The 288,358-nt window shown below is 42.4% G+C and overlaps 1 protein-coding gene and 1 non-coding gene across 2 annotated transcripts; one reads left to right on the plus strand and one right to left on the minus strand.

Annotated features, from left to right (window-relative positions):
• Positions 1-1,661: 1,661 nt before the first annotated feature.
• On the minus strand, positions 1,662-199,821 carry LOC120916769 (mucin-2-like). The gene is made up of 53 exons (XM_040327709.1): positions 199,736-199,821; positions 195,227-195,473; positions 191,468-191,582; positions 189,830-189,911; positions 186,900-187,018; positions 185,937-186,153; positions 181,674-181,799; positions 178,768-178,885; positions 176,334-176,472; positions 168,430-168,534; positions 165,074-165,143; positions 154,959-155,096; positions 153,434-153,598; positions 151,203-151,297; positions 147,207-147,333; positions 135,977-136,229; positions 134,247-134,293; positions 131,820-131,908; positions 131,564-131,715; positions 128,868-129,006; positions 126,055-126,169; positions 125,034-125,197; positions 119,954-120,193; positions 117,680-117,836; positions 115,243-115,374; positions 112,884-113,031; positions 108,551-108,600; positions 102,789-102,998; positions 99,046-99,090; positions 95,463-96,395; positions 89,242-89,616; positions 83,638-84,252; positions 68,510-70,018; positions 64,698-64,757; positions 58,699-58,812; positions 55,599-55,882; positions 53,655-53,829; positions 42,096-42,343; positions 40,317-40,500; positions 37,423-37,639; positions 34,830-34,999; positions 31,819-31,888; positions 29,479-29,591; positions 25,781-25,812; positions 25,063-25,237; positions 24,644-24,745; positions 21,657-21,697; positions 20,804-20,920; positions 19,313-19,408; positions 11,293-11,421; positions 8,959-8,998; positions 4,956-5,079; positions 1,662-1,995 (listed from the first exon to the last, which is right to left on the minus strand). The coding sequence occupies exons 1-53, from the start codon at positions 199,809-199,811 to the stop codon at positions 1,743-1,745; spliced, it is 10,056 nt and encodes a 3,351-aa protein (XP_040183643.1). The 5' UTR covers positions 199,812-199,821; the 3' UTR covers positions 1,662-1,742.
• A 34,551-nt stretch (positions 199,822-234,372) lies between these two features.
• LOC120918045 lies at positions 234,373-234,587 on the plus strand. The gene has a single exon (XR_005744262.1). It is a non-coding gene; the product is annotated as a small nucleolar RNA U3 (small nucleolar RNA).
• Positions 234,588-288,358: the final 53,771 nt, after the last annotated feature.

Consider the following 288,358-nt stretch of genomic DNA (forward strand, 5'->3'; position numbering starts at 1 on the left):
CTTCCAAGCATGCGTCGACTTGATTCTGAGCATCCGTGGATTTTTAACCGATGGTTGTGCCTTTTAACGATCGTTTTTTTCCCATCGGTTAGGAATCCATGGGTTAATTTTAAAGCAAGTTGGCTTTTTTTTAACCTATGGTTAAATAACCTATGGAGCCTACAGACGATCGGTTTGGACCGATGAAAACGGTCCATCAGACCGTTGTCCTCTGGTTAACCTATTGTGTGTACGAGGCCTCAGGGTAGCATTGTGACCATCACTGTAGAAGGGTATTTTTTTTAATGTCTGCTGATGTTGAGGCATTTTTCCCACTGACCCCCAATTAAATCAAAATTATCAGCAGGTTACTACATAAAAGTGGTTTTAATACAGAAAAATATGTTATCTTTTAACTTTGTTAAATTCTCTCCTTTATATATTTATATCACTTAGCTTTAAATGTCTGGGAATTATTCTTTTTTTTTTTTTTAATTTCCTCCCCTCTTTCCTTCTATCTATAAGATTATGCGACTACATGCATATACCTGTTCTTCGTTCTAGTAAAAAAAAAAATTACGGCGACAGTTTTGCTATTTGTGCTTTATTGCCAATGATACTGTATGCAATGACTGTATTGTTGTATATTATCTCTGCCAAAATTATTTTCTGTTCTCATTGCCTACTTGATGTATTATTTACAATGTATTATGTACTATTGTTCACCCATTATAGACTTTGTGAAAAAAAAAAAAAAAAATTCAAGGGTTCTTTTAACGTAAAAAGTTTGAGAAAGGTGTTGAAAAACTGTAGCACAATAAGGCGTCGTTCACAATGGCGTACCAATCCGTCCACTCATGCAAAGGACCATTTTGACCCACACGGATTCACAGATGTTCTGTGCAGACTCATGCAGGCAGCCTGCTGCATGCACCTCGAAGGGTCCGATCCAAGTATTATGCCGCGTACACACCATCACTTTATGTGATGAAAAAAAACGACACTTTCTGTGAAGTAAAAAATGACGTTTTTGAAACTTCATTTTTCAAAGACGAAGTTGCCTACACACCATCGTTTTCTCACAATGATCTTGCAAAGTGAGGTTACGTTCCACCACGTTTTACCATTGAAGCTTGCTTCATAAGTAGCTTCTGGGCATGCGTGGATGAAAAAACGTCTTAGAAAACGACGTTTTTTGCTACACACGGTCAATTTCTGTGAAGTAAAAAGTGCACTTTTGAAAAACGACACATAAAATTGAAGCATGCTTCAATTTTTTTTGGTCGTTTTTTACAAGACATAAAACGACGTTTTCCCCCACACACAGTCAATTAAAGTGACGTTTTTAAAAACGTCATTTTTTTTCATCACATAAAGTGATGGTGTGTACGCGGCATTAGGATGCAGAAAAACCACGGTCTGATCCATGCATCAGACCCACATAAATCTACAGTCAGGGATGAGCTTGGAGATCTATACAGGTGGATGTCTTTCATTGATTTAGGTCTGCATAAAACACTTGTGCACCCCTTGCAGGCGAAAACAGACTTATGTATGGGTGTACAGATCGGTAAGACTGTAAATGAGGCCTAAATTCGAAAATGTCTTTAGGTTTAATGGCTGTTACAACAATTAAATATATTTACAATTAATCCTTAAAATAATACAGGAAACTATTATAAGCTATAATTATTTTAATTTTAAAACAGACTTTAAAATAATGAACAGGAGTTTACATATACTTTATAGAAATAGCCATGTACTTAGTTTATGGCTTCCTCTGAACTGCCTCGTTTCCTGCCCCTAGTGGTGGGCCGAGCTCGGGCAGTTGTAAATGCCTTCTGTGACTGCGACGATTCACAGTCAGTGCTGACACAGTTACACTCCTCCACCATAACATAAACGAGTTCTTCTTGACGTCCATGGCTGCATTTCATCGGCACTATTCTTTCTCTGGTCTTCACCTCCTGGCAACAGGTGCAATTGTGGGACATTTTACTGGCAGCCGCCGAGTATCTACATAGAAGATGGAAGTAAATCAATTATATGGATTACGGTGGTTCTACATAAATATGTTATCACTTTTAAGGCCCATACACACGATCCAATTTTATGGCCATAATTGTCTGATGGACGTGGTATGTCTGATAATCCATCAGACAATTGTTGGCTGAATTAACAACAACAAATGTTGGCTGTTCATGCTCACCAACTGTCTGGCAAAAATCTGTTACGTCGATGTATCCGATCGTGTGTACGCAAGTCCATGCAACTAAAATCCAAAGTACAAACACGCATGCTCGGAACCAATGCTAAACATCAGACAACAATAGCAGAAGTTGCCCAAATGGTGGCGGTAAAGAACTGAAAAACCACATGATTGGTGAATGTTGCCTGAAAATGTTGTGCCGTGTGTATGTAGAACAAGTTCACGGCCAACACCCTTTGGACCAAAATCCACCAAAAAGTCCACTGGAAGTCCGATCGTGTGTACAAGGCTTTACACAGTGGATAGCTGATTTAGGAAAAATACATTTTATTCATTTTATATTTTTTGATATTTTTATTTTATTTTATATTGTATTATAAACTTCATAGAGGAGGAGGTACACAGAAAATTATGAAAAATTATGAAATACTGTTTTTATTACAAAAGTCTCTGCAATTTTATATTTTTGCTGGAAACAGTGAGGGCGGGAGGAGTAGTAATTGGTTGTGTCATGTGACTAGTCTGTCTGGAAAGCCAGCTGACCCTGCAGTTTAGTAAAGATGCTGTGGTAAAGATGGCTGCGAAACTCATAAACAAAAAGTGTGGAAACTTTTTGAAGAACCCTTGTATTATTATTATTCATACTTTTTAGTTTGTTTACTTTTTTACACCTTTTTACACCTTCCTGCCCGGCCTATAGCAGATCGACAGCAGGGTGGGACTTTCCTTCTTTGGAATGGAAGTTACATGATGTCCTCTTATTGCTATACTGGCCTGCTGGGGCCAATCACAGTCCATCTGTACCATGTGATTAGCTTTGGCCAATCATGGTTAATCACAACAAAATACACTAAATGAATCAGTTTAATCTAGTAGAAATGGTTGCGTATACCAATGAAATTCATTGGTATTAGCAATCATGTGTAAAAAATAAATCCTGATCACTTCCCCAGAGTAGTATATATATATATATATATATATATATATATATATATATATATATATATATTTATATATATATATATATATTCATACACTAGATTACCCAAAATATTGTGACGCCTGCCTTTACACACACATGAAATTTGATGGCATCCCAGTCTTAGTCCGTAGGGTTCAATATTTAGTTGGCCCACTCTTTGCAGCCACAACAGCTTCAACTCTTCTGGGAAGGCTGTCCACGAGGTTTAGGAGTGTGTCTATGGGAATGTTTAACCATACCTCCAGAAGAGCATTTGTGAGGTCAGGCCCTGATGTGGATGAGAAGGCATGGCTCGCAGTCTCTGCTCTGATTCATCCCAAAGGTGTTCTATCGGGTTAAGGTCAGGACTCTGTGCAGGCCAGTCAAGTCCCTCCACCCCAAACTTTCTCATCCGTGTCTTTATGGACCTTGCTATGTGCACTGGTCCAAATCATTTGGTGAAGGGGGAATTATGGTGTGGGGTTGTTTTTCAGGGGTTGGGCTTTGCCTCTTAGTTCCAGTGAAGGGAACTCTTAAGGAGTCAGCATACCAAGACATTTTGGATGATTTCATGCTCCCAACATTGTGGGAACAGTTTGGGGGTGGCCCTTCCTGTTTCAACATGACTGCACACCAGTGCACAAAGCAAGGTTCATAAAGACATAGATGAGCATGTTTGGGGTAGAGGAACTTGACTGGCCTGCACTGACCTCAACTTGATAGAACACCTTTGGGATGATCTAGAGTGGAGACTGCAAGCCAGGCCTTCTCGTCCAAATCAGTGCCTGACCTCACAGATGACCTTCTAATGCCACGTACACACGATCAGTCCATCCGATGAGAATGGACCGATGGACCATTTTCATCGGTTAACCGATGAAGCTGACTGATGGTCCCTCGCGCCTACACACCATCAGTTAAAAAAACCATTGTGTCAGAATGCGGTGACGTAAAACACAACGATGTGCTGAAAAAAACGAAGTTCAATGCTTCCAAGCATGCGTCGACTTGATTCTGAGCATGCATGGATTTTTAACCGATGGTTGTGCCTACTAACGATCGTTTTTTTCCCATCGGTTAGGAATCCATCGGTTAAATTTAAAGCAAGTTGGCTTTTTTTTAACCGATGGTTAAATAACTTGTGGGGCCCACACACGATCGGTTTTGACCGATGAAAACGGTCCATCAGACCGTTGTCCTCTGTTTAACCTATTGTGTACGAGGCCTAATAGTGCCCCATTGTTGTTGTCAGTGAAAGGAATACAGCCCTATTGTTGGTGTCATTGGATGGAATAGTACTGAAAGCCACATCTGGCAGCCAGGCCGCAGTTTGGAGATCACTGCTTCACTCGTACTACATGAGGAAAAAAAACCATTAGTGCAAATAACAACATGGTTCCCCCAGTCCTGTCCTGTATTCTCTCATTTGATTTGATTGACAGCTGCATTTTGGAAAACTAAGTAACAACAAACGGTTGATAAATTAGCAGAAGAGAAGGAGGATTGGGGTGGGAACAGAACTGCCTGCTCCCTGGCCAATAATGAAAATGGATTATTTGGTGCGATATGATTATACCACTTCTCTCAGATGATGGCATCTCTTCATTACCCCCTACTAAAGTCAAAGGAACTAGGCATGATAGGCGATAGATAATATGAAATATGGCCAATGCAAAAGGTATCACAGATTTGTAAATACGCATACATGCATAATATTTGACTAACTTTAGAGTGTTTGCAATACAATGATAAGTTCCTTAGCATAAATTTGTACAATTTGCTTATTTAATAGAATAATGATCTTACATGGAAAGGGTATTGCAAGGTCCTTCACAATAAGTTATATTCACCATATCTTCTGATTGACAGTTATTGTGAGATAGGTATTCCAATTTTTGATGCAACTTGCAGGACGGGCTGGTTTCAATACCTGCAGGGTTAATAATATCACATCAAAAACAGTTTAGAGTTATCAAATGATATGTTGTCTGAAATTAGTATAGACACATATGTATAAAGGATTTGCCTGGGCAGACATTTTCCCGAAATTCACTAATCAGTATTCAAACCTCTACAGTCACTGTACATTGGCCAAACATTCACCCGGTGGAAAATTAATTCTCTGACTTTTGCCAACATTTGTTGTTCAATGGAAAAAAGGTGTTTTCATTAACATTCACTCTAAGGCCCCATACTCACGAGCAAACATGTCTGCTGAAACTGGCCCGCAGGCCAGTTTCAGCAGACATGTTTGGTCGTGTGTGGGCGCGAGCGGGCCGAATTCCAGCAAACATTTGCCCGCCGGGCCTTTTCCCAGCGGGCAAATATTCCTGGACTTGTTTTAAAACAGCCCGCTGGAATTCAGCCCGCTCGGACATGTACGGTCGTCAGTACAGACCTACCGTACATGTCCAGGCGCCCGCCGTCCCTCGCATGCGTCGAATGACTTCGACGCATGCGTGGAAGCATTTTAAAGGCGGGCCGCCCACGTCGCCGCGTCATTGTCGCGGCGACACCGCGTCATCGACGCGGCGACACCGCGGACACGCCCCGCGTATTGTTTACGCGCGGACTTCTGTACGATGGTGTGTACAACCATCGTACAGAAGCCCTCTGGCAGACATGTATGGTGAAAACGGTCCGACGGACCGCTTTCACCATACATGTTTGTCCGTGTGTACCCGGCCTATGTATAAATGGATGGATTTTACAACCACTGCAGATTTGCTGGTAATTCATTGGACACATTTGAAAACAACAATTTCCTGGCTTAAGAAGCCAGATCATAGAATTTTATAATGGAAAGGCAATAACTGTCTAAGGGGAGTGCTCAACCTGTGCATTTAAGGTGAAGGTTGAACACTTTGTTATAGGATACACTTTAATAGACAAAAAATGTCTACATATGTAAAAACATAGGGCCTGATCCACAAAAGGGATACGCCGGCGTATCTACTGATACGCCGTCGTATCCCTGTTTCCATCTATGGAACTGATCCACAGAATCAGTTTCTCATAGATAGGCAAAAAATCGGACATGTGTAAGGGACTTACACTGTCGGATCTTAGGATGCAGTACCGCGGCCGCCGCTGGGGGCATTTCTCGTCGAAATCCAGCGTCGGGTATGCAAATTAGCACTTACGGAGATCCACAAAGCTTTTACGCTTTGTTTTTTCTCCGTAAGTATTAGTTTGCCGTCGCAAAAATTAGGGCTGCTTTTACAAAGTGTAAACTGTTTACACCTTGTAAAAGTATACCCTTCTATCCTGCGTCGCTGTCATTTTTTTTTTTAAACATTTTTTTTCCCCGCCGCAACTCTTTTTTTTTTTTTACGCCCGTCGCGATTCTCAAAACCCGGAGCAACGTAAATCCGCGCAAAGCACGTCGGGAAAATAACATCGGGAGCATGCGCAGTACGTCCGGCGCGGGAGCGCGCCTAATTTAAATGGGACTCTAAATGGGACTCGCCCCATTAGATTAGGCACGCTTTGTGCCGGACGGATTTAAGTTACACCGCTGAAAAGTTTTTTTTGTGGATCAGGCCCTTAGTTTCAGCGCTATGGAGACTGAACTGGACACTCACTGAACTGAAATAGATTTTGCTATAAATGTAGCAATGCAAGGCTCAAATTTTGGCCGATTCAGCTGCAGATGGTATTGTCGGTCGGTACAGCCTAGCTCAATAAAATAAAATCTAAACATTGACTGAACTGGGGGAGATTACTGTCTGAATAGTGACTATACCCAATGAGATGCAGTTATCGTTTGGGTATTCAGGTAGTTACGGGTTGTAACGGGAGGGCCCGTGGAATCCAGAAGCTCTTACAAAGTATGAACCAGGAAATAATGGACATATCTTGGATTGCTTTAACATGGGTCTGTAATTCACAATATATTCCAGAAGATCTGGAAGAACTATTTACAGGTTGTTGATTCTGAACTTAACGGGTTAATTGAAAGAGTGACTCATTCAATGTGGGAACACATTATGTTAGGTGTTAATGTCGTCTGCTACTGTGATGTAAATTAATCTAGGATGGCTCCTAAGACCTTTTATTCTCCTAAGACCTTTTCAATGTGTTGTGCTAATTGACACTGCATTGTGTGAAGGAGTCCTGTGATAAATGTGTATTGTGTGGCAGGTGAGAGGTGCCGGGATGTCTACCTTGAGGGGTCATGTCTCAGAGTCACCTTGTCTGGGTAAATGATTAGTTAATTAGCTCATGTAAATGATGTCAGAGATGGTGCCAGAATGTCTACCAAAAAAGATGTGTATTGGGCTCCTTGTGTCATGTTGTGGGTGGAGTTGAGTCATTGTTCATTTTGATTACTAACTGTATATAAGAGCCTGATTTTCTCATTAAAGAGTCTATTTGTTTTGAACCTCAAACAGAGCTGTGTCTCATTACTGGGGGAATTCGTATGGGTCATGTTCACCGGATTATGGCGTGTCGATAGCTGTCTTGGGTTTGGAATGGACTATCTTAAACGGCGTTAACCCCGTCCCATTTGGGGTTGACTACACTGGTGCTGCGGTTGCTTGAATACAATAAACAGCAGTCTTCCATCAATGCTGTTAGCATGAATGGGGAAATCAATGGATTTCTCTCTTTCACTCTGGGGGACTAAATGAGAGAAATTTACACTTGTATAGCTGGCCTAAATATGACATTTACTGATGTAAAAATCCTAGCCAAAATGTTAGCATTGCACCTTATAATTAAGTTATACTTAGCCTAATTCATCTGGACCAGGTAGGTTTTAAAAACACTAACTTGGCTTACCAATCACTACCTACTAACATGTAAACGCGACAAAACTGACGTTTTAAACGTGGGTTACTATCTGTCAAGTTTATTCATTTAGGAGCAGTTGTAAAAATGTCCCGTGTACATGGAGCCTTAGCTACAAAACGGTCTGGGCTCCAGAGCAGTTTTCACAATGTAAAAAATGGGCATTAAAAATTTAGAACATGTTCTAATTTTTCACAACGTTTTTAACGTTGTCGTTTTTAACGTTGTCGTTTTTAACGTCATAAAAAATGGTCGTGTGTGGCCTTTAACAACGTGAAAAAAACACGCATGCTCAGAAGCAAGTTATAAGACGGGAACGCTTGTTCTGGTAAAACCAACGTTCGTAATGGAGTTAGCACATTCATCACGCTGTAACAGACTGAAAAGCGCAAATCGTCTTTTACTAACACGAAATCAGCAAAAGCAGCCCAAAGGGTCGCGTCATCCGAATGGAACTTCCCCTTTATAGTGCCGTCGTACGTGTTGTACGTCACCGCGCTTTGCTAGAGCATTTTTTTTCACAATCGTGTGTAGGCAAGGCCGTTTTAACGATCGGGTTGAAAAAAACTTAGTTTTTTCTAGACCCTTAAAAATTTCATTTTTTAAAACCCGAAAAACGGTCGTGTGTAACATCTTTACTTTGTATGAAACGGTCACCATTTGTGTCTCAAATATGGTGCTTGTTGCACTGTAGATGGTTTGTCTCTCTTTTCAATAAAGAGCTTTTAAAAAAAAATGACATTTACTGGTTACATTTGTCTAAAACTTACTAATTTTATTGGATATATGGTGACTGTGGCTGGGGAATGTCAAGTAAATGCTGGACAATGTAACGAGACTGAAATACTAACAGAATAGAATATCCAGTTATTCTATAGTTGATACTTTACTAGGCAATTAAATCCAAAGTAAATCAAGGTAATGCAGGATGGACAACTGCCAAAATAGCACTTAAAATAAAAAAGAAACACAATTACTTCTACCAATTTGTACATTTCAGTAAATAAGTACTTACATTTCTTACAACAGCCATTAGGTGAAAGTTCAATGGTTCCCTGAAAATATAAATAAGTTATATTAAAAAAATATATATATATATTCTGAGTATAATAGTAGGATACAAGAAAACGATCATTGTAATAGCCATTGGACACCAGACTAATAACTTTTGAAGTCCTTTTAAGCTATATATATAAATATATATAATATCTCACACAAGTATACACCCCCTCACATTTTTATAATTGTTTTATTATACCTTTTCATGTGACAACACTGAAGAAATTACACTTTACAGCAATGTAAAGTAGTGAGTGTACAGCTTGTATAACAGTGTAAATTTGCTGTCCCCTCAAAATAATTCAACACACAGGCATTCATGTCTAAACCGCTGGCAACAAAAGTGAGTACACCCCTAAGTGAAAATGTCCGAATTGGGCCCAAAGTGTCATTATTTTGTGTGGCCACCATTATTTTTTCAGCACTGCCTTAACCCTCTTGGGCATGAAGTTCATCAGAGCTTCACAGGTTGCCACTGGAGTCCTCTTCCACTCCTCCATGATGACATCATGGAGCTGGTGGATGTTAGAGACCTTGAGCTCCTCCACCTTTCGTTTGAGGATGCCCCAATGATGCTCAATAGAGTTTGGGTCTGGAGACATGCTTGGTCAGCCCATCACCTTTACCCTCAGCTTCTGTAGCAAGGCAGTGGTCGTTTTGGAGGAGTGTTTGGGGTTGTTATCATGTTTGAATACTGCCCTGCGGTCCAGTCTCCGAAGGAAGGGGATCATGCTCTGCTTCAGTATGTCACAGTACATATTGGCATTTGTGGTTCCCTCAATGAACTGAAGCTCCCCTGTAGCACTCATGCAGCCCCAGACCATGACACTCCCACCACCATGCTTGACTGTAGGCAAGACACACTTGTCTTTGTACTCCTTGCCTGGTTGCCGCCCCACACACTTGGCACCATCTGAACCAAATAAATGTATCTTAGCCTCATCAGACCACAGGACATGGTTCCAGTAATCCATGTCTTTAGTCTGCTTGTCTTCAGCAAACTGTTTGCAAGCTTTCTTGTGCATCATCTTTAGAAGAGACTTCCTTCTGGGACGACAGCTTTGCAGACCAATTTGATGCAGTGTGCAGCGTATGGTCTGAGCAATGACAGGTTGACTCCCAACACTTCAACCTCTGCAGCAATGCTGGCAGCATTCATACGTCTATTTCCCAAAGACAACCTCTGGATATCACGCAGAGCACGTGCATTCAACTTCTTTGTAGACCATGGTAAGGCCTGTTCTGAGTGGAACCTGTCTTTTTAAACCCCTGTATGGTCTTGGTCACCGTGCTGCAGCTCAGTTTTAGGGTCTTGGCAATCTTCTTATAGCCTTGGCCATCTTTATGTAGAGCAACAATTCTTTTTTTCATATCATCATAGAGTTCTTTGCCATGAGGTGCCCTGTTGAACTTCCAGTGACCAGTATGAGAGAGTGAGAGCGATAACACCAAAATTAACACACCTGTTCCCCATTCACACCTGAGACCTTGTAACACTAATGAGTCACATGACACCAGGAATGGAAAATGGCTAGTTGGGCACAATTCGGACATTTTCACTTAGGGGTGTACTCACTTTTGTTACCAGTGGTTTAGACATTAATGGCTGTGTGATGAGTTATTTTGAGGGGACAGCAAATTTACACTGTTAGACAAGCTGTACACTCACTACTTTGCATTGTAGTAAAGTGTAATTTCTTCAGTCACATTAAAAGATATAATAAAATATTTACAAAAATGTGAGGGGTGTACTCACTTTTGTGAGATACTGTATATGTATATATATATATATATATATATATATATATATATATATATATATATATATATATATATATATATATATATATATATATATATATATATATCTCAAATAGACTGAATAAAAAGCATACCCTTAGCATGAAAACATATCTAATATAGGGGCGCCTTTAAAATTTGGTATTCTTTTGGGTAGGCGGGTGAAGCTAGAGGCACTTTTTCACATGTGTTCAGAGATTGCCTAGTCCCTCCATTATAAACTATTGTTGATCAGATTCAACAGCTTATGCTGCATTATAAACACAGGTGAATAAATCATAACAATGAGTCATTTCAGTAATTAACCCTTATCAGAGCCTCAGAGCAGGTCGTTTTTTTTGCCTCTTTAGATAACCCAGAGTGCTCTGGTAATCCTTTGTCATATATTAAATGTTTTCTGTTATAAAAATATTGTATATACAGTATGATCTTCCAAAATGATATAAAAACTGTTTCTAAAAGTATAAGCTTAACAAAATATTTTACTTACAGGTATGCAGTTATCTTCATTGAAGTATGGGCACGGGGTTTGTGAGACTGATCTGCTGAACTGACCTTTGATCACAGTACATTCATACACTGTACAAGAATCATACTCTGACTTCCTCGACGCTCCAGGCTAAAAAAAAACAAGTGATTGGAAAACTATGATTTACTAGCATCAATAATCTTTATAAACAAGCCTATAAATAAGTGTTATGTCATGCTACACAGTGTAAGGGACCAGTAAACAAAAAGACTGGTTGTGCTTATTTAAAACATCTACAATTACAACATACTGTATAGAACATAAAAAATGCTTGTGTTTTGATGTACATTCTTCCTACTAACTGTTTTACTCTAAACGAATCCCATATAAATGATTTGTATTTAACATCCTTGCCTAACCATTTGGCCCTTTATTGTGAGGGCCTCTGGGGCCCCAGCAGACAATATTCTGTGTTGTGGTGCTTGCTTAACCCAGTGAGGAAAAAAAAATCATTAGGTGGATTTAAGGGGTGTTTCCACTTTAATTGAGAAAAAAATATATATAGCGTATACTATTGCGACATAAGTCATATTGCAATTGAATGTTATTAAAAATTTGCTTTTTTTGATCTGCAGCTCTGTCATTTTCTGTAAAATGCAATGAAATATGGCTACCTGGAGGCATTCTGTACAAAGATGATGTACAGAATGCCTCCCAGATATGTAATTTCCTGCTTTGTGATTGGCTTACTGATTTTACCAAAAGTTTGCACTAAGATACAAATTCGATTTTACGCATCCCCTGCAACAAAAATTTAATTTTTGGTGAGATACTCACAAAGGGAAATCATGTCTAAAGGGATGCAGACCCTGCCAACTTCCTCATTAGAGCAGGTGCAGCAGCTGATTAATAATTACAAAATCACTCCCATATAGGTTGACTTTTCACATGGACACAGACAAACAGAATAACAAAAGGTAGGACTCTGCAACAAGTTTGTTAAAATCCCTGCAATTCTACATAGATCACCCAGAAGGGATTTTTTTTTTTTTCAAAAGCAAAAGTGGAGTTAATTTTTAAGGTAGTTAAAAGATTTGGTTTCTTTCTTTCTTTATGTTTTCTATGTTGTCCATCTCTTTTTATGTTTTTTTATTTGATCTTTTATAATGGAATTTGGTGAGAGTGTAGAGAGAAATATCAAGTGTGGCATAAGTAATTTTTAAGGACGCTGTGAGGAGCACAAAGTTGGAATCATTGTTTTGTAAAGGGGCTGTAATAGCAGTGACCTCTAGCAGTCTCGTGTAATGTGTCTCCAGTATATGACTGTCTCCTGAAGCACATCCCCAGACTTTAGCAACTCCTAAAATATCTCTTTGGCCATCTGCCTCCAACTATTTACAGTCTTTCATAGGAAATTCCGATCGTGTGTACAAGGCATTAGATCCATCCTTGGATAGGATAGGATCCATCCATCACATAATTTTCACTAAATATTATGTGTAGCCCTTTAGAGAGGGCTGGGCTGCACTTGAGGTCCCTCCATAACAAGTAAGTTAAACAGACGTGATTAAACCTATGTTAGGATACAATACAATTTAATATGTTGCATTAAGCCATACAGAGGATGTAAAATTGTATTTACTATTTTATTTTTATTTACTATTTTAATATTACTTCAATAAATTCTGTGCAGTGTTGGCATTTACACAGATAATGTAAAATATTGTATTTACCATTTTCTTTTTATTTACTATTTTAAAATTATTATAATATATTTGGACTATCCACTTCATAACACTGTACCCTTAGTGCCGGTTCACACTACAGCGACTTGGGATCCGCCTTGTCAGACCCCAAGTCGCTTGACATCAGAAATCTCATGTTAGACAATGAGAGCCGTCTTAATGTACACTACTGAAGTTGCTCCGACTTCAGAAAAGATTCCTGTACTACTTCAAGGCGACTTCTAGGCAACTTGTACCCATAGATTTCAATGGAAGTTACCTCCAAAGTTGGATCTCCATCTTAACTGAAGCAACTTTACAGGAAAATAAAATACAAAATACAAGATAATACAGCGCTAATAACTTAACCTGTGAAAATTATGTGTGAGAAAATAACCAATAATGATATGAGTGAACACAATGAGTGAATAGAGAATAAACCATTCAAAATATCGGACACATCCAATTAGTCAATGAGTGTGATAAAAAATAGTCCATAAAAAACGGTGAATTGAGTCCAATTTAAGTGACCAACAATATCTGCATGTGAAAAGATCCTCCACCGAAGATGAAATAAAAGGACACCCAATGTGTGGGAAATGAAATCTCCTTACCAGAGAAAAAGACCGGGCTTTCAACGGTCTCATAGGGTATAAGGATGTTTAAAGTCTTCCTTGAAAAAGATTATTCCAGACACTGCTACTAACACCAGCATAAGAGCTCCAGGGGACAAGATCCTGATCAGATCCACTCCAGTTTAGCAATTTGGCGTTGATATATTCATAAAATAAAAAATGGTAGGAAACCACATAGTGCGTTACTCCTCTACTGCCTCTTCCAGCAATGTCTCCTTTGTACTTCTTCCCGACTCAACTCTCACCCAAAACTTAATGTAAAATATTGTATTTACTATTTTCTTTTTATTTACTATTTTAAAATTATTATAATATATTTGGACTATCCACTTCATAACACTGTACCCTTAGTGCCGGTTCACACTACAGCGACTTGGGATCCGCCTTGTCAGACCCCAAGTCGCTTGACATCAGAAATCTCATGTTAGACAATGAGAGCCGTCTTAATGTACACTACTGAAGTTGCTCCGACTTCAGAAAAGATTCCTGTACTACTTCAAGGCGACTTCTAGGCAACTTGTACCCATAGATTTCAATGGAAGTTACCTCCAAAGTTGGATCTCCATCTTAACTGAAGCAACTTTACAGGAAAATAAAATAGTTTACTCAGGCAAACCCCTCCCTCCCACAGAGCTGATTATTCTTTGATTGGCCACAGCCAAAGTCGCCTGTCTTGGAGGCAACTTTAAGTCGCGTTGTAAGTTGCTTCAAGTCAAGCTGAAGTCAAGCTGAAGTCGCGCTGTAGTCGCCTTGCAAAGTCGCGCTGTAAGTCAGGTTGCCCCTGTGTGAACCTGCACTTAAACTCATCAATTTTGATGTATTGAGGGTGCTACATTATGCAGCCTATTTGTTTTGAAAAGGTTGCAAACACACCTAAATGTGTGAAAATAGGGGATTTTTTAGTTTGCAAAACACATTACACGACAATGCAGCTTCAGCGCACTGTATATGTGCTCTTGTGTGCAATTAACAATGAATGGCAACACATATAGTGCACCACTGTATGTAACTATAGTAATGGGAATGAGGCCTTGCCCTGACAATGCTTTCAAGGTCGTGTTTATCAGACACAGGGTTTCAGCTTAAGGTTGGGTTCACATTGGTGCAATGCGGGAAACCCTGTAAACCCTGTGTGGGTTCCCGCATCACACCTGAATTGCAAACAGTTCACAATGACATCTACAAACCACTGTGGGTGTCAATGTAAAGTTAATGATACCCGGAGATCGGTTTGCAGATCGCAGTGTGATCTGTAAAATGGTACAGGAATCGGATCGCATAGGAACACCCATGTAATCCGATTCCAGTGCAAACCATTGTAGCATTTTGGTCCAAATGTGATGCAAATTCTGCCATACAAACTTTTTCGGCTGAATTTGGATCGCACGGACATCGTATGTGATTTGCACCGCATTGCTGTGTAGATCACATACAATGTGTTTGCACCAGTGTGAACCCAGACTGAAGGTTTAGCTGGGATCCAAGACCTATCTTTGGGCTCAATGATTTTCCATTTTACCAGGTACTGTATGGCATAATGACTCTTACAACATTTCATCTACCTCATACTGTTTTCTTAATTGCTAAAAATAGAGAAGGGGCTGGAATCTTATTCTGAAGATTGGAGTGGAACATCTGGAATTCCTATATTGGATAGTAACTTGATTTGGAATGTCACTGCATTAATCTTTTATATGTAGGAATATATATGGGATGTTAATTTGGGGGGGAAGCTTCCACAGAGAGAGGTTCTTATTGGATAACCAGACCCTATCCCCAACCTCAAAGTCTGGGGTATTGAAATGTCTATTGTCTTGTGTAGTTTAGTGTAGACGAGTTTGGACTCTTGTCAGGTTTTTATTACTGTCTGTATCTCACTTTGGAGATTCACTCCCTCTTTCTATTCCACTTTAAATGGAACTTCACTCTCCCAATCAAAATTAATTATTTTAAATCCACATGCTGCTAGCATTAGTAAATAGATAGGAAAATGTATCATATTTACTTTTTGTTTTACATTTCTTCAGTTACTTCCTGTTTTTTTTTTTTGCCTAGGTAAATTATGTCATACATCCAAGGATTCTTCAGGAGTGGAAGGGGGGTTTGCTCAGTTAAGCACACTCTCCTGCATGCATGTTTGAGCTGAGGGCAAAAGGGTTCCAGGAAGTAAATGCTACAAAAATCGTGTGCTCTTACTCAAGATGGCCACAGCCAGAAATGCTAGGTGTGTTTTTTAAAGTGACAAATTGACAAATTTATCATCTATTGGCCACCATAGGTGATATCATCTTTGGCAGGAAATAGGAAGTTAATGATTGTTCTGGTCTCTCCTCCATTTCCGGCACTTCACGGCTGCCGCTACGTCACTTCCGTTGCGCCGGGTGACGTCTGTCGTCACTTCTGGTGCGGCGGGATCCGGCGTCTAGCACTCTGTGTGTCTATACTTCATTTGGTGCCAAACAAATTTGAGATGGATATAAGGAGGAGGAATTATTCAGTCAGATAGTGTCTGGTCCTTGTTGGGAAGACAGCTCTGTATTTGCACCATTCGGCTGAATAGGTAAAGGGAATATGGAACTATGGTTTCTCTTGTGCCGTTTGATTTGATGTATTCTTGAAAGCCTGTTTGTCTGATTTAAGGAAACCCCCGGGATACAAATGGAAAGGCCCTTGAGGAATACTTTCTCTCCTGGCTGTTGTCTTCTCAGACAAGATTGGAACTAAATATTTTCTCAGCTGATTTTTTGTTGGCAAATTTAAGGTAGGTAATTTATCTCTCCATTCATTTAAATCTAGAGGTATTATTTCTTAGACATATATATTTCCCTTTTTACTAGATGGACCTATGATATATCCTCCTAATATACCATATCCCTCTCTATGATACTCCCAATTGACCCAATATATCCAATCCATATTATGGTGTCTTTTCATCTATTGAATACATAGCATGCATAACGCCCCATACACACGTTTTGGCTTTTGCCCGGCCAAACTCACATCGGAATGTTGACGGAATTCCATCGGAGTAAAAGAGAACATGTTCTCTATCTAAACTCAGACGGAATTCCTCGGAATATCTGACAGAAAAACTCAGAATGGCATACACCCGGTCGGAATTTCCGATGAAAAAAGTCCATCAGACTTTTTCCATCGGAAATTCCGATCATGTGTACAGGGCTTTAGTGTCCATGCCAGTGCATTGGCTGTGGTATATATGCTGTCCAGTCTGCAATTTTATATAAATATTTTGTATTTTGTTTGTATTCTTATTTTCTGTTTTTCATTATATATTTTGTTGAATATGTATTTTCTATTGTAGTGATCATCTCATATACTGAGCCTGCTGTAAAAAGTTTCCTGAAGAAGCCACCAAATGGCGAAACATGTAGAGATTAAACAGATTTGCACCTTTTGTTTGTATATTTCAATGATCCAATATATGAATGTTTTTTATATATTCAATCATCAAATTTTAACTTAACTTATTTGCTCTTACTCAAGATGGCAACAGCCAGAAATGCTAGGGGGTGTTTTTTTAAAGTGATTTCTCAACAAAATAAAGAATGGAGACATGGATGGATGGTGGAGTTTACTTTGATTATTAAAAATGCATTAAATAGTGTTTTTGATTTGTGGTGCTCAGATGCAGTGAAGATCCTGTTTAATGTCAGTTTCAAGACAGAAAATGCCAGGAAAGGCAAAATGTTATGATATAAACAAGACCAAGGATAAATCCAAGGAAGATCCAAACTTTACTCACCGGCCAGCCCGCTGACAACTGAATCAACCTATCTAACTGTATGCGTTAAAACAGGGGTTTAGTCTGCACACATCTGCAAATACATGCGTAAGCCACAGAGCCTCATCACGGCACCCTGGTATCTGTGGTCCTATCTCTAGCTTATGAGAGACTCCACAATTGGAAGCACATGGATTCTGATGGATAGGTGAAGGTCAGGTGGACTGAAGGGTGCGCACCCCGTCTTAAGGGTACAGGAGCACACTAAACACCCAGCAAATCGCACAATGGCTGCAAAGGTGTCAGTGCGTTGCCTGACCAGAATAACAGTAATATTACAACAAACAACGCTGTCCACCACCCCCACCTATAACTGGCCTTTGCAGCAAGTAGCATAGGAAGGCAACATATGATATAAACAAGACCAATGATAAATCCAAGGAACATTTTACAATTGTCATTATATTATAAGACTAGATAAAATCTTACAATATCTGCCCTGGTGACTACAGCAAAAGTTGGACTTACACTCACTTTAGAGTGATTTCCTGTCACTTCCTGATTTATCTATTGTACATGAAGTGGCTGAAAATCTCCCCAATGGTAGGCAGAAACCTGACAAATAAGAATTGAATTATCCATAGGGTGGCGTAGAACAGTGTGCACTGAGCAGTAATTCTCACCATCTAATCAGGACTCATCACCATTACTCTATATACTGCAAACTACCAGATGCTGAAATCTGATTGGTTGGTATGGCTATCTGAACGTCTATTAAAAATTATGTAAAAGTCAGCTGAATATTATGGAAAATTAGGAATACATATTTTGACCTTGCAGTTCATTTTTCCTGTCACATATCATTCTAGTGATGTAAACCCACTCTCATCCTTTCCAAACTACTGCCATAGTGCTGATCTATAAGGATATACATGTCTCCTGCATGTATCCTCACCTGTCAAATGTCTCCCCTCTGTCTGTTATAAGAACTGAAAAACTGCAGATTCTGTGGGTGGGTCTGTTGTCTGGAGCTCGGTGGGTGGAGTCGTGATGTCAGTAGACTCCCCGCCCACCTCTACACTCCCCTTACACTAAATTTTGCTATGATCACTAACATCCATTCAAAATCCAGAAAAGTAACCACATGACTTTAGAAAAAGAGTGGGAGTGGGAATTAAAAAATAATGCCTGTCTTCAGGCTAGTGTATGAGATCTGTAAATAACCTGTCACTCACTGCAAGGGGGCGGAACGGACTAAGGTTTTTCTCTGTAAGTCCATTTTATTTCACTGAACAATAAAAGAGGATTACTCCGAGCTGAATTAACTCTGTGTGGCAAGACTGGGCACAGATGATAGGAAATTGTATACTCTACATTTGACAGCAAAGAATTTTTTTTTGGGTTTACATCCACTTTAATTAAAACAGAAGGTAGCTGCAAGTCTCACTTGCATCACAAACCCCCATCCAAAAAAACAAGAATAACTTTAATGCAAATCATTCCTTTAGGCCCCATGTTGTCAACTATACATCCAGAACTGTTGGTTTATAAAGCAATGCAGATACAGCCTAATAATAGAAAGCCACTTATTCTAAACTGCAAAGAGCTGTGTCAGGCTTGTTACCTATGGATATTTTGGTTTCTTTGATAAGGCTTATGGACCAACACAACACTACAAGTATACAGGTTAAAAAAAGAAGCTGAAACAAAATGTATCTAAATGTCTCAATTCACTGATTTAAATAAGAAGGAATTGATTCATTTATTTAGGATAGTTGGTAGAGCAATGTATCAACCTAATGAGACTCTGGCATAAGAGTAATGGCATTCTTACAGGGAAATAATAGCGAAATAGGCTTTGCCAGTTGAACCAGATTGTTTTAAATGTTTTATGTATTAATTTGAAGACCAAGTTCTAAAACATATTAAGTGTGAGATACCTGTAGCAAAATTAATCCAGCTTTGTCATTGATGACACAATGAGTCTGTTTGCAATCACCACAACAATCACTTGTGCTGTTCACCAATTCATAGCCCTGCAAAAAGCAAAATACATATTTGTTCACATTTTTTTTTTAATACAAATATTTTTATTGAGTGTTTAAAAGCATAACAAAGGAAAGCAGTACACAGGATGTAAATAGTACATACACAATAACATATAAGTGTATCCAAGGCACAATGGGCAAAGTAGATAATCGTTATAGACCATAGAGTATGCATGGAATCAGTCCAGAGTCATAAGTATCTTTATATGGGAAATATTCTTCAGTCCTATCTATGTATTTCAAAGAGTTAACTGTACCAAAAATAGTTACATCACTGTTTCCTGGTTCAAGCATTAGAGTAATAATATTAACTAGAAATAATCCTGGAAGGCTTCCTAACAAATCAGTCTAAGAAAAGAGAAGAAAATGTATAAAAACCTATAAAAAACAAGAGATATGTAATGAACAGTGCATCGTGTACCACTAGGGGAATTATTGTAAAGCCCTGTACACACTGCCTAGAATCTCGTCAGGAAAAAAACAACGTTTTTCCTGACAAGATTCTTGGCAAGATTCCCTTGCCTGCCGAGTGTACACACGGGCCATTCAAAAGAACCGCCTTTCTTTTGAATGGCACGAACACGGTGACTTAATCGACTATGACGAGCATGCGCTCGTCACATTTGATGCCATCGCCCCCATCTTGTTACACCCTACCTATGCCTTGGAAGCTACTGCACATGCGTTGAAGTCATTTCGAGCATGCGTGGGTTTCCATGGCGACAGGTAAGTATACACACGCTTGGGTTTCTCGGCAGGAAAACACTGCCGAGAATCACGGCGAGAAAATAGAGAGCAGGTTCTCTATTTTTCTCGTCTAGATTCTGGGCAGTTTTCTTGACGAGAAACCTCAAAGCCTCATACACACGCTCGGTGTACTCAGCAAGAAAGCTCTGCCAGCTCTGCCAGCAGTTTTCTTGCTGGTTCTTGCAGAGAAAACCTTGCGTGTGTACGAGGCTTCAGGCTTTTAATCTTTTCCAATGAAGTTACAATATGACTACAAGCTTGCCCACTTACGGTCAAAGCTATGAATTGTATGAAAAATGGTGTGATGTACTCACGACTGTAGGGGCATGCCAGTTTAGTGCAATAGCCCAGATAATGGCACAGAAAATGGGCTAATTTGTGGGTCAGGGCTGGGAACTCTGGAAGATGGGTAAAGAGTGGGCACATTGGCATAGTGGTAAGGGAGCCCATTATCTAGGCTTCTCTAGAGGCAGCCGTATGCCAAATCGGTTGAAGGCCAGGGTGTTTGTTCACATTTTATACATATATTCATTAGAACAGTTACATTTACAAACATGTTTATAGAAGTTATTGCTTTTACTGGAATATCCAGGGTAAGTATGCAATATTGTGAAGGGTTGAACATACTACATTTACCTGTGGACACTGTTTGTTGCAAGGGACATCTGTGCACTCTATCTCTGCGCCAGAACCTTTTCTAGAGTTTGAGCACACACAATTCTTGCACTTGTCAAGGAACACTTTAGCACCAGGCTATAGAGAAAAAAATCATATTCATAATTGGATGCTGTCAATGTAATGATTACTTAGATGCTTATACACAGGAAATTTGAATTAGAATGTCAAGACAAAAAGCTTAACACCCCAATGAAACACTTATGTAGAAAATGTTTACCCTGCCACATCTATAATGTTATGTATATACACTTATGATCCACATTTTTTTTTTTTTTTCAGAACATGCAATTTTGCAGGCTTTATGTCACTTCTGGTAATACAAAAACCTGGACCGTCTTCTAATAAGCCCTTATGCATCTCTCCTACCCTCTCCCTATTGACGTCTACATCAGAACCAACCCACAACAGCCCAGAGAAAATACAGATGTTTTCTTCATGTAGCTCATGGTGTGGCAGAGCAGAGCAGGATTTAAGGTCAGTATATGTACTCATACTGGTTACGGGGCCTAAAAGATATATATATACTTATAGGGTGTGATCTATAAGTGCACTTCCCCTTAAACCCAGGACATCCTTGGGCAATAAATAAAGGGTAACCATGCAGTTTCCTACAATACTTTGTAGATACATCTCAGATAGCAAAGGGAACTGGTAAACCAAAAGAAATGGTCTAACTCACTAAATATAATTTATATGCTGCTTCAATAGATCTCTGTTTACTTAACATTCAGCAGTATGCTGGAAAAAAATAAGCGGATTTATGAGCAGCATAAAACTCACCAAGGTGTTTGATTTACCCTAAAGAACTTACCATATATTCTGCATTTTCGTGTACACAGACTTTCTTCTGAACTGCAAAAGAGCACAGCAGGTTGGTTTATATGTGCAAAGAAGGCTGCTATACAACATGTTCTTTGTTTGTTCAGTTTTAGATACAATTTAAATTATAATAACTACTTGCTAACACATCATCTTATAATTTAGTATTCAAAAATATTGCACACAACCTACTTACATCCTGTACTAAGATAATATGTAGGCTACTATTGCTGGCCTCTTCTTCCAGAAATGTAAATGACCTGGCTGTCATGCTAACCCAGTGGCTTTAGTACTTTCTGAGTTGCTGACCTATAACCAGTATGCGGATCAAGAATTCTGACTTTGTTCTGACTCCACAGTTTGCCTGAGGTTTCTGTGGCAGGGAATTTTGTTAAAGCCATAGATTGTCAGGCAACTGTCTTTTTAAGAAGGTCACAAATGTCTTCATTCATATTTCTATCACAAAATATTTCCTTAAAGTCCAACAATTCCAGTCCCATGTTATACTGTAACTGGATTAAGTAATATTGTGTTTTCAAGGAAAAAAGTGGATTGGAAAGGTTCCGCTTTTACTTCCTCCCTAGTGCTGCATCTATTAATTCTGTCAGTTTTCTATAAAAGTGCCCCCCCCCCCCTTTTTGTTGCTGACAGAATGTGGGGGAGGTTTACTTAAAACTGGTGCATGCAGAATCTGGTGCAGTTGTGCATATTAACCAATCAGCGTCTAATTTCTACTTCTTTTTTTTTTTTTTTTAAGTGTATTTTGTGCGTGTACTCGAGAGAGGAGCCGGACTGCAGGAGTTGGGAGTAGGCAGGCCTCCCCCAGAGGCAATCTGCCACCTTTCTCCATGCCCCGGGTGGCAATGGCGGGTGTGTGAGGGGGTCCTCCCACATAGCCCGTCCTACCTGCTCCGCTTTGAAGCCCAACGGGGCAGAGGGACTCCCTATAAGGGAGTGAGAGGATCTAGCCCGCTCAACCAGCCCCATTAGTCCTTTGCCTCTCTTTTTAGAGACCGCATGGTCAAAGTGCGTGCATGTTAAACCAATTTCGCGTGTAGGTGTGGTGTTTTTTTTGTGGGAGGGGGGTGGGCGTACTAAGCGCAGGCTTACCTCACATAGCACACCCACCGGGAGCCGGGCTGAGACCACCAAACTCAATTCACATGTAGCCGAGACCGGGATACTATAGTTAAAGTCAATATTACTAAATGTCTTATTTCTAAGGTATCAATAGACATGTGTAGAACGGAAAAATTTATTTTGTTTTGGATAGATTTGTTATGTTACTAATATAATTTCATTGATTCGTTTTGGAATTCGTTTTTAATTTCATTTTGTTTCATTTAACTTTGAATAATTTTCTAATGAATTCCAAATTTAAGAAACGATTCAAATTCAGATCAGTCGGAAAATGGTTAACGATTCAAATTCTATGTGAAGAATAGCTGGTTGTTAAGGAGCGGTACGTGAAGCCAGCTGTCGCATCCCTAATATTTGAGGACTAATCATCTGTCAGCGGGCTTCCGTGCTAAGAGCTGAAATGTAAACAAAAGAATGCCATACCAGGCCACATGCCCTTAACATGGGGGGGGGGGCTTTGGGGCAGAGCCAAAGCACCTTGTCCCCATGTTAATAGGGACAAGGACCTCTTCCCCACAACCCTGGGCTGTGGCTGTGGAGGTCTGTGGGCGGAGGGGGCTTATCAGAATCTTGAACCCCCCTTTAACAAGGTGGCCCTCAGATCCCAACCCCCCCACGTGAATCAGTACCCCTATTCATTCATCTAAAAAGTGTAAAAAGTGAAATTTGTTAAATTTCATTATATTTATTCTTCACACAGAATTGAAATCGGTCCATCATTTCTCAACCAATCCAAATCGTTCCAAAAATGTGGAAATTGGTTAGAAAACTAAAGTTTCAAGGAATCTCCAAATTACCAAGCATTTGTCCGAAGTTACATTCAGACCGAAACTAATTGCACATGTCTAGGTATAAACATGGTTGTCATATACCGTAAATTCCATTCTAAACTTACTACACTTTGCAGGCACAGATGGGAGATGGATATGGATGTAACCTTAGAAGATATAAAGAATCTAGCATTGCAGAATGTACAGCTGCTTTTTATTGTCACCAACCCATAAGGGGATCCAGCTTTTCATTCTGTATGGGGTCTTCCATACCCCTGAATTTTTGCACAAATTAGGCCATAGGGATAACGCTCAATGTGTAAGATGTGCAATCTCCGAATACTTTATACATCTGTATCACTGTATCACGTAAGCGTGCCCGCAAGCTAACCCCCTTGGGAGAGCGCTTCCCAGAATGGGGGTTAGCCGATGCAGGGAGGAGCCGAGACAGCTGCCGAGGGACCCCAGAAGACAAGGATCGGGGCCACTCTGTGCAAAACGAACTGCATAGTGGAGGTAAGTATGACAAAAAATAAAAAAGGAAGCTTTACACCCCCTTTAATAAAGTTTTGATAGAAAGCTAGTTAGCTAGATAGATAGAAGCTAATTGTTCACTATGCACAGCTGCGTCAGGTTCTGTGTGCACAAGTTTTAGTAAATCCCAGAATGTTTTACTGATCCCCTCTTCAATGAGAGTGTGCTACTGTAAGTGGATAAGTGACTAGTGGGTAGGTGAGACATAATGCTGATGGTAAGGCTTAGCACACAACTCAAGGAATTCCAATGTTCATAGCAAATGTAAAACATCTAATATGGGAAAGTTGTCCTAGCTAGGGAGGTAAGAGTCTTGTGGTGTCCACTCTTAGGCCATATTTTTAGTTTTCTTCAGATTGCAGCATAAGCTCTATTTACACTCTTGTAGATCCAGAAAGAAAATGGTTTAGTAATAATATGCATAATGTATTATAATGCTGTTCTACTTTAATACTATAGATGTGTATGTGAACTCTTTTAGTCCCTGAAATGTAAAACAAATATTAAAAGTCCACCTGTAGAGGACACAACGTACCACAGTTATACGATGTACAACAGCTTCCATTTGCAATGACACCAACAGCTTCATAGCCAATTCTACAGGAAGGCTTCATTGGACATTGATTAGGGTCACATACTGTAAGAAAAGATACAATATTTAGGGTTAGTCAAGCTTACTTACTTATACCATTTAATTACCGGTACATACTTAACTTCATATATTTTGAGAACATTTATAATAAGGAGCATATCTGTCTGCATAACTGTTTTGAAACATACATGTCTGATGCTTGTGGCCAGCCAGACCAATCACATATTTTCTTGGTCACGTTAATGAGGAATGAACCTCCTAACTAGGAAGGGTCTCTTGATAGTACACCTAAAAGAGCCAATAACCATAGTTTTCTATGATTTTCTGGAAAAAAATGTGCAAAAATAATCAGTGGTACTTACTGCAAACCGTTTCATTACAACAAGGGTCATTAGAGTTGATCCGGGTCACAGGAATGAAACCTGCCTGCTCACATATGGCATTAGTCACGGGACACTCATGTTTATCGCAATAGAGACCGCTGCCACCTTCCCTGCAGACACAGTCCAGGCAACCTAACTGGAACTTTTCTCCAAACTGTAAAGTGAAGAATGAGCACAATTATTAACATGTTTTACTTGCATATTAGTGCTAATATACAATAACCAGAATTAGGGAATAGATCTTCTTTGTGGGAAAAATGTTGACTGTAGGTGTCATCTTTCATAGTATATGGTAAAAAGGAGCATTTTGGTTCCCAATATAGGTAATAGGGATGAGGTTCAGATTTGTTGCTACTGTGGATTTGAGGCGAATCCGGCATGTTCACGTTTTTTTGGACCCTGCAAATTATGTAGGAATTTGCCATAGTAACTATAATGCAATGCCTGGCCTTTGAACTTAAGTCAGCTGGTATACAAGGGCCAGTAAGGTTTTTTTTTATAAGCCAGCCCCTCGCTATGAAAGGGTGGGTACCTAGTAGCCATATTGACAAAGGGGGTTATTTACGAAAGGCAAATCCACTTTGCACTACAAGTGCAAACTACAAGTGCAAAGTGCACTTGGAAGTGAAGTTCATTGAAGTTCCATGATGGAAGATTATAGGTATAGAGCAAGTTGATTAAAAATAAAAATAAATACCTGTCGTGGCACATTGTCTGGTCCAACACATCCTGAAAGAGAGAAAAAAATCTTCTTAGCAAAATGTCCCAATATCTAGTATTACCTGTATATAACTTCACTGTACTATTATACTTTATCTTAGCATATAGGTGCTTTACCATTCATACATTATATATGTATGTACTTCATAGACTTATTAATCACTATATCAAGAATATTTTCTATAATAAATAATGTAAATAAATGAAGGGATAAATAACAATCATAACAGTACTCAGAACTAGTACTCAGAAATACAAATTGTGTATATCAGAGATCTAGCTATAGACATCACACAAGGATCTTCCAATGCAGTCAACTTCAGTCGGTTCTGATGACAGTGTGTTTGTAGGCACCAGAAGTCTTATGCCGCGTACACACGACCATTTTTCGGGTTCTAAAAAATATAGGTTTTTTTTTATGTCATTAAAAACGATCAAGTGTGGGCTTCAGAGCATTTTTCAGGATCTAAAAAATGGGCATTAAAAATTTCGAACATGCTCTATTTTTCACAGCGTTTTTAACGTTGTAAAAATGGTCATGTGTGGGCTTTAACGACGTGAAAAAAACGTGCATGCTCAGAAGTAAGTTATAAGATGGGAGCGCTCGTTCTGGTAAAACTACCGTTCGTAATGGAGTAAGCACATTCATCAAGCTGTAACAGACAAAAAAGCGCAAATTGTCTTTTACTAACACAAAATCAGCAAAAGCAGCCCCAAGGGTGGCTCCATCTGAATGGAACTTCCTCTTTATAGTGCCGTTGTACGTGTTGTACGTCACCACGCTTTGCTAGAGCATTTTTTTTTTCACGATCGTGTGTAGGCAAGTCCGTTTTAATGATCGGGTTGAAAAAAACGTTGTTTTTTCTAGACCCTTAAAAAACGTCATTTTTTAGAACCCGAAAAACGGTCATGTGTACACGGCATCAGACCCATTGAGCCCGCTCAGCAGAGGACTTTTTTGTTCCCTTTGGCCTACCTCACATTAAACTGTCTGGTTAGACTGTCTCATAATTTCATTAAAATCTATCCTCTTTACTCCGTTACACACAGAGCTGCAATGGTCATATAGCCCCCTGAGTTTTTAATCTCTTCCCATTGGGTCTATAAAAAACAATTACTGTAAATACACCAATCTGCTTCTTTAACATCTTTAACATCTACATAGGAGGATGTTTTTATATCATGGTAATTCATTTAACTGCTCATTGGGCAGGCTAAGGAGTTTATATTCCATTCACACACTATACTGGAATTGACTATGTGATTAAAAAAGTATCTTGTACGTGCAGGCTGGATTGATGTGAACTGAATTTGTTTCTAAGATACTTATCAAGAACCGCCTATTTGGAATATATGTGCCATGATTACGTTAACCACTTCACTTTCCTGTCCAGGCCAATTTTCAGCTTTCAGCGCTTTTGAAATTTGAATGACAATTGCGCGGTCATGCTACACTGTACCCAAACAATTTTTTTTATTATTTTGTTTACACAAATAGAGCTTTATTTTAGTGGTATTTGATCACCTCTGTGATTTTTATTTTTTGCGCAACATATAAAAAAAAGACCGAAGATTTCGAAAAAAATAAAGTTTTTCTTTGTTTCAGTATTTTCTTTTGTAAATAAGTACGTTTTCTTCTTCAAAGACGGGCACTGATATGACTGCACTGATGGGCACTGATAAGGTGGCACCGATGGGCACTGATAAGGTGGCCCGATGAGCACCGATGAGGTGGCACCAATGGGGTGGCACTGATGGGTACTGATGATGGTCACTGATAGGCAGCACTGATGGGCACTGATAGGTGGCACTGGTATGCGGCACTGATGTGCACTCATAGGTGGCACTCATGGGCACTCATAGGCAGCACTGATGGGTACTTTTGGGTAGCACTGATTGGCATCTATTGTGCTTATTTTTTATTATTATTTGGATGGCCATGGGGGATGTACCTGGGCATCCACATGTTGCCACCTTCCCTGGTGGTCCTGGCAGATTCCCTGGTGATCCAGTGTGGGCATCCGAGGGGGGGCTGTGCTGATAAACAATCAGCGCGAACCCCCCTGTCAGGAGAGCCACCGATCGGCTCTCCTCTACTTGCATCTTTCCGACGCGAGTGAGGAAGAGCCGTTTAACGGCTTTTCCTGTTTGCATCGTGATCAGCCGCGATTGGACACGGCTGACCACGTGGTAAAGAGCCTCCTTCGGAGGCTCTTTACTGAGATCGGTGTAGCGGTGTGTCAGACTGACACACCGCTACAGCGATCGCCGAGATGTGGCGCGCGGCGGCTGTTATCCTGCTGGACGTCAATAGACGTCCAGTCAGGATAACGCAACCACTTCCCGGATGTCAATTTGCTATTGACCGGGCGGGAAGTGGTTAACTATTATGCTGTCTTTATGGTGACTAACTCATTTTAAGATTATGTGTACCAGACCATTGGCCGTTTACTGATTGTACCTGAAGTTCCCACCCGAGAGGCAGTGTTTTCACCTTGGCTTACTCATTTGCACTTCCATGGGCAACATACACTTGCTATGAATTCTAGTCTAAGCTACTGGCTGATATTACTCTATTAAAGATTAGAAGTGGGTTTCAGTGTACTGATTCTGTCACATGTGCTACTAAAGATGGATTGCCAAAATGTCCCATGTGAAATGTAATCACAATCTTGTAATGTTGTGAATCCCAATGTGGAGAGCAAAGCTTTATGTTGTGTAATCGATTTTTAATGGTAAATAATAAAGTTGTTTTTATGGTACTCAGTTTCTTTTCTAAATGTCGACACAAAGTCCATGACGACATATTCTGTTCATAATTGTACTATTAAAACATTGCTTTTCTATGTGATCACACAAGAATAAAGAGCTTTGCACTTTTAAACAAGCTTGTTGTTGTGCTGTTGAGATATTGTATCCTTCTTGGAGATAATGAAAAGTCGAGGTCACATCAAAACCAGGTTATTGTTTTGAAACTACGATCTCTTTTTTGCCCTTAGCTCAGTGAAGTATATACAGGGTGAAGTATATACAAGAGACCAGTTTACATGCCTATTAAACCAGGCTGAACCAGCCATGTTCAGACTGGATTTTCGAAACTAGCAGAGTGGTCTGTTCATCTGTATTTGGCACCTCTGAGCTTGTAATACTGTAGTCACAAATTACCATATTAATCGGCGTATAACACGCACAGGCGTAGAACTTAAAGATGGAAGTTTCAGGAAAAAACTTTCCACAGCCCCCTGCGTATAACACGCAGGCACAGTTTACCCTCTATTTTCAGGGTAAAAAAGTGAGTGTTATAAGCCAATACATACAGTGAGGCCCCGTACACACGACCAGTTTCCTCGGCAGAATTCAGCTTCCGACCGAGTTTCTGGCTGAATTCTGCCGAGGAAACTGGTCGTGTGTACACTTTCGGCCGAGGAAGCCGACGAGGAGCTCGACGAGGAAATAGAGAACATGTTCTCTATTTCCTCGTTGTTCTATGGGAGCTCTCGGCCCGCCGAGCTCCTCGAAGGCTTCAGGGCTGAACTGGCCGAGGAACTCGATGTGTTTGGCACGTCGAGTTCCTCGGCCGTGTGTACGAGGCCTGATAAGTTGTTGGATACTGCTTTCCCTATTTTTGTACAAAACTACATTAATTAGAGAAGTATAAAAAAACACACTCCTTACCACAGCTAGGTACACAAATATCTACAGCTTCACTGTGGCGCATTGTACCCTTTGGACAAAAACATCCTTCAATGAAACGACTATTATTCTGCATTGCTGCATATTGTTCTGGCCTGTAAGAAGTCATACAATGTAATTCATCTTCATTTTCAAGACCGTTAAATAAAATGACATTCTAACTGATTTAAAGTGACACTCAGTATACATTATACATACCCTGTTACTATAAGTACTGAGCAGTTACTAAAGCAGGTATTCTCCTGCCAATTGGTTCTCTCATTTTTATGAACAAAGCACTTCTATTTTCTATCACTGGTTTCGGGAGTGTTGGAGGCTTTCTGCTCCTTACCGCCAAGCTGCTCCCCCTTTATGTCACCAGCTACTAAAAAATGATGTCATCTGAACAGGCAGTATGTTTGTATACAGCTATTGCCAGCTGATGCTAGAATGTGCAATGAAAACAATTCAGCACAGTGAATACTTCAAAAGACTAGTTGGTCTACACTGTATGTTCCAGCATTGGCCATGGGTGGTTTTGTGCAGGCATGCTGTCTATTCATGAAAGAAAAACCTAATTTCATGTACATCAAACGTAGGGTGATAGTACGGATGCACTGGTACTAGGTGTGCCAGTCCCTAGTTCAATGCTGTCTATTCAGATCATGCAAGGATGGGGGGAAAGGGCAGCCTCATCTTCCAAGTGCTGAAATCATCCAACACTCCCTAAAATGTTGGAGGCTGTACAAGATAGAAAAGCTTCATTCAAAACGATGAGACAATGAAGACTGCTGATGTTTTTCTACTCTTTATATATATTTGTTCACTATATACCATGTACTCATTCACATGGGAGGGGGGGGGATATTTAGGGGACCTCTTATTGTTAAAAAGGACTTCCAGATTTAAATAAGCCCCCTAACCTGCAGACTCCCACAACTACGGACCAGGAAAACAAAGCTATTTTTGTGAATACATAGGCCTTCAAAAAAGAAGTACGTCCAAAGCTACTTATCCTATGGATCACATGAGTGTACTTTGTTCTGTACTCCTGTGACCCATTTTCAGTCAACAGTGGGCTGAAGTTCTCTGTCAGCTGACGTTAGTCAGCCGGTCCAGGGTCTGGAAAGAGCCCAACTTTAAAGTAGGTATTCCCCCAGATGCCTAGACCAGCAGCTGGCTCAGCCTCTCAGCATGCCACTGAGAGCCTGAGCAAGCCTCTCCCTCCCCCTGCACAGCCCAGTGTTCCAGTGAGTGCTGGAGGGGCAGAGCAGTGTTCTGATAGTCATCAGCTCTCTGCAGACTGAACACAGAGAACAGCGATCATCACTCTTTGATCGCTCAGTTTTCAATGTGGAGACGGCAGGGGACAGGTGCAGCTGGGATTGATGCTGCAGCCATCTAGGTGAGTAGGATTGTTTATTTATTTTTTTCTATTCTCAAACTTATCTTTTTAAAGGGGTTGTAAAGGTTTGTTTTTATTTTCTATATAGGTTCCTTTAAGTTAGTGCATTGTTGGTTCACTAACCTTTTCCTTCGATTTCCCTTCTAAGTGTCTGAATCTCTCACTTCCTGTTTTTCCTCAGTAAGCTTGCCACCATCATCCATGACGGACGAACTGTTCGCTGAAAACAGTCCGCCGGACCGTTTTCAGCGGACATGTCCACCCTGAGATTTCTGTCTGATGGTTGTACACACCATCAGACAGAAATCCGCGTGTACACGATACGCGGTGACGAGGCCGCTCCGTCACCGCGACGATGACGCGGCAACGTGCGCGGCCCTGGAAGTTCAATGCTTCCACGCATGCGTCAAAGTGATTTGACGCATGCGAGGGATGGCGGCCGATCGGACATGTACGGTGAGTCTGTACAGACGACCGAACATGTCCGACGGACAGGCTTCCAGCGGACATGTTTCTTAGCATGCTAAGAAACATTTGTCCGCTGCAAAACGGTCGGCTGGACAAATGTCCGCTGGAAACCTGTCCGGTCGGCCATACACACGACCGAACATGTCTGCTGAAACTGGTCCGAGGACCAGTTTCAGCAGACATGTTAGGTCGTGTGTACGGGGCCTTAGTCAGCCAGAACAGCTAACTGAGGAGGAACAGGAAGTGAAAAATTCAGACAAAGAAAAAAAACAGAAGGGAAATGGAAGGAAAAGGTTAGTGAACCAACAATGCACTAGCTTAAAGGAACCTATTTAGAAAACAAAAAACAATCCTTTACAATCCCTTTAAGTGTCAATGCCATGACTATGAAATTACAGTAGCAAGACAAGCAAATCAATACAAACTATGCAGTAATAAAAATGTCTGATGCTTGGTATTTACACACTTACGTAGTTTGGCATGTTCTTTGATTAACTGGGCCACATCCATTATAGACTTTGTCTGAAGGGCAAGTAAATTCTGAAAGTAAAAAAGAAATATTATTTATTGTATTGGAAGCATTTTAAAAATGAATACAACATTACTTCTTTATGCTACTACCTGAAAAAATGAGATTGACAGTGATGTAAAATGCCAGTTTACTCTGCAGATGGATGTCGAGGCAGGTGGAAGGTGAGGAACGGTTGTGCCTAATCACTGTATCCTCTCAGTGGAGTATGCTGAGAGCCACTGAATGTTTTAAGAGTGCATGTGAGCTAGTAGCAAGGAGAAATACAACTATAATTTTTACTTCCCTTTGCATGTTTTCTCACACAGAAAAGTAGGTCTAAGGAAGCAGTGACTCCCTTCTGCATGATGTTGACTGAAGTAAGACACTGCGGTTGAATTACTAAATGAGAAGAGACTGTTTACTTAAAGTGTATGTCCACTTTGCAAAGTAGACATTGATGAATTAATTTTTCACTGTGCTTCATTTAAATAAACATTTGTAGCGCCTCCCTACTTTCAGTACGGGCGCTACCCTAAAGTTAGTGGGGAATGGGAGTCTTAATTTACTCCTATTTACAATTGATGGAAATTTAGGCTGCTGCCATTTCCAGAATCTGTCCTGTAGGTCAGTCTGCTCTTCAGGGGATGCGTTATTCCCCCTGGGTGGCAGTTGGCGCTAGGGGGATTCTCCCAGCAGCCAATCAGAGGAGTTCTTCCCTTGTTGGGCATGCTGGGAGGGGATATATCTGTGGCAGCCGCTTTTGGCGGGTTGTTCTTGTGGGGCCCGAGTTCCAGGTGCGGTACCCACCTTCAGGGTATGCGCATCCATGGGCCCCGCCACCGCGTCCTGCCATGCTGGGGTCGTGCACCATGCGGAGCCTCGTCCTACTATTGAGAGGGGCCTCCGTGGCTTGCTGGGTCCCTGCCTTCTGTTGAGAGGATCCTAAGCTGAGAGCTGTGCGATGGGGCAACCATCGGGGATCCAGTCACCACACCGTATGACAGGTATGCTCAAGCTGTCAGTGGGTGACATTGATTGAACTAACTGGGAGGATTTGCTCCAACTGTTTCTTCGCAAATCCTAAATTGTCCAGCCTGTGGCAGCGGCCCTGAGTCAGGCCTGAGGCAGAGGTCTGTTTTCTCCCAGTGATCTGCAAGTGACGCTCCGGCTGTCAGGCCTGAGATAGCTGCCTGTCCGGGGGCACTTTACGCACCCTGATTGGGGGTGGCGAAGAATTGAGCTACACTATTGCTAAGAGCAGGCTTGCTCTCTCCTAATATCCAAGGCCTGATACTAAAGTTCCGTTACGCTCATCAACCTTTTTCTGTCGTGTGCCATGTTGATGTTGGCCAGTTTGGGCTTTGGAAAAAAGCATTGAAAACTGAATTGGTGTCTGGACACTTGCTCTTTATTCACACTCACAGAAGTCACCCCTAGATCAAGTCAAGAAGGTGACTTGGTAGGCCGGTCCCAAACTAACCAGCGGCTCCTTCGTGGGTGAGCGCTACACATTTTAAAAATTCCTTCACACATGATTGAGTATTAAAAATTAACAAAGATTCACATACACTTTGCAAAAACAAACTTCTTTAGTAAATCAATAAATAGTCTTAAGGCCGGTACACACGGGCCGCATATTGGGCGCTATTGGCCAGTTCAATAGAAACCCGCCAACATTTGGCCAGCTTCTGTCAAATGGGCATGACCAAAAAAAGTCTGCTGATCAGCATACAGCACCAACGGGTGTGTTCTGGTAGAGGGGGTATACCACTGTTGGAACACAATAGCTCATGTGGGAGATCGCTGTACTAACCTCAGATTGTTAATACAGCATCTCCTCCCAAGCTCTTCAGTTTTTATTTGTTTAGCCCGCTGGGTTGAACATAAAATACTGCTAGTATGTACTAGGCTTTACAGTTTGTTTTCTTTATCAAGCAACCACAGCCAGAGTAGAAATGCCTGTCCCCTGCCAGCATACTGTTGAGAAGGACCCTTGCTCACTGTGTAGAAGTGGTGTTCTCACTACAGATGCAAGGGTCATGGCCTTTGGTGCCTGGAGAGTTCTTTCTACTCAGGCTGTGGCTTTGAATTTGAACTGTTAAGCCCAGTACACACAAATTCCGACCGTGTGTATGCCCCATCTGAGTAATTCCATCGGAAATTCTGATGAATTCCATTTGGAGTTTACATAGAGAACATGTTCTATTTTACTCTGATGGAATTCCGTCGGAATTCCGATGTGAATTTGGTCGGACAAAGGTCCGATCATGTGTACAGGGCATACGGCTAGCCTTAGGCCTCATACACACGGCCGAGGAACTCGACGTGCCAAACACGTCGAGTTCCTCGGCGAGTTCAGCCCTGAAGCCGCCGAGGAGCTCGGCGGGCCGAGTTCTCCCATAGAACAACGAGAAAATAGAGAACATGTTCTCTATTTTCTCGACGAGTTCCTCGGCGGCTCCATCGGGCCGAAAGTGTACACACGACAGAGTTTCTCGGCAGAATCCGGCTCTGACCGAGTTTCTCGCTGAATTCTGCCGAGAAACTCTGTCGTGTGTACGAGGCCTCACAGTTATCTTATACAGCCTTCAGTGTGGGTGGAGAAATCTCCACTGCCAGCCATTGCGTTTGTGGCTGCTTGAATACCAGAGCAGTAACTGCATCTGAAGGAATGCAACCACTACTAGACTGACAATTTTCCAACAGGGTCAACCAAGGCTTGAATTTTGGCCAATTCAGCAGGAATAAGCTGAAATTTGAACCTTTTATGGCCAGTTTAAAATGTGAAACACTTTTTGATTTGTCACACTTGGAATGTGTTTATCATGTTTAATTAAAAATTGAGCTTTAACTAGAATAATAAAATGTTATATATTTCACCTAGTAGATATACTGTACCTGTTTATGAGTACAAATCAGAATAAAAGCTTTTTGCAGTCACAAAACAGATAACTGATTAAAATAACTTACTACATGTTGAAGCTTTATCTCTCCATGGAATGCAGATTCCCTGTCCTGCACAGAGCTGAGCATATTGCTCTAAGCTGGAACATTCCATGTTGGATGCATGACAACTGTCAAAAATACAGGACTTGTAGTATAATTCTGGTGGATAAACTTTATGGCATTCCCGGAAGATTCTTAAAAAAAAAAAACAGAAAAAGGGTTTAAAGAATAATTATGATATATGAGAGAATTTTTAAAGACATTGGGCCATATTCTCGTATATTTTAGGCGGGTGGCGCGTAAGCCATTTACACTACGCCGCCCCAACCTACAGGAGCAAGTGCCGTATTCCCCAAACACTTGCTCCGTAGTTTGGGGCGGCGTAGTGTAATTGGCCCGGCGTATCTACGCGTAAATCCAAGGGGGCGGCTTGTATTTAAATTAAGCGCGCCCCCGATTAGAACGAACTGCGCATGCGCCGGGCTTAGAATAGCCCAGTGCGCATGCTCCAGTTCTCGGCGTAAAACGTCAATGACGCCGACGTGTGCGTCATTGACGTAAAGTCGTATTCAAGAACGACTTAGTAAAACGACGTACCCGACGGGAAAACACGACGCGGACCTGACGCCATACTTAACAGGGCCTACGTGGGACTGGCGTAAGGTTACCCCTCATATAGCAGGGGTAACCTTACGCCTACGCAAACGACGTAAGCGACGGTTACGCGACGCGATTTCGTTCGTGAATCGGCGTATCAGGCTCATTTGCATAAACAAATGAGACCTGAACGTAAACGCCACCTAGCGGCCGGCGGAGAATTACATTTAGGATCCGACAGTGTAAGTGTCTTACACTAGTCGGATCCTAGCCTAAATCCGGCATATATTGTTTTGTGAATACAAAACAATGATATGCCGGCGGGAATTTCGAATTACGCCGGTGTATCAGTAGATACACCGGCGTAACTTGTTTAAGAATATGGCCCCCTATAAACATTCCTAGCTGCACCTTGTGCTTTTCATTTGCATAATATGTGTAATCATCATGTCGTTATGTGTTGCCATGTACGCACATAGTAGAGTAAATCTTCACATTCATGTGTCTGATGTTCCTGTTCGTGTTTTTTTTTTTTTTAACCTTAGATTTTTATTGAACTACACAGTGTACATTTAAAGTAGAAAGTAGTTCTTAGTAGCACTTGTACAAATGGTCCGATGCTTGATCCGATACTTGGGCAGCCAGGGGTGATCGGTGTGGCGATAGATTTTAGTAAAGCAGCTGGGAGCCGCCCCACCCCCCTGAGTCTTTTAGCGGCTTTATTGAAACCTATTCAGGAAGATCGGTGTTTGAAACTTCCCCCACCCCCAAACCGAACACCCCCCTGACTGTCCACTGTTTCCTCCTCTGGTCCCCTCTGTGAGCTTATCTGATCCGCCTCTGTGTCTTCCCCCAGTCCCCCTCTGTGTGCTCCTCTGGTCCCCCTCTGTGTGCTCCTCCTCCAGTCCCCCTCCATGTCCTCCTCCATGCCCTCCTCCGACCCCCCACCCCCCTGTACCAGATCCTTCCTTTTCTGAATACACAGAGTCAGTGATCACTGTCTGTCCATTCATAACAGATCATCATAAACTATGTTTACAATGCTTCAGATTATGAATGAACAGGAGCAGCTGACTCCTGTCCATTCATCTTCAGTGCAGCTGAGGCTGCAGAGAAAGTGACTGGAGAATCCTCAGTGCCTTTCTCTGTCTCAAAGGGGAGATGTTTAGACCCCTCATAGCTCACCAAAGCCCCCCCCCCCTAACAGGGCTGACAAAATAATAAAAATAATAATAATAATAATAATAATAATAATAATAATAATAATAATAATAATAAAAAAAGAATTGTAATAAATATTTAAAAGTACAAATTGTAAAAATAAAAATAAAAAACACAGTGGCACTGTCCACTCCCCCCTCCCCTCAAAAAGAAAGCATTGTAAAAGAAAAAAAAACACAAAAAAATATAAATTGTAAAAAATAATATTGTAAACATTTAATTGTAAAAAAAAAAAAAAAGGTGCAGTCCAAGTGTCATGAGTGCCCATCAGTTCTGCATATTAGTGCCACTGTCACTTGACATAAAAAAAAAAAAAAAAAAGTATTGGTAATCGGTATCAGCGAGTCATTGAAAAAAGTCGGTACTTGTCCTCGGTCTTAAAAAAGTGTTATCAGTGCAACCCAAGTTTATATCTATCTATCTATCTATCTATCTATCTATCTATCTAGATAGATAGATAGACAGACAGACAGACAGACAGACAGACAGACAGACAGACAGATAGATAGATAGATAGATAGATAGATAGATAGATAGATAGATAGATAGATAGATAGATAGATAGATAGATAGATATTTACCGAGGTTATACTGTTACACATTGAGGTCCGAGTCACACCACAAAAATGCACTCCAGATGCGTTCCAGATGCATTTACTGCATGCTTACAGTTCACACCCCAAAAACTTACTCCAGATGCATTTCTGTGTGACCATTTTTATGCATTTTCAATGCGTTCCAGTGCATTTTTACCCTCTTGTTTTTTTTATTTCAAGGTTTTCTGAGATTTTTTGCTTACTCATCATTGATGATTTGGCAGGTTGTCGATGGTGAACAAGTTGTAGTTGTAGTGCTGTGTGTAACATTGGGGGGGACTGTCGTTGTTGTTGTTGCAGGGACACAATTAGGTTTCTTTGTATCATTAAAAAGCCATGTAGATGCCATATCTTCACACTTTGATACATAGTTACCACTTTTTGTCAAGCAGTCATCTGATCTGTTGTTGGTGCAAGTGCCTAGATAAGATAGATATATTAATTTGCAATATCAGAAAATAAAATAAAATGCATATTTCTTATTTCCTAATTCTTTTTAATAAAGTGACCCATTTGCTGAAATAAAAATAAAAAACTGAAAAGCTATTGTAAAAAAGACTTTATACTTACCTAGTTGCAGATAGGTTTCCCACTCCCCTCTCAAAACTTATATTATTTGTACACATGACATTGTGTGCAGGTTCCCTTACGACTTGCCTTATCCTCCAATGTGATATTGGAAAAAAACAAAAGCCGCACTCTGAATAGATCAACTTTAAAAGTTTATTTGAACTCAAACACACTGGAACACTTGTCTGGGCTAATCCATCTAACACATTTCACTCATAATGAGATTTTCTCAATGAATAAACTCTATTCTCTTAGGGCGGCGTAAATGTAAGCGGGCGTAGTGTATCGTAGTTACGCTACGCCGCCACAACTTACAGAGGCAAGTGCTGTATTCACAAAGCACTTGCGTCCAAAGTTACGTTGGCGTAGCAAAAATGTGCCGGCGTAAGCGCGCTTAAATCAAATGAGGAACAGGGGGGCGTGTTTTAGGTAAACTATTCATGACCCCACGTAAATAACGCTTTTTTCAAACCGCGCATGCTCAGTATCACGTCGAATTTTCAAATTAAATTACGCCCGCTCAATGCCTAGTCGACGTGAACGTAACTTACATCCAGCCCCATTCACGGACGACTTACGCAAACGACGTAAAATACGACGCTGTTCGTACGTTTCCGACGTCCATACCTAACATGACTTACCCCTGCTTTATGAGGGGTAACTTTACGCCGGCATATGTCTTATGTAAACGACGTATCTTGATACACCGGGCGCACGTACGTTCGTGAATCGGCGTATCTAGCTAATTAGCATATTTAACGCGGAAATATATGGAAGCGCCACCTAGCGGCCAGCATAAATATGCACCCTAAGATACGACGGCGTAGGAGACTTATGCCGCTCGTATCTAGGCAACTGGGAGGCGTATCTGATTTTATGAATCAGGCGCCGAGTCGCGACGGGCCACACTCAGAGTTACGACGGCGTATCTGGAGATACGCCGGCGTAACTCCTTTGAGAATCCGGGCCCATGTGAATGAAGAAAAGCAAAAATTGTACTACCATACTATACTTTTTGCACTACTTTAAAAAAAAAATTGCTATCTGTCTGTCTATCTATCTATCTATCTATCTATCTATCTATCTATCTATCTATCTATCTATCTATCTATCTATCTATCTATCTATCTATCTATCTATCTATCTATCTCTTTTCTTTAAAGTTTTCTCTTGTAATTAAAATGTTTTTACCAACAAAATGAGTGTTGAACATGTAGCTATTTCAACTTTAAATGTTGTAATTTGTTTGGCCCACAGTATGGATTCTCATTGTCATCATCTGCATATTGTGTTCAAAATGTCACTTTCAAGGTTGAACTCCAGGCAGGGACAGTATAAAAGAAACACATTTATGCAGCTTTGTATTCATTAATAAACCATTTAAAAAAATGTATGCATTAAGTGTAAGTACCTACATTTCACTTGGTATTAGCCTTTCAACCCTTTATTTAGCAGCACTGGGGATGGAGAAAGGACACCACTGCATTCCTTACTGCCCCTCCATGCAGTAAGTAAATGTTTGAAATCAAAGCTGTCTTATGTGTGATGCTCACCATATAAAGGGCCTGCTGAATTGTCCATTTTCCTAATACAGTAAGTGCACTAGCAGCCAGGCACACAGTCCCAGGCACTATTCTGGCTCAATAATTAGTCTAGGGGGCATCCTTTTTTTGATGCTTTATTGAAAACTTGAACTTGGATGGGTGCTGGGTAACCGTGAGATACTCCAGTAGAGTTAAGTAGTAACTTGAAGACACCTGTCTCCTTCTCAAAGATTCCTATCCCAGTCCTTGCTGCAGCAAAAAATGGACTGAACTATAACCATAACCAATGTCCACTTTTAAGCATAGGCTGACTCTGATGTAAGAGGGATGACAGCAGCACACAGTCACTGGGATCTCACACACCAGTATGTACTCACAAATGTCCCTGGATAGTTTTTATGCTTACTTCCAATATTAGCCAGATGTTTCTCCCATAAACTCTTCGGACCAGATCCCCAAAAGGAAATCCCTCAGTCAGCTCCAGCAAAGTTCAGTAGAATAGGTCCTCCAGCTAGCATAGCTGGGACCTCAAAGAACAAATGAAGAACCACAGCTGGACTGCCAAAAAAGGCAGCAACACTTCAGACTGGGATATTTTCCTCCTGGACAAGAAGCCATTAGTTATTTATGCTCCTTCTCAGCCACCTACTGGGCCCTCTCTCCCAGGGATTAGCTAAGACCACAAAAAATATTCAGACTGGAGATTTGACTCGCCCAGCCCACTACTTTCCAGAATCATCGAGAAGGCAGGGGACAGCAGTCAAACTCCCAACCAGTGAAACTGAGCAACCACAAGCAGCTCCAACGATTACAGAAGAGATAAAGAAGTAGATTTACTTAACCTAGCACCTATCTAGGAAGTTGCTACATATGAGAGGTGCTCCCTCCAGCGACTTTATTTCTGAGTCTCATTATCTAAAATAATACCATAGAACATTTACAATAATTTATTTCTGCAAATATAAAAAATGACAATAGCTTACCACAGTGTCCCTGTGTATTGTTTCCAAAAAGATGATATGGCAGGTGGATTTCAAATTTAAAGCCATCGTGTTTGATGAAAGATTGTATACTTGGAATCTCCACTACATAATTGATTCCTGATGCATACACTTTCACTCCATTATTTGCATAAGGGATTCCTACAACTGCGTCATTTATAGTAACCTAGGGTTAACATAAGGAGAAGAAGTAGAAGTAAGTTTACTAGTTTATTGTTTTTATTTTTTTGTTTTGTTATAAGAGTTGCAAGTAGTAGTATGGTAACACTGTAGTACTCTCGTCACAGTAAAAAAAAACTTAAAAAATAAATAAAAATGTAATAAAACAATAGAAAAAATGTATACCATTATTTTTACATACTTCCACCAGTCACTGTCCCTGATCACCACCACAACAGTTATATGATGAGGCTTTACTGCACTGGTAACAGTATGTAAAAACGAAGTGCTCGGTATTGAAGTGAATATTTACCATACCCATAGTGTCCGCATTTCTGTTTGAGCAATGAGAAAGTTCCCGCAGTTGGCATGGTTTTATGTTCACACAAAACTTTAGAGAAGGAGTTTCTTGCATACCTGGCATGCTGCTTAGCATAGGGACTCTGGCATGCTGGACTGCTTAACATAGAGACTCTGCGCCTACTACGCAGACTTACTCCTTTCATTCCCAAAGAAGATATAGCAGTCGTGGTGGGAGCAATTGTAAACTCCAGACTGGACTATGCAAATGCCCTTTACCTCGGACTCCCCAAGTAACAAATCGCGCGTCTGCAAGTCGTTCAAAATACGGCCGCCAGACTAGTGACTGGGATAAAACCATGGGAATCAATCTCACCTTCACTGAGATCCCTCCATTGGTTGCCAGTAAAGGACAGAATTGTTTTTAAAGCACTCTGTCTAACGCATAGATGTATCTATGGGAATGCTCCCCATTATCTATGCGAAAAAATAAAAGCTCACAACTCCAATCACGTTCTGCGATCCACCAACCAAAATCTCCTCCAGATACCGAAAGCCAATTACAAGTCCAAAGGAGAAAGAAGATTCGCGGTCCAAGGTCCCAGACTATGGAACGCTTTACCAACCAGCATTCGGTTGGAGGAAAATCACTTAGCATTCAGGAAAAAGCTTAAGACGCATCTCTTTTGATATCAAAAGAGACAGGAACAACAAGCGCCCAGAGGCGATTAAGTTCGCATGTGCAGCGCTATATAAATTTTCATTCATTCATTCATGCCAGGGATGGCACCAGGATTGAGCTTGGGTTTGGTGCCAGGTTTGGTCTTAATCAATGTTTGGCTGAACCAGGAAGGCAGCTGTCAGCTCGGGGCCAATCAGACTTCTCACAGCTGTACATACACAAAAGGGGTGGGGGATGCTCATGACTTCACTGAATTAATATAAGTGATGTCATGAGCATCCCCACCCCTTTGTGTATGTACATGTCATGAGTATCCCTGTTTCTGCAGGGGAATTCCTGCCTGTAGCTGTTTGGCCCGGCAATGACAGTTTACGTCTGGGTTTGGTCAACATCCTTAGATGCCACAAATCATAAATGTAAGCAGTAAAGATCATTTAAGATGCAGGAGTATTTTATGTAATAAAGAGCTTAGAATTTTTTTTTATTATAATGAAAAATATATTGCAGTCACTTTTTGATAACAAATGGAAGCACTTTTACATCAACCAACATATTATTTCAGTTGTCAAGCATAGGATTGCTGGTTACTTAGGTAATATAATGACTAAGATCCATCCTACCTGTACGCTTTGTTCTGGTTGGAATGTTTTTTTAAGGCGTATTGTCTGATTTTCATATTTCACAATGATGTCACGTGGACATGATACTCGGTCTTTAGATCCACAGTCAAAATTATCAATGTATACACCAAAGATACTAATCTTCTTTATAATTTGTTCCACTAGAGTATAAGTGCAGGTGCCTTGAAAGTCATAGGAAGTCCCATCAAATGTATAAAAATGGGGGTCACCCCAACCAAAGCAAGGACCTACAAAATAAAAATGTGTAGTTATTACAAGGAAACCCATTTTAGATGTTATTATGTATCTGGAATTCATGCATTTTTGTATAATTCCCCCAACTAATGAATTCAATTAAAGCTGAACTCCAGTCAAGCAGGTAAATGCTCAGCTAAAATACATTTGTCATTTTCTTCAGCCTGCAATGCAGGAACTGATAACCAAGTTCTTGACCACCACTGAGTTGTAAATTGACTTTATTAGACACTGCAATAGCTTCATGACTTGGTCAATGATACAACCCCAGCCTACTGATTTTGCATTAAAGGATGAGCAGCACACCAATAGCCCATAATTCAGTATTCCTATCAGCATATTCCCATGTACAAACTCTGCAGGAGTCAAACGGTATATTCCCTGGTAATGTACATACTCTGTAGAAGAACAAGATTGTCATCTAGTACTTCTTATGCCTTGTACACACAATCGGAATTTCCGACGAAAAAGGTCAGATGGAATTTATCCATCAGATATTCCGACCTTGTGTGGGCCCCATCGGACTTTTTTCCGTCGGAGTTTAGAAATAGAACATGTTTTATATCCTTCCGATGGAAAAAAATCCTTACGGAAATTCCGATCGTCTGTGTGGAAAAAAACACGCATGCTCAGAATCAAGTCGACGCATGCTCGGAAGCATTAAACTTAATTTTTTTTCGGCTCGTCGTAGTGTTTTACGTCGCTGTGTTTTGGACGGTCGGAATTTGGTCTGACAGTGTGTATGCAAGACAGCTTGAATGGAATTCCGATGGAAAATTCCATCGGATTTTATCCCATCGGAAATTCCAATCGTGTGTACAGGGCATTTGAGTCTTAGGATGGCTATACACCATTAGACTTTTCTTTAAAAGTTTTCGTTTTCAGAATGTTTGTTAAATTTACTAATAGTTAATGGGGTGAAATTGACTATTGTTTTCAGCCATAGTGAGGAAAAGATCAAAGGAGTGGGATGGATTATTTCTTATTTTTTTCTTGAAAGCATGAAATTCTAATGCCGCATACACACGATCGTTTTTCGGCATGTAAAAAACAACGTTTTTAAAAAATGTAATTTAAAACGATCGTGTGTGGGCTTCACATAATTTTTCAGGTTCTGAAAAACAACAAAAAATGTTTTCGAACATGCTGCATTTTTTAACAACGTTTTAAACCGTGTCGTTTTTCGGGTTGTAAAAAATGATCATGTGTGGGCTTAAACGACGTGATAAACCCGCGCATGCTCAGAAGCAAGTTATGAGACGGGAGCGCTCATTCTGGTAAAACTAGCGTTCGTAATGGAGTAAGCACATTCATCACGCTGTAACAGACAGAAAAGCGCGAACCGTCTTTTACTAACACAAAATCAGCAAAAGCAGCCCCAAGGGTGGCGTCATCCGCATGGAACTGCCCCTTTATAGTGCTGTCGTACATGTTGTACGTCACAGCGCTTTGCTAGAGCATTTTTTTTAACGATCGTGTGTGGGCAACGTCATTTTAATGATGAAGTTGGAAAAAAAAAACGTTTTTTATAGAGGCTGAAAAACATTGTTTTTTACATGCCAAAAATCGATCGTGTGTACGCGGCATAACAATTATATTCATTTTAAAATTGAGTGTTAAAAGCAAATGGAATTTTGAAGTACTTTCGAACAACATTTGTCGAATCTCTGATGACATCATAAAATATAATCCCTTCAATGGCTTCCCCTACCCCACCGTATAAAATTCAAAATGCTAACCACAACATACAAGGCCATTCACAACATCGCCCCATCTACATCACCAACCTCATCTGCAGTGCAGATATCACCCAAATCACTCCCCCTGCTTCTCCCAGGACCTCTCTAGCTCCCTTGTTACCTCCTCCGATGCTCGCCTTCAGGACTTCTATAGAGCCTCTCCCATCCTCTGGAACTCCCTGCCCCGGTATGTCCAATCAGTCCCTACCCGGTCCACCTTTAGGAGATCCCTGAAAACTCATTTATTAAGGGAAGCCTATCCCACAACCACCTAACAACTGTCCTAGAGCCACCCCCATCCAATCATTCTCTGCAGCTATTACCCATCCAATCATTCTCTGCAGCTATTACCTTTTGTACCCCCCCCTCCCTTTAGAATGTAAGCTCTACGAGCAGGGCCCTCCTGTATTGATCTGTACTGTAATTGTGCTGTCCCCCCTCTACATTGTAAAGTGCTGCGTAAATTGTTGGCGCTATATAAATCGTGTTTAATAATAATAATATACTGAGAAGATTTCTTAAATGAACATTCATGCAAAATTCTACTAGTGTATGGCCAGCTTTAATTGTGCTGTTTGGGGGAATTATAGTAGGTTCATATCAAGTGTTCTTTGTGTTCTTGCATTTTATTTTGGTTATTCTGCAAGTAAGACTCTTCTATGCAACTTCCTTACCTGGGATGGCAATGCTCCCTAAGCATCTCTTCGCTTAAGGAGCAAAGTTGTCACCAAAGGATGCATGCTCCTTCTGTGGCTGCTGGCAGCTGTGTCCTAGCAGCCAATCTATCTAACATTGCTCCAGTCTCAGTGCTGCCCAAAGATTTTGCGATTGACTGTAGAAGCTATTGAGAAGTTGTGTGTCTCCATGACTATGACAACCCACCCCCCGACAAAGGAAGGTTTAACAGCTTTTCTAGGAAAGGGTAGTTTCAAGCTACAGATTACTTACCTTATTCCTCCCCCCTTGTTAAAGCAGACCTTTACCCCAGAACACAATGTGAGTGTACCTGGCTACCACCCCCACCCAGGGCTGTCTTAATGAGAGGGCACAACTGGGCACTGCCCAGGGGCCCCAGCTGCACATTCTCCAAAGCAGCTGGTCATTGAGCCCACGCTGACCCAAAATTGGGGGCCCCATGATGGCACTGAGAGTGATAGATACACAGGGGAGGCAGTCTGCCTCGTACCTACTTGATGTCTGCTTACCTGCACTGTCATCGTTGTAGGGGCCCCAGAGTATTTTTTTGCCAAGGGGCCCATGATGCTATTAAGACGGCCCTGCCCCCACCCTCTACCACAATTGGATTTTTTTTTAAGTGCTTCCTTTTGTTTGGTACTATTGGGCAGCACTTACTGCTTCCTCACCCAGATGAGAATAATATTTCTCACCTGTCCAGATGTACTGAATGTCCTGAAGCTCAGCAGAGACCTTCAGCACATCTTGCTAAGAGTAGATCTGTGGAATTTCTGATCAGAAGTGGGATTTTTGAATACAAGTGATGAGTTAAAAAACAGGATTTGCTGTTAGCTGCTTTTAACTGTCTGTGCTTGAAAGTGTTGAATTGTTTGTCTCATTTCTCTGACACTTTTTAAACAGCTTTCTTTTTTTTCTTTCTGCTAATTAAGGGGAGTGTTTAATTGGTAACAGGTGAGTATATAAGTGTCTGTAAAAACTCCATAAGAGCTGGCTCCTTGCTAAGAGTAGATCTGTGGAATTTCTGATCAGAAGTGGGATTTTTGAATACAAGTGATGAGTTAAAAACCAGGATTTGCTGTTAGCTGCTTTTAACTGTTTGTGCTTGAAAGTGTTGAATTGTTTGTCTCATTTCTCTGACACTTTTTAAACAGCTTTCTTTTTTTTCTTTCTGCTAATTAAGGGGAGTGTTTAATTGGTAACAGGTGAGTATATAAGTGTCTGTAAAAACTCCATAAGAGCTGGCTCCTTGCTAAGAGTAGATCTGTGGAATTTCTGATCAGAAGTGGGATTTTTGAATACAAGTGATGAGTTAAAAACCAGGAGTTTAAAACAAGAGTTAAGACAGGAGTCTTCTAAAACTGTAAGTAACTTCTTAAACTTCCTACAAGTAATTGTATTGTAACTGTGAAATGAGTGCTAGCAGGGTTGAAGGGTTTGCTCAGTGCACAGTGTGTCACATGTATGCAAAATTGGTGCAACAGCTCCAAGATGGATACCGCTGTGACAGATGTGAGCAGGTTGCCCTTCTGGAAGCTCGTATTAGAGATCTGGAGGAGCAAGTTGCAACACTGGGTAGAAATGACAACCTTGAAAGGGGTTCTCTGCTTGCTGAGCAGGTGGTCAGTAAGGTTGATGTGGAGGGTGGAGGAGCAAGTCAGGATTATCAGATAGGGAGATGGGTTAATGTAGCTAGAGGGAGTGGAAGGGGCGTGCAGAAAGGGAAGGCCAGTCCTGTATTTGTGCATCAAAACAAATTTGCCAATTTGGGTGATGATGTGGAGGTGGCAAACACAGAGGTGGCAGCCCTAGATGTTACTGCTACCCCTAACAGCCGGGAGAGCAACCCATCTAGTAGAGGTGGGGAGGGGAGTGCAGGTAGGCCTAGACAGTTGGTGGTAATAGGGGATTCTATAATCAGAAGGACTGATAGAATAATTTGTCGCCAGGATCGCTTCAACCGAATGGTTTGCTGTCTCCCTGGTGCCAGGGTTCGGCATGTGGTGGACCGGGTGGATAAATTACTGGGAGGGGCTGGGCATGAACCAGCTGTCTTGGTCCACGTTGGAACCAATGACAGTATACATGGAAGGTGGAGGCTCCTTAAGAATCAATTTAAAGAACTAGGCTGCAAGATGAAGGGAAGGACCTCCAAGGTGATATTCTCTGAAATATTGCCTGTGCCATGCGCAACACAGGAAAGGCAGGGGGAGATTAGAGAGCTGAATGCATGGCTAAAGACCTGGTGTAGGAAGGAGGGATTTGGGTTTCTAGAGCACTGGGATGACTTTTCATTGGGGTGCAACCTATATGCTAAGGACGGTTTGCACTTGAATGGAAGGGGGTCTGCTGTGCTGGGGGAGAGGTTTATGGGAATGCTGGAGGAGTATTTAAACTAGGATTGAGGGGGGAGGGTGAACTAGAATTACATCGGGTACACAGGTCAGCTAGGGGTCAGACATTAATGGAGAGTGGAATGGGGATAGATGGGGGGAGGGTCATGGCAGGTGACAAGAAAGTTCCCATGTTGCAAACAGCCATTGGAAATAATAGTGCCATTTGTACTACTATAAATTATATGAAAAACACTAGAGAAAAATGTAACAATACATTTAAGTGTTTGTTCACCAATGCCAGAAGTCTGCCAAGCAAAACAGGTGAGTTGGAAGCTCTGGTGCATGAGGAGAGCTATGATGTAATCGGTATTGCTGAAACTTGGCTTCAATCCTCACATGACTGGGCTATTAATATTCCTGGCTATGCTCTCTTTCGGAAAGACAGGGTAAAAAGGAAAGGTGGAGGGGTCTGTCTCTATGTGAGAAGTGACCTCAAAGCAAGCGTGAAAGAGAACCTGGTTGATGGAGAGTGTGGTGAGGCTGAAGTATTATGGGTGGAACTGCATACAGATGTGCGTAGTTCAAAATTAATCATTGGAGTTTGTTATAAACCACCCAATGTTAATGAGGAGGTGGAGACTCAGCTCCTTGCACAGATGGAAAGGGCTGCAAGGGCTGGGACGGTGATAATAATGGGGGATTTTAACTACCCAGAAATTGACTGGATTAATGGCACTTCTGGGACAGTTAAAGGACAAAAATTTAAAAACCTATTGCAGGACAATTTTATGGTGCAGTTTATTGAGGCCCCAACTAGGAATGATGCTCTGTTGGACCTGATAATCTCAAACCATGCAGAGCTTATTACTAATGTTCAGATAAAGGAACACCTGGGTAGCAGTGATCATAACATGATTTCATTTAATGTTAACTATAAGCAGGAAATACATACAGGAAATATTAAAACCCTAAATTTTAAGAGAGCAAATTTTCCAAGGATGAGGGCTGCTCTCCAGGACTTGGACTGGGAGGGACTATTGACACAGATGAACACAGAACAGAAATGACTGTGTGGAACCTCACTGCAAAGTATGTTCCCATGGGCAATAAGTTTAAAAGGCTAAAAATAAAACCTATGTGGCTCACGGGCAAAGTTAAAAAAGCTATAAACAATAAGAAAGTAGCTTTTAAAAAATATAAAAATGAAGGAACACTAGTGTTGTTTAAATGTTACAAAGAATATAACAGGATATGTAAAAAGGAAATCAAGGATGCAAAAATTCAAAATGAACGACAGATTGCAAAAGATAGTAGGACAAACCCCAAAAAATTCTTTAAATATATTAATAGTAAAAAGGTGAAGTCTGAGCATGTAGGCCCCTTACAAAATAATCTAGAGTGGGTGACTGGGGACAAAGAGAAGGCAAATTTATTAAATGCTTTCTTCAGCTCTGTGTATACAATGGAGCATGGGGGAGCTCATGTCCAAAATGGGGGTGGGAGTGACACAGACCCAAATCCACAATGGCTCAAAAGTGATATGGTCCAGAAATATTTAGACAGAATAAAGGTGGATAAAGCACCTGGACCAGATGGCATCCACCCACGGATCCTAGGTGAGTTGAGCTCTGTCATTTCAAAGCCACTGTATCTAATATTTAGGGACTCATTAATGACAGGAATAGTACCACTGGATTGGCGTAGAGCCAATGTGGTGCCTATATTTAAAAAGGGAACAAAGTCTTTACCAAGTAACTATAGACCTGTTAGTCTAACTTCTATAGTTGGGAAGATACTGGAACGTTTAATAAAAGACCACATGGATGAGTTCTTGCAGGAAAAAAACTATTTAAGCAGCAGACAACATGGATTCATGAAAGACAGAAGTTGTCAGACAAACCTGATTTCCTTTTATGAAGAGGTAAGTAAAACCCTGGACAGAGGCGTGGCTGTGGACGTGATATATTTGGATTTTGCAAAAGCGTTCGATACAGTTCCGCACACACGGCTCATGTGTAAGGTAAGGTCTACAGGATTGGATATATCAGTTTGTAAATGGATAGAAAATTGGCTGAAAGCCAGAATTCAGAGAGTCGTGGTTAATGATTCTTACTCTGAATGGTCCAATGTTATCAGTGGTGTACCCCAAGGTTCAGTGCTGGGACCCTTACTTTTCAATATATTTATAAATGATATTGGATCTGGAAAAAAAAGTAACATTTCTGTCTTTGCAGATGACACCAAGCTATGCAGTGGAATAACGTCCTTGCAGGATGTCTCCAATTTACAAGCCGACCTCAATGCTCTGTCTAATTGGGCGACTGAGTGGCAGATGAGGTTTAATGTTGATAAATGTAAAGTTATGCACTTGGGGGCTAAGAATATGCATGCATCATACAGTAGGTGTTTGTGATATTGTGCTTTTAGCACGACAGCGTCGCGCTGATTCTCGGCGACAGGGTGCCAAGATCTCGCCGGCATCTCACACTCACTGGAATAGTGACAGCACATCCCAGCAAGCGCGTCATAGAAGCGACGGGAGATCCGACTTGGATTCCCGCCAATTCTACACGTGTGCGGCGTGTTATGAATCCTGAGGGGGAAGTCCCCGCCGGATTTTAAATAAAAATCCGGCATGGGTCCCCCCCTCAGGAGCATACCAGACCCTTAGGTCTGTTATGGGTTGTAAGGAGAGCCCCCCTACGCCGAAAAAAACGGCGTAGGGGGTCCCCCTACAATCCATACCAGACCCGTATCCAAAGCACGCTACCCGGCCAGCCAGGAAGGGAGTGGGGACGAGCGAGCGCCCCCCCCCCTCCTGAGCCGTACCAGGCTGCATGCCCTCAACATGGGGGGGTTGGGTGCTCTGGGGCAGGGGGGCGCACTGCGGCCCCCCCACCTCAGAGCACCCTGTCCCCATGTTGATGAGGACAGGGCCCCTTCCCGACAACCCTGGCCGTTGGTTGTCGGGGTATGCGGGCGGGAGGCTTATCGGAATCTGGGAGCCCCCTTTAATAAGGGGGCCCCCAGATACCGGCCTCCCCACCCTAAGTGAATGAGTATGGGGTACATCGTACCCCTACCCATTCACCTGCAAGAAAAGTGGTAAAAACACAAATAAACCACACAGTGTATTAAAATATTTTATTTTTCTGCTCCGGAGGCCGCCCCCTGTCTTCTTTATTAGCTCTTTTACCAGGGGGGGCTTCTTCTTTGACGTCTTCGGGTGGGTGGGGGCCGCCGTCTGGTTCTCTTCCACCGCCGGGGGGGGTGGCTTTTAAAAAAGCCCCCACCCCCCCGGCGGGTTAACTCCGGCGTCTTCGGCGGGGCTCTTCTTCTTCCGCTATCCCGACGGGTCTTCTCCGCTATCCGGGGGGTCTCGCCGCTCTCCGCTGTTGACTCGTCGCACCCCGGTTCTTCGTCTCGCAGTCCGGTCCCTTCTTCCGTGCTGTACGTCTTCTTCTGTGCTGTGAGTTCTTCTTCCGCGCTGTGACGTCATGTTCTTCACTTCTCTTCTTCTCCCCATGTTGACTCGCCGGTCCTCCTCGCTGAAATGACGGATGCGCGCCTTGCATCGGACCTATATAGGCCTCACAATCCCATCATGCTCTGGTACCTACCCATGTGATACCTACCCACGTGGGTAGGTATCACATGGGTAGGTACAGAGCATGATGGGACTGCGAGGCCTATATAGGTCCGATGCAAGGCGCGCATCCGTCATTTCAGCGAGGAGGACCGGCGAGTCAACATGGGGAGAAGAAGAGAAGTGAAGAACATGACGTCACAGCGCGGAAGAAGAACTCACAGCACAGAAGAAGACGTACAGCACGGAAGAAGGGACCGGACTGCGAGACGAAGAACCGGGGTGCGACGAGTCAACAGCGGAGAGCGGCGAAGACAGAAGGAGAACCCCGGAGAGTTGAGAAGACCCGTCGGGATAGCGGAAGAAGAAGAGCCCCGCCGAAGACGCCGGAGTTAACCCGCCGGGGGGGTGGGGGCTTTTTTAAAAGCCACCCCCCCCCGGCGGTGGAAGAGAACCAGACGGCGGCCCCCACCCACCCGAAGACGTCAAAGAAGAAGCCCCCCCTGGTAAAAGAGCTAATAAAGAAGACAGGGGGCGGCCTCCGGAGCAGAAAAATAAAATATTTTAATACACTGTGTGGTTTATTTGTGTTTTTACCACTTTTCTTGCAGGTGAATGGGTAGGGGTACGATGTACCCCATACTCATTCACTTAGGGTGGGGGGCCGGTATCTGGGGGCCCCCTTATTAAAGGGGGCTCCCAGATTCCGATAAGCCTCCCGCCCGCATACCCCGACAACCAACGGCCAGGGTTGTCGGGAAGGGGCCCTGTCCTCATCAACATGGGGACAGGGTGCTCTGAGGTGGGGGGGCCGCAGTGCGCCCCCCTGCCCCAGAGCACCCAACCCCCCCATGTTGAGGGCATGCAGCCTGGTACGGCTCAGGAGGGGGGGGGGGCGCCCGCTCGTCCCCACTCCCTTCCTGGCTGGCCGGGTAGCGTGCTTTGGATACGGGTCTGGTATGGATTGTAGGGGGACCCCCTACGCCGTTTTTTTCGGCGTAGGGGGGGCTCTCCTTACAACCCATAACAGACCTAAGGGCCCGGTATGCTCCTGAGGGGGGGGACCCATGCCGGATTTTTATTTAAAATCCGGCGGGGACTTCCCCCTCAGGATTCATAACAAACGCCGCACACGTGTAGAATTGGCGGGAATCCAAGTCGGATCTCCCGTCGCTTCTATGACGGCTCTGTCTCCATCGCGGCAAGCCAGCTCGGCGCTGGCTCCCGCGATGGGGCTCGTAGGTGCTCAATCTCGCTGAGAAAGAGAGCGAGATTGACACAAAATCGGCTTCACCTACTGTACATACTAGGGGGAGTACAACTGGGGGGATCTGTAGTGGAGAAGGATCTGGGGGTTTTAGTTGATCATAAGCTCAATAATGGCATGCAATGCCAAGCTGCGGTTTCCAAAGCGAGCAAAGTCCTTTCTTGTATTAAGAGAGGTATGGACTCCCGAGACAGAGATATCATTTTGCCCCTGTACAAATCATTAGTAAGACCTCATCTGGAATATGCAGTTCAGTTTTGGGCACCAGTTCTCAAAAAGGATATCGGAGAACTGGAGAAAGTGCAGAGAAGAGCAACCAAACTGATAAGAGGCATGGAGGAGCTCAGCTATGAGGAAAGATTAGAAGAACTAAATCTATTCACTCTTGAGAAGAGGAGAATTAGGGGGGATATGATCAACATGTACAAATATATAAGAGGTCCATACAGTGTACTTGGTGTTGAGTTATTCACTTTACGGTCAACACTGAGGACAAGGGGGCACTCTTTACGTCTAGAGGAAAAGAGATTTCACCTCCAAATACGGAAAGGTTTTTTCACAGTAAGAGCTGTGAAAATGTGGAACAGACTCCCTCCAGAGGTGGTTCTGGCCAGCTCAGTAGATTGCTTTAAGAAAGGCCTGGATTCTTTCCTAAATGTACATAAAATAACTGAGTACTAAGATTTGTAGGTAAAGTTGATCCAGGGTAAATCCGATTGCCTCTCGGGGATCAGGAAGGAATTTTTTCCCCTGCTGTAGCAAATTGGATCATGCTCTGCTGGGGTTTTTTGCCTTCCTCTGGATCAACTGTGGGTATGGAGTTGGGTGTATGGGATTGTATTGTGTTTTTTATTTTGTTTGTTTATTTTTTTGAGGTTGAACTGGATGGACTTGTGTCTTTTTTCAACCTGACTAACTATGTAACTATGTAACTATGTAACTATATGCTGATTTTCTTCACTTCACCTCCTTCCTCCTGGGTGCCATGAAGGTGGTCTGAGACCTCTTGTCCTGTGCATGTGGTAGTGCAGTTTGGTGCATGCATAGATGTGCCACTTTGGTGCATCTGTGTCTCCCAGTAAAGGATACCTGTCACTGCCCAAGCTATCACAGTGAGTGGTGTTCACCCCTTGTGATAGCAATAAATTTGAATAAAAAAAAAGTATAAAAAAATAAATAAAAATAGAGCACTGCCTTTCCCCCATGCACAGTTGCCAATATTTCCCCCAAAAAAAGTCCCTCTATGCTACAGCCATTCGGGCTCCTGTGAATGAACAGATGGGACCCAAGGAATATAATTCCCTCTAAATATTCATAACAGAGGCAGATTTTTGGGATTCTGGAACATGTCCCAGGAAATTCAGGGACTGTTGGCAAGTATGCGCATGCTCACTTGCAAATGCAAGTGCGCTGCGCGCATGTGGGTCCTGCAAGCATATGTAAATAAACAGTATTTTGCACCTCAAGTCAGATATTGCCATGAATGTTAGAGGGAAAGCAATATTTCTAATGCCAGAGCCCACATTTAACTCTAAACTGAAAATGGCCTGGAAGAATTACCCTGTGCAGAACTCCAGCCATACACAAATGGCTGGTCATGTCGTACATGCATGTATTTTTCTTACTTCTTTAATAGGTCAAATAGCAAAAGCTACTGATATTATGCAGATATAAAATACTTACATTGACACTCCCAGTGCTGGCAGCATTGGTCATCATCGGTTACAGCTATTGGTGGGAAGCCATTAACACATGTAATTGGAGGTTGAGGTTTACACGTAATGCTTGTAATACTAACTGAGGTGCCTCCTAAACATGTACCCACAGTGCAGTTGTCTATTTTCCAGGTTTCATTATACTGAAGAAATAAAAGAGTTCAGAATTGGTAATATATCAGTCTAGATAAGAAAATCACTAAACCTAAAAAACAAAAATGTAAATTATATACATTATGTGAAAGCATTACTACATATAAACTTTCCTTTACCTGTAAATTAAATTGAGATATTTGAAGTTTATGTAACTACAATGTGGAATCGTTGTATAGGCCCATAAGAATATATTTTTTTAACTATACACCCTTTAAAACATTTACTGAATTTGTAAATGTTTCCTCTTTTTTTTCCGTTATGCTCAGGAAAGAAAAAAAACGTTGCATATAAATATTTTATATTTTGACAGGCAGCCATCATATGGAGTCCATGGATCCTTCACACAGATCAATATCTCAAGGTTCAATGAATGCCAGCTTGCCTAAACCCTTTGGCATGCATGAAATGAAATCCTTCATGGATAAACAAAGCCATGTGATCACCCTTTAGTATCAAAAAAGCCACGTGAATACCATGTTCTCTATGACCTGGTGATCATATAAGCCTGTACACACGATCGGATTTTCAGACAGGAATTGTGTGATGGCAGGCTGTTGTCAGAAAATCCGACCATTTGTTCGCTCCATCGGGCAATTTTTGTTGGATTTTCCGCCAAAAAATGTTGGATAGCACACTTTAAAATTTTCTGACAACAAATGTGTGTTGTCTGATTATCCGATTGTGTGTACGCAAGTCCTTCGGACAAAACTCCAAAGTACAAACACGCATGCTCAGAAGCAATGCTCACCATAACACAACATTAGCAGGGTGGTGCTAAAGAGCTGAAAAACCACGCCCTTCAGATAAAAGTCCTACCCTTTGTCCGATGGAAATCTGATCATGTGTACGAGGCTTAGGGCTACTTTCACACTGGGGTGTTGCGCCGTTGGCGGTAAAGGGGTGCTATACTGGGAAGTGGGTTAAACATCTAGGGTGATCAAAGGGTTAAATGTGTACCTAACCATTGTTTTTGTGTTTACTATGTGGTGCTTTCACTAAGGGATGTGCTGGTTTTATTCCCTTTACAGGGAAACAAAATCCAGCACATCCCCGCTGACAGGACAGAGCTCTGCCTTGTTTTCAAAGGAAGAGCTTCATCCTGTCTGTCTCCTTGCTGACCAGCGGGTGCTGGCAGTCATCCATTGACTGGTACTGATAGACTTCTGCGGTGATTAATCACAGCAGAAGTTGCGCGCGCGCCCCTACCTGAAGGAGCAGAATCATGTATATATATATATATATATATATATATATATATATATATGATTCTGCGTAGAGAGGCCGCCATGTAACAGCAGAGCTTAAGCGGGTGCTTAAAGTGATAATAAAAGCCTGAATTAAAAATAAAAATAAAAAACATGATATACTTACCTGCTTTGTTTAATGGTTTTGCACAGAGCAGCCCTGATCCTTCTTCTTTTGGGTCCTCCACGGGCGTTCCTTGCCCCTCCCCTCCTCTCAGTGCTACCATAGCAAGTCACTTGCTACAGGGGCACTGGTATGTGCTAGCTACAGAACCTGGTTCAATCACGCCCATGCTTTATCCTGACTGGCTGTGATTGAAAGCCAATGAGGAGAGAGAGTCTGGTAGAGCCGAGGCTCCCATGCACAGCGCTGGCTCAAGAGGGGGCACAGATGTGTATTAGGGGGTCTACACAGAGTTTTTTTCCTTTACAATCACTTTAAATGATATAACCCTACATAGATTTACTTTAGCGTTTGCAATTACAATATAAGATATGGAGGAATTACTCACCTTACGAGGGGGCACAAGCAAACAATCAGGTGGAGGTGTGAGGACTGTAGAACTTGTAACAGTGATATGTGTTGATTGTTTTATAGTACTGTTTGTTTCTGGTGATGTGAATTTTGGAGCAGTTGTGCTCTGTGAGGTGGTAGTGGTAGTTGAGCTTGCTGGTGTACTTGTAGTAGATGTTGGAGTTGCTGTTTCACAAACCCAGCTCTGCGACTCTGTGGTACATGTTTCACTGCAAACTATTTTATAGCATAATTCCCCAACTGCTCCACTTTTAATTTCACCTGAAGATGAAAACAAACAATTCCAATGTATTTAATTTACATATCCATCCTTCTCTGCCCTGGTTCACATTGGTACGATTTGAGATGCGATTTGACATGTCAGATCGCATCTCAAATCGGCAGCATTCGCTTGCAATGGCACCGTCCTAATCGGTGCGACGCCGGATCTGCGGCGCTGTACCGATTTAAAAAAGTAGTTTCTGTACTACTTTTTGCGATTTCACACAGATGTCTCTCTAATCGCGGCCGAAATCGGGACTGCCAGTGGGAGTGAAATCGTGCGAGTTCAGCTAAACTCGCACAGCTTCACTCCCGCAGCCCAGTGTGAACCTGGGCTCTATGTCATATTAATTACACTCACTTTCAAATATTTTAGATACAGCTGACTAGCAGCATACAATAAATTCTAATCATATGAAGTCCACCTAGGGGAGAAAAAATTCCAGCCACTGTTGAGGTTTGCTTGATCTTATTTTTGGAAACATTTTCTTGAATGTACAAATTTTAAACAGAAATTCCATTGATTCCATAGCCAAATTAAAATTTCAAAGTTCAAATTTAAAAGCAAACAGAATTATAAAGTATTTTTAATAGACAAAAAGCGCCAAAGCTTTTCCTGTTAGAATTGTTTGAGATTTGGCCATGTCAGGAATGTATGGTAGGCAGCTGTCGTTAGGTATACAGTAGGTACCTCAATATGTAGCAGTTTGCCTATTTGCTGTAACAGGGTCATTTTAAGTTGGATCCGACATGTAGAAACATGGCTGCTGCTATTGTTGACTTGTTGTTGATGAAAGATTTAAAGCTACTTTATCACTTGTACAGTCAGTGCCCTTTCAAGTCAGTGGGTCGGATTCAGAAAAGAGATACGACGGCGTATCTCCTGATACGTCATTGTATCTATGCGCCTGATTCATAGAATCAGGTTACGCATAGATATCCCTAAGATCCGACAGGTGTAAGTGACTTACACCGTCGGATCTTAGGCTGCAATTTCACACTGGCCGCTAGGTGGCACTTCCGTTTGTTTACGCGAGGAATATGCAAATTAGTATTAACATCGATTCAGAAACGAACGACCGCCCGGTGCTTTTTTTTACGTCGTTTGCGTTCGGCTTTTTCCGGCGTAAAGTTACCCCTGCTATATGAGGGGTATGTGCGGCGTATCCTATGTTAAGTATGGCCGTCGTTCCCACGCCGAGTACGGCTGGACGTAATTTACGTTCACGTCGAAAGCATGTCGATTTGCCGAAGTCATTTGGACCATGCGCACTGGGATTCAGTCGCGGCCGGCGCATGCACAGTTCGTTCGGCGCGGGGACGCGCATCATTTAAATGATACAGGCCCCCTACCCGCCGAATTTGAATTCCGCTGGGGGATTTACGCTACGCCGCCGCAACTTTACAGGCAAGTGCTTTGTGAATAAAGCACTTGCCTGAAAAACTTGCGGCGGCGTAACGTAAATGAGATACGTTACGCCAGCAGAAAGATCCGCTGATCTTTCTTAATCTGGCCCAGTATGTGCATAGCAGCATTTTCTAAAATCTGATATATACAAGCTTGTAAGGCCAAGTAAATGAACCCCCAAGTAGTAAGTTCAGAATAAGGGTGCCAGCTCCAAAGGTCGCACTTTCAGAAACAAGCAAAAATGCTGACAGATTTCTTTAACCTCTTAAGCTCTGAAAGATTTATCCCTTCATGACCAGGCCATTTTTAACTGACAATTGTCATACGATCGTGCAACGCTGTACCCAAATAAAATGTATGTCCTTTTTTCCTACAAATAGAGCTTTATTTTGGTGGTATTTTATCACCTCTGTGATTTAATTTTTTTTCGCTATAAACTAGAAATGTGCACTACCGAAAAAAAAGACTGACAATTGTGAAAAAAGATACATCATTTTTGACTTTCTTCTATAAAACATAAAAAAACTGAAAGAAAATCGAATTTCTTCATAAATTTAGGCCAATATGTATTCTGTTACATATTCAACACAATAAGCGTATATTTATTGGTTTGGAAAAAGTTATAGCGTCTACAAACTATGGGATATTTTTATTTATTTATTTTTACTAGTGATGGCGACTTATAACAGGACTGTGATATTGCGGTGGACAGTCGGACACTAACTGACACTTTTGACACTTTTTGGGGAACCAGTGACACTAATACAGTGATCAGTGCCAAAATTATGCACTGTTCTAATAACACTGACTGGGAAGGGGTTAAACATCAGGGGCAATCAAAGCAATTACTTGTGTGCTTAGCTAGTGTGTTTGTGTACTGTTGTGTTTGTGTACTGTGGGAGGTGCTTTTACGGTGATCTGGCATGTTTATATAGGCAGATTGCCGTTCTGCCTCTGTGCTGGATAATCGGCGGGTGCTGGCAGATATCGAGTCCGTGGTACCCGCAGATGAGTTCCCGCTGTGTATAATCAAAGCGGTGCGCATGCGTGTCCCAGACCCAAAGGTGTTGGATCCCTTATTAGGGAACGTGATCAGGCACAACAGTGCCACCTTGCTGCAGTGCATGTAAGTTTATACATAGTTACATAGTTAGTCAGGTTGAAAAAAGACACAAGTCCATCCAGTTCAACCACAAAAAAATTAACATACGGTCGGCAAGTGGTTAAAATTCCTAATATATGCTATCATTTTCCATCATTAGACTGTCTACTGTATATACAGTCAGAATGCCACCAGGAATATTTGGGGCATGCTTTTGCTTCAGAATTTTTCCATATGTGAACCAGCATTTTAATGTAATTGTAACATCTGTAGAAATGATAAAACACAAATGCATACTGTAGTTACCTTTTGGATAAGTTACTCCATTGTAAACACACACACAAGGTGTAGCAGAAGTAGTTATGCTCTCTGGTGTAGTAGTATTTACAGAAGTTATGGTAGTTGAAGTGGTAGTAGGTACTACAGTAAAAAAACAAGAATAAAAGTCATGTAAGTCCAGTCTAATATAGTGATACCTTCAGCTTTTACAATGAAATAATAATAATAAGGTCAGTGCATTTTGTAGACAAACTACTTACCGAAAACCCCAAAAAATATAGTATGATGCTAATACATATATCCTTATCACCCATTAAAAGCAATACATTTGTGCATATAGTATCAGTCCCTTGATTAAAGTAGCCAAGATTACTTTTCATCAATAATAAATAAAAAATTCCGATGTGAAAAAAAAAAAAGATTACTTTTCATATCAAAGGCTCTTGAGAAAGTTTAGATGTGAGTAAATGTATTGGGGGTAAGCTTGTTGAGCTCACGGTATCCTTGTTTTCTGTGTGGATGGGGTTAGGGAGGGGAGTAAGGAGAGTTTGCAGAGCATTATACTGGTGCTGGTTAGCACAATAGTGATTGATTTTGATCTTTCTTTACTTATGTTTAAAGAAAAAAAAAGTTATTGGTATCTCTATTGCCGCATACACACGATTGTAAATTTCCAATGGAAAAAGTCAGACAGACTTTTTCAATCGGATTTTCCAAACGTGTGTAGCCACATCTGAGTTTTTTCATGGGAAATTCCGAGGAATTCCGTCGGAGTTTAGATATAGAACATGTTCTATTTTTCTCAGATGGAATTCTGATGTGATTTGGCCGGGCAAAAGCCTGATCGTGTGTACGCGGCATAAGGGCATGACTTTTCTGACTTCAGTACAGGTTCTGCCAAGCTGCCATCTGTTTATTGAAACTATCTCCGTGGCCAGCTTGAGCATGATTGCAGTTTTTCATTAAAAAAAGATTCAATCATGAGGCCCTCATTTCTGTATTGTCGGTTTAAAAAGTAGATGGCATACTCCAACTGATCTATGGGTATCGTGTACCCCTTTTTTTTAAGCCCTGGTTCACACTGGGTACGATTTGGAACGATTTGAGATGCGATTTGACATGTCAAATCGCATCTCAAATCGGCGGCAATTGTCGGCAATGGCACTGTCCTAATCAGTGCGACGCCGCATCTGCGATTTCAAAAAGTAGTTCCTGTACTACTTTTTGCGATTTCGGGCCGCGATTTACATTAAATTGCGGCCGAAATCGCGGCAAAATCGCGGCCGCGAAATCGCGGTAAAATCGCCCATTTTACCGCGATTTTGAATTCGCAGCAGTGTGAACCTAGGCTAAAAGATGTTCAGTTCTTCTCATAATCTATCAATTATATGCAGAAATTTTGGAGTTTAGTCTTTTTTTTGGCTAACTTAAATTTTTAAAGATGCAAGATTTCAGGATAGCTTAGATTCTTCCATCAGGCTTTATACATTTTTGAAAAACATTTCAGAAACCCGCATGGCTATACACAAATTTACAAGGGGGAGCAAAGCCATTCACATTTTTATTTAAATATACTAATATATATATATATATATATATATATATATATATATATATATATATATATATATATATATATATATATATGTATTTTTTTATTGGGACAGTTTGGCCTCATGCACACAGGGCATTTGCCTAGCTCTCCTAGATGTCTTTCCTTCTGGCGTTTTGGCAGATCTAACAATTAACACTTGTAAACGTGTGCATTTAGGTTCATCAAGCGCTTGGACGTTACTTCATTTCATTGGCCTAGAATAATCATTTATGTTGTCCATTCAAATGAATTAGCGCTCAAGGGCTAAATGCGCCTAGCGTTGAAGCACATTCAGATGCTTTTTCACACGTCAAGCTTTTTTTCTGCCAAAACACTGCTGCTTCTGGAGGCACTGGCAGTGTTTGATTTTCTGCCTCTAAATTCCTCAAAACCCCTATGTGTGCATGGACACATATGCTAACAGAGAGGGGCATTTAGAGGCAGAAAAAAAAAAACACCAGATGCCCCTAGGAGTAACATTAAAAACTTCCAGTTTGCTTAAGGCCCTTAGGGCCCTTTCACACGGGACGGATCTGTGATGATCCGCCCCGTGGACCTTCCGCTTGCTCAGTGGGGATTGCGCCGCTGATCCCCGCTGAGCCGGAGGATGACAGGGCGGTCTCTGCACACTGTGCAGGGACCACCCTGCGAGATCTCCACTCTCCCCTATGGGCAGATCGGATGAACACGGACCGTCTTTCCGTGTTCACCCGATCCGATACGCAGATGGATGGAAAAATAGGATTTTCCTCCGTCTGCAGAATCGGAGGATTGCGGACCCGGATGAGATCGGGATGTTCATCCACTGACACCCGCTATGTCATAGGGATCAATGTATGTCCCTTTTTCATCTGTGAACTGTTGGATGAAAAAGCGGACACACGGTCCACAGGTGTGAAAGGGGCCTTAGTAGTAAAGGATTTAGTACTATATTGTATAAGAGATAAGAGTTTAAAGGTGTTTTTGGGCCACATAACTCACAGATAAGGATTTCAGGCAGAGTTCTAACCTCAAATGACATTCTTTTTTAAATGTCCACAGAAGAAAATACAGCTATTGTTCTTTGAGCTTTCCATAATTTTTGGTTAAAAAACAAACCAAAAAAAAAAAACAGGCTTTTTGCTTTTAGAGTTCTGAAAATGTATTAAAATCAAACTGGCACATAGTGCGCATAAAACAAAATCCCTGATTTAGAACCTTGGTTCACAGTTTGGAGTTTGTGTATAAACTTTACAATCTCATTGCAGCCCCTCTTTTCACGGTATGAAGAACCCGACTTTGGTGTAAAACATGTTAGCTTGTATCTGTAGTTCACCTTTGTATCCGTTATTTGAATAAAGACATTGCACAGGAGTGCGGCCGTCCAGCCTTTTGTTCTAAGCACCTGAATGACTACAGGGCTCGCACCCTCCACGTGGGATAGAGGCTTTTTGGAGCAGCCATGATTGCATCTTATTGATGTAGATGGCAGGTTATTTTATGTGTCTGGGATAAAAGCTGTAATGATTGAGATATGTGGTAGAGTCTGTGGGAGTTCTGTAGATTGATGTTCCTTTTAATATGTTTTGCAGTGTCTAGGAAGTTAATTACTGTGTGTGAGTGGTTCAATTTAACTGTACTTTGACTTTGATATGACTTTTGCTGCGATTCTTATACACCATTACATTCTATGGATCAAAGTCGCATCAAAAGTCGCAACAAAGTAGTGCAGGCACCTTATCAAAGTCAATGAGACTTTCAGTTGCACCGATTTGAATGAAAAGAATAGGGTGCAACTTGTCATGCGACTTTGATGTCCAAAGTTGCATGACAAATGTGAATGGAAAATTCTTGTGTGGTGGAAGTTGTTGAAGTTCTGTGAAATTGGTAAAGATCCCCCTCACTTGTCATCCAGCTAATCAAAGTACAGTGAACCTTGGATTACAAGCATAATCCCTTCCAGGAGAATGCTCGTAATCCAAAATACCCGCATATCAAAGTGAGTTTCCCCACTGAAGTCAATGGAAATTAAAATAGTTTGTTCCTCATTGACTTCAATGGCATGCAATACTGCATGTGGCCAGAGGTGGGGGGAGCCGGAGAGCTTCGGAAACACACGGAAAGGCCCAAGGACAGCTCGGCTGACCTTGACAAACCTCGGAAAGGCTTGGGAACGGAGTATTTCCGAGTCTTTCCGAACAGTTCCAAACGGCGCCCCCCACCCCCACCCCACCTCAGGCCAAATGCGGTACTGTACACCACTTTGGCTTGAATCCTACTCGTTTTGCAAGACAACACTCGAAAACCGAGTTAGGATTTTTAAAAATACAGTGTTCATATTGTGAAACACTCATTAACCGCGTTAATCGCAATCCGAGGTTCCACTGTACCATCAATGAAGCAAAAGTAGGCCATGGGTTTTCTGCGGTATGTGACTAGGTACTCCTCCTCTATTTAAGCCAAAAAGGGTTTATGTATTGGGGTAGAGGTCTTGGTGAAAGGGAAAGTAGTTGTAGGTCAGAATAAATGTTATTAACTGGGTAAATGGATCATTAGACTGTTCCAATTTCTTGTTTAATATTTTTATTGAAGCTTATCAGAGAGAAAAATAATAAAAATTAACAATATCTACAGTATATATACACTAGGATCTAGTTAATCGTTTGAAAAAAGTATGAATAGAGCAACAATAACCATCAAATGTGAACAATTCTAGATGTTTAATGTCAAGTACGACGTATTGTCAAGCGCCCCCGGACATCCCATTTGGGTGCAAACTGTGCCGTGAGGGAAGGACAAGACCATTAATTTCCTTGTTAAAAACATTTGAAAGAGAGAAACAATAGGTTATTAGATTGTTCCAATCTCTGAACACAGCACCGGCAGGCTGCAATGCCGTCATCATGCGGAATGTTGGTATAGAAAAACTCCACATCCATGGTAGCTAGAATGATTCCTTCAGGTACAGGGCCAATGACAGTGAGTTTATTTAGGAGATCAGTGGTTGTAAAGTTCTTTTTTTTTTTAAATAACAAACATGTTATACTTACCTCCACTGTGCAGATCGTATTGCACAGAGTGGCCCTAGATCCTGCTGTTCTGGGGTCCCTCGGCGGCTCTTGCGGCTCCTCCCCGAAATAGCTAACTCCCTCTGGGAGACTCTATCCTGAGGGGGTTAGCTTGTGGGCGTGCTCCTGTGTCATACAGTCGGCGTCCATAGAGGCCGAGTGTATGACTTAGCCCCGCCCCCCCAGCGGCCACATCATTGGATTTGATTGACAGCAGCGGGAGCCAATGGCTGCGCTGCTATCAATCTAGCCAATCAATGCCGAGACTCCGTGGAGAAGAGGACACCGGGGGACATGCAGAGCAGGTGAACTGGCTCAGGTAAGTAAAATGGGGGGGCTGGGGGGCCCATGACAGCCAGGCTTTTTTTTCACCTTAATGCATAGGATGTATCTAGGTGGATTTTACAGACCAGGGGTTTAAGTGCCGGTTCACACAGGGGCAACCCGACTTACAGCGCGACTTTGCAAGGCGACTTCAGCGCGACTTGGAGCAACTTACAACGCAACTTAAAGTTGCCTCCAGGACAGGTGACTTTGAAGCCTCGTACACACGACCAAGGAACTCGACGGGCGAAACACATCGTTTTCCTCGTCGAGTTCCTTGTTAGACTGTCGAGGAACTTGACAAGCCAATTTTCTCCATTCCAGTCAAGGAAATAGAGAACATGCTCTTTTTTTGGCTCGTCGAGTTTCTCGACAGTTTCCTCAACGAAAATGTACACACGACCGGTTTCCTCGGCAAAAAAATATCTCCCAGCAAGTTTCTTGCTGTTTTTTGCCGAGAAACTCGGTCGTGTGTACGAGGCCTGACTGTGGCCAATCACAGAATAATCGGCTCTGTGGGAGGGAGGGGTTTGCCTGAGTAAACTATTTTATTTTCCTGTAGAGTTGCTTCAGTTAAGACAGTGATCCGACTTTGGAGGCAACTTCCATTGAAATTAATGGGTACAAGTTGCCTACAAGTTGCCTACAAGTCGGATTGAAGTAGTACAGGAACCTTTTCTGAAGTCGGAGCGACTTCAGTAGTGTACATTAAGACGGCTCTCATTCACTTCAATGGAATTTCTCATGTCACGCGACTTGGGGCGACACAAGTCGGATCCCAAGTCGCGGTAGTGTGAATCGGCACTTAGGATATTTTCCACCCATCCTAAGATATTTTCAGTGGGCATAACAATACCTGGGATTATAGGTCTGCCTGGGTAAAGGGTATCGCTTAAACTCCAAACCTGCATTAATCGGTGGCTAAAATAATACAACGCGCTACTAATTCTGTTAGCTATATGAATGATCCTTCAATAAATATTTCCTTATGTTCTCAATGCTATTAAAGTGTAGTAAAAGTAGATAATTTTCCTTTTATCTCAAATCATTCTGAAAATTACCTTTCTGGTGTCCTGGTGATCGGGTTGTCGTTGTTGGTGTGATAATTACAACATGCTCCACTGTATGAATAAATAAGATATTATATCATTATTAACAAGAAAATACAGTGGGGTAGAAGACCCTGGAGCAGGTGTGCCTAGTAATCAATCAGCTTCTAACTTCAGCTTGTCCAGTTAGCCTTTGTTCACACTGCCGCGGCTTCAAAGTCACACAACTTTCGCAAGTCAATGCAAGTTGTGTTGAAGTCGCACCAAATGTAGTGCCGGAACCTTTTTCTAAGTCAGAGCAACTTGAGAGGCACAGATTCGAATGGTTCCATTGCAGTTAATGGGGCGCGACGTGTCATGCGACTTTGACAAGTCATGGCAGTGTGAGCCAAGGCTTAAGCTTTGACAGAAAGCTAGAATTAAATGGTTGCCATGCACAGCTTTGGATTCTTCCTGCTCCAAGTCCTAGTAAATTCCCCTCAATATATTTTTCAAAAAAATGTTTTGATGTTAAAAAAATAAAACATAGATTTTATCCCGCATTCAAGGGAGATCTACACTCCAGGTCATTAAAATGTAAATGTTTGCATAAACCACATGCCCAAAGCCCTATCTTCTCTGTATACACCTCCATGTTATCCTATACAAGTATGAATAAATGCTTGAAATTGAAAATAAAAATATGTACTATACCTCCTGCAGAGAAATGGGTTGATGTGGGAAAATGCTTCAAAATGCTCTATATGAGCACTCAGGAACTCATAGTTTTATGTTGGTAGTACCTCACCCCATTTAGCATAGTAAAATCTCTTCCCTCACCTATCCCAGCTTGTTCCGGAAGATGTGTGGCCACCATATACATATCAGGTGGACCTTTCCTACAGGGGCGTATCTAGAGCATTTGGCACCCGGGTTAAACCCCATATCTGGCACCCCCCCATGTTAAAATGTAAAAACACCCCACTGTGCCCCCTGCATACCTCTGCATCCCCCAATATCTCTTTGCCACTTCTGTCTACCCCTCTCCACAACTACACCTCTGTACCCCTTTACATTACACAACACCCTGCACCTCTGGACCCCTTTACACAGCACCCTGCACCTCTGGACCCCTTTATATTACACAGCCTCCTGAACCTCTAGACCTCTTTACATTACACAGCACCTTGCACCTATGGACCTCTTTACATTACACATCCCCCTGCACCTCTGGACCTCTTTACATTACACATCACCCTGCACCTCTGGACCCCTTCACACAGCACCCTGCACCTCTGGACCCCTTCACACAGCACAATGCACTTCTAGACCCCTTTACATAGAACTATGCACCTCTGGACCTCTTTACACAGCACCCTGCACCCCTGAAGTCCTTTAAACAGCACCCTGCACCTCTGGACCCCTTTACATTACACAGCACCCTGCCCCTCTGGACCCCTTCACATAGAACCCTGCACTTCCGGACCCCTTTACACAGCACCCTGCACTTCTGGACCCCTTTGCACATCACCCTGCACTTCTGGACCCCTTTACACAGCACCCTGCACCTCTGGACCCCTTTACATTCCACAGCCCTCTGGACCCCTTTACAATACACAGACCTCTGCACCTCTGGACCCATTTACATTACACAGCCCCCTGCACCTCTGGACCCCTTTACATTACACAGCACCCTTTCACCTCTGGACCCCTTTACACAGTACCCTGCACCTCTGGACCCCTTTACATTACACAGCACCTTGCACCTCTGGATCCCTTTACACAGCACCCTGCACTTCTGGACCCCTTCACACAGCACCCTGCACCTCTGGACCCCTTTACACAGCAGACCTTCTGCCCATGTCCTCGTTTTGAAAGACAAAGTTAACTTTTAAAGCGGTTGTAAACCAAGAGAACAAAAAAACCCTGCAAGACAAAGGCATAATGTGCTAATGGACATCACATACTAGCAAATTATGAAATACTCACCTTGGAATGAAGGAGCCCTCTGTTCCCACAATAAGCTCTGAAGTTCCGGCACGGTAAGCCAGACCTTCAAAGTGCAGTTTAGGAGATATTCACACTGCATGCAGTCACTGACGTCAAAATAAGCTGTGCCTACCCTTAACCCCCAATAGTAGTAGATTTACTGACATTGGAACATGCTAAATCTGGTGCAGCTCTGCATGGAAACAAATCAGCTTCAAGGTCTCACTGTCAAATCTTAAAATGGTTAACCTCAGACATGAAATTGAACAAAGCATATCCCTCTATAGTGTGTAATTGTCTCAATCCAGCACAATAATTCCGCGTACACATGATCAGATATTCCGACAACAAAACCGTGGATTTTTTCCGACGGATGTTGTCTCAAACTTGTCTTGCATACACACGGTAACACAAATTCCGATCGCCAAGAATGCGGTCACGCACAACACGTACAACGACACTACTGTATAAAAGGGAAGTTCAATACCAAGCGCGCCAACCTTTGGGCTCCTTCTGCTAACCTTGTGTTAGTAGAAGTTTGGTGAGTTGGCTTTTCAGCCTTCGTGATTTTCAGTCTGCTACTGATCTTCAGTTTGTGCTTGTGGGTTCGTATCTGTGTGAATATCAGCAGCAAAATAACTTCATTCTTCTAGCATTATAAAGAAGAGAATGCGCTGCATTAAAAGATTAAAAAATTTGCAGCGTGACGAATATGTTATCTCCATTACGAACGCTAGTTTTACCAGACCGTGCGCGTCCATCTCGTACTTGATTCCGAGCATGCGTGGAATTTTGTGCGTCAGCATTGTCTACACATGCTCGGAATTTACGAGAACGGATTTTGTTGACGGAAAATTTGAGAACCAGCCCTCAAATTTTTGTTGTTGGAAATTCTGACAGCAAATGTCCGATGGGGCCTACACACGGTCAGAATTTCTGACAACAAACTCCCATTGAACATTTATTGTCGAAAAATCCGATCCTGTATACGCGCCATTAGTGTCTGCCACTTCGTTTTTTTTATCGAGTGTCAGCAAGAATCACTTCTGACAAGTTTTCCTGACACCAAGAATAAAATGGTGACAGGGGGGGACCTCCAGCAGATTAAACAGCTCTGTTCCTGTGAACTCTTTTTTCCAATCAGCGTTCAGGACTCTCCTCCCTGAGCTCTGCAGAGTGTAATTTTAGCCATTGGCCCACTTTTTTCGGAACTCTCAGACAGCTTTAAAAATTCAACACTTTGAATGGATGTAGAGAAAAGAAGACTGCAGTTAGACATGTACAACTTATGTAGGTAGGAGGATGTGTTTCATCTCTGTGTATCACCTAAGGCCAGTCACTTCCTCGATAAGGGTTTACAAACACTTTTACAGAATAAACTGATGACCACCATGCACAGCTGCACCAGATTCGGAGTGCTCCAGTTGTAAAAAATCTCCCCGACAGGAAATGGCAATAATATAAAGGTCTTTGAAATGTGCTTAAAAAAAATGTATATTGAATACAAAGCAATCTGATAACTGTTTTTTTTCCTCCTTTTATCCTGAAGTGTAAAAAACGAAAAAGGGGACGGTGCTCATGCATTCGGAGCAACCTTTATTAAAGCAGTGTTCTAAGTTTAATAGCACTTTAAGCTATTAAAATTGGGCTAAGCTAGCCACAAATCTTTTTTGTGGTCTATTTCAAGAAATGCCATAGGCGAGAAAAACGTTAAGTAACTGGAAGACTTTAGTAAATACACACCAAATTATCATCCTGCTACACACAGTTGCAGAAATACATTTTAAAGACAAACTTTTCAATGGCTTTTTATTTTCTCAACACTTCTATTAACAAATAGCAAACACTGCACTTACTTGCTGTAGATGAAGTCAGAGTTGTTGTCTGGGTTACTGTGGTGGTTGATGGCGTAGTTGTAAGTATTGTTGTCGTAAATGGAGTTGTTACTTCTGAAGTAGTTGTCAATTCTGTGCTAGTTGTAGTCTCCGGTACTGTGGTGGTTAATGGCGTAGTTGTAAGTGTTGTTGAAGTAAATGGAGTTGTTACTTCTGAAGTAGTTGTCAATTCTGTGCTAGTTGTAGTCTCAGTTACTGTGGTGGTTGATGGCGTAGTTGTAAGTGTTGTTGAAGTAAATGGAGTTGTTACTTCTGAAGTAGTTGTCAATTCTGTGCTAGTTGTAGTCTCAGTTACTGTAGTGGTTGATGGCATAGTTGTAAGTGTTGTTGAAGTAAATGGAGTTGTTACTTCTGAAGTAGTTGTCAATTCTGTGCTAGTTGTAGTCTCCGGTACTGTGGTGGTTAATGGCGTAGTTGTAAGTGTTGTTGAAGTAAATGGAGTTGTTACTTCTGAAGTAGTTGTCAATTCTGTGCTAGTTGTAGTCTCAGTTACTGTAGTGGTTGATGGCATAGTTGTAAGTGTTGTTGAAGTAAATGGAGTTGTTACTTCTGAAGTAGTTGTCAATTCTGTGCTAGTTGTAGTCTCAGTTACTGTAGTGGTTGATGGCATAGTTGTAAGTGTTGTTGAAGTAAATGGAGTTGTTACTTCTGAAGTAGTTGTCAATTCTGTGCTAGTTGTAGTCTCAGTTACTGTGGTGGTTGATGGAGTAGTTGTAAGTATTGTTGAAGTAAATGGAGTTGTTACTTCTGAAGTAGTTGTCAATTCTGTGCTAGTTGTAGTCTCCGGTACTGTGGTGGTTAATGACGTAGTTGTAAGTGTTGTTGAAGTAAATGGAGTTGTTACTTCTGAAGTAGTTGTCAATTCTGTGCTAGTTGTAGTCTCCATTACTGTGGTGGTTGATGGCATAGTTGTAAGTGTTGTTGAAGGAAATGGAGTTGTGGAAGTTGTTACTTCTGAAGTAGTTGTCAATTCTGTGCTAGTTGTAGTCTCAGTTACTGTAGTGGTTGATGGCGTAGTTGTAAGTGTTGTTGAAGTAAATGGAGTTGTTAATTCTGAAGTAGTTGTCAATTCTGTGCTAGTTGTAGTCTCCATTACTGTGGTGGTTGATGGCGTAGTTGTAAGTGTTGTTGAAGTAAATGGAGTTGTGGAAATTGGAGGCTCTACACAATTTGCTGGTTGCTGACAACAGTAGACTTGAATTTCAAAGTTTAAACATGGAAAAACAGGATGGTTTTTGTAACACACAAGCCCATAGGAGACATCACAGGTCACGTTCTGTCCCAGATCTTTCAGTGGTGTATCCGGTCTCTCCGTTGATCTGCAGGAAATGTTTTGTGGTCGCTCACAAACTTGATATCCAGCTTTACTGATGTCCTTATAAGTCTCAAAATCCCCCCCATCTGGATTAGAATTAGGATAACTCACATCAAACCATGGTGACCACAAGCAGACAGGAGCACAGGAAGATGCTGAAACACAGATCATGATTCCATTATTACAAAGGTGTCTTTGCATAATTACATTTTGGAAATAATGCCTTTTTCAATGAATCAATCCGGAACATATTCAGCTGACCAGAAGGATTTTTACCAAACTGAAAGGTGTTGCTGACTTTTTCTAGGATGCCATAAACATGGACTGGACTATTATCTATTACCTCAGTAAATACACTTTTTGGCAAGAAAAATCATTCATAATGTATTACATTACTATGGAATTGTGAAGATGGTCGTTATTATAAAGACATCCTTTATAGTAAAATCAACATTGTTTAAACAGAACAGACACTGGGGGTATTTACTAAAACTGCATGGTGCAAAATCGGGTGAAGCTCTGCTTAGAAACCAATCAACTTAAAGGTATTCTTGGCAAAGCTTAATTGAATAAGCTGAAGTTAGAAGCTGATTGGCTACCATACACAGCTGCACCAAATTCTGAGTGCACCAGTTTTAGTAAATCTCCCCCATTTGAGAGGTGGACAAGCCTACATCCTGAATAGGTGCAGTGTAACTTCATCTCTCTTCCTGCCATGACACCATTGACACCCCCTGTGCCAGCAGAACACGATCTTGGATGGCACACAGAGGTCATCAGTTGTGTGAAGAAACCCTTAGATCTACCACAGGGACGGTGCTACCACTAGGCAAACTGGGCAGCCGCCCTGGTGTTCCTACTCTCTTTTCTCTGCAGCAAGAAACAAAGTCTCAGAATCAGCAGGCAGCCGCCACTCCATTCGCACATAGTGTCAGAGGTGCAGCCGCAAAGGAAGGACTGTGTCCCAACTCCCAAATGGATGGAAGCAAGCAAACATTCACTGATGGCCGCTGGTAGGCTGCATTTGATGGGCACTGGTGAGGCTGCATTTGATGGGCACTGGTGAGGCTGCATTTGATGGTCGTTGGTGAGGCTGCATTTGATGGGTACTGGTGAGCTGCATTTAATTGGCGCTTCATTAAAAAGGTGGGGTATACATCGGCAGGGAAAAGAGGGTGGAGTCAGGGGTGGGGCCATGGGGGTCTGCAAAATGACGTTTCACCTAGGGTGTCAAAAATCTTTGCACCAGCCCTGGTCTACCATTAACTATGTATATAACTATATCAACTGTGATCTCTCTATTACTGAAATTCATACTGTGTGAATGGTGTAGGTGGAAGAGGGCGAGTCACTGCTCTGACCCTTTTACTTGGAGTATGTGAATGTGAAATTGAGCGATCTGAAAACAACATATTTCTTTATTTCAAAGAAGGTAACCTAAATAAAAACATGAAAATTATCACAGATGTCCACTGATTACTGTGTAAATGTCACTGGCAGGGAAGGGGACAAACACTAGGGGGCGATCAAGGGGTTAAATGTGTTCCCTATGTGTGTTCTAACTGCAGGGAGAGGGCTTACTGGAACATGACAGAAATCACTGTTCCCAATCACTGGGAACAGTAGATCCCTGTCATGCAGGGCCGGATTAACAATGGGGCTGATGGAGCTGCAGCTCCAGGCCCCTTTCTCAAGATAGGCCCATTTGCCAAAAAAAAAAAAAAAAAAAAAAAAATTTTTTTAAGATTGTATTTTTTCTAAGATCGAATTTGGGGGGTTTTAGCTCGATGACCAGAGGTCACAGAAACCCTACATTTGGGGGTAGGCATGGGAAGAGCTACCCCACAACTGGTTAAAATATGGGACGGCTATCATTTATGGTTCCGGAGATACGGGCCTGCTTGCACAGCCTGTCAGAAGCTACATTCAGAGCGGCCAATATAAATACAAGCTGACACACTACAGCAGACTGATAGGATCACAGTGCTTATGAATGAATGAATGAATGAATGACTTGTATAGCGCAACTCATGCGAACTGAATCGCCTCTGGGCGCTTTTTCCAGCCAGAGTCTGCTTGGCTGGTGTGGTCATTTTACCCCGTAGGATCGTGACACGCTTGGGACACACAGTCATACACACAGATATACATATATATACGGGGCCAATTTGGACAAGATCCAATTTACCTACCAGCATGTCTTTGGAGTGTGGGAGGAAACCGGAGTACCCGGAGGAAACCCACGCATGCACAGGGAGAACATGCAAACTCCAGGCAGATGGTGTCGTGGTCGGGATTCGAACCAGCGACCCTTTTGCTGCTAGGCGAAAGTGCTACTCACTGCACCACTGTGCTGCCTTTATAATAATTATTTGTATATTACTCATGGTAATTAACCCCTTGCCACCCAGGCCAATTCTGACACTTCTCTACTACATGTAAAAATCATCATTTGTTTTTTGCTAGAAAATTACTCTATGGTGGTCTTTGCACTTTTTATGTTGCAGGGTACAGAGCTGCACGATTCTGGCTAAAATGAGAATTGCAATTTTTTTGCTTAGAAGATAGATCACGATTCTCTCACGATTGTTGCGGCGTAACATCATCTTTCACATAAAAAAAAAAAAAAAAAAAAAAATGGGCTAACTTCACTGTTTTGTTTTTATGGTTTTTATTATTCATTGAAGTGGGCAAATGCAGTGTGACATAACATATTGCAGCAATTGCCATTGTATTCCCTAGAGTCTCTGCTAAAATATATATAATGTTTGGCAGTTCCAAGTAATTTTCTAGCAAATAATATTGCTTTCTAACTTAAGAAACAAGTGTTGGACTTTAAGTGGTTAAATTTAGTTACAATGTTAGTTAGTTACAATGTTTCATTTTGTTTACAAACTTCGCAGACTGCCCAGATTTTTTCTTTACACACAGAAGTGTATCCCTTTGATCTAAGAAGGAAGTGTCAGTTACAATGTTTCCTGTTAAAAACTTGGCAGACTGCCCAGATATTTTCTTTTGACAGCTGAAAGTCTCTCCACTTGTTATATGAAAGAATCAGCAAACTCTGCATTGAAGATCGTCAGGGGGGTTGAATCGAGATCACAATTTTTTTAACGATTAATTGTGCAGCTCTAGCACGATATTTGCGCAGCAATTTTTCAAACATGTTTTTTTGGAAAAAAATGTTTCATTCATTAAAAAAACAGTTAGTTAGTTAAGTTAGCACAATTTTTTTTGGTATCCTAAGCGATGCTTTACATTTTTTTAGGTTACATGTTTAGAGTTACAGAGGAGGTCTAGTACTAGAATTATTGTTCTCGCTCTAACGATCGTAACCTGTGTGTATCTGGCTCTGATACTACCAGTGCCTACCCAGCCACTGACTAGTATCTCTTCCCAGCCTGTCCCCACACACCCTCTCACCTGCTGACCTGTGGATGGGGGAATCACTCCTGCAGTGTTATTGTGTTCTTCCAGTGCGTACAATGATCAGTGTTGCTAACTTTAGCTGGCAGCACTGATTGCTTTAAGAAAAAAAAACAGGCTGGTTGTACTCAAGTTGATTAATAGATTGACTTGTGTAAAACCAGCTAGCCCATACATAGATTGACTATGGCTGGTCTCTGCATAATTGGCGTAATTTCAATCCATGTATGACCCGCTTAACCACTACTCAGTCCCTAAATATCCTTCCAATCCTGTACATACTGCTCACTGTCATACCCTCCACACTCCTCTCCTATACATAGTGACCACTGTCATACCCTCCACACTCCTCTCCTATACATAGTGTTCACTGTCATACCCTCCACACTCCTCTCCTATACATAGTGTTCACTGTCATACCCTCCACACTCCTCTCCTATACATAGAGCCCACTATCATACCGTCTACATTCCTCTCCTGTACATACTGCCCACTGTCATACCCTCCACACTACTCTCCTGTACATACTGCCCCATCATACCCTCCACACTTCTCTCTGGTACGTACTACCCTCTGTCATACCCCCTCACTCTTCCTGTACATACTGCCCATTGTCATACCCTTCACACTCCTCTCCTGTACATAGTGCTTTTTTCCGTATCCTTTGTACTCCTCTCCTGTACATAGTGCCCACTGTTAGACCCTCCACATTCCTCTCCCTCACCTGCACATACTTCCCACTTATATACCATCCATACTCCTCCCCTATGTCGCTTACCCACAAAAACAGTTCTTTAAAATTATACTGAATATCCTCAATGTTACCAGCTCTAGAATGGACACACTTTTGTTAGTTCAACTAAAGGAAATCTCAGTTCTCATATTTGTTCTGCCCCATTATTAGTACTCATTTAATTTTGTGATTACTACTATGATGTATAGAGGAGCATCGGGGATCTCAGCTACTCTAAATATAGCACTTATATAAAAAAGTGGCCCTGAAAATATTTTTTAAATGTTGGCAACTGTGCACTTAGGCACTGCCCAAGGGCCACCGTCCACCGGGTCAGTAGGGGGCCCCATGAGAGGCTCCTGGGATCCTGTGATAATAAAGCGGTAGTAAACTTTCCTGACATTACTACTTTTTAGAGGCCATGGGGTAGGTTATGCCACAACGTACAAGTATGCACAGCATATTAGTACATTAGTGTACACTTACATTTTCAGACTGAGCCCTCCAGTGCTGCGATGAATCAGGCGGGGCCTGGACACTTCTATCTTCACCCGGTCTTCCTTCTGGGTTCTGTGCCTTTGGTCACTTGCCTTGGCTGGGCTGCGTTCATGTCATTCCCACGCATTTATTTATTATTTATTACACCCCATTCCAGGCGGCATTGGCGTTCGGCCATACAAAGCAATAGGAAGGATTTGTAAAAAAAAAGTTACACTATTCGCGGCAAAATACGCCGCGTACGCGGCGTTACTTGTCGCGGAGGTGTGAATGCAGCCTAAAAGGCCCCACCAAAATCCTCAGCACCAGGCCCATGATGTTCTTAATCTGGCCCTGCTGTCATGTCACCTGTCTTTGTAAACAAGGCATTTCCCCGTTCTTTCTCTGTAATAGTTGATCGTGGGGCATCAGCAGACATAGAGTCCGCCGCTATTACGCCTGTGCAAGCCACCGTACAGTTACGACAATTTGCGCAGTAGAGCCAGCCTGCCGCCGTATAACGGCAGCTTCTGTTCGGCAAACAGTAATGCCATAAGCAATATTTTATTTAAAGTGATAAGAAGCTCCATTGTTACTGTGACTTGCAGGACTTTTCAAGAAGGTACCAGTACACCATCTCCAGCATCCCCAAACTGGTCCTTACTACTGTGGAGTGCATATGCTGTAACTTAGAGATACACACCTTTATTGCATATCCATTGCAAGAGAAAGATTAAAGTAACTGGAAGGCCGAGTACTCACGAGCAAACATGTCCGTTCGAAATGTCCGACGGGCTGTTTCCGGCGTACAAGGCTGTTTTTTCATTTGGCCCGCTGGCTTGTACACACCAGCGGACGATATTTCCCTGCGGACCTGAACGCGTGCACGTAATCCACGTTTGACGTCACTATAAAGGGAAAGGCCAAAGTCAATGGCGACGCCCTCTGTTCCGCTTTTGCTAGTTACGGCTTTGCTCGTGTTAGTGAAGGTTTGGTTAGAGCTGATTCGCGCTTCTCGGTCTCCAGGCTTTAGCAGGTAGTATTTTCTCGTTCAGTGCGTGTGCTTGTGGGTACGTAGTTGGCATTCGGGTACAGGCGTGCAGTTCGTTCTGCTTAGCAGATTCGTACTGTGCGTTCGTATCTGTGTGTCGTGCGTTCTTTGCAGGTACCGCTGGATTTGATTGTGCTTTCTGTTGGAGTGTGTTCTTGACTGACCAGCCGGCCGGTTTGAAGCCATGATGGAGCAGCAGCGTCAATTTTCGCGAGTTGGTGCTGTTTATGGGATGGCTGCTGGATATGTTCATTATTCCAGTACTTTGGCCAGAAACAGGGGGCGGAGGCGTTTCTGGACCAAGAATTGGTTGCGCCAGCGTGACCAGTTCTCACATATGCCTCTGCTTAGGGAAATCCAGGAGAATAATCCTAATGACTATAGGAATTTTCTCCGCATGACGGACCCCGTATTCAACAGTCTGCTGGATCTTCTGTCCCCCTATATCACGAGGCAGGACACTGTGATGCGCCAAGCCATCACGGCCGAGCAGAGGCTTATTGCCACGTTGCGGTACCTGGCGACTGGGAGGAGCCTGCAGGACCTCAAGTTCTCGACAGGCATCTCTCCGCAGGCGCTTGGGGTCATCATACCGGACACGTGTGCTGCCATCATTAAAGTTATGCACGAGGAGTATATGAAGGTAAGTTTCCTCATTTTAACCTCACAATGTGTCTTTAATAATGTGGCAAACTAACTTTTGATTTTATTTCCCAGATATGCTGTGTGTTTAACTAACGTTCCCTTTTCTCACTATGCATGTTGATATCAGCTTTTACATGTTCTTTTTATTTTGGCCTACCTGCATATTTTGATCTTACCCAATATTAACCTGTCCAGCATGCTATCTTCGGGCCAACCCCCACCATGCCACTTTATTTTAATTTTTTTGGTTTTCTAAAAACAGTTTAAACACCCCCCACCCCCCCTTCAAAGTGTTTTTGTCCCCATCAGAGGGCTGTGGAGTCTGTTATTAATTAAGTGGCCCTATATATTTGTGCCCCGAAATTCTCCCTTCAAAATTTGCAAATGCTATTTAAAAATTGTAAAGTTGCACAAGGATGCTTGTAGGATTATGTTTGCAATGTTTATGTGCCAAAGTACTAAATCTCTTTTTTTGTTTGTCCCCACAGCTACCCTCCACACCACAGGAATGGCAGTCTGTGGCTTCCCAATTTGCCGAGCGGTGGGATTTTCCTAACTGCGGTGGAGCAATAGATGGGAAACACGTCCGCATTGTGCCCCCACCCCACTCGGGGTCCTACTATTATAATTACAAGGGTTATCATAGTATAGTGTTGATGGCGGTGGTGTCGGCACAGTATGAGTTTCTCTATGTGGACGTGGGGAAGAACGGCCGGATGTCAGATGGGGGAGTGTTCGCACGGACTGATTTCTATGATCGTCTCCAAACTGGTGGTCTGGCATTGCCACCAGATGAAGATAATGTGGAAGGACTTCCGTTTGTGTTCCTAGCGGACGAGGCTTTTGGCCTTGGACCTCACCTAATGCGGCCTTTTCCCCAGAGGACCCTCACCTCAGAGAGGAGTGTGTTTAATTTTCGGTTGTCCAGGGCTCGGAGGGTAGTCGAGAATGCCTTTGGGATCCTCAGCAACCGGTTCCGCCTGTTCCTGACATCGATACATTTGGCGGAATATAAATTGAACACCGTTATATTTGCCTGCTGCATTTTGCACAATTTTCTACGCAGGCACTCCCAGACGTACCTAGCCCCCATGGGCTCTGAGGCAGGACTACCCTCAGAGAACATTCCTGGCCTGGACACTGGTCGCGCTGGCTTGGCCCCCCAATCTGCTCGTGAGGTACGCGACAAATATGTTGAGTACTTCATGGGTCGGGGGGCCATTGCTATTCCAGATCATATTTCTTTCTAATTCGGCCCCCAAAAGAAAGGAATATTCTCACAACTAATAAATAATTAGACCATTGGACTTTATACAGTTGTTTGTCATTACTGCTTTTTCTCTATTTTTCTGTCTTCCAGGTTATCTCCAAAAATAGTGCACTTCTAGTGCCACATTTACTTACTCAGATGTATTAACTAACCACATTTGCACATTATTCACTCATCTACAAACTGGGTATTCAGTCTATAAATAAGAAGCCACTCTTTTTTCTGCTTTTGATGTCTCATTTATTTTTTTTATTTTAGTCATTTTTTAACAAGAAATGTGTATTTTTAGGCAGAACACATTTCCTGCAAATTCTGGAGACAAAATATTGGCTTTTAATTATTTATTTTTTGGTCTTTATTGACAGTGATTATCAATAATAATGATCGAAACACAATGTAACAATAATTTCACTGAAACTATACGCAAGAATTTTTGGGCTTGTCATTTGTTTGTGTCTAATTTTTTAAACAAGATTTTAACACAACACAAAAATTTTTTTGTTTTTTTCTAAAATTAGTTAACTTCTTTCTTTAGGTGAGATTTATTGTTCGTTTTGTGATCTGAAACTGGAAACATTTACAAACCAAAAAAGATCAACACCAAACAAAAATTTAAAAAAAGAACAGCAGTCAGTCATATGGATGGTGTGCTTTCACACTGGAACACGCCAAAATTTCTAAATGCACACATTCAGTGAAAACTCGCCAAATGTCATTGGTTAAACAGACAAATGGCCACATGTGCTATCTGACATCATGGGTGATCAATGTCTGTGTTTTGTGGGAGCAAACCCTTCCTCTCAACTAGTTGAGGATCGAGGAGGGGTTTGTACCCACAAAGCACAGACAATAGATAGTCTGTGATGGCAGATAGCACATATTGGCACACTGTGTGTGCATTTAGAAATTTTGGCGTATTATAAAGTACAAAAATTAAAAAGGGTTTTGTGGGCGGGGGATGGGCGGGGGATGGGCTTCTGTGGTTCAGTCTTTGACACGGCCCATCATGTCCATGATATTTTTGTAATTTTGGTTGATGACTAGCATCCTTTGTCGCATGTTCTCCATTTCCGTGCTACACTCAGAAATGACATTTCGCACATTCTGCTCCATGACTAGCATCCTTTCCTGCATAATGTCCATTTCCGTGCTGCACTCCATTAGTTGCTGTACAATGATAGAAGCACTTGCACGTGAAAAATGTGCTACTCCATCTTGATCCCCTAAAAAGAAACAAATTGGCATTCAAAATATGTAAATAATTTCCAGCCTATCTGCATATGTTTGGCCCTATTAATATAGGGGTGACACTGACCTGATGGCCTGATAATTTCCACATCCCCAATTTCTTCATCTTCTATCACTCCTCCTTCTTCCACCACCTCCCCATCATCTTCTATCACTCCTCCTTCTTCCACCACCTCCCCATCATCTTCGACTCCTCCTTCATCCATCAATCCACCTTCTTGCAATTCGCCAAATTGTTCTTCCGCCACTTGCCCTTCATCTGATATAAATTCTAAGTCCAAAATAACTTCTTCCTCCTCTCTTCCTTCCTCCTTTCTTCCTTCCTCTTCTCCTTCCACATCCTCTTCTCCTTCCACATCCTCTTCTCCTTCCACATCCTCTTCTCCTTCCACATCCTCTTCTCCTTCCACATCCTCTTCTCCTTCCACATCCTCCTCTCTTCCTTCCCCAGCCTCCTCCTGCTCAACATGTGGAGGTGTTTGATTTTCCGGGTGTCTGGCCCTCTCTGCCTCCTCCAATTGCTGGCGTCTTCTTTCCCCTATAAGAAATAATAAAAAACAAAAGGGATACTCATCAGCACACAGATATTGGATATCATAAATCGCACACATTGCATAGACGATACATTTATGATGATTTTTGGTTGTTTATTCTTTCAGCAATCCTCCATTTTTGGCGTAGTTCTAGGCCAAGCTCTGATCCTGCCCCTTTTTTGCAAAGAAGTGACACACATGGATGTCCCCCCAAAACATTAATTCTCGTCGACCCTCCAAATAAATATCCTTTGATTTTTGAGACACAGGTGCTTTGCTTTTCAAGATGTTAAAACATCATCTTTATTTGCATTTTGGAGAATGAATCTTGTTTGCCTGTCACATTCACTCAATTTAATTTCTGTGATTTTGCTATTCAACAATGTTGGAAAACCAAGTTTGGGGCCAGTCAGCCATGTCCAGGTGTGTTGTTCCTGGAGTAACGTCACATTTTTGCAAAACAATGTCATATTACGCGTGTTTACTATTTAACCAAATTTGTTTAAGGTTGTTATTTGACATAAACACAATACAGTATCTACACATGTTCAAAAGTAAAAGCAGGCCAAGGAGGCAGATGTGAAAAAATACATGTCAACACATTATTGCAGACATTCCCCCCCCCCTTAAATAATATGGACTTACTTTTACGCAGAATTTTGAGGATCTTCTTCATGTGATGTGGCTCCCTCAATTTTAAATCGGACCAACGCTTCCGTAGTTGCTCCTTTGACCTGGTGACACCAAACATTCTCCTCATTCTCCTTGCCACCTTGTCCATTATGTGTGACTTCCTACGGTTCGGTGTTTTGTAGGGCCCACATTCACCATCATAATCCTTCCTCCTCATGATGTAAACCAACTCCACCATTTCTTCGAACGCCATATTAGTGGCTTTATATCTTTTAGGCCTGGATCGGGACGGTCCAGCCTCTGTCCCTTCACTTGCGCCATGAGAGCTCCGTGCCCGCTCGTGTGACATCGCCATCTTTCCTTCCCACAGAGATTAGGGGCGTGGAAACGAGGAAATGTCCCGTCAGGGGCGGAGATGAGGGCGGGGATTATTGCATATGCGGAGTGTCGCGAATGCCAACAACGTATTGACGTAGGTTACGCGGAGAATATTCGCGCGATTCCAGAACCTACACAGTTAACGCCACATTTACTTTTTCAATTGATTAGGGGCATGGCAAAGGTGACGAGGGCGGCGTTTCATACATACGCGGAGTGTATAAAAGGCGCTTGACGTGATTACGTAGGTTACGTGTTAATTCAGCGAGCGGAAGAAACGAGGATTGTGAGAGAGGCAGGTAAGAAATTTAAACATGGGATCAGCAGCGGGCTCTAAAATGTAGAGCAATGGGATGGGGGTTTGGTCTGTTGGTTGCACAGTTTTATTAAGCTATTATGTCTCTTGGATACCAGAATGTGATTTTCGTACCCAAATGCTTTTGTAGACATCACAAAATAGAGAGATCAAAAATGCTGTGACTCATTAGTAATTATGTAGGGTGTATTCAGATCAGGCCAAGTATTGTTCTGTGTTGGTTGGACAGAGGTCATTAGGAAGTTTCTTTCATGTAATCAATGCTGAGGGGCAGGATATCTACACATGCAATAGTGCCTTGATGAATGCTGTCATTTGTAATAATTGTGTATGGTTGTAGATTATATTATTTCCTGCAATGTAACCAAAGGGGCGGCATGTTAAAAAAAAATGTTAGCTAAAACCAACCAATGGGGCAGAGCTGGCCAGCATTTTCTAAACAAGAGACACTGTGTTTGTATTTCTATATAGGTACTACTTTTTTAACAACATATTCTATCAATGTAAATGCTGAGGCTTTTTTTAATTGTGTTTTTGGTTTCTTTTCATTTTTTCAATCTAGAATAAAAAAAAAAAAAAATTTATTTCACAATGGATCTCCTGCAGAGCCAAGACATTATCCAGCATTTGCTGGATAAATTTCGGGAAATGCCCATCCTGTGGGATTCAAAGCAGGACCATTACCACAATAAGGACGTACGAGCGGCAGCACTTGAACAGCTAGCAGCATACATGAGGACATGGGTGCCAGAATGCAGTGCCAACATGGTGAAGGATAAACTTGCCAACCTCAGGGGCACATATAGGAGAGCGTACAAAGCTCACCAAAAACAGCTAAGATCTGGAGCAGCAGCAAGACCACCAAAGGAACCCAAGCTGTGGTATTACAACCAGATGTCATTTTTGCGGGATCAACTGGAAGGCAGGCCATCAATGTCGAGTCTGAATCCCAACCTTTCCTCCACGCTACCTCCCAGCGGGACTTCCCAAGATCACCACAGCCCTGCAGAGTCAGATGAAGAGGGCCTGGCTGACAGAGAGGCAGATCTGCGCCTCTACGATGATGAGGTATAGTAGTTTCATAACTATTTATGTAATAATATTAATTATTGTTTGATTCTTGACTTGATATTGGTTAATAAAATACAAGCTGGGAAGTAAAAATCTAAAATCGTGGGCAAACAAATAGGTGTCAGGGATGACAACTGCAGGGGTCAGAGGGTGAGTCTGTTTTCAAGTTTAAATTCAAGGCAAAAAATAAGATTCAAGCATGAAAATGTGAGTGAGTATATTCCTAAATATATTACAACATGTCCCTTTTTTTTACACAGGAAGAAGAGACCAGCCAGGAGGTGGCAGATCCTCTCCTCACTGACAGCCAGGCCGCAGGGGTCAGTGGCAGCCAGGAGGAGGCCGGGCCCAGTGGCGTTCAGCAGCTCCCCAGGACAAGCACCACCAGCCAGGCTCCTCCCCTTTATATTAGGCCACCAGGCCGTAAGAAGAAATTGGGGGCAGTGGAGGAAGCCAGCCTCCAAATGATTAGGGAGGCGAGTGCCATCATGAGGGCCCCCCTCAACCCCACTGAGGCCTACAGTGCCTCCGTGGCACATGACCTGAATCAAGGCACGGAGGAGCAGAGGCAACTGGCAAAGGGCGTGATCAACCAGGCCCTTTGGTGGATGCAGAGGGAGCTGCTGACCCCAGACACTGGGCTATGTGACCCGGCCCGGCTTGCTGAACACCATTCTCCTGCTGCCACATCATCCCCACCTGCAAGGGCCCAGGGAAGACCCGCTGGAAGGCAGCCTGGAAGGAAGGTTTCAAGGAAGAGGAGACGTTGATGCCCTGCCTTCCATTTGATCCCCCACAAATGGCATCTTGTTTGGACTACCACAGCTTGGGTTCCTTTGGTTATGTGCTGCTGCTTCAGATTTTATTTAGTGTGCTTCCTGAGGTTGGCTAGTTTATCCTTCACCATGTTTCAAATGCAAGTTTGCATGTATGTTGCTAGCTGTTCAAGTGCTGCCATTCTGTTTTTGATCCTTTTTATAATTTGCTCAAATAAAAGCCTTTTTGTTGATTTGAAAAACTTGCCTATTGTTTGTAATACTGTGGGTATTATTTTAGGCATCAAACATTACAAACAAATAAAATGATTAATCTAAAATATTCACTAACTCATGTGGGGGGGGGGGGGGGGTCATTTGGTGTGCCAACATGGTAGACAATTTAAACAACCTTCAACAAAATCATGTTAAATATACAAACAAAAGCTAAATCAAAAATATTTCCTATTAAAATATTCTAAATGGTGACATAACTATAAACACCTAAAGAAAGTGGGAAAGATAACCATTAAACATTAAAAGCAAAAAATTTGAAATGTGGAGGACCACTAAAAATATGATACGTCGGGCCAATAAAAGTTTGCAAAAATCTTACTACATCACAGCTAACAAATGTCACTTTTCAGTATGGAACAACTCAGTTGAAATAACATGAGCTAAATAACTGATTAGTTATAGCAAGAGAAGAATGAATAAAACGACGGCATCAAGCATTGGTTATTGTGTGTTTTGCTTCAGTGTTCTATTGCTAGAATTAATCTTTCTATTGACGAATGTGCCATATCCCAAAGAAACGTGAGTTTTACCTGAACGAGCGCTCCCGTGGCCTCATTTAGTCTGAGCATGCGCGGGGTTTTTGTACGTTGGTTTTGTGTACTCACCACCAAACATGTACGTTCGGACAGGATTTGAGCGGACGGTTTTAAAACAAGTTTGGAAATAAATGTCTGCTGGAAAACGGCCCGGCGGGCAAATGTACGGTGAAATTCTGTACGCTCGTAACTACACACGACCAAACATGTATGCTGAAACTGGTCCGCGGGCCAGTTTCAGCAAACATGTTTGGTCGTGAGTATGGGGCCGAAGAGTTTAGTAAATACACGCCAAACTAAATTCCTTCTACACACAGTTACAAAAATACATTGCAATGATAAACTTTTTAATGGCTTTTAGTTTTCTCAACACTTCTATTAACAAATAGCAAACACTGCACTTACTTGTAGATGAAGTCAGAGTTGTCGTCTGAGTCACTGTGGTGGTTAATGGCGTAGTTGTAAGTGTTGTTGAAGTAAATGGAGTTGTTATTTCTGAAGTAGTTGTCAATTCTGTGCTAGTTGTAGTCTCAGTTGCTGTGGTGGTTGATGGCGTAGTTGTAAGTATTGTTGAAGTAAATGGAGTTGTGGAAGTTGTTACTTCTGAAGTAGTTGTCAATTCTGTGCTAGTTGTAGTCTCCATTACTGTGGTGGTTGATGGAGTAGTTGTAAGTGTTGTTGAAGTAAATGGAGTTGTGGAAATTGTAGGCTCTACACAATTTGCTGGTTGCTGACAACAGTAGACTTGAATTTCAAAGTTTAAACATGGAAAAACAGGATGGTTTTTGTAACACACAAGCCCATAGGAGACATCACAGGTCACGTTCTGTCCCAGCTCTTTCAGTGGTGTATCCGGTCTCTCCGTTGATCTGCAGGAAATGTTTTGTGGTCGCTCACAAACTTGATATCCAGCTTTCCTGATGTCCTTATAGGTCTCAAAATCCCCCCCATCTGGATTAGAATTAGGATAACTCACATCAAACCACCATGACCACAAGCAGACAGGAGCACAGGAAGATGCTGAAACACAAATCATGATTCCATTATTACAAAGGTGTCTTTGCATAACTACATTTTGGAAATAATGCCATTTTTCCCTAAATTGATGTGGAACATATTCAGCTGACCAGAAGGATTTTTACCAAACTGAAAGGTGTTGCTGACTTTGTCTAGGATGCCATAAACATAGACTGGAATATTATCTATTATCTCAGTAAATACACTTTTTGGCAAGAAAAATCATTCATAGCAGAGCCATTCTGTCTATGTATATCGGCGTGAGCTGGTTGGCAAGTGGTTAAAATATGAATGTGGAATGCACATACATTCTAAGGCAGGGATATGTAATTAGCAGACCTCCAGATGTTGCAAAACTACAATTCCCATCATGCCTATGCCTTTGGGTGTCATGCTTGTGGCTGTCAGAGTCTTGCTATGCCTCATGGGACTTGTAGTTCTGCAACAGCTGGAGGTCCGCTAATTGCATATCCCTATTCTAAGGGTAAATAACAGCGATAAGAAGCACCATTGTTCCTCTGACCTGCAGGACATTTCAAGAAGGGACCATGGAGTACACCAGCTCCAGCATTCCCCTACTGGTCCTTATTCCTGTGGAGTGTATATACTGCAACTTATAGATACACACCTTTATATCATAAACATGGCAAGAGAAAGCTTAAAGTAAAGTAACTGCAAGGTTTTATGAAATACACATCACACTAACGTCCTATTATGTGCACACAAACAAAAATATGATGTAAAGACAACATTTTAAATTTCTCTCCTTTATTTTAGCACTGCTATTAAAAAATTGCAAATGATGGTTTGTATCAGATGTAGTCTTAGCTGCAGTCTCATTTACTGTGGTGGTTGATGGTGTAGGTGTAAGTGTTGTTGAAATAAATGGACTTGTAGGAGTTGTTACTTCTGAAGTAGTTGTCAATTCTGTGGTAGTAGTTTGCTCCCTCAATGGGACTACTCAACAGTCAGATAACAATTTCCTCATAAGACTCCCCAATGGATCCTCACGTTGGTCCCTTCACATGTCCCTTCAAGTCCCCTCTTTTGTCAACTGAGGCAATTCTTGGCTGTGCACTTGGGTCAAATTACAGTAATATCTGGGTACTCACACAGGGGTGACTCCTACAGCTTCGGCCCCTATGGCCCCTCTGTGTTTATGCTCTATCCCTTGACACACAGCCCGTACTGCTTCCAGGGGTAGATGGACTCAAATTTTCTGGCCAGAGGTGTTGGTGAGGTGAAGACTTCAGGAAAGAGCATCAGTGTCTCGATTTCCCACTCCTGGTCGGTATTTCAAACTGAACTGGAATTCAGACAGAGTGGCCAACCACCGATGTCCAGTGGCATCCAGCTTGGCTGTGGACAGTAGATAAGTCAAGGGATTGTTATCAGTCTTCGCCAGAAAGGTAGCCCCGTACAGATAATTACGTAGCTTATCTTCCACGGCCCACTTGAGGGCCAAGAACTCCAATTTGTGTACAGGATAGTTCAGGTCGCTTCCCTTGTTAGCGGTAGAGCAATCTGTGAGAAGCTCTTCACAAATCTTCTATAGTAGGAGCAAAAGCCCAAAAATGACCTCAACTCAGTGACAGTGTTTGGGCAAGTCCAGGAAGTAACAGCATCCAACTTCTGAGGGTCTGCATCTATTTCCTCAGCTGATACTACATACATCAGATACGTGACTGAAGTCTGGTAGAACTGACACTTCTCTAATGACAGCTTCAGCCCCTCCCAACAGGAGGGCAGATTTGGGCAGCGGACGGTAGTCTCTCTTCCATTTCCCTGGACTAGTTCCTCCCCGTCACTGGAGTGGCAGCACTCACTTTCCCAATCACCATCCGGGGGTTTAGGCTGATTGGGTAACTAGTGACGTTCCTCACACTGACAGGAACCCCCCCGCTTCTCATCAAGGCCCTAGTGGGCATGATCTCTGGGATCAATTTTATTTCAACTTCCTCCTCTGTTGGATCATCTTCCATCACCACATACGGACCCGGCTGGTCCCATGACAGTGGCCTTCAAACATTTTGTGGTTATCCAGCTGCCACAGTCTTCCTACCCCTTCTTCGGGGCCTTCTTCTATTCTTCCAACACTCGTTGAAAAACTTCTCACAGTTGAGGATGGATCTTCCCTACTGTACCACCTTCCAGGGCCAGTGGAGTGAGTAGCCTCCACACAAGATTTGTGTTGGTGCCTATTAACAAGGAATTTTGGCTTGCCCCTGGGGGTCGGGGACAGACAACAGCCAATGTGTCAAAGGTCTCTGGTTTTCCAGCCATGGCAGTATCAAAAGTTTTCTTGATGGGTATGGATCCATCGTAAGGGCACTTCTGGGTCCCTATGCCCCTAATCTCTAATTCCTCCAGTTTGCACAAAGAGATATGCTTCAGGTACTTGTGATAAAAGTCTTGTTGTACAGCAACGTCACCTGGGCTACAGTATCTAGAAGGGCTTGAGTGTAGATGCCCTCTACTTGTATCAAGACTATAGGGGATGGCCCCAATAGGTTTTTTAGCAGGTTCCCAATGGGTGAATCTATAGCTTGTGCTATAATCAACCTCTTTGAAAACAGGGGAGTTGGTCTAACTACTCGCTCAGTAAGGTGTGTATTGATTTCTTGCCCCTGTCTTTCTTTCCCTGAGGTTTTTGTTTCTCTTGTTTTCCTTGGTAAAGAAGGGGAAGGGGCAACAGGGAACTTTTTCTTCATAGATATTTTCTTTACCTTTGATTTTTTCTCCGGGACCCTCAACTAGGCCTTTCACTGAGGTCCCCTGAAGTTTCCTGCTGGCTTTGGGAAGCGTACCTTATGTAAGGGTTTCAAAACTTCCGTTAGTAATTGAGGGCTGATGCCAGTCTTGGGATACTCAGCTTGAAATTGTCCACCTTCTCCACACTTGTAACATCTCTTTTCTCGCCCCTGTGAAAGTTTTGACTCCCCTTGACGAGCCCCTTGTTCTTGAACCGTTGCTTGGGTCTCCATCACTTGCATTAAAGTATGGTACATCTGGGTTTGGACCTAAGCTACAGTAACTGATCATTCAGTTCAGTTGGCCCAAGTTCACTTACTGGCTTATTAGTGTCAGGAATGGCCAGTCCCAACGGGAGCACAAGTAAAGTGAGTATGGGTTGGAAGTTTCCCTTTGCAGAGACACTGTTGCTTTGTCCTGCACTTCCTTGTCCATTTGGTCCAGGAGGAGTTTGGGAAGTAGAAGTTTCCCAAGCACTATTGCTGTAGAAGTTGTAGCCAAAACTGCTCCAGGTATTGATTACCTTGGACAGGAGCAGTCAAGAAAGAGATAATAGCTCTAATTAACTATTATTTACACAGATACAATCATGCATCAATGCCACCATGGATTAATCAACTCTTGACCATGGAATTTATCATTCATCCTAGCTGTGCACAAATAATCAAGTACATTGTTTATTTTTAGAATATATTACTGTAACGGAACCCCAAATGGGACAGGGGTTAACGCCGTTTACGATATTCCATTCCAAACCCAAGACAGCTTATCGACACTTCACAATCCGGCGACCCGACCCATACAGATTTCCCTCCAGAAACGAGACACAGCTCTGTTCTCTGGTTCAACAGGAATATACAATCTTTATTGAGAAGGCAGGCTCTTATATACACCAAAAAGAGTACTTGCAGTAATCAAATGGACAATGACACACTCCACCCACAACATCATACAATGGTTACTAAAGAGCCTCCAATAAACATATTTTAGTCAGACTTTCTGGCACCAGCTCTGACATAATCAGACATCATGACTCCGGCTTCTCTCACCTGCTATACAATACACATGCCTTTAGTAGACATACAGTAAGTCAGACATCTGACCTTTAGACTGTGCTAACTCACAACACACATCTATCATCAATAGAAATTCACACAATACAATGTCAATTAGCATAACACAATGAAAGGTCTTTAGGAGCCATCCTAAGGTTAATTTACATCACAGTAGCAGACTACATTGTAAAACCTTAACAGTCTATGTTCCCACATTGAATTGACCTGTTGGGTTCAGAATCAACAACCTGTAAATAGTTCTTCCAGACATTCTATGAATTACAGACCCATGTTAAAACAATCCAACATATGTCCCTTATTTCCTGGCTCAATCTTTGTAAGAGCTTCTGGGTCCCACGGCCCTCCCGGTACAATCACCGATGGTGGTTTGCTATAAAATGTATGCTTCATTGTCCAAATGTACACACGTCAAGCCTTGTCATGTGATTTGGGGTCTAAGTTCTGAGAACAAATTTGCATGCACATGCCATATAGAAATAATCTGAATCAAGCGCGCATAGCTATAGCTATAAGAAATTGTAAAAAGATGTCATTTTTTTTTAAACAACTTTTTGGAATAACCATTTTATTTGGAGTAGCAACGATAAAATATTTTATCGTTGCTACTCCAAATAAAACCTTTTTCAAACCTACATGCACTGAACACCAGGTACTCCTTTACATAAATTTTTCTCGATTATGTGCGGAATCGATCTTTTGGCCGTATCCCGAGTCAGCAGCCCAGGCCTCAACAGGTCCCCACTCTTTTCTCAATCTGGGCACTAGCCTCATGAAGAAAATGCTTCCCACCTTCCCATATTTCCTCACATCCATAAGCAGTGATCGAATAAGTCAGTCCAGTTCGAGCTCCACCCCCAAAGAACAATTTTTATTTTTATAAAAGTTTCTGTTTGCAGAAGGGTATTTAATAAGTTCAATGTACATAGCAATCTAGGACATCACTATACTCACTGAACATTAGATTAGCGTACAATCACCTCAATTGCAATCACGCATTAAAATAAAAGCTCACATGTGTTTACTCACACATGTGGGTGTGCAATCTGAACCTATCCCTATAGTTTTAGCCCATTACATATTCTACTGAATAAATCAACCCCAAATGAGTGATTGTTTGTAGCAGTGTTAAACATTTCAAACACAATCTATCTATTCACTTCCTTACTTGTGCTAGGACTAGGAGAGGCACTCAGGGATGTTGTAATAGGCGTAGTCTCTGGTGTAGATATGCAGTCATCTTCTACTTGACAGCAGTAGACGCTGATCTCATAATCAAAGCAGAGATGTAGGTCTCCCGTCTGGTCATTATTTTGACAAATGAGACCACTGGAGACATTACAGGTCACATACTGCCCATTGCTTTCCAGTGATGAATTTGGGGATCGGATTGATCTGCAAGCAATCTGTTCTGGCTTTTCACAAACATCATAACCAGCATTTCGAATGTTAACATAGGTCTCGAAATCCCCTCCATTTGGTTCTAATGCAGGGGAACTGACATCAAACCAGCGTGACCACCCACACTTTTTACAGATCGGAACTTCAAGAAAAAAAAATATATAAAGACATGCATCATTAAAATACAAAGAAAATTGATGATATATCCTGTAATAATAAAACATTATATAGGGGTGCTGGGGAAATCAACATATTTGAAACAAATCTGTTACAAATTATTGCAAATTTTGACAGCAAGACTTACACAATGGGCTGTTAATTGATGCCTTCCCATAGTGTTTCTGCAAGGAATTCTCATTGTGGAAATACTGTATTGACTTTTCAGAATTTCAGCGTTAAAGTGTGTCCCATCAGCATAAAACAGTGTAATATGGGCTGCTTCTAAAAAGGTTACTGAGACCTGGTTTGCATTGTGGGATAAGGTAATGGCATGCCTCTGACATTTCTAAGATCCAGTTTTAGGTTCCTCACAGTGCCCTGCAGTAACTTGTTGTACTTTCAAGGGTTAGCTTTATTTGTGAGGAATGGTAACACATTTAAGACTTAAGTTAGATCAAATATTCCCTACAACTTTAGCCACACCCTAATTATACAAGGTCATGGTGTGTGGGCATCCAGATCCAGGAGAAATCTCCACTGGGGGCTGTTTTTGCTAATCTCATGTGTTTGCGTTTTAAGTAAAAGTTTGTTAAGAGACGATTTGCACTTTTCAGTCTGTTACAGCTTGAAAAATGTGTTATCTCCATTACAAATGCTACTTTTACTCCCGTCTCATACTTTATTCTGAGCAAGCGCGGGTTTCTAAGCATACACACGCTCGAGTTTCTCGTCGGAAACCAGCCCGACGAGGAACTCGACTAGCAAATTGAGACTCCCATCGAGGAAAAAGAGAACTTGCTCTCTTTTTTGCTCGTCGAGTTCCTCGACAGTTTCCTCGATGAAAAATGTACACATGACCGCTTTCCTCGGCAAAAAAGCTCTCCCACCAAGTTTCTTGATGGATTCTGCCGAGGAAACCGGTCGTGTGTACGAGGCCTAAAAGGGACATGCTCCTTGTTTTCTCTCATCCTCCCATGGAGAAAAGTTCTTTCATTGACAACACTGCCTGTAACATGATCTGTGAATGGAGGGAGGTCTGATTAGTCACAGTATACCCTCCCCCATTCACAGATTTTGTTACAAGCCTGGTAATCAATGAAATAACTTTTCTCAATAGAGGAGGAGGAAGGAGAGAACGTGTCCCAGTCAAGTAATCTTTACTGCTGTTACTGCTATTCTGCCTGAAGACCCAAAGCTGTAAATGTGGGGAACACTTTATTACAGGCAAGTTATTTGTCTAAAGTTGTAGGATTTATTTTAGCTAAACTTTAGCTTAAAGCTGAATGAATAGATTACTTCTCAACTGTAGGTTGGTACTGGGTATTGGGATTTGTATGGTCAGTCTGGCCTACCAGAGAATTGTAGGATCCATCTGGTGTTTGGATAGCCAGGCAATGATTGGGTATCACGGAGCCATTGTGTTATGGATCCTTCTAGAGCACAATACAGTGCAAAAAAATAAAATAAATAAAAAACAATTAAAGCGCCCCCATCCCCCGTGCTCGCGTGCAGAAGCAAACACATACATAAGTTGTGCACGCATATGTAAACGGTGTACGTGCCACACATGTGAGGTATCATTGCGAATGTTAGGGCAGAAAATATAATTACAGTGCTAGACCTCGTCTGTAAGGCCCCTTTCACACGGGGCGGATCAGTAAATAGGGTCTGCAGAATCGGATCATTGCGGAGGCGGACGAGATCGGGTGTCAGCGGGTGTTCATCCGCTGACAACGGCAATCTCATAGGGACCAATGTATGTCCCTTTTTCATCCGCAAACGGTTGGATGAAAAAGCAGACATATGGTACACACGTGTGAAAGGGGCCTAACTAAACAAGTAACCTGTTAAATTTTTGAAAGCGTCGCCTATGGAGATTTTTATGTACCGTTTTATTTTGCCTTTCCACGAACGTGCGCAATTTTAAAATGAGACATGTTATGTGAAAAAAAAATGTGCAAATACCATGTGACACAAAATAATGCAATGATCACCATTTTATTCTTCCAGATTCCAATAAGCCCCCCACCTGCAGACCCCAACAACCACAGCCCAGGGTTGTCGAGAAGAGGCATTTGTAGCAATAAACATGGGGACAAGGTGCTTTGGGGCACCCCTATGTTTTGTGGCCTGGTATGGTTCAGGGGGGGGGGTGCTGACTCGCCAACCCCCTCTTTTCCTGACCAGCCAGGCTGCATGCTCGAATAAGGGTCTGGTATGGATTTTTTTTTAGGGGGGGGGGCGGACTGGGGGGATGTGGGAGATATGACTCCACACCATTTTTTTTTTTTTTTTTTTGTTTAATCTATATTGCTGGGAGCCGGCAATACATTACAGCCACAAGCAAGTTTGAATGACATTCTTTCATTAGGAAATGTCATTATTGCTGCGGCATGTTCTATACATTGTACAGATGTGCCACTTTACAGGCAGACTAAGCGCACAGGCACAATATTTAAAGGAATATTTAATTTTTATTGTTTCAATTTAAGCATCATTAAAATCACTACTCCTTTAAGAATGATAGTTTTAAAAACGTTTTTTTGCATTGAAACGTGTCCCCCAGAGCAGTACTCGGGCCCCAATACACCTTTTATGGCAACAACTTGCATACTGTATAAGCTTTTAAAATGAGGACTTTTGATTTTTCACGTTCATGTCCCATTGATTTTAATAGAGTTTGCATGTTCGCTAGAACTTTTGCCTGTCCGAGATGTTCTGGTGCGATCAAACGGGGCGGTGTTCGGCCCATCCCTACATATGATTCATGCATCCTCTATTTCTTGTTAGGGAATCACAGGGACAGAAAGTAAGTTAAATCTCCCCATTGGGTCAAAAAAAAAACATTACAGAAGTGCAAACTCTTTATTGCAAATAAAAATGATACCTGGAGTCAAGCTAATGCAGTCTCAGTGCTGTTTATTGCTACTGAACGTTTACTGATAGATAGGATACGATAACATCTCTAATATTCATTTCTTTAGTTGCAGAATTAAGACCATAATAGTTATTTCCTGTTCTCAACAATGGAAACTTAAACTAAGTACATTTATAAACTTTAGAGCATCGTTTTTGCCTATGGTATTTTGACATTAGATTGTGATCCATGCTGAAGGAGCTTACGATAATTAAATGCAGTAATCCAAGACCACTTATGAGGATGCATATGGGAACTCACAACAGAGTTGAATAAAATAGAACACCTCTAAAGTCCTTTCCATTACAGCAGACATAAGTGCATTGCAACAACTAATGCAACAAGAAGTGGTGCCTGCATAGCACAATAAAATTGAATCTGCAAGAATAGAAATGGGAACTCCTATTGCTGATTTGGTTTTTAGAGGCGCAGATTCCACACCTGTTATTCTGATCCTGCCTTCACTACTAAACTACTCAAAAAAGATATGATAGTGGGGGAGAGTTACTAAAACTGGTGTACTTTACATGGTAGCCAATCAGCTTCTAACCCCAGCTTGTTCAATTAAAGCGGAGCGCCACCCTTAAGTGGAACTTCCGCTCATCGGAACCCTCCGGTGTCACATTTGGCACCTTTCAGGGGGAGGGGGTGCAGATACCTGTCTAAAGACAGGTATTTGCACCCACTTCCGGCCATACAGTCTGCGGGTAGATTGTGGGCAGAATGTCAGATCCCGTCCCCACTGTTGTGTTCTGGGAAACACTCGTCTCCCAGAACACAGCGGGGACCAGTAAGCACGGCGCAGCGCGACTCGCGCATGCGCCGTAGGGAACCGGGCAGTGAAGCCGCAATGCTTTACTTCCTGGTTCCCTCACCGAGGATGGTGGTGAGAGCAGCAGAATGACGAGCTTCTGCTGCTGACGTCGCTGGACTCTGTATACAGATACATCTGAAGGCCCTATTACATTATCTTGTCTAATGATGTAGAAGGAATTCAGACTATTGATGTCTACCCATATAAACTTGTTGGACATCCAGTTTTACAACCATAGAAACGAATATGAAGCTGAACTTCCTTTATGGCCATTTCAGTCTCAGGCTAAACACAAGGCTTTTTAGGATGTGTATAAGAATTGTCCATTTAGTTAAAATACAATTTCTTTGGTTAGGTACTGATGTTGGATGCAATCAGCATTCCAATTCAGTCTACAGGTGTTAAATAGGATTGAGTTCAGGCTATGTGAGTTCCTCCACACCACACTCGTCAAACTGTGCCTTTATGGCAGGGGTCAGCAACCTTTTTCTACTTAAGGGCCAGATTCAATGTGTGTGAATGCATGGAGGTCCGCATTCACCTTCTAATCCCTGAAGATAACATTACACAGCACCCCACACCTCTGACCCCCTTTATATTACACAGCCCCCGCACCTCTGACCCCCTTTACATTACACAGCCCCCACACCCCTGACCCCCTTTACCTTACACAGCACCCCGCACCTCTGACCCCCTTTAGATTACACAGCCCCTGCACCTCTGACCCCCCTTTACATTACACAGCCCCTGCACCTCTGACCCCCTTTACATTACACAGCGCCCCGCACTTCTGGACACGTTTACATTACACAGCTCCCTGTACTTCATACAGCCCCCTGTACTCAGCCCCCCTTACATATTACACAGTACCCCTGCATATTACGCAGCCCCCCCCATTTGAGAAAGTACGGAAAGATGGGGCGCTTACATTTTTTGTTTTTCTTATTTTATTTTTTATTTTTTACACTGTCCCTTTCTGATCACTTTTATTGCTGTAAGATAGAATATAAACATCCCTTGTGACAGTAATAGGCAGTGACAGGTACACTTTATGGAGGGATATGAGGTCTATAAGACCCCCAAACCCCTCTTTTGCACTTAAAAGCATTCAAAACACCAAGTTTGGCTGTTTTGAATGCTGTCTTTATTTAAAAATGTGGTGCCTTTAAGTCTTCTGTAAACTGGAAGTGATGTCATGACATCGCTTCCAGGTTATTAGATCTGAGACTCAATTGAAGCCAATTCCATCCTGACTGGTCGTTCGGCCTCCCAGTGGGACGGGAGAGCCTGGGCGAGCTGGGGAAGCCAGCGGGAGGGGGGGACGTCCCGTTCGGCTGCTTGGGATAACAGTCGAGCGGCTTCTTATCCGCATCAGATATTATCCTAAGAAAGCCAACCGCCAGCTGTAAAAAATGGTACCAGGGTGATGCGTGCAGCTGCAGGCATCTCCCTGGTACAACCCCATCAACCTGTGGTCGCATATTTGCGTATGGTCGACGTAAAGGGGTTAAAATGTCCGCGGGCCGGGTGCACATTAATTAATCATGTGCACCGACGGGTCGAAAATTTAGCAGGGGCGGGCCGGGTGCGGCCTGCGGGCTTTAGGTCACTGACCACTGCTTTATGGGCGTGGACTGTGCATGGAGTCCCTAATCTTATTTTTAGTTGTTCCTATCTAACTATATTACCAACAAAAGTTTTAGCAGAACAGATTAATAGTTTAATAATATAACAAAATAGCTGAATTATGTGACTACATATAGCTGGATACAGTCCAGGGCAAATTTATCTCTACAGCTATAATCTTACTGCAACACAAAACAAATTCAGAGTCCATTTGTCTTTGTTCTCAAATTTGCACCATTTCTACTTAGCTGACTTTGGGGTTGATTTACTAAAACTGTAGAGTGCAAACCCTGGTGCAGCTGTGCATAGAAACCAATCAGCTTCAAGGTTTTATTGCCAAAGCTTAATTGAATAAGCTGAAATTAGAAGCCAATTGGCTACCATGCACAGCTATATCATATTCAGTTTGCACCAGTTTAAGTAAATCTCCCTCTTTGTCTTTAATACTACTGAAAATGCAATGTTCACTCACCTGTTGTAGTGATGGATGTTGTAGTGGTAACTGGAGTTGTTTCAGTAGTGGTTGTTGGGGTAGCAGTCACAGTGGTGGTAGGAGAGGTAGTAGTGATGAACGTTGTAGTGGTAACTGGAGTTGTTTCAGTAGTGGTCGTTGGGGTAGCAGTCATAGTGGTGGTAGGAGAGGTAGTAGTGATGGGTGTTGTAGTGGTAACTGGAGTTGTTTCAGTAGTGGTTGTTGGGGTAGCAGTCATAGTGGTGGTAGTAGGAGCAGTAGTAGTGATGGGTGTTGTAGTGGTAACTGGAGTTGTTTCAGTAGTGGTTGTTGGGGTAGATGTGATAGTGGTGGTAGTAGGAGAGGTAGTAGTGATTGGTGTTGTAGTGGTAACTGGAGTTGTTTCAGTAGTGGTTGTTGGGGTAGTAGTCGTAGTGGTGGTAGTAGGAGGAGTAGTAGTGATGAATGTTGTAGTGGTAACTGGAGTTGTTTCAGTAGTGGTTGTTGGGGTAGTAGTGATAGTGGTGGTAGTAGGAGAGGTAGTAGTGATTGGTGTTGTAGTGGTAACTGGAGTTGTTTCAGTAGTGGTTGTTGGGGTAGTAGTCGTAGTGGTGGTAGAATGGGGGGTAGTAGTGAAACATGTAAAGTCACAGCACTCCACTCGGATCTTATAGTTGAAGCACTTCTGCCATAGGCTGTTACTTGGATCCTGCTCACTGTTCTTGCAGATAAGACCATTAGATACGTTGCAGTGAACATTTTGCTTCAGATCCTTCAAACTGATATCAGGGTCATTAACTGCTCTGCAATCAATCTGCTCAGGCACGTCGCAGATATTATAGTTGTTCTTTTTTATCTCTTCATATGTTTCATAATCACCACTGTCCAACCCATCTTTTGGCTTGTTGACATCAAACCACTCAGTCCACCAGCATACATTTTCATAGACACAAGCTGTGCAGAACAAAAACATATACAGGTCATTTAAAGAACATACAGCATCTATTCAAAGCATGTATTTGGTTGTCACAAATTCTCCTACAATTTCTTCAGGTCATGACTTACACAGTAATATGGACTATCTCCTGATCCCTGTGACAACACTGGTTGACAGAGCAGCCAATCACCAAGCACTGATGCAGTCATATGAGAGAAAAGAAGGTGAGTGACATACTCCCCTATGCCCAGAAGTACCATGTTAGGTTCCTTGCCCAGGTGAATGGAATGGCCCAGCAGTGAAGAAAGGGGTATCAGCAGTTGTGGACAGCTGCAATTAAAGTGAACTTGTTGCATTGCCCTTCAGCACATGCATACTCTACAGTGCCAATAGAGATTCATCTACATAGCTAGGGGGTGGGGATTCAGGGAAAGCTTGGCTTCATAACTAAGAGGCTTGCAGTCTGCTGCTATTATACATCAAGGGGACAATTAAATCTTTTCTAACTATTTATAAAAAATAAAGGATGTCTGGATTTTATTCTATTACAAAGTAGATACAGGCAGGGGCGGACTGACCATTCGGGCACTCAGGCACTGCCCGAGGGCCCCATGCCACTAGGGGGCCCCATCAGGGTTGCCAGCCTCAGTAAAACCAGGGACAGTTTTTTTTTACATCTGTCCACGAAATGTCACTTACCGACATCCTTTTGGTCTAAAAATCCCAAGATTATAGCTGCCCCGCCTCGCCAGTACCTTCCAGGGCTGGACTGGGACAAAAATTTGGCCCTGGACTTCATCCAGACTGGCCCACTTCACCCTCCCCCCCGGCCACCCAAGCCCCCTCTCCCCCTTCACTAGCCACTAGCCATTCTACTTTATTAGAGTAGATCAGCTGGTACTGGTACTCTTATAGGCAGTACCAGTGGGAAAGCTAGACATTATTTCACCCAGGGCAAAGAATCAGTTTGGTGCCCCCCTTATGGGACAAGATTAGGCAGAAGTGAGAAACTCCCAGGCCATAGCTGTTGAGTCAGCTGTCTGTCCCCTTCCCAATGCTCCTCTGTCATCCCCCCTGCTCCTCTGGTCCTCCCCCTGCTCCTCCCCCTGCTTCTCTGTTCCCCCCAGGTGAGCGCTGCGGGAAGGGAGATACAGAGGAGCAGAGGGGGGTGGCGGTCCACTGTCACTGAAGCCGGCCTACTGAGCCATCGGCCCACCGGGAAACTCCCTGTAGTCCCAATGGCCAGTCCATCCCTGGTACCTTCTCAATGTGTGTATGTGTATTTTGTGTGTATGTATACTGTGTGTATGTGGCCCCATCATCTCCTATTGCCTGGGGGCCCCATAATCTCCTGTTGCCTGGGGGCCCCATAATCTCCTGTTGCCTGGGGGCCCCATAATCTCCTATTGCCCGGGGGGCCCATGAGTTGTCAGTCCGCCCCTGGATACAGGCAAAAGGTCTGATGTCCAAAATGTTCTCTAAATATCTGTACTTTTTTCCATTTTATAGGAGTATGCTAAATGACAGAAATTTTGCTTGAACTTACAGCCCTGATAGGTAACGTTTCATTATTATATTTTTTTTAATTGTCGGGTTATTTTTTTGTTTATAGCGCAAAAAATTCAAACCGTAGAGGTTATCACATACCACTAAACGAAAGGTCTATTTGTGGGGAAAAAAGGACATCAATTGTATTTGTGTACAGCGTTGCAATTGTCAGTTAAAGTAGCACAGTGCTGTATCGCAAGAAATGGCCTGGTCATGAAGGGGCTAAAACCTTTCCGGGCTGAAGTGGTTAAATCATCCACCACATTTAGAGATTGGCAAGCTGCAAAATATTACATTTTTGTTTTGGGGTTTAATAACATTTTAATGGAATGAGCTGGATGATGTCAGTCGTCCTGCAGCCAGCAAATGAGATGGCTCTACCTGACATGCTTCAGCTTCTAATGCACCCTGCAGGAATTTGTGTGTAATCAACTAAGCATTATAAGTACAGAATAGGATGTATACAACTGTGGATGACTAAGGCTGGGTTCACACTGGATGCCGATGCGGCTCCCAGCAAGGGTCCTGTGCGTCCTGGTTCACCGTTTCAGTTCCAATTTTGGGCTGAATTCTGACCTGAAACAGCCCAAAAGACACACAGGGCTCTATAGAGAGCCAGTCACATTCTCCTGCTATTGCAAATTGGATGCAGGGAACCCGCATCCAATTCGCTATAGCAGGGGTGTCAAACTCAATTTCATTGTGGGCCGCATCAGCATTATGATTGCCCTCAAAAGGGCCGGTTGTATCTGTAAGATTAGATGTCTAGCGCATCCCCTCCCCTTTACATTAGATGTCAAGAACTACCCTACTGTCAGAAGTTGAGTCCCCCACTCTCCCTTACATCACAGTGCACCCCCCTTTCCTTATGCTGCTGCTGGGAAGAAGCTGGATGCATTGCTTGAAAGCAGAAAGTAGGGGTCTGGAGTAGGACCAGAGGAGGGCTGGAGCTGCAGGAGAGGTGCGAGGGCCACATGAAATAGCCTGGAGGGCCGGATTTGGCCCGCAGGCCTTGTGTTTGACACATGTGCGCTATAGTGTGAACCAGGCCTTAAGCTGGACTTCAGCTTTAATATTTTATCACGACATGTACAGGCTGTAGTAACTGTCATAACTTACTTGTTGAAGTTGGACTTGTCAATGTCCATGGAGAGGTGGTGGTGCCTGCAAACAAAGGCAAGAAATAACAATATTGTTAACTGGTTTTAATATTAGTATGAATCACTAACAAAATATTTTTGACCATTAAGCAAACAATTTTAAGGGTACATAAAATTCCATCTCTAAAGAGGCAAGAAGTTATACAACCACTAGCATAAATAAAAAGATGTCTATCAAGTAGCACCTGAAATCGCGCTGACCTTGCTACTTTGAAATCGCACTACTTAAAGTGAAGTAGCGCAATTTCAAAGTAGCATCAATGTGAACCAGGGCCAAACCTGATTCATGAAATTTGAGCTGTGCACATATAGCTGCAGTGTTTACTTATCTATCTTCAAAGCACCAAGTCCTGTGTCTTTCTCCTGCTCCGTTCTTGTGTTATCAGCATGAGAACTTCTGACAAATTCTCCAACACAGGAGATAAAAGCAGTAATAGTTTTGTGTTGGGGGGATGCTATAAATAGATTAGCAGAGCCTTGAACAATTCAAGGAACAGTGCTGAAAGTCTCTACCTATGACGAGAGGGGGTGTATGCCTTTCAACCAATCAGCTGTCTTGGCTGTATGCCCAGGCTTCACTGCAGTGCTAACCAGGAAGAGAAAAATTCCTAACACAATCTGAACTTTCTAAAGAATATATAAAGCTGAAGACAGAAGATATACATGTAAAACTTTTGTAGGGAGATTTGTTTAATCTCTGTGTATCATCTGAGACTGCTAACTTCACTGGGTATATGTGAGGGTTTACTTCCACTTTCAAGCACCAGTTTCCAAAAATGTAGACTTACTGGATATCATATGTTTTTTAACTAGATTAATTTTACGTTAATAGCTGGAGCCTGATGACTGCTTCTGTCAAAGAACCTGTTTTTTTGCTAGGCTCAACAGTAGTTCAGCCACCCAGCACTGGCTTGTTTGCAAAAAATGTATTTGAAAAAATCCTAACTTAGTTTGCGAGTGTTGTCTCGTAAAACGAGCAGGATACAGACCAAAGCGGTGTGCAGTACCGCATTTGGCCAGAAGGGGTTGGGGCGTTGCAGCCGTTCGGCGTTTGGAAATGCTCGGAAAGACACGCATATACTTCGTTTCCGAGTCTTTCCGAGGTTTGCCGAGGTGTTCTCGGGCCCCCCCACCTCTGGCCGCATGCCATTGAAGTCAATTTGCAAAAAATTATTTTCGGTCCATTGACTTCAATGGGGAAACATGCTTTGATATTTGAGTACTTTGGATTATGGGCATTCTCAGAGCTTTTTTTCTCAGAAAATAGGTGCAGAAACTCAACCACGATCCCGTTCAGATTTCACAAACAGTAGAGGGGTCTTAAAGGGGCATTAAATACCAGGATTGTATTACATACAGAGAGCAGAGTTTAGGGGGTTACACACAGAGTGCAGAGCTGTCACTTGTAAACACAGAAACCAGATTTCTGTGTTTACAAGTGATTGTGTTGAGCAGGCACCAAAGGGTCTGAGCCAGAGGTGGTGGAACTGAGTTCCGTCAAGTTCCTTCTGAAAAAAAGCCCTGGGCATTCTCCTGGAACGGATTATTCTTGTAATCCGAGGTTCCACTGTAATACCTTTATGTATGATCACTGTTTATAGGCAATGTATACTTTAAATTCTTTCTAAATAAATCTTTTTGTGGGAAAAAAAAAATGCCAAGTGATCCCTGCATCAGACAGGGCCACTATCACAGTGAGAGAATTAGCGGCCTGGGCAGTTGCCAGCCGCTAGTTAAGCAATGGGATCTTTAGGCTCTGTTCATGCCTATGCAATCCAGGAATGTGTATGATGCAGGGATCACTTGGCATTTTTTTTTCCCACAAAAAGATTTATTTAGAAAGAATTTAAAGTATACATTGCCTATAAACAGTGATCATACATAAAGGTACTACAGTTAATGCAGCCACCACTAACTACCGATACGCTGCTATATAATGATATTGATATTCTTTAACGTATCAGCAGCATAGGGCATTGTAATAAGGGATATTAGAGAAAAAATGTTAAAGGTACAAAGGGCCAGATCCACAGCCAGCCAGCGCAACGTAACTTTTTCCATTTAAGTTACACTGCCGCAAAGTTGCCAAGTTAGGTGCCGATCCACAAAGCACTTACCTGGAATTTTGCGGCGGTGTAACTTAAATCCGTCCGGCACAAGGCGGGCCAATTCAAATGGGCGAGTCCCATTTAAATTAGGCGCGCTCCCGCGCCGGACGTACTGCGCATGCTCCGTCGGGTAACTTACCCGACGTGCATTGCGCTAACAGACGTCGCTCCGACGTCATTTGCTTAGACGGTAACGTAAATGGCGTCCAGCGCCATTCACGGACGTCTTACGCAAACGACGTAGAGTTTGAATTTTCAATGCGGGAACGACGGCCATACTTAATAGGGCTTAGTCAAATAGGACTCAGCCCTATTTTTACACGGCGTAACTCGACGTAAACGACGTAGAATTAGCGCAACGGGCCCGTCGGAACGTTCGTGGATCGCCGTAAGTGTTCATTTGCATATTCTAGGCCGGCCGCAATGGCCTCGCCACCTAGCGGCCGGCCTAGAATTGCATCCTTAAGATCCGACAGTGTAATTCAATTACACATGTCGGATCTTCTGCCTATCTATGGTAAACTGATTCTGTGGATCAGTTCCATAGATAGAAACAGGAATACGACGGCGTATCAGTAGATACGCCGGCGTATCCCTTTTGTGGATTACCCCCAAAGAAATGGACTTTTCAGGCACAAATTATAAAAATACAAATACATTTATTAACAAATAGTCAAAAAAGATTATTAGAAAAGAAAACAGTACAATAAAATACAAATTAAAAAAACTGCAGTAGCATCTGCAGTAACAGCAAATTAATCCAATAGAAGTCCGGAAAAGGTTATTTTATTGTACTGTTTTCTTTTATAATAATCTTTTTTGACTATTTGTTAAAAAATGTATTTGTATTTTTATAATTGGTGCCTACAAAGTCCTTTTGTTTGCACCTTTAAATTTTTGCTCAAATATACTTAGGAAGAAGCACTGCGCTACTATAGACACCCACGGTCCTTCCTGTGTTTGGTGATCTTGTGGTTTTCCAACAATAATAAGGAATATTAACACAGGGATTGTGGACAGAAAGGAGATAATAACTGATGGGGGTTGATGACTAAAAAAAAATTCAATCGTCTTTATTCATTTTTTTACCTTAACATATTAAAAATTCACTCTGAAGGCCTAATCCATTCCTCACTCGTTAAAGCCCATCTCTGGGCACAACTTAGATAAAATATCATTGCAGTGTTGTGTGACTGCAAGGGTTAACGTTTTGTTAACTCTAGGGGGTTGCAGAAGAGGCGATATTACTAATACTTACCTGGATTCCCACTCCAGCAGGCTACTATGATCCGTGTGACCAGTCCACCATAGCCTCCTGTGTAAGCTGCTCCTGGCGGAGGTCACACTTTAGCCTCCTCCACCATGTACAATACAGGATTTAGAGCCCTACATTGTATGTGATAATGCAGAGGCTCTGCTCACAGACCAGAGCTTCAGGGAGAGGAACATATTTATTTATTTTTTTTGTTCTTGCGCCTGGAATTAAGCTTTAATAAGTTACGCCATTGTCAAATTGAAATCCAAGCGGATGATCCACAAATACTTTTTTTCTGTACAGCTTAATAAACTAGCCCCCCCATGTCGGAATTATTACCTGTTGTGGTTGACACAGTTGTTGTAGTAACGGTAGTGGAGGTAGTGGAGGTAACGGATGTAGTAGTGGGTGTAGAAGTATCACAAATCTTATACTTCGATATCTCACTGCCATTCACACATTTTTTTACAATGCAGAGTTCATGTCCCTGATATCCAGATCCCAGTTCTCCAGATCCCAGTTCTCCAGATCCCAGTTCTCCAAAATAGTCTACTCAATAAAACAGAAATAAAATTATATATTTTCAAATAAATAAGCAAATTTATCATTCATTTAATTATAAAGGGTAACTTTTCTAAAATGATCTTTTCACCAATACCACCAATATTTGAATCTGCAGTAAACATATTTTTCAGTGAAATAAATAAGGTTTAGAACTTCTGTCAGGTTAATATTATTAAAAAAAAACTCACAGTTTGGGTGGAGTTAGGCAATAAGGGCCCAACAGAAATATGCTTTTGTGTTAAACCTTCCTTGTACAGTATGTATGAATTTTTACATTTCAGTTAAAATGTAAACCCTAAAACAAAATGACACATTACAGCAGAATGCAGGTTATCAGATCTTAGGCCTCGTACACACGACGAGGAACTCGACGGGCGAAACACATCGTTTTGCTCGTCGAGTTCCTTGTTAGGCTGTCGAGGAACTCGACAAGCCAATTTTCTCCATTCCCGTCAAGGAAATAGAGAACATGCTCTCTTTTTGGCTCGTTGAGTTCCTCGACAGTTTCCTCGTCGAAAAATGTACCCACGACCGGTTTCCTCGGCAAAAAAAAAAAAACAGCAAGTTTCTACGAGGCCTTAGATGTGAAGGCTGCATTGGATTTGTATTCCTTTATTTTCACCTGGTGATTCTGCTATTAGTAAACTTCCTGTTCTAGGGTGACAACACTCACTTCATTGTATCTATGAAGAAGCAGCATTGTCACTAAAGGTTGCTTTCCTGATTTGGACTTCCTGCTCCCCCCGTTTTTATAGCATAGGGTCTGTAGTCCACAGAGGACTGATAACATTTTTGAGATTCTAATTACTGTAATTGCATAGGAAATAAAGGACACTGGACTATTGACAGTGTGAATGTGTATTTCTCCATATTTGCAAAAAAATATTTGTCTGAGAATAAAAAAAATCACAGCCATCATATCTAGAAAAAAGGCAAAATCTGCAAATTTTCAAATTCATTGTTCTTGAATTTGTATATACAGTAAAAGCTTGGTTTGAGAGTAACTTGGTTTGAGAGCGTTTTGCAAGACAAGCAAAATGTTTTAATAAATTTTGCCTTGATATACAAGCAATGTCTTGATATAAGAGTAGCGTCATGTCACAACTGAGTATTAAAAAGAAGAGAGGAGCCTCTAAGTGTAGCAATATGTTTACATTTAATGAAGGTACAACATTTTGCAACTTATTGCTACATTAAGAGGTGCCTCTCTTCTCTTTTATACCCTGTAAAAAAAAAAGCTTTGATATACAAGTGCTTTGGATTACAAGCATGTTTCTGGAACAAATTATGCTCGCAAACCAAGGTTTTACTGTACTTGTATCAAATGTTTTCTAATCTTCATATTACAGTTATTGATATAATTTCTCAACATTGTCTTTATTTCAGAGATTACACAGTAAGAGGGATCTTTCAGCACTGAACCCCTAAAGGGTATCTATCATTAAAGGGTAAGGCCCCGTACACACGACCAGTTTCCTCGGCAGAATTCAGCTTCCGACCGAGTTTCTGGCTGAATTCTGCCGAGAAACCCGGCCGTGTGTACACTTTCGGCCGAGGAAGCCGACGAGGACCTCGGCGAGGAAATAGAGAACATGTTCTCTATTTCCTCGTTGTTCTATGGGAGAACTCGGCCCGCCGAGGTCCTCGGCGGCTCCAGGACTGAACTGGCCGAGGAACTCGATGTGTTTGGCACGTCGAGTTCCTCGGCCGTGTGTACGGGGCCTCAAACAAATTTACTGCATGTTACCATTTCCTATATGCAGTGGCTACATCCATTTCATTTTTTTCCCAGACATTTACTTTATTTTCTCCTGGTCAGTCTACCAATAAAATACTTCCTGTCCTAGGGTGACAATGCCGACTTAAGCCTCGTACACACAATAGGTTAACCAGAGCACAACGGTCTGAAGGACCAATGTCAAAGGTTAACCGATGAAGCTGACTGATGGTCCGTCACGCCTACACACCATAGGTTAAATAACCGATCGTGTCAGAACGCGGTGACATAAAACACAATGACGTGCTGAAAAAAACAAAGTTCAATGCTTCCAAGCATGCGTTGACTTGATTCTGAGCATGCGTGGATTTTTAACCGATGATTGTGCCTACTAACGTTTGGTTTTGACCTATCGGTTAGGAATCCATTGGTTAATTTTAAAGCAAGTTGGCTTTTTTTTAACCTATGGTTAAATAACCTATGGGGCCCACACACGATCGGTTTTGACCGATGAAAACGGACCTTCAGACCGTTGTCCTCTGGTTAACCTATCGTGTGTACGAGGCCTTACTGTATCTATAGAGGAGCACCCTAAGCTGCCCTCTTGATTTGAAATTGACATACTTCCCATTCCCCTCATCTCTACTACATGGAATAGAAGCGTTCTGTAGCTCACAGAAGATGGCTGGGAAAGCTGAAAAGATTGTTTGAGATATCAGTTCAGTGCACAGGAAGGTTCAAGGACACAAGGTCAGAGCAGGATTAATAGGTACTTTCTGTATTTGCAGAATATACTTATATACCAAATATACCAAAACAGCCACCACATCTCAGGACGGGCAAGCTGCAATATATAACATTTCTGTTCTTGTGTTTAGATATGCTTTAAATACTACAGTTCATATTATTTAAGATATGTTTTTTACTGATATTTCATAACCTAAATAAGTATTAAATCCAAAATTTTGACTTTCCTCTATATTACAGCATATAATATGTATTCCTTGTTAGTACCTTCAAAATCTTCTAAAATTGCACTGTTAACGAGATATAGATGTTTGCTCCAAGGGATGAAATCACTCGTGCATGTGCAGTTTACTATGCATTCACCTCACACTGCTTGTCCTGTGAATGCAGGGAGCACCATGCCATGATGGTGATTCCTATATGCATGCACAGGAGTGACTTTATCGAGGCCTGGCCATTCAAGCAGCTGGAGAGAGATGACACCCAGAAGGAAGACCGGGTGAAGTTGGAAGCGCTTTTGACCAGGGAAGTGGTGGAGAAGAGGAGGGCTTTGTTTGAGTTGGACAAATGTATCTGCCTTATGTGCTAATATGTGGTGCATCCTATCCCATTATGGCATAAATCAACGGGGCGCCCATTTATAAAAAAGCAGAGGTTAACATCGCTTTAAATGCTCGCATTGTACAAATAGCTGCAACCACATTGCTACTCTTATATCAAGACATCGCATGTGATTCAAAACCTGATTATATTTCACTAAAAAAGATGCAGCTGATGACTTTCTGGTAGTTAAGGTTTATAAGGGACCCTGAATTCAGGTTTAGGCAACCTTAAAGAGGTGGAGATCTACCTGAACCAGGGCCATCTTTAACTGCTTGCCGACCGCCCACCGCAGTTTTACTGGGCAGGTTGGCTCGGCTGCGCAAAATCACGTAATAGAACGTGATGTTGCTCTGCGGCCACTAGGGGCGCACCCGCCCCCTGCTTGGCCCTGGTGCTGATGCAAGTGCCCGGCGATCCCCGCCGGGCAACTGCGATCGCTCGTGACAGAGCGAGAAGCGGGAGCTGTGTGTATAAACACACAGCTCCCGGTTCTTTCAGGGGGAGAATTGACTGATCGTATGTTCATACAATGTCTGTCATTTCCCCTAGTCAGTCCCACCCCCCTTTAAGTTAGAACACACTTTAGGGAACATAATATACCCCTTGATCGCCCCCTAGTGATAACCCCTTCCCTGCCAGTGACATTTTTACAGTAATCAATGCATTTTTATAGCACTGATCGCTGTAAAATGCCAATGGTCCCAAACATTTGTCAAAAGTGTCCAATATGTCTGCCATAAGGTCGCAGTACCGATAAAAATCGTTGATCGCCACCATTACTAGTAAAAAAAAAATATTAATAAAAATGCCATAAAACTATCCCCTATTTTGTAGATGCTAGAACTTTTGCGTAAACCAATCAATAAACGCTTATTGCGATTTTTTTTAAATGAAAAATATGTAGAAGAATACGTATCGGCCTAAACTGAGGAAAAATATATTTTTTATATATTTTTGGGGATATTTATTATAGCAAAAAGTAAAAAAATATTCATTTTTTTTCAAAATTTACGCTCTATTTTTGTTTATAGCGCATAAAGAAAAAAACGCAGAGGTGATCAAATACCACCAAAAGAAAGCTCTATTTGTGGGAAAAAATGAATGTAAATTGTGTTTGGGTGCCATGTCGCACGACCACGCAAATGTCAGTTAAAGCGACGCAGTGCCGACAAAAGGGGCAGCTGCCCCAGACCCAGTCATTAATGTGGGGCCCATAGCATCTGACCCTCGAGCCCACACTGCCCTTAAATAGTTGATGAGTGTATTAGGAAAATGTTTGCCCAGGGTCCAATTAATATTAAAGACGCCCCTGACCTGAACAACTTGGGAGACGTCAAAGATCACTGGGCACAGTGTGGCCTCCTCACACCTGATTTAAACCTCTAATTGCTGTACTACTACTACTATGTTGCAATTGCGTGCTTTGCACAGCAATCATGGGTTTAAATCAGGTGGTGAGGAGGCAACATTTTGCCTCCTCACCAGCTGTCAAACACACTTGGTTACTTTTTCAGGGGAGCAGCAGTGCCTGCTGCATTTGTAAAGGAGCCCATGGATGCATTCGGCAGCGGCACCTTTAGGCCTCATTCACACGTTAAGTTGGAGGGGGTGATGGTAAAACTCTGTGGTTGAGTTGTGGTTTAACCTCCCCAATCCCTACCTCCTTTGGTGTACACATGCCTCAGCAGGAATTAAGCCCCCTGTTGCTTCTGGTGGGTGCTACCGCCTTCCAATCGTGACCCATTCAAGTAAATGGGACCACTCTGCAAGCTCCCCACAACTGCATGCTTCTAGGGGTCCAAAGGGTTAAAGCAGGTGGTGAGAAAGCAGCACAACGCTGCTATTATGCCCAGTGTATTTCTTCACACTGACCTGAGGATCTTTTCTTTCCTGCTGCTGGCAGCACTCTGGAGACCACTAGTTGGCATAAGAGGTGGAGTACAGTTAATATCACTCTGCATGGGACAGGAGCCAGCACTACAGAGGAGGCATCGGCTTATGGGGCTCCTGCTCCTGCCCCTTTACAGCTCCAACTTTACAAGTAGTTCCTCGGCATTGCACTGTTTGATGCTCTGAAATGGCGGATCAGTACGCCCAGGCCGCAATCTACCAGTCACCTGCCTGAGATCTACTGGTAGATCGGTATCTACAGGTTGCTGACCCCCTTAAATTTAAACAGTAAGAATTAATACCACATTTGCCCATGCTGCAATGCTAAACACTTTTTTTTGTTTTTTTTTTTGTTTACAAAGCTTTATTTGGAAGTAGAAGATAATAAACAAAGGAATATAATGAATAAGATTACATAGCAATAGTCATTAGCATTTAGAGAAACATGAACAGAACACAGGTGTAGAGGTACATGGACAATGCTAAACACTTTTCAAACACCAAATCTGATCTTTTAGAGAAAGTGTCAAAATGCTTAGCCACTTTATATCTGGAAAGAGAGAGATCTGTAAGAACATACCTGGATCATCTTTAACGGTACATTTAACATTCCCTTTTGCAGTACAAGAACTAAAGAAAAGAAAAATATTTATAATATAATATAATTGTATTATAAAGCGCAACTATAATAATGCATTCATACATTTTAATGGAATCCCCCACAAGAAACAGGTAAACTAACTGTAGATATTGCTTGCAAATATTATTTTGTAGTTATTGCTTGCCAGTGTTGTAACTAACGGCGTTTAAATAAACGCCGTTAGGTAACGATGGGCCTCCTGAGGGTAACGAGTAATCTATCAGATTACTTTAGCCCTCTCGGCAACGCTGTTCCCATTACTGGGCAGCATTACCGAAATTACTTAGAGCACGCTGGGGGGGGGCAGCCTCCTCCCGTGACGCTGTTTGTGAGTGACTCACCGTCCGACGGTCCGACCCCCTGACCAGCTGACGCGGCCGCATCGAAACGTCACTCCGTACACTCCCAGCCACCCGATACAGTATCAGGTGGCTGGGAGTGTACAGTGTGACGTTTTGACGCGGCCGCGTCAGCTGGTCAGGTGGTCGGACGGTGAGTCACAACAAGCAGCGTCACGGGAGGAGGCAGAGACTGCCCGGCGAATGGCGATACTTGAAGTTGACGGTGAGAAGGGAGTGGGACCCCGGACCTGATAATTAATTATACACAGTATTGCATTTGCTGGGCCTGCCTGGGCATGTGGAGCGGTCTGGTGGAGTGCTCCACCGGACCGCTTCACATGCCCAGGCAGGCCCAGCAAATGCAATACTGTGTACAATTGTTAATATCATCATCATCACACTCCACCTGCCCAGGCACTGGCAGCAATACTGTACAATATAGATTCAGTGTGCAGTGTGAGTGACACTGCTGCAGTGAACACTGAATCTATATTATACAGTATTGCTGCCTGGGCAGGTGGAGTGTGATGATGATGATGATATTAATAATTGTACACAGTAATGCATTTGCTGGGCCTGCCATATACTGTACTGCAGGGCTCAAAATTTCAAGTCCTGAGCTACTAGCCAGGCCTCAAGAGTTACTCGCCACTAGTTGCCCCACCTAATTCATACACTGTCCTGCGCCTAATTGCACCCGTAAACACGCCCTCGTAGATTATCTCATGGAATGTTTTATGCAGAAATTATACAAAATTAAATATTACCAACAAGAACTTTAACAAAATTGGACAGGGCACTGGGGGCAGACCAGAGGGACAGGGCACTGGGGTAGACCAGAGGGACAGGGCACTAGGGGCAGACCAGAGGGACAGGGCACTAGAAGTGGGTCTCTTCCCCATTCTCTTGCTGTCTCCTCTGCAACTCCCATCCATCTTCTCTCTCTCTCCCATTCATCTCATCATCAGGAGCCTGTGTGTGCGGCTCCACGCTTGCATGTCCCCACTTCCCCCTTTTATTCAGGCTGGCAGAGAGGAGAGGAGCTGCAGCACAGCTGGAGGAAGTACAATCCAGTGCTGAGATCCACACAACTGCACAGCCATTGACACCATAGCACAGCGCACACTGACAGCGCACAGCACACATTGAGACCAGTCTGTTCACAGTGCTCAGGCTAAACTGTTGGACACTTACATAGAGCACAAGGAGAAGAAAACTGCACAAACTAGAAGGCTGCCGCTCTCATGTGAGGGCAACTTTCAGTGAGCGCTGCACCGGAGTGGTAATTTTGGCAATCCTCCACCTCACTCATTACTTTCTTCTCTCCAGCTACATTGGTCGGGGGCCCGGGGGAGGGGGGCAGGCTCAGATAGGTCATACTGTTGGGTCCCATGGCTTAATTAATGAGAATTGTAAGTAGAGCACCTGTGTACTGCTCTGCCTGTGCGCGGCTCACCAGACTACTTTTCCCGAGCATGCACCTTTCCTCTTCGGCCGCCAATCTCATCGGGACTCTAAGTGTAGGCACAGATTGGAGGGAGATTGGTCATGCAGCCCTGTCATCACTCGCCCCCAGCTTAAATCCACTCGCCAAATGCTAGTAGGCGAGTGGAAATTTTGAGGGCTGCTGTACTGTACTATACTGTATAACTGCACTACAAAATTCCTTTACAAATAATGCATATTTTAAAATATTATTACTAATAAGTTATTATAAGTTATTAAGTTAATTAAGTTAATTAAAATTAAGTTATAAATATGCATTATTTGTAAAGGAATTTTGTAGTGCAGTTATACAGTATAGTATAGTACAGTACAGTATATGGCAGGCCCAGCAAATGCAATACTGTGTACAATTATTAATATCATCATCACACTCCACCTGCCCAGCAATACTGTACAATATAGATTCAGTGTGCACTGCAGCAGTGTGCACTGCACACTGAATCTATATTGTACAGTATTGCTGGGCAGGTGGAGTGTGATGATGATATTAATAATTGTACACAGTACGAAATGTTCTAAAATACTGTATATAGTGTTTTTATTCTTCAATCAGTTAATATAAACATCTTTGATACTAAAGATGTTATTGAACGTAATAGCAATGTAGAATATAAAAAAAAAAAAATCTCAGTTACTTTGCCGAGTAACTAGTTACTTTGCCAATAAAGTAACTAAGTCACTAACTCAATTACTTTTTCGGATAACTAACTTGTAATTGTAACTAATTACTTTTTTAAAGGAAGATGAACAACACTGTTGCTTGCCCATATTATGCCAGCCACCTTTGTAGAGTAAGGCCTCGTACACACGGCCGAGGAACTCGACGTGCCAAACACATCGAGTTCCTCGGCCAGTTCAGCACTGAAGCCGCCGAGGAGCTCGGCGGGGCGAGAGCTCCCATAGAACAACGAGGAAATAGAGAACATGTTCTCTATTTCCTCGCCGAGCTCCTCGTCGGCTTCCTCGGCCGAAAGTGTACACACGGCCGGGTTTCTCGGCAGAATTCAGCCAGAAACTCGGTCGGAAGCTGAATTCTGCCGAGGAAACTGGTCGTGTGTACGGGGCCTAAAGAAATCACTCACATAGCAACCTTATACCACCTTCCAGCATCCCTGCTAGATAGCACAACAAATCATTGACCTACACTGCAGCAGCAAAGCTTTGTGTAGAACACATAAGCTTAATGATTGGATAATGTAAGAGCAGCAACATGCTCATTAGGTCATCAGTCAAAAAAAAATTCCCTTGTCAGCCCATGTGCACTACAGCAGAGAATGGCAGGCTTCAAGCGCTGGCCTTCCTCTTTCAGTCTGACAGATTGGGAAATATAAAAGGCTGATATCAAGTCAGAATCAAGTACTTACACTAGCTGTATTGAAAATGAAAAATGAACATTTTTAAATAAAAAAATAATATGAAAAAATCTAAATAAAAAATGAAAAATTATGAAGAGAGCATCTCTATATGCAATAATAGCAGCTCACTATTGTTTGAGATTTACCCCCTGTTAAATAATCATCCCCACCTCTTAAAGTGCAGGTCCACCCTAAAAAAAAAAAATACACGCTAAGTTCCACACAACAAAAAGGAAAAAAAAATGTTTACTTACCAGAAATTGTAGTTGCTATGCGGATCTTCCTAATCTGCCTCTTCCTAGTGTGTGGCTGGTCTTCATCCTTGCGTTGTCTTCTGGGGATTGTGGCGCGCTGCCTTCTGAGAACTGTGTGTATCCCAGAGAGCAGTTGCCCATTCATACAGCGCCGTGAGACTCGCGCATGCACAGAAGGAAACGGGCAGTGAAGCCGCAAGGCTCCACTGCCTGTTTCCCTTAGTAAGGATGGCGGTGCCGGGACCTGGCACGATCAAGGGATCGGCCTCGGGGGGGCGACATTGCGGGTACCTAGGACAGGTAAGTGTCCTTATTAAAAGTCAGCAGCTACAGTGTTTGTAGCTGCTGACTTAAAAAAAAAAATTGCGGGTAGAACCCTGCTTTACGTTTGTTGAGTTGCTTAAAATTATTTTATGGCTGTGGTTGGCCTAAGTTCCTTTCAACAGAAGTATAGTTCTTATTGTTTTAATATGAGGGATGTGTTAGTCATATAATAGACCTAAGCATAACAGTTTTGTGTATCAAAATAGCTAAAATAACTTTAGGGAAATATCTTGAAGACCACCAATAAGGGAATCATTGCTTTCACGCAACAAGGCTCTTTACCATAGGCTCAGAGGGGTCTTTTATCCTTAGAAATTTTAGATTAAAGATCCTTAAAGTTAAGCTTGTATATTCTGACCCACAGAATGCTACAAAACTTGTTTTGTATGTATAAAATGCATCTAAATAGACCATTAAATAAAGTACATCTAAGTAGAAATAGTTCAAATTTTAATAATTTTTTCTACCTTCCACAGTAGACTCTGTGTCTTACCAATTGTGACATCTCTTGTAATTGGGTATTTGTTCCTCAATATCATAGTGGGTGTTATTAATGAAACAACCACATAGCTCTGGCGGCACGCATATCCTCTTGATCTCATCATAAATAGGTTTGTCTTGAGGGCAAGTTGGGTAGCAGCCTAAAAAAAATGCAAAATTATTTTGTAAGTTATTTGTACACTGCTGGTTAATTCACAAAAAAATAACACGGCCAAATACAATTTAATCATATATTATATAAACATAAGAGTGTTGCCTTATTAAAGAATTAGAATGAATGAATGTATGAATTTTTGCCAGGGCCGGTCCGCCCTATAGGCTCACTATGCAAGCCGCTTAGGGCCCCGCAAAGCTGCGGAGGGCCGCCAAATTACTAGAGGCCCCCCCTGGTGAGAAGTCATTTTCAGCCCCTCACCCCACTTCTCAACTCGCTGGCTGCATGGGAGAAGAGGTAAGAAGTCAGCCCCCCCCCCCCCAGCTTCTCACTTTAATGTAAGATGTCATTTTCGACAGCAGAACACCCCCTCCCCCCGCTTCTCAATTTTAATCTTAAATGTCACTGTCGGCAGCCCCAGACCTCCCCCCCCCTGCTTCCTTTATTATGACATGTAATCTTGCTTAGGGCCCCAGGGAGGTCGGAATCGGCACTGATTTTCGCCTATCTTAGTGAATTGAGGAGAAACTGTGAAATTTCACTTTTCTTAGGATAGACAATCTTATGCAAAATAAATAAAAGACTGCATTTTTGCTTGCACATGATTGTATTAGTGAACAGGGATGGGATTTTCTTTTACTTTCACTTTCAATGATAATAGTAAACAGGGGAAACACAGACAGCAATAAAAATGGACAAGCATTCTAATCCCTCTCCACTCTGTCCAAAACAAAAAAAAAGGCTTGACTTTAGCTATACATATGCGATGCGGGAACCAGCGCGATTATAGTGCCGGTTCTCGCATCGCAGGCAATTCACACTGCCCTCTGCAAACCACTGAGGATGTCAATACACAATTAATGACACCCCCAGATCGGTATGCAGATCGCAGTGCAAACTGTGAATTCGGACAGGAATCAGATCGCATTGGTGTGAACACCCATGCAATCCGATTCCAGTGCGGGGAAAAAAAAGTTTCCTGCACCTTTTTCATGCAGGAACAACTGTATGGCTGAATTTGCATTACACAGACATCGCATGTGATCGGCACAGCAATGCGGTGGGAATCACATGCAATGTTTGCATATACATATATATATATATATATATATATATATATATATATATATATCATCAGCATTTCCCAAGAGAGAATTATCAAATTTTCAGCGATTTGGTCCAACTGGACATCATTTAAGGTATCCCAAAATTATCAGCGGGTTATTACATAAAAGTGGTCTAAATACAGGAAAACACATTAGTTTTCAGTATCTATATACTCTTTCCTTTATCTACTTATGTCACTAAGGTTAAAATGTCTGGAATTTTTTTTTTTTTTTCCCTCTTTCCCCCCCTCTTTCCATGCACCTGTAAGAATATGCAACTACATGCGTATACATGTTCTTTGTTTTAGTTAGAAAAAAAAAAAACATCTTAAGGTGACAGTTCTGCTATTTATGCTTGTTTACCAAAGATACTGCTTGTAATGACTGTATGGATGTATTCTATCTATGCCAAAATTATTTTCTTATCTAATTACCTACTTATTGTATTATGTACTATGTATGGTGCACTGTTATCCACCCAATAAAAAAATTGTGAAATAAAAAAAAAATATATATATATATATATATATATATATATATATATATATATATATATATATATATATATATAAAATTATAATGTTTGGGGGGTTCTAAGTAATTTTCTAGCAAAAAATACAGATTTTAACTTGTAAGTATCAAGTGTCAGAAAAAGGCTTCAGGCCCCGTACACACGGCCGAGGAACTCGACGTGCCAAACACATCGAGTTCCTCGGCCAGTTCAGTCCTGGAGCCGCCGAGGAGCTCGGCGGGCCGAGAGCTCCCATAGAACAACGAGGAAATAGAGAACATGTTCTCTATTTCCTCGCCGAGGTCCTCGTCGGCTTCCTCGGCGAAATTGTACACACGGCCGTGTTTCTCGGCAGAATTCAGCCAGAAACTCGGTCGGAAGCTGAATTCTGCCGAGGAAACTGGTCGTGTGTACGGGGCCTCAGTCTCCAAGGGGTTAATGACATCTTAAAGCTACAATATTTGTATTGTTAATATGTTTAGATATGATGTAATGTTTTATGAGTATATAGTGGTTATATAATCAGAAACTAATGCTTCATGAAATTAAGAATAGAATATAATAGTTGTAGGAGACTCACCTTCCAGGTAGGTAATGGAGACATTTGTATACACGTTGTTAATAGAACGACAGGTCTTCATGGTGTTGTTGCCACAAGGGTGATAATGCCACTCACATTTATCTTTGGGGTTATAGTAGTCACAAAATATGGCTAGAGAGAAATACAATATATTTTATTTGGGGTACACAGTCCAGTATCAGTATTTTACCTTGCATTATACAGGAATTGTGAATTAGGCCCCGTTCACACCTGAGCGATTTTCTGCTTGAAGCTTGTAGTTGTAAACGCTCAACAAGCCAAATCCCATTCATTTTAATGGCCCCTGTTCACATCTGAGCGTTCTGTCACCTGAAGCAAAATGCTTGTCGCTCAAATAAGTATATGAGCTTCTTTTTGTCAGATTCCAAGCATTTTTGGCCCCATAGACTTAAAAAAAGAAAGCCTGACTTGAGTGTTTTTTTATAAGCATTTTGTCGATCGTTTTCTGCTCAAACAGCAGCTCTCCACTCCTAATTTCCTCTCCCTCTCATCCCCCTAGTGCTTAGTATTGGCTAAACAATAGACATGTGCGGTTAATTAATATTCAGACACATTTTTAGTTGTTCAGAGATTTGGATATATCCGAATACCCGAAATACAATATAACATTTTTTTACCAAATGCCTTGAATAACGAAATTAGTCCGAAATTTCTGAAATCTTTACTGAAATTTGAATCTAATTTCACATTGAACTCCAGTCTAATTCTAACTACACATATTGCTGAAATCAAAGACTGTGGGGTTGATTTACTAAAGGCAAATACGCTGTGCACTTTTGGAAATGCAGTTGCTCCAGAGCTTAGTAAATACGGTAAAGCTTTACTTTGCAAAAAATATAACCAATCACATGCAAGAAAAATTTAAAAAACAGCATTTTTGCTAGCACGTGATTGGATGACCGAAGTCAGGAGAGCTTCTGCACATTTACTAAGCTCTGGAGCAACTGCTATTGCAGAGTTGAGAAGAGAGGTAACCGCTCAAGAGAACCAGAGAATCAGTCTTCTGGGATCCGAACCTAGGGTGCAGGCAATGCAATCAGAATGCAGCTATGAATAAGCACTGAGATTCAGTGCGAAACGCGTCAGTTTTTGTTCTGTTTTTGGCCGTGGCATGTAATTTTGTGACCCATTTTTATTAAAGGAGAAGTTTTTTGGAGTGCGGCTGTCCCAGCCCTTTCTTTCATTCAAATTTGCTATTGCAGAGTGCAACTTCACTTTCAAAGTGCACAGTCTATTTAGTAAATCAACCCATGTGTGTGTTATTAGAGTACCATTTCGAAATAATGCTGTTTTTGTTAAACCAAAGGTGATATAAGGAGTCATTGTAATCATTTGATGAAGATTTTTCTTTCGTTTGTTCACTTTTCTGCATTTAAATTTAAAACAATGTAACATTTTCATTTCGACCGATGCGAAAATTTATCGATTTGAACGTTTTGAATCGGAAAATATCGGTAAATTTGAAGAAAAATTGAAAATTCCGAATACGAATTCTGAATACGAATTCCGAATACGAATTGAACGAATCAACCAAGTTTAACTAAACAAAATAACTAGATTAACGGATCAAAACTAAACTAAACAAATTTTGTTCATCATGCACATAGCTGTAAAGCGCTTGCAATACACTTCACGGCAGAGATCTCCTCTACATCTCAGTGCCCAAGAAGATCCGAGGTGGTGGTTGGACCTTCTCCCACCAGGGTGCCGTATTATGGAATAGCCTCCCTGTCTAGGCCCCTACTATCCCGGTCTTCCACGGGTTACTGAAGACCTGGCTTTTCACACAAGCCTTTTCTGCGTAGCCTCTCTCGTCCACTCTTTCTGACGCTCTGTGTTGCTTTTGGTTCCTAGGTCCTCCTTTTCTAGGAACTCTGCTATGCGCGTCGAGACCCTTCAGGGTAAGACCGCGCTATATTAAGATACCTCTCAACTCAACTAAAACACTTGTAAAAAGTTGTAAAAACGCTTAAAAAAAAATCATAAAAAACACCAGCTAATTCGCACCTGTTGCTGCGATACAATGCGTGATCTGGTGCAGTGGGATGCACTGATCGCATTCTATGCACTGGTTATTTTTTTATTAAACCAACTTTATTGAAATGTCACATGTATGGCGCAGCAGCCAAGACATCTTAACAAAATGTGTTTTCTGGACTTGCAGTGTGTTTAAAGGGCTAAAATATGGGAAATGTAATGTACATGTATATCAGAGATGTACTGAATATTGGTTTTTTTTATATATTTATATACACTATAAGGCAAATGAAAACACATTTTTCTAAAAAGAGTCCACACAAATTCTGCAAGTGCTAAGCTAGTACATTAATTTTGAGGTCAATCAGCTTACTGGACTGGATGCAACCTGAAACCTGCATTAATGCACCACCCCTGAGCTTTATAATACTTTACTCACGGCATATGTCTGGTGTTCTCCAGTAGACACAGGCTCCAGCTTTGGTGCATTCCTGAGCATAGGCAGCTACCGCTGTGCAGAAACATTCACAGTCTCCACCGCTGTCACAGGCACAAGCATCGCTCACACAAGCTTCGTAGAATGGAAGCGGATCCACCTATCACAACAAGAACAACTAAAAGATTACTTTAATGTTTATAGTTAAAAAATAAAATAAAAAATGTGATAAATACTATACAAAGTGCACAGTCTTTTTGCCTTAAGTAAATCAACCCCTATATGTCCAGATAAAAAACTGCACAAAAGCAAAGGTAAGCCAGTCACCCAAAACACTTTTTATTAAATATTAACTACTCCATTTTTACACCTTAAGTTAAAGGGGTTGTAAAGGTAAAAAAAATGTTTTCCTAACTAGCTTCCTTTACCTTAGTGCAGTCCTCCTTCACTTACCTCATCCTTCGATTTTGCTTTTAAATGTCCTTATTTCTGAGAAATCCTCACTTCCTGTTCTTCTGTCTGTAACGCCACACAGTAATGCAAGGCTTTCTCCCTGGTGTGGAGTGTCATGCTCGCCCCCTCCCTTGGACTACAGGAGAATCAGGACGCCCACTTACACACATCTCCTTTCTCTATCTGCAACATAGAGAGCATCCTGACTCTCCTGTAGTCCAAGGGAGGGGACAAGCACGACACTCCACACCAGGGAGAAAGCCCCGCATTACTGTGTGGAGTTACAGACAGAAGAACAGGAAGTGAGGATTTCTCAGAAGAAATAAGGACATTTAAAAGCAAAATTCGAAGATTGAGATAAGTGAAGGAGGACTGCACTAAGGTAAAGGAAGCTATTTAGAAAAACATTTTTTTACCTTTACAACCCCTTTAAGTGAAAAAACTATGCATTAAAAAAGTAGGCTATACACTATGGGCCAAATCCACAAATATCGGGCGCAACTTAAATCTTCCGATTTAAGTTACACCGCCGCAAACTTTCTCCCTAAGTGCCCGATCCACAAAGCACTTACCTTGAAATTTGCGGCGGTGTAACTTAAATGTGTCCGGCGCAAGGCGTGCCAAATCTATTGGGGCGAGTGCCATTTAAATTAGGCGCGCTCCCGCGCCGGACGTACTGCGCATGCTCGGTCGGATAACTTACCCGACGTGCATTGAGCTTAATGACGTCACTCCGACGTCATTTGCTTAGACGTTAACGTAAATGGCGTCCAGCGCCATTCACGAACGTCTTACGCAAACGACGTAGAATTTAAATTTCGACGCGGGAACGACGGCCATACTTAACATGGCTTAAGAGAACTCAGCCCTAGTTTTACGCGGCGTAACTCGACGTAAACGACATAGATTTAGAGCGACGGGCCCGTCGGAACGTTCGTGGATCGCCGTAAGTGTTCATTTGCATATTCTAGGCCGGCCGCAATGGCCTTGCCACCTAGCGGCCGGCCTAGAATTGCATCCTTAAGATCCGACAGTGTAATTCAATTACACATGTCGGATCTTCTGCCTATCTATGGTAAACTGATTCTGTGGATCAGTTCCATAGATAGAAACAGGGATACGACGGCATATCAGTAGATACGCCGGCGTATCCCTTTTGTGGATTACCCCCAATGTTCTGTGCTGGCGCTTTCTGCTCACAATCTGCAGTTGTGGCCATGACCATAAATTGCACTGTAACCAGTTGTTACAATGCAAAAAAATAAATATAGTAAAACCTTGGTTTGAGAGTAACTTGGTTTGAGAGCGTTTTGCAAGACAAGCAAAATGTTTTATTAAATTTTGCCTTGATATACAAGTGATGTCTTGATATAAGAGTAGCGTCATGTCACAGATGAGTATAAAAAAGAAGAGAGGAGCCTCTAAATGTAATAATAAAATGCAATATGGTTACATTTAATGAAGGTACAACATTTAGCAACTTATTGCTACACTTAGAGGCGCCTCTCTTCTCTTTTATACCCTGTAAAAAAAATGCTTTGATATACAAGTGCTTTGGATTACAAGCATGTTTCTGGAACGAATTATACCAAGGTTTTACTGTAAAAAATATTCACTGTGAAGTGTGAAATGCAAATATGACCTGACAGCGCTAAAATTGGCCTTGGCATCTAAACTTCAACTACCTGCAGTCATTTATGGGTTACCCATAGGCATATTCAAAACCCTGACCCACTAACCTACTCAGTTCTTGCACTTGGAGAAAACTTACAAAAACAATGTTATCGTTAGCTTTTCTGCTAAACTCAAGTCTCATCGCTATACCTTGCTCTGACAGATTTTGAAGACATCACTTTTGATTAATCCACACTGCTTCTCAGCCCAGGCCTGGCGATGTGGGTTCTTAAGGCAGGGGTTGATCATCGCTGTTGCATCAGGACAGGCAGAGTCACTCTTCCAGCTGTTTCCAAATTCCAGCACATTAACGACTGGTAACATGTTCTTGGCCATAAAGTCATTTTGTGAATTGTCATCAAAGTTTCCACACAACCCACACAATTTGCCCTAAAGGAGGAAAAAATACCTTTTATAGACACAAAATCTTGTGCGCAGTAATAATATTTCTAAAATAATAATAATGCGAATATCTTTAACGTATTCTCAATGTGTGTGTTAAGGCAGATTTTTTATTTATTTTTTTGTTTTGAGTGCTGAGGGACTGGATAATTTTTCAGCTTTTTATTGCTGTCTTTGTGTGAGGGCATTTAAAAGGTGGAAAGAAGGCAGTATAACACCTTCTAGCCACCTGATTTATTAATATAATGCGACACAACCACATCACAATCACGTGCATGGCACGCTTTCGCATTGCGGCACCATTAAAGTCAATGGGTGAGTTTGACAGGCAGTACTGCCTGTCAAATTCTCCACCCCGAGTTAAAAATGCTTTGGCTGCAAAGGATCGCAGGTACAGCACTGTACAGCTCAGTGCCGGTGTATTGGGTCAGTTCGGATGGGCGGCTGGGGAGTGTTAAAACCAGCCACCCGGTTTTATCCTCCCCCAGCTGCCCACCTTAAAGAGCACTAAGCCAGGAAAAACAACTTTATAGAGGATTTTCTCCTTTCTTTACACTAAAACTAAAAAGAAGCTTTGGCTTTAATTACACTCTAAACGTGACTTTTAATCCCATACAGGATGTTCTACTAGTTTGCCTTGATTTAACCACTTCAGCCCCGGTGGATTTGGCAATTCAGCACTGCGTCGCTTTAGTCCCCATTCACACCTAGGCGTTTTGTCGCCTGTAGTGTGACGCCGCTGCCGCCAGAGGGCTGGAAACACATTTCCCTCTATGGAGATGGTTCACATCTCCACGCCGAACGCCGGACGCCTGTCGCCTGCCGCCTGAAAAAGGTCCCGGACCTTTTTTTCAGGCGGCTTTCGGCGTCCGGGGACCATCTCCATAGAGGGGCACATCCTAGGGGCACATCTAGGCGGACAATCGCTGGGTTTTGTCGGCGCAAATCGCGGTACAAAACGCCGCTATTTGCCGCCGCAATTCGCGGGACAAAACGCCACGATTTCGTCCGCCTAGATGTGAATGGAGCCTTAACTGACAATTGCGCGGTCGTGCAACGTGGCTCCCAAACAAAATTGACCTCCTTTTTTCCCCACAAATAGAGCTTTCATTTGATGGTATTTGATCACCTCTGTGCGCTATAAACAAAAATAGAGTGACAATTTTGAAAAAAAAAAGCAATTTTTTTTTTACTTTTTGCTATAATAAATATCCCCCAAAAATATATGAAAAAACAAATTTTTTTCCTCTGTTTAGGTCGATACGTATTCTTCTACATATTTTTAGTAAAAACAAAAATCGCAAAAAGCATTTATTGATTGGCTTGCGCTAAAGTTATAGCGTCTACAAAATAGGGGATAATTTTATGGCATTTGTATTAATATTTTTTTTTTCACTAGTAATGGTGGCGATCAGCGATTTTTTTCATGACATTATGGCGGACACATGGCGGACACATTGGACACTTTTGACGCTAGCGGGCATGGTTCACGGGGAGTGCGGCGGGCCACAGATTCTTAAGGGGACGTACCGGTACGCCCATTTGCTTACCGCTGCCATTCTGCCGACGTATATCGGCATGCAGCGGTTGGCAAGTGGTTAAGCAAAAATACATGAGATGAGTATGTTTTTTCATGTTCAGTTGATTCTGTTTTGGGTTTTCAAACCTAGATCTGGAATACAAGGAGCACAACTGAAGACTAATTTTACCAAACGTATCAACAATTTCCATGCTTTGCGAATTCCCAGTTAGGCTAGGTTCACACCACGATTTTACCATCCGATAAACGGACCGTTAAATCGGATGGAATCGTATGTGACAAAATCGTATGTAATCGTATGTCAAAATTTTCACTAAAAAATCGGATCCTGATTTTAAATAATGTCGGGGAAAAAGAAGATTTTTGAAATTATGGATATTCAGGGGAACCCCGCCGTCAATTTAAAACAAAAATGACGTGCGGTTCCCCCTAAATATCCATAACCAGACCCGTTATCCGAGCACGTTGACCTGGCCGGCCGCAGAAAAGAGGGGGGGACAGAGTGCGGCCCCCCCTCTCTCCTGAACCGCACCAGGCCACATGCCCTCAACATGGGGAGGATGTCCCCATGTTGATGGGGACAAGGGTCTCATCCCCACAACCCTTGCCCGGTGGTTGTGGGGGTATGCGGGCGGGAGGTTTATCAGAATCTGGAAGACCCCTTTAACAAAGGGGACCCCCAGATCCTGACCCCCCCCTGTGTGAAATGGTAATGGGGTACACTGTACCTCTACCATTTCACGAAGGAAGTGTAAAGTATTGTAAAAAAACACACTGACACCAAAGAATAAAGTCCTTTATTAAAAAAAAAAAAACATCCAGCGGTGACAAATCCACTCGTTCCCGGCTTCCTGCGTTGTCCTGATCCAGCGACGGGTGCGGGTGATCTCCCGCGATGAGAAGATCCAGCGTCGGGTGATCTCCGCTCCGGCGATGAGAAGATCCATCCATCCGGCGCAGCAGCATCCCGGACCTCCTCTCACCGCTGGGCACAGCCCAGCGAATGAGCGGCTGCAGCTGTAACATTTCTTATATAGAGGAGGCAGAGCCACCCGTCACGTGACCCCGCCCCCTCTGACGTACCTCTGCTACGTCACTGGGTAAGACCAAGAAGAGGATGGATGTTTTTTTTTTTTTAATAAAGGACTTTATTCTTTGGTGTCAGTGTGTTTTTTTAACAATACTTTACACTTCCTTTGTGAAATGGTAGAGGTACAGTGTACCCCATTACCATTTCACACAGGGGGGGGGTCAGGATCTGGGGGTCCCCTTTGTTAAAGGGGTCTTCCAGATTCTGATAAACCTCCCGCCCGCATACCCCCACAACCACCTGGCAAGGGTTGTGGGGATGAGACCCTTGTCCCCATCAACATGGGGACATCCTCCCCATGTTGAGGGCATGTGGCCTGGTGCGGTTCAGGAGAGAGGGGGGGCCGCACTCTGTCCCCCCTCTTTTCTGCGGCCGGCCAGGTCAACGTGCTCGGATAACGGGTCTGGTTATGGATATTTAGGGGGAACCGCATGTCATTTTTGTTTTAAATTGACGGCGGGGTTCCCCTGAATATCCATACCAGACCTAAAGGGTCTGGTTATTGAATTTGCGGGGACCTCCGTTCAGGTTCGCTCAACCCTAGTAATAAAAAATCGGGTACGATTTATCGCACAGTCATCCGATTTAGTACGATCTACATTGACCACAATATAAAAAAAAAACGGACACGATTGTAATACGATTTCAAATCAGGACCAAAAATCGTGGGCAGACACGTTTTTTTATACGATTTTAAATCGTATCAAATCGTATGCGGATCAAATCGGATGCACTTGGGGACCTAAATTAATGAATGGCAGTGAATGGATCCGTTTTGTCATACAGATTTGTACGATTTTAAAGCTAAAATCGTGAGTAAAAAACGGATGACAAAATCGTGGTGTGAATGCACCCTTAGTAGTCAAAAAATGGGTTGACATATTTAAACACCAATTCTGACTAGGTGTGTCTGAAAAGAATCTGTTGACACAATACTACATTTGTTGCATATGTTGGCTTACAAAGTGGAAAAATGTCTTGTAAAGTGTTAACGGTGTTAAAGTCACAGGGGTCAGCTTTCAGTTTTTTTGTATTTATTTACAAAGCTCAAAGGGGTTGTAAAGGTTTGTTTTTTATTTTCTTTGAGCTAGTGCATTGTTGGTTCACTTACCTCGTCCTTCAATTTCCCTTCTAAACGTTTTTTTTTTCTTTGTCTGAAATTCTCACTTCCTGTTACTCCTCAGTAAGCTTGTCCCCATCATCCATGGGGGTTAGTCAGCCAGAACAGCTTACTAAGGAGGAACATGGAAGTGAGAAATTCAGACAAATAAAACAAAGAAAAAAAAACATTTAGAAGGGAAATTTAAGGAAAAGGTTAGTAAAGCAACAATGCACTCGCTTAAAGGAACCTATTTAGAAAATAAAAAACTAACCTTTCAACCCCTTTAATTGAACAAACTGAAGTTAAAGCGGTGGTTTACCTGAAATTTTATTTTAAAAGCCAGCAGCTACAAATACACCAGGTCGCCCGCAAACGTTGGCTTTCAGCTTCCCCCGCCGCCATCCTCAGTGAGGGAATCAGGAAGTGAAGCGCTGCGGCTTCACTGCCCGGTTCCCTACTGCGCATGAGCAAGTCGCGATGCGACGTTCCCACTGGTCCCCGTTGTGTTCTGGGAGCCAAGTGTTTCCCAGAACACAACGGGGGGAGGGGGGTGACGCGGAGGGGCCGGACTCTCATGGGAGTCTATACCAGGAAGTGGTGCAAATACCTGTTTTATACAGGTATCTGCACCCCCTCCCCCCTGAAAGGTGTCAAATGTGACACCGGAGGGGGGAGGGTTCCGAAAAGCGTAGGTTCACTTTGGGTGAACCTCCGCTTTAAGAGATGATGGCTACCATGCACAACTGTGCCAGATTGTGCACTCTCTAGTTTCATTAAATCAACCCACAGTTACTATCTGCTGGCCAGCACTTCTGCTTCCAGAAATCGGGCACTACCCAAAAAGAAAGAAGTTTTCATGGTTGGGGACTGGGGAAAGGGTGAGTTATATTCTGCTACCATTTTTAGTTTAGGGGCTTCAAAGAAGAAAGTGATCAGCAATGGTATTTTATCAGGGTTCAGAGGTTTTCAGGCCTGAACATACAGTCGTTTAGGTAGGTTCAGACAAGGTGGGAACAAAAGTGCAAAGAAAACATGTAACACCTTTTTATGCATGATATGGACAACTTGTGAGAAAAATTGTATACACAGTTCTTACCTTGTGATCAGGGGAAATCTTGATGAATATGGTGGTCTTTTTGTCCCAAATCAGAAGAATACCATGCATTGCCTGTATGACCAGGTAAAGACCAACCTCACGGGTCAGGTAACTCACACTTTTTGCACCTTCGCTTGCAGTTTTGTCCACCAATTTCTCATTTGCTAAAATAAGTGTTTCATTCTGAGATAAGCCAAAAAAAAAAGAATAATAATGTTTAGTTATTATATATGATTGTTTAACAGCCTTTTATTAAGTTTGCAAGCATATTATATAATTAGTAGATTTGGTGTGACATTATCTAATCAAGAATGTAAAGAGCAGATGTCTCCCCAAAATCAAATACAAATATGATACAAACATGGTAGGTTCAATCCATGGGATATGAAGGAGAACCATCTGTACTCTGTATAGCAGGGGTCTCCAAACTTAATAAAGAAAGAGCCAGTTTACTGTCTTTCAGACTTTAGGGGGGTCGGTTTGTGCCCAGTGGAAATAAGCAATGCCCATCTTTGGTATTAGGCGGAGAAATAGTTGGAGGAATAGTACCCCTTTTTTGTTGTCAGTAGAAGTTGTCAGTAGAAATGCAGTAAAGAAAAACATAAGGCTAACTGTATGGACACCCTACTGCAGCCGTTCTCAACCTTTTCAACACAGAAGAACCCTTGAAAGAACGTTCCCTGCTAAAAATGACTATATCTACAACTCATGATACATTAGTGTGAGGGTCAGTGGGAAGAATGCTTCTAATAATTGTGGTCATTGTGAAGAATTACCTCCTAAAGATAGATAAAAAGATGAATAGTGGATAGAGGCAGTCATTTCTCACTGCTCAAGGAACCCCTAGCAACCTTTGGAGGAACCCTGGTTGAGAACTCCTGCCCTACTCCATTGGGTACAGGCTTACTTTAGTTATACAAATTACCCACCCAAGTTATCTGTAATGTTATTTGGGGGAACATTTCTGTTAAATTTATTTACACTTATCTAGGACCAGCCAAGATATTGAATTCTAGGATACTCACCCCTAGAAAGGCCTTGATGGATCTGGAACATGTAACTCCTGTTGTGCCACATGGGACATTTTCTGTGACAATGCTGAAGGTGCCAGTGGAATGGTTGGGACCACAGTAATCCTGCAAATACATTGTTATTGCAAGCAATCTTGAACATTCACTTTTAACTTTTCAGTGTTTTCTTTTTTAGTTTTTGACAGAGCAGAGAAGTGTTAGAAACGGTTCGAATCTCGGCCAGTTCAGCAAGAACCGTCTGAGATTCAAACCATGTGGCGGGCTGAATGTATCCAAGTTGATTGATTAACTTGGGCACAACCAGACTGCCGGATCTTACACGCAATTATTGCTAGCAGCTGTTATAGCTGCTAGCAATAATTACAGTGTTCTCCCCGTGGGGGCTACTTCCCCTGCCCCCTGCTGGGAGAACACAATGGTTAAGCGGGAGGGATTCCCCTGTCAACATTGCCTGTGTTGATGGGGGTGACCGTGGTTGCCTGCCCTAGGCTTTAACCTCCCTGGCGGTATTCCCAAGTCTGGCCCGAGGTGAATTTTTCTTACCAAAAGCGGTATCCCAGAGCCAGACTCAGCATTGCAGGATACAGGGGGAAGCTACTTACCTTGTCCCTGGATCCTGCAATGTGTCCCTGCTGTGTGTGCGATTCACAGTGCCGAGCTCCATTTCCTGCGATGTTACGACACATGGGGACGGAGTACGGCGCCAAATTCAAAAAGTGAAATACACATACGGTATACTGTAATCTTACAGATTACAGTTCTGTATCAAATAATTACATACCCGCTTTGTCCCTAGTGGTCTGTTCAGTGTCCTGCATGCAGTTTTATATAATAAAAACTAGGGATGCACGGATATATCGGTGGCCGATACATATCGGCCGAAAACAGCTGTTTTGGGGACATGCCGAAACAGCTTAAAAATTGCCGATAATACTAGTGGTGCAGAGCGGTAAAACACATACTGAAATTGTCTCCGCTCTGCTCGCACATAGCCCCGCCTCCTCCTAACCCCACGCTGTGATAGACAAAATGCAGGTCTAATGCTGAGTTCTATCACAGTGTGTCTATCACAGCGTAGGGTTAGGAGGAGGCGGGGCTGTGTGCGAGCAGAGCGGAGACAGTTTCAGCATACGGGCTTGCGGTGAGTTGCTTTCTTTTCTAGCAGCCATCAGCCCTCCCCGCCCCCCCCCCACACACACACACATACCTCCCTCCGGCTGGCTCTATCTTCTGGACTCTGCCCCCCCTCCTCCTCACCCCTAGGTGACAGGGTTAATAAAGAGAACCTGTCACCTCCAATTGCTATCACACAGGGAATTATTTTCTCCTGTGTGATAGCAATAAGGTTAAGTGTAAAAAAAAAATAAGAAATAATAATTAAATTAATAAAATAAGTAATTAAAGAGTAAAGAATAAGAAAAATAATATTAAAAATAAGAAAATTATACAAAAATAAAAAAAAGTAAAACAACAAGCTACAAACAAAAAAGTGATAAAGTAATAAAAAGAAACAAGAGGCGGCAATTGGGGGCACAGTGAGGCGGCAATTGGGGGCACAGTGAGGCGGCAATTGGGGGCACAGTGAGGCGGCAATTGGGGGCACATTGAGTGTATGTTTTAACATACAATTATAAAAAAAAATTAGTTTCGTTTCGGTTTTGAAATTTCCATTTCGGTGCACCTCTAATAAAAACTGTTCTTTCTGCCTGGAAACTGGTGATTGTCCATAGCAACCAAAAAGTGTCCCTTTACATCAAAAGTACTTTAGACCAGCTAGAAAACAGCGTAATAAATTAGAATCACTTGCAGAATTGAGCGATAGCGATTTGTGGGGAAATTCATCATCAAACAAGAAAAGTAATGACAGCGACAATTCTGCAACTGAGCAAATTTCAGTGTTTTTGATTTGATTACATTATTGAATAATTTTTATTATTATTATTATATTATTATTTGTTATAATTATTTAGAGTTATTTATTATATTATAATTTATGATTTTGTGTTTCAAACTTTATCATACCCGGGATGTCTACTAGACTCTTGTTTGGTCAGATTTAAGTGATTTAAGATTTAAGTGAGTTATTCCTAAGAATTACAGGCCTACAATGTAAAACGCCAAATTTCCATGCAAAATTATTGTACGGCTTTCAGCACCTAAAATCTGACAGAATCATACCGCCGGGGAGGTTAAGAGATTATGTAAATTAAACAACTTCATTACTTTAAAGCAGTATTAAAACTGACTTTGGATTGATCTGGTGTCTGGAAGTGCATGAATTGAGGCTGATCTGAGGTGTTAAAGTACATGAATTCTTAATGGTACCCCCACGTACCTTGCTAACATGCATGCTTTTTCAATCGTTAGAGCACATCAAAGAGCATGTTAACAATGAATTTAGGTGCGGTGCGATTTTTAAAAAGGGTACATCTTTTTTTAAGCCTCCATGAGGCAGGACCTTGACATGCTGGGTATAGAGGAAGCATGGTAAAGGATACTGGCCATCCTTTCATTTAGAAGAGGGGGTACCATTTAGTGGTGGAACAGAATTACTGCAGTGGACAGCATCTGAATGAACTTTAAAAGTACATTTCTAAAAAAAAGTTGTTTTTCACTTTCTTTTTTAATGGGCTTTAAAGCTGAAGGATACTGCCATTGAGTGTAAATAGAGTTAGTTGAATAATAAATTATAAAAAGCTTAGATAAAATATGCACATCACACAGAAGAATTTGTTTTTATAAACCAGCTGAAATGCGTCATGTATAAACAATGCACAGGTAAAATAACTATAGGGTCACTTACCGTGGCAGCTACAAACTCACAATTCCCATCAAAGTCATACAATTTCTCATCAAAGGTGATGTAATGACCACTTCCATAAATTGAACATGTCCTATAACACACATTTTTGGTGCAAGTCCATTGTCCACTCCGACAAAAGCTGAGAAATAACAATCAGAAGACAGATAGTCAGTTTATACAGATCTAAAGATATTCACATTCATGTGAACTGTATGATTTTGTACCATTATTTTTCATTTATTGTATTTGTATTCATGTGTTCTTAAAGAATTAAAAAAATCACTTATACAAACATAAGAAAATATTCTGAAAATGTTCAGAATCATAATCAGGGCAGTTCAGGTAACTGCGGACCATTTCGCTTTATTTTTATTGAAATCAATAGAAATGCATAAAAAACAACGCATGTCAATGCATTCATTAAGGTGTGCAAATTGACGCACGTCGATGCATCATGAAGCATATCAACTAATCATGATGAACGTCAACATGTTTTGATGGATATGCTATGGGGCAAGTTGACATTGAATATAAAGAGCATTCCAGTGCTTTTTAAGATGTATTAAAGTGGTTGCAAACCCATATACAGTGGAACCTCGGATTGCGAGTAACGCGGTTAACGAGCGTTTCGCAATACGAGCACTGTATTTAAAAGAATCCTAACTCGGTTTGCGAGTATTGTCTCACAAAACGAGCAGGGTTCAAGCCAAAGCGGTGTGCAGTACCGCGTTTGGCCTGAGTTGGGAGGCACCAGAGCCGTTTGGAAATGCTCGGAAAGACTCGGAAATACTTCATTCCTGAGCCTTTTCAAGGTTTGCCTAAGTCAGCCAAGCTGTCCTCTGGCCTTTCCGTGTGTTTCTGAGGCCATTGAAGTCAATGCGGAACAAAATATTTTTGTTTCCATTGACTTCAATGTGGAAACTCGCTTTGATATGCAAAAACTTTGCATTACGAGCATTCTCCTGGAACGGATTATGCTTGTAATCCGAAGTTCCATTGGAAAAAAAAAACAAAAAAAAACAAACACCTGCAAGACAAAGGCATAATGGGCCAGTATGCACAGCATACTAGCTCATTATGTAATACTCATCTGAGATTGAAGCCCACGCATCACCCTGGCTCCGGCGTTGTGATTGGACAGAGTGGCAATGACGTCACTCCCGTGAATGCACGCGGGAGCCCCCAGTAACGGCACAGACTAACTGAAGCAACGGCACGACGTGCCGTTGCTTCAGTGCGCATGTGCCGATGACATTGGCACATGCAAATACAGGGGTATTTTCTCCTGAACTGTGCCGGTTGAGGAGATATCCTGGGTAGCTACAGGTAAGCCTTGTTATAGGCTTACCTGTAGCAAAAAGTGGTTTGTAAGGGTTTACAACCACTTTAATGTATTTTTATTGATTTCAGTTAAAAACACTACGGGGGGGGGGGGGGGATGCATAGGTGTGAATAAATCCGAAAGGGGAGTCAACTGAATCATCTTCTGGCTTCTTATGTCTTGGATACTTCAACAACAACAAGCACATCCTATCAACATTCCCAACTCAATTACTGGTGTTTTTGCCCACATTTGTCCCAGCACCTTCTGATGAAAACTCCATAATATAGATTAAAGTGGCTGTAAACCTCAGACATGAAGTATGAACAATGCATATCCCTCTACAGTGTGTACTTGTCTCAATTAAGGGCACTAAGTGGAATTTCTGCCTGCTGCTTTGTTCCTCTGCTATTTGCATGAGTTACTTATGACAAGTTTTCCTGACACCAATAGAAAAGAGGTGACAGGGAGGGAGTTCCAGCTGATTAACAGCTTCAGCTCTGTTCAAGTGTGCTGTGTGAAGGTGGGTGTGTCCCTTCTCTCCAATCAGCTCTCAGAGCTCTCCTCACTGAGCTCTGCAGAGTGTAACTTCAGCTCTCTGGCCCCATTTTGGACAGCTTAACCAAGCTTTATCAATTTGGGACTTTGAACAGCTGTAGAGAAGACATGTAACCAGGTACAATATATGTAGGAGAATTTGTTTTAATTATGTGTATCACCTGATGCCCGTTGCTTCACTGGGTATATGTAAGGGTTTACAACCAGAATAAATTAGAATTTTTAACATGGAAAATAAGAGCCCCTAATAAGGCATATATGCAGACAGAGGAGCTGAAAGACAGAACTCTCACCAGTAAAGTTTTAAAGATATAAGAATTGGGCAGGTTCCACTTCTAGTTCATCAGGGGTTTGAGAGCCCCCCCCCCCTTTTCCCATCTCTATCAGCAGTATATAGAGAACTCCCACTTCTGAATGGTCATTCTCTTATTTTATCAATGGATCTGTGATCTGGACAGACTTTGAAAATGACCCTTATCCAACTGCAGGATTAATCCCTAAATTAATGGAAATAATACGGTAATTATTTGTATAACCAAAAGTAGCAGCAGTGGGTTCAGAGGTTATTACAGGGCGTAGAGTGTAATTTTCTGGGATATTGACAGATATTATTGCACGTATATTTCTTGACTTTTCATATGTAATTTTAAGGCTTTTTGTAAAAGATTCTGTTCTGATATATTGCATTTTATAGCATGTATATGTTAATTGCAGCTAAAGAGTCCTATGTACATGTACTGTATACTTTAACAGTGTATAAATCATCAAAGGAGAGTTGTAAAGGACACATTTCAAGAAAATTGAAATATCTGCTTACCATGTATTACAGTCCTCATTGATCTTGGTCCCACTGGGATGAATATCTTGTTTGTAGCTACATGGGCAATCTTCCTCAGGAACACATCCACCAGCCCCATCATCTAGAAGTCCATTGGGGCAAACACACCCTGAGAGACATGCTGTTGGAAACTATTATGCCAAATAAAGGTAATAAAAAATAAAATTCATTATTTAAACACTCAGTATACAATCTAAATATGTACACTCACAAAATACATAAAAGATAGACTTACATTGTTAATGGCAAGTGTCTTGCAACTCCTTTGGTTGGGGGGGTTTGTTTGGTTGTTACAGTCATAGTAGACTTTTCCTTCGGAACAAACTGAAAAGAAACCTCAGATTAGCCTCATATCTAAAATAACTTGTCCTGGGTGGGGCTGAGCCTCATACCTCGTACACACGACCATTTTTCTTGACAGGAAAAAAAACTATGACCCAGATTCATGTACCTGCGCTGCGGCATAACATAACTCATTTACGCTACACCGCCGCAACTTTTCAGCGCAAGTGCCTGATTCACCAAGCACTTGCGTGTAAACTTACGGCGGTGTAACGTAAAGCCGTCCGGCGCAAGCCCGCCTAATTCAAATGGGGCGTGTACCATTTAAATTAGGCGCGCTCCCGCGCCGAACGTTCTGCGCATGCTCCGTGTGAAAATTTCCCACCGTGCTTTGCGCGAAATTACGGCGCCCCGACGTGTTTTTTGAACGGCGACGTGCGTAACGTACTTTCCTATTCCCGGACGTCTTACGCAAAAAAAAAAAAATTGAAATTCGATGCGGGAACGACGGCCATACTTTAACATGGCTGGTCTAAATCTAAGCCATGAAATAGCAGGCTTAAGATTGAGACGGGAAAAACCGACTAGCGACGACATAAGAGAATGCGACGAACGCGCGTACCTTCGTGGATCACCGTAAACAGCTAATTTGCATACCCGACGCTGGAAAATGACGCGAACTCCACCCAGCGGCCGCCGGAGAATTACACCTACGATCCGAAGGCGTACGAAGCCGTACGCCTGTCGGATCTATGCCAAAAGCCGTCGTATCTTGGTTTGAGGATTCCAAATCAAGATACGACGCGGCAAATTTGAAAATACGCCGGAGTATCAGTAGATACGCCGGCGTATTTCTGCTGTGAATCTGGCCCTATGTTTTTCCTGACGAGATTCCTCTCCAGCCTGACTTGCATACACGTTCATGCAAAAAAAACGTCTCACCAAAGCGCAGTGACGTACAACACGTATGACGGGACTATAAAGGGGAAGTTCTTTTCAAATGGCGCCACCCTTTGGGTTGCATACTTGATTCTGAGCATGCGCATTTTTTTTCCCCTGGAAAAGCATACACACATCCGTTTTTCGCAACGAGAAAAAGACTGACGGGAAACACGACGAGAAAAAAGAGAGCTGGTTTCAATTTTTTTGCGGGCAGTTTTTTCGTCAAGAAAGCTGCTAGGGAACATACACACGACCGGTTTTCACGACCAATATAAAAAATGTCAGTTTTCTCGTTGTGAAAAACGGTAATGTGTACAAGGCATCAGAAGTAAGCTTGGGAAAAACAAAATGAATGTTGTCCTCTAGTTCCACAATGCTCAAAACCCTTCCTGTTCATAAACCCATACCCGTTATTTCCTTCCTTCAGCCCACTCTGTAATGCACCCTTTAGCTTATTGCTGCAAATTTCAGGGCAATCTGGCTCAAAAAGTGTAGCTAAGCAGTTTTTTTTACAACAGAGGCACTAAGTCTTATGCCTCGTACACACGACCGGGTTTTCCGATGAAAAAATAGGATTTTTTGGACTCACCGTAAAATCCTTTTCTCAATCGTCCATGGACAGACACAGCTCCTTAAATCTTGACCTGAATAAAGCCCACCCTCTTTGCTGCGCTGACCGGGGGTTACCCAGGGGACTCACCAAACACAGGAGGAGACTGGTCCTCTCCTGTGAACAGGAACGTAATCCACTTGTCAAGATTTAAGGAGCTGTGTCGAGAAAATAGGATTTTTTGTACTGACCATAAAATCCTTTTATCTGTCATCCATGGACGGACACAGCTCCTTAAATCTTGACAAGTGGATTATGTTCCTGTTCAAAGGAGAGGACCAGTCTCCTCCTGTGTTTGGTGAGTCTCCTGGGTAACCCCCGGTCAGCGCAGCAAAGAGGGTGGGCTTTATTCAGGTCAAGATTTAAGGAGCTGTGTCCGTCAATAGCCGATAAGAGAAAAAGATCTGTTGGAAATCCCTGGGGGAAAACCTAGAACCTGCTTGGTAACTTTTCCCCCGTACACATGAGAGGTTTTCCCGTCGGGAAAACTCAGGTGAGAGCTTTGTCGGGAATCCCGACCGTGTGTATGATTCATCGCAGTTTTTCCCATAGGAAAACTGCCAAAAACTGCCGGGGAAAAGTCAGCCGGGAATCCCGGAGGGAAAAAAGAGAGCAGGTTCTCTTTTTTTGACCGGTGGTTTTTGGGCAGTTTTGCCATCAGAGGAGCATACACACATCCGGGATTCCCAGCCAAAAGCTCTCCTCGCAGTTTTCCCATCGGGAAACCCGGTCGAACGTACGAGGCATAAACGTAAAATAATCGGATAATGATTTATCCATCTGTGATGAAAAAGGCAAAATAAAAGAAAAATATGTACATTTTCTTACCTTTAGTGACAGAAGAACTGCAAACAAGTTTCCCATCATGGCAAGTGCTAGTTGACAAAATGAGAAGAGACATACACCATTACCATTGTATGTGCTTAGTCATGAACAGGGCTTTTTTTCTCAGGAAATAGGTGCAGGTACTCCCTCCTTTCGAATCACCCCTTGTCTCCACCCCCTATACACCTCTGAGCACCGACCCTGGTTTCCACCCCCTACCCACCTCCCAGTACCATCCCTTTTAGAGAATACAGAACCAAGTATTCTGTATAGAATTTGATACTGATAACAAAAAAAGCAATAAAATAGATCCCCTTCAGCAAACAATAGACAACCCCGCTCCCCCAATCAATAATATACCCCCAGCAACAACAGAGCCACCACAAAAAAATACCCCCACCCCAGCAACAATAGACCCCCACTAGTAATAATAGATCTCCCAACCTCCAGCAACAACAGACCCCTCCCTCAACACTAGATCAATTTCAGCAACAATTAACCCCCCTCCCACAACAATAGATCCTCCACCAGCAACAATAAACCTCCCAAGCAACACTAGACCCCCCCATAACAATAGATCCCCCAGCAACCATAGATCCTCCAGCAGCCAGCATCAGTAGTCCCTCCAGCATACTATAGTACCACTTGCCGTTACATACATTCTGTGCTGGAGGTTACCGAAATACATTCTCCCACATTCCTGCTGAAAAAAAGCCCTGGTCATGGATATTGATGTATGGCATAATCATTCTTAAAGGGGTTGTAACCCTTTTTTTCACCTTATTGCATCCTATGCATTAAGGTGAAAAAACATCCCATAATTACAGGCCCCCCAGCCCCCCGGTTTATTTACCTAAGCTCTCGAAGGTCCAGCTTCCTGCTGGATGTCGGCCCGGTCTTCTCGGCTTTTCATTGGATAGATTGATAGCAGTGCTGCCATCAATCAAATCCAATGATGTGGGTGCTGGGGGGCGGGGCCGAGTCCGGCATTCGCGTCTATGGACGCAAATGCAGGACTTGGGAGCGCGCCCGCAAGGTAACCCCCTTGGGAAAGCGCTTCCCAGAGGGGGTTATCTGAGGTGGGGAGGAGCCCAGACAGTCACTGAGGGACCCCAGAAGACGAGGATCGGGGCCACTCTGTGCAAAACGAGCTGCACAGTAGAGGTAAGTATGACATGTTTGTTATTTTTTATTCGAACCTTTACAATGACTTTAATGTATGTAGTTGTAGGATTTAAACATTACAGCTGTAGCAGAGTGTTGTACCAGGTTAACTTGGGTTATTAAAGATGTATGCTCCTTGCAGGAAGAAAAAATAAAATAACATTTCCAGCGGTATACAACCGCTTTAAAGGAGAAGTACAGCCAAAGCTTGTTTGGCTGTACTTCTATGAATCACAGGGGTGCAGTTTTTTTTGCACTCGTTTTGTGGCCTGTTTGTAGCAGAGAGCGGGCTGAAGTCTCGAGCACAAAGTCGGGATCCGATAAATCCCTGGATCGAGCTGCTGGGAGCCTGAACCGGACACCCCGCCCCCCTCCACTGCCCAGCGCTCCAATATAGAATATGCAGATTTTTAAATATGAAACATGTCTTCCAAAATTGCATTTTTTTTTATTAACCATGTGATTTGATTATTCTGCCCTGAGTAACCTAATAAAATCAGACGATTGATTGATTGATGCCACAAGTTTATGGCCAGTTGGGCACTATTAGATTTTATCATTGTACTTACCAAAGTTCATTTAGTTTATTGATGGACTCCAGTGGGTTCACGTATGAGCCATCAGTGTAGCATGTGCACTGAGATATGGGTACACACTGGTCCTTCTCATTCAGAAACTCTCCATCTGGACAGCCACAGCCATCAACTGCAGTAAACCCACTGGCACAGGGTTTCTCACCTTCTGCCAGAGAACGGCAGGTTGGCTGGCATGTGGTCAGGTTATATAGATAGATTTGGCTAGACGGGCAAGAAATGTACTTGTCTACAAAAGAGAAATTTTACATTGTCTTTTAAGTATTTAATGAACATAAAATACTTTGTTTCTCAGTTACATCTAAATAGTGTACTTAAAAAATGTAAATTAGGAAATGACTCAAAATTAAAAAATATATTTCAATATAATGATATGCAAAACCTAAAAAGTGTATGCCACAGTTTTTTTTTTTTTAAACCTTTGTAAGGAATGGAAAAGGGATAACCTTTGATATAAACCTCTGTCTAATATAAACCGCTGCCTGATTTTTGCTGCTAACTCCAAAGAACAAACATGTGGCTGGGACTTTATAGGCACCTAAAATTTAAACAAATGCTACAAAATCCTAAAACCACAAAAAATCTTTATTTAGACAAACATTTTTTATATTTTTTTTGTCAAAGCTTAAAGAGTCACTAAAGGAAAAATATGATTTTTGTACTCACTGTAAAATCCATTTCTCTGAGTTCATGGATGGACACAGCAGCCTTTGACCTTAGGGTTATATCCGCTTCTTCAGGAGAGTTAGGCAGAAACAAAGCACTTTAAGTGTTAACAACACTTTCCTCAGTGCAGCTCCTCCCAGGGGGCGTGGTTCCCCGGGTATAACCCACACCCTGCTCTAGCAGCTCCAGTTCGTAACAAGCAGTACAAACAAAAGGAGGGGTGGGTGCTGTGTCCGTCCATGAACTCAGAGAAATGGATTTTACGGTGAGTACAAAAATCCGATTTGCTCTTCCGTTCATGGACGGACACAGCAGCCTTTGACCTTAGGGACGTCCCCAAGCAGTGTCCAAAAATTTGAGGGGTGGGAAAACAACACAGCAAACCAAGTTACACCCCAAACAAAACCAGAGTTACTCAACGGAGGAACTCCAACTTTAAGCTGCCGCCTGTAACACCTTGCGGCCGAAAAAGGCATCAGAAGATGCACTCACATTCACCTTGTAGAACTTTGAAAAAGTGTAGACCGACGACCAGGTCACTGCCTTACACACCTGTAATACAGAGGCTTGATGCCGGAAAGCCCAAGAGGCACCGATCGCCCTGGTCGAATGCGCCGTAACCCTGAAAGGGAGGCGCCCGCCCCTTCAGGGCATAGGCCTGAAGCACAACCTGTCGGATCCACCTAGAAATGGTGGCCGACGAGACTGCCAGACCCTTTTTGGGACCAGCCACCGACACGAACAGTGAGTCCGACTTCCGGAATGGAGCCGTAGCAGATAAGTACACTCGTAGGGCCCGAACCATATGCAGGGAATGTAAAGTGGCCTCCATCTGGTTTTTCGGCTGAGGACATAAGAATGGAAGAACAATGTCCTCATTAATGTGAAAAGCCGAAACCACTTTCGGGAGAAAAGACGGCTGAGGTCGCAGTACCATCTTATCCTTATGGATGACCAAGTAGGGAGCCTTGCAAGACAAGGCCGCCAGTTCAGATACTCGTCTGATCGAGGTAATTGCTACCAGAAAAACCACCTTCTGTGACAGAGTCAACAAAGGGATCTTTCGGATGTCCTCAAAGGGAGCATCCTGAAGCACCAAAAGGACTAAATTCAAGTCCCATGGGGGCAGCGGATGGCGCACCGGAGGGGCCACATTTCGGACCCCCTGTACAAACGTAGGCACTAAGGAGTGTGCCGCCAAGGGTTGCTGAAAGTAAACGGCCAGAGCTGAAATCTGACTCTTAACCATACTCAAGGCGAGAGCCTGATCCACTCCCCGCTGTAAAAACAGCAGAATCCTGGACACTACGTAAGAACGAGGGTGCCACTTCATCTCCTCACACATAGAGATGTAGGCCTTCCACGTACGATTTAATAAAACAAAATCCCACTAGATAGCGCTACACCCTGTAACAGTGCCACACATGGTATTGTGTAAGGCAAAGAGTACAAAACCTTACGTGCAGCTATAAACCACTAGGAGACATGGGAAATAACGGAATACAAAAATATACAGCGCACAGTGGTTAAGTAAATATCACTTTATAGTCTGTAAAATGTAAAATACGAAAAATAGAACATGAACTAATAAAATAGCAGCAATAGCAAAATTTTAAAAAATATATGTAAATAAGATCTGATGGTAGAATGCATACACAGAAGCGGTGTGATGGTATAGTGATGGTAAGGTGGAAACCAAATCACTAAGGGGAGATGGCAAAGAATGCTTCCATACAGTTGGTACACTAAGTGTAGGGAGATGTTAAAGAACCTTGACAGCAACTCTCATGACTCCATGCTGATGGACGGTGCAGGCAGTGGCAGAGAGTTATCCATGCCCGGGGCAGTCAATGAAAAAGTGGCTCTGAAGCAGGGAGCAGTGTAGCCAAACCACCCTTCCACGTACAATGGTAAACCCTACATGAGGTAGACTTCCATGCACGCAGCATGGTAGAGACCACCGAGCCTGATAGGCCTCAGTCCTTCAGTACCTGGCTCTCAACAGCCACGTCGTTAAAGCCAGCGACTGTAAAGCAGGGTGGAAGATCGGACCCTGCGACAGAAGATCTTCTCTCAGGGGTAGATGCCAGGGAACGTCTGCCACCAGACGCACCAGGTCCGCGTACCAGGAGCGGCGCGGCCAATCTGGGGCGATCAGGATTGTTGGAATCCCTTCGGCTTCCACTCTGCGCAGCAGGCGAGGAAGAAGCTTCAGAGGAGGGAAGGTGTAAATTAGGCGATAGTGACCCCAAGGCGCCATCGCGTTCGCCCACGGTCCTTTGACCTGGCCACGAGCCGTGGCACCTCCCGATTGAGACGGGATGCTAGAAGGTCCACGTCTGGAGTGCCCCACTTTCGGCACAGACTCTGAAACACCTCCAGGTGAAGTGACCACTCTCCTTGGTCTAGAGTTTGGTGACTTACGAAGTCGGCTTGCCAATTCTGTACACGGCCGACAGAGCCGGAACGGACCTTTCGGCCCACCGAAGGATTTGCGCGACCTCCGTCGCTGCAGCTGAACTCCGTGTGCCTCCCTGATGATTGACGTATGCCACGGCCGTGGTGTTGTCGGACTGGATCCTGACCGGTCGGCCCTGCAGCTCCAGGGACCACCTGGCAAGGCACAGCTTGATTGCTCGGAGCTCCAGAACATTGATTGAAAGGCGGGACACCTCCTGAGTCCAGCACCCCTGGGCTGACTGGGTGCCCCAAACGCCCCCCCAGCCGGAGAGGCTGGCATCCGTCGTGACCACTGTCCATTGGCACGGCAGAAAAGACTTCCCGGTCCGAAGCACCGGAGACGTCAGCCACCATACCAGGGAAGACTTGACCAGTTGACTCAACTGAATCTGGTAATCCAGAGAAGACGGGAGCTTGTACCAACGTGACAGAATCTCCTTCTGTAGATCCCTGGTGTGGAATTGGGCATAAGGAACAGCCTCGAAAGAGGCCACCATCAGACCCAGAACCCTAATGCAGAATCGAAGAGACGACCACGTCTGGGTCAACAACTGCTGTACCGCAGAATGCAGTGTCTGGAGTTTCTCCGTTGGGAGAAAAACTCTCGCCTCCGCGGAATCCAGGACTAGTCCTAGGTATTCCAGATGCAGAGACGGAACCAACACCGACTTCTGGATATTCAGAAGCCAGCCGAACTCTTGGAGAGTCTGACACGTGATAGACACGTCCTCTTCTAACTCTGAGCCTGAGGAAGCTCTCAGGAGAAGGTCGTCCAGATATCCCACGATAGCGATCCCTCGCTGTCTCAGCAGGGCCAGTATCGGGGCGAGCACCTTGGTGAAAACCCGTGGTGCCGAGGCCAGGCCGAACAGGAGGGCCACAAATTGAAAGTGGTCCTCTCCGATCGCAAAGCGCAGAAACCTCTGGTGCTTCGTGCATATGGGAACATGTATGTATGCGTCCATGATATCCAAGGACACCATGAAGTCCCCCTGATGGAGTGCTGCTATTACCGAGCGAATCGAATCCATCCGGAATTTTTGCACCTTGACAAAGCAATTGAGGGCCTTGAGGTCCAGGATTGGACGGACCCCTTCCTACTTGGGTACTATGAACAGATTGGAGTAAAACCCCTGAAACCATTCCAACGAGGAAACTGGTACAATCACTCCCCTGACCAGAAGATCCTGGACAGCCCCTGACAGAGCCTGCCAGCGAACTGGAGGAAGCTGGAGGTTGGAAGGAAAGAATCTGTTTGGTGGACAAGAGAGAAATTCTATCTTGTACCACGAGGAAACTACTTCGCAAACCCAATGGTCGGAGAGAAGAGACCTCCACCGAGCCGCGAATTCATGCGGAAGCAAGTTTGTCCGCAGGCTTGTTAGGCTTGCGGAACCAGGGGCGCTTCTGCCCTGCAGCAGGCGCCTTAGCACCTTGCAAACTTTTTCCCGCCGCACTGGGCGCACAAAAAAAAACGCTTTGGGGTAGTAAAAGAGGGCCCTTGAGTACGGCAAGGCTCCTTGCCCTTCCCAGACTGTGGGAGCAGTGTGCTCTTACCACCTGTGGCATCCTTAATGATGTCATCCAGGGACGCCCCAAAAAGCCGCTCACCCTTAAAGGGCAAATCCACCAAGGCCTTCTTGGAGGATTGGTCCACAGACCAGCATTTCAGCCACACAATGCGGCGTAGTACCACCACATAGGCGGAGGCTCTGGAAAGCAAGGCAAGCGTATCCAGGGCCGACTCACAGCCAAATTTTAGACCCTGAACCAATTGTTCAGCCAGGTCCTTGCAGGTCTCGGAAGCATCCTGCTCCTCCAGCTTCTGCAGCAACAACTTTGCCCGTTCAGTCAGTGTCTGCGACACCAGAGACCTGGCCACAACCGGTCCCACAGCCGAACCCACAACTGTGAACATAGAGTGGGCCACAGCCTCCACTCTCCTATCAGTGGGGTCCATAAAAGCGGGAGCCCCTTCCACAGGCAATGTGGTGGCTTTACTCAGTCTGGACACGGGAGGGTCCACTGATGGAAGAGAGACCCACTTTTTCAAAAAGTCCTCCTCAAAGGGATAACGGACCGCAACGTTTTTAGGAACAGCAAAAACTTTATGTGGCATGTCCCATTCCTTACATAGCAATTGTTCCAAATATGGAATACAGGGAAATACTTTTGCGGTGCTGGGCGGTTTGTGGAACCCAAAAGGGACCGGCACATCCAGTGCCCCCGCCAAATCCTCAAGTTTATGAGTATCACGCACCGCAGAAATAAGAGCTCCAACAAATTCCCTATCATTTACTGACCCTGAGGCAGAGTCATCCTCACAGTCCGTGTGGGTTAAGCCGGCATCATCTGACATGACAGAACCAGATCCTGAAGCAACAGCAGGCAATGAGTCTGTGTCAGAGATATCCCCAGAAGCAGGCTCAGGGAGGGGGCACTTTGTACCCCCTTCTGGGCACTAACTGCTTCAAACCTGGCAAGAAACGCCTCAAGGACAGCCGACATTGCCTCAACAGATGCGGCAGGGGCAGGGGGATTAAAGTATAACTCAGGCATTGCTGGGGCAGAAACACCAGGTTCAGGTTCCATGTTGCCCCACCGCTGTGTACTGCAAGATAGAACAACCCACCGGTCACCTCCTGGCTGCAAAAATAGAAGCAGAGGCCTCCCAGGGACTCACCACCCCACCCGGCTGCAGAGAGAGCTGAAAACCTGAGGTGTGCTCTGATGTGCTGGCTGTGCTGCGTCTGTCACCTCAGGGAAGATTCAGAGTTTTGCAGCGCTAAAACTGACACAAGAGGCCAAGACATTTTCAAGATGGCCTCTGTCTGAGATAAAAATCACCAGCGGGCTACAGGAAAATGGCCGCCGAGCTATGTAAACCGTGACCACGGCAAAATGGCGGCCGTGGCGCAGTTTAAAATCCCCAGTGATGCACCAAACACCTAACACTACACAGCAGCACACAGCAGCACCTCCCAGAGTAAAAACACAGTCCCCCACAACACACGGGCCCCGGTGGTAATAAAGTAACCCCAGGAGGCCCCCCCTCACAGCCGCTACCCAGTCTGAGGAGGAGGGAGAGGAAAGGGAGAGAGGAAAGCAGGGCGGACCCTCAGTCGACCTCCCCAGGGAAAACACCAGCCACACCACCTTGCCAGGGCAAGGGGCCACTACTTACCCGTCCTGCGACTACCGGCTGGAGGTATCTCAGACAGAACCAATGTCCAATAACGGCATGGCTGTCGGCCAGACACACTGTGACAAGGCCATAGAGACCGGTCATATATGTGTCCTGGAACATGTAGTTCCCCGTGTGTACTCCAGTGTGCCTGTCCTCTCCTGACGTTAGGCAGAAAGAAACTGAAGCTGCTAGAGCAGGGTGTGGGTTATACCTGGGGAACCACGCCCCCTGGGAGGAGCTGCACTCAGGAAAGTGTTGTTAACACTTAAAATGCTTTGTTTATGCCTAACTCTCCCGAAGGAAGCGGATATAACCCTAAGGTCAAAGGCTGCTGTGTCCGTCCATGAACGAAAGAGATTTTTTTTTTTCTGAAATGACTGTTTACAGGGTATAGAGACATAATAGTTAACAGATTCCTTTTAAACATGATTAAAATAGATAAAAAACAATCATATAATGTACCTACAGTTTAGTTTTGTTTTTGCTGTTGTTTCCTGGTTCTCTGATGTACAGAGCCAGAGAGCCAATAGAGGGCAGTGAAGGTTTTGCAAAACGAAACTGGATTGGTGCTGAGGGGTTTTAGGCACACCTCCTTGATTAGTCACCACAGTGAGAAATCTCCCAGTACTGTGGTGATCAGGAAACAGACAACCAGGAAGTGTCCAGATTAGAGAGGAATTACAGCAACATCAAAGCAAAAACAAACAATGAGGACATGAAACCAGGACTGCAGTAAGGTAAAGGAAGCTATTTAGCTAAAAAAAAAATCCTTTAGTGACCCTTTAACTGAACAAGCTACCATGGCCAACAAATGTTGCACTCTCCAGTTTTAGTAAATCATGGGTGTGCAACCTGTGGCCCTCCAGCTGTTGCAGAACTACAAGTTCCATGAGGCATTGAAAGCTACTTACAGATAAAAGCATGACTCCCAAAGGCAGAGGCATGATGGGAATTGTTGTTCTGCAACAGCAGGAGGGCCACAGGTTGAGCACCCATGTAGTAAATCAACCTCTAAAGCCGCGTACAGACAATCTGATTGTTAGCATGGGATTGTCTGATGACAGACTGTTGGCCTAAAATCTGCCCGTTGGTACGCTCCTTCAGACAATTGTCCAACTGTTGGCCAATAAATGTTGGATGGCAGGCTAGTAAATTTTCGGTGGACAACGGTCTGTTATCAGATTTTCGTATCGTCTGTACACAAGTCCGTCGAACAAAAGTCAAAACTACAAACACGCATGCTCAAAATCAATGCTCACCAAACACGACATTAGCAGAAGGTGCCCAATGGGTGGCGCTCAAGAGCTAAAATTTCACATAGTACGTCACTACGTTCATGTTTGTTGGCCGACAATTGTGTGCTGTTAGTATGCAAGACAAAATCCAGGCACACACCCTTTTGACAAAAGTCTGACGCTCGGTTGGCCAAAAAACGTATCCTGGGCAGTGGCGTCACTAAGGTTGGTGTCACCCGGTGCGGTAAAACATGGTGTCACCCCCCCTCTGTCTAGGCTTCCCAGCACCGAGCAGGCAGCGCGCGGGCACGGGGCGCACCCCAAATCAGCCCCTGTAAATGATAGTATAGGGCAGTATAGTGTCAGGTTAGGGTAGTATAGAGTGGTATAGTGGCAGGTTGGTGTAGTGGGGTGGTATAGGACAGGTTAAGGTGGTATAGGGCATGTTGGGGTGATATAGGGTAGTTTGGGGTGGTATAGGGCAAGTTAGGGTTGCATAGGGCAGGTTGGGGTGGTATAGGGCAAGTTGGGGTGGTATAGTGCAAGTTAGGGTGGCATAGGGCAAGTTGGGATGGCATGGGAAAGGTTGGGGTGGTACAGGGCAAGTTAGGGTGGCATTGGGCAGGTTGGGGTGGTATAGGGCAAGTTATGGTGGCATAGGGCAGATTGGGGTGGTACAGGGCAAGTTAGGGTGGCACAGGGCAAGTTTGGGTGGCATGGGAAAGTTTGGGGTGGTACAGGGCAGGCTGGGGTGGTACAGGGCAGGTTGTGGTGGTACAGGGCAGGCTGGGTGGTACATGGCAGGCTGGGGTGGTACAGGGCTGTTTGGGGGGTACAGGGCAGGCTGGGTGGTATAGGGCTGTTTGGGGTAGTACAGGGCAGGCTGGGGGGGTACAGGGCAGGCTGGGTGATACAGGTCAGGGTGGGGTGGTACAGGGCAGGCTGGGGTGGCACAGAGCAGGCTGGGGTGGTACAGGGCAGGCTGGGATTGCACAGGGCAGGCTGGGCATGTCAGCTAAAAAAAATGGGATGGTGTCACCCCTCTAGCGGGTGTCACCCGGTGCGGACCGCAACCCCCGCACCCCCCTAGCAACGCCTCTGATCCTGGGTAAGAGGCTATAGTGTTCTCAGAAACATCAGAAGTTATCTGAATGCCCAATTTTGCCTAACTAATATGTATAGTGAGCTTTGGGAGAAATCTCAGTAATCATGCAATGCTGATAGGTAATCACTGGCTAATTGTGATCCTTGAGATGTGTGAATGCCGCTCAAATTGTGGTGTCTGCATATCATCTTGTAATATGCTGAGCAAAATCGTAGTATAGCATTGTATAAGCCATAGGTGTGCGCCTCAAGTGTTCCAGGCGTGCCTGGGCACACCCTAATCCTGGGGTTGGCATCCTGTCACCTGCTCTCAATTGAACCACAATGCTTCCTTGCCGACCCTCAGAACCTGGACAGGAAAAGCGGCGGGGTGGAATTTAATGGAACCGATCTGTATTTTCCTCCTGCAGCAGCTGAAAGCAGGCTTCTCCTCCTCTCCCTCTCATCGACATACAGCTTCCACAGGAGGAAAATACAGGGGATCGGTACCAATATATGCCACCCCTCCTGTCCTGTTCCTCTTCTTTCTTCTTCCCGGGTCCCCCTGTGTGCTCCCTGGCTCCCCTTTCCTCCCATTGTTTTTGGATGGAGAGCGGGGAAGAGGCCTGTAAATATCAAATGCATATGTGTTGGAGCTTTGGGGTGCACACCCTAATGCAATAGGCTACACTCCTATGGTATAAGCTATTCTCTAAGGACTACACAAATTAAACTTTGATCAGCCATGACTTTTTGTTAATGTTTGTCTAAATAAAGATTGTTTGTGGTTTTAGAATTGCATTAGCATCTGTTTAACTTGTAGGTACCTATAAAGTCCCAGCTATATGTTAAGTCTTGGTAGTTAGCTTTATTTGGGACAATGGCACATTTTAACATGAAATAATACTCTTTTATGGCATTTATTCTTACTGCTATTCGAGGCTCTGTAAGGCTGGATTCACACCTATGCATTTTGTGTGCTTTTTGCATTTTGCACATTTGCCCTACAGAACGTGTTCCATAGGAAACCATGTTAAATGGACTGCAGTGCAAATCTGCAAAATGCAAAAAGCACTAAAAATGCATAGGTGTGAATCCAGCCTTAGAGAGATTTCCCACCCTTGTTCTCCTGCTGATAATGTCAAGACAGAAAGTGAGGGAAACTCTACAACAGCAACACAGAGATATACAACAATGTTTTATTTTTATTTTATTGTGAAGTGGGGGAAGGCTAATTTGTATTGCTCTTTGTGTCATTGCTGCACATTTTCTCTCACTTCCTGTCTGGGTGAAACAATTTCCAGCAGGGCAGGGAGGGTGCTTCTCCCTAGCGGAGCCCATGATAGCAGTAAAAATTAGACAGTGATTCTAATCCTTCCCCAATTTATCCAAAATAGTTTGGCCCAACATACACTCTAATGTGAGTGAGTGAGTGAGAAACTTATATAGCGCAACACATGCGAACTGAATCGCCTCTGGGCGCTGAACCGATTCCATGCGTAGAGCCCCTTTGACCTCAGAAGAGATAGGTTTTAATCTTTCTCCTAAAGGCCAAGTGGTTCACCTCCAACCGAATGGTGGTTGGTAGATCGTTCCACAGACGAGGTCCCTGGACTGCAAATCTTCGATCTCCTTTGGACTTGTATCTGGCTTTGGGTATCTGAAGTAGATTTTGGTTGGTGGATCGCAGCACGCGATTGGGGTTGTGAGCTTTTATTTTTCCGCATAGATATTGGGGGGCGTTTCCTTGAATACACTTATGCATTAGGCAGAGTGCCTTGAAAGTGATTCTGTATTTTACTGGCAACCAATGAAGGGATCTCAGTGAAGGTGAGATTGATTCCCATGGTTTTTTGCCAGTCACTAATCGAGCAGACGTATTTTGAACGACTTGCAGACAAGTGATTTGGTATTTGGGGAGTCCGAGATAGAGGGCATTTGCATAGTCAAGTCTGGAATTAATAATTGTTCCCACCACGACTGCAATGTCCTCTTTCGGGATAAAGGGGGTGAGTCTGCGTAGTAGGCGCAGCAGATGGTGCGATCCGCTGACTACTGACCCTATTTTTGCATTTATTGTCATGTTGGAGTCGAAAATAACTCCAAGACTTTTGACTTTGGTGCTAGGGGTGATCGCTTTGCCCAGAATGGGCGGAGGTGTCCATGTTATTTCGGTTGGCGTGAAACAGGAGAAGTTCTGTTTTCGACCTGTTGAGTTTAAGATAACTCTTTGTCACCCAGTTGTCAAAGTAAGGCATTTCTCTAGTAGGAGATAATGATCCTTTTTGTTGCATACGCGAAAATACAGTTGTGTGTGATCTGCATAAGAGTGATAAAGTAACTTCTGGTTGCTAATGATTTCGAAAACAGGGCGGAGGTAGATGTTAAACAGTACGGGCGACAAAGGGGATCCCTCCGGGACTCCGCAAGACACCGTGCGTTTTTCAGAAGTGAATGTGTTATTTTTAAGTGATAGGGTACACAGGGACACTAAATGTATGTATGCCAAGAAGAAAACATCTCTTACAATCAGTCTGTTTAATTAATATTACTTACTGGCAAAAAAAGCACTTACCACAAATGCCCTTCCTCCATCCCCACATGATGATCCCTTTTTCAGCGCAGGCCGTGACATAGGAGGAGAGTGCGGCGCACATACACTTCTCACTCTCTTTACAGCTACAAGAGTCATAACGACACCTCTGAGAAAACAGAAACAATACAAGTTGGTTACTTTGTAAACAGAAGTACATTTATTAAACCTAAAGAAAATCTGGAACTTCAAAGGAGGTATCCACATCACAATTTTTTGTTTTCTTCATATGTCATTTTCTTTATCTTTTTTTTTGTAATATCAGGTTACTACTCAATTGCGTATTTTATTGATTTATCCTAAGGCCAACGTTCACTGAGCGTTTTTCTGCTTGAAGTTTTTAGCTCTAAAATACTCAACAAGCCAAATCTCATTTATTTTAATGGCCCCTGTTCACATATGAGCATTCTGTCACTTGAAGCAAAATGCCTGTCGCTCAAAAACAGATTACAACCGGTTTTGGCCCCATAGACTTCAATAGAAACACCTGATTTGAGCATTTTACAAGTGTTTTGTCGCTTGTTTTCCGCTCAGACAGCAGCTCTCCTCCCCTAGAGCTTTCTATTGGCTAAACAACAACACCTGAAACTCCCACTTTATAAAATTCTGGTTGGGCCACATCTGGAGTATTCTGTCCAGTTCTGGTCACCAATCTTCAGAAAGGATGTGCTGGAGTTGGAGAGAGTACAGAGAAGGGCAACTAAATTAATATGGGGACTGGAGGACCTCAATTATAAGGAATGACTACAAATGTATTCTCCTTTGAGAAGACGCTTGAGAGGAGATATGGTATACAAATATATATATATATATATATATAAATATCTCAATGGGGATCCCAGCGTAAGTATAAAACTTTTAAGTCCCAGGGAGTGTAGAAAGACACAGGGCCACACGATTAGACTGGAAGAGAAGCGGTTTAACCTTAAGCTGCGTAGGGGGATTTCACTGTCAGGGCGGTAAGGACATGGAACTCTCTTCTACAATCGGTGGTGTCGGCAGACACCTACACAGGTTGAACTGGATGAACCGTTGTCTTTGTTCAACCTTGCCAACTATGTAAAACACTTGTAATATGCTTAAAAAAATGCTTGTAATAATCTTCTAAAACTCCCAAAATGCTAAAATAAAAATGTCAGTAAATCACTACGATCAAGTGTGAATACAGCCTAACACTTGACAGACACTTTTTTACCATGTACTCTATAGTCTGATAAAAATAACTCAAGTTCCCCTTGACATATTGTATCAGGGTGAGCCCGTGCCACGGTTTAAAATGTTGGTTTATGCAGAATTTTTTAAGAAGCAAGAACACTAATGGAACAGTTGTGTGATGGCTTCATATGAGAGCCAGAGATAGAGCTCAGAGCCCCACCCTTCCGAGTGGGTTAAGGAGCCGTGAGAGGTGCTGCTGTGCACCATGGTGTCCAGGTCGGGATGGAGCAGGGCCCGAGCCTGAAAGAGAGAGTCCATGCGGGACAGAGCAGCTAGGAAGCTGTAAGGAAGATGCAAAGCTGAGGTGCAGTGTCTGTGCATAAACATTGGGATGTATTTCATGGTCAGGAGGACCAAAAAAGTACTAGGGTTCAGGAGGATTCTGAAAAGGTACTTGGAGCAGTAAAGCTGCCACAAGTAAGCCAGGAAGCTGAATGTTAAGTTTTTGCAATTATGGTGAGAATCCCTTTGTGGGAAGATATGCCTATGTTTCAGCAGGCAAACCCTAAAACTATATTTGGCGTAGAGTAAACTCACCCTTTTGGCACTACCATTGAGCTAAAAAACTCAGATGTGTTACAATATATACAGTTTCTTCACATATAACAGTTTTAATGCATGCCACATTTTTACATGTTTTAATTTAAAGAAATAAAAACTTTTTATGATTTGGGAATTATGGTAAACCCACTTTAAAATATATGACAAGCAGAAACCATTTTTCTAGTATTGTATAGAGTAGGGAAGCAGTAAAACTTGGTCTTCACTGTTATTTGAAACTATTCGGGGTGGAGATTTTCTCACATTTCCTATCCTGCTGACTACGGTCCCACCAAGCAGGAAGTGAAAGAATCTGCATCATCAAGAAATAAAGGAGGGGAAACTGACAGGGATTTTCCTACTCTACTAAAGAAAAGCGTTTTTGTTTTTTTGTTTTTTTGTTTTTTATGAGGCTCCCCTCACATCCTATCTGGTAAATATTGTCAGCAGTGCAAAAAGTGGGGACAAGTTTTTTTTTGCAGGACCTGTTTATTTTTAGGGGTTACTTATAGTTATGAAACAAGCAGTATTTGCAGTACGACATTGTGTATTATTCTATAGGAAAAACAACGTTTTGGCTGTTTGATTGAAGTATTATTTATTACAAAACCTAATTTCCGTACAGTGCCTCCCAATTATCTTTACAGAAAAAGAGGGACAGGTATTAGTGCAAAGTGTGTTGGCAAAGCACTCACCACTGCCACATGATCAATTAAAATGAATAAAGTTGAAGTTAAGCTAAAAAAATCCCAACGTCTTTAGCGCCCTTTCACACGTACGGACAAACGGTCCGTTAATTTCAAGTCCATTTACGGACTTGTAATGTAGCCCTATGGGATTGCAGACGTTAGCGGATGATGCATCCGCTAACGTCCGCAACCATCCGCGTCCGCAAAGATCCGCTTTTGCGGACGGAAGAAAACCCTATTTTTCTTCCGTCCGGCGGAACGGATCTGATGAATACGGACACACGGTCCGTATTCATCCGATTCCCCATAGGGGAGAGCGGAGGAGAGAGAGGGCGGTCTCTGCACCGTGTGCGGGGACCGCCCTGTCCGCCGACAGCTCAGCGGGGATTTACGGAGGAATCCCCGCTGAGCAAAACGGGCTAACGGAGCGGATGAATACGGATGCGCTCTGTGTGAAAGAGCCATTAGTCTGCGAAAGCAATGCAGGTGGCGGAAGAAGTTGAGAGAAACCTGGTTCCTCTAAGGTTTCCTTGGTCACAGAGAGGCAGCATCCGATTGGATGCTGGCACATTATGTGGCTATGGCGGTCAACTTGGGTCAGGCAGTATATATGCCCTGTCTCCCAGGTTTGGTGTGCATTTTGTGAGTGGTAGAATCAGTACAGGCTTATCCAGCACCCAGGCCATAGATCCAGAACTGTCCCCCACTCCACTATTAATACATGCTGTAAAATGGGTGTACCAACCTATGTCTATTTTTTGCCCCTTTGCTTCATGCTCAAAGACTTAAGCCCTGTACACATGGGCCAGAATCTCGTCAGGAAAAAAACTTTGTTTTCCTGACGAGATTCTTGGCAAGAATCTCTTGCCGCCCGAGTGTACAGACACGCAGTGACGTCATCGCGTATGACGAGCATACGCTCGTCACATTCGATGCCGCTGCCGCCATCTTGCTGCACCCTACCTATGCCTAGGAAGCTACCGCGCATGCGTCAAAGTCATTTTGAGCATGCGCAGGTTTCCATGGCGACAGGTAAGTATACACACTCTCAGGTTTCTCGGCAGCAAAACACAACGAGAAAATAGAGAACATGTTCTCTATTTTTCTCATCGAGATTTTAGGCAGTTTTCTTGACAAGAAACCAGAAAGCCTTGTACACAGGCACGGTATACTCTGCAAGAAACCTCTGCCAGCAGTTTTCTTGCTGGTAAACCGAGCGTGTGTATGAGGCTTTACTGTCTACTGACACGCAGAACAGGAACCACAGCACTGCTGATTAGGCAGAGACCCTGACCGCCAAAGGACTAAAGTAGGAGACTCTCAGACTCCAGATGACCATACGCCAAAAAGAGTGCATCACTATAGCCTCCAGTAACCTCAAGGCTCTCTCTATAGACCGCCAGTAACAGGTACTGGGCAAGGTGTCAACATTCTTCTCTTTGAAATGTTGAAGTATATGCACAACCCATGCATAGAAGTACTTCCTAAGTCAGAATATGTTATTACATGTGACCACATATAATGCAACACTCACCTTTGCATATCTAGCTGGGTTTATGGTTGAATGGCATTTAGCAAAAGGAGACTTGTCACCTTCCAGAAAAGAGCACCAATAGTCTGCATATTTTTCTAGAAAGAATGAATCACTGTTCTTAATTTGTATAAATGAGAAATAAATGAAGTACCAAAGTAAAATTAATGTCTTACCAGTTAAAATAGCTGACGACAGCAGTAGTATACTAAGACATTTGCTAACTGTATAGAATTTTTTTTATATGTCCCAACACCTTTGCAAAATGTCAGTTCTTGTTTTTCATTGGCTTAAATTGAATAAGAACCTCTAGTATAGAGGCAAAGTTACACTGTCTCTGCAAAGGCCCCCTCACTTTGTCAGCACCTTCATGCCACTTCATCATCGTTTGTAGCTGATGCATGTGGAAATGAGGGAGAATGTGAAAACCCAATTCCAGTCTTTTTTACTTTTGAATGTAGTGGTCCCCATAATGCTTTTGTGGGAAAGCCTGGGTTATCAGCTTGGACTGTGTCTCCAATGAGGACATTGATTTAAAACCATTTTAGCATGGATATTGAATATCAACATAACTAAGATCAGGGCCGAAATTAAGGGGGGCAGGGGGGGACATGCCCTGGGTGATGCATTTAGGAGGGCACCACCAGGGGTTCTGCCCCCACCCGCAGTGGGAAGCGCTGCTCTAAGGGAGTCACTGCCACCGATCAAGTGTAGTGGACAGACAGCACCCACTGCATAGTTTGGCAAATACCGGAGAACCAAATAAGAGGGAGATTGCACAGGCGCAGTAGCGCTGAATCACTCTGCGGCTCCCGCCCACCAGCACTATAGAAAGGCATTCCAGAGCATTGGGAGAGCCTTTCTGGAACTGGAAGGCGTTTATTAGGACAAGGAGAGGGGTTTGTGTGCAGAAGGCCCTGGACTAAGAAGTCAGGGTTGATATGGCAAAAGATTGGGGGGCCTGGGGGGGTTTGCAGAGAAGGCCATGGACTGTGGGGGTGAAGAGGAGCCCCTAGACTGAGGGTGGGTGCGGAAGAGGCCCTGGACTGGGGGGTGAAGTGGAGGCCTAAGCTGAGGGGGTGTGGGAGGAGGCCCTGGACTGGGGGTGCAGTTGGGCCTTGGGCTAATGGGGGGTTTGGAGGAGACAATGGGCTGAGAGAGTGCAGAGGAGGCCCTGGACTGAGGGAAGTGCAGAGGAGGCCCTGACCTGGGGAGGTACAGAGGAGTCCCTGGACTTGAGGGGTGCAGAGGAGACCATAAGATGGGGGTGCGGAGGAGGCCCTTGATGGGGGTGCAGAGGAGTCCCTTAACTGGGGGGTGCAGAGGAGGCCCTTGACTGGGGGGTGCAGCAGAGGCCCTAGACTAGAGGGGGTGCAGAAGAGGCAGTGGACTTGGGGGGTGCATAGGAGGCCCTGGGAGGGGGGCTGGACTTGATAAGTGGGGTTGGTGTGGCAAAGGACCTGGTTTCGAAGGGCATGGTGCAGAGGAGGCTCTGAACCTGGGGGGCTGTAGAGGAGGCCTTGGACTAGGAGGGAGGGGAGTGCAGAGGAAGCTCTGGACTGGAAGGGTGCAGACGAGGCCCTTGACTAGGAAATGGTGATTGGTGTGGCAAAGGCCCCTGGATAGGGGGTACAAGGGAGATGCTGGACTAGATGAGGGGGGTGCCTGGAGGTCCCAAATTAGGAAAGGGGTTGTCTAGAGGCCCTGGACTAGAACAGCAGGTGTCTGGAGGCCCCGGACTATGAGAGGGCTCTTATCTGGCATCACAGACCTCAGGAAGGATCGCAACCATATAGTCGTGATCCGCCCATGTGCCTGGACTGGCACCCAGCTCAGTCTCTCAGCAATCCGATGAGAGCCTGAGCTGGCCGCTCCTGACCCCTCCACAGCCCAGTGTTTCAGTGAACATAGTGGGGGGCTAGAATAGAGAGCCAGAGACTGACAGTCACTAGCTCTCTGTTCAGGGAGCACTGAGAACTGAATGACCAGCAGTGTTTGATTACTCGATTCTTTTTTACCTACAGGTAAGCCTTATTATAGGCTTACCTGTAGGTAAAAGTTAAAAATGTGCCTATACAACCGCTTTTTAAACCCAGAGTTTTGGCGCAGCACCCCTATTTTGCAACATACCATTTTTTCTGGGGTGAGGGGTACCAAAAAAATTACCAGCACCAGGTGCCAGATGTGCTAAGTACGCCCCTGACTGATATAACATGATAAAGATGATGTCTTACTGTTCTCAATGCTTTGGCTGCACGGATCATCCAACCGGTCTGACACATCAGAACACATGGCGGTGGCCTTCCAAGTGTTGGCAAAAGCTGAGGCTGTGGCTTCAACTAGACCACCTGATATTTGAAAATCATCTATTTCCTTATAATTGAAGTTTCCACAAAGACCTATAAAAACAGATCCAAGCATATATCAATATTTTTTTACATCTCAAATCCTGTAACGTTAATGTTCATAAATTCAAAACCAGTTGAAGCCAGAGAACTATAGCATATGCGCAGTCACATAGACTCTGTACTAATAACCTCCATTTCATACCTTCCGGTTACTGCAACTCTGCATGTTGTATAAATAAAACTATGCAGTTCAATAGACCCCACAGTAAAGCTGGGCATGCACAAGTTGAATTCCATGCTTTTTTCTTTTAAGAATATTTGATTTCGTTGGGTCAAACTGATGTCCATTTTCAAACTGCAGTGATGATAACATTCGAAAAAGCTGGATGGAAATTTCTTCTCTAACAAATTGTTCATAAGGTTTTTATTAAGCAAAGTCCATTCACTCCAAAATGTAATGTTAAGAGCAAATGAACATTTGAAGACCCTTTCGAACAACATTTGTGAAATCATCAAATGTACTGAGACATTTCTTACAAATGCACTTATGACTATTCTTACGAATATTTTTGTTTATAGCTAACTTTAACCATTTCCCTACTCATATGATGTCTGCAGGAGGGATCTCCCATCTTGGATGGGCGTCATATGACGTTCTGGGCTTCCGGACCGTCTGGGGGGCGTGCGCCAGTGCACGTGCCCGGCAGCCGCGATGTCCGCGGTGCACCCTCGATTACCAGCAACAGAGCCGGGGACGTGGATCTGTGTGTGTAAACACACAGATCCACATCCTGTCAGGTGAGAGGAGAGTGATGTGTGTTCCCAGTACAGAGGAACCCCCAATCGGTCTCCTCCCCTGGTAAGTCCCCTCCCCCCACAGTTAGAATCACTCCCTAGGTAACGCATTTAACCCCTTGATCGCCCCCTAGTGTTAACCCCCTTACTTGCCAGTCACATTTATACAGTAATCAGTGCATTTTTATAGCACTGATCGCTGTATAAATGCTGAATGGTCCCAAAAACGTGTCAAAAGTGTCCGATATGTCCGCCGCAATGTCATAGTCATGGTAAAGCAGTAGTTATTGCCAATGTTATCTACATTTTGTTATTACAGGTATGTTAATAGTTCTTAGTACTATAATATCTCTCTGAGAGTGAAATGGCACAACTGTAGCTTTGTCAGTCAATACAGGACATTTAGAACTAATCAAGAGTCTGAGGAACTGAAATAATAACTCTCAATGCTCATAAATTGGTTGTTCACACTCAAATATTTGACAAACATATTTATATTTGAAAAGATTGTGTCAGTTATACACATACTTGAATACAAATATCGTAACATGCAGTATGGTCAAGTATAGATATCATGCATTGTGGTCAATAAGGTGACAGGTCCTCTTTGACTAACCTTGTAGTTTTCCCTTGGAAGATTCATCCATGGTGATGTATAGCTGCATCATGGGTTGCAGCTGAATCTGCATCTGAAGGCCAAATACAGTATTAAGAATGATGTAGAAATCGGTGGGTTGAGAAATGGAAAAACTGGCTGCAAAAAAAGCACAAAGATACCCATAATTAACCACATTTTTATTAGAACCAGTGGGTTACCATTTTATACTGCTTGTCTTGCACGTGTGTATGAGTTCCTATGTTAAATGTATTCTGGGATTATACATTCACATAAATATGAGATATTGCATACTGGTAAATTTCTAAATGTGTAGTTGAAGCTTAAATGTCTACTTTTTTACCTGTTGTTGAATCAAACTTAAATCTGTTGGTTAAAATACTGATATATATATATATATATATATATATATATATATATATATATATATATATATATATATTAAAATGTTTAACCCCCTCCTTACTGGGCCATAATAATATGACACCGGCCAGGAACCTCCCTCCCTCCCTCCCTCCGGATTGACGTCATATGATGTATTTTCTTCCCGGCAATCTAGGGCGCGTGCGCCCGTAGCACTGCTCGTGACCCGGTGCGCGTGCCCGCCGGCCACAATGTCCACCGGGCACCCGCGATTGCCGGCGATCACGGCAGGAGTGTGGATCTGTGTGTGTAAACACACAGATCCACAGATCTGATGTGTGTTCCCAGTACAGAGGAACACACATATCGGTCTCCTGCCCTTGTGAGTCCCCCTCCCCCTACAGTAAGAATCACTCCCAGGGAACATATTAACCCCTTCAGCGCCCCTAGTGTTAACCCCTTCCCTGCCAGTCACATTTACACAGTAATCAGTGCAGTTTTATAGCACTAATCGCTGTATAAATTTAAATGGTCCCAACAAGTGTCAAAAGCGTCCAATATGTCCGCCGCAATGTCATGGTTACAATAGAAATCGCAGATCGCCGCCATTACTAGAAAAAAAATAATAAATAAAAATACCATAAATCTAGACTTTTGCGCAAACCAATCAATATACGCTTATTGCGATTTTTTTTTACCAAAAATATGTAGAAGAATACGTATCGGTCTAAACTGAGGACATTTTTTTTATTTTTATTTTTTTAAATTTGTGATATTTATTAAATCAAAAAGTAAAAAAATATTGTGTTTTTTTTTTTTTTTTTAATTGTCGCTCTTCTTTTGTTTATAGCGCAAAAAATGAAAAAACCGCAGAGATGATAAAATACAACCAAACGAAAGCTCTATTTGTGGGGGAAAAAAAGATTTCATTTGGGTACAGTGTTGCATGACCGCGCAATTGTCATTCAAAGTGCAACAGCGCTGAAAACGAAAAATTGGTCTGGGCAGGAAGGGGTGAAAATGCCCTGTATGGAAGTGGTTAAAAAGCATTTTAGGCTCCATGTACACGGGACGTTTTTACAACTGCTCCTAAATGATTAAACTTGACAGATAGTAACCCACGTTTAAAACTTTTGTTTTGCCATGTTTACATGCCGCGTTTAGTGGCGTTTGGCCGCATTTTAAAGCATTTAAAAATATATATATAAAAAAAAACGAAAAACGCCTATAAACGAAACGCTGCTAAATGCGGGTTTAGCCACGTTTATCCGCGCTTAGCATCTGAAATGTGGAAATTTTCTGCGTCTGAACCCATTTTTTTGCTTTCAAAGAAACACTGTTAAATGCAACTGCCTTAAAACAGCAAAAAACAAGACTGTGTACATGGTCACTGTGAAGAAAATAGACTTTATTCTGGACTTTCTCATAGGTTCTGTTTGTTTTTTAAGAACCCCTGGACCGATCTGGGTGAAATTTGGATATGTTGATCCCCCAGATCGGAGCTATCAGGGGATATGTAATTGTAGGGATACCTTGTGTGGAAAGGGGTGCTCCAACTTTTGGGAGACTTGGGGTGCTCTCTGCCTGGAGATAATTGGTTTATTCCTTAACTGATATCAATATCTCCCAGGCAGAGCTTGCTGTGATAATATCGTCTGCGGTGTCATGTAAATGAACTTTCGTCTGTCTCTCAAGAAGCGTTCATTGTGTGAATTTCTATTGTTTAGCAGGTGAGAAGAGCTTATCTCTGCATCACCTCGTCTGGGTAACTGACCAGTAATTAACACATGTGGATTACATCGGAGACAGGACGTCTGTCTCCTTAGAGGTCGTTAGTAAACCATTGTATGATGTTGTGTGATTGTCATTGTTCATCTGATTACTTCAAGTATTCCTTTTGCTGTATATAAGACCTGCCTCTCATTAAAGCTATTGAATATCTGGACACCCTTCATGAAGTCTTGGCTCATGTTTGGGGGGGAACATTCATCTTGGAAACTGCATTCATCTCCACTATCCCCCTACCTTCTATGGTAGCGATAATCACTTATGCTCGGCGATTGAGGGACGGAAAGAAGGCCGCAGTACCATAACCACTGCAGGTCTTAACAACTGGTGGCAGCAGTGGGATTGAATGGGACGCATAAAGACAGCAGGTGAATGGCCCAGCATTACGAGAGACTGAAGAGGACTACACTAAAGGATCTGCTGGAAGCCCGAGGTCAGGTGGCAAGCAACAAAAAGAAAGCTACCCTCATAGCAGAACTTATGGAGGGGGACCAAACCAGCAGCATGGCGAATGTCAGCCAGGAGGAAGCAGAGTTCCAACAGAAGGTGATGTGGAGGCTAAACCTATATGGGCCAAATCCCACACCAGAGATGGTGACGCAAGTCCTGGAGCAGGTGAGCGCAGAACGCAGAGCACAACAGGCAAGCGTAAACCAGGGAGACTCCGCTTCCTTAGCCGGATCTATAAATGGAGGGCAGCGGAGAAAGATCAACTATGCTGCGTTTAAAAGTTTTTCGGATGGAGAAATGGAAATTGACGCATACCTACAAGATTTCGAACGTCAATGCGCTTTGGAGGGTCTGGAATCGGAGCAGTGGACCACGATTCTAAGCAGCAAACTCACGGGCCGAGCAGCAGAGGCATACCGAGCAGTTCCTGATACAGCCATACACGACTACGCCAGGGTAAAAGACATTCTGCTAGCCAGGTATGCCGTGACCCCAGAGACTTACAGGAAAAAGTTTCGGGCATTACGGAAAGGGGGCCGAGACTCCTACACCGAATGGGCTTTTAGGATGTATCGGGCGGCCCAAAACTGGATACAGGGCTGCCAGGCCACAACGCTAGAGGAGGTGCTACAACTCTTCTTGCTAGAACAATTTTTTGACCACACACCTGCAGACACCAAGGACTGGGTCAGAGACAGGAAGCCGGCCACAATCGAGGAAGTGGCCAAGCTGGCAGACGAGCATTACGAGGGAAGAAAAGGAGAGGCTAGTGGAAACCGCCCTCTGGTAAGGTCCAGCACCCCAACGCCAGGTCCTGTGACCCACCACCGACCGAACGCGGTACCACCCACGACACCCCCTAATTTTAACCGGAGACCGCCATTGGTATGTCACCAATGCAATCAGCCAGGGCACTACAAGATACATTGCCCTCAGCGGAGCAGAGGCAATTGGGAGCGGCCATCACCACCACCACCAAGGGCAGCCGCCCATCACTATCAGCATGAGCCGCTGGAAGACCACAGTCCTGAATCTGAGAAATGGACCGTACTACATGAGGTGAACCTAGCACAAGCCGAGGGGGACAACCGGATGCACCACAGACAATGGGTCACAGTAGATGGAAAGGAGGCTGAGGCACTACGAGACTCTGGGGCCACCCTTACGCTGGTGCAGCCTCACACCGTATCTGCGAAGGCACACACCAACAGGACTGTTGCAGTAAGAGTGGCAGGAGGCGCCATCCACAAACTACCCACAGCCCAAGTGCAGTTAAATTGGGGCACCGGAGTCAAGCAGATGGAAGTAGGCATTATGTCGGACCTACCTGCGGAAGTATTGTTGGGGAACGATTTGGGGTGCCTAACTTCACAGCTGCTTACCCCGGATCCCGCTGGAACCTGCCCTGTGACTACCAGGGCGCAAGCCCGCCGAGCTGGACAGATGCACTCCGAGGAACCACAGGTAGGAACCGAAAACCCTGTAGTATGCCCTGACCCTATACCCTTCTGGGGCACTCCACAAGACTTTGGCCAAGCCCAGCAGTCAGATCCCACCTTAGCAGGTTACAGGAAGGCCGTAGGTACCCCTAAGGAAGGTAATGCTCAAGAGAACTTCCACTGGGACAAGGGACTGCTATATAGGGTCACAGGGGGAGTGGGAAGTGGGGCAGCACAAGTTATAAAAAGGCAGCTAATTGTACCCCGCAAATACAGAGCAGAGCTTCTAAAGCTCAGCCATGATATCCCGCTAGCCGGACATCTGGGTATCAAGAAAACTAAGGATCGCCTTACCCAGACGTTCTTCTGGCCAGGGATATCAAAAGACTTGCAGACGTACTGCAGGACATGTGACACGTGTCAAAGGATAGGGAAAAGGGGGGACCACCCCAAGGCCAAGTTACGGCCCCTACCTATAATAGAGGAACCATTCTACAGAGTGGCAGTAGATCTGATAGGGCCCCTCAACAAACCCAGCGCCTCCGGAAGGCGCTACATCCTCACGGTGGTGGACTATGCCACCAGGTACCCTGAGGCTGTGGCGCTCTCCAACATTGAGGCGGAGACGGTAGCAGAGGCTCTAGTCAGGATCTTTTCTCGAGTAGGATTCCCCCGGGAAATACTCTCAGATCAGGGAACCCAGTTCACGGCAACTGTCACTCAACAGTTGTGGCAGAGCTGCGGGGTGAAACCGTTATTTAGCTCCCCCTACCACCCCCAGACCAACGGCCTTTGTGAACGATTCAACGGCACGCTTAAGCAGATGCTTACAGCGTTCACAGAGTCCTGCGGTCAGTGGGAGAAATTTCTACCCCATCTCCTGTTTGCCTACCGGGAAGTGCCCCAGGCGTCGACTGGGTTCTCCCCCTTCGAACTCCTATATGGGAGAAAAGTCCGGGGACCCCTGGACCTCATACGGGAGCACTGGGAGGGCAACACAGGAGAGGAAGGGATCCCGGTTTTGCCGTACGTGCTGGAATTCCGGGACCGCCTGCGGGCACTGACCGAATCAGTTCGGGAGAGCTTACAGGCGGCCCAGAAACGACAGAAACAATGGTATGACCGGGGAGCACGAGATAGGAACCTGGAAGTAGGGCAAAAAGTATTAGCCCTCAGACCATCCAAAAAGGACAAGCTACAGGCAGCGTGGCAGGGGCTATTTAAAGTGGTGGAACGGATTAGCGACACCACCTATATTGTGGCCAAATGTTCGGATGAAAGGATCAGACGAGCTTTTCATGTGAACATGTTGAAACCGTACTTCGAGCGATCCGAGGACGTGGCCGCTATCTGTGCCCCGTCCACGGACGATACTGAAGGACTCCCCTTACCCAACCTGCTGGCAGCTAACCAAGGTAGCCTAGAGCAAGTTGGGTTGGGGGAGAAACTAAATCTCACACAGCAGACGGACGCAAAACAACTGCTGCAGGAACACGATGGGCTGTTCTCGGTCCGACCCGGATACACCTCCGCCGCAGTACACCGGGTGGAGACGCAGGGGGAGACCCCATTACGACAGCAGCCGTACCGTATCCCGGCAGCAGTACGGACCAGCATGTGGAAAGAAATCCAAGAAATGTTGGAGTTAGGAGTTATTGAGCCTTCCCAAAGTCCCTGGGCATCCCCAGTGGTTTTAGTACCAAAGCGAGACGGTACTATTCGTTTCTGTATTGATTACCGGAAACTGAACGACCGGACTATCACTGACGCATACCCCATGCCACGGATCGACGAATTGCTCGATCGCATGGCCAGCGGTCACTTCCTAACTACCCTGGACCTGTGCAAAGGGTATTGGCAAATTCCGCTAGACTCGGCCGCCATCCTCAAGTCGGCATTCGTCACCCCATTCGGGCTATACCAATTTCGGGTTATGCCTTTTGGGATGAAGAATGCCCCGGCTACGTTTCAACGGATGGCAGACCAACTTCTGGAGGGAATGCAGGACTTCGCATGTGCCTACCTGGATGATATTGCCATCTATAGCGGCACCTGGGAGGAGCACTTGACGCACTTGGCTTTGGTATTTAGGAGGTTACAAGAAGCCGGTCTCACCCTGAAACCCGAGAAATGCCATGTGGGCATGGCAGAGGTTCAATACCTAGGGCATAGAGTAGGGTCTGGGAAACAGCGCCCCGAACCCGCGAAAGTAGAGGCCATAGCCAATTGGCCCCAGCCCCGCACCAAGACGCAAGTATTGGCATTCCTAGGCACTGCAGGGTATTATAGAAAGTTTGTCCCGGAGTATAGCACCCTAGCCAAGCCCCTCACCGACCTGACCAAAAAGTCCCTACCCAAGCAGGTAGCCTGGTCCCCGGAGTGTACAACAGCGTTCCAGGGACTTAAGACGGCTTTGAGTGAAGCTCCAGTATTGGCGGCCCCAGACCCTAACAAAACATTTCTCGTCCATACAGATGCCTCCATGTTTGGGCTGGGAGCCGTACTGAGCCAAGTGGGGGAAGACGGCATGGAGCACCCGGTGGCATACCTCAGCCGCAAGTTGTTACCTCGGGAGGTCAGCTACGCCACCGTGGAAAAGGAGTGCCTAGCTCTAGTATGGGCCTTAAAGAAGCTCCAACCGTACCTTTATGGCCGTGCCTTTACCCTACTCACTGACCACAACCCCCTCATCTGGCTCAACCGAGTCTCTGGAGACAATCCCCGGTTGCTGCGCTGGAGTCTAGCGTTGCAGCCCTACAATTTTACACTGCAATACCGCCCGGGCAAGCAGAACGGCAATGCGGATGGGCTTTCCCGCCAAACCGACTTGGAAGTATAATTTTGACCCGGACATCCCCTAGCCAACCCGGCAGGGTCTAGGCGGGTATGCCGACCCATGGAACTAAGGGGGAGTATTGTGAAGAAAATAGACTTTATTCTGGACTTTCTCATAGGTTCTGTTTGTTTTTTAAGAACCCCTGGACCGATCTGGGTGAAATTTGGATATGTTGATCCCCCAGATCGGAGCTATCAGGGGATATGTAATTGTAGGGATACCTTGTGTGGAAAGGGGTGCTCCAACTTTTGGGAGACTTGGGGTGCTCTCTGCCTGGAGATAATTGGTTTATTCCTTAACTGATATCAATATCTCCCAGGCAGAGCTTGCTGTGATAATATCGTCTGCGGTGTCATGTAAATGAACTTTCGTCTGTCTCTCAAGAAGCGTTCATTGTGTGAATTTCTATTGTTTAGCAGGTGAGAAGAGCTTATCTCTGCATCACCTCGTCTGGGTAACTGACCAGTAATTAACACATGTGGATTACATCGGAGACAGGACGTCTGTCTCCTTAGAGGTCGTTAGTAAACCATTGTATGATGTTGTGTGAGGAGATTGTCATTGTTCATCTGATTACTTCAAGTATTCCTTTTGCTGTATATAAGACCTGCCTCTCATTAAAGCTATTGAATATCTGGACACCCTTCATGAAGTCTTGGCTCATGTTTGGGGGGGAACATTCATCTTGGAAACTGCATTCATCTCCACTATCCCCCTACCTTCTATGGTAGCGATAATCACTTATGCTCGGCGATTGAGGGACGGAAAGAAGGCCGCAGTACCATAACCACTGCAGGTCTTAACAGTCACATAGGATAACATTGAAAGAGTTCAGGGGCAGTTGAAAAAAGCTTCCAACTGCCTCTGAACGTACATTTAGCAGCGTCCCGTGTACATGGGGCCTTAGGGGTTACAAAGGCCCCCCTTTATCAGGACTTGAGAGAATTTAACTGAATAGGAGCTAAAGGAAAGTTTGGTATTCTGATGTTAAAACATTGTGAGGAGTATAATTCCTGCTCTAGTAGATGATAGAGATGAGCTTGGGTTCAGTCCAAACTGGGTTTTGTCCAGAGCTCGAGTCCTTCGGGAACGTATGGGAACATGGTTCCTGTACTTTTTCCACAGCAGGAATGTCGTTCTTGTTAGCAGCCGCGTCCTGCAGGACTGGCCTTTGGACAGGGGTGGGCTGGGCCGGGGGGGCAGGCTGCTGCACTGCATTCTGGGAGTTGTAGCCCGGGCCGCGCTCAAGTTCCTGGTGGCGGTGGGTGGAGACTGAAAAAGAACTGAGCAGCGCAGAAGGAAACTACAGCTCCTGAGTCCTAAACACCGGCTGTAAGTGTCCCAGTGTAATGACAGTCCTCTGAGAATCGGCATGCCTGGTGTGTGATGTCACAGAGAGGTTTTCCCTATTCAACTCTCCCTTCCCAAATCTTCCTCCTTCACCCTGTTGCCACACACGTCTCCACTACTACTGATACCGCTGGGCCTCTGCTCTCTGGGGGCCTGTGCTGCCACCTCATGATCAATGGAGGAACAACACAACACACTAACATCTCACCACCTCGCTGACAGGTCAGTTGCGATCTCACCGGCCAACACTATTCCACAAACTGCAGAGAACATTACTGGGGGGTGAAGGGGTCAGAGGACATTACTGTGGGGGGGATAAATGGGGCAGAGGACATTACAGTGGGGGTTGAAGGGGAAAGAGGACATTACTGTGGGGGGGGAGGGGGCAGAGGACATTACTGTGGGGGGAGGTGAAGGGGGCAGAGGACATAATTGTTGGGGGAGGGGGCAGGGGACATTACTGTTGGGGGGGAGGTGAAAGGGCCCAGGACATTATTGTGGGGGGGTGAAGGGGCAGAGGACAACACTGTGGGAGGGACATTACTGGGGGTCTGAAGGGGCAGAGGACATTACTGGGGGGGATCTGAAGAAATAATTCCACATGCTGCTCTTCCAAAAATCCCTTTATTGAAGCTTCATAAGACAAATGGTTGACAGATGGAGCAGGGGACAAAGAGATAGACGAGTTTTGCGCAAATATCAGTGCTTAGTCATTACCTCACTAGTGACACCTGACTAGTGTGTGTGTGGAGATTAACGAGAGACTCACCTGGAGCATTTATTTGTTGTTTCATGAGAGATTACTGGGGGAGGTGAAGGGGTCAGAAGACATTACTGGGTGGGGAGTGAAGGGGCAGAAGACATTACTGGGTGGGGGGAGTGAAGGGTACAGAGGACATTACTGGAGGGGAATGAAGGGGGCAGAGTTCCCGGCATTCCCCTTTACATCAGAGTCTGCAGGATTCCCCCTTACAGTGCAAGGGGGAACTCTGTGGACACTGATATAAAAATGTAAAGGCGAACTCTGATGTTAAAAAAAGAAGATGTTTTTATATATATATATATATATATATATATATATATATATATATATATATATATACACACTTTTTTATTTTTGAGGTAGGGGGATCTTGGTCGTAGTCCCACACTTTTTTTCCTAGGACTTGACCCCCGATTTGATCCAAGCCCAGAAGTTAGCTGTCATGGCTGGGCAAATTGGCTGCAGGCATGGGTTTCCCTGTCCTATAGCTGCACCTATACATAATGACAGGAATGCTCATGACAACACTGACCAAAAATGGCCATATTAGGTCAATGACAGTAACGTAATGTAAGCATGGGTCCATATTTGGTCAATTGTGTCACTACCTCCCCATCCCTTTGTGTATGTAAGCTGCAGGCCAGGAAACCTCCTGCCCACAGCTCAATGGTAGCTAGATTACAGGTTTGGGCAAACTAGGGCTCAGACAAAAGCCAAGCCTGTACCCAAGCTCATCACTAATCAGTAGTTTAGCATAGCTCTTTCTTTCCACCACTCTGTTATACTGCACAACCAGGTTGTGGCTCAGCTTTACTATTTCCTGATGCAGCTTTATGGAGCTGAAGATGCTGATTCATTATCCAGTGAAGAGAAGTTGGATCGTAAAAACATAGGAAGTTGCATTGGTAAACCAAGAAATAAGCCTGGAACCTGCCTGTCTGTGCACCAAATATTTAGGAATCCAGATTCTAGCTTATTAGAGTTATATATTATTTTGGCAGATCAATAAACAAGTATTGCTTAGAATTCTGCTGTACGAAATACAGAGCAGCAGATAAGCAACCACTGTGATGTAGTAAACATTTTTTAATACAGTTGTGAATTATACATTGTTTTGTCATATTACCTGTGACCTGAGGTGGTGTTACCCTCTGATCATTAAGCAGAACTGTGCCATCAGTCTTGAAAGTCACTACCTATAACAGAGAAGGAATATCGCAAATATTTGCTTAATAGGGTCACAAGGCGGTCATAGGTAAAGGCAATATCTACCCCTTTATATAGGCTTACATATAATGTGACTGGGCTTAATAGGGTATTAAAAGTACTTGTATGTATATAATCAAAAATGAACTAGTATCAGTGACCCTTCCTGACTGAATCCAGAACTTAACAGCAAAGCTTTGGCTGAACATTTTTATCAACATAATGTTGGCTAAATAGCTTATTATCAATAAAATGGAATTATATATAATTTTGGATAGAGTAAGGGAGGGTCATAACTCCTGTTGGCTTATTTTTTGCCATCTGTGTCTCATTGCAGAGATTTCTCGTCACTTCCTGTCCCATAGCCAAAACAGGAAGTGAGAGGAAATCCCTGCAAATGAAGGTAATCTGTTGGGACCCCTAGGCCATCAGAACTAATGTCCCTAATGGAAGATTTCCCCTCTACTACTTTTCTGGAGACAACCCAAAAGTTGGGATTTTCTTTTACTTTCACTTTCAATGCTTATGGTAAACAGAACAATAGAGAGGGTGAATCTCCCTAACGGGGGCACAGACAGCAAAGGAACCTGATCGTTATTCAAATCCCTCTACACGCTATCCAAAACTAAAGAAAACATTTTGTGGCAGATCCTCAAAGAAATTACGCCGGCGTATCTCTTGATACACCGCGTAATTTTCAAATTTTGCGCGTCGTATCTTTGTTTTGAATCCTCAAAACAAGATACAACGGCATCTGGGTTAGATCCGATAGGCGTACGTCTTTGTACGCCGTCGGATCTAAGATGCAATTTTCCGGCGGCCGATAGGTGGCGTTCCCGTCGTAATCCGCGTTGAGTATGCAAATTAGCTATTTCCGACGATCCACGAACGTACGAGCGGCCGTCGCATTCTTTTACGTCGGTTCCGTTCGGCTTTTTCCGGCGTATAGTTAAAGCTGCTATATGGTGGCGTACTCAATGTTAAGTATGGCCGTCGTTCCTGAGTCTAATTTAGCCAATTTTACGTCGTTTGCGTAAGTCGTCCGTGAATGGGGCTGGACGCCATTTACGTTCACGTCAAAACCAATGACGTCCTTGCGACGTCATTTAGCGCAATGCACGGCGGTAAATTTTAGGGACGGCGCATGCGCAGTTCGTTCGGCGCGGGGACGCGCTTCATTTAAATGAAACACGCCCCCTACCTGCCGCATTTAAATTCCGCGCCCTTACGCCGCGAGAGATACACTACGCCACCGTAACTTACGACGCGAATTCGTTATGGATTTAAGACAAAGCCAAGTAAGTTACGGCAGCCTAGCGTATCTTAGATACGCTGCGCCGGTGCAGATCTTTGTGGATCTGCCCCTTTGCCTTTATTTGCACTTTAAAGAGGTTGTAAAAGTTAGTTTTTAATTTTCTAAATAGGTTCCTTTAAGCTAGTGCATTGTTGGTTCACTTACCTTTTCCTTTGATTCCCCCTGAATTTCTCACTTCCTGTTCCTCCTCAGTAAGCTTGCCCCCATCATCCAAGCTTTTCTGGCTGGGGGATAGTCAGTGTGCTCGCCTCCTTCCTTGGTACTACATCCCTGCGGAAAGCTCCCCGCAGGGATGTAGTCCCAAGGGAGAGGGTGAGGATGCTGACTAACACCCAGCCAGAATGGCTCGGATGATGGGGGCAAGCTTACCGAGGAGGAACAGGAAGTGAGAAATTCAGGGGGAATCAAAGGAAAAGGTAAGTGAACCAACAATGCACTAGCTTAAAGGAATCTATTTAGAAAATAAAAAACTAACCCTTTACAACCCCTTTAAGTTTAAAGATGGTTGTGTTATCATACCTAGATATACTGTAGGTGATCTTCAAACTCATCTGGGTGAGAAGCATTAGAAAGTAAAAGATTTCACCCACTGGAGTGCTCTTGAAACAGTTAACTAGGTGTATTACAGTTCAAGTTGCCATCCTATATTTTTGAAACTACCTGTTTGTAATTTGTCTCCCTTGCTCATGATTAACCCTCCAGTTTAATATTATTGTGGTAACATTGATTTTTTTATTTCGCATCTCAAGTGAAATGTATATGTCTATGTTGTTGGAAAATATGGAAGAAAAGTGCAAAAAATTAATGGTGATTAGATAAAAAAAAAACAGGTAGCAATATGGGGCCAGATTCACAAAAGAGATATGACGGCGTATCTCTGAGATACGATTGTCGTATCTATGCGTCTGATTCATAGAATCAGTTACGCATAGATAGCCCTAAGATCCGACAGGTGTAATTGACTTACACCGTCGGATCTTAGGCTGCAATTCTAGGACGGCCGCTAGGTGGCGATTCCATTGCGGTCGGCGTAGAATATGCAAATGACTAGTTACGCCGATTCACGAACGTCTGCTTTGCCCGTCGCTCTAAATTTACGTTGTTTCCGTAGAGATACGCGGCGTAAAACTAAGGGTGCCCTCTAGGTGGCCTAGCCAATGTTAAGTATGGCCGTCGTTCCCGCGTCAAAATTTTAAATTTCACGTCGTTTGGGTAAGTCATCCGTGAATGGCGCTGGACGCCATTTACGTTAACGTCGAAACCAATGACGTCCTTGCGACGTCGTTTAGCGCAATGCACGTCGGGAAATGTTAGGGACGGAGCATGCGCAGTACGTTCGGCGCGGGAACGCGCCTAATTTAAATGGTGCCCGCCCCATTTGAATTAGGCGGGCTTGCGCAGAGCGGATTTACATTACGCCGCCGCAAGTTTACAGGTAAGTGCTTTGTGAATCAGGCACTTACGCTGTAAACCTGCGGCGGTGTAACGTAAATGGGATACGTTACGCCGCCGCAGCGTAACAGATTTCTACGTGAATCTGCCCCATGGTTCTCAGATGGAAGTGCCCTAAAACAACAAAAATTTATTTTGGTGAATGGTCATCTCAGTGAATGGATACTTTGCTTAGTAGGGTCACAAGGGGGTCATGGTTAAAGGTAATTTACTTTTAATTATTAATGACATTTTTCATTTTGTATATGTAACCTGTAGTAGATATTAAGGGTCAGATTGTGTTTTAACTGACAGACAACCATCCTAAATTGATTATTTGGGGTTTTGCTTTTTCCCCATTAATGTAATCTTAAAATCTCTCTTCTGAAAATCCTTTATTGGGAAACCTCTACTGATTTTGGCAGTAAACATTAAATTTGCCTATATTATTTTTCTGAAATCATTATACAGTTGTTGATGATTTGTTATTGTTTACTAAGTCAGGTGGATTATTAGTCTGATATACTCACATTTTTCATGTTATCCATAAGCACGCTAATGGATTTGAGACTGGTCTCCAAGTCACTGATACGAGTAATCTCCCCTAAAATAACATGTGAGCTATTTTTAATTCCCTGCAACAAAAAAGAAACAGTTATTAATGACCATCTTTTTAGTAACAACTACAGTAATTTGATTTCTCTTGGCGATGTATGAACATTGAATCATGACAAAAACTAAATTAAAATGTATATTTTATTGACCCCAAATAATTTTCACAATGAAACAAAGGAAAATAAATATTTCGGATTTATGATTTACATATCACTACATATTTACTATTTTAATCTTTCTATAAATAGCTGAAGCTCAACTTAAAGAGATAGCTGAATAAGTCAAATGGTGACTGATCCACCCTCCTTCTCTAAATGCTTTTTCAAAAGCATATACCCAGAGCAAATAAAATACATATTTAGTACATCTCTGAAAAACTTGCACATTACCCTGTGTTTTCGATGTTTTAGATTTTAGGTGTGCGAGAAATATAATGTGCTCTTACCTTCCCTTTTGACATGACAACATAGAATTCCTAAGAAGGTGGTGTCAGTCCTGCCTACTTTATTTATGATGGGTTACAATGCATACAGACTAATTTGTATATTCCCCCTATTCCTTACCTTCATAACCCCTGCTTGTACATAGGCAGAGAGCACAGCAAGTTTTTAGATCATTTCTGGCAAAATCAACATGTTTTTTTTTTTTTTTTTGCAATTGTCGAACAGATATAGTAAAATACATTCAATTGTATATTTAGGGATTGATTTCACTACGGTCAAATAGACTTGCACTCTCCAAGTGCAGTTGCATCAGAGCTTAGTAGATGTAGTAGAGCTCTTAGTAGAAGAGCTCTTATGGCTTTTATCATTCAATCATGTGCAAGCAAAAAAAAAAACATTTTTTTTCCTTGCATGTGATTAGGTATTCTTCGTAAATTGAAACATTATCTCATTTACTAAGCTCTGGAGAGTTTGCAAAGTGCACAGTCTATTTGTCTTTAGTAAATCAACCCCTTAGCCTTACCAAAAGGGAGAAAATAAGATATGTTTATTGTTAGGGTTTACATACACTTTAAGGCCCAGATTCACGTAGAATCGCCTATCTTTAGGTGGGCGTAGCGCATCTCAGATACACTACGTCGCCGTAACTTAGAGCGGGAGGTCCCGTATTCTCAAAGAACTTGCGCTTTAAGTTACGCCGGCGTAGTGTAACTGGGCCGGCGTAAGCCCGCCTAATTCTAATTTGGGTGGGCGTGTTTTATGGAAATTAATCGTGACCCCACGTAATCGACGCATTTAACGAACGGCGCAATCGCCGTCCGTGGACGTATCCCAGTGCGCATGCTCCACATTACGCCGCAAAGACTCAATGCTTTCGACGTGAACGCAACTTACGCACAGCCCCATTCATGGACTACTTACACAAACGACGTAAAACTGGAAAAATTCTATGCTGTTCCGACGTCCATATCTAACATTGGTACGCCTCATCTACGCCTCATAGAGCAGGGGTAACTTTACGCCCAAAAAAGCCTTACGTAAACAACGTAAAAAATGTGCCGGGCGCACGTACGTTTGAGAATCGGTGTATCTAGCTCATTACCATATTCGATGGGTAAATCGACGGAAGCGCCACCTAACGGCCAGCGTAAATATGCAACTTAGATACGACGGCGTAAGAGACTTACGCCGGTCGGATCTAAGACAAATCTATGCGTAACTGATTCTAAGAATCAGGCGCATAGATACGACGCCTCACACTCAGAGTTACAACGTCGTATCTGGAGATACGTGGGCGTAACTCCTTTGAGAATCTGGGCCTTAGTGTGTAGCTATGATAAACGTGTACAGTAACTGAAAGGAATTTATTTTTTGGAATAGAGTAAGAGAGAGTTATATCCCCTGTCAGTTGTTTTTTTGGCAGTTGTGTCCCATTGCGGAGATTTCATTTCACTTCCTGTACCATAACCAACAGGAAGTGAGTTAGCAGGGTAACCAGAACTAATGTACCCAACGGAAGAGATTTTCACTCTATTAGTCCTATGTCACCCCAAAATTTTAGATTTGTCTTTAATTTTGATAATAACAGTAAACGGGGCAAGGACAACAAGTGTTATGATGCCTCTACACTCTATCCAAAACCCAAAAAAGTTTTGTCCTTAGTTAGGCTGGGTTCACACTACGGTTTTCCCGTCCGTCAGCCGCATACGATTTCAGTATTGAAAGCGTACGGGCCCGGACGGGAAAACGTAGAGATAGACAATGCATTGCAAATCGTATGCACTCGGATGCATCCGGGTGCGTACGATTTGCTGGCAAAACATTTTTTAAACGTACGCAAAACCGTGTTCAACCACGGTTTTGCGGTCGTTTTTAAAACAGTATGGCAAACGCATACGTTTTCCTTTAACATTAATGTTAATGGAAAACGCACATATGTGCGGTGCCATACGTTCCCGTCCGTTTCAGCCGCATACGTTTTTTCATATAAATCGTATGCGGCTGACGGACGGGAAAACCGTAGTGTGAACCCAGCCTTACACTTTCAAATAATATCTTGCGGTTTTGCCATATTGAGCCTTCGTCAGGCTCTTCCTGTTATAATATTAGTGACAGTGCTCAGTCACTGTCTCCGAATTTTGTTCAGAGACCATTTTAACACACAATGCACAGGCATGGTCCACTGCCACATCGTCAGAAAATATGCCCTAAAAGAGTCTTGCTGCAGAGAAACTATATTGCTCTACTCTAGGCAGTTAACGCCATTCTAAAAGGCTCAATGTTTTTTACGTGCATGAAGGTAAAAAACCTTCTGTGTGCGGCAGTCCTCCACGCCCCCATAATACTTACCTGAGCCTCATATCGATCCAGTGATGTGCATGAGAGCCTTGGCTCTTCGGGGACTCTCCCTCCCCATTGGCTCCCTCTACTGTCAATCACACCCAGTAAGCCAATGAGGAGAGAGAAGGGGGCAGTTCTAGTATATTTGAGGTGCATTTATATTTTGGTTATCCAGTTATTCTTAATAGATTACATTATTTTACATTATACTTGTGCAGCTCCCTCCTAGGTAGGTGCTAGGAGATAGTATAGTTGTTGATCTTTCTGCTTAGCAGGAAGATGGTCAGGAAAAACTTAGGGTGCTCTCTGCCTACCAGGGAGCAGGATAAATTGGTTAGGTCTGCTCATTGTACTCAGGTGCAGCTCAGCTTGATCTGACTGTCCCCCACTGGTCCAATAGGGAGGCATATTGGACAGTGGGAAATGGACCTGACAAGTGAGTACACAGGATTTTGTTACAGCCCTGGCAATTGGCAGAAGGAAAGTGCTGCATTGCATTGTGGGATACTGTATATAAGGCCAGATTACATGTGCTCAGGGGAGTTAAGCCGGGGAACAGAGCCCAGGAGGGAGAGGGGTGGCTGATTTCTCCTCCGCAGGGGCGGTTGTGCAGCCCTTGGTGGTGAACCCAGGGGCCTAGAGAGAGAAGCTGAACCCAGAGGCCCTGCAAGGAGACACAAGGGAGGATCTGATTCTGCCTACTGTGAGTACAGATCTGTGTCTTTGGGGCCTATCGAGTGAGGGCTGCCCCCTTCAGCTAGAAGAGTCAGTGGACAGGTGTCATTAAAGGGGATGCTGGAGAGCATCCTGAAGATAATTTAGTGCTTTAAGCATGTTGCTAGTGAGAGCAAGAAGACTTTTTTTTTTTTCCCATTTCAGACTCCACCGACCAAGAGACTTGCTCACAATCAAATTGCTTGTTATGTCTCCATCTAGGCTTCGCATCATTTGTGGGTACTTTATATATATATATTATTTTTTTTTTTTTTTTTTTTAATTAAATACATAATTTTTACTTTATAAAGCTCCATATATAACAGAGAACCAGTATGTATTTTGTTTGTTTATACTGGGCTTTAAACATTTCTTCCTTAATTATTATATCCCCTCCCCCCGTCCCCTTCCCATCCCCATCCTACCCCTCCCTCCCCGGGACTCCAATTACCTTTCTATCTTATCCGATAAATTCATTTTCTATGGTTAATGTATTTTCTATCTTATTATATATAATTTTTTTTTTTTTTTTTTTTTTTTTTTAATTGTATCAATCCTTAAGGGGATGGAGCAAAGTCTTATAAGGTCCTATGCACCCATCAGATCCGCAAACGTCATTGACTGTTTAAACTCTATCCATTTGGACCAGGTCTCTTCATATTCCTCTAGGCCATCTGTATCTAAAAACCTTAAAAATTCTAGATTTTGAATGAGGTTTATTTTATTGCACCATTCACTAATGGAGGGGCTTTCCCTGTCTTGCCAATGACTGGCAATCAGGCTTTTAGCAGCTGTTAACAAATGTGGTAGTAGACTTTTCTGATATATTTTATTTGGTACTCTGATCCTCTGGTGCAAGCATCCCCAAGGGTCATCTGAAATCTCTATGTCCGTTATTTCTGTTATTAAAGATCTAATCCTGCTCCAGTACCATCTAATTTTTGGGCATCGCCACCATATATGAGCCATATCTCCGATCTGTCTGCATCCACGCCAGCAAAATTCGGAAGCTTCTTTCTTGTATTTATGAGCTTTGTCTGGGGTTATATACCACCGCGTCAGACATTTATAGTTTAATTCAATTATTTTATTGTTTGCTGACGAGGTATGCACTCTTCTCCAAATTTGTTTTAATTCTGGGATACTCAGAGGTATCCCCAGTTCTTCCTCCCACTTGTTAATATATGGTGGGATGTCCAATTGCTCTACTTCTATTAAGTTTTTGTAGATCTTAGAGATCACTCCTCTCCCAACTCCTCCTCCACGGCTGTGGTAGAGCCTCAAAGAAATGTTTTAACTGGCCATAGCGCCATTCATTTATATCTATTATTTCCCCTCTACCCTTTAGTTCCTCATAAGTACTTAATTTATCTCGTGTCATGACGTCTTTCAACTGAGCATTTTCTTTCCTAATCCATTTCCCTGATATCTTCTCTATCCCTGGTACAAAGTGTTTCGAGTCTTTTAATGGCATTAATGGTGAGTTAAAGTCCCAATTTTCCCTCTTGTGAACCCTATCCCATATTTTAATAGCTAAATGTGTAATACTGTGTGATTGTTTACCCAACTCCCTGTATTTATCTGGAATCCAGATAATACTCCCGAGTGAAACATTGCTCATCTGGTATTCCATCCTTACCCAACTTTTTTGCTGAGTGTCCCTAATCCAGTCTATCACTCTTGTGAGAATTACTGCTTCATAATAACTTCTAATGTCTGGTGCTCCCCATCCCCCTTGTGTCTTATTTTTTTTTAAAGTTGCCCAGCTGATACAAGCTTTTTTGCCCTGCCACACAAACTTTAGTAAAATTGTTTGTAATGTCTTGAAGTACTTCTGAGGTAAAGCTATCGGGAGCATCTGTATCTTATACATGATTTTTGGCAAGATTACCATCTTAAAAATATTCATTCTCCCTCCCCATGATATTCGTCCTACCGTGAGTCTGCCAAGTTCTGTCTTAATTTCTTCCAGCATGGATACAAAGTTTGCTTTATAAATCCTCTATTTTGAGATAGCTATTTTTACTCCTAGATATTTTATTTCCCTTTTCCCCCACACAAAAGGGAACTATTTTTGATATATATTTTGATCTTTCTTAGCTATATTAATACTTAGGGTTTCGGATTTAGTTGGATTCATTTTAAAATTGGACAGCTCTCCATATTGTTTCATTAATTTTAGTAAGTTTGGTAACGTTATTCTCGGGCATGTTAAGAAAAACAGGATGTCATCCGCGTATGCCGTGAGTTTATGTTCCTCTCGTCCAACTTCTATACCCTTTATATCTTTATAAAGAGCAAGAAGACTTAACCCTTCCATACATGTGTCTGTATGGTCAAAAGCAGTGTGTCTGCTTCCACAGATAATCCATGAGGCAAAGTAAGAGTTGTCCTTATCTATTGTGAATAGTTCTAGTTGGAGTATCTCGCTTATCCCTTCTCCCATCCAAGTTCCAAATAAAATACAAAAACCCAAATACCCTGGACTGGTCTTTGAGTAATGAGCAAACGTGAGTAAGGGTGGAAAAGTAGGAGCTATCAGCAACCAAGCGGGAACCTCTAGAAAATCCAGAAAATCCTTAGCAACCAAGCAGGAAACCCTCTGCACCTAAATGGGAACTCTTAGCACGTAAGTGGGACCTTAGGACCTTAGGGCCAGATTCACAGCTGAGATACTCCGTCGTATCTCAGATACTCCGTCGTATCTCTCAGAGTATCTATGCGACTGATTCATAGAATCAGTTAAGCATAGATATCCCTAAGATCCGACAGGTGTAATTGTTTTACACTGTCGGATCTTAGGATGCAATACCGCGGCCGCCGCTGGGGGGAGTTTGCGTCGTAAACCAGCGTCGGGTATGCAAATTAGGAGTTACGGCGATTCCCGGCGGATTTTCGCGTTCGCTACGTCGCCGCTAGTCTAGTTTCCCGTCGCAAAGTTAGTCGTTTTTTTTGGTGCCCTAACTTTAGTCAGCAATCGTATTGCTGTCTAAAGTATGGCAGTCGTTCCCGCGTCGAAATTTTAAATTTAACGTCGTTTTCGTAACACGTCCGGGAATACGGAAGTACGCTACGCACGTCGCCGTTCCAAAAAATGACGTCACGGCGCGCAAAGCACGACGGGAATTGCAAAACTGAGCATGCGTAGTAGGTCTGGCGCGGGAGCGCGCCTAATTTAAATAGCACACGCCCATTTGAATTGGCCCGCCTTGCGCCGGAGGCCGCCAGCGTAGTTTTCATCGCAAGTGCTTTGTGAATCAGGCACTTGCGATGAAAACTTGCGGCGGTGTAACGTATCTACGATACGTTACGCCGCCTCACTTCTACCTGAATCTGGCCCTTAGCACCTAAGTACCAGCTGTAGGTTTAGGAGCATTCTGTGTTTTCAAATGTACATAGTAAAATGTTTTGGGAAAAAAAGAAAAAGTAAAAGCACATGCCTATAAACACTCATAAACTTGTGTGCAATTAGAGCCGCTAAGAATTTTTTTCTGACAGAGGTTCTGACATTTTTTTGGACCCAAAATGTTTCAGTTAGGGCTTACATTGACTTTGAATATCTATTGCATGTGTAAAAATACCTAATGCCATAGCTATAAAAATTCCTCCTGTAATAAACAGTTATACCACATACACACCACTGTTTTTCGGGTTGTAAAAAATTTCATTTTTAATGGTCTAGAAAAAACACCTTTTTTTTCAACCCGATCGTTAAAACGGCCTTGCCTACACACGATCGTGAAAAAAAATGCTCTAGCAAAGCGCGGTGACGTACAACTCGTACAACGGCACTATAAAGGGGAAGTTCCATTCAGATGGTGCCACCCTTGGGGCTGCTTTTGCTGATTTAGTGTTAGTAAAAGACGATTTGCGCTTTTCAGTCTGTTACAGCGTGATAAAATGTGCTTACTCCATTACGAACGCTAGTTTTTCCAGAACGAGCGCTCCCGTCTCATAACTTGCTTCTGAGCATGCACGTTTTTTTCACGTCGTTAAAGCCCACACACGACCATTTTTTACGACGTTAAAAACGACAACGTTAAAAACGTTGTGAAAAATTAGAGCACGTTCTAAATTTTTAATGGCCATTTTTTACATCGTGAAAAATGCTCTGGAGCCCACACACAATCTTTTTTAATGACATTAAACTAAAAAAAACATTTTTTACAACCCGAAAAACGGTCGTGTGTACGCGGCATAAGTTTTAGAAGCCAAATTGTCTCATACTACAATTGCTGCCAAGTTTTTCAGACAGCTTTATAATTTCTCAGTCTTCTTTCTTATCAATCTATTCACCAAATAGCAATGAAAATATCACTTGCCTTGGACAACACATAATGGCAGTCACCATGGAAGGTATAGGACTTCCCATCAAAGGTGGTGATATGGGCTCCTCCTTCAATGGAACAAGGTCCAGGACAAGTGTGGTCTGTGCATTTCCATCTTCCGGATATGCAGTGGCTGTAACAGAAATACTTGAGTAGTCATACTGTATTATGTAGGGATCATTCTATAATGAGAGGAGATCAGCTTGCGTACATCATTGACAAAAGGTCCTTTCACAAGGGGCAGATTCTGTTCCGATCACCAGTGGATCAGATCCCCTGCTGATCAGAGCACAGTGGGCAGATGACATGCTCTGTTCTTTGAGTGGCCAGGAGTAAACAGACTCTGCTGTCCGTTTAAAACCAATTACCCTCCAATCCAATTTACCTAAACAAAAGAGGATGGGTCCCCTTTTGCTTTTGTTCTAGCGGACCGGATCAGACCCAAAGTTAGGTTGGTGTAAACGGGCACAAGTTCGTTTACACCTGCCTGTCCATAGGAATGTATTGACCTTCTGATTACGTCCACCTGAAAAACTGACAGGAAGACCTGATTGGACTTCCTGTGTAAAAGGGGCCAAGCTAATGCCAGTATAAGCCTTCAAAAAATCTTCACTAAGCAAAACCATGTACACCGAAATCACCACCTAGGAAGCCCACCCTTTAATGCATTGCACCTAACTGGTTGGGTGACCCGTGTTACTGTGGTGGTGGTGGGGGGGGGGGCGGGTCTTCTAGGTGTGGACTGTAATCAGATGTGCACTATTTTTCTCAATACAGATTTGTAAAGAAAGTGACTTCACTGGTGTGTGGCCTCTTCCAGTATGGAGCAGGATGGGGCTCCAGGGACAAAAGAGGACATCACAAACAAAACGTTTCCAGCAAACTTACCAGCTAACCCACAAACAAACCAAATTGTGCCTGTCTAACAATTGTTGTTAAAAACAGATGGTTTTGTTGCCCACTTTTGTAAATACAGTATATGTGGAAGCCGAAGTGCCCACGTCAAGGCTCCTCTGTATACTGTGATTCTAACCCTAAAGGTTTGAGAGTCCTCAAGTTGGAGCTCAATTTTGCTTAAAGGCACAGAGACACAGCTGAAGACATCCAATGTGTCCCCACCAGGGCTTTTTTTCAGGGGGAACTTGGGGGAACTCAGTTCCACCACCTTTGGCTTAGACCCTTTGGCGCCTGCTCACCACAATCACTTGTAAACACAGAAGTCTGGTTTCTGTGTTTACAAGTGACAGCTCTGCACTCTGTGTGTAACCCCCCTGAACTCTGCACTCTGTATGTAATGCAATCCTGGTGTTTAATGCCCCTTTAACACCCTTCTACTGTTTGTGAAATCTGAACGGGGTCGTGGTTGAGTTCCTGCACCTATTTTCTGAGAAAAAAACTCTGGTCCCCACCAATGGAGGACAGTATTTGTAGCTTGGAAACAGTGAGGTCCTTGATGATCTTTGATTTGATTGTTTACTATATCTACTGTAACTCACTGGCTGGCATATTCACTGCGGGATTGCTATCACACTATCGCTTTTGCTGACAAATTCAGAAAATACATATTTTTTTTTCAAATTTTTGTGACAGTACAGCTTGTTTCCAACATGTTTGCATAAAAAAGTCTACCTAAATATTCAGCTTATTTTGAATTTACCAACTCTATTGCATTGACATTGACATGTATCACAGTTACAGTTACCAGCCATAAACAGGGAGATCAATGTAATAAAAGTCCTGGCATATGCCGAGAAACCAGACAAGTTTGCAAAATCTATATTTGATATACAGTATTTTAAATGCATTTGTGAATGTAATATTTAAAATATAAATATAATATATATACTTTTTTTATATATAAATATACCTTAGTCCCCAAATATAAAGATGCATCATAAAGACAATGGAATTAATGAATGAAAAAGATCCTGCACATTTATATATATATTATATATATATATATTATAGGTGAGGTTCACACTAGCCACGTGCATGGAAAAATGCAACGTTTACCGTGTGGACTAATGCAAACTCTGGCTCAGGCAGAGAGTAATGTGATACACGATTCATAACAACATACTGCTTACTTTTTTTGTTGTTGTTTTCTCAGCTTTTTTTTGAGGTGTCACTTTTAGTGACACTTCATTCTTGTCACTGAACAGCAGCGTCTTGCATTGTGCTGCTGTGCGTGACATGCAACAACATCCATTGCTCTGTGAATAAATGCAGACATGCCGCATTTTACTGCAGCTCACCACACATCACACCAGCATTGTAATGTGAATGGGGCACCTAGAAATTAAATGGTATTCTATGTGCCCTAGCTGTGACCTTTATTTTTGCAATGCAGAAAAATGCAGGTCACCTCACACAGTGTAAACAAGCACTTACAAATCTGCTCTGATTAAATTTATTGGGAAACTCTTACCATTTGTTACAGTCATTTGTTATAATCTCTCCTGGGAGATACAGACGTTCTTGATATTTACAATGGCATTCACTAACTGGGACACAGCCCTGTTCTGTGTAGTCATCCTGCACAGTGCCTAGCGATAAAGAACAAAACAAAAAAACAACTGTTATTTTACATAGCCCTTTATAAAAATACCACCAAAAATATGATACTAAACAAAATTGCAAAACTATTCATCCAACATATAAATCATTGTATTCGTTATTTTGAAAATACAGTGTAAAAAAAGTAAGGCTGAAAAAGCATTTGTAAATTTTAACCATTTTTTTTGGTATAATAATTCTTTATTGTCCTGGTTACTGTGTCAAATGTATACTAAACAACTTAAATGGTCACACCGAGACAGCGCTTCCCTCCTCTTTGTAGTGAAATAACCAAGCATACTTGCCAGTGTAGAAAACAGCTTTCCATACAACATTTCCACCACTATTGAAGGTCAATGTTAGCTAACTTACTACAGGCATACCCCACTTTTAAGTACACAATGGCCATTATTTACTAAAGCTGGAAAGTGCAAAATCAGGCTCACTTCTGCATAGACACCAATGAGCTTCTAACCTCAGCATGTTCAATTAAGCCTGGTAATAAAACCTGGAAGCTCATTGGTTTCTATGCAGAAGTGAGGCCTCGTACACGCGACGAGAAACTCGACGGGCGAAACACATCGTTTTCCTTGTCGAGTTCCTTGTTGGGCTTGTCGAGGAACTCGACAAGCTTGCTTTGCGTACACACAGTCAAGCCAAAATCTCCTCGTTCTCAAACGCGGTGACATACAACAGCAGGGGAAGTTCGATTCCATTGGCTAAACTCTTGGGGCTGCTTTTGCTAATTTCATGTGTTTGCGTGTTAAATAAAAGTTTGGTAAGAGACGATTTGCACTTTTCAGTCTGTTACAGCTTTAAATGTGTTATCGCCATTACAAATGATACTTTTACTCCCGTCTCATACTTTAATCTGAGCAAGCGCGGGTTTCTTAGCATACAGACGTTCGAGTTTCTCGTCGAAAACCAGCCCGACCAGGAACTCGACAAGCCAAATCAGACTCCCGTCGAGGAAATAGAGAACTTGCTCTCTTTTTGGCTCGTCGAGGTTCTCGACAGTTTCCTCGATGAAAATGTACACACGACCAGTTTCCTCTGCAAAAAAATATCTCCCAGCAAGGTTCTTGCTGGTTTTTGCCGAGAAACTCGGTCGTGAGCCTGAGCCTGATATTATGCTTTCCAGCTTTAGTAAGTAAACCCCATTGTGTACTTAAAAGTGGGGTATGACTGTATATAGATTTGACACTGTTAATAAAGTGATCAGGATTGAAAATTCCTTTTACTCCATCCATGACTCTGATCCTTCCCAACTGGAGAAGTTCCACTGATAGATTAGCATGGAATGGAGCTGTTTAATTCAGACATGCCTACCCATGAATAGATTATCAGCAACAATTGACAGTGTGGAATAGTTCCCAAAGATTATTAAAAATGTATTTATGATGGTCTGTGGCAAATTAAATACTTAACATAATTAAACTAAAAAAAACAAAAAAACAGCAACCCTGCAAGACATGCCAAACCTAAACCCATAAAATGTTACTTTCATTAAAATTGTTTAAGCTGAAGCTTAACCAGCTTATATATTTGCTTTCCTTGGTTTTCATCCCCCTACCCCCAATCCCCATCAATATGATATAAATAAAAACTTTCTGTTTTCATTATACCTGTATAACCGGTTTAATTATATGAAACCGGCTTAGCCAGCTTATGTATTTGCCTTCCTTGGTTTCCATCCCCCCACCCCCGATCCCCATCAATATTTTTTTATTATACCTGTATATCCGGTTTCATTATATACAGTATCTCAAAAAAGTGAGTTCACCCCTGAGTTTATAGTCATTTCTAGGCATTTAAGTTTAGAGGCTTTTTCTGGAACCCCAAAAAATGCATCCAGAAGCTGTGTTTAGAGGCATTTCAAGTGCCAAACGCAGCTAATTGCGGTAACTCGCGTCTAGCAGCCTTTAGTTTACAGACGTTTTTCATTTTAACACAAATATTTTTTTTCAAACGCTTCTAGACGCAAACGTGGCTAAACGCCACATCACAGCTGAATGGACATTTTTAGACACCTGTTTCTAGCTGTCAAGTTAAATCGTTCAGGAGAGGTTGAATAACGTCATGTGTACATAAAGCCTTAGTTGTGTACTCACTTTTGTTGCCAGCGGTTTAGACATTAATGGCTGTGTGTTTAGTTATTATGAGGGGACAGCAAATTTACACTGTTATACAAGCTGTACACTCACTACTTTACATTGTAGCATTGTGTAATTTCATCAGTATTGTCACATGAAAAGATATAATAAAATATTTACAAAAATGTGAAGGGCATACTCACTTTTGTGAGATACTGTATATTTCAGTGTTGTTATTCTTGGGTATCTGTGCTTCTCCATGCTTGCAGGCAGATATTGGCTGGTGGGAGGGCCTGACAAGGTGATCCTCTCAAGAACCCCAGTTCTAAGACCCCTTTCACGCTGGGTTGTTTTGCAGGCGCTATTGCACTAAAAATAGCGCCTGCAAGCTGACCTGAAACAACCGCTGCTGTGTCTCCAGTGTGAAAGCCCCAAGAGCTTTCACACTGGAGCGGTGCATTAGCAGGACAGTAAAAAAAGTACTGCTAGCTGCATCTTTGGAGCGGTGTGTATACCACTCCTCCACCGCTCCTGCCCATTGAAATCAATGGGGCACTGCGGCTATACCGCCGGCAAAGCGCCTCTGCAGAGGCGCTTTTCAGTGTTTTTTAACACTTTCTCAAAAAAACATAACATTACACATTACAATATTATGTGGTTGGTATATTAGCCTTGTGTGACTCACCCTCAGGACAGAAGCAGTCGTCTATGTAGTGCTCCAAACACACTTGGTTTGAGTCAAGGTGGGAGCAGGTATTCATACAGGGGGAGGAACTCTCTTGATAAATCATATTATTAGGACATTGAATGTCTATAAGATAAAATAAAAGTATCATATTGTGATATTGTGCAGCTGAAAACAATACAATATAAATATCCTGATAAAGTCATACTTTTTAGAGCTACTTTTTTCTCTAACTGTGTTAGCAGCTATTTGATTGCCTATGATACTCACAATTTTTAAATCTGGCAGGTTTTCTTACCATCATGATTTTACTGCTAACAAATTCTTATAAGCACTAACCTTTACACTAAACACTTGGTTTGAGAGCGTTTTGCAAGACAAGCAAAATGTTTTAATAAATCTTGCCTTGATATAAGAGTAGGCAATGTCTTGATATAAGAGTAGTGTCATGTCACAACTGAGTATACAAAAAAAGAGAGGAGCCTCTAAGTGTAGCAATATGTTTACATTTAATGAAGGTACAACATTTAGCAACTTATTGCTACACTTATAGGTGCCTCTCTTCTCTTTTATACCCTGCAAAACATGCTTTGATATGCAAGTGCTTTGGATTTCATGTATGTTTCTGGAACTAATTATGCTTGCAAACCAAGGTTTTACTGTATATGTAACTGAAGATGATTATATTTGGTCAATGATATCACTCAGCACCCCCGCTGGTTTGTTTACAAACAGTAGCCAGTGTGGCGGTGGGACCCTGTGCTACCTTAAGGATTGCTGGTTTACGCCAGATTTTGTAAAGAAAGACACACTGATTGCATAGCTGTGTGTTGGGCTATTTAGTTAGGACCTGACTATGGCTCAGGGCCCCACCCAACAGACAGGAAGTTTGTGCCTGGGAGTCAGCTGGACTCCCATCCCCCTGAGAGGAGTCAGAGGCTGCATGGGTGTAGCCAGAGCATGCATGTCTGCAGGAGGCAGATGTCATTGGTGAAAGAGCAGCAAGGCGTTGATCAGGAGTAAGCTAGGAGAGAGCTTAACTCTAGGAAACTCTGTTTGTTCTGAGGAGCAGACCTAAAGCCTAGGCTAAAGGCCTGAAACAGCTGGATGGCAAGAATGAAAGCCAGGAGGCTAAAGTGTTGAGTATGCAAGATACAGTAATGGTGGAACCCCCCTGTGAGAGCTACTGATATATTTGTAAACTTTTTGTGCTTTTAAATAAAAGTGGGCTACCAGGCCCTTAAAAATTCAGTTCTGGACTGGCGTACTCACTAAAAACGCACCTACCGCTGGAGTTTGATCACCCCAATCTTACAACTGCAATAGGTTTGTCTTTTTGTAGAGGATTTTATAGTAGCATGGAAACATCATTGGTGTCGTGATTCGTGAAAATATACATTGCTGGACGATGAGGTTTACATTGGATTTACATTTAAAGGGTCACTAAAGGAAAAAAATGTTTTTGCTGAAATGACTGTTTATTGGGTATAGAGACATAAAAGTTAACTTATTCCTTTTAAAAATGATTAAAAATTGAAGTTAATCTATCATATAATGTGCCTCTAGTTTCACTTTCGATTTTAAAGGTACATACATGAAGTTCCGGGTGAGAGGTGAGTCGGGAAGACTCACAGAACAAAAACAAACAAATCCAGGGCAGTGTTTTGTTTTTAAAATGAATCTGATTGGTTCTGAGGAGTTTTAGACACACAGTAATAAAAGCTTAGACCACCGTGAAAATCTCCCAGTACCATGGTTATAAGGAAACAGGCAACCAGGAAGTGTGGAGATCACAGCAGAATTACAGCTACTTCAAAGCAAAAATTAACAATGAGGACATGAAACCAGTACTGCAGTAAGGTAAAGGAAGCTATTTAGCTAAAAAAAAATTCCTTTAGTGACCCTTTAAGCATATTTATTTTAAATAAAGGGCTTTGTCATGGTGTTTGTTTTAACTTTTTTGGGGGGTTCTGATAAGTCCTCCTTGAAAACACTCACATCTTCTTGTGGTATTGGAAGTTGGGATGAGGTCCTTTTCACCTCATTATTGGAATGAACTGCATTGCAGTGACAGGGGGCTTTGCTGCCACCCATGCAAGGTGCCCTCCCTATGCTAAAGGCATGTGGCCTAGCATGGTTTGGAGGAGAGGGGGGGATGTATTCTTGCTGCCCACCCACACTGCATGGCTGGGACCCACCTATGTTTTTTTTTTGCTTGTTTTATTTACAGAAATACATTTGAAAATACCATGGGATTTCCCCTATAGTTCATACCAGGCCTTTGGCCAGGAAAGAAATGGTAGTGATCATGAGGCCCCCCTTCCTGAACCTCATTCCCACATCTGATGCCCCCAAAGTATGCAAGGGGTTACAGGTGGGAGTTATTGAAATCTGGAAACCCATTTTATGATAATCGTGCTCCCAGATAGTTTCCCCCTCCCCCTCAAGGGAATGATTATGGGGTAAAGTACCCCTTCAAATTCATTCCCAGAAAGAGTTGAAATTAAACACCCACACCTCAGGCAAAGTCATTTAATGAAGAACTCCCCCCATCCTCCAAGAAAAAAGCTAACAATGTCCCTCAATATATATAAGTTCAATTATGTCATCCAGTGAAGTAAATCTCTGGCATTCACAAATGACCTGCCATCACAACACCCGACAATGTCATCCTACTGTACTATCACTGCAAAATGGCAGATTCTGTTTGAAAACAAATGGCCTGGGGACGCTGATATTTAGTCAATTGACATCATTCAGTATCTCTATCTGATTTGTTTCCAAACAGAAGCAAGCTGGGGATCTTTTATTTAGTAGCAGTAGTACTACCACTGATAAATAACAGATCCCCAGGAGGTTTGTTAACATGCAGCAGCCAAGGGTTCATGGTGGCAAATTGGCTAAATTTGCCCAGTTTATTTAGTGATTCACCAAACTGAAGCTCAAGCCTATATGTATACCCCCCATTCCCATGTGTAGATATTCCTCTTAACCCAGTGATCCTTATTTAATAACATATGAAGCTAGTTTGAGTAAAGTGAAATTAACCTGTATTTAGTCACTTGGAGGGAAATCTAAAAAATCAAGCTTCTTGATTTCTGATTTTCTATGTGATCACATGGTATATTCATTTCATGTTGATGCTCAGTTTATTAAGCTAAGCAACTCTGAAGAGGCATGGACAGGTTAGTAAAAAAAAAACCAATTTATTTTCTCTAGTATTTATACTTTTTACAAAGTGTGATATTAGAACCCCTGTCATGTTCTTAAATGAGAGACTCAGGATGTATCATAGGTGTGCGCAGATATCTCAGAAGAGCAGTGGACCGTGTCAGTAGGGAAAGAATTGATGTCAGTAGTCTATTTTTATTATCATAACTTTTTTTACAATTTTTCTATTTTTTACAATTGTATTCAATCATTTATTATTATTATTTTTTTATATACAACTTTTTAGAAGCTCCATTGGGGGGCTTTGGTGAGATATCAGAGGTCTAAACAGACCCCTGATGTCTCACTTTTAAGACAAAAAAATCCCCAGTCCCTTCTTCTGCAGCCAAGCAGCAGGGGGAATCTGTACAGCACAGCATGATTAGGGTGTGCCTAGGCACACCTAGCATACCCTGTGCGCATGCCTATGGGATGTATGTTATCAAAATCACAAAATTATGGAAGGTCAGTCAATTCTGTGGTGCTCACTAGGTTAGATAAGGCTGCTTTTATGAAACAGGTGCCATTAACAGGGGAACCTTGAGTGAAGACCAAGAGTCAGCAAATCCAAATTATTTTTAATTATTTCATTTTGTAATCAAGTAGAACAGCAAATGTGTTCCGTTCCTGAGCTTTAGGACTTCTCCTTTATCAGAGCCTAACAGATGTAAAAAAATATACAGTAATATTCATATGAGGTAACAACGTTATTAATGCCTAATGTCCTATCACTACGCATTAATATATTAAGCCAGTATTAATTTAAATCACAGTTCTTTTCAATTTTGCTTTCTATAGAGAGCAGAAAACTGTCAGTCTGGCAGCCCTTTAAACACAGAGCAAGTGTTTCTTGAGAGTTTTTGTTGTGTTCATTGAGGATCTATGAGAATAAATTACGTCACAGCCCCTGCAGATAGTGAGGTCAGTGGGGGCCTGTGTTTTATAGCTCTTTTAGTGTCTTCTAAAACGGTGAAAGTAATTTGCTGTGCATAGACTGTGAACATGCTCTATTGTGCACTTTAAGGACAAGTAACTCAGGAAAAGCATACTTACGACAGAAGTTGAGAGTCCTCCAGTTTCCTGGGTGACCTCCAGCATGGGAACACTGCCTGGAAAATTCACTGATAGTGCTACACAGGCAGGAAGATTCCGGGGATTGGCTGCAGGAGCACATGTCCAGCATACAGGCATTAATATAAACTTCCACATCGAGAAAACCTTCACACTCAGCAAATGCAGCATCTCTCAGGTGGTATTCACACACTGAGCGCTAAGGAAAAATGCAGTGTTAAAAATAAATTTATTAATATATCAACAAATCCAATTCTACATGTATTTCTTTCAGGGTTAGAAAGCATTAACTAAAAACATAATTGGTTGCACAGTTGACATCTTTTCATGATGCTTGCCACCCCCTCTCAAAATGTATTTGAGCAAAACCCGTCAGAATTTAATTCCGACTTTATTCCGCGTGTATGCGGCATAACTAGATTTTGGATGGACTAAAGAAGGGTTAGAATGTTGGGGTGATTTCCTTCATTCTGTATCAGGACAGGAAGCCATGGGGAGTCTGTTTATCAGAAACATAGACAAAAAGAAAAATAACTACTGTGCATGCTTTCCTATTTCTTAAAGCGGTGTTATGGGAATAGGAAGTGAGAGAAAATCCCCCCAGTGGAGTCAGAAACCATTAAAAAAAATAACAGCAATTGTGACACTTTGCCAAGCTGTCCAAAAGTAATAGAAATGTGTCCACACAAAATCCTACCTTTCCCCAATGTTAAATTTTAAGCAGTTTAATGTGTGTAGTTATTGGCTACATATTGTTCCCCATCATCACTTGATGTACAGTCATCAAATGTGATAGGATAACTAAAACAAGAAAACACTAATCCCAGCAAAGCCGCCTGTAATGGAAACCCAGTGATCTACACATACTGTATATCAATAGACCTTTTAGTAGTTTACTAATCAAATTCTAGAGATGTTGCCTGGTGATATGATACTGTTACTCACATATTCAGAACAACTGGATGTATCTATTATTGCCTTAGTCTCATCTAGGTCAGTACATGTTTCTTTAGGATCATGGATGTTTTGTAGATTTCCAAATTGTATAGGACTGAGTTTCCTGTCTGTGGTTAAAAAAACAAATACAGATTAGTAATTCCAACATTAAATCCCAACTCTGTGCTTACTCCCACTGCCTTCCTGGATACCCCTCCAGTTGTTACATAACTACCTATTTAAGACTTCTCCAAGGCAGCTGATCTCCTGTCATGCAGGGTCCTCTTTGTTGTTTTTTTTCCCAATTATAAATGGTCCTCCATGATGCCAAGTGGGGTACTGACAAGATGCATCATTACTTTGTGAGTGCAAGGTGCCACACTCACTGTTGCCTCCTCAGAGAGCAGGTACATGATGTTCTGCTCTCACGGTATTTCCCCATTCTTCTAGATTGTACAAGTCCACCAGAGGCAAATCTTGTACTATCCCCAGAATTGAGCGGATTACAAATTCTGTGTATAGATTTATTCACATCTAATCTCTAACTGCTGGCTTGTACATTAATAGATTGAGTAAACGTTGGTGTCAACCACATGTTAGGGCTGGTACTGGAAATGTTGGTATATAATGGCAAGCTTATTCAATAACACAGTTTAAAGAGGATGTGAGGTGGACTGGCAAAGGACTTCATTCTAAACTAAGCTTTATTGTAGCTTTGGGTAGAGTAGGCAAGGGTTACAGCGGCAGCCCAGGTGAGGCTTTTTTCTTTTCTTTTTTTTTTGCTGTCTGTGTACCATTGGGAAAATTTCCTTTCACTTTCCCTGAGACACAACAGGAAGTTTGTGGGAATCTTCCAACATGGAGGTAATCCCCCTTTTATAATGTCTATATAAACTTCGATAAATAATTGATTTATTTTGTGATTATTTCCTTCCGATAGGAATAATTGATCTATAGTTCAAAATCTGTTTGATCGTTATACCACACGGGGAGTGGATTTCAATCTATAGCTAAAATATGATCGTAACTTTGTTTTTCACTATGTAACCTTATAATGTGATTGATCAAAAAAGTATCTCAGTCCTATCGAATGATAATATTTCCCCCTGGCTGATTGACTTAGTTTGACCGAATCCTATTAAAATTACGTTTAAATCAATCAAAGGGAAAGTTATCGCTATTCAAATGTTTGCAATTTAGATCGTTTTGATTGAATCACACATTGATGTGATCTAATAATCAAAGCCTGTGTGGCCACCATTGGACAGTTGTCCCCGGGAGCAGGTGTCCCCATTGGATGATTTCCCCTCAGGACTTGTTCTTGGAACAACTCAAAAATGTTGGATTCCTCTTCTCTTTCACACCTACTGCAATACAAACTTGACAGAGACTAGTGATACACTTTAAGGGCAAATATCCCAAGGTCAAGGCTCTTTTCCTAGCTTTTAGCTCATAGCATTATCGGCCTTTTGGCTAAGATCAAGTGTAGTATCTGTTCTTATCAGTTGCCAGTAGGGGGCGCTCTGCTTACCGTCCTGAGTACACGGCGAGGTGGAAAGGGATAGCGGTGGCAGATGCAGAACCTGCTGGCGTGGAGGTGAAAGCCTTCTGATCGGGACGGAGAGGCATGAGGTTGAAGCGGAGGGCCAGGATCCCTGGCCTTCTGGTCTGGATTTTGTGGCATCTGCCCCGGACAGTTGTTCGGGAGAGAACACTTGCTCCCCTATCCGGTCAGGGGAGCAGTTAGTATTTCCCAAATGTGATTAGGAGGGAGCAATGTGAGTGGTGGGAGTAGCATGGCACTGGCTCTCCCTAATCTCCCAGAGCTCCTAACTTCCTGGATGGGTGCTGCTGGTCTGGGCTGTGGGCCGGGGTTGTTGAAAAGCCTATGGTGATGTGCCCCTGGAGTGGCAGTCCAGGGGTGCCGAAACTGCACTAGTGTTTTTACCGGCACTTTTGCTTTTGGGTACCTTGGTCACGTCACCATACCACCTTTTTTTACACCTGCCTCTTGGGTCAGGCCTTTTGGTCAGGAACAGAGGAATTTTTATTTCCTGGCCGGAGGGCTGGCCATTGTATTGCACAATGGTCACTTTTTCACTCTCCCTCATCTCTCTTTCTCCCCCACTTTCTTTTTTATTTCCCCCCATGTTTGTCACGCTTTTGTCTTTTTTTTGTTTGTGCACGTTATTTGTTCACTGTGTGATTAGTAGGGTGCCGGTCCTCGGGCCAGCCCTGAATGTCTTGGGAGTGGGTGGACCTGGCCTTCTGGTTTAGTTTGCCTGCTCTCATGGGGTCTCCCTTCAGGGGAGCCCCACCTAGTACTGGGAAGGTTCTGTTTCAGCAGACCCTCCAAGGAAGTTGGGTCCGTGTCGGCTTCGACTGCTCGGACCACAGTACCTCAGTCCCTGTCTGGAGCCTAACGCCCTGGGGGATCAGGGTTTTGGTCCATTTGCACCCGTCTGCACTTTTTTGTCGCACCTCTTTATGTGTGTGCACATTTTTTATGCACCGGGTAGAGTTCTTTGGGTGTGTTTTGCACGCCATAGGCTTTTCAAAAAATAAAAAATTAGCTCATAGCATTTAGTCAATAATCAACTAGAAGAAGAGTGGGAAGACAAATGAGGTCAGACTGATCACTTTTGGTTAATGTACAGCTCTCCTCTTAGCATTTTGTCACTATGTGAAAGCACTGCAGAACAGGGAAGACTTGTATTTTATATAAAACTTAAGCAAGTGCTACAACAAAACTACTATTTAGTTGACTGATACATTTTATTACAATAAGGTAAAAAATTAACAAGAATATACTGATTATGTGTGCCTAGCTGGACCAAATCAATATGCTTTTAACTGTAGTAAATACATTCTAAAATAATATTAGACTCAAAATTGATTGCGCAATAACCTGAAATATAACATATTTTCAGATCACTCACCTTCCACAGAGAATTCACTTATGCCATTATAATCACCGCACAGTCCGCAGGTATAGTTATTGTAAATGGGATCCAGCTCCACCTGTACAGAAGAGGAAGAATCTTAGTTATCGTTACGGTCCAGCACTTTGAATAATAGCCTAAAGCAAACATTCAGGAACCATCTGTACAATGGTCTGACTACTTGGTTAAATCGAGTAGCTGTGGGTTACTGCCTTATATTATTGACTGTACTTCTAGATATAAAAAAAGGCAAAGTGCAATAAATTATGGGAAATGATGCGTAACACAAAATTATGTTCTATTGTTCTTGCAATTGAAACCTGAAAAAGACTCAGGTCTGATGGTTTGCTGGGAGTTAGTACCCAACCTTGCTCAGTGCTTTAAGGAAACGTCTAAATCAGCAAGGCAGACGATGTTATTCAAATGCAGTATGTTATAATACAGTAAAGGTGAAAGATGAAAGCTATGTGTCCAGTTCTGGAGACCTCACTTACAAAAAGATATTGATAAGATAGAACGAGTTCAGAGACAGGTAACACAAGTGGTGAAAGGTTTGGGGGATAAACCATACTGAGAGCAACTCCAGAAACTTAATATGTACAGTCTGGAGGAAAGAAGGGAAAGGGGAGACGTGATTGAAACCTTTAAATACATCAAGGGGGTGAATAAGGTTCAGAAAGGCAGTCTTTTCAATATGAAACCAAAATCAAGAACATGGGGACATGACTAACGGGAGGAAAGTTTAAAACAAATCTTAGAAAGTATAATTTTACTGAAAGGATGGTTGATTGAATAAACTACCAACAGAGGTAGTGAGACAGTCAACAGTAAACAGCTTAAAAAATGATTGGGATGAACATAAATTTATAGTCAGACAATAAGGTTAATGGAAAAAAAAATCAGACTCAATGGACTACTCATGGTCTTTTTCTGCTATCACATTTCTATGTTTATATGTATGTCCATGGAGATTTTCATTTATCCAAGTCATAATATTCTAATGTTGGTGATGTTTTATTAATCATCCACCTGTCTTCCCAGTTTAAATAGGTGCCAGAAACATCCCACGTATTTATAGCCACAGGGGTAACCCAGTCACCTAAATTCAATGTTTTTATGCAATGTTGTTAAAGCAGATGATGGTTGTCCAAGAACTTGGTGGGAGGAGTGAAAGTTATGTGAGCCATTTTCACATCCCTACCCCAGAGATCTAACAACAATTTACCCATTCAGCTGTGTATTTCATATCACATATCTCAGATCACAGCACGATGGTTACTGTATTATGGGAATTAGAAAATAATTTTGTATAAGCACATCTATCATCATGTTCTTATACAATCAGCATCTGCCTTGACACATTTCATGATGCTATCGTGATTAAAATAGGGTGACTAGGATGCCCTGTGAACATAAATGTTGAGATATGTTCCTGACACTCAGAATTAAAGTAGCATGATTGAGTGGCAAAATATCTTCAACATTACGGAGCAAGTTCAGTTGAATTTTACTACCTAATACTAGCTAAAAGATGAAAGAAAAGGAAAGATTATATGCTTTGCAGTGGTGTTTTTCCCTATAATCTGTCAGAGAAATCAGGAAGTGATTTGAGGTTGGTAATACAAGATTCCTCACCAAAACGGCATCTCCTTTATTCCACATGAGAGTAAAACCCGTCTTGGTATACACTTTAAAGTATGCAACACTTTTCGTAATGACAATCCCATCTCTGTAGTATGGTGTTATAGCACTGTAAGATACAAAAGATTCAGATAATCATAAGTTTTCTTTAAAAAAAATCATTTAGAACATGGATTAATGGCATCTATCTAATGGAATACAAACTGAACTGAGCTGTTAACTTTCCAGATGTGCAATTCTGTTCACTTGCCAAATGTCCAACACGATGCTTAGTCAGCTAAAACCTTACAATATTTCCTGTCTCAGCAACAAGAATGTCGCTCACCAAGATGAAAATTATATTTTTGTCTAATTAGACATTCCAATGCAAAGGCTGTGATAGATATTTACGAAATGTTTTTTGATTTTTTTATTTATTTATTTTTGTATTGCACAATGAATATGAATATGTTTAAAAATGAAGGGGTTAAAAGTCATGTTTCTATACCATAGTGTAATGGTAGTGATTTTGTCATTTTTTAAGAAATCACTGGGGTTGATTTATTAAAACTTGAAAGTGCAAAAGCTGGTGCAGCTCTGAATAGAAAAAAAAGTAATCTTCCAGGTTGTTGTCGAAGCTTAAATGAACAAGCTGAAGTTAGAAGCTGATTGGCTACCATACACAGTTGCACCCGATTTTGCACTCTGCAGTTTTAGTAAATCAACCCACTGTGCCTAGAGAGAAACATGTCATAATAAAATTTGTTCCTGCAAGCTACAGTATTATAATAAAGGGACAATATCAATTTGCATCTTGGTGTGTGCCATTCCTGTTGATGGTACAATTGATTTATTTTGTAGAGACTAGCAGAGCCAGCATCCTAGATGGGATCAAGGAGCGTGGAGCTTGATCTCACCTGGAGCATTATGTGAAATTTTTGATATTGGATACAATATTTATTTTCTAATCTTCAAAGTTTTTACTGTCACTTGCCTGCTCATTGGGCAATAAATCAGCAGTTTGGTGAAGCTGGTTCACTAGCAAAAAGGAGACTGGAGACAGAGAGTAGACACAGAAACCTGCATTACTTTACCATCGTTCTGCACTCCTGTGACCTGTTTTCAGCAAAAAGAAGGCTGAAGCCCACTGTCGGCCGATATTAGAGAGCTGCTCCAGGCTCGGGAAAGATACTGACCATATGGTTGGGATCCACGATCCACCCACATGCCTGGACCGGCATCCAGCTCAGCCTCTCAGAGAGCCACTGACAGCCTGAGCTGGTCATCCAGCCCCCTCCACAGCCCAGTGCTCCAGTGAATGCGGGGGGGTGGGGCAGAGCAGAGAGCCAGTGACTGTCACAGTCAACAGCTCTCTGCTCAGGAAGCTCTGAGAACCTGATTGATCGGCGGTGTTTGATCGCTCGGTTCTCAGTGTTAGAGACGGTGGGGGATAGATGCAGCATAGGGCCGATGCTGCATCCACCTAGATGAGTATGATTTTTAAATAAACACAATCCCATTCTCTTTTAACCCCATCTGAGGCCTGAACAGGAATATTCATGGCATGATCACCAGGTACTCTTTCAATTAAATACATGAATTGTAAACAATTGCAAACAACTTTTGAAATCACTTCACATGTTAAAGCTCATATGAAATTGTAGTTATTGGGTTTATATCACTGGTCCATAAGGGGCACAGGGGCACCGCCCCCCACAGCTTTGAACCAATCGGAAAGCGATTAATAGAACGATTTACTTCTAAATAAATTATAATATGACTAACATTTTTTAACATCTGAAACTTCTAAAATGTTATTCATATTCTGAATTATTTAAAAATAAATTGTTCTATGTGTGTGCAGTGCACTGTGGGGCGCTGGAATAATAGAAGTCTATTAGGTCCATCAATGTTAAACAAGCACATGATTAGAGCCTGAGGCTCTAATTGGCTTGTTTTACATTGTGCTTAGGGCGCAGTCCACTGTGCCCTGAATCCTCCCACTTTTGACTTTAGCGAATCAAAATTTGCCATTTCGTCACTTCCGGTTTTCGCATCCGGCCCAATCAGGAAGCTGAAGATGGAACACGGAAGCCGCCGGGTATCGGAAGCCATGACTGCCGAGGATGACGGCTCAGTTTGCAGGTAAGTACCTGGAGGGGTTTGCGCCCCCCCCCAAAAAAAGTATCAGCAGCCGCCACTGGTTAATATCAACTTTTATTTTAATGATACTGCATGCAGTCTTAAAAAGATCTTTAAATAAAACCTAACTGTAGCACCCTTGTCCTAAACAGGGCTGCTAGTAAATTTAGTGGTGCTAAGTAGTAACTGGCCTGGCTAATTTGTAGTTTGATCAGATAGTTTTCTCATAAGCTGAATGGAATTGTGATTCTCTCTTTTGTCAATAGGTGGCACTGTTAACTTTGGCATAAGTATGATAGATTACAGGGAATTCAGGTTATGAGTGAATGTGCTTTCTCAGCCAATCAGCAGGAGTTTCTTTGGCCGATGAGGCTGCTGGGACAGACTATTTATTTGGAGAGAGTAAGGTGATCTGGGTTCTTTCTACCCAGGCTGCAGCCTGGGTGGGTGTGTGTGGAGCAGCAGCTGAGGTGTAGGCCTGAAGCCTGAGGCCTAGCCACGTGTAAAGGGCTCAGCCCGAGGGGAGCCTAATTACTGCCAGAAGGCAAGGAAGAAGAAGTTGCCAGAGGGACAACCACTCTTGTTGCCGGAGGCAAAGCTTGAAGGAGTACAGCAGGTAGCTGTGAGTAAAGCTTGAAGAATACAGCGGGTAGCTGTGAGTGAATCTTGAGAAGTCCAGCAGGTAGCTGGGAGCTAAGCTTGAGGATCTACAGTGGGATACTGTGAGTGAAGTTGTTGCTATAGGAGATAGCAGTTGCTACAAAAACAGATTGCTGCAGTCAGCTTAAAGGCTCTTTTTCTGTATTGCTGTCTGCTTAGTTCTATTTTTTTTTGTCTGCAGAGTCTGCCTCTTTGCTATTGCATTTGCCTAATGGTGTCCAGTGCCCTACCCCTCTCCCCCCGTTCCTGTTAAGAGAAATAAAACTCTCTTTGTTCATTTTCAAAAGTGACTGGCGCCGGGAGCTGCGGTGGCTCAACGCGATTGGCACTGCGCTGACAAGCCATTCACCTCTGCAGCTAGGGGTTCGGATCCCGGTCTCGGCTACATGTGAATTGAGTTTGGTGGTCTCAGCCCGGCTCCCGGTGGGTGTGCTATGCGAGGTAAGCCTGCGCTTAGTACGCCCACCCCCCACCACAAAAACCACCACACTTACACGCACTCGAAATTGGGTTAACATGCATGCACTTTGACCACGCGGTCTCTAAAAAGAGAGGCAAAGGACTAACGGGGCTGGTTGAGTGGGCTAATCCTCTCACTCCCTTATAGGGAGTCCCTCTGCCCCGTTGGGCTTCAAAGCGGAGCAGGTAGGGCGGGCTGTGTGGGAGGACCCCCTCACACACCCGCCATTGCCACCCGGGGCATGGAGAAAGATGGCAGATTGCCTCTGGGGGAGGCCTGCCTACTCCCAACTCCTGCAGTCCGGCTCCTCTCTCTCGAGTACACGCACAAAATACACTAGAAAAAAAAAAAAAAAGAAAAAAAAAATATAAAAAATAAAAATAAAAAAAGGTGACTGGCGCCCATATTTAAATCTTGCACTACACCCACTTTAATTCCCCTACAGAACAGATGAAAAAAAATGTTGTTATACATTCAACAAAAACATAATGAAATACTTTGGAGTGACTTACATGGATCCAGCTACAACTGCTATGTTGGTTCTCAGTTCAATGTTGATATCTTTGATAGTGATGAGGATCTTGTCTATGACAGTTGATCGTTGGATATGAACCGAGAATTCGCTATAGGAACCCCCACAGTGTGAAGCAAAGTTGTAGGTGCAGTTGCCAGGAAATTCGTAATAATCACCATCAAATGTCTTGAAGTGATATTTCCCCCAAGTACTGCAGACATAGTCACCATGGTTACGGGTTCGACCTGTTAGGAGACAGTATATATGGTCATCATTGATTACACTTAAATATTCCTTATAAAATTCTGTTCCAAATAATTTAAATCATTAGGTTCGAAGCTGAGTTAGACATACGCATCGACAAAGTGACACCGGTGCTACTTTCTACATCAATACACTATGAATAAGGCCCCTTTCACAATGGAGGTGGCGGTAAAGCGCTGCTAAAAATTTACCATTGGAATTGCGGTGGTATTCGGCCATTAGCGGTGCGGTTTTACCCCCAGCAAGCGTCTGAAAAAGGGTTAATACCACCGGCAATGCGCATCTGCAGAGGCGCATTGCCGGCGGTATAGCCGCGGTTTCCTATTGCTTTCAATGGGAAGGAGCGGTGGAGAAGTGGTAAACACATTGCTCCTTCACCGCTCAAAAGATGCGGCTAGCAGGACTTTTGGAGAGGTCCTGCTAGCGCACCGCTCCAGTGTGAAAGCCCTCGGGCTTTCACACTGGAGAAACAGCAGCCGCTGTTATAGGTCGGTTTGCAGGCGCTATTTTTTGCTCAATAGCGCCTGCAAACCGCCCCGGTGTAAGGGGTCTTAAGGGTACTATGGTAACGCCCACACACGTAAGGCCATGAGATTTGACATGATTAAACCAGGAACACTCAGGACATCTTGTGGCAAAAATATGTTCTGTAAGTGGCTGCTCCAGAATGAAGGTGAGTATTTTTCATTTTTTTCACCACCTGGGGGCCCATTCAATTATGAGAAAAAGTTCCCAGAGTTGGGCCTAGTTATCCATGTTAATAGCAAAAGACCAATCCGCACAATTATGTGAAATCCCCTTCTTTGAGCATGCTGCTACTGTAAAGGTGGTCTCACTACTTCTTCCCAACCAAACAATAAGATAAATTGTGTGAGATTTTCCTTCACTAGTGCGGAAGATCCGGAAATGTAAATCATATGATCCATGGATTGTCTACTGCTATGCATGGTAACAGTCTAGCAAGGCTATTTCAGCATGCTGAGCATAATTTATGTACATACACTCATATATACAGTACAGACCAAAAGTTTGCACACACCTTCTCATTCAAAGAGTTTTCTTTATTGTCATGACTATGAAAATTGTAGATTCACACTGAAGGCATCAAAACTATGAATTAACACATGTGGAATTATACATAACAAAAATGTGTAAAACAACTGAAAATATATTTCATATTCTAGGTTCTTCAAAGTAGCCACCTTTTGCAGCAGACACATCTCTAGAACTGTTAAGAGGAGACTGTGGGAATCAGGCCTTCATGGTAGAATATCTGCTAGGAAACCATTGCTAAAAAAAGGCAACAAGCAGAAGAGACTTGTTTGGGCTAAAGAACACAAGGAATGGACATTAGACCAGTGGAAATCTGTGCTTTGGTCTGATGAGTTCAAACTTGAGATCTTTGGTTCCAACCCCTGTGTCTTTGTGCGACGCAGAAAAGGTGAACGGATGGACTCTACATGCCTGGTTCCCACCGTGAAGCATGGAGGAGGAGGTGTGATGGTGTGGGGGTGCTTTGCTGGTGACACTGTTGGGGAATTATTAAAAATTGAAGGCATACTGAACCAGCATGGCTACCACAGCATCTTGCAGCGGCATGCTATTCCATCCGTTTTGCGTTTAGTTGGACCATCATTTATTTTTCAACAGGACAATGACCCCAAACACACCTCCAGGCTGTGTAAGGGCTATTTGACCAAGAAGGAGAGTGATGGGGTGCTGCGCCAGGTGACTACCTCTTGAAGCTCATCAAGAGAATGCCAAGAGTGTGCCAAGCAGTAATCAAAGCAAAAGGTGGCTACTTTGAAGAACCTAGAATATGAAATATATTTTCAGTTGTTTCACACTTTTTTTTTATGTATAATTCCACATGTGTTAATTCATAGTTTTGATGCCTTCAGTGTGAATCTACAATTTTCATAGTCATGAAAATAAAGAAAACTCTTTGAATGAGAAGGTGTGTCCAAACTTTTAGTCTGTACTGTATGTGCGTATGCATGTAAATGTATTCTATTGGCTAAAATATTAATTGCCCTTTTTTCAAGCCAAAGTTTTTCACAGAAAACAAATGCAGCATAAATTCATATTCATATGTGCATGGGGCCAAAAGGTTGAATGAGGCTGAATCAAATCCAAAGCACCCTCCAGTCTTTGATTATTACATTTCTACATTTAATAAAAGCATAAACATATGGAAAAGCAAGCATTTAAAAACATAAAAGATTTTAGCTAAATTGATTAGTGCAATAGCAACCAAATAAAGTGTTCTCTAAACATTTATAGGAAACGTATACTATTTTTAATGACGTTTTTAATATAAATACAGATAAGTAAGAACATGCACTGGCTTCATACAATTGCTAGTTCTGTTAATGTCAGTAGCACTGAATTCATCCGTACCTTTCCTTGTAATAGCTAATCATACCTGAGGATCAATTCACTAGAGCATAAAACATGCAATATTTACATTACATGGGTTATTTGTGTGAAAAAAATATTTTCTAATTTACTGAAAGTTTTATTACTTGAAATAGCTACATTTAAAAGAGAAGTTTGGGATTCCTGAAAAAACAAAATTATACTCACATAGGTGGATGCAGATTTGGTCTGATGCTGCATCTGTCTCCTGCAGGCTCTAAAGCCTCGTACACACGATCAGTCCATCCGATGAGAACGGTCTGAAGGACCGTTGTCATAGGTTAACCGATGAAGCTGACTGATGGTCTGTCGTGCGTACACACCATCAGTTAAAAAAACGATTGTGTCAGAACGCGGTGACGTAAAACACAACGACGTGCTGAAAAAAACGAAGTTCAATGCTTCCAAACATGCGTCGACTTGATTCTGAGCATGTGCGGGTTTTTAACCGATGCTTTTGCATACTAACGATCGGTTTTGACCTATCGGTTAGGCGTCCATCGGTTCAATTTTAAAGCAAGTTCTCATTTTTTTGACCGAAGGTTAAATAACTACACACGATCGGTTTGGACTGATGAAAACGGTCCTTCAGACCGTTGTCCTCTGGCGATCCTATCGTGTGTACGAGGCCTAAGGTCAGATGGAATTTTTTTCATCTGATATTCTGACTGTGTGTATACCCCATTGGACTTTTTTTCATTGGAAATTCCGACGGACTTAGAAAGAGAACATGTTCTGTTTTTTTCCAACGGAAAAAAAATTCTATTGGAAAATCTGTTTGTAATTCCGACAGAGAAAAAAACATGCATGCTCGAAAACAATTTGACGCATGCTCGGAAGCATTGAACTTAATATTTCTAGGCTCGTCATAGTGTTGTACATCACCGTGCTTTTGACGGTCGGAATTTGGTGTGTCCGTGTGTATGCAAGACAGCTTGAGCGAAAGTCCGTCGGAAAAACATGTCGGAGTTTATTCCGACAAAAAAAAACGGTTGTGTGTATGCGGCATAACTTGATTTTGGATAGAGCAGAGAAGGGTTAGAATGTTGGGGTGATTTCCTTCATTCCGTATCAGGACAGGAAGCCATAGGGAGTCTGTCTATCAGAAACATAGACAAAAGGGAAAAGAACTACTGTCCATGCTTTCCTGTCTCATTATCAACCCTACTTCCTTTTTCTTAAAGCGGTGTTATGGGAATAGGAAGTGAGGGAAAATCTACCCAGTGGAGTCAGAAACCGTTAAAAAAAAAATAACAACACCTTGCCAAGCTGTCCAAAAGTAATAAAAATGTGTTATTCAGATGGAAAAAATGGTCATGTGTATGCGGCATAACTGTAAAATTTAGGATATGAATTAAAATTGTCTATCCCATTGCCAATATTCACAAGGACAAATTTAGAGGGTATTTCCCCCAACATTTTAACAATTCTCTTGCTCTATTCAAAATTAAAAGAAAAAAAAAAGTTTGTGATATAGATACATTTCAAAATAATATTGACCTGAGAGTTTCAATAAGGTGTCTATTGAGGAGAGCAGGGAAAGAGCTATTTGAAGTGATGATACAATAATAATCAGTATATAAATAGCTATTTCATGAAAAGGGTATTAAACCCCCTGGAAATATTTAGGTTTGTGAATTAACCACTTTTAAGAGAAAATTATAATTAGCTAAAATAACAAATACAGCTAAAACAAGACATTGGCAGCTAGACCGTATTATGTAATTTTGTTACCCTGCTATCTTTACTTAAATAATTTGTTATCTTATTGCACATAATACCCAAATTCTATGAGATAAAGGGTCAGTCATAGAGGAAAAAATACCTGAATCCATAGTAACGACACCAAAGAGAGCCTGTGCCAGCCACAGCACCATCACGCTGGCAGCCTGGTACCCCATTGTATGCCCCAGGAGCAATATTCAGTAGAATAAGGTACAGCTACTTCTTGCTATTTATAAGACTATTTGGTATGTTAGTGACCTCACACCAGGAAGGGTAGGGAAATATCCAATCTTTACAATCAACAAACATTACTTTTTTTTCCTTCTTCATTTTTAAGCTATGAGGAAGGGATCTCTGAAAGGTATTCAGTTTTTTAACCAAGTAACTGCTGGACAAACCTGTCTACTTAGGTGATGATGTTAACAAATGCAAATCACCCTTTCCTTTTAAACTTCATTGTGTTGATTTTTTCATGCAGTCAAAATCCCAGACATGGACTACATCAGCAATTTCATTTTTAGAATCAGTTTTTTTTTTATTCCATCTCAAACACATCTGCTAACAAACCAGCCATGTAAAAAAAAAAAAAAAAGAGTATGGTAATAATGTTACCTTCTCATGTTTATTGCCTTGCAACAATCTATAACATTATATAATAAAAGCTTATGCATTGACCATGTTAGATTTACGTTATAAGTTTGTGTTATTTGTGTAATTTCTGTAAAGATTAGTAATAGTATGTTGCTATTTGTATGCAAAAAAGAAAATAAGAATTAATTAGAAGTGTTTTCATTGTGACCAATCAATATTCTTACTTAAGATGAGACTAAATGATATCATTATTCTCTAAATGTAATCCATACACATCTACTACTTAATAGTACACGGAGTGGGACATTAAGAACAAACATACAGTAGCTACCCTCAGGAAGGGAAGTCGGGGAACAAGAAGTCGTATCGCAGCAGTAAAAAAAAAGAAAAAAAGGAATTTGGAGATTTGAAAACAAAAAAAAAGTACTAAAAAGAAAAAAAAAAAAAAGTTTAGTGTCACTTTAACTATTCCACAAAATGAGGCATGAAACCAGAGTGGTTGCTATTGGCAACAACTCCACTGTCATGTTTTTTTTCCCTACAGTTTTAATGTAACAGTCCTATTGTAAGTATCACATTATATCACTAAAATATGCTACACAAATATATATATATATATATATATATATATATATATATATATATATATATATATGTATATATATCTATATCTATATATACACATTAAATAAGTAGATAGATATGTAATATTTGAAATCCAATACCTGACTCTATTTCTCACTGCCCAGAAATCCTGTATAAATATATGTATATATATATATATATATATATATATTAAACTTAGCGCTTCGTGTATAAACCTATTACAGGCATACCCCACTATATGTATATATATATATATATATATATATATATATATATATATATATGTATATATGTATATATATATATATATATATATATATATATATATATATATATATATATATTTATATATATTAAACTTAGCGCTTCGTGTATAAACCTATTACAGGCATACCCCACTTTTAAGTACACAATGGGGTTTATTTACTGAAAGCTGGAAAGCGCAAAATCAGGCTCACTTCTGCATAAAAAACAATGAGCTCCTAACCTCAGCTTATTCAATTAAGCCTGGTAATAAAAGCTGGAAGCTCATTGGTTTCTGTGCAGAAGTGAGCCTGATTTTGCGCTTTCCAGCTTTAGTAAATAAACCCCATCGTGTACATAAAAGTGGGGTATGCCTGGAATATCTAATAAAATAAACTTGCATATAATCATAAATCATAACATGAGTGATAAATAGTCCATAAATTAAATTGAATAAATACATTTGAATTGAATAAATAAAGGCTCTTATGATCAGTGTTTCAACGCTAATCCACCACTGTGATCGTTCGTCCGCAAAAGGAGTGCACACCACCACCGATAAAATTTGAGCTCACCTCCCAGATGAGTTAAAACTCAATAACAAATCTCCCCTCGAGTTTACACAATCTCCTCCTTTAACCACTGAAGCCCCGGACCATTATGCAGCTAAAGGACCTGGCCCCTTTTTGAGATTCCGCACTGCGTCGCTTTAACTGACATTGTGCAACGTGGCTCCCAAACAAAATTGACGTTCTTTCTTTTGGTGGCATTTGATCACCTCTATGATTTTTATTTTTTGCGCTATAAACCCAAATAGGGCGACAATTTTGAAAAAAATTCAATATTTTTTTACTTTTTGCTTTAATAAATATCCCCCAAAAAATATATAAAAAAAATGTTTTCCTCAGTTTAGGCCGATACGTATTCTTCTACATATTTTTGGTAAAAAAAAAATCGCAATAAGCGTTTATTGATTGGTTTGCGCAAAAGTTATAGCGTCTACAAAATACAGGATAGTTTTATGGCATTTTTATTACTAATTTTTGTTTTACTACTAATGGCGGCGATCTGCGATTTTAATCGTGACTGAGACATTATGGCGGATACATCAGACACTTTTGACACATTTTTGGGACCATTGTCATTTTTCAGTGCTATACAAACTGTTACTGTGAAAATGACAATAGCAGTGAAGGGGTTAACCTGTAGGGGGCACTGTAGGGGTTAAGTGTGTCCTAGTTTATGATTCTTACTGTAGGGGGGCGTGGCTGAGTGTGTGACATCACTGGTCGTCATTCCCAATGACAGGGAACAGACGATCAGTGACAAGCCACGGAGAAGAACAGGGAAAGGTTTGTTTATACTTACCTCTCCTCGTTCTTCAGCTCTCTGACCTGAACGTGGAACACCCGGGGGAAAACCTCCGGTGGCGCGCTCGTGACCCACGGCTGGGTTCTTAAAGGGGACCTACATGTACGCGCTTGTGCCCAGTCATTCCATTCTGTCGACGTATATCGTTGTGCGGCAGTCCACAAACGGTTAAACAATCAATGGCAGGTAATCCAGCTATTTCTTATTGGCAACTCAGCACACTTACTTCCAGGGAAACAAACAACCTCTTATCTTTTTCTCAAAATTCCAGGGATTTCAGGACATGTAAATAATAAATAGAGAGACCATAGTGTTCTCTGTATACAAAATTTATTTAAAGCCCCCAAAAACAAATCACACTTACAGGATAAACATTTTAAAACCACAGGTAAAAAATCCACAGTAGCGCCGCCGTCTTACACACAGTGCCTGGCTAGATGTCACGTTATCAGCTCCTTCCCTCTAGACGCGTATCGGCCAATCATCTACTGAGAAGGCCTGTGATTAAATAAAATACCAGCGCCACAGGTGTGTGTACACAGAAACTAATGAACTGTACACAGAAACGAATAAACCGCTGCTGCTCTGATTATTGTAAATTCAATAAACAAACAATGTTAAATAGTTAGGCCTCATACACACGACCGAAGATGTCTGCTGAAACTGGTCCGCAGACATGTTCAGGTCGTCTGTACGGCCGACCGGACAATTTTCCGGCGGATCGGACAGGTTTCCAGCGGACAAATGTTTCTTAGCATGCTAAGAAACATGTCCGCTGGAAGCCTGTCCGTCGGACATGTTCGGTCATCTGTACGACTCACCGGACATGTCCGCTCGGCCGAAAGCCCTTGCATGCGTCAAAGTGATTCGACGCATGCGTGGAAGCATTGACCTTCCAGGGTCAAACACGTCGCCGCGTCATCGTCACGGCGACGGCGCGGCCACGTCACCGCGTTCGCTGTCCGCGGGAAATTTGGTCTGATGGTGTGTACAGCCATCAGACCAAAATCCGGCAGCGGACATGTCCGATGAAAACGGTCTTTCATCGGACATGTCCCGTCGTGTGTATGAGGCCTAATGCCGCGTACACACCATCGCTTTCTGCGATGGAAAAAAACGTCATTTTCAAAAACGTCAATTTAATTGACCGTGTGTGGGCAAAAACGTCGTTTTATGTCTTCTAAAAAACGACAGAAAAAAATTGAAGCATGCTTCAATTTTATGTGTCGTTTTTGGCCGACGTCGTTTTCTGTGTTCTAAACATTGACCGTGTGTACGTAAAAACGTCGATTTAAGCCCGCGCATGCTCAGAAGCAAGTTAGGAGACGGCAGCGCTCATTCATGTAAAACGACTGTTCAGAATGGAATCAGCACATTCGTTAAGGTGTTTTTCAGCTTATAGACAAGAAAATAAAGCGCTTCTTTAACCCCTGCTTTTAACTGCTACCCAGAAATGGACGTTTGTTGCGGCTGATCTTGTTGCATAGTTATGACAAGCTTTTAATTAGTTTCTTTCTTGTTTGATAATGTTTATGTTTGTGTTCTGTTATTTAGTTGTATCTTCCATCTTAAACATTTTAAATATATATATTGGTCCACCTTTTTTTTTATTTTTTTATTTTTGTCACCAATTTGATTAGTAATCTCTATTTTGTTTTTATTTAGGAGTGTGTGAAGTGTCTGCAACAACCTAATTTTTTAGTTAACTCACCCACAAGCATGTTTTTTTACCTTGTTAATGTTTGCATTATTTATTTTGTAATGGGTCTGCCCACTCAATACTGATCTCTCAAATCTACAATAAAGAAACATGTTGAAATTTGGCTGAAAAATTAATTTTTATTTTAGTATTCATAAAAATTTCAAAAAAAAAAAGTGGCAACCCAAAAACACAACATAATAAAAACAAAGATGCCAAGGTAGGCAGCACTTTAGAGCATGCTTGTTTTTTTTCTGAAAACAAGGGTCCCCGAAGCCACAAATACAGCCTGTGAGTCCACATTAAAATTCCATCAGGGGCACCGTATTATTTCTTTTCTTCCCAGCAGCCTTCCCTGCAGTCTTCCCTGCAGCCTTCCCGGTAGCCCGAGTCCTTGGGGGCTGGGTTCCTGGAGGAGATGAGGTGGCAGGAGCCAGAGCAGCCTCATGAGGTGGAGGAGCAGGAGCAGGTGCAGGAGCAGGAGCAGGAGCAGGAGCAGGAGCAGGAGCAGGAGGAGCAGCAAGGACAGGAGGAGCAATCCGCACAATGTGGGTGTCGTCATCGAGCTGCCCCAGGGATGCCATGGTTATGGCTTGGAAGATGAGGAGTTCGCAGCGCACACGCTGGCTCTGCTCCAGATTGTACATCTTGGCTGCAATGAGCGCTGCGAACCCCTCAACTTCACTGGGTGGCTCTCGGATGGCTGCAGTAGCTTGGCGAAGCAGGCCCTGGGTCTCCTCCTCCATTTGTCGCATACTCCTGAGCCGTTTATTGGGATTGCGGAATGGAGGGATCCGGGAGATGGTATCCCGCCGGCGTGCCTCCTGGGTCCCACTGGGGCCTGCCACCTCCTGGCTCCCAGTGGGCTCTGCCACCTCCTGCCTTGCAGTTGGCCCTGGCTCCTCCTGGCTCCCTGTGGGCCCTGTCTCTTCCTGGCTCCCTGTGGGCCCTGGCTCTTCCTGGCTCCCTGTGGGCCCTGGCTCTTCCTGGCTTGGGTCTGCCTGTGTATCAAAAAAAGGAACATATGTTATTTGTGTTTGTCATTAATCACACACATTTTTACAATCATGAGTGATGCAAATTGAATGTCAATATATATTACACACAGGGTCGCCATCCTTAATTATGTGGCCCCTTAAACACCTTCAGACATGGTCCCCCTGGAATTATGTGGGTTGTTGCATGCCTAATTTAGTAAATAAGTGGCCTTTTCCCCAAAAATTAATTTATTCAATTTAGTGTCAACTAGATAGTACTCAAAAAGGGTGTCTTCCATCTGGGACCCCTTGCAGGTGTATTGCGTTACTCCCCCCTACTGGCCTATCTGAAAATGCCACCCACTCCTTCATAAACATTATTAATTTGCCCATTTTGACCCCATCATGTTTTCCCACTACTGACTATTGATCCTATCCCTAAACTTACGAGATTCACATAGAATTTAGAACAATAGTAACATACATTTACCATTATTACTATACTTGTCATCTACTAACTAAATTCATACAAAAAACACATACCATTCTCCATGGCTCACAATTGGGGTCCTCCAGGAACTCTTCCTCTTCCTCCGAGCTTGCCTGCTCTTGTCTGCAGGGAACACTGGAGGATTGGCTGCTGGGAAGCTGGGAGCTACCTCTTGGGGGAAGGGTAGACATGGATGTCCTGGTCTCAATGTGGTCGTCCAGGAACTGCAGCTGACTATAGTACCACAGGGTTGGTTTGTATATGGAGTCAGCTGCAGCCCCAGACCTCATTGAGGCCAGGACTTGGACCCGTTGGGCCCTGTAGGTGCCCCTGATGGAATTGATTTTACTTTTCACAGTGGCTGTTGTGGCGTTGGGGACCCTTGTTTTCACAAAAACAAGCATGCTCTGTCTAGCTTTCTCCCTGGCATCTTTGTTTTTATTTATTGTGCTTTTGGTTTGCCACAGAACTGGATGTTCCTTCCATTTTTGGATGAATTCTGTCAGGAAGTCCGCATCCTTGAAGGCATCCATTCTTTCTGCACATGAAACAGAAGCCAAAACATAATGTAATTAAAGGCACTAGCTTACTTCCCCTAACTAGCCCACAAACTCATTCCCTATTCACTATAATAAAGTCGGAATAAAAAACTTACGTCTCGTCGTTAGGAAAGATCGTGATTTACGCCTTCTTCCACAGACTATGCACGCCGTTTACAAACACGTCCCATCCCTTTTACACTACGCACGCGTGACGCTCCGCACGACACCCCGCCCCTGACGTTCGGTATCGTCCTTTCCACGCCCCTTCTCTGTCGTTTGGTGAGTGAGAAAAGATGGACAACATGGAGGTGTATTCTAGCTCAAGCCAGGAGGCAGGCCAGGCCCAACCACGCCGCAGATTCCGCTGCAGAGCCTCCAACATGAGCTTTAATGAAATGGTGGAGATGGTCACCATATTGAGGAGGGAGGACTATGATGCCAAGCATGGCCCCTACATGCATCCCAATAAAGTAAAAGCCCAAATTATGGAGAAGGTCATCCGTAGGCTCCAGCGGAAGTTTGGGAAAACCAGGAGCAGAGAGCACCTGCGCAAAAGGTGGTCGGATTTAAAAACAAGGGAACCCCACCAACTTTACAGAATTAATAGGGTGATTCGAAGAAGAAGTAAGTTTTTTCCATGTGTATTTAATTATTTTGGTGTGTTCTTTGTGCCATTTTTTTTTTTTTGGCCAGGTTGACCATAAAATGAATATTATGAATGTGGACGCATGATGCAGTCGTCGTAGTCGTCGTTCATTCGGTGACTTTCAATAATCCAAGACCATATTAATGAGAAATGGCATCATGCCTAGTTTGCATGTGCAAAGGGGAGTTGAAGCACTGTATCTGAACAAAAATCGTAAATTTATGAATTCTGGGCGAATGAACGACGACTCCTATGACCAATTAGTCGACACAAATATGAAAGTTGTGACATTTTTGGGGCTTAAAAAAAAGGTGTATTCAATTCTGGAATAGATGGAAATGTGTTTCAGCTTATTTTAGAAGAAACGTAAATACCTTGAGATTCACAAAAAGGAGCGTTTGCTACTCCTTTTTTTCTTGAACATGTGTACTCAGTAGCACAATTGTTTGTCACAATCACAACCTATGTTGGGTCACACACAGGGGTGAGCAGATCCAGGGGAGACTTGTTTAGCTTACATATCTAAAATTAAAAATTGGGTTAACTGATTTGACATTACTTTGTGAATGGATTAAATATTGGTCTATTTTCTTGATAATTGTTTAAAAATCAACAATAGTGACCTTTTGTTTATCATTTATAAATTTTTGGGTGTCATTTCATGCCGCTCGTAATGGTTGAACCTCATGTTTTCCCTTTCTTCAATCTTGTAGGGCACAATGAAGCAGAAAGGCAGGAGGCACAAGCCAATCAAGCCACACCCCCGAGGGATGTAGAGGAAGAGGAACCTGCCTCAACATCCGGTAAAGTAACATCTACCACATTTTCTGTGAATATAGATATAGGCATACAATCTTTTAACACATGTTTTGGTTCCACATTTCAGGAGGAAATCGGGCTGGTCAGGGACTGGACACGTATAGTGCCCAGCTCCTCATCGGCGAGGTTCTCACCTGCAGGGCCCAAGTCGAGGACATACGTCTGGCCTGCCGTGAAATACGCCACAAAGCAAAGACGCTGGAACGGCAGCTTAAAAATTTTATTAATGTTTTGGGGAGGGTTTAATTGTTTGTGTATTTTCTTTTTTCCTTGAATTTGAAAAAAAAAAAAAAAAAAAAACTAAATTATATTTTGTACTAATCAAAAAAGACCAAAAAAACAAAAAAAATATATTATATTTTGTACTAATCAAAAAAGACCAAAAAAAAATAAAAATTATATTATATTTTGTACTAATCAAAAAAGACCAAAAAAACAAAAAAAATATATTATATTTTGTACTAATCAAAAAAGACCAAAAAAACAAAAAAAATGATTTGTTGTACTAATCAAAAATAAAAAAGTAACAAATAAATAACATTTTGGACTCCAAACAATTTGTGTGTAGTTATTGGTATCAATGCAGACTCATTCAATTACTCAGGCATATTTGTAGAGTTATTAAGATTTAACACTCATGGGAATTTATGACATCCCAAACACATGGCTGGATGAGAACCTAGGAAAAAGAAACATTACCCCCCAAAACTTACAAATAACTAAAATCAAACAAATAAACACTGTTTCATCAAACAAAAAGTAAATTTAATTATTTAATCAAGATCAGGCATTGCAATGGCCCCCCTCCCCATAAAATAGTCCACATAGGATTGACGCACTGCACGTGCGGTTTGGGGGGCCAAGCCTCTATGGCTAGCCTGATGTCCCGGCTCCGGAGCCACAAGATCAGCCTCATCAGGCAATACCGTCAGGTAAGTTTGAGAATTTCGTTTCAAAAAATTGTGCAAAATGCAACAAGATAGGATGATGTAATTCCACTTGTATTCCGCCAGGTTTATTGCTGTTAAAAACAATCTGAATCGGCTGGCCATGATTCCAAAGGCATTCTCTACCACACGTCTTGCTCTGGCCAGCCGATAATTAAAAACCCTCCTCTCATGGGTGAGGGTGCGTACGGGAAATGGCCTCATGAGGTGGGGACCCAAACCAAAAGCCTCATCTGCTACAAACACGAAGGGCAGACCCTCTTCGTTCTCCTCCGCAGGTGGCAATCCTAGGTCCTCCAACCGAAGCCGTTGGGCGAACTCCGTCTCCGCAAACACACCGCCGTCCGACATCCGGCCATTTTTCCCAACATCCACGTACAAGAACTCGTAATTTGCAGAGACCACCGCCATCAAAACAACGCTGTGGAACCCCTTGTAATTGAAGAAATGGGATCCACTATGGGGTGGGGGCACAATGCGGATGTGCTTGCCATCAATGGCTCCTCCGCAGTTCGGAAAGTTCCAACGCTGGGAGAAGTCCGCTGCCACAGTCTGCCATTCCTGTGGCGTGGTGGGGAACTGGATAGAAAGAAAAAAAAAAAAACATTATAACAAAGATTTTGAACAGAATATAGCTAAAATTACAAGGGATCCCACCAACAATTCCACAAAAAAGGTTAGTATTAAAAAATAACATGTGAACAATTAAGCATATTAATCACCCCCCTCTGATGTTGAAAAAATATATTTAGGGGGAGTGGGGCTCAAGATGAGTTTCTCACATGAGAAACAACCCCCCAAAAAAAATCTAACTAAGAAAAATAATTATTAGTATGTAGTTCAAAAATCTAGGGGGGGGGGGTTTGGACAATGGAGGCCACAAATAAACGGGGATATAGGGACACACAAAATGCAGCACTACAATGGAGGCCACAAATAAACGGGGATATAGGGACACACAAAATGCAGCACTACAATGGAGGCCACAAATAAACGGGGATATAGGGACTATGCTAGGTGGGTTTGGCCACAACATAGAATGATGGACAGGTTGGCTAAATTAAATAAACATGTAGGGCTTTACTAATTGTGTAGAACAGCATACATAGAGACAAAGTGAGCATTCTGAGCATATTAGAATTTTTTTTTTTTTTTTTTTTTTTTTGGGACATAGTTTGACCATTGAAAGAACACCACTTACCTTAACATAGTCCTCCTGAAGAACCTGAATGATGGCCGAACAGGTCTCAGGGATTATGAGGCCCAGAGCCTGGGGGGAGATGCCCGTCGAGAACTTCAAGTCCTGCAGACTTCTCCCTGTTGCAAGGTAGCGCAATGTAGCAACTAGCCTCTGCTCAGCAGTGATGGCTTCCCGCATAACGGTGTCCTGCCTGGTGATATATGGCGACACCAAAGCCAAAAGCTGCTGAAATACGGGGTCAGACATCCTAAGAAAATTCCTGAAATCATCAGGGTTATTTTCTCGGATCTCCCGCAGCAGAGGCATATGAGAGAACTGGTCCCTGCGTAGCAACCAGTTCTTGGTCCACAACCTCCTCCTCACCCTGTTCATGGACCATCGCTGGGATGCAGCACACATCCTAACAACAAGCACAGCACGATCTCGGCGACGAGTTCGTACCCGCAACATGGCTAGAAAACGGTCGTCAAATCAGATCAGACTAAAAATTACGCCCTGAAGTAAAGAATGGCCTTTGAAGAACGACCTGCTAAACAGCACCGTGCACACAAAACGTAATGCCTAAACAAATACGTCCTTAGTACAAGCACTGTATCACAGATCCGACAACAAATAGACAAACTGTACGACAGAAAACGAAATTTAAAGCACAGTCACTGAAAATCACGAATCGTATCTCACCAAACTTTTACTAACACGCAGCAACACGATATCAGCAAAAGAGGCCGTCTTCCGCATGGAAACGACCCTTTATAGTGACGTCGTGCGTGATTGACGGAACTGCGCTGTGCTAGAGCGTTGTGAAAAAGCGATGGTGTGTATGCTACGTCGTTGTTCAAATTGAAGTTTGAAAAATGACGTTTTTTTAAAGCACATAAAGCGTCGCATTTTTCCATCGCAGAAAGCGATGGTGTGTACGCGGCATAAGAGTAGAGCGGGTCCTTACAACAATCACTAAAATCCTCAATATTATTGTGCAAAATATACCGTATATAACAAAATATACCGTATATAAAAAATTCTGCTTATTAAACTATGTGCAAAAATATAAATCCAATATAAATAAAGTGTGAGTGCAAGGTTGGTGCAAATCAAACAATAGTGCACAAATACATCATTAAAGTTCTTGGACAAGCCATAGAATGTTTTTTTAAAAACACATGAAATGTAATCATTGAAATAGAAAATTAGTTTAACCGAGTTCCATTTGGAATTGTGATGTGAAGTCCAAAAAATTCTCTATATCCAAATACTCAAGTGCTCCAACTCAGTGTGAATCCTTCCCTAACCAGATAATTATGCTGGTAAGATTATAAACCAGCAGATATGCCAGAATTTTCTCCCAACAATCGCTGACTGCAACTCAGTATCCCATCTGAAAGATTACAGTAATCCTGGACTCCGAACTAACCTTTCAGCCACACATCCTATCGCTATCCTAAATTTGCCACCTCAACCTCTGCAACAACTCCAAGATACTCCCCTTCCTAACCAATGTCACCACAAAGCTTCTAATTCACTCTCTGGTCATCTCTCGCCTCAACTACTGCAACTCCCTGCTCATTGGCTTACCTCTAAATAGGCTATCCCCACTTCAATCCATTACGAATGCTGCTAGGCTCATCCACCTCACAAACCGCTCAGTGTCTGCTATACCCCTCTGCCCCTTCCATTCTCTAAAATGCTCTACCCCAATCTGTCAAACTTTCTCCTACTTTGTCCACTTTCAGACGATCCCTAAAAAACTCATCTCTTCAGAGAACCTATCTGGCCCCCACCTAATAACTATACACTTATTTTCACCATCAGCAACCCCCCGCCCCCACGCATACACACACAGTTTTAATCTCTTGTATCTCTTGACCTTCCCTCTTAGATTGTATGCTCTAAGGAGCAAGGCCCTCTGATTCTTAGGCCCTGTACACACGATCAGTCTAAACCGATGAGAACGGACTGAAGTTCAGTTTCATCGGTCCAAACCGACCGTGTGTGGGCCCCATCAGTCAGTTATCCTTCGGTCCAGAAACTTAGAACTTGCTTTAAAATTTAACTGATGGACTGGTAACCGATAGGTCAAAACCGACGGTTAGTATGCAAAAGCATTGGTTCAAAACCCGCGCATGCTCAGAATCAAGTCGACGCATGCTTGGAAGCTTTGAACTTCGTTTTTTTCAGCACGTCATTGTGTTTTACATCACCGCGTTGGACTCAATAGTTTTTTTAATTGATGGTGTGTAGGCACATCAGACCATCAGTCAGCTTCATCGGTTAACCGATGAAACTGAACTTCAGTCCGTTCTCATCGGTTTAGACTGATCGCGTGTACAGGGCCTTACTGTATTAAAGTGTATTGTATTTGTACTGTCTACCCTCAAGTTTTAAAGCAATGCGTAAACTGTTGCCGCTATATAAAGCCTGTATAATAATAATGATAATCAATGTGGAAGACAAAAAAGAAGGAATTAGGCTTCCATATCGTAAAACCGTACCACAGGCTTTATTAACCGCTTGCCGACCGCCCACCACAGTTTTACTGCGGCAGGTTGGCTTGGCTGTGTAAAATCACGTAATATAACGTGATGTTGCTCAGTGGCCACTAGGGGCATGCGCGCCGCCAGAGGTGCAGGCGTGCCCCTTACTCGCCCCTGGTGCCGATGCGAGTGCCCGGCGGGCGGGATCACCACCGGGCAATCTGCAATCGCTCGTGACAGAGCGAGAACCAGGAGCTCCTGGTTCTTTCAGGGGGAGAAATTACTGATCGTATGTTCATACAAAGTATGAACAGCGATCTGTCATTTCCCCTAGTCAGTCACTTCCCCCCTTCACTTAGAACACACTTTAGGGAACATAATTAACCCCTTGATCGCCCCCTAGTGTTAACCCCTTCCCTGCCAGTGACATTTTCCCAGTAAACAATGCATTTTTATAGCAATGATCGCTGTAAAAATGCCAATGGTCCCGAAAATGTGTCAAAAGTGTCCGATGTGTCCACCATAAGGTTGCAGTACCGATTAAAATTGCAGATCGCCGCCATTACTAGTAAAAAAAAAAATTAATAAAAATGCCATAAAACTATCCCCTATTTTGTAGACGCTATAACTTTTGCGCAAACCAATCAATAAACGCGTATTGCGATGCTTTTTTTACAAAAAATATGTAGAAGAATACCTAAACTGAGGAAAAAAATTTTTTTTTATATATTTTTTGGGGATATTTATTAAAGTAAAAATTAAAAAATATTCTTATTTTTTTTTAAATTGTTGCTCTATTTTTGTTTATAGCGCAAAAAATAAAAACCGCAGAGGCGATCAAATACCACCAAAAAAAGCTCTATTTGTGGGAACAAAACAACGTTAATTTTGTTCAGGAGCCACGTCGCAAGACCCCGCAAATGTCAGTTAAAGCGACGCATTGCACCGAATTGCAAAAAGTGCCCGGTCATTGACCAGCAAAATGGTCCGTGGCTGAAGTGGTTAAAACAGTATAGATTCCACTTATAGAAAGTGCGTACCCAGGACTAGGGAAACACACTCAGCTTTGTTTGACGTTCAACTCTGGGCTTCCCGTAGACCACGTATATGAGCCGACACACTTGATGGCATCAGCATCCTTGCCCCGCCCTACGTACGTTCCATCATGTGACATATTCAAGGAGCGGAAGTCTGCGAATGTTGGGAGAAAATTCTGGCATGTCTACTGGTTTATAATCTTACCAGCATAATTATCTGGTGAGTTAATTTTAATTTCAATAGTTTTTATTGATTTTATCAGTTTAAACAGAAATGACACATACAAGAACATACATGACATCATATTGGTGAAATAGGTCACAGGACATAAAGAGTAACTTATCCAAACAATGTACTACATGGTGTCTCGCATAATAAATGAGTAGAAATTATTTCCTGTAATCGACCATGCCCCGAGGGTCCGGTTCATGTGTAGAACCGTGGCAATAGTATGTTAGTAAACTTAAAATAAGCTAAAATAAGAAAAACATAAAAACAGAATAAAACTAGGGTAGTAGAAACAATAAAAAAACAATAAATGCAGTTAGTCATCATTTGCAATGAACAATAATCCACCATATCCACCATGTGCAAGGTAGAATTTAACTCAAGGAGAGCTAGATCGGGTCTTAGCTTTATACCATTCGTTCCAAGGTTCCCAGATTTTATTAATCTCTGTATATTTGCCCAACCCCGAGGCAAATAATTGTTCATACGAGCCATGAGTATTAATTATTTGAATAACTTCAGAGAGTTTAGGCGGTGGAGAGGTCTTCCAATGTCTGACCAAGGCAAGTCTAGCAGCCAAAAGGATGTGGGACAAAAGTATACTCAATTGGTAGGGGACCAGAGCTATACCCAAGGATAGTAGCGCCAACCCCGGGGATGGGACAGATTAATTTTAAGGACCTGTGCTATGAGGTCTTGGATCAACTGCCAGTATTGTGTTATAGCAGGACAAGACCACAGAATATGAAACAACATACCAATTTCCCCACAGTCCCTCCAGCACCTAGAGCAGGGATAAGCAATTAGCGGACCTCCAGCTGTTGCAAAACTACAAGTCCCATCATGCCTCTGCCTCTGGGTGTCATGCTTGTGGCTGTCAAGAGTATTGCTATGCCTCATGGGACTTGTAGTTCTGGAACAGCTGGAGGTCCGCTAATTGCATATCCCTGACCTAGAGGATAACCCCTGTGCAAACCTGGACAGTCTATATGGGGTAAGATACCATCTCTATAAGATCTTTTGGAATAATCCCCAGAGATTAACACATTTGGTAGAGGAGTATGTTACCCTCAAGGCTGTTTGCCACTGATCTTCTGAATATACCTCATTAAAGTCCCTCTCCCAGGCTTGCATATTGAGAGATTTGGTGAACGCTAGTTTGTCTTGAAAGTAAGAATAAAACAACGATATGCCTTTAATATTTGTGCGTTTCGCTAAGTAGTATTGGATTATATGCCATGGAAGGGAAGTACATAGGTTGGCTCGTTGTTTCAATAGATGCGATATTTGCCCATATCTATAGTATTCAGTCTGGGAGATAGAGTATTCCAGCTGAAGAGCCCTGAATGTTTTGAGCGCAGGTCCCACATATAAGTCCTTCAAGTCTAGCTCCCCACCTGGGCCCCAGCCCATCATAGAGATGTCAGGTATAAAAAGAGATAAAGCTGTCAACGGGAATTTTAGTGGGGTAAGTTTGTACTGTGGAGAAACATGCAATGTTAGTATTCGCCAGGCATCAGTAGATGCTCTTATGGTCGGTCTAACATCTAAAGAAAGGGTGTGGAAGGAGGGTACTTGAGATAGTTATAGAGATTCCGGCCTGGGATCCGTTGTTGTTCAAGAGCAGCCCACAGGGATGATTTAAAATGAGGGAACCAGCCTTTCAACTGAGCCAGAATTGAGGCTGTATAAAAGTCCTTAATATGAGTGTGGCCTATACCTCCCGCCCTCCTATGCTTTATAATTTTGCTGAATGCACATCGTGCCCATTCCCCCCCCCCCCCCCAAGAGAAATTTTTTGAGAGTAGATTGGGCTGAAAAGAAGAAGGAGGCTGGGACCGGAATGGGCAGAGTTCTAAAGATATATAATAGTTGCGGAAGGACCTGCATCTTGAAAGCGGCCAAGCGCCCTGACCAGGATAGTTCGAATTTTGCCAGTGCATCCAACTTAGTAAAGCGCAATTGCAAAAATGGGGTGTAGTTCATTGACCTTGTAATATGACACTGACGTAAATAATTGCAACACTTGGTGGACCGAAGCCAGAGAGGATTCAACATTGGTGAGCATCAAAATAATGTCATCCGCAAAGAGGCTTATGGTATGTTGTAAGCCTCCGACCGTGAAACCACTTATCTGGGGGTGAGAGTGTATATAATTTGCCAAGGGCTCCATAAGGAGATTAAATATAAGAGGGGATAGTGGGCACCCCTGACGGGTCCAATTGGATATATTGAATGACTTGGAGAGCATCCCCGATATATACACCTGGGCTGAGGGAGTTGTGTAAAGTGCCATAATAGCCAAGTATATTCTTTTTTTTTTTTTTTCACAATCAAAGGTTTTTATTGAGAGTTAATACATACAGATGACAATGTTGCAAATATTGACATGAAACAAACTGAAAAACAATGTCTGTTGACAGAATAGTAATATATAAATGTATATTCAAAAGAATAATTATATTAATGAAATTGTATTTATGTATTGAATTATAAGGAGGAGAATAGTAATTTAGAGTAGAAAAGGGGGGATGGGGGAGGGTGGTGGGTAGGAATTAGAGAGGGGAATAGTTGTGGGGGTTTCTGTACCAAACCTATATTTACTTATATGCATACCTAGTACTTGCGTATGAACAATCACAAACAGGATCCTGTCTCCCTGTCGCATCGCCAGCAGGTTTCTGATGCTGAGTGTGCCCATCTTTTGGTTTTCTGTGGGGTCATGTACCACTGTGTTAAGACTTTATAGGAGATTTCCTGGTACTTTGTGCTAAGTGAACATTTATGTGCAAATATACAGGCTTTTTCCCATTGGGCGTTGCTGAAACTGTGTCCCAGAGCTGTTTCCCAGCTTTCTTTGAATTTACTGCAAGCATCTGATCGTGGCTGAATTAACCAAGTATAAGCTAAAGAAGTCGTTTTCAGAATCTAAGTTCTGTTGTAACAGATATGTTCCAGTGGGGTCAGTCTGCTGTAGTATGCACTTTTGTGTTTACTATTTAGTAGAAAATCTTTCAGCTGCATGTGAAACCAAATACCTGGGAATGCATCTCCGAATTCTGTTTTGAAAGCGTCTAGTGTTTTGACCCTGTTTCCTGTAAGACAGTGTGCGACAAGGAGTTTGGTGGTAGTGACAGGAGATGGGAGAATTGGTTGGTCCATACCAGGCAGAAAATCTGGGTTGTTGGCAATCTGAGTTAACGGACCTGGGATTGTGGCTAACCCATACGGTTTGGCTATCTTGTGCCAAATATTTAAAGTGGTGGCCACCAAGGGATGGCTTATTTTCTTGGTCAGTTTTGAATGGGTGGACCAGGGGTAATATAAAATGTGTTGTTTACTGTGGCCCTGTTCTAGTTGTACCCAGTCTTTGTTATGTGCATGGCAGTGCCAATCAATTAGTCTGGTAATATGAGAGGCATAATAGTACTTTTTAAAGTCAGGGAGGCCGATGCCTCCTCTACTTTTAGGAAGTGTAAGAAGGCTTAACTTTATCCTCGGTTTCTTGTCTGCCCAAAGAAATTTTCTTTGCACCCTTTGTAGTTTGCTAAAAAAGAAGCTAGGAATCGCGATTGGCAGAGCATTAAAGAAGTAAAGTAACCTTGGGAGAATGGTCATTTTTAGAATCGACGCCCTTCCAAACCATGAAAAGAGCTTTGGGGTCCATTTTTGTAAGTCCTGGGTGATACCGTTTAGAAGGGGAACAAAATTGGCGGAGAAAAGTGTTTCAGCGGAGGGAGTAAGTTTAATTCCCAGGTATTTGAGGGTGCTTTGTTCCCATTTAAACTTATGGTTGCTTTTCAGTAAATTATATTTGTCGGGGGGAAGGCTTAGGTTGAGCGCTTCTGATTTAGTTTGATTAACTTTAAAGTTTGATATAAAGCCAAATGTTCTGAAAATTTTTGTGAGATTGGGGATAGATATGTGAGGTTGCGTTTTAAAAAAGAGGAGGTCATCTGCATAAGCAGCTAATTTATATTCTTTATTGTGAACTGTGAATCCTCTAACGTCCTGAGACAAATTTATGGTTCTGATGAGGGGTTCTAGTGATAGAATGAAAAGTAGCGGGGATAGGGGGCAACCTTGGCGAGTGCCGTTCCTAATTTTTATTGGATCTGAAAATATATTATTGATCTTTATTTTAGCTTCGGGATTAAGGTACAAGGTCTTTATCCAATTTAACATATTTTCTCCCAGACCAATGTGGGAACATGTTGCTATCATGTAATCCCACGAGACTCTATCAAAGGCCTTCTCTGCGTCTGTGGACAGGAGAAGACCCTCAGATTTCGAATTTTTTACGTAGTGAATAAGATTCAGAGATTTGGTGATGTTATCCCTGGCCTCTCTACCTGGCATGAAGCCTACCTGTTCCGGGCCTATGATCTTTGAAAGGAGTGGTTTCAGTCTGTTGGCCAATATTTTCGCAAATAGTTTAATGTCAATGTTCAGAAGTGAAATTGGTCTGAAGTTTGCACAATCCGCGTGGTCTTTGTCTGGTTTGGGGACTACTGCTATATGTGCTGCGAGTAGAGATGTGGAGTCGTGTTTGTTTTTGGCTAGGTAATTAAATGCTTTCAGTAACGGGTTGGTAATCAACTGCATGTATGTTTTGTAATACTGGGAGGTAAAACCGTCAGGTCCAGGGCTTTTCCCTGTTTTTAAGTCTTTGATTGCCTCCTGTAGTTCTAAGTCGTTAATAGGAACATCCAGGGAATCTATATCATCTTTGGGGAGTGTTGGTAGTTTACTGTCTGTTAGGAATTTTTGGATTGTATCTTCTTTACAAGTCAATATGTGGGGGGGTTTATGTTTAGGAGGAAGGTCGTAGAGTTTGGAGTAGAATTTGTGAAAGATTTTTGCTATGTGGTCTGGCTTGTGTTCGAGCCTACCCTTTTTGTCGCGGATGGCATGTACATGGTTGGCTATCGTGGCGTCTTTCAGGGCTCTGGCTAGTTGCTTTCCGCTCTTGTCACCGTGTTCATAAAAAATTATTTTCTTGAAAAAAAGGGACTTTTGGGTTTGTAAATTCAATAGTTGTTTCAGGGAGTTTCTATTGTGGATGAGTTCGTCAGCCACCCCAGAAGAGAGGCTTTGTTTGTGTTGCAGTTCCAATTTCGCTATAGTGTTGGATAATTGCGTGATTTCTTTTTCTCTATCTCTTTTCTTTCTAGCTCCCCATTTAATAAGTTCACCCCTGATCAGACTTTTGTGAGCTTCCCAATTGTTAAGGGGATTTGTGTCAGAGTCTACGTTATGTAGAAAATATGTCTTAATGGAGTCCTGGATCTCATCATGGATTAATTGATCAGTCAGCAGGGCAGCATTAAGTCTCCAATTGAATGTTGTACTCTTGGGAGGGCTAAATTCTAAAGTAACAACTATGAGTGCATGGTCAGAAAAGGTAATGATACCTATTTCTGCTCTGAGTAGGTTAGGTAAATCCCTTTGCGAAATGAATATCAAATCAATTCTGGAGTACTTTTTGTGGGATGCTGAGAAAAATGAGTAGTCCCTTTCCGAGGGGTGAGATGATCTCCATGTGTCTACCAGGGCCAATGATTGTAGGGTGCTCTTGATGCGTTTCAGAATTCTGTATGAAAAGTGCGAGTGTCCTGTTGAGGTGTCTTGTAGTGGAGACAGGGGTATGTTGAAGTCCCCACATAACAATATGCATCCTTCTGCGAACCACTTTAGTTCATTGACTATTTTGTTGCAAAATGTTATATGTGCCTTGTTCGGAAAGTAGACATTTGCCAAAGTGATTGGTGAACCCTCCCATGTACCTTTTAGAAAAATGAATCTCCCCTCAGGGTCAATCAGTCGGTCTTTAAGTTCAAATGGTGCATTTTTGTTTATGAGCACAGCTACCCCCTTTGTTTTGGCCAGCGGGTTCGTTACATGGTGGACCACTGTGTAAAGGTTGTCAGTGATTTTAGGTATGTTTTGTCCCTTGAAATGTGTTTCCTGGATGTATACAATTGATGGTTTTACCTTTCTGAGTTCTTTGAGTAGTTTGGATCTCTTCTCTGGGATGTTGAGGCCATTTACATTATGTGAGATAATCGTAGGTGATTTACCAAGGAAGGTGTAAGACATGTTGGTATCGGTTTAGCACTATATTTACAAGAAGAAGAAAGGAAGAAGGAGGGGGAGGGAAAGTAGAGACAGGGTAAATTGGAAAGAGAGGATAGAGGGTGGTATGTCTGCTGAACACTATTTGGGTGTCAGTTGAGTCAGTTAGGGAAGGTGTTAAAGAAAGAAACACCTTGTATGAGTCGTAGCTCTAGTCGGTCCGAGAGGGCGCAGAGCAAATAAGTGTTATTGAAGAGGAACACTTATGGTGACTCTTGGGGGTGGGTGGGAGGTGCGCTAGTGGATGTATTTGGAGCTTTGAATTACATTTTTAATTCAGTCAATGGGGTGGTTCCAGAGGGTATCAGGTCAGTGAGCATGAAAATAAAAGCTTGATTTAGCTTGTTGGTATCAGTAATGTGTAATAATAGTTAGACAATTAAGGTTGTTTGGATTCTGGTAACATTAGGTAGTAAACAGCCATATTGCAATATAATTAGCTATTACCTCAGTTCAGTGTTATTCTGAAAGCCAGAAACATAACTAGAAGAATCTTTAGCTGAATGTCCTAACGGCAGAACCCCATATTGGGGCTATCCGCCATCAGGACCGTACAGCCTCGTCTCCGGCCTAACCAACATTATGGTCAACTAAACAATAAAACAGGCAGATCATAACATAAAAAAAATAAAAAAATAAATTTGAAAAAGCATTGGATTGTGAAAGGCTGACTGTAGAATTGGTATCTGTTTCATCAGTGCAATTTCAGTGGCAGGGGTGACAGTATAACAGTAGTAGAAACAACTCACTGCGCGCAATGTCTGTATCACAAATCCATACCTTAAAGACACGACGAGAGAGCATTTTCTTCAATGTTCATCTTCTGTAGAGGAGATTGGTCTGAAGTAAGGTTGGCTGTTTTATCTCGGGATGGAACAAAAACAAGAGTTACCGGCAAACAAAACCAAAAACGGCGTACCAGTCCGGTAGATCGATTGCAAAATACTGCATAGGTTGTGGCAAAATACTTATAAGGGTAATGGTTGTTTTTGTAAATAATCTTCTGAGGGTGTACAGCCTCCAGGTTGTATTGTATGGGTCACAGTTAAAGGGGGGTGGCAGTCTCATCCGGATGTGACCCTTTAACATTAAGTGAGATTGAGAGAACCAATATGCAGTAATGTCCTCGGCGAGACCGTCTCCATCCATTTAGGGTGGGGCAATTTGAAACAGAAGCTCCCACGATACCAATTTGTCCAAGTCCTGTTAGGGTTACAGCTGTAGTTATACTTGGGTAGAGGCTGAACAAGCAAGCATAGAACATGTATCTACGCCAGTATCCAATCGGTTGTATAAAAAAAAATAAAAGAGCTGTGGAGGTTTTCCACGTAACGTGATCATACCTGAGCAACAAAATTGAACTGGAAGATAATGAACATTATGAACATCTTCTCAGGCCTATCGGTGAGGCCAAGTGCAACCTTCATGTATGAACTCTCATTTTGGCACTTTTAGCCGCAGGGGAGTTGTACTTGCTTCTGTTGTCACTTCTGTGATGTAGACCTGAGTGATATGGTGATTTAGCCGGTGAGGGATCTCGCATATTAGGCACTTTGTCGATTGCTGGAGGAAGGCGGAATTCGGCGTACCAGTCCGGTAGATCGATTGGAGCAATTTGCAGACTTTCACAGAATCTTCGTAGGTCGTCTGGGACTGTTAGAAAATGTTGTTTGCCGTTATAGTTGGCTTGGAGAGCAAAGGGGAATTTCCACCTGTAACTTATTCCTTTCTCTTTTAGAGTCCCAAGTAATGGTCTTAGTGCTCTTCTGTTTTTAAGAGTAATAGGCGATAAATCTTGGAATAGTTGGACCTCTGTTTCATTGAATACGACCTGATCATTAGTTCTGGCTTTTTGCAAAATTTCTTCCTTCAGGCTGAAGTTGGGAAGACAACATATGATATCTCTTGGAGGGTCAGTGTCGGGAGCTCTGGGCCTGAGAGCCCTGTGGGCTCTGTCGAATTCGATCGGAGAGGCGTCAGGCCTATCCAAAAGGCCATTAAAGATGGAGGTCAGTGCCGGCTTGATTTGCTCTGGGGTGACAGATTCAGGTACGCCTCTTACTCTGATGTTGTGTCTCCTCCCCCGGTTGTCGAGGTCTTCGATCTGCCTGTTTGTATCGATCAGATGTTGCGAGTGAGTGATCGCTATGTCATCTAATCTATGTATTGCACTGTCTCTCCTTTTTCCTGCCATCTCGTTGACCGACATTTGTTCTGACAACCACAGCAATTCAGTTTTGATGTCAGTAATGGCCACAGAGAATGAGTTCTTTATATCGGCCGCGATCTCCATCATGGTGGCGTAATTCAGAGGGTAGTCATTAGGTACATTACCTCCTGAGGAGTCATCTGAGGCAGGCAAGGATATTTCATCATCTTTCATCTGCCATCTTGAATTTTTTGCTACCGCCGTTGTAGCGGAATTTGTTTAAGTTTGCTGGTGATATTTTGTTTTTTGGTGTGCCCATCGAGCGTAAAAGTCTGCTAGGTGTTCCCCTTCTAGCCTGTGTGGACATAATCGACTGAAGTACGATTTGTTTAATTCGTCTCCTGATCCCCTCTGGCGTATGGAGCTTCTTTAGATAGCACTCATCCACCCTGCGCACCAAGCCACGTCCCAAGTTATTACATTAGAAACCCGCGTTCAACCCCATTGTTGTAGGCAGTGTATTAATGTGGGGCAGTATGATCTCCACATGTGTTTCTAATATCGGAGATAGGGCCGTGGTTTCAGTTCGGGTCAAGTAGGAATAAACTGATCCGAAGGGGGATCTAGGTGCGAGAAGGCCTATGTAGCCTGTGGTTAATGCTACTGTCTTGGTCAGGTGAAGCAAAATGGCCGCCGTGCTGATGACCAGATCAGTTAGTTCATTCACACTCTAGGGGCCACAAGATAGCTGGTGAGGGAGCAGGGCTGCTTTTGGCTAGGGACACCTGATTAGCTGTGTCCCTGGTCCCCTTCTCTGTGGGCGAGTACTTATGGATTTGCTGTGGGGCACTGTTATCACTCAGGTGGTGAGGCAGGGAAATGGGGAGCTTTGGGTGTGCCAAGATGGCCGCTGCTCACCTCAATACACGGCGCGCCGTCCACTGCAGGGTACCTCCAATGGCCCGTGGGCTCTCCTTGTCTTCCTCCCGGTCCTAAAAAGAGGCTGCAGTTGGACCCAGAAACGGACGTTGCTCGGCCCACGGACGCGGCACCCGAGTGCGGTGTGTACGGAGGCCTCATAGGCCTCAGGATGTCGGCGGGTCCCCACGGAACGAAACAAAGCCGGCCTCTGCTGGAGCTGCAAGGCGGGTGGCCGGTCCGGAGCTTCGGTTTCGGGAGAGCAGCCCAGGATGTGTCCGGTGAGGGTCTCTGTTCGCTCCACGGCCGCAGAACTCAAGCCCGGCGGTCCCCGAGGCCTTGTAGGCCGCAAGATAGCGGCGGGACCCAGTGAATGGAGCCGGCTTCAGCACGGATTACCGGGCTCACGGCCGGTCCGAAGCCCCGATACAGGTGGGTAGATGGATAGGGGGAATCGAGGAGTCGGGATGGGGTATTTGGTGCCCCTTATGGTGCAAGCTGGCTCAAAAGCGTGTCTGACTCCGCTCACGTCCAGACACGCCCCGCCAAGTATATTCTGCCCTCAAACCCAAACTTGGAGAGCACTCTGGCCAAGTACTCACAATGGATTCTGTCAAACGCCTTCTCTGCTTACAAAGCAAGGAGCAGAGAAGGCATTTTTGTTTTATTGGCAAGGTGCACAATGTTGATAAGGCGCCTAGTTGCATCAGCTGTCTGTCGGCCCTTCGTGAACCCGGACTGGTCCAGGTGTATCAATGATGGCAAAAGGTCCACCAATCTATTTACAAGGAGCCTTGCATAGAGCTTCAAATCATTGTTAAGCAATGAAATGGGCCTGAAGTTTTGCGGCATGTCAGGATCCTTCCCAGGCTTCGGTAACGCCACTATCATAGCTCTGAGCATCTCTGATGGAAAAGAGGACGAGGAGGCAGCTTGATTAAAAATATTTGCTAAATAGGGGACTATATCCAGTTTGAACGCCTTATAATATTCTCCGGTGAAGCCATCAGGCCCAGGAGCTTTGTTATTAGGGAGGGAGTTTGGAACGCCAGACGAATGTAGTATTCACGCCTGGCGAATCAGCAACCGAGAGCATCACAGAGGTGTGATCTGACCATGTGATAATTTTTTTTTTGAATTTTAGATAGAGGCAATAACCTCTAGTAGTCAGTAGTCCCTTTTGGTGCCGTGGAGGCACCTCCAAGCATCATAGAGATCCTGTGAGTGCAGCGTTGGCTGTAGAGAGTGATGGTGTCGATGTGAACAGGACGTGAAGTCCATCAGGGGATCAGGAGGGAGATTGAAGTCCCCGTATAGTAGAAGGAAGCCTTTTTGCACCCTTCTGACACATTTAAGTAGTTGCTTCAATAAGCGTATTTGGTGCCCATTAGGTGCATAGACTGTATAAGTGGTAGAGTTGATATCACACACAAGAATGTGATAACGTCCCTGAGAGTCTGCAATTTCACTATGTAGCTTAAATGCAACGGTGTCCCTAATCGCAGTCATTACCCCCCATTTTTTAGCTGGAGCACTTGCTTTAAAAACATGTGGATATTTAGGGTGAGTACAACTAGGCATCTTATGACTATGGAAGTGAGTCTTCTGGGTGCACAAGACATTACAGGTAAATCGAGTCGCTTCGATCCTTAATGACTTCCTCTTTATTGGATGATTGAGTCCTTTGGCGTTAATAGTCAAGAAGGTAATAGTCATCCTGGAACAAGGGTCTGTGTCAATGAGCAAAAAAACATGTAGGTAACACTTACATCAGATGGCTTGATATACCATACCGGTGAGTTAGGGAGAACCGCCTCCACTAACGAACGATCAGGTGGGTGTCCATTCAGTTTTCCTTCGGTGGATAGAAAAGTAGTTGCGAGACCAACTGCAAAACGGGATGGTAGACTGTAACGTAGACAATGGAAAAAGAAAAAAAAACACACAAACAGAAAAAAAGGTACATAGAAAGTAGACACAGGTCTTGGTAACCTGAGTGCAGCTCATGGCTGCAATTAACCAGAGGGGGTACAATTTAAACTCAACAAGGTGCCTCCATAACAGGGGCAAACAGGAGTATACTGTATGTTAATAGCAGCCCACAACCACTTTAGCGGTGCGTGCGGGCATTCTTAGAATTTACCACATTCCAGTCGTTCCCAATGCGACCAGGGCTGCGGTTGTTAGATCCTTGGGGGGGATCGTCTGGAATGATGTGCCATGTTTTGAGCAATTCTAAGCCCTTGGCCAGGGAGTCCACTGTATGCTCTTTTCCATCATTGGTGATAATGAGCTTGGTTGGAAACCCCCACTTATGGTTGCGTAGTGCCTTAGAAATGGTGTTAAGACTTCGTCGTTTCTGCCGCGTGAATTGAGACAGATCGGAGAAGAACTGGAGATCTTTGTATTGGGGGGAGGAGATCCCTGTTATGCACCGCGGACATCAGCCGTTCCTTTACATGAAAGAAATGCAGGCGCAAGATAATGTCTCTTGGTATTTTGTCTGGGAGATAGGAGGGTTTAGGTAGCCTATGAATCCTGTCTATTGTTATATCCATTTCAGTGAGATCAGGCAGGATTGAGGTGAATATCTTGGCGACATATTCGCACAGATCTGATTGCTGGACAGTTTCGGGACCTCACATATTTTGAGGTTGTTCCTCCTGGAACGGTCCTCTATGTCTGCGATCTTAGCCTTGACTGCCTCCATCTCCTCATCTCTGGCGCCATGTGCATCCACAAGGCTATTGATCATGGTGGCGAACTCCCCTATCCTATTCTCAACATGGTCTACCCGTGCTGACACAGCCTGCAACTCACTCCCAAACTTATGGACACATGCCATCATGTCACTGTGGAGGAAACTCCTCAGAGAGACCAGCATATCTTTAAGTGTGGTATCCAGTACTGGTTGATTGATAGTGGGGAAGCGATCAATAGAGTCTGGGAGCTCCCTGGTGTCATCCCCAGAGTCAAGGCCCACACTCACCTTGTGGGAAGAGTCCGCTCCATCCAGCTTGAATCTAGCCTTTTCAGGGCCCCCAGATAAAGAGGAGGACGCAGGAGAGTGTCTGTTGCCACCAGGAGAGGATCGTTTAGAAGGTTTGTCCTTCCTCTGTAGGAGATGAGGAGTGCTGGCTGCTTCAGGGCAAAATATGCAGTTAATTTCTGCGGCTTCTGGGGCCCCTTCTGCTTCTTCGTCATGCTGGCGGTAGTCCGCGGTAGGTGGATGCAAAGGCAGGGTGTCTCAATCGCCGCTGTGTGGGCTGCTATGTGCCGGTTTGTCCCTGTGAAGTACAGAGCACCGTTCTCATGCGGCCATCCCGGTCCAAGGCAAGCTCCGCCTCCCTGGTGAGTTCATTTTAGTAGGAGTGGTGAAGAATTTACACTGTGGTGGAGCACTTGAGTATTTGGATATAGAGCATTTTTTGGACTCTTACTATATTACATAAATATAATATGAACAGCACGGCCTTCAGAATGAAAGGATGTGGAATGGAAAATTTTCAGCACAGTGTACAGAATGGGATGATGTGAAATATAAATTGTACAGCACAGTATACAGAAGGGGTTAGCATAAAACATAAAATATACAGCACAGTACATACAAAGACTGTTCTCATACTGGTTCGTTCATCATCCCAGCTGCTAGGCCATGTGAGAGGGGTCTATACGGGTGAGCGGTGCCCACTCGGGAGGGAGTGGTGACTGACTGATTGGAACTTTGGATATTTTTGTGCATTCTGTACTGCGTACCTGAACCTTCCCCTTCTCTCTATACTCTCCACTTTCTTCACAATTTTATGCAGAAAAAATAAAACCTAACAGTTGAAGGTTTTACATCTTGTATGGACATTGCAATTTCTAGACTTTCTTCCCCTGACAACGAACTTAGAGGTAACGTGAAAAACCGAAATCTAAACCAGCAGCTCCTCCGGGGGTAGTGCTACACCTAATTGGAAATGATTTGTTGCTGCCGCCCTCAGCACCCTGTCTAGCTCTCTGATAATACTTGAAGATCAAACCCAAATGATCCCTAACACCATGCATGCATCAGTGCAGAACCTGCACATGCTGATTGCACCTCTGCAAGTAATATATAACAAATGATGAAACACGCTTGATCCATGGTGAAGCAGTAGACCAAAGTGACATCAGTAAATACGACAAATATAAATATACTGTAAGGTTTTACAGCAGAATATCTGTGCTCCTTTTCCCTCTTTTTCTTCTTTACTCTCCCGCCAACACATTCTGCAGCTACCCAAGTGCATCGAGACAAATCAGTCTCCAGAGAGTTCATCCAGCCATATCTATTTACTTTAATTGAGTACACAAATTACTGTAAATAGTTCTAAAAGTAGCTCTCTTTAAAGTCTGCAATATTAAACACTTAAGGACCCAACTTTTTTATGACATTTTTTGTTTACAAGTAAAAATCACTATTCTTTGCTGGAAATATTCTTAGAACGCCAAACATTATATATATATATTTTTTGGAAGGATCTAAAATTGTGGTAGTTGCAATTTTATTATGTTACACAGCTTTTGTGCAGGGTTTTTTCAAACACGTTTTTTTTTTTAAATACACATTAATTAACAATAAAAAAAAAAATAATATATATTGCAATTTTTTTTTTATATAATATGAAAGATGATGTTATGCCGAGTACATAGACTAATAATTATGGTACTTTAAAAATTTATACAGATTTCCAGTTTAGAGCTACGAAGGAGCTCTAGTGCTAGAATTATTGCTCTCACTCAGATACTCTCACTCAGATACCTCATGTGTGGTTCACACACCATTTACATATGTTGGCGTGACCTACGTATTCGTTCACTGCTGTACGCGAGCACACAGGGACAGGCACGCTTTAACTTTTTTGTTTTTATTTATTTTATTACATTTTTACACTCTCTCCATTCGCAAGGAATGTAAGCATCTCTTGTGATAACAATACAGCATGACAGGCCCTCTTTATGTAGAGATCTGGGATCTAAAAGACCCCAAATTTCTTCTTTACCCTTACAAGCAAAATATATTTATTTTTATTTTTTTATCTTTTACTTTAAGAAAAAAAAACATGTTTACATATTCATGACATTGCTCCCGTCCTCCAAGGGCATAGAGATAAGGGGTGCCTATGTTGCCATCCCTTATCCCTTTGGGAAAAGACTGCCGACGCTGGATGGTTCCCGGGCTCAAGGATCCACCTGAAATTGGAAAGCGGTGGTGGAGCACCTTTCCCACTGCTTTTATAAGTGATCCTGTAGCAAATCCTCTGCAGAGACCAACTGAAAGCCGGCCACCTAAGGGAAAAGAAAATACCGGGGTTATGGAATCTAGCTGTAGCCATAACCCTGGTATTTAGCTTCAAAATCATGATGTAAATTCCCACATACCCCAATCAGAAGAGAGTACAAGAGAGTACAAGGATCCAATTTCAGTATATAGTAAAATTCAAAGTTAATGTAATCAAATTATTGCTCATACAATTCAAGAAAGAACTTTTACTCCCCCATGATTGAGAAGCTAGGTTAGAAATTAGGCTATGCTAGGTGGCTCCATTCAGACCCTTGTCAGTGCTGGGACAGCTAACCTGAATGCCGCAGTTACTTGTAAACAGAGCTGGCCACTACTCATGTTCTCTGCCAGGCCCTGATTACGATGATGTTATCTGACAGAGCTGCAAGGAAAGTGAGCAGTAGAAATGCTTTCTTTTCCCAGTTCTGTGACAGCAGGGACCTTCATGGTGGATTCAAATTGGTGTTCTTAGAAAAACGGGGGGATCCATCTTAAGTATGGTGTCCTTTAGTTGATCTGGTAAATCCATAGTGAGAGGGTAGTTGAAAGCCTGGTAGGTGTCTGAGGTCAGCTAGGATAGTCTCTGAGGTGGTGTTCTGTGGCTGGGAGCATAACTTGGTACCTTCAAGGACCTGCACCCAAATTTGATCCATATTGTAATGTTTTTTGTTAGTTTGTAAGCTGCTTTGGCCATTTAACTCCACTTAAGAGTAATGTTCTTTTAAGAGGTCAGAGGAAGGTGGCGTTGGGGAGAGTTGGCAGAAGTGTTAGGCTTATGGGTGAGTTCAAGTCATTACATTTTTTACTTAAATATTTGAATTTAAATTCACTCCAATTCATTTTAAGAACATACAGCAGGAGGTGTGCTTTCAGCTCCCAGGCATATTTCAACCCCATCTATAACAGACAGCAGTGCTGGTATTATACATCTGCCCCCTCTCTCTCTATTGCCTTTCACAAAGCACAGCCTGTAATGAAACACCAGCTGTACTTTGTAAATGGTGGAGGGGCAGAAGTGGGAGAGAAAGATTTACAAATTATTGTATTGCCAGTTTACAAATAGTTAAAATATGATAAACATCTCTCTACAAAATATATATTAAAGGGTAACTCCACTTTCGTGGGGAAACAAAAAAAATAAAAATAATATAGCATATACAATTGTAACACAAGTCATGTTGTAATTGAATGTTATTAAAAATTACATTTCCTTTTCAATCTTCAGCCGCAGTGTACAGAACTCCTCCCAGAAACACTTCCTGCTTGTGTGAGTGGCTCACTGATATTCCCAGAAGTCTATATAAGATACAAGTCAGATTTCAGGCATCCCCTGAAACACTGATCTAAACTTTAAATTTGCAATGTTAGCAACTTCAAAACAGGGAAAAAAGGAGACTAAATGACACAAGGGCAGACACTCATTTTGTTCAGAGTGCAGCTGTACAAGGGCCATCTAGGATTTAGTGGGCCAGAAAGACAAGATTAGGGAACAGTAAATACTGGGACTCTCTCATACTATCACATAGACACATCTATGGTTACTTAAAGAGGAGTTCCACCCAAATTTGGAACTTCCTCTCAATCCACTCCTCTCCCCCTTACATGCCACATTTGGCATGTAATTTTTTTGGGGGGGGAGTGGGGGCTTCAGCACGAGTGGGACTTCCTGTCCCACTTCCTCCTTCCTGTAGGCGACTAAGCTTAGTCGCCTTCAGGAAGTGGCTGCTGTAGGCGATCGCCTAGGACACGTCACAGGTCCTAGGCGATCTCCTGGCCAATTACACGGCGCGGCGCCGGGCCGCGCCGCTCGCGCATGCGCAGTGCCGCGCCGCTCGCGCTCGCGCATGCGCAGTGGGTGCCCGGCCGTGAAGCCGAAAGCTGTCACGGCCGGGTGCCCACACTGAAGATGAAGACGCCGGCCGGGGAGGGGGGGAGAGGAGCGGAGCCCCGGCCGGCGCGTCGCTGGAGCGCTGGAGCAGGTAAGTGCCTGTTTATTAAAAGCCAGCAGCAACACTTTTTGTTGCTGCTGACTTTTAATAAACATACAAATGGCTGGAACTCCCCTTTAAAAGCTTAAATGTTCTACTGGTTTATAAAATCAAGGTATTATGGGTAGAGATAACCTCCTTCACGTACTTCCTAATTGGTACTTCCCTAAATGGGTCCCCATCATGTTCCCAAGAATATTACCAGGCTTGGACCGTGCTGTCACAGAGCTGGAAAAAGAAGGCCTTCTACTACTCACTTCCTCTGCTGCTCTGACAGATGACTTCATCTTAATTAGGGCCCGACTGATTGACATTGGCTGGATAACCCCATACTGGGGCATATGAGAGAGCTCAATACACATGTAATCATGAGCAAGTAATGGCAGGTTTGCTTTAAGGGGGACTTTTTTCCTTAGAACAATTCATTTTCCTGCCATGGTGTCAGTGGTATTAAGAAACAAGTTTGATTGAGAGTCCTACTGGCACCAATGCAAAAGGGAGACTTTTTTCATGCCTCACTGTGGGACTGTAAGTAGAGCAGAAATTGAACATATAATGTACAGCACAGCATACAAAATAAGGCTCCATGCACACTGAAGCTGATAAACTGCAGTTTATTGGAGTTTGGGTGTTTCTTTTTAAAAGCCCATAAACTCCACTCTATGTTAGCCTATGTGTCCATGCACACATGGATGTTTTTCAGCTTCAATGAGCAGTGGAGTTAATTTTTTCTAAACGCGCGAAAATCGCGTTCAAAGTGCAGGTTTTTGGCGTCAAAAAAGAAAAACGCTAATAAACGCTCAAAACACAGCTCGCCAGTGTTTTTTAGCATCTTTTGATCCAAACATAAAAAAAACCCGCTAAAAAACACTAATGCTGAAAACCGCTAAAATCGCTAATAAACTCTATTGCAAACATTTTAAAAACCGTTGAAAACACTCCCCGCAAAGCTACTGGTGTTTTTATTAAAAAAAAAAAACGGTATCCAGTGTGCATGAAGCCTAAGGCTGTGTGTAATGAGGAGTATATTGTATGTCACTCTATAAAAACAGAGCAGTGAGAAATAATACATCAACAGCACAGAATTTAGAATGAGGGGGTATGGAATGGGAAATGTTCAGTACAGTGTACAGAATGGGATGGTGCGAATATAACATGTACAGCACAGTGCATACAAAAAGGCAGTGCAGAATAAAAATGTACAACAACAGGGACAGAATGGATCAACATCAGATATAAACTATACAACACAGTAGAGAATTTGGCAGGTGAAAGAGGGAATGTATAATGCGTACTAAGTAAGGTGATGCAGAAAAAGGCAGAATAAGACAGTGTGAAATATAACATGTACAAAAACGCGTAAAGAATGAGACAGTGTTAACAGAGAAAGTGCAGCATGACATATAAAAAACGGCATTGTGGAATAGGGAACATATGGAATGAGCATTGTGGAATAGGGAACATGGAACATGGCATACGGAATAAGGCATTGTTGAACAGGGAACATCCAGCATGGCATACAGAATGAGGCATTGTGGAATAGGGAACATGCAACATGGCATACAGAAGGAGGCGATGTGGAATAGTGAATTGCAGCACGACATGTGTAAGGCTGACCGCAGGTCAGCCTATGTTTGTAGGAGGAGTCAGGCCACTTAAAGCCTGCCCTCCATTGCCTCCTGCCCTGTGGTCTTTGGCTTACACGTAGGCGTCATTTCAGGGTGTCTCTGACGTCACTTCTGGTCTGCGGATCAACAAGGAGGGACACTATTTTTTAATAAAGGATTTGTCAAAAAATGTTCTTGTTTTTATTACTTTTTGTAATTTTTTGGGGTAAATAGTTAGGGGTACTATGTACCCGATACTCATTCGCATGGCGGGTCAGGATCTATGGCCCCCTTGTTAAAGGGGGCTTCCAGTTTCTGATAAGACCCCCGCCTGCAGACCTCCAAAATCGCTGGCCATGGTTGTGGGGATGAGGCCTTTGTCCCCATCACCATAGGGACAAGGTGCTTTGGGGTGGGGAGGCAGAGTCCCCCCACCCAAAGCACCCACCCCCCCATGTTGAGGGCATGTGGCCTGGTATTGTTCAGAAGGGGAGGGGAGCTCGCTCGCCCTCTCCTTTCCTGACCTGCTGGGCTGCATGCCCTGGCAAGAGTCTAGTATGGATTTTGGGGGGGAACCCACGCCGTTTTCTTTTTGCCATGAGGTTCCCCTACAAATCCATACCAGACCCTAAGGGCCTGGTATGGACTGGGGCGGCCCTGTGAATTTTTTTTTTTGTTTGTCTTTTTTTTATTATTCAGCTGTCAGTGTGGAAACCTATTGATAGCTGATGAGTCATCGGTTGTTAAGGACGCCATGGCCAGCTTCCCAGCCCCGCTCCTTAACAACCAGCTTACAATGCTCCCCAATTGGGCAAAGCCCAATCAGGGTGCAGAATGCACTGTGCAGCGCTCAGTGCATTGCAGGGTGTTTGTTGGGGTGCATTTTGCCCCAGACAGGTCTCCTGGAAGTGTGGACGGGTACCAGTCAAATGTGGCACCAGAGGGGGGGGAAGAAAGCAGATAAGCAGAGCTTCCACTTTTGGGTGGAACTCTGCTTTAATGTCCTTGTGGGGTTATGTTTTGTTCTGTGTCTGTAAGGGTAATTATTTGATAGTTGTCACCAGAACAGATGACCCCATTGAAAGATTTCCACTCACCCCTTGGTCCCATGACAGATGTAACATTTTGTATTTCCCATCACTTTCTGTTTAATGTGATAATAGTCACCAGGTGGAATATGGGGGTAAATCTCCCCAGTGGGGACATATACAGCAATATAAACTTAACAGGATGTCTAGCCCTGTCTTACTCTATCCAAAATGAAAAAAGACTAACTATGTCTTTACATACACCTTAACCACTTGCTTACTGGGCACATATACCCCCTTCCTGACCAGAGGACTTTTTGTGATTCGACACTGCGTCGCTTTAACTGACAATTGTGCGGTCGTGCGACGCGGTTCCCAAACAAAATTGACGCCCTTTTTTTCCCACAAATAGAGCTTTCTTTTGGTGGTATTTGATCACCTCTGCGGTTTTTATTTTTTGCGCTATAAACAAAAATAGAGCGACAATTTTGAAAAAAAAATAATATTTTTTACTTGTTGCTATAATAAATAGCTCAATTTTTTTTTCTCAGTCTAGGCCGATACGTATTCTACATATTTTTGGTAAAAAAAAAATCGCAATAAGCGACTGGTTTGGGCAAAAGTTATAGCGCCTACAAAATAGGGACAGAATTATTATTTTTTTTTTTTTTTTGCTAGTAATGGCGGTGATCTGCGATTTTTATCAGTACTGCAACATCATGGCGGACACATCGGACACTTTTGACACATTTTTGGCACCATTCACATTTATACAGCGATCAGTGTTATAAATATGCACTAATTACTGTATAAATGTGACTGGCATTGAAGGGGTTAACACTAGGGGGTGAGAAAGGGGTTAAATGTGTACCCTGCCTAGTGTTACTAACTGTGGGGGAAGGGGACTGACTGGGGGAGGTGACCGATCTGTGTCCCTATGTACAAGAGACACAGATCGGTCTCCTCTCTCCCTGACAGGACATGGATCTGTGTGTTTACACACACAGATCCACGTCCTTGTCTCTGTAACCGCCGATCGTGGGAGCCTGGCGGACATCGCGGCCGCCAGGCACGCGTAACGGCATCCCAGTGATGCGGCGGGAGGAGCGGAGGCCGTAAAAACACGGTGAATCAGAGAATTAGAACCACCCTGCGGCCGTATAAAGTCGTACAGCCGTCGGAAGTGGTTAAAATCCAACTAAGTTTAGGAGAGAGAGTTGTAAATCTTATGGGACAGCAGGATTCTCTAAGCGTTTAACAGTTATTCAAATGATATAATCTGCAAAAGACCTTTTTTTTTGCAAACAAATGTACACTATACTTCCTTATACAGGTGAAACTCGAAAAATTAGAATATCGTGCAAATGTTCATTTATTTCACTAATGCAACTTAAAAGGTGAAACTAATATATGAGACTCATTACATGCAAAGCAAGATAGTTCAAGCTGTGATTTGTCATAATTGTGATGATTATGGCTTACAGCTCATGAACACCCCAAATCCACAATCTCAGAAAATTAGAATATGGTGAAAGGTGCAATATTCTAGGCTAGAAGTTTCCCACTCTAATCAGCTAATTAAGCCATAACACCTGCAAAGGGTTCCTGAGCCTTTAAATGGTCTCTCAGTCTGGTTCAGTATGAATCACAATTATGGGAAAGAATGCTGACAGTTGTGCAGAAAACCATCATTGACACCCTTTATAAAGAGGGAAAGCATCAAAAGGTAATTGCAAGGACTATACTTTCAGGGATCATTCCTGTAGGATGCAAAGGGAGAAATGTGCTCGAATGTGTCCAAACTCACCTTCCACGATGATGAATTTTAGGGTTCTTGTCTCGTTAGGACTCCTGCTGGAAGTGCTGCTCTGTGCAGGTGCTGCCACCATTTGATGACTTGGTCATCTTTCTAGGTGGGAAAATGGCAAGCGGGAGCTCATTCAGAGTGGAGAAAAAAAAAAAAGGTAATTGCAAAAGAAGTTGGATGTTCCCAAAGTGCTATATCAAAGCACATTAATATAAAGTTATGTGGAAGGGAAAAGTGTGGAAGAAAAAGGTGCACAAGCAGCAGGGATGACCGCAGCCTGGAGAGGATTGTCAGGAAAAGGCCATTCAAAAGTGTTGGGGGCTTTCACAAGGAATGGACTGAGTCTGGAGTCAGTGCATCAACAGCCACTACACACAGATGAATCCTGGACATGGGCTTCAAATGTCGTATTCCTCTTGTCAAGCCACTGAACAACAAACAACATCAGAAGCGGGGCTAAAGAAAAACACACCTGGTCTGTTGCTCAGTGGTCCAAAGCCCTATTTTCTGATCAGAGCAAATGTTGCATCTCATTTGAAAACCAAGGAACCCAGAGTATGGAGGAAGAATGGAGAGGCACACACTGCAAGATACTTGAAGTCCAGTATGAAGTTTCCACAGTCTGTGTTGATTTGGGGAGCCATGTCATCTGCTAATGTGGGGCCATTGTGCTTCATTAAGTCCAGGATCACTGCAGCCATCTACCAGGAGATTTTGGAGCACTTCATGCTTCCTTCCGCAGGCTTTATGGGGATGCTGACTTCATTTTCCAGCAGGACTTGGCACCTGCCCACACTGCCAAAAGCACCAAAACCTGGTTCAACGACCGTGGGATTACTGTGCTCTATTGGCCATCAAACTCGCCTGACCAGAACCCCATAGAGAATCTATGGGGTGTTTCCAAGAGAAAGATGAGAGACATGAGACCAAACAATGCAGAAGAGCTGAAGGCCGCTATTGAAGCATCCTGGTCTTCCATAACACCTCAGCAGTGCCACAGGCTGATCGCTTCCATGCCACGCCGCATTGAGGCGGGAATTGCTGCAAAAGGGGCCCAAACCAAGTACTGAGTACATATGCATGCTTATACTTTTCAGAGGTCCGATATTGTTCTATATGTACAATCCTTGTTTTATTGATTGCATGTAATATTCTAATTTTCTGAGATTGTGAATTTGGGGTTTTCAAGAGCTGTAAGCCATAATCCTCACAATTATGACAAATCACAGCTTGAACTATCTTGCTTTGCATGTAATGAGTCTATCTCATATATTAGTTTCACCTTTTAAGTTGCATTAGTGAAATAAATGAACTTTTGCACGATATTCAAATTTTTCGAGTTTCACCTGTATATCTCATGTTCTAAATGTGTTCACTAAACATGTATTTATTTGTATTTATTTTATCTTATTTTAGAAGAGCACTACGATTACTGAGTGGCCTATGACATTGGCAATCTTGGACTTTCCACTTGACAAAATCAAATAAACATCAACTCACATGCTTCTCTAACAAGCTGGCAAATAAACGATGATGAGAAATACTGAGACATCTGTACAGAATGGCATGACGTACATATCAGGACAAAATCAACAATCTTTACTTAGGAAATATGTACAAGGATATGTATCACCATGCTATTGAACATGGCCTTAGCTAATCTTATCTTATCAAACAGATGAACACATTAACGTTAACTGTATTTAAAGTCCACACTTTTAGGGTAGAGATAGGTTAGAACCCTTTTATGTTTTTTTGTCTATGTCCCTGCTGGGTATGTTTACCTTCTTTATTTGCCCTGGTAACCATTATCACAGAGTCAGAAAGTGATGAGAAATCTGAAAGTTGTCACCAGAGCATGTGGATGGGTTAAACCTCGAAATGGATTCACCTGTTCTAGTGACACCTGTCCAAGTGAGAACTTTGCTTTACTTTTTTTCTTCGCTTATGTTAAATTTCTGGAAGCAAAGTAAAAACTTCCTAGTGGGACACACATACAGCAAAAAAACTGACATTAGTTTTAAACCTTCCCTACTCTATCCAAAAATAAGTTGTGCCCATACATACACTTTAAGCACAGCCCCTGATGCTGCCTATTATCAGCAAAACCTTAAAAACAGCATAGAGTCAACTTGCTATACTGTATGCTAAATACTTTGGAAAAGCCTTTCAAGTATGCTGCAACCTAATATTGGGACTTCTAAGTACTTAAAGGGTTAGAGTGGGATACCGTCCTGTCAATTGGTACACACTATATCCTGAAAAGAGACACATGCTGCTTCTGGCATGTGTAAGCACCCCTACTTTGGTGATGTAGTGGGTACGGTTAGTGCCCTTTTTTATGCCAGCTGTGGGTAAAGCCCTGGGAGTTCTGGTATGGGAACAGTACACCCCTGATGACCACCATGTAGGTTTGGGTTCTTTGAAGCTGAACGATAGAGGCTAGCTGGAATGAACTGCCAAGATGGATAGCCTTTGACACTTTAGGTGAAGATGGGGGGAACCTTGCCACACCTGACCTTCATTTAGCAGGTCCCGTGACTTGGTTCAGGACAGCCTCTGGGCCTAAGTTGAGGAATACCCTTTGTGAGGAGCCCCTTTAGGCAAGTAACTGGTCGCATCTGGGAAGATGGCTACTGAAGGAGAACAATGCTGTAAATACTGTAAGTCTATTGCATCATGATTCTATAATCAGAAGAGAAGGATTGCTGTATGTGGCTGAACTGTTGCAGTAAAGCGTTGAAGATGGTTTTGTTCTGGACTCTGGACATATTTTATTCTGGATATCAGGCCTCAGGCCAGGTTGTAAGTGATACAAAATGGCAGACACAACAGGTAGATGACCTGTTCCATCCAAGAAGAAGTGGGTTGGGTTCAGAATCAGTGTGGCGGGAACCGCTGTACAATATGGGACTCTTATATACATATATACAAACACATATTAATATGTGTTTACAGAACTCTCACCTCCACGGCTCCGTGGATCAAAAAGAAAAGCAAGGTTTAACTCACGACTTCTAAAAGTGCACAGATATTTGGTAGCAGCTTAAACCTGGTGTTTGGGGTCCAGATGCTGGTTCTACCTATGGGTTTCAGAAATACGCAAATATACCAGTAACAGAATCCTGGATTGAAATATTTGAAGGCTGAATTCCCCTGTATAATTTGATGCTGGTTATTCACGGTTTTAAGGTGAGAATTCTGTGAGCACATAGCAGTTGTGTGAAGGCATGAAATGAATATACATTAGAGACAGCTCTAATATGAAGAGCCACATGGATTGGATATTTTTGGGACCTTATTTAATACACCACTCCTTTCACATTTATACTATATCATTCTTTGTGATAATTTATTACTGCGCATGATCACTTGTTTATTAATTATTTTGTTTTTGATTATCACGGTTTGTTTATTCACATTTTGATTATTCGTTTACTTGGTAGCTCAAAGGATTTTTTGACTTTAGATAGAAGAAGGTCCTGGACTGCCGCACTCCTTAAAACGATGTCTTTATTTGTACAAACAAAATCCAAAAACAATCCAAAGCAATACAGTCAAAACGTGGTGAACAGCAAGAAAAAGGTGGCTGACATGTTTCACATGATGTGATGCTTACTCATAGCTGTGAGTATGCATCACATGATGTGAAACATGTCAGCCACCTTTTTCTTGCTGTTCACCAAGTTTTGACTGTATTGCTTTGGTTGTTTTTGGATTTTGTTTGTACAAATAAAGACATCGTTTTAAGGAGTGCGACAGTCCAGGACCTTCTTCTATCCAATGTACCTGTGCATAGCCAGCACCCTTTTGGTTCAGTGGGACGGAAGCAAAGCCAAGGGATCAGCAGTTTTTTGAGCGGTATTATTTCTCACTTCAATTACCTGAATTTTCACTTTACATATTAATATGGCCCTAGACTCAAGAGGTGGAGATAAGATGCTAAAAAAAGTTCTGCAAATTGGTGCTTTCAAGTCTATTTCAGCTGCAGATATTGTTTTTAGACCCCTTTCACACAGGAGCGTATTGAAGGCGCTATGGCGTTAAAAATAGCGCCTGCAATTCGCCCTTAAAAATCTGTCCCCATTCACTCCAGTGTGAAAGCCCGAGGGGCTGTCACACTGGAGCGGTGCGCTAGCAGGACGGTAAAAAAGTCATGCTAGCCGCATCTTTGAAGCAGAGAAGGAGCGGTGTGTTTACTGGACCCTATAGATCAAGAATAATGTACAAGTGAATGTGAGAGATGACATCAATAAGGGAGCTAGGGAGGAGGTGTAATCCTTATGGGTAGAGCTCCAAAGGGATGAAGCTAAGCAGAAAATAATACTGGGAGTATGCTATAGGCCCCCAAATCTGAGGATGGAGAGGGAAACAGACCTCCTATCACAATTTGGATTAGCAGCAAGGATGAGAAGTGTTATCATAATGGAGGATTTAAATTATCCAAACAGACTGGGCGGAAGGAATGACACATTCATCTAATGCCTTGTACACACGATCGGAATTTCAGATGGAAAAAGTCTGACGGAATCTTTTCATCGTAAATTCCGACCGTGTGTATGCCCCATCAGACTTTTTTCATCGGAAATTCCAAGGAATTCTGTAGAAGTTTAGATAGAGAACATGTTCTCTTTTAGTCCAATGGAATTCCTTCGGAAATTCCGATGTGATTTTGGCCGGTCAAAAGTCAGACCGTGCGTTAGGCAACTTAAATGTCAATTTCATGGGTCAGATGGTAAATGCACCAACTAGAAACAAGGCGTTACTAGATCTACTATACAGACCTGATCAGGGATGTGGAAATTTGGGGGCAATTTAGGAAACGGCAATCACAGGTCAATTGGCTTCAGTATAAATCACACAAATGGGAATAAATCAGTATAAATCACACAAAGGAGAATACAAAGACACTGAATTTCAAAAGAGCAAACTTACCTAAACTACGAACATCACTAGAAGATATAAATTGGGATAAAATCTTAGAAACAAAGAACATTGAGGAGAGATGGGTTTGCTTTAAGAGCATATTAAATAAGGGCATTCGCCAGTGCATCTCATTGGGAAACACATTTCAAAGAGCGAACAAAAGTCCTGAAAGGCTTAACTCCAATGTAAAAATGCATATAAAAGCAAAGGAGAAGGCCTTCAAAAAATACAAGTCTGAGGGATTATCATCAGCATTCAGACTTTACAAAGAATGCAACAAGATATGTAAGGGTGGGTGAAATGAACAGTAAACAGGAAAAATTAGTAGATGAGATCTTCAATTTAGAACTAACACATAAAAAAAATGGTAAACAACGAGATATATATTTGGACCTAGTTAATAAGCGGAACGAACTTAAAGATCTTATTGACCGGGAAACAAGAAGGGAATTTAACTTGGTGGCAAGGGAGAGATACAGGTGGGGAAATAAAACAAGCAAACATCTGGCTCGGATGGTACAAAGAAAGAAATCAAGGAACTATATATAGATAAAATTAAAAATGAAAAAGGAGAGGTCTTGCATACAACAAAAGATATTGCTGAAACATTTAGATTATATTACGAAAAATTATACTCAGTAGAACAAAAAAACTGGCAAAAAGGGGAGAAAGAAAATAAAATCTCAGCATTTTTAGAAGAAGCAGGGTTATCAAAAGTCAGTCAAATAGACGCAGAGGGGATGGACAGGCAAATTACGGAAAACGAAATTAAATTAGCACTATCAAGTTCTGCCTCAGATAAAAGTCCGGGGCCAGACGGCTTTACAGTAATGTATTACAAAAAATTTAAGGAGATACTTCTGCCAAGGCTATGCCAGTATTTTAATGGGCTTGGAAAGGAGTACGAACTAAGTAAAGAGGCATCGGAGGCAACTATCACCGTTATCCCTAAGGAAGGTAAGGACATCGAAAATTGTTCAGGATACCGGCCGATATCTCTGCTCAACACAGATTTAAAACTGTTTGCAAAGGTATTGGCCGGGAGAGTCAAACAGGAAATGTCGAAATTGGTGTACCCGGATCAGACGGGGTTTGTCCAGGGAAGAGAGGGGAGAGACAATGGGGTTAGAACACTGTTAATCCTCCGGAAAATGAAGGCAACGGGGTCCCCAGGTATACTCCTGTCAATAGACGCAGAAAAAGCATTTGACAGGGTGGACTGGGGACTTATGTTGCTTACCCTGAAGGAAATGGGGTTTGGACAGAGGATGATGGAGTGGATTGGCACCCTCTACAGGTCCCCCACGGCCAAAATAAAAATAAATGGAAGTCTCTCTCAAACCTTCTTAATGAGAAACGGTACAAGGCAAGGGTGCCCTCTATCGCCACTACTGTTAATGCTCTCATTGGAACCCCTGCTGGCTAGGATCCGAAACTCTCAAAAAATAAAAGGGGTTAAAATAGGAGAGGAAGATCATAAACTTGCAGCTTTTGCAGACGACGTCCTCTTCTACTTAATGGAACCCAAAACATCAATCCCAAACCTTCTAAATCTATGTAGCGAATACGGAGAAATTTCAAACTTTAAATTAAACATCACAAAAACTGAGATTATGAGTATAAACATAAGCAAGATAGAAGAGCAACTCCTGAAAACGAAGTACAAATTTGCTTGGGTTAAAGAACTTAAATACCTAGGGATACTGCTAGCAAAATCTACTAGGGAGATGTATACGATAAATTTCATCCCTTTATTGAATGAAATTAAGACAGAAACAAAAAGGGTGGAAAACAGGGCAATATCATGGATAGGACGAATTAATTACTGCAAAATGGTTATTCTACCAAAAATCTTATATAAATTCCAGATGATCCCCATTGCCCTCCCCGGGACATTGCTCTCTGCCCTTAGAAAATTAATAATGAATTATATATGGAGAAATAAGAAACACAGGATAGCACTTCAGACACTAAAACAACCAAAAAAAAAGGGTGGATTAGCGGTGCCCGATGTCAAGAGATACTATGAGGCGGTGATATTAACAAGAGTGGTGGAGTGGGCCAGAGCTAGCAAAGAAAAAAGGTGGGTTAGTGTAGAAAATGAATTATCACAAGCAAGGTTAGATAAGATAATTTGGAATCCTCCCCAATTTAGGACATTAGATAAAAATGCACACGAGATAACTAAAAATGCACTTAAAGTTTGGGACACTGTTTATAAGAAAATTGTGAAGGAGTACAATTCACCCCTTATATCACTAAAGAATAACGATTATTTTGCACCAGGTAAAACACAAGTGGGGGGAAATTGGATTAAAATGGACACTATACAATTAAGGGATATAATGAAGGAAGGTCACATTTTAACACTACAGGAGTTGAAATTAAAAAACTTTTTCCTGGAAATTAATGAATGGAGATATCGGCAACTAAACCATTTTATCCAAGACCTCCCACACCCACTGAGGTCGGGAGATCAGTTATTGGAATTGGAAAAAATATGCTCTACAAAAAATGCCAGAGGATCTATCTCGGGATTATATAGGATGTTACTGAAGATGGAAGAGCAGAACATACCTCCATTCATTAAAAAATGGGAAAGGGAACTAGGGACACAGCGGGATAAGACCACAATAGAGAAAATGCTGACTCTGACACACTCCTCCGCGGTGGATAGCCGCACAGCAGAGATGTGTTTTAAATGCATAGCCGGATGGTACATGACACCAGACAAATTAAAAAAGTTTAAAGAGGGACAGACTGGAGAGTGCTGGAGGGGCTGCGGTTAACCAGGAAATATGGCGCACCTGTGGTGGGGATGCCCTAAGATAAGGAGGTACTGGGGAAAAATATTGGTCTGCGTTGAAGAGATTACAAAGAAAAAGATAAAGATGGACCCTTGGGTTGTCCTGTTCCACGGGGGGGAAGAAGGCATCAAAAGTTATAAAAAATCGCTAGTACCGCACCTACTGAATGCTGCCAAAAGATTAATTCCAAGGGGATGGCAAGAGGTGGAATGCCCATCAATCTGGGAATGGATCGATGCGGTTGAAGAAACTTATAAAATGGAGGAACTGCAAGAGGACATGGAGGGCAACAATATGGTACAAAATATGAAATGGGAAAAAAAAAAAAAACACAAGAGGGAAAACAAAAACAACTTACACAAGAAACAGAGACACTAATGATGCAAGACCTAAGTAGAGATGCAATGGGCTGGTACGCAGAACATGAGCATGTAAATGCACACTCTATGAGGTGGAGTCTGAAGTGGGAAGAAAAAAAAAAAAAAGAAAAAAAAAAAAGATATGTAAGGGTGCAATTAGGGCGGCTAAGATGGAACATGAAAGACGCACAACGGAGGAGAGGAAAAAAAAATCCTAAGACCATTTTTAAGTATATAAATAGTAAAAAAGGAGGACAGACCATATTGGCCCCATAAAGAACGAGGAAGGACATCTGGTTACAAAGGATGGGAAGATGGCGAAGGTATTGAGTTTATTCTTCTCCTCAATCTTCACAAGGGAATCGGGGGGCTTCAGTAACCAAAACTGCATTGTTTGTCCTCATGACACATCACAGGAAGCACCCTAATGTCTAATGCCCTGTACACACGATCGGTTCATCCGATGAAAACGGTCTGATGGATTTTTTCATCAGATATCCGATGAAGCTGACTTTCATCAGTCTTGCCTACACACCATCAGTTAAAAAAACGATTGTGTCAGAACGCAGTGACGTAAAACACAACGACGTGCTGAGAAAAATGAAGTTCAACGCTTCCGAGCATGCGTTGGCTTGATTCTGGGCATGCGTTGATTTTTAACCAATGGATTTCCCCACAGACGATCGTTTTTTTCTATCAGTTTTTTAACTATCAGATAATTTTAAAACAGGTTCTAAGTTTTTTCACCAATGGGAAAAAAAAAAACATGGGGCCCACACACGTTCGGTACGTCTGATGAAAACGGTCCATCAGACCGTTTTCATAAGACGAACCGATCGTGTGTACGCGGCATTACTGAGGACAGAATTAGAAATAGACTTGGACAAAACATAGCACTAATATTTAAAAAAAGGGCCAAAATACATCCCTGGAAATTACAGACCAGCTAGTCTAACATCAATAGTATGCAAGCTCTTGGAGGGGATGATAAGGGACTATATACAAGATTTTAGTCAAGAAAACTGTATTATTGGCAGAAATCAGCACAGATGCATGAAGAATCTTTCTTGCCAAACCAATCTATTAACCTTCTATGAGGACGTAAGCTGCCATCTGTGTAAAGGAAGACCCGTAGACATGGTGAATCTGGATTTTGAAAAAGCATTTGACACAGTTCCCCATAAACAGTTACTGTACAAAGTAAGGTCCATTGGCATGGACCATATGGTTAGTACATGGAATTATAACTGGCTACAAAGGTGAGTTCAGAGGGTGGTGATTGTTGGGGAATACTCAGAATAGTCGGGGGTGGGTAGTGGGGTCCACAAGGGTTCTGTGCTTGGACCAATCCTGTTTAATTTGTTTATAAACAACCTGGAGGATTTAATCTCTGTATTTGCGGATGACACTAACCTAAGCAGGGAAATAATTCTCCACAGGATGTGTAAACCTTGCAAGAAGATCTAAACTAATTAATGGGGTGGGCAACTACATGGCAATGGTTTAATCTAAAAACATTTAAAATAATGCATTTGGGTGGCAAACATATGAATGCAATTTACTCACTATGGGATGAACCTCTGGGGGGATCTAGGATGGAAAAGGACCTGGGGGTCCTAGTAGACAATAGGCTCAGCAATGGCATGCAATGCCAAGCTGCTGCTAACAAAGCAAACAGAATATTGAAATGCATTAAAAAGGGGATTAACTCCAGTGATAAAGCAATAATTCTCCACACTCTACAAGACTTTGGTCTGGCCACACCTAGAGTATGCTGTCCAGTTATGGGCACCAGTAAAAAGAAGGGCAACAAAGCTACTAAAGGGTCTGGAGGATATTAGTTATGAAGAAAGTTTGCAAAAACTAAACATTCTCTCTGGAGAAGAGATGCTTAAGAGGGGATATGATTTAAATTTACAAATACTATACCGGTGACCCAACAATAGGGATAAAACTTTTTTGCGGAAGGGAGTTTAATAAGACACGTGGCCACTCATTAAAATTGGAAGAAAAGAGGTTTAATTTTAAACTGCGAAGAGGGTTCTTTACTGTAAGAGCGGCAAGGATGTGGAATTCCCTTCCACAGGCGGTGGTTTCAGCAGGGGGTGGCATCGATAGTTAAAAAAAAAAACATTAGATAAGCACCTGAATGACATACAGGGACATACAATGTAATACTGACATATAATCACACAAATAGGTTGGACTTGATAGTGTATTTTTTCAACCTCACCTACTATGTAACTATGTAATTAAGAGGGGTCATTGCTCAGTGCAGATCTGACTCTGCGAGGAGCATGTCATACCTCTGTGAAGAGACCATTGCTTTCACAGAGAACAAGGGTCCTTCTCTACAGCTGCTGGCCAGGGGCAGGCTTTTCTGATTGTGGCTGCTTTATAATGAAATTTAACTGTAAGACTTTACACGCCTTTAGTGCACTTGGAATGTATTTAGCTGATTTACACAATAAGTTTAGTAGGGATTTAAAAAACCCAAGTTGCAGCTGGCTATTAGGTTTTTATTACAAGTCTACTGACTGTAAAACTATTTACAATAAGTCATTTTAGTAGACACAATAGATAAGAAAAAAAAGGTTCATTCTTTTGTGTGGAACTCATTAAGGAAGAAGGCTTTTTAAAGTTTCCTTGTGGGAGTAAATTTGTTCAAGCAATAGTTTAATCAGATTGCGGTCTTGCTCAACAAATCTTTAAAATGATCCCTATCTATAGACCTAGTTTATCTAAAGCAACTGATACATGTATGCATGCACTTTTTTTAAGGTATTCCCTTGTGGTGTTTTATTGATTTTTTGCATAAAATTATTATCCTCGTTGCTACAAATAAACAGTATATACACACTGCTTAAAAAAATGAAAGGGACACTTAGAAAACACATCAGATCTCAATGGTGAAAAATATCATGCTGAATCAAAGTGAAAAAGTGATGCAGCAGGCTAATCCATTTTGCTGAAATTTGATTGCAGCCACTCAAAATTGTACTCCTAATCAGACAACGAATGGTGTCCTGAGGTATTTTCTCCTAGATCGGATAGACCGAAACATAATGTATGCGAAAAAAATTATATATTTATTAATTCATTTTTATTCTTTTTTTTACATTTTTTTTAATGTTTATTATTACCATAATGACACTGCACTACTCTGGAGAGGTGATCTGGATATTGTTTACAATATGATTGCTTATAATAGTGATGATCACTATAATAAGCAATACTTTTTAAGAATAGCATTCATTCATGTGCCACTATGTACAATTGTGATAGCTGTGATTGGTCACACCTATCATATGCTACAGGTGCGTTATGATTGTGCTCACTGTGACCAATCACAGAGATCACAGTAATACACAATAAATGGCTATGAATAAGGTCACAGTAATCAAGTAGTACCGGGACTGGCTCAGTACAATCAGCTGTCATCCACTAGACCCCTAGATCATGCACAAGGCACATGACTGGGAGGACGTCAAATGATGTCCACTCAAAGTAACAGTGCTCCTGCTCAGCCTGTCATTTCACTATTGGTGGCTAAAGCAAGAAGAAACTTTTTGAAAAGAATTACCGTGCCGGTATTAGACGGCAGACAAAAAACAAAGCTACCTGTTGATTGGAGAACACTAGCTGTGCCTCAGCACAGGTTATGTCAGACATTTGCAGATGGACCAGTGCTTTTACACAGAGAGCAAGGGTCCTTCTATACAGCATGTTAGCAGGGACTGTTTTTTCCCTAATTAGGGTGCTTTCTAAAGAAAATGAACTATAAGACTTTGCTAACCTTTTGTTTTGATGCACCAGGAAAATATTTATTTGATTTAAATTGAAAGTTCAACTGGGCTTTAACAAAATGGATAGAAAGAACAATTATTAAGAAAAAATATATTAACAATGCAAACCATACATATTTAAAAAAAAAAAATGAAAATAATATTTAAGTTAATCAACAAGTTGTATAATATAGATGTAAATAAGTAAATATGTAAATATGTAATTGTAAGTAATAAAATTGAAAAAATAAAAAACTTAACGTTTATAAATACATTAACAACTAAAATGGTATGTAAATTTAGTACGTACATTGGTGAGTTGCTTGGTAATTTAATTGCTTTGATGTTTAACTGACAATATCTAAAAATGTCAACCTATTGTTTTTAAATACAAAATGTGCCTATAACTGTTGTCCTTGAGCCCGGGTTCACACTGTAGTGAACACAGACATTGCATGTGATTAACACCCGCACTGCGATCACAATCACAATGGCACCCGCACTGCAATCACATGCGATGTCTGTGCAATGCAAGTTCAGCCATACAGTTTGTATGGCTAAACTTGCATTGGATTCGCACAAAAAAAACATAATCTTTGCTTGCACCGGATTGGTTGATGGAAGTCAGCAGAACCTCATTCACTAAGCTTTGGTGCCAACAGTTTTAATTAAAAAAAAAAATACTCAAGAATCTGTTTGCTGTTTTTTTTTTTTTTTTTTTTTTTCATACACCGTACCACACTTTAAAAGAGAATAAGCAAGCTTAAATCCACATTGTACTTAATAATAAGTTGGAACATTTGCCAAAACCAAAATTTTGGCAGTAAATCAGTTTTTATTTTGCTACTCCTATTTCACATTTGTTTGTATAAGGCTGAGTGAAATAATTTACAGACTATGCTAAAACTGTAGAATGTGTTTTAAAGCTGAACACCAGACAGGTATAAAAGACAAAAATGAATGCAGCTCTGTACTCATTAACGCATTAATAAAGAATATGTAAACTCAACATTTCTTTATCTTGATATGTGCCTGCTATACCATGTACTGGTATGAAAACATATCCATGTTCTTTGTATTACTTCCGTTGTGTGAAATCCCTGGTGATCTTTCCAGTCTCTCCTCCTATTAAAAACTGACCACACTAGACATGAGAACTCAGCCTGCTTTGCTCCAATGATCAGACTGGCACGTATTCCTGTATAGCTATTTACTGGGAAGATCAGTGTTCTGCTGTTTCTCCTCCTCCAGCTCTCTGAGCTTCTTAAGCAGCTGAGAACCGAGGGTATGTGACCACTGATGAAAAGGTTTGAAAAAGGTAGTTATATATATTTTTTATATGTATACATAAATATTGTGCCTTTTATTTCTATTTAAACTGATTGTGTTGTTTTTCAAGGTGAGGGATTACATATACTTTCAGTGTTTTTCTTTTCTTTTACAAGCTACATAAGTGAATTGCTAAAACGTGCACAAAGCCTTAGGGCCAGATTCTCGTAGAACTGCGGCGGCGTAATGTATCTCCTTTACGTTACACCGCTGCAAGTTTTACGGGCAAGTGCTTGATTCACAAAGCACTTGCCTGTAAACTTGTGGCGCCGTAGAGTAAAGTCCACCGGCGCAAGCCCGCCTAATTCAAATGATCCATGTAGGGGCGTGGATCATTTAAATTAGGCGCGTTCCCGCGCCGATCGTACTGCGCATGCTCCGTCTCGAATTTTCCCGCCGTGTATTGCGCGAAAATACGTTGCAAGTACGTCATTGGTTAACGTAAATGGCGCCCAGCGCCATTCACGGACGACTTACGCAAACGACGTAAAATTTTCAAATTGCGACGCGGGAATGACGGCCATACTTAACATTGAGTACGCCACCTAGGGGGCATGTTTATCTTTACGCCGCGTATCTCTTACGGAAACTACGTAAAATCACTATGACGGGCAAGCGTACGTTCGTGAATCTGCGTAACTAGTCATTTGCATATTCTACGTCGACCGCAATGGAAGCGCCACCTAGCGATCAGCGTAGATATTGCACCCTAAGATACAACGGCGCTGGCCGTCGTATCTTAGGCATGTTTAAGTGTATCTGATACGCCGGCGTAATTCTATGTGAATCTGGCCCTTAATGTGCAAAACAGCGCTTGCTAATATCAAACATTAATTGGTGAAAATATGCAATGTAAACTGCGTAAAAGCTGTGCAAACTTGATCAATAATATATATAGTGAAAATAGGAGGGACTTTAAAAAGAAGAAATCAGTCCCTAATAATTAATGTGAACATAAAAAGATAAAAAGAAGAAATCAGTCCCTAATAATTAATGTGAACATAACATAACCAAAATAGTCCAAAATGTAAAAAACAAAGTCCCCAAAAAAACTTTAGATACTGCAGTGAAAAAAAAATCCTCCTGCATGAATCATACGCTGACAGTTTTATACAGATGTACACTCACCAGAAGTTGTAGATCCCCCTGCCTTATGATAGGGCTTGTGGGGTCTCCCTGACCTCCTTGGGTCTTTTAGGCAAATCATCCAGTGTCCTCCTCCTCGAGGTGGGGCATGATCCCAAAACTACATGTCACCAGCGATAAAGGTAAAAACAGACAGAGGACATACTCCTCATAGTGTGAAACCATATAGGTATTTTATTAAAAGCCCCATGGGCTGCAGCATAAACAAATAGAACAGTCTGTAACCTTCAAATGCGAGCAACTGTAAAACAGTGGGGGCTGTAAAAAAACGCAAGTCAGCGTGTGCTCCACAAACACGTAATTATAACAATGTGCTTTCCAGCCTTATGCGTTTCGTCATCAAGCGTGACATCATCAGAAGCTCTGATGGTGTCATATCTGATGACGAAACACGTAAGGCTGAAACGCACGTTGCGCTATGTCACATCTTTGTGGAATGCATGCTGACTCTGTCAATTAGTCTGCCACTAATTATTTGACGTTATTGATTTTTATTTGTATTTGGTACGGGTGTATTGAATTTTATTATAAGCTGCATAAGTACCTGAATTTGATCTGGTATAAGCCTCTTGCATTCCCTTTTACAGCAGCGTTTAGACTGGAAGAGGGAGAGCAACACAAGGGGCCAATCAGTTGTGCTGTGATGCAGGTAGCATGATGATGGGTGGCAAGAATACAGTGACACATGGATGAGGTCATCAATATGCTGCTTCCCTTTTTACTGTCCAATCTCTAGGGTGGGGACAAGAACTGTAAGGGTAACTGAACTGCTGCAGAGAGAATTCAGATCCTTCTCCTCGCAAGCATGGTTTTGCTCTGTGGCAGGCCTGTATTCACTTAAAACCCAGCTTTGACCAGATATTGACTTTGGGGTGAGTGTAAATATTTTATTTTCCCTCATACCTCTTGCAACACGTACACATGACAATGAGTAAAATATAGAAAAAATATAACAGTGGAAATAGAAAAAGACTAAAAAAAGTATAAGATACAAAATGACAAGACTTTGGCTGCAAATTGGCTTTTGACAAGCATATATTTGTTTCCTTTCAAATTGAATGAGGTTTTAAAACTTTATCAGTCATTTGTTGCTGCCTGGCACAATATCGTAATCCCACTATAAGTCACTGATCGCTGCTATTACTAGTAAAAAAAAAAAAAAAATATCCCATAGTTTGTAGATGCTATAATTTTTGAGCAAACCAATCAATATACGCTTTTTGAGGATTGTTTTACCAAAAATATGTAGCAGAATACATATTGGCCTAAATTTATGAAGAAATTTGATTTTGTTACATTATTTTTATTGGATATGTTTTATATTTTTATAATATGTTTTATATATATATATTTTTTACTAAATTGTCTGCCTTTTTTTGTTTTATAGTGCAAAAAAATAAAAGCTGCAGAGTTGATCAAATACCGCTGAAAGAAAGCTCTATTTGTGGGGAAAAAAAGGACATCAATTTTATTTGGGTACAGTGTCGCAACTGCCAGTTGTATGGCAAAAAATGGCCTGGTAAGGAAGGGGGGTAAACCTTCTGGAGGTCAAGTGGTTCAATTTGAGAAATGCCCATAAGGAAGCCCATAGATGATACAGATTCTTTCTCCTTTTGGTTGAATATAGAAGAAAAAACTGACCCGGTCTTGAATGTGTGGATCCTCCCCACTGTGTCATTATATTCTGACAGTATAGATATACAGTATTGATGATGTCCTGTTAGTGTGGGGTGGACTTGTTGAGACGCTCCATTGTTGCTTACAAGCAATGAACTCTAATGAATTCAATTTGTCTTTTACAATGAATTTCTGTCCAAATTCTATACCTTTTTTGAACATTACTATCTAAAAGGGCCTAGATGGGGTAATCTCGAGTAGCCTTTTCCGGAAACCTATGGCAGGAAATACTATTTTACATGTTTGCAGTTTTCCCAGACCCTTAGTAAACTCCATCTACAGATCCGTAGACACTGCTCTAGTGATAGTTGCTTCAAAATGAAAATGGATGCTTTACGTAATAGACTCTTAGCCAGAGGATATTCAAAAACTTGTCCCAAAAAAAGCTGTCAAACATGCTACTACCCCTACTAGACAGAATTTTCTATATGCCCCAAAAAATAAATAAAGCTAATACCACCACTCGTATGATAACTCATTACTGTGGCCAACATTCACAGATCGGAGGGATTATGGACAAATATTGGCACCTTTTAACCGGTATACATCGGCAGAATGGCATGGCTGTGCAAAGCAAAATATATATACATCACTTTGAATATCGCCCCTGCCGCAAGCTCCGTGACCGTGCCAACGGGCCCCAGGGACTCGATGTCCACCGGTGTTTCGGGATCAGGTCACAGAGCTGCAGAGAGGCCAGTGTAAACTAGGCATCTCCTCGTTCTGCCTAGTGACACAGCACTGATCGTCTGCTCCCTCTCATCGCGAACAGCGATCAGTGAAAGGTCACTTGTAGCCATGTCCCCTGACAGTTAGAATCACTCCCTAGGATACACTTAACCCCTTCCTAGCCCTCTAGTGGGCAACCCCTTCACTGCCACATTTATACAGTAATCAGTGCATTTTTTTATATATTTTTGGGGAAAATTTATTATAGCAAAAAGTAAAAAATATAGCTTTTTTTTCAAAATTGTCGCTCTATTTTTGTTTATAATATTTGGTACGAGGATGAAGTGGTTAAACATGGACCCTGATATTGGCCCCCTTGTTTCTGGCAAACCAGCCATTATGTTTAGAAGAGCAAAATCACTAATGGACCAGCTGGTTCATAGTGAATTCAAGGGGGAGCAAAAAAGGATCCATGCACATATCCTGGCATTTTCTGCTGTGGTTGCAACTATTACCAATTTATGCGGTCGGAAAGTACACTTACTTAATGGCACCATTTTTTCTTTCAAATTATTTTATTTTCAGAAATAAAAAAAAATTACAATAAATCACAATACATATTAATATGGACATAACCTAGTAAATGTCAGGAACTGAAAAAGACTTACAGAGAGAGGGGGATAGAAAATCTCCCCCTTCAGATTTGAGAAGGAGAGAAAAAAATTAAATTAAAAATGAAAAAAGATCATACATTGTAATAAAATATGTGAGTATTAAAAGTTAAACAATTAAAAAAAAAAAAATATATATATATATATATATATATATATATATATATATATATATATATATATATTGATGTAAGAGAGAGAAAGGACTCCTTATATAAGCTAACTCAATAGGACACTTATAATCTCCTGGTGCCCCTATCGGGTTCAAACTGCACCAGGAGCGAAATCATTTCGACATACTGAATTACACTCTGAACCAAAGCCTATGTTGCTGGATAAATCCCCTTACTAAACATCACTAGGCTCCCCTAAAGAAGGGGATAAAAATAAAAAGAAAGCAGGAAAAAGTCGGAGAAAAGAAAAAAAAAGGGACAAAGAAGTGAGGGAGGAAAGGGGATAAGACAAGCTATATACCTACAGTAATTTACAGTGTTTGTGGGAATCGAAGAGGCATCCTGAGTAAGAGAAATACCTATATATCTGGCCCAAGGTTCCCAGATCATTTCAAATTTCAAAACAGTATCATTCAAAATGCTAGCTAACTTTTCTTCAGTCATTATCCAAGAGATTTTTTTTTTTGCTTCCGAGAAAGAGGGCTTAGGTTTCTTCCAATTTTTGGCAATTGTAAGCTTAGCTCCTGTAAAAATAAAGTGAATTAATTTTTGAGAATGTTTTGGAATTTGAAATATATGCACATTCAGGAGAGATCTCGAGACCTGGCAACCTGTTACCTTGAAAATTATAGAAAGAGTGTTGTTCCAAAATGGTCTAATTCTAGGACACTCCCACCAGAAATGAGTCACAGTTCCCAGGAGTTGACATCCCCTAAAACAATTCGGATCTACTGTAGGGAAAATAGAAGCCAGCTTAGAGGGAGTTAAATACCACCTGGTTATTACTTTAATGTTGGCCTCCATCACTGATACGTTTAGAATCCCCTTAACTACTTTAGTCCCGAGCCATGTATTAATGTGAATGGTCCCAAAAATGTGTCAAAAGTGTCCGATGTGTCCGCCGCAATATCGCAGTCCTGACAAAATTTGCAGATCGCCGTATTACTAGTAAAAAAAATAAAATAAAATAAATGTCAGAATTCTATCCCCTATTTTGTAGCCACTATAACTTTTGCGCAAACCAATCACTATAAGCTTGTTTTGATTTTTTTTTTTACCAAACATATGTAGAATACATATCGGCCTAAACTGAGAATTTTTTTTTTTTTTTTTTTTTTTAAATTATATTTTTTATAGCAAAAAGTAAAAAAATGTGTTTTTTTTCAAAATTGTCGCTCTTTTTTTGTTTATAGCGCAAAAAATAAAAACTGCAGAGGTGATCAAATACCACCAAAAGAAAGCTCTATTTGTGGAAAAAAAAAGGACGTCAATTTTGTTTGGGAGGCACATCGCCCGACCGCGCAATTTTAATTTAAAGCGATGCAGTGCTGAAAGCTGAAATTTCGCCTGGGCAGGAAGGGGGTATATGTGCCCAGTAAGCAAGTGGTAAAGGATTTTGTAAATAATCTATGCCAGGTGTCTAAGTCCCAACTAATTTGTAGATAATTTTCCCATGTCTCCATATAAGAAGCTTTCCCTGTAGGGTGAGTGAGGCACGAATATGCAACTGAAATACCCCCCTTTGTCCCTCAGCTCTTTCACACCACATCTCGTAGTTTGTAAATTGTGGGGGGAGAGGTTTTTCCTTCCAGATCATTTGTAGAAATTTGTAAATTTGATGAAATCCACATTCCTCGGATTTCGGAAGTTTTAATGTGTTTTTGCAATTGTTTAATGACATGGGTTTACCAGCGTAAAAAAAACTGTCCAATACGATAAAGTCCTTTATCCGTCCACCATTTAAAAGCCTCCAGATCTAGCCCAGGGGGAAAGTCCGCGTTCCCAAACAGACTTGCAAGTGGTCGAACGGTTGAGACAAGAGACGGATATTTTCTAAGTTCATCCCAGAGCTCAAGTGATTAGGATAGAGACAGGACTAGAATTGAAGGTCTCTTTTTAGGGGGACACCAAAATAGATATTCAAGCGAGCATTGTGGAGCCGCTTGTTTTTCAATATTAAGCCAATCTGGTTGTTCGGATTTAGAATAGATCGTCGAGATCTGTGCTAGTCTTGCTGATAAAAAATATTTATAGAGATCAGGAAGACCTAGACCCCCCTTTTTTCTATGATGAAAAAGGGTGTCTTGGGGTATTCTATAACCAGAGGTGTTCCATGTGAATTTGACTATTTTAGCCTGAAGTTTTTTCAACTGGAATTTACGGACAGGGATAGGGAGAGACCTGAAATAATATAGGATTCTAGGGCCAAATCCTCAAAAGGGATACGCAGGCGGAACTGCTGTTCAGCCTGCGTATCCCTGTGCCTATCTTTGGAACTGATCCTCAGAAGCAGTTTTCCAAAGATAGGCAGAAGATCTGACATCTGTAAGACACTTACACTGTCAGATCTTAGGATGCAGTACCGCATCCGCCGCTGGGGGCATTTCTCATTGAAATGCTGCTTTGCGTATGCAAATGAGGACTTACGGAGATCCACAAAGCTTTTCAGCTTTGTGTTTTCTGCGTAAGTTTACGTTTGCATACGTAAAATTAGTTCTGCTTTTACAAAGTGTAAACTAGTAACACCTTGTAAAAACAGATCTTTTTTTCGATCGCCGCGTTTTTTTTAAAATTTTGAATTTTTTTTCCCGGCGCGTAACTTTTTTTTACCCGACACAACTTTATTGTCCCTTCGCAATCCACAAAGCCCGACGTAACGTAATTTCGCGCGCTGCCCGTCGGGAAAATGACGTCACAAGCATGCGCAGTACGGCCGGCGCGGGAGCGCGCCTCATTTAAATTGTCATCGCCCCCTGCAGAAGAGGACCACCTTGCGCCGGAGACATTTAAGTTACACGGCCTGAAATTTCTAGGTAAGTGCTTTGTGGATCGGGCACTTAGGTAGAAATTTTAAGTCAGTGTAACTTAAATGGGAAAAGATAAGTTAGGCAGGATTTTTGAGGATTTGGCCCCTAGGGAGTAATGTCATTTTAATCGAATCGATCCTGCCTAACCATGACAATTCATGTTTGGACCAAGTTGAAAGATCATTTTCTAACTTCTTGAATAGTGGAGGATAATTATGTAAATATAAAGTTTCTACTCGGGCCATCAATGTAACACCCAGATATTTAATTGAGGTGTCATTCCACTAAAAATTGAATGATTGTTTTAATAACTTCTTGGGGAGTAAGTGAAACATTAAAGGCCCCCGAGATTTCGCATAATTGGCCTTTAAGGCCTGAAATTTTACAAAAATGATTTAGGACTAGGCAGATATTGGGAAGGGAGATAAATGGAGAGGTCACAAAAAGAAGTATGTCATCCGCAAAGAGCCCACATTTATGCATTTGAGAACCACATGTTACCCATTTAATATTTGTATTTTGTCAGATGGCTATAGCTAGAGTTTCAATGGCCATGGCGAAAATGAGAGGAGAAAGTGGACATCCTTGCCTAGTGCCTCTTGTAATATTAAATGGGTTGGAGTAGTGACCTTGTAGACAAATCAATGCTTTAGGGCTAGAATAAAGCGAGTGTAAAAGACCCGTAAAACACTCACCAAATCCCCAACGTTAAATAAGTGCCAATAAATATGGCCAGGACACTGTTTTCAAAGGCCTTTTGTAGGTTCAATGACAGGAGGAGACCCTGCTGCCTTTTACCTCCAACCCAATTTGATTGTAGTAATGATACTAAGTCGATTGCTCTTCTAATTTGATCTGGACCTTGTCTGCCTGGGATAAAGCCTACTTGATCTTTATGAATGTAGGAATTAATAAATGATGATAATCGATTGGCCATAATTTTTGTCAGTATTTTTATGTCGTTATTTATAAGGGAGATAGGGCGGTAATTACTGATTTCCTCTGGATTTTTGTATGGTTTCGGGATGACCGTAATGTATTCTGTGTTTAGGTGTGTGTCCAAGGGATATCCTTGTATTTTATCATTAAAGAATTTGGTCAGATAAGGGACTAAGGCCGCGTACACACGATAGGATCGCCAGAGGAGGACCATTTTCATCAGTTCAAACCGATCGTGTGGAGGCCCTATAGGTTCTTTAACCTTCGGTCAAAAAAATGAGAACTTGCTTTAAAATTGAACCGATGGACGCCTAACCGATAGGTCAAAACCGATCGTTAGAATGCAAAAGCATCGGTTAAAAACCTACGCATTCTCAGAATCGACGCATGCTTGGAAGCATTGAACTTCGTTTTTTTCAGCACGTCGTTGTGTTTTACATCACCACATTCTGACACGATCGTTTTTTTAACCGATGGTGTGTAGGTGCGAGGGGCCATGAGTCAGGTTCATCGGTTAACCGATGACAACGGTCCTTTGGATCGTTCTCATCGGATGGACTGATCGTGTGTACGCGGCCTAAGACATCACTAAATGCTTTATAGTATGGGATAGATAAGCCATCAGGGCCCGGAGCCGATCCCTTTTTGAGGTCTTTAATTACATCCCTGACTTCTTCCCCCATAATAGGAGCCTCCAAGAGGCTTCTGTGTGAGTCGGATAGGGTTGGAATAGGTAGGTCATCCAAGAACCTAGAAATTGAGTTTTTATCCAAATGAGAAGGAGAATTATACAAGTTGGAATAAAAATTTTGGAATGCTTCCAGGATTTTAGCAGGATTGGCAGTAGGGGGTTAACCTGATATCCTAATTTTAGGCATGGTATGGAATCTGATACTGGGAGATAATTTCACCGCTAGTAGTGGTCCCAATTTGTTTGCTTGTGTATAAAATGTATTGCCACTCCATCTTAGTGCCTTTTCAGCCTGGGTAGTTAGAGCAAGGTTAAGATCTAGTCTAGCTCTGTCTAATAAAGCTATGGGAACCTTGGAGGGATTTATTTTGTGCTTAGTTTGTAAAGCTTTATATTCCGCTTCCAATCGCTCTATGTTAGCCCTACGATCTCTTTTGGCTTGTGTGGCAATTTGAATGAACTTACCCCGAATAAAGGTTTTATGTGCAGCCCAAGGTACTTTGTTTGAAACGCCACCTGTGTCATTAAGAGAAAAGTATTCTCATAATGTCTTATCTAAAACTTCAATTGATGCTGGATTAGATAAAATAGACTCATTAAGTTTCCAGTGACTTTGTTTTGTACCTAAACCCGAGGAGCGAAAATAAATCATAACTATTGAATGGTCAGACAGTGCCGTATCTTTGATGTGAGCATTGATTATAAAAGGAAGCATGGGAGAAAGAGTAAACATATGGTCTATCCTAGCATATGTGTTATGGGGATGAGAATAATGCGTATAGTCCCTTTTAGATGGGTTTAATTCCCTCCAAATATCCGAGAGGTTATGGGCAGAGAGAATTTTGGCAATTTTTTGGCTTTCTCTGGTTGGGCGAGTTAACTGGTCTTTTAGGGGTTTGGATTTATCAAGTGCTTTAACAAATGCTACATTAGAGTCTCCCCCAAAAATCACTGGGCCAGATCCACAAATATCCTGCGTAACTTAAATCTTCCGATTTAAGTTACACCGCCGCAAAATTTCTACCTAAGTGCCCGATCCACAAAGCACTTACCTTGAAATTTGCGGCGGTGTAACTTAAATGTTTCCTGGCGCAAGGCGTGCCGAATCTAATGGGGCAAGTCCCATTTAAATTAGGCGCGCTCCCGCGCCGGACGTACTGCGCATGCTCCGTCGGGTAACTAACAGACGTCGCTCCGACGTCATTTGCTTAGACGTTAACGTAAATGGCGTCCAGCGCCATTCACGGACGTCTTACGCAAACGACGTAGAGTTTAAAATTTCGACGCGGGAACGACGCCATACTTAATAGGGCTTAGTCAAATAGGACTTAGCCCTATTTTTACACGGCGTAACTCGACATAAACGACGTAGATTTAGCGCGACAGGCCCGTCGGAACGTTCGTGGATCGCCGTAAGTGTTCATTTGCATATTCTAGGCCGGCCGCAATGGCCTCGCCACCTAGCGGCCGGCCTAGAATTGCATCCTTAAGATCCAACAGTGTAATTCAATTACACATGTCGGATCTTCTGCCTATCTATGGTAAACTGATTCTGTGGATCAGTTCCATAGATAGAAACAGGGATACGACGGCGTATCAGTAGATACGCCGGCGTATCCCTTTTGTGGATAACCCCCACTGTGCCCGCTAACATAGGATTTAGGATGTTCATCATGGTCCTGAAAAATTTAGCTTGACCCCTGTTAGGGGCATAATAGGAAATAAGGGAATAGAGGTTTTTCCTCTATCGTGCCTTGTAATAGTATAATTCTCCCTTCGGGATCATTGTACTGAAATGATTTTTCAAATTGACATTGTTTTAAAAAAATGATGGCTACCCCTTTAGTTTTATTCTCTGCATTAGCGAGGTGGAATTGAGGAAAATAAGGATGTATATACTTGGGATTATATTGTGTAGGAAAGTGTGTCTCCTGGAGCATGATGACATCTAATTTGAGAGATTTGTAATAATCTAGAATTTTTCTCCGTTTTATTTGGGAATTCAAACCTTGGACATTATGAGATGCAATTTTAAGATGTGTCTGTGAACTAGCCATGGGAGTTCAAAAGGTACATATACATAAAATGTCCCACTCACCCCTAGAAGTTCTTCAATCGGAAACTTCACACAAGTCGATTGTACCAGATAATTAGAGAAAAAGGCATCCATCTGTAGTCTAAAGAAAATAAATTCTGAATTATACCCGAAAATCAGGTAAATTGGAAAATGTAAAATAAAATAACAAAGAAAAGAGAGGGGAAAAAAAAGAAGTGTGAGAGAAGTCTCCTAGCATATACAACCAGGAACCAGGAGGGGAGACACCTCCTGATTCCATACACTAATCACAAAAAGAGGTCTGACCCAAAAGGATCAGACAACCTAACCCTCGGAGGCCCGTATGCCACCAAGGAATAGGAGGAGGCACATGTGAACCACCCCCGAACAGGGCACCCATAGAAAAACAGGAAACTACATCTTGAGCACAGAAAAACGATTGTTTATGCAAATCTGAAAGACAAAATTGAAAAAAAAAAACTAGGGGGAAAAAATAATTATGTTAATTCAAGCAAGTCTGAGAAACTGCAGAGCTTACAATAAATACAGGATGAATTTGTGAATGGGGTGAACCCCAAAAAAGGAACCCAGACAGGTCTGAGGTCAGACTCTGAGTCTGAGATATATAAAAAAAATGGAGATGTGGAAAAGAAAAAAAATAGGAAAAAATTACAGTCCGGTGGGACCATTGTCCTTGAGTTTTTTCATCTTTCCTTTGTTCCAAATAGTAAATTGTGGGCTTCTTGGGGGTAGGTCTTTTGGTTGAACCAGTGCTGGGTGTAGAGGTGTCCATTTCCGCTTCTTGAGAGATGAGTTTAAGGTGGAGAAGAATATGTTTGCCTTCTTGGAGATTAGTGAAAGAATAAGATCTTCCATTTAGAGAAAACTTGACTGCAAAAGGGAAATTCCATCGGTATTTTATATCTTTCTGCATCAGAATAAGTAATAGTGGTTTTACTGATCTTCTTTGTTGGATTGTGGAGGGAGAAAGATCTGCAAATAACTGGACAGGGTGACCCTGGCACAGAATTTGGGTGGCAGATCTAGCTTGTTTCATAACTTCTTCCTTTATGGAATAGTAATGAGGCTTTGCAATAATGTCTCTAGGTTTACCATCCTTTCTGGGGGGTCCAAGGGCTCTATGAGCCCTGTCTAGTTCAAGACGCTGCTGGGGGATGGCAGGTAATAATGACTTGATTAGATCCTGAACTGCAGAATTAACATCTAGCACTGTTTCAGGTAAACCTCTTATTCTGATGTTATACCTTCGGTACCTATTTTTGAGATCGTCAATTTTGGAATTGGCGTAATCAAGTTGTTCTCGGATTGTAGATAATTGCATGGAATGTTGATTTGAAAACGAGACTGTTTCTTCAAGTTTATACTCAATTGTATCTATTCTTGCTCCTAGATTTTGAAAATCAGATTTCAGGTCCCCGGTGATTTTAATGGCTGTTTGAGCCAGTCCCTTATCCAGTAATTCAGAGAACCTTTGGAAAAGGTCTTCTATTTGGAGAGATTGTTCTCTGAGGTGAATATCTGACATAAATGCACTGTTTGGAGCAGTAGAGATATTCCCTCTATTGGGGTGGTTAGAGCCAGATACATCCATAGTAACATGGGATACAGCGGGGATTTGTGAGGGGAGAAGTACTTGTGGGATACTAGTCTGGGTGTCTGAGGTAAGATTTTGCTCTGCTGAGTCAATGACATGCTTGTGCTCTGTGAGGGAAACTGCATTGGGGACTGTAATCCATGCTGTGGCGGCCATTTTGGATTCTCGGCCGCAAATTACGAGCTTAATTGCCGCTAAGTAAGCCCCCCAAAAATTATAAAAGTTGATGGGGTTGTTCCCCAGCCTCTCAGGTACCCCCACAGCACAAATTTGGTGACAACCCGTTCACTGGGCTTTGAGATATGGGCGCCGCTGTTCACAGGTGGAGCAGAGCTCCTGGCTCAGGCAGCCATCCACAGAGCCATGCACATGCTCACTCCCTAATGGCACCATTTTTAAGCATCGCCACTATGCTAATTGCAAAACAGCAGTCGTCGTGTACCTTCTGACCTGTAAATGTGGGTGTTTTTACATGGGAAAAGCGATTCAGGAATTCTGGAAATGAGTGTATAGACACATTTTGAGTATGAAATCTTGCAACAAGATAGTTGCACAACATATATGACATAGATATATTATTATGGCTACAATCATCCTAACAGATAACAAGGACATAATCAGCCAATAGGGACACTAATGGTTCACACAAACACAACATCAGTGGTCACATACCCTCAGTTCTCAGCTGCTTAAAAAGCTCAGAGAGCTGAAGGAGGAGAAACAGCAGAACACTGATCTTCCCAGTAAATGGCTATACAGGGAGGCGTGTATGATCATTGGAGGAGAGCAGGCCGAGTTCTCATGTCTAGCGTGGTCAGTTTTTCAATAGAAGGAGAGACTGGAAAGATCACCAGGGATTTCACACATAGGAAGAAATACAAAGAGAACAGGATACATTTTCATACAAGTACATGGTACAGCAGGCACATATCAAGATAATGAAATGTTGTGTTTACATATTCTTTATTAATGTGTTAATGAGTACAGAGCTGCATTCATTTTTGTCTTTTATACCTGTCTGGTGTTCAGCTTTAAAACACATTCTACAGTTTTAGCATAGTCTGTCAATTATTTCACTCAGCCTTATACAAATAAATGTGAAATAGGAGTGGCAAAATAAAAACTGATTTACTGCCAAAATTTGGGTTTTGGCAAATGCTCCAACTTATTATTAAGTACAATGTGAATTTAAGCTTGCTTATTCTTTTTTAAAGTGTGGTATGAAAAAAAAACAGCAAACAGATTCTTGAGTATGTATTTTAATAAAACTGTTGGCACCAAAGCTTAGTGAATGAGGTTCTGCTGACTTCCATCAACCAATCCTGTGCAAGCAAAAATTATGTTTTTTTTTCCTTACATGTGATTGAGTATCCTTTGTAAGGTGGAACTTCACTTGAAACTTCAATTGCAAACTGAACAGCTTATTTTTATATAGTAAAAACAACCTTTTGTTAAAACAGATGTTATCCTTGAGCCTGGGTTCACATTATAGCGATGCAGGAACCAGCGCGATTACAGTGCAGATTCCAGTATCACATCTCTCCCACAGGCAGTTCACACTGCCTTCTGTGAACTGCTGCGGGTGTCAATACAATGTTAATAACACCCCCAGATCGGTTCACAGATCGCAGTAAGAAAAGTGAAATTGGACAGGAATCGGATTGCATGGGTGCGAACACATATGCAATATGATTCCAGTGCGAAAAAGAAAAAGTCCCTGCACCTTTTTTGCGTGAATCCAATGTGAGTTCAGCCATACAAACTGTATGGCTGAACAGACATCGCATGTGATTGCAGTGCGGTTGCCATTGTGTCGTAGCTCCCCCTGTCTTATGACAGGGCTTGTGGGGTCTTCCTGACCTCCTTGGGTCTTTTAGGCAAATCCTCCAGCGTCCTCCTCCTCAAGTCCCCAAAAAACTTTAGATACTCCAGTGAAAAAAAAATCCTCCTGCATGAATCATACGGTGACAGTTTTATATAGATGTACACTCACCAGAAGTTGTAGATCCCCCTGCCTTATGACAGGGCTTGTGGGGTCTCCCTGACCTCCTTGGGTCTTTTAGGCAAATCCTCTAGTGTCCTTCTCCTCGAGGTGGGGCATGAATCCAAAACTACATGTCACCAGTGGTAAAGGTAAAAACAGACAGAGGACGCACTCCTCATAGTGTGAAACCATATAGGTATATTATTAAAAGCCCCATGAGCATAAACAAATAGAACAGTCTGTAACCTTCAAATGTGAACAACCGTGGGGGCTGTGGAAAACTGCAAGACCCACGACAGAGTCAGCGTGTGCTCCACAAAGACGTGACGTATAACAATGTGCGTTCCAACCTTATGTGTTTTGTCATCAAGAAGCTCTGATGATGTCAAGTTTGATGCCGAAACACATAAGGCTGGAACGCACGTTGCGCTACGTCACATCTTTGTGGAACGCATGCTGACTCTGTCGTCAGTGCGTCAATTAGTCTGCCACTAATTATTTCACTTTATTGATTTTTATTTGTATTTGGCACGGGTGTATTGCATTTTATTATAAGCTGCATAAGTACCTGAATTTGATCTGGTATAAGCCTCTTGCATTCCCTTTTACAGCAGGGTTTAGACTGGAAGAGGGAAAGCATCACAAGGGGCCAATCAGTTGTGCTGAGATGTAGGTAGCATGGTGATGGATGGCAAGAATACAGTGACAAAGTTACTGTCCAGTCTCTAGGATAGGGACAAGACCTGTAAGTGTAACTGAACTGCTGCAGAGAGGTCCTTTCCAGGTCTCCTCTCCTTTATTGGAACACAATGAAGATGAAGCTAGGCTAAATACATGACACACTGCTTCAGAATTTAAAGGTAATGAAATATCTGTGTATGGTTCAAATCTGATTCCAGACATGTGGTTCTTGTGCTGCCATTTCCTTAGAATTATGTATTGTGTCGCCTGGTGAATGCAAATGAAAATCAAGTATCTGATAAGATCAGGAATTTCTAGAACAACAACATTTTGTAGAAGAAAGAACATTTTAGACATGTCGCATAAATGATGTATTTAGGGTTTCGGTGGAAGTTTCTGTATATGAAAAATGACTTTAAGTCTTAAATTTCTTCCAACGCATTTTACCATGTGGACATATTTCATTAGGCTTAAATACAAGCCAGGATCATACACAGACCAAAATGTCATGGGTTAATTAGGAAGAACAATATTGTCCACTACTGAATTTGCTTATATTTATTCATTACCAAGTTAGCATGTACAGCTATCGATAGCAGGGTGCCTTTGGCCAATCAAGGCTTAGGAGCTAAGTCCACGCTCCATACTATATAAGGCTTATTACTATCTCTATTATGTAACGATCCCGGAGCCTTTCCTCTATCCTGTACTCCCTTTCCTATCCTATTGTTTTCATCACTTTCCACTTTTTATACTCCACATTCTGTCCTTTTTCTTTCCATACCTCCATACCTATAGTTCATATCATAATTATATCCGGTTCCGTTTATATCATAATATTCTATAATATTTTATATGAGTTCAAATGTAATATACTAATATGATTGGTTTGACTATAACCTCCTTTAATGATTCCTTTAATATTTCACATAGGATCTACAAATATTTATTAGATTATTCTATGTTTCAAATACTCTCTTATTACATGATACCATTTTTCTTTTTCTGTAATCTTTTATTGTCAATTGTACCCACTGTTTTCTCTTTACTTTAAACCCAATAAACAAATTTGACAACAAAAATGTCAGCTCATTGGAAGTAAAATATTGTCCACAACTGAAGTTCCTTATGGTTAAAGGGATTGTTAAGGTTCGTTTTTATTTTCTAAATAGGTTCCTTTAAGCTAGTGCATTGTTGGTTCACTAACCTTTTCCTTCCATTTCCCTTCTAAATGTTTTTTTCTTTTTTTTCTTTGTCTGAATTTCTCACTTCCTGTTCCTCCTCAGTAAGCTGTTCTGAAAGACTAACCCCCCAGCCAGAACAGCTCAGATGATGGGGGCAAGCTTACTGAGGAGAAACAGGAAGTGATAAATTCAGACAAAGAAAAAAAAAAAATTTAGAAGGGAAATCTAAGGAAAAGGTAAGCGAACCAACAATGCACTAGCTTAACCACTTAAAGTGGAGGTTCCACCTGAAAAATAAATTTCCACCAGAAATGTAAAAAAAAAAAAAAAAATGTAAAAAAAAAAAATGTACTTACCCTAAATAGCTGTTGCTATGCGGAAGTGCCGAATCTGCCTCTTCATCCTCCGTGACGGATTCTCTTCCTCCTCCTACACTAGGTGTGTTCTTGTGAATGGGGCGCCATCTCAGATACGCTACGCCACCGTACCTTAGTGAGGCAGGTTCTGTATTCAGAAAGAACCTGCGCCTTAAGTTATGGCGCGTAGCGTATGTGGTTCGGCGTAAGCCCGCGTAATACAAATTATCCAGGCAGTGGGCGTGTTGTATGTCAATGAATGGTGACCCCACGTAAATGACATTTTTTACTAACGGCGCATGCGCCGTCCGTGGACATATCCCAGTGCGCATGCTCCAAAGCCTCATTGGTTTCGAAGTGAACGCAACTTACGCAAAGCCCTATTCGCGAACGACTAAACGACGAAAATAATTTACGTGGCGTATCAATAGATACGCTGACGTAAATTATTTCTGAATCCGGGCCTGTGTGTGTCCCAGAAAGCAGCCGGCCCATTGACAAAGCGACGTGCTCCTCGCGCATGCGCAGTAGGAAACGGGCAGTGAAGCCGTACGGCTTCACTGCCTGTTTCCCTTACTGTGGATGGCGGCGCTTGGAGCTGACAGGATCAAGGATCGGCCTCGGCGGGGGCCGACATCGCTGGCGGCTAGGACAGGTAAGTGTCCTTATTAAAAGTCAGCAGCTCCAGTGTTAGTAGCTGCTGACTTTTAATTTTTTTTTTTTGTAATGGAACCTCCACTTTAAGGACCTTGCCTGTATTTCAGACTTGGTGCTTACGAAATTAAAACAGTTTTTTTTTTTGCTAGAAAATTACATAAAACCCTTGAACATTATATATATTTTTTTTCTAGCACCCTAGAGAATAAAATGGCAGTCATTGCAATACTTTTTGTCACACTGTATTAAAAAATAAGACAACTGTAAAGTTAGCCCAATTTTTTTTATATTGTGAAAGATAATGTTACGCCGAGTAAGAGTAAAATGATACCCAACATGTCACGCTTCAAAATTGCGCCCGCTCGTGGAATGGCGTCAAACTTTTACCCTTAAAAATCTCCATAGGCGACTTTTAAAAAATTCTATAGGTTGCATATTTTGAGTTACAGAGGAGGTCTAGGGCTAGAAATATTGCTCTCGCTCTAACGATCGCGGTGATACCTCACTTGTGTGGTTTGAACACTGTTTTCATATGCGGGCGCTACTCACGTATGCGCTCACTTCTGCGCGTGAGCTCGTCAGGACAGGGCGCTTTAAAAAATTTTTTTTGTTTTCTTATTTATTTTTATTAATTTTATTCATTTTTACACTAAAAAAAATGTGTCACTTTTATTCCTATTACAAGGAATATAAATATCCCTTGTAATAGAAAAAAGCATGACAGGTCCTCTTTAATATGAGATCTGGGGTCAAAAAGACCTCAGATCTCATATTTAGACTAAAATGCAAAAAAAAAGTCATTTGAAAAGATGACAACAAGAAAATATGCCTTTAAGAAGCTTGGGCGGAAGTAACGATTTGACGTCGCTTCCGCCCTGCTATGCCCTCACTCGTATCCCAGCCGAGCAGGAGACAAGACCCGATCGCCTCCGCCGCTGCCGACGGCTCTGGTAAGCGCCGGAGGGTGTGGGAGGGGGCCCCTCTCCCGCCGCCGATAACGGTGATCTTGCGTCAAATCCACCACGGAGACCACCGTTATCGTTTAAAGGACCACTCACAGGAAAGATGGATATCTCGGTTGTGGCAGCAGCTGCTGCCGTTACTGAGATATCCATCTTTAAAAAATGACTTATATATACTGTGATCGGTCCTTAAGTGGTTAAAGGAACCTATTTAGAAAATAAAAAGCAAACCTTTACAACTCATGTTTACTAATTACAAAATTCACACGTACATGTTCAAAATAGGGAGGTTACATCAAACGGCTCTTGCCCAATTACTTTGCCCATAAAAAAATTGTCCCTAAAATTCTAAGAAAAATTTGAAAGAAGTTGCAGAGAGGTTAGCAGTCACTTTAAAGGAGGTATAAGAGCTCTGTAGCTAAGGGTGCACCAATCAACTAAACCAAGTGTTCTCCATGGTGGCGCCATAATATCCATTATTTTTAAAGAACCACGTAAAACAAGGAGAAAACCTTGGCTATGACGAGGGAACAAGATGGGTTATAAAATGAAACAAAATATTTTGTTTTCTAGCTAATTCCAACGATGTACCCCTTTCCAACTGGCTATAGTCATCTATAGCCAACTGGCTATAACATCAAATATCGTGTCACTTGCAAAACCAAAGGGGTTGTTTACTTAGCCCTCTGTCAGTGCGGTTGTTTCTATGTTGGAAAAACTAAAACCTTTTTTTAATTACTTGCTTACTGGGCACATATACCACCTTCCTGCCCAGGTGAAATTTCAGCTTTCAGCACTGTCACGCTTTGAATGACAATTGCGCAGTCGTGCGACGTGGCTCCCAAAGAAAATTGACGTCCTTTTTTTCCCACAAATAGAGATTTCTTTTGGTGGTATTTGATCACCTCTGCGATTTTTATTTTTTGCGCTATAAACAAAAATAGAGCAACAATTTTTAAAAAAAAAAACAAAATTTTTTACTGTTTGCTATAATAAATATCCATAAATATCTCAGTTTAGTCGGATACGTATTATTCTACATATTTTTGGTAAAAATAAAAATCGCAATAAGCGTATAGTGATTGGTTTGCGCAAACGTTATAGTGTCTGCAAAATAGGGGATAGAATTATGAATTATTATTTTTTTTTTATTATTTTTTTTTCTACTAGTAATGGCGGTGATCTGCGATTTTTGTCAGGACTGCGATATTGCAGCGGACACACATCGGACACTTTTGACACATTTTTGGGACCATTCACATTTATACAGCGAACAATGATATAAATATGCACTGATTACTGTATGAATGTGACTGGCAGGGAAGGGGTTAACACTAGGGGGCGAGGAAGGGGTTAATGTATTGGGCATGCACCCGAAACTGAAAAATATTCCCTCCGCTCTGACCAGCACATGATCATCAGAAAGGGGCACAGATAATGGAAAAATGTACACCCCCTAAGCTAGGAGTGCGGTTTTTAATTCAGATTTTTTCTTATTCTGCACTGACTGTCTTTGAAATTGCCCCAGCCCATGTTCAAATCCAATCTGGGGACAAAACCAGGGACAGACTTGGTCCGGGAACAGTGTTCTCAATCTGGGGACTGTCCCCTGGAAACCGGGGATGTCTGGTCACCCTACTTTAAGTAAACCTACCCCAATGATTCTGTGTTTTTTAATATTTAGATTTTTTTTTTTTATCATTCAAGTTTAATTTTATTTTTAAAATATAGACGGTACATTCAATATTATACAACAAAAATTCATTATATTGCATTACACAATGACATATTCAGTATTATAGTCTCTCTAACAATACCGGGGTCCAAATCAAAGAATCATTCAATAGTCAGATATAAAGAATATAACAAAAAATCACATGTTTTTGTAAACCAACCCAACTGAAGTTGAGTAAATACCCATACATTCCCATCCCTAATTATCCCCTAAGTTTTGTTCAAATCCATTGTAACTAGTATTATGAATCACACTAGAAGTTATAATATTCGACTCCATAAATATGATAAATTCATAAATAACCCCCCTACATTCCCTACACCATACCTGGGTCGAGTCGTTTCAAGGGAAACATAGCGCTTTCTCCATCTATTCTTCCCCCCAATTCCAAAACAATTTCCTGTGGTGAAAATATTTAGATTTCTATGCATTACTGTTGAGAGAACTGATCCAAAAGATTGAGTCTACTCCTAATTTGCTTTTATATTTTTACATTCCTTAAATACCTCATGTCTGGGCCACCACTACTCATGCATTTATTTATTTATTTAATCAGATTTTAACACCAATTTATAGATGTATTTACCAAGTGTTTTTGCGTTTTTAGGTAAAAACTCATAAGTTGATAAAATGTGTTTCAATTATCTCATGAGGTATTCTTTATTTAATTGAGCCCAGTTTCCCAGTGTTTGGACACTCTTGGTTAAATGGCACCCTTGTGTTGAGACACAGTTGGTTGAATGGAATGTAAAAGGAGGTTACATCAAATTGCTCTTGCCCAATAAAATGTCCCACAAATCCCTCTCACAGTCACTGCAAGTCACACAAGTATAGAGCAGGAAACGTTTTCAAAGTCGCTGCAACCCACGTTACACTGATTTGAACGGTTCCATAGCAACAAATAGCGTGTGACTCGTTATGCAACCATGATCTGTCATGTCACATGACAAGTCACACCCGGTGTGAACGGGGGTTATGTCAATGATTGAAAGAAGTCACAAAGAGGCTTGCAATCAATTTGAAGGAGGCGCAGAAGCTCAGTATCTGAAATTAAAGGTTCACCAATCATCTATACCAAGAGATCCACATTTTACCTGTGTGGGAGGGTGGCACCATATAACCATTATTTAAACAGAACGATAAAATAGCACGTATGGTGTTTTCGAGTAAAAGGCATATGGGATAAGACAAAATATACATCATTGGTGTTACGGACAGGTGTCTATATCCTCTAGGAGCAAGCTAACCTGGATTTTAGAACTCAGCTGTGTGGAGACAAAGGCTTCATAGGAGACACTAAGGCCGCGTACACACGGTCGTTCCAAACCGATGAGAATGGTCCGACGGCCATTTCCATCGGTTCACCGCCTGATGGTCTGATGTGCGTACACAACATTGTTCCAAAAACCGATCGGGTCACAATGCAGTGACGTCAAACACACGACGTGCTGAATAAAATGAAGTTCAATGCTTCTGAGCATGTGTCGACTTGATTCTGAGCATGCGCGGGTTTTGAACCGATGCTTTTCTGTACTAACCATCGGTTTGGACCGATCGGTCAGCGGTCCATTGGTTAGATTTTGAAGCATGTTTTAAAATTTTGGACCGAAGGAAAACAGACCGATGGGCTATACACACCGTCGGTTTGGACCGATGAAACTGAACCTCGGTCCATTCTCATCGGTTTTGTCCGACCATGTGTACGGGCCTTAGAGGTATCAGTTCACTGAGAGTTATCAAGGAGAGACTAGAAGCTGGGGTCATGGAGAGGCAGGAGAATGTGGAGACAGGGAGTGACTACAGAGGCTGACATGACACGTAGTCACACCAGATAATGGGAGAATAAAATTAGGTGAAAGCCCTAAGGTTTTAGGTAGTCGCCTTGTTTTCGGCAGAGCACCCTGCAAGACAAGTCTGAATTGCAACACTCTGACTCACCTAAACAGGCAGTTTAGAGCAAGAGGTGAGAGATTCTAGAAGCTCTGCGGTACCATTGTCACAGAAACAAAGAAGAGTCTCTGGGGTACTGGGATTACCAGGTTGCAGGAGAGTCTCTAAGTATACTGGAGTACTGGATCATGGAAACATGGGAGATTCTATGGGAACAATTGTTTCCAGGCATCACACAAACCTACAGTAGAAGAGTTTCTGGTAGCACAGGGGTGATGGGAACACAGGAGATTCTCTTTTGGCACTGGAAAGCTGGGCATGCAAGACCATAGGGTGCAAGAGTCACATGTTAGTCAAGGAGTAACACATGCGCACAGGAAACACAGATGATTCTAGGAACCTTGAACACTGGAGACAAACGTGTGGGCATGTTGTTTAAACAGTGTTAACACATGTTGATACCTAACTGATACTTTATTTTGTAGAAATGAAATGATCACAGACATAAGGTAGTTTACAGAAACAGCACTATACAAGTTATGGGTTGAACACGTTTTCAGGCAATGCCAGCACTATTTTCAAACGCAAGATAATATTCTTTGCCTCACCTACTTACACACTGGTATGATGCCAAAGGTGATATTTTGGCACTTCTGTGTCAATGATTGTGTGGTTTTCATATGCAATAGTAAACACCTGCCTCTCCAAGACAACTGATTGGAGCCCATAATAGGAGACAAATTAGTCCCCAGGGAGTTCATGCCAGCCTGAAGAGATGACACAACACAATATTCAGGTTGGCTGATATCTTCAGGCCAGTACCTACCTACAAGCATAGTTACAGAGGTGCAATGAGACCACAGAGGATACTATGATGCAGAAATGCTAAGGATAACAGTAGACATGAAGACAAGCTAACAAAAACACCAGAAAAGATAGAGACCCGGCAGCTAGCGTGTTCAAGTTTTAAGACAGCTTGTGGTTGTGGGACTTAAGGTCTTTGATTTGCTGTATGCTGGCGGGCTCACACAGAGGGAATGAGCCGGTGCTGGAATAAAACACAGGTAAGCAAGACAATTGGCCAAGGTTCAAACTGATAAGTGTGGAATAAAAATGTTATTCTGTCTTCACAATACCTACCATGAAGCATTATGATAGTACCCTTGTGGTGTGGCATTTCTTTTCATCAGTGAGAATTGTGATCAGTGAGTGATGAAAAATCCAGGAACATACTTAAAAATATAAATAAATAAATATATATATATATATATATATATATATATATATATATATATATATATATATATATATATATATATATATATATTTCAGTCAGCTAAAAGCAGCTTACAAGTACAGTTTTAAGCAGGTCTACTGACCCATGGGCACTGCAGGTGGGAACACCAGGAAGAGGAAACCAGGTAGATACATGACACACTGCTTCAGAATTTGAAGCTGATGAAGTATCTCTGTGTAGTCTCAATAATATATATAATGTAAGGTGCCTAAAATATGACTCCAGCCATTTGGTTCTTGGTGCTACCATTTCCTTATGAGTATATAATGTGTCACGCTAGTGAATGAAAATAAAAAGCAACCTGAATGCAGCAGGAAACAACAACATTTTGCAAAGCAAATAAAAAAAAAAGTTTATTTAGTCTTATTAGTCATTTTCTGTGGAAGTTGTATATGTAATGGCTCCAACTGAAGCCAAATTTTATTTTGGTGCATTTTTCTATGTAGACATACAAGGCCAGATCCACGAAGCACTTACGCCAGCGTATCTCGAGATGCGCGGTGTAAGTGTAGATATGCGCCAACGTAACTATGTGCCGTATCCACAGAACTAGATATGCCTGAAAATCAGCTTCTTCCGTCCGACTTAACTTTTTTTTTTTAAAAATGGGGATATTTATTAACGCTAAAAGTACAAAATATTGCCTTTTTTCATAATTGTTGCTCTATTTTTGTTTATAGCCCAAAAAATAAAAACCGCAGAGGTGACCAAATACCACCAAAAGAAAGCTCTATTTGTGGGGAAAAAAATGAACGTCAATTTTGTTTGGGAGCCACGTCACACAACTGCACAATTACCAGTTAAAGCAACGCAGTGCCGAATCGCAAAAAGTGCTCTGGTCTTTGGCCAGCCAAATGGTCTGGGGCTTATGTGACTAGTGTAAATCATTAGTCCCGCCATGTGACATCTACGACTCCTTCTATAGATACATTGGAGAAAAAAAAAAAAAGTGTAGAACTGAAGGGACAGGAAGTAGGGGCCAGATTCACATAGAAGAGCGGCGGCGTAACGTATCGTAGATACGTTACACCGCCGCAATTTTTCATCGCAAGTGCCTGATTCACCAAGCACTTGCGATGAAAACCTACGCCGGCGGTCTCCGGCGCAAGGCGGGCCAATTTAAATGGGCGTGTGCCATTTAAATTAGGCGCGCTCCCGCGCCGGACCTACCGCACATGCTCCGTTTCCGAACTCCCGTTGTGCATTGCGCGCCGTGACGTAATTTTTTCGAACGGCGACGCGCGTAGCGTAATTCCGTATTCCCGGACGGCTTACGCAAACGACGTTGATTTTTAAATTTCGACACGGGAACGACGGCCATACTTTAGACAGCAATACGATTGCTGTGTAAAGTTAGGGCACCTAAAACGACGACTAACTTTGCGACGGGAAACTAGACTAGCGGCGACGTAGCGAACGCGAAAATCCGTCGTGAATCGCCGTAACTCCTAATTTGCATACCCAACGCTGGTTTACGACGCAAACTCCCCCCAGCGGCGGCCGCGGTATTGCATCCTAAGATCCGACAGTGTAAAACAATTACACCTGTCGGATCTTCTGGCTATCTATGCGTAACTGATTCTATGAATCAGTCGCATAGATAGAAACAGAGATACGACGGCGTATCAGCAGATACGCCGTTGTATCTCCACTGTGAATCTGGCCCTATGTTTTTTACAGAATTACCCAGTGAACATAAAGGAAAACATCAGAGAAAATAAAATAACTACAGACACCACATCCAAGGACTGGTAAACTAAAATGTATTTAAAAAAATGTTTAGTTTATATATGCTGTAATGCCCATTTCATTTTCTAGATCACCCTTTTACTAATAACTGAACTGTAGAACTACTCTCTGGAGAATTTTAACCTGATACATCCAACATACAGTTTTGTGGTTATCTTTCCTTAATCATATCTTTGACATTTTACGGTGGAAAAAAAAATGACATGTTTCAGATCAGTCAAATCCAAATACCTGTCACAGCAGATTTTCCTTTCCTCATGCCATGCGAGTCTTGCTGCAAGAAAAATAAGACGTTAGGACAAACAATTCTTCAAGTATAGTATGCTGATTCTTGGCTTGTATCCAAAAAGTTTGGTGTCAGCTTTTCCATTGATTATAGGCTCTCAGACTACGCTTTGTGTTCCATTATATCTTTTGTAAGAAATTAGCTAAGACTTCCCAGCAAAGATCAATTGTTTTTGGCGCCACTATTTTTTTACAGGTACTTTCCAGCATGAGACTGAGCTTTGGGTGCTGATAGTTTTGGCAAAAGGTAGTTTAGGTGCAACGCTGTTTAAAAATCTTTGCAAAAGACAGCTTCAGCTGCTAGATAAGGGTCTGATATGGATGTTAATGGGGCCCCTACACCAAAATTTGGCGTGGGGTTTCCTCTAAAAATACATACTAGGGTCTATTATGGCTGTCAAGGGGGCTGTCAAAAAGGAGCGGTGAGGGTTTTCCCCAAATTTTACATCAGACTCTTTGTGTTTGGTATGAGTTTTAAGGAAGAATCCCACTCAGAAACCAGTAAAAAAGTATGAGGTCCACCCAAAAATTTTACCAGACCATTATCCAAGCATGTAGCCTGGCAGAACAAAAAAGCGGTGGTTATTGTGTGCCCCCCCGGTCCATACCAGGGCACATGCCCTCAATATGTGTGGGGGGGGTGGGGGTACCACCAAGGAAAAGGGCCTCCTTCCAACAACTCTGGCCTGGTGGTTGTGGGGGTATGTGGGTGGTGGGTTTATCAGAATCTGGAAGCTGCCTTTAACAATAAGGCACACCCAGAACCCAGTCCCCTCATGTGAATGAGTAAGGTATCAAAATAAAAGGAGATGGTTTACAAAAAAAACGTTCTGTTGCGACATTGATGTATCATATAAAACGTGCAGCCATATAACAATGGAATATGCAATACATGAAAATACACATGGGTATACACATCATACAATGAAGGATTCCTACACCTTACGGAGGCAAAACTCCTTCTTCAGGGCGAATTCACTGTATGTTTTTATACTGTAATCTAAAATACAAAAGCAATACATTAACTTATAATATTTTGAATCAGAAAACATTTTTCAGATCATCAAAATGGCAAAAGATGGATGAAAAAGGGGTATAGGTATTGAATACATCATGGCGGAGGCATACTTACATAGACACGCATGCATGGAAGTCCGCAGCGGAAATAAAAAAAAAATGAGGATTGGAAAATATCCACAGGACTCTAAAGTCGTGTGAAAGGAAAATTGTATCCCAGAACCTGATAAAAAAAGAGGCAAACAAAACAGATCAGCGTATTGGCGGCCGTGGAGCAAACCAGGATCACATCTGTCCAGAATGTAAAGAGCTGATTATGTGGAATCTACAAACAAAAATAATTATAAATCTCTCAATTATCTGTAGCGGGGTCGTCCTGTCAGAGCCTTACGACAGATCATCCCCGCTGGAACTTTATCCACATTTGTAAATATGTAAGATACCTTTAAGGAAGTTATGCATTGTGGGACTGCAAGTAGCAGGAGATATGGACTCCATTGACCCTGAGGAGAGGCGAACTACATTTCCCACAATGCTCTGTGTTATTGGAACATGTGACATCTCCACACAGACTTATGGGGGAGATTATTTAAGGAAAGGGAGTGGCTGATCTCTCTCTCTCTCGGGACCTGCACTTCTCTCCTCTGCGGAGCTGCTGACAGAGTGAAGCCGTGCTGTTAGGCCAGAAGCCTGGGCCTATCCACCGAGAGACCAGCCAGCCAGATGGAAGCAAGACTCCAGCATCCGGCCCGTGTTCCTGGGGATTGAGGAGGCAGCCCAGCTGACGACTGAAACAGTGGAGCACCCCCCGTCCGGGATCCTTTGTGCCGTGAAGCAGTGTTTGCCAGCGCACCCCTTTTCTGAGGAGAACTCAGGTGGATCGGCCTGTCAGGTGAGAGAGCACATGCTCAACTTCAGACCCTCTGTTTAGTACAGACACCTAGTGCCTTCTCACAGGCAACAGACGCGTGTTTGGCCCATAGCCGGAGCTTAGAGGCCCAGTTAACTGTTCCAGTGTTACGCAGAAGTGGTTGACGCTGACGAGGGTCAATCCACCAACTTTTAGCTATCCCAGACGTTTTGTTGCATAGTTTCTTTCACTGATTGCCACCCGTGGATTACAATTTTAACGTGCACCAACCGGCCGCAATGCGTATATTAACTGTTCTGTAGGACTGCCCGCTAGAGGGCGCTCGCAAGCATAGACTGCCTATCATTAGCTTAGATAAATGGTACCATTCTCATGTTTAAAATCTCTTTTGCTTACATAAATTGCTGATCCTTGCAAGGGCCCTTGCGAGTCAGATTAAGTCATTAATTGCCAGTGGTGTTCCTATTTCAAACTTATGTTTGCCTTTCTCAAGTTTCTATACAGTAAACTTACCTCTCTTATATTTGAATATATTCACTGTGTGGTGTGTATTTTTCCTCGTCTGGAGAGACCGTCCATAACCGCAGGTAATTTTATTGCTATACTGTCACTGTGTATTGTGTGCCTGCTATTGTGACCCCAGCCCAGCAGAGGTCACAATACTGTATCTCATTAACCAGACTTCTGATGTGTCAAGGGAGGGTTCGAGCTAGTTGAACAGGGGTAAGCTGAGCCAATAGAGAGTAGATCCCAAATCAACCAGCGGCTCCTTCAGGGGTTGCGATACATATCTATGAAACTATAAATTGTTCCACAATTCCAGCAATTCAATATTAAATAAATCTTGTAAAGATTGTAGCAAAGAAAGAGGCATCAGTATTCATATCACAATACCACATCGAATAGTTTTTTTATTAATTATTGGTTAATTTCATATAGGTTATCAATATAATGTATTACCTAATGGCAGGACCTTCAGGGCAGCTCACAATGCGAATTGAAAAACCAAAGGTGTAATATACCTTTTGTTGTGCGATTGTGGTTTGTTTTATGTCGGCAAAACTAAGGTTGAGTTACGATCAAGAATGACCAAACATATATGGAGCATTGGATTGGATTGGAATAAATACTTATAGAGCGCTGAATGCGAGTTGTGAAACTTGCGTCTAAGCGCTTACCAACAAGCTGGGGGTATCCAGTTCCCAAGAGCAAAAAGAAGAAACTAGGACATCTAAGTAAAAGAGGTGAAAAGACAAGAAATAAACAGAAATATAAAAAGAAGGGGGGGTGTCAGGGCACAAAAAGCCTATCCCTACTCCCTGCATGAAGGGATGCAACCCTGATTTTCCACTGGGGAGGCATGTTGCAGCCCTCCATAATGGAATCTTTCCCAGGGTCAATTTTTTGGTCCTTGACAGGATCCATCCCAGTGCATGTGGGGGCGACTGGAATAAATTATTGCTACAACGAGAGTTCAAATAGATTTTTTCTCTTGAGGCCACTGTCTTTCCAGGCCTCAATGAGGCCGCGAATTACAGACCCTTCCTTGAAGGATTTGTATCAGGGGGGATGGAGAAGTAGCTGCTAAGGTAGGGTGAGAGAGATATATGCATATATCTTTATATCTATAGAATCCTCGGATATGTGGGAATACTTCTATATACCTGGCAGCTATGGTTAAAAACAACAATCAAAATATATGAAATCAAATAATCATTTTTGGAGTTGATCTAATGTATATATATATATATATATATATATATATATATATATATGTGTGTGTATTCTAAGTATATGTATTGAATTATGTCATTTTCCAATGGATGGTTTGGCTTTCTGGACTGGCATGCATGCTTTTTTGTCCAGGCAGACTCAATCAATGACTGTTTTCAATCTATTCTATATTTTCCTACCTTTTTTTTTCTTGGCGATGAGACGGATTGATGCTTTTTGGTGCCCTTGGTAACATTCCCACGCGTGGGCTGATCCGATCCATCTGGGGTAGTAGTTTTGGTGGTCCTCGATCATATTTATCCATCCCCTTTTTGGGTCTGTTTCGGCCTTATTTCCGCGGCTTTTTCCTTCCTGTTTTTGGGCCAATATTTTGGCTTTTTAGCCTCTGAATTCCCATCTGTTCCCACCATTACACTTGCGATTTTTTGATCTGGATCCTATGTCTGTTTAAGTACAGCGATGCGATTGGGGTTTGCTATCTCTCCATCCCGCAAACTCGCGCTGTTCTGTGAACAGGGTTAGCCGCGCATGCGTGCTGGTGGGAACGGGATGCAGTACGTCACTCCTCCCTGCAATGGCTAGGGGGTGGCGCTGTGCACCGCGCACTCGGAGGACCGCTCTGTCCAGTCTCTGATGTGTTACAGGGTTAATCTTTTACACACGTCAGCTGGGATTTAAGGGATGGACTCTGGGTGATCCAGTCTGCAGCATTCACGATTGAGGAGTGGCAGACACTGACCTTTCTCTTGCAGAGGGTAAATATATCTCTATTCATTTTGAGGTTATTAAGTGCAGCTTTGACCAAATGTGGTTTTTGCATGCAGTATGTTTTCATTAGTGGGTTTTTTTCTTTTATATTTTTATTTGCATACTAGATCTGCGGGCTGTTCCATTTCTTTGGACTACTATATTAGGGTCCTGTTTGGATCCCATGTATAGGATTACTGCTTGGCAATATTGTTTATTGGCCAGGTGCACAGCCAAGATTATTCAAAGAGGTCTCTTTGTCCGACCAATGAATCGGATATGCAACAAGATATTCTCTCTTGAAATACACAGGAGATTTTAGAGGTAAATATTTATATTGATAACCTATATGAAATTAACCACTACTTAACTAATTGCCGACCAGCCGACATAATTATACGGTGGCAGGTCGGCTCCCCTGCGCGAGAGCACGTAGCTCTATGTCACCTCGCGACACGGCCACTAGGGGTGCGTGCGCGTCCCCCGCTCGTCCCTGATCCCAAAGCGCATGCCCGGCGGATGCGATCACCGCCGGGTACCCGCGATCGCTCATTACAGGGGGAGAAATGCCTGACCGTCTGTTCATAAAATGTATGAACAGCGATCAGTCATTTCCCCATGTTAGTCCACCCCCCTACAGTTAGAACACACCCAAGGAACATACTTAACCCCTTCCCCACCCCCTAGTGTTAACCCCTTCCCTGCCAGTGGCATTTTTATAGTAATCCAATGCATTTTTATAGCACTGATCGCTATAAAAATGCAAATGGTCCCAAAAATGTGTGAAAAGTGTCCGAAGTGTCCGCCATAATGTCACAGTACCGAAAAAAATCGCTGATAGCCGCCATTACTAGTAAAAAATAAATATTAATAAAAATGCCATAAAACTACCCCCTATTTTGTAAACGCTATAACTTTTGCGCAAACCAATCAATAAAATATGTAGAAGAATACGTATTGGCCTAAACTGAGGAAAAAAAATATATTTTTTATATATTTTTGGGGGATATTTATTATAGCAAAAAGTAAAAAATATAAATTTTTTCCAAATTGTCGCTCTATTTTTGTTTATAGCGCAAAAACTAAAAACCGCAGAGGTGATCAAATACCACCAAAAGAAAGCTCAATTTGTGGAAAAAATGTTGTTTGGGAGCCACATCGCACGACCGTACAATTGTCAGTTAAAGCGACGCAGTGCCGAATCGCAAAAAGTGCTCTAGTCTTTGACCAGCAATATGGTCCGGGGGTTAAGTGGTTAATAAAAAAATACCATTATTCGATGTGGTATTGTGATATGAATACTGATGCCTCTTTATTTGCTACAATCTTTACAAGATTGATTTAATATTGAATTGCTGGAATTGTGGAACAATTTATAGTTTCATAGATATTTGAGAGATTTATAATTATTTTTGTTTGTAGATTCCACATAATCAGCTCTTTATATTCTGGACGGATGCGATCCTGGTTTGCTCCATGGCCGCCAATACGCTGATCTGTTTTGTTTGCCTCTTTTTTTATCCCGTTCTGGGATACAATTTTCCTTTCACACGACTTTAAGGTTCTGTGGATAGTCCTGTGATATCCTTGTTTTTTTTTTGTTGATTTCCGCTGCGGACTTCCATGCATGCGTGTCTATGTAAGTATGCCTCCGCCTTGATGTATTCAATACCTATACCCCTTTTTTCATCCATCTTTTGCCATTTTGATGATCTGGAAAAAAAAATCTGATTCAAAATATTATAAGTTTATTTATTGCTTTTGTATTTTAGATTACAGTAAGGCGGCACTGATGGCCACTGATGGGGGCACTGATGAGGGGAATTGATGGGGGAACTGATGGGCACTGGTAGGTGACACTGATGCGCACTGGTATTGGACACTGATGGGCGGTACTGGTAGGTGACACTGATGGGTGGCACTGTGGGCTCTGATGGGTGGCACTGTGGGCGGAACTGTGGGTACTGATAGGTGGCGCTGGTGGTCACTGGCAGGTGGCTCTCTTTATCGCCGATTACCGGCTCTGTTTACATCACATGATCAGCTGTCATTGGCTGACAGCTGATCACGTTGTATGGAGTTGGGTTCGACCCCTTACTCTGATTTATGATCAGCCGAGTCTCATAGACTCGCTGATCACAGAGCGAGGCGCGCAGGCTGCTGGAGCATGGAAGGACATCCAGGGACGCCCTCCCAGCAATTCAGTTCCACGCTGTAGCCGTCTTTCAGTTATAGCACGGATCTGTAGTGGTTAATGCTTTTCTAGTCCATCCAGAATAAAAACAAATTAATAAACATTTCCGTGTAATCCATTTTATGGGCAACTGTTGCTGCTTTAATAAGACCTCCTGATATGACTTTTCGGAGCTGCTACAGTGAAGATGCCTGTTCCACCATTTGGTGTTAATCAGTCTTCCAAAAATGTAACTTTAGTTTCTGATAGTATCTGTTCTGCTTTGTTGCACAAACTTAGCAGAATGTCTACAGCTTACCCGTATGTTTCATGAATATGTTTTGTCTGATTCCGGTAGTGCATCCTACTGTGCATGGGTTGTATTATTTTTAAATGCTCTATTTCCTCTCCATAAGTCATTTAGTACTGTGAAAAAATATGCAGCGCTAATAAAACACTTATAGAGGTATAAAAGTGAAAAACATGCGTCAATGTGATAAGATCACAGTAACCTGTGAATGAGTGTCCATTTGAAATGAAAAACAAAACACAAAACAAAAAGTCCATCAATAGGGGGTGTATGGCCACATCCTCATCATAGGAAAGACTTTCTGCACGGTAAAAACAGGAGTAGATGGAATACCCTTACCGGATAGCGTGGATCTGCTTGTCAGCGACAACAGATCGTAAACGCATGGAAGGACTCCACTCGAATCTGCTCGGCTGGACGATGGCCCGATAGTAGACTCACCACAGGATATCCCGATGGATGGCTGTAAGCCTGGACTGGAACCTCACCGTGGGTGTACTTGCTCCAACTCAGATTCGTAGACAGGAACAGAAGGTCAGCTTGTTTAAAGCGACAAACGATGATGTAAACAGTGGTGTCCACTGATGGAAGGTGCGCACAAACATGGAGTATGAAAAACTTTGTATCCAAGCAGGTCATGCAGGAGAAAGAAAAAAACAATGCTCCGGATGGTGCAGATAAAAGAGGATAGGTTTTATTGTAATAAAACCAAATTACATAAAAGTGATCAATTCAGTATAAAAATGGATAAAAGCAATATGGGGTGCAGGTATAGCAAGCTTGATGGGTATTCCATCTACTCCTGTTTTTACCGTGCAGAAAGTCTTTCCTATGATGAGGATGTGGCCATACACCCCCTATTGATGGACTTTTTGTTTTGTGTTTTGTTTTTCATTTCAAATGGACACTCATTCACAGGTTACTGTGATCTTATCACATTGACGCATGTTTTTCACTTTTATACCTTTATAAGTGTTTTATTAGCGCTGCATATTTTTTCACTGTTTCCATTAAATTTTTGTCATATTGCTTGTGTAGCCGCTCACTTTATATTTCTAGATTAGCGCAGTTTTTTCTCTTTTTTACAGTTTCACATTTAGTACTGTAACTGGAAACGGGCGATTGATCTGGAAAGATCTTTTTGAATGCCTTTTTGCAGAATTATGAGCATCTGCTTCAGAGTGCTCAGACACTGCATTATCAGATGCAGATAAATCAGGCAGAGAATCAGCAATCTCCTCATCATCATCCAAGAAAGTTTAGTGTTCTTTTTTTCTTACCGGGGCTACATGGCTTTATGAGACAAAAGGGGAGGAAGCAGCTCCTTTATTTATGTCCTTGTTCGGAGTAGCTGCAGGGCTGTAGCACTTCATGTGAGCCAACTCACGCTGTGCAGAGTGTGGCGAGAAAAAAAGAGTGTCCTCCCAGGCTCTGTATCCAGTGCCATCTTGGTTCCTGTGTGGACACAAGCCACTGAAGAAGTTTGTTAGGGGGCTCCAGTGGCTTGTTTTTCCGATTTCAGGAAATGCATGCAGGGCCCCTAGGGGAATCTGCAGGGTCCCTAGTGTTGAATCTACAGTGACTAGATCAGCTGTTATGGGCACTGTGTCCCCTGTGTCAGCAGAGTGCTCAGTTCAAGCTGCCATGTTAGATCGCGACCAAACTCCACCACCGTAAAAGCACATTAAATTACGCTTTTAATGTTGTATCATTGAAATCTAATCCTTGGTAAAAAATAAATAAATAATCAGTACCGGCATCCCTGTATTCTGAATTACAAGATACTATAGCAAATACCTTCAAAAATTACCAATCCTGTTTTGTCAGTTTTGTTGAAATCCAATTCTTGGCAAAAAATGAAACATAAAAAACAACTAGTGTACTGCATCTATAAGATACTACGGTAAAAACCTGTAAAAAATCCAGTTTTTCCAGTTTTGTTGAAACCAACCCTTGGTAAAAAAAAAACAAAAAACATGGTGTTTTGCATTTATAGGAGACTACAATAAATACCTAGGAAATTACTATTTTGTCAGTTTCATTGAAATTCTGTTCTTGGTAAAAAAAAAAATACATAGTGTCTTTCAAATACCTAGAAAGATCCTGTTTTGTCAGTTCCAATGAAACTCAATCCTTGGAAATAAAAATACAAGAAAAAAAACGAAAGGAAAAAAATGTGCTTTGTGTAGCCAGTTGCTGGGCTATAGCAATATGGAGTGAGTCCAGGTTCACACTGGTACGATAAACGCTCCAACATTGGGAGCTCATGTCGCATGAAGTGTAAAAATCAATGTTTCCCTATGAGAGCCGTCTTAACTGGTCTGACACAAGTCGGTTCGACTTTGAAAATGCTTCCTGCACTACTTTGGTCCTACTTTGATCCTACTTAAGCCCATTGAATATCACTGAAGTTGGATCAAAGTTGGATCCCTGTTGTGACAGACTCAGACCCTCTTATGTCTAAAATCATCCATTAGGGGCATAGGATGACTGAGGAATGATATCTTGGACTACCTGAGATGGGATAATTGGGCCAGATTCACGTAGCCCGGGCGCAGCGTAACATAACCGATTTAGGTTACACCGCTGCAATTCTGTCTAAGTGCCCGATCCACAAAGCACTTACCTGGAAATTTGCGGCGGTGTATCCTAAATCCGTCCGGCGCAAGGCGGGCCAATTCAAATGGGGCGGGTACCATTTAAATTAGGCGCGCTCCCGCGCCGGACGTACTGCGAATGCTCCCGACACAAATTTCCCGACGTGCTTTGCGCGAAATTACGACGCGCCCACATTTTGTGAATCGCGACGTGAAAAAAAGACTTGCGCCGGGAAAATGTTTTTTTTTTTTTAAAAATTCAAAAGCGACGTGGGAAAGACGGGTATACTTTTACATGGTGTAGTAATTTTACACTTTGTAAAAGGTGCCCAATCTTTGCGACGGCAAACTAACACTTGCGGCGACGTAACGACGGGAAAAAGTTTTGTGGATCGCCGTAACTGCTAATTTGCATACCCGACGCTGGTTTACGACGCAAACTCCCCCCAGCGGCGGCCGCGGTACTGCATCCTAAGATCCGACAGTGTAAAACTATTACACCTGTCGGATCTTAGGGATATCTATGCGTAACTGATTCTATGAATCAGTCGCATAGATAGAAACAGGGATACGACGGCGTATCAGCAGATACACCGTCGTATCCCTTTTGTAAATCTGGCCCATTATGTACTTATTATCCACAATATATTCCAGGATATCTGTAAAGAACTATTTACTGTTTGTTGATTCTGAACTCAACGGGTTAATTGTAAGAGTGACTCATTTATAATGATGGGACACATACTGTTAGATGCTAATTGACCCTGCTATTGTGTGAAGATGTCCTGTGTTTACACTTATGATAATGTATATTGTATAGCAGGTGAGCGGAGACGGGATGTCTACCTTGAGAGGTCATATCTCGGAGTCACCTCGTCTGGGTAAATGATTAGTTAATTAGCTCATGTTAATTAATGTTCTGGTTACCTCCTCTTTAAACTGTATATATGGTTACATTCTTGGTTCTATTAAACACTCCATGTTTAGCACACAAACAAGTCTCATATCGTTGTGTGATGAGAGCAGCTGGAATATCTGATATCTATATCCAGACTGATAGGAAGCGGTATATGACGGAAGCACTCAAGCAGAGTGTCACCTGTCTAAACTGATCCGAATTTGCCATGCGACTTGTGCTCTAAAGATTTTGAAGGAGAACTCCATGCCAAAGGAAAAATGACATGAGTTTCCCCACCAAGAGTATACCAGGCCATTTGGTCTGACACGGATTTTAAGGGGAACCCCCCACTCTCTTTTGCCAGGTGTTCTCCCTCTGTTCTTCTTCCGATGTTGACTCAACGCTCTCTCCCGCTCTAATGCTGGGGGCACAGTGTGCCACTACTTATATTGGCATAGGGCGGGGTCGCCGGGTGATGTCACCCAGGGGGCCCCACCCCTTATGATGTCAACGCTCCATCATGCCCTAGGTGGTAATGTCATAAGATGTCACCCAGTGACCCCGCCCTATGTAAATATAAATAGTTGCACACTGCGACCCCAACATTAGAGCAGGAGAGAGCATTGAGTCAACATCGGAAAAAGAACAGAAGGAGAAGACACAGCAAAAGAGCGAGAAGACAGCAGAGAAGACCAGAGAGGGCTAAAAGACATCAGCAGCGAACGGAGAACACCCGGATAGGGGAGAAGAACCGGCAAAGGCAGAAGACATCAGCGGAGGAGGCAGAACAGCCGGAGAGGGGAGACGAGATCGCAAGCAACGCTGGAGCTGTCTTAATAAATTACTTTAAAAACCTGTGTACTGTGTTTTATTTTTGACACTTTTTTAGGTGAATGGGTAGGGGTACAATGGCTGGGATATGGGGGCCCCCTTTAATGGGGGATTTTCAGATTCTGATAAGCCCCCCTCGCAGACCCCAATAACCAACAGCTAGGGTCGGCAAGAGTCACTTGTTCTCATCAACATGGGGACAAGGTGCTTTTGCCGCATCATTCTCCTCTGGTGAGCATATGTAGAGTGCTGAGCATCCTGGAAGTTGAAGTTTGAGACAGTCATATGGGACAATATTACACTACATGTCCCAAAAATGCACTGTAAATTAGGAGGAATGGAGATAATATTTGTATTAAGCTGCCCAGGAAATGTTGTCCTTTTAGCATCTGAGAATTAGAACGAGAGCACCTGGATTCTCACCTGTCAGCGGGAGACCATACCAACGGAGGCCTGAGCCTAAGAGATTACTGGGGCAGAGCAGAACTGCCCACATCATAGCACCTGCACCACTGCCTCAGGAAGACTAGAGTGTCCACTCACCCTCTGTTCCTCACCGCTGATCACGGAGGCCTTTGGAGAGACCAAGGGGGCTCCTCTTATACAGACAGAGGTCACAGTTGCATCCCTGGTGAGGGGGCTATTTGCCCATTGTCCAAACTGCTAGCAGGAACTAAGCGACACCAAGTGTGCGCAATCCATACCACACCCATACTGCATTCTATACTGCACTATTTCTTGTCAAATTTGTTTATTACATTTTAAAAATTACAAGCATATATTGTTGGTTCACTTACCTGTTCATTTGATTTCCCTTCTAAAAGTATTTTTTTCTTTGTTTTCTTTATCTGAATTTCTCACTTCCTGATCCTCCTCAGTAAGCTGTTCAGTAAGCTGTTCTGGCTGACTAACCACCGCTCGTATGATGGTGGCAAGCTTGCTGAGGAGAAACAGGAAGTGAGAAATTCAGACAAAGAAAAAAAACATTTAGAAGGGAAATCGAAGTAAAAGGTAAGTGAACCAACAATGCACTAGCTTAAAGGAACCTATTTAGAAAATAAAAAACAAACGTTTACAACCCCTTTAATCACTCTGTATACTAAATTGTGTTATTACCATTGTTTAATCCATTTTATGGATCTTTTTTAGACATATTCACATTTTAAATGGGGTTATTCATATACAGCTGCTATTACTGATTTGCACAGTGAAGTTGTCATTTCAAACATAGAGCAGCAGGGTTCATTTATTTACTAATCCATTTTATGCATGCCTAGTTATCAACCATTCTGGGTGACAATATATTAAGTTTGCCTTTACTACCTGGATTGGTGCCTGTTTTCTTTGATATAGCACTACTACTGGATAAGTATTACTTTCAGTAAATTCCTGTGATATTGTGTGTTTTTACACTCAATCTTGTGTGTCAGAGGGGCTGAGGTTCTTGAGAAGGTTGAGGCAAAGAACAGAGGACCCATCCTATCCAGTGGCTCCTACAGGGGTAGTGCTACATTTTCATTTATAAGATACTACAGTAAATACCTCGAAAAATCCTGTTTTGTCAGTTTCTGTTATTTCCTCATCTGCAAACTAAATCCATTTCCTGTAATGTGAATACAAACCAGTTTCAGATTTAATCTTTAGTACTACATTAAAGCCTTAACCAAGTCCTAACCAGTTTCAAAAATTGGATTCTCTAATGTCAATACAAACCAATTTCAGATTTTATCTTTAGTGCTGCATTAAAGCTGTAACAAAGTTTTAAGCAGCCTATACATTGATCATTTTTTTTTTTTTCATTCGGCTAGCGTTTTGAACAAAAAAAATGATCTGATTCCCCGATCCACATTTGATGTGAATGAGGGAATCCGTCCCACTGAATTTATTCTGATAACAAGGAGACTTACCTTCTATCAGAATACAATGATCAGTGTTATTGGCTATAGCTGGTGGCATTGATCGTTTGGGAAAAATGAACAGGTTGTTTGTACGTTATACAGAAGGTATAAATAGAATGTAAATAGAATAGATGTCAAATGCAAATACTAGACACTGAGACCGTCCTGCCTCCGTTTCTTCAAAGTAAATGACATTCACGATAGCTCTAAATGTTACCTCCATACACCAGCTTTCTAAAAATGTTCACCAAGATATGCTAGACAAAATTGCAATTAAAACTACAAAATATTTAAAAGGATATCTATGGGGGGCGTGGCTAGCCGCGGTCGGAGATGGCTGCTTGATAGAGAAGCTCCGCACCATCGGAACTCCCAGCGGCACATAGCATCAGACCGGGCTCGTTCTGACACCCGTGGACCGATCCCAACACCGGAGGAGACCTGTCAGCAATGACGAGGAAAAGGAAGGAGGATCGGAAGCCTCACAAACTGACGGAATTCTTTCCGTTCAGTCACCAGGGAGGTAGGCAAGATGGCGCCCGCATGTCCTCAACCCCTGCATGCTCGTTCCGCTCTGTCCCTCATCCCACCAACACGCAGAGCAGGCCCAGCGGGTCCCCGGAGAGCACCCACTCCTGCCCTGATACCCCACAGTCGGCCAGCCCGGCCAAATCCAGGTTCAGGCTGGAAGAACCACATCAGGGCCTAGACCTAGAAACGGGGGCAGACTCGGGTGATGACACGAGGGAACTCCCTGACAGGATAGAAACATTCCCAACCTCCAACCAGCCCATTATGGACACAGTTTTAAAGGACATGCTCCTCTCGCTCCGCAGCACTATCCAGGCAGACATGATGTCTTGCATGAAAAACGTCCGTGCTGACATACAAGAGGTGGAGACGAGAGTTGAGCATATAGAGACCAAAATGGGCGAATACGCCACAACAATTAATGATCTGGTGGATGCTCAGGAGCAGGGGGAGGACGAGATGGAGGGCCTCAAAGCAAAACTCGCTGATTTAGAAGACCGCAATAGGAGAAACAACCTAAAAATAAGAGGGGTGCCTGAATCAGTGTCACAAGGAGAGCTCAAGAAATTTGCCTCCACCTTGTTCTTGGCGCTAATCCCAGAACTCACTGCCATTGACATTACCATTGACAGGATTCACCGCCTCCCAAAACCATCCTACCTCCCTGACAATGTGCCCAGAGACATTATTCTGAGAATGCACTTTTTCCATGTCAAAGATCAATTGATGACAACCATGCGCAACAAGGATCAAGTGCCATCTCAGTACCAGCATTTGCAATTTTATGCTGACCTATCACAATACACCTTGGCGAAAAGGAGAGGGTTGGTGACCATAACGAAAGCATTGCGGAACCACCAGATCCCTTATAAATGGGGATTTCCAACAAAGATCACTGTTACAAAGGAAGGCAAAAACCATGTGATGACTTCACTAGACAATGGTCTAGCATTGCTGAGGGAATGGCAAATCCTCCCGGAGACGGAAACTGCTGACAGCAACCGGGGACATCCACGGGCAGTAAGTCAAGACTGGAAGAAAGTTACAGCTAAGAACTCTAAAACGCATGCCTAAGTCTGATCCATAGGTTCACTTGTTTTGCCCTTCAATTTCCGATGAGGGGCTTACTCTCTAAACCACGAACTTTCCCCCAATTATGCCTGTGCAGCTATACGCTGCATCATGCGGAACTGTTTCTGTTTTTTATTTTTTGGGGCGTGCGCAGACCCAAACGGTCGCCGCCCTCGCACGGTTACTTAGCATTGCCCTGCTATTTAGGCAGGTGAACTCTCTGTTTGTTTTCTTTTTTGAAGTTTTCTATTTCTTTTTTTTTTGCTATGACTCTCTTTATCCATCGAAGGCCATCCTGAAGAACCTTAAAGACACTTTGAGATCCTCTGTGCCGAAGCTCCACTCATCTAATCAGTGCCTGCCAACAGCTGAGGACCGAAGCGCCACATCGACGGTATACGGGACCCTCGCAACCCATGATGCCCTGCCAGGTTTCGTGAGTACTCCAGCTGCGCTGGCTTTGTCCCCCCACATCTTCTACAGCCCACCTACACTAGGAACTAAATCTACCTCTGATGACTATGCTATGCTCCCTGATGGAGCCTCCTATATCACTGGCTCTGCTCCGGCACTATGGGGGTAACATATTTATCTGTCAATACCAGGGGTTTAAACCACCCTGCTAAACGTAGGTCACTTTGGGCGGAAGCACTACAACACAAAAGTGACGTTTTATGTGCACAGGAGACACATTTTTGCGCCTCGGCGCAACCCAATTGCTCTCATAAGAACTTTCCTTACATTTTTACGGCCAGTGCCGATTCCAAAACGAGGGGAGTTCTTACAGCTATCAGAGATACAGTATC

This window comes from Rana temporaria, chromosome 11 (assembly GCF_905171775.1).
Source record: "Rana temporaria chromosome 11, aRanTem1.1, whole genome shotgun sequence".
NCBI classification, from domain to species: Eukaryota; Metazoa; Chordata; class Amphibia; order Anura; family Ranidae; genus Rana; species Rana temporaria.

What these genes read in the sequence shown, in the direction of transcription:
- LOC120916769 (XM_040327709.1), bottom strand. Translation starts at nt 199,811, where the DNA reads ATGGGGTACCAGGCTGCCAGCGTGATGGTGCTGTGGCTGGCACAGGCT. An exon ending in GCAGTTGTAGCTGGATCCAT is followed by an intron (nt 191,583 to 195,226) that starts GTAAGTCACTCC and finishes TGTATCTTACAG; the next exon opens with TGCTATAACACCATACTACA. An exon ending in CAGCCAAAGCATTGAGAACA is followed by an intron (nt 151,298 to 153,433) that starts GTAAGACATCAT and finishes CATTCTTTCTAG; the next exon opens with AAAAATATGCAGACTATTGG.